General features: G+C 40.1%; 8 protein-coding genes and 1 long non-coding RNA gene across 20 annotated transcripts; 3 read left to right on the top strand and 6 right to left on the bottom strand.

Moving 5' to 3' along the window:
* Nucleotides 1-11,903: 11,903 nt before the first annotated feature.
* Nucleotides 11,904-22,274, bottom strand: zc3h12d (zinc finger CCCH-type containing 12D). Its single transcript, XM_008116667.3, has 3 exons — nucleotides 19,809-22,274; nucleotides 13,458-13,597; nucleotides 11,904-12,142 (listed from the first exon to the last, which is right to left on the bottom strand). The coding sequence occupies exons 1-3, from the start codon at nucleotides 20,111-20,113 to the stop codon at nucleotides 11,904-11,906; spliced, it is 684 nt and encodes a 227-aa protein (XP_008114874.3). The 5' UTR covers nucleotides 20,114-22,274.
* A 4,481-nt stretch (nucleotides 22,275-26,755) lies between these two features.
* On the bottom strand, nucleotides 26,756-54,174 carry ppil4 (peptidylprolyl isomerase like 4). 2 transcript variants are annotated; one of them, XM_003224682.4, is made up of 13 exons: nucleotides 54,020-54,174; nucleotides 52,038-52,105; nucleotides 45,349-45,413; nucleotides 43,852-43,969; nucleotides 41,377-41,519; nucleotides 40,111-40,207; nucleotides 38,475-38,591; nucleotides 37,653-37,777; nucleotides 36,861-36,927; nucleotides 34,627-34,738; nucleotides 32,438-32,534; nucleotides 31,257-31,392; nucleotides 26,756-29,230 (listed from the first exon to the last, which is right to left on the bottom strand). In XM_003224682.4, exons 1-13 carry the CDS (start codon nucleotides 54,087-54,089, stop codon nucleotides 29,009-29,011), a joined length of 1,437 nt encoding a protein of 478 aa, XP_003224730.1. In that variant the 5' UTR covers nucleotides 54,090-54,174; the 3' UTR covers nucleotides 26,756-29,008. The 2 variants fall into 2 exon arrangements, with proteins under 2 accessions (XP_003224730.1, XP_062833594.1); XM_062977524.1 differs by lacking the exon at nucleotides 52,038-52,105 and having other exon boundaries at nucleotides 45,349-45,532; nucleotides 54,020-54,129.
* Nucleotides 54,175-59,258: 5,084 nt separating this feature from the next.
* Nucleotides 59,259-82,167, top strand: ginm1 (glycosylated integral membrane protein 1). The gene is made up of 8 exons (XM_003224681.4): nucleotides 59,259-59,534; nucleotides 66,642-66,701; nucleotides 67,430-67,526; nucleotides 69,507-69,658; nucleotides 75,419-75,575; nucleotides 75,851-75,984; nucleotides 78,630-78,793; nucleotides 81,254-82,167. Exons 1-8 carry the CDS (start codon nucleotides 59,406-59,408, stop codon nucleotides 81,354-81,356), a joined length of 996 nt encoding a protein of 331 aa, XP_003224729.3. The 5' UTR covers nucleotides 59,259-59,405; the 3' UTR covers nucleotides 81,357-82,167.
* Nucleotides 82,168-84,268: 2,101 nt separating this feature from the next.
* On the bottom strand, nucleotides 84,269-103,702 carry katna1 (katanin catalytic subunit A1). 2 transcript variants are annotated; one of them, XM_003224692.4, is made up of 11 exons: nucleotides 103,545-103,702; nucleotides 95,280-95,453; nucleotides 93,615-93,772; nucleotides 92,785-92,968; nucleotides 91,786-91,907; nucleotides 91,098-91,203; nucleotides 89,838-89,996; nucleotides 88,932-89,058; nucleotides 86,487-86,621; nucleotides 85,993-86,119; nucleotides 84,269-84,618 (listed from the first exon to the last, which is right to left on the bottom strand). In XM_003224692.4, the coding sequence occupies exons 2-11, from the start codon at nucleotides 95,448-95,450 to the stop codon at nucleotides 84,420-84,422; spliced, it is 1,488 nt and encodes a 495-aa protein (XP_003224740.1). In that variant the 5' UTR covers nucleotides 95,451-95,453; nucleotides 103,545-103,702; the 3' UTR covers nucleotides 84,269-84,419. The 2 variants fall into 2 exon arrangements, with proteins under 2 accessions (XP_003224740.1, XP_008114875.1); XM_008116668.3 differs by lacking the exon at nucleotides 103,545-103,702 and adding an exon at nucleotides 103,065-103,470.
* Nucleotides 103,703-104,139: 437 nt separating this feature from the next.
* LOC134298074 (uncharacterized) lies at nucleotides 104,140-113,037 on the top strand. Its single transcript, XR_010005050.1, has 2 exons — nucleotides 104,140-104,506; nucleotides 111,772-113,037. It is a non-coding gene; the product is annotated as an uncharacterized LOC134298074 (long non-coding RNA).
* lats1 (large tumor suppressor kinase 1) lies at nucleotides 110,640-140,757 on the bottom strand. 3 transcript variants are annotated; one of them, XM_062977461.1, is made up of 8 exons: nucleotides 140,491-140,753; nucleotides 134,340-134,806; nucleotides 132,319-132,469; nucleotides 128,931-130,432; nucleotides 123,469-124,051; nucleotides 122,289-122,471; nucleotides 116,622-116,728; nucleotides 110,640-114,823 (listed from the first exon to the last, which is right to left on the bottom strand). In XM_062977461.1, the coding sequence occupies exons 2-8, from the start codon at nucleotides 134,688-134,690 to the stop codon at nucleotides 114,317-114,319; spliced, it is 3,384 nt and encodes a 1,127-aa protein (XP_062833531.1). In that variant the 5' UTR covers nucleotides 134,691-134,806; nucleotides 140,491-140,753; the 3' UTR covers nucleotides 110,640-114,316. The 3 variants fall into 3 exon arrangements, 2 of the variants coding, with proteins under 2 accessions (XP_062833531.1, XP_016851368.1); XM_016995879.2 differs by lacking the exon at nucleotides 140,491-140,753 and adding an exon at nucleotides 138,716-140,216; XR_010005011.1 differs by lacking the exons at nucleotides 110,640-114,823; nucleotides 116,622-116,728; nucleotides 122,289-122,471 and adding an exon at nucleotides 125,514-125,575 and having other exon boundaries at nucleotides 123,964-124,051; nucleotides 140,491-140,757.
* Nucleotides 140,758-145,720: 4,963 nt separating this feature from the next.
* nup43 (nucleoporin 43) lies at nucleotides 145,721-154,786 on the bottom strand. The gene is made up of 8 exons (XM_003224674.4): nucleotides 152,675-154,786; nucleotides 151,413-151,535; nucleotides 151,149-151,226; nucleotides 149,573-149,741; nucleotides 148,750-148,885; nucleotides 148,453-148,604; nucleotides 147,384-147,506; nucleotides 145,721-146,868 (listed from the first exon to the last, which is right to left on the bottom strand). The coding sequence occupies exons 1-8, from the start codon at nucleotides 152,870-152,872 to the stop codon at nucleotides 146,672-146,674; spliced, it is 1,176 nt and encodes a 391-aa protein (XP_003224722.2). The 5' UTR covers nucleotides 152,873-154,786; the 3' UTR covers nucleotides 145,721-146,671.
* A 5,858-nt stretch (nucleotides 154,787-160,644) lies between these two features.
* Nucleotides 160,645-191,088, top strand: pcmt1 (protein-L-isoaspartate (D-aspartate) O-methyltransferase). 4 transcript variants are annotated; one of them, XM_062977565.1, is made up of 9 exons: nucleotides 160,645-160,929; nucleotides 169,672-169,776; nucleotides 174,252-174,283; nucleotides 176,803-176,907; nucleotides 178,568-178,688; nucleotides 182,265-182,350; nucleotides 183,542-183,711; nucleotides 184,756-184,815; nucleotides 190,541-191,088. In XM_062977565.1, exons 1-8 carry the CDS (start codon nucleotides 160,656-160,658, stop codon nucleotides 184,775-184,777), a joined length of 915 nt encoding a protein of 304 aa, XP_062833635.1. In that variant the 5' UTR covers nucleotides 160,645-160,655; the 3' UTR covers nucleotides 184,778-184,815; nucleotides 190,541-191,088. The 4 variants fall into 4 exon arrangements, with proteins under 4 accessions (XP_062833635.1, XP_062833627.1, XP_016851369.1 ...); XM_062977557.1 differs by having other exon boundaries at nucleotides 184,753-184,815; XM_016995880.2 differs by lacking the exon at nucleotides 184,756-184,815 and having other exon boundaries at nucleotides 160,646-160,929.
* Nucleotides 191,089-192,930: 1,842 nt separating this feature from the next.
* On the bottom strand, nucleotides 192,931-224,011 carry lrp11 (LDL receptor related protein 11). 5 transcript variants are annotated; one of them, XM_062977499.1, is made up of 9 exons: nucleotides 223,293-224,009; nucleotides 220,563-220,720; nucleotides 215,158-215,299; nucleotides 214,300-214,425; nucleotides 210,945-211,148; nucleotides 209,093-209,263; nucleotides 203,974-204,075; nucleotides 195,434-195,600; nucleotides 192,931-193,358 (listed from the first exon to the last, which is right to left on the bottom strand). In XM_062977499.1, exons 1-8 carry the CDS (start codon nucleotides 223,753-223,755, stop codon nucleotides 195,446-195,448), a joined length of 1,521 nt encoding a protein of 506 aa, XP_062833569.1. In that variant the 5' UTR covers nucleotides 223,756-224,009; the 3' UTR covers nucleotides 192,931-193,358; nucleotides 195,434-195,445. The 5 variants fall into 5 exon arrangements, with proteins under 5 accessions (XP_062833569.1, XP_062833575.1, XP_062833563.1 ...); XM_062977505.1 differs by lacking the exon at nucleotides 195,434-195,600 and having other exon boundaries at nucleotides 223,293-224,011; XM_062977493.1 differs by having other exon boundaries at nucleotides 192,931-195,600; nucleotides 223,293-224,008.
* Nucleotides 224,012-248,133: the final 24,122 nt, after the last annotated feature.

The raw sequence follows: 248,133 nt of genomic DNA, 5'->3' as shown, positions 1-248,133 counted from the left end.
AATACTCGAGAGGTGTTTTTGCCAGTTTCTTCCTCTGAAATATAGCCTACAGCACCTGAGCTTGCCACCTCTTAAATAAGCTATAAGCCTTAACATGTTTTGTAAACAGTAGAAGCAACACACACTACAGCTAAACTCAATGCAAACAGCAGTCATGTTGAACAGGTTTCAATACTAAATTGCAAAGCACTCTCAACGTAACAGATGGACAAGCCTTTGGCCCATGGATGATCTGATAGCCTGGTCTTGCTTTTTCCTGTGATTGAGTTGCTTTTACATTTACCTAGGCAAGAGTACGACTATATTATGGGCATATCTCTATAAATACTTGCCTGTGTAAAATAAGATTATATATATATACTGTGAACCTTCAGGGCAGTGATTTTCCTTGTGTGATGTTAGCCCACACCTGTCGAAACTGGTTAGGTCCTACTTGTTATTACTGCTAGCACAGAGCTAATTTCCCATAATTTCCTAGTGCTGAGGACAGAAGCTCCAGAAAGCAACACACTTGTATACATCTTGCCCTATGCCAGTGGTTCTCAAATTGGTCCTCCAGGCTTTTTGGACTTCATCGGCAAGAAGTCCCAGGCAGTATGGCCAATTCTCGGAACTTCTTGGAACTGAAGTTCAAATACCTGCAGAACAAAGACTTTGAGAATCAGTATCCTGTTTGGAATCTGTTGACATTAATTCTGGAATAAAAGCATTGATGGCACTGTTAATACATCTGGCACACAATGTTTCTGTGAATAAAACATGCATTTATGCTGGCTGTTAATGCTAAAGATTTGATGTAGTAGTGTTTATTTACATAATTAATTTATATTTAAAGCACTTAATTTGTTGAATTTCTGGAATTGGTGAAGACAAATTTGGTTTAGGTCTTCTATCTTTAAGTCATAACCATATTTACTATAAAGGGTTATACTTTAAAAGTCTGGAATCTCTCTTGACTGCATAGAGGTAGACTCTTCCAAACATGAATATTTATCTAGGTATTATGCAGAATCTGAGATGCCACTTTGAAGATTTGGGTAATTCCATATTTGAGCCAGTCATTGGTGATGCTGTGCAAACAGAAGGGGCCTGAAGATAAGAGTTGCAAATTTTTGGTGAGAACTGCAAAAAACAAGCCACCACTCCCTATGGTCATTAATATCTATGCCAAGTGTTTCAAACTAAACTAAGGAAGAACCTGAAGTTTTGTGGTGCTGGATTCTCTTTTGTCAGTAGGAGGCCAGTGTGAATGCTCTTTCTGCCTGGGGGCATCCTTTGTTCAGAGTCGTTAGTTGCCCCCGGTTCCCATGTCTGGAAATCCTCTGTTTTCAGAGTTGCTTCTTATTTACTGTTCTGGTTTTAAGTTTTTTAATATTTTCTCTTCTCTCACCCTGAACTTTCCACAGATATATAAACCTTCCTTGCTTAGTTTCTCCATACCTCACAACCTCTGAGGATGCCTGCCATAGATGTGGGCGAAACATCAGGAGAGAATACTTCTAGAACATGGCCATACAGCCCGGAAAACATACAACAACCCTGTGATCCCAGCCATGAAACACTGCGACAACACAAATGGGGCATTGTAGGGAAATTGCTGTGTCCACCCAGGAAAACTGATCTGAACCCCAGAGGCAAACAAAAAATCAGATCATAATTACAGTAGAGTCTCACTTATCCAACATAAACGGGCCGGCAGAACGTTGAATAAGCGAATATGTTGGATAATAAGGAGAGATTAAGGAAAAGCCTATTAAACATTAAATTAGGTTATGATTTTACAAATTAAGCACCAAAACATCATGTTATACAACAAATTTGAGAGAAAAAGTAGTTCAATACACAGTAATGATATGTAGTAATTACTGTATTTATGAATTTAGCACCAAAATATCATGATATATTGAAAACATTGACTACAAAAATGCGTTGGATAATCCAGAATGTTGGATAAGCGAGTGTTGGATAAGTGAGACTCTACTGTATCTGCTCTGCAGAAGAATAAGCTTCCAGGCCGAACTGTCCAGAGATGAAGAGAGCCCTTCTGCACCTTTAACAGATCCAATTGTTGATTTTTTTTTTTCATATCTGGATAAAGGGAAAACATTGTGGAAATGCTATCTTGTTCACTAGAGGGCATTTGGGGCCAAATATTTTATTGTTGTAGGGGGAGGTGTGGCAGCCCTTTCCTAGGGCAACTCTGCCTTCCCCAGTTGCCTGAACACAGAAGGCCTCTACAAAATGTATCCACTCTTTTGTGTGTGCTGTAGCAGCCTTCCCACAAATCCTGGAAATGATGCTTTTTATTGAACATTGTAGAGGATGCAACAAAGTGGCCAGTCAGCATAGTTGTTGGAATGTGCATTGGTGGTGCAAAACCTCAAAACGCTTTGGCAAAACCCACACATTGTGGCAAATGTAGAACCTCACATGATAAACTGTTGGACAAGATATTTCTTTGTAAACAAGATGGAGAACTTTCAGGGGGCATTTTGTGTACAGCAATAATTTGTGATGGTATGCAGAGGAGTGACATGTCTGGAGAGGTCCCTCTTTTACCATAGCAACACAACCCTGTGAGAAAAGGCAGCAGTAGGATGGTGCTGATTCGTCTGCCTTCAGGTTCAGGAAGGTGATTAGTGGACACACTGCTATAATTAAGACAACATGCTGGCCTTCCTATGGTAATTACAAGATCCAACATTTATCCAGAATTTTCTAGATAAAAATACCAATACTGTTTCCTGATATGAGTGAGTGATCATTGACTTTCCATATATTGTATCTTGGTATTAACATGTAATTTTTTTAAGTGCCTTGACCAATAAGATGAAAGGTTTTGTGCCTTCAAATCAACTTGAACTTACAGGAAACCTATTGCAGCATTTTCTTGTCAAGGTTTCATTGCTATTGCCTTCTTGTAAGGCTAAGAGGGATTGACTTTCCCAAGGTCAGCAAGTGGACCTCCACGTCCAACACACAAATTATTACTCCACACTGACTCTTGTAGACAAATGCTTATGCACAACAAATCCAATGGCTTTTTAAGTCTCATAACACTGCAAGTTTGCAGCAGGTGGCCAGGGCTATGACAGGCCCCATCACCATGGATACAACTTTGAAACATAATGAGAAATGGCAGCAGTGTTCTTCCTCAGTTGCAATGCAGATTAGAGAAGAGGGATTCAGCCTATGCTAGATGGAGTTACACTTCCCCTGAAATCTCAGTTTTGCATTTTGGGCTTACTCCTGGACTTGAAGCTGAGCCTTGGATGCTTAGGTTTAAGCAGCAAGACTACTCATATTTAAAACTTTTTAAAGAGAGCTGCTAATACAAAATGTATATGTGGACTGCTAAATATTAGCCCTTTGTGGTTGTGCTGAGAGCCAGCATGGAATAGTGTTTTGAGAGTTGGACTCTGACTAGAGATCATGCATTGAATCCCCACTTAGCCATGAAACCCATTGGGCTCACACACTCACTGTTTAAGAAAGACAAAAGCAACTTCTCAACAAACGTGGCCAAGAAAACCCTGTGATATGTCTGTTATAGGATTGCCATAGGTCGGGAACAAAGTCACATAGACACCAAAATAACAAATGGTTGTATGATTTGCCTTTCTGTGTTTTTTTTCTTGTTCAACCAGCATTTAAAATTACTGTATTAATGTTTAGTTGTCAATAACCCAGAATGGACAAATTAATTGTAAGTTCCCAAAATGGCATTTACTGTCTTTAGTAATTGGTTTTGGGAAAGCTACGCACAGAGAGAATGCATTAGGAGGTACCTGCACCATCAGACAAAATCTGCATAACTAGAGTGACACTGGGTGGCTTACTAGGTGTACTGCATTTTATTCCAAATGCAGCATCACATAGCCTGGACCTAACACTGTATAGGGCTTTATAGGCCACTACTATCACATTGAGTTATGCCTGGAAATGAACCCGCAACCAGACAAACCACAAACTCTTGAACAAAATTCAAAGAGAAACTGCTGTGAGCACACACATTCTTATCTTCATGAAAACATTATATTCAGCTTTAATCTGACACTAAACTTATTAAACTTTTGAAAATATAAAACAAAACCAGATTCGAGGATAGTCTCGCCTTTTCTAAGAAGAAGCACCACCTAGAAAACCATGCCACAAGCAGGTTCCAAATCATACATCTCCTTAGGTTTGTTTGGAGTTAGGTAGGTTATCTCTCCTGATTATTACAAATGATGGTAATCTTGTTTCCAGTTCTGTGAAAAAAAGGGCTTCCATGACCTCAGCCATCGCAGTTTTTTCGCCTACTTTGTGTCATTGGATGTGGGAGAAAGGCAATTTGTGGTGCAACTGCTACTCATCTTTTCATATCAATGAGCCCAAAAGGATGGTCAACACTTGCTGTGTTACCAAAGGTTATAACCGAGTGCAAGGTGTACATGTTGATATTGGTCATGATGAAGGAGTGGGGAGATAGATACACTACATTCAACTTAGACAGCTTGTATCTACTTTTGTACTGAATCCTGTTGCCATCTCCCTCTGTGTTCAAGGGTTGAGATGACTTACACATTAGACAGGTCAAGAATATCAAACTTTCTTCTCCAGTTCACTGCTGTGTTGACCTCATACCTTCACTTCTTCCTTTCCAGTCCACTTCTCAAACTGTTCTGTGTTACTTTAATGCTGAATCCACTTGCTGATATTCTCCCACATTGTCAGGAAAAGAGCTATCCGTCTGATTAGTAAGTGATTTTGAACTGCCATTCTCTTATTAAGATTGTTTGACTAGAGTAATATTCCCTTTCCTTTCTCTGCTTCTCTATTTGAATAGCCTTAGATGACCTCCTGTGAGAAGCACACATTTCTCATCTAATGTCATTTCTGATGCCAATAATTCTGTGTATCTTGGCAGTACTAAACCATATCTTCCAAATTCCCTTCCCCATTGCAATTTCCCCACCGCTACTTGTGCGGTAGTAACTTTAGGGATTACAATCTTCCATTTGTACCAAGTTTCCATACAGTAGCAGAACCCTCATCATTTTCTCCAAAGCACTGGATAGGAAGAGTCCTCGGAAATATGAGGAGCAGGAAAACCCCTTCAGATTTTTGGGAGGTTGTTAGTCTAGTTTCCTTACATATTACAAATAGAATAGATATTCTAAAACTAGAGAATTGTCCACCCAGATGCTCGGTTATTGCACTTCTAAAATAGATAATGAAATGCATTTTAGCCACAGAATAAATGAGAAATAGACTCAAAAAATACCATGTAATTAGCTTTCTCTCCTTGTCTCCCATTGTCTTTGTTCTGACCTCTGCAGGGATATATTTGAAGTTTAGATGCTCCAAACAGGGGCATATAGCTGGACAAGGGATTTGGCTAAGGCTGGCAGCTCTCCCACCACATATTTATCTCTGATAGTAAAAGGAGAAAATTACGTCTGGCAGGCTCTAATCCATTACACTGGAAAGGACTGACAAATCCTTGCCCAGGCCTCGTATGCCCTGACTCAGGGGCCACTGTTGGTACAGGTGCCATCAGTGGAACTAGTAGACTTGCAGAAGTCTTTTTGCAGGTGTAGAAGGGTCTTTGTGTTGGCCATCTTTTCATGGCATCAGCTGAGATCCTCACAGCCAGCCAAGGGCACTTCTATGCTCTGCCAGAGTATGTCAGGGAGCCAGAAAAGTTCTTTCAGGCTGTGGTGTCTGACAAGTGCTCTGCATTTCCCATCTTGTTTTGAGCCCTGCATGGGATATATTTCAATCAGCATGTTTTTTGGCTTATTCTGGACTTTATGGTGAGTTTTTAAATGGGCTGTTTCAAATGAATGCATTGTGCATTGAGGGTGTGCATTTTGTGGACACCTCTCCCTCAAGCTAGCTTCAAATGCAAGTATAGTGTTAGTATTGAACCGTCCTAAGTTCATTGAAACAAGTGTGTTACACAAATCCATATCTTTGAAAGTGATGGTTCTCAATTTCATGTATGTGTTTTGTGATGCTGAAAGTTTTTGCTTAATTTGCTTTGTGATTTTGGACAAATGAAAGTTCTGCTAAAATGAAGAAAAGGTGCGTATTTGTAATTCTTAGAGTTATATGATTTTAGTTTAGTGATAATCATAGATTCTCTTGCATTATTTACCCTTCTAACTCTGATATAGTTAAAATGAGCTAGAAATGCCACTTTAAGTGGGGAATCGTTGTGTCAGAAATAGAAACAAACCATTCTACATATATGACCTTGTTCACTATTATGTGCAGTTGTTTTGTTCCTATCGGTAATAACAAATATTCTGCTCAAGTTTATAGGACAAAACTATACATTACTATATAGATGTGGGTCCTGTTCTATATCTAAGTTTTGCAATGGTAGTTAGCCAAGGAGTGAGAGATTGGGTGTATTCACTAATGGGAGGAGACAGTTTCCCTTGGAGTGAATCGATAAAGGAGAAAGCTTGCAATGTTTCCACCCCTTCAGCATATTGAAATCTTAGGCCCCATCTACACTAACCATTTAATGTATCATGAAGCTAGCTTCAAACTGCATTAAAGTGTGGCAGCCAGACAACAAACTCCCAAAAAAGCACATGAAAGAAAGCACTTAATGTGTATCAGCGCTTTGGGAAATCATCATTACTGGAGCCTCAAACCGTTTCCTATGAAATTATCTGCACAGCAAAACCACTTTCTTCAATACCAGTTTAAATGGCCAAGGTAGATGGGGCCTCAGTCTGGCTCACCTCTCCCTTTCCATTCTCACAGCTATTTGTGGAACTTCAAAAGAAATGGAATTGCCTTTGCATCCATATTAGCTCTTTGGAGTATCTTTTTTTATGAAGGAAATATGGCAGTGGTGGGTGAGCAATTTGTATTATTTTATTTTCCTTTCTGTCAATTGATCCTCAGAATAGTTTACACGTAAATTGTAAAACCCATGCAAATATTAAAAAAAATCAGAAATGTAAACAACCTGAGTGCACGAATGCACACACACAACCACCAACAAAAAAAAAGGCAGCAAGTAAAAATAAAATAATTGAATACTATAGCCCAACACAAAGCTTGGGAACACAGGGAGGATTGCATCTAGTATATAAAAGCTGATTGGATAAGTAGTATAAAACATAAATGGGTTCTATGTTTAGACTTGGTTCCCATCTCCAAGATTTCTCTTTATGTAAACATATGAATATCCTGGTATTCTAAAATTCAAAATCTAAAACCCTTCTTGTCCCAAGCATTTTAGATAAGGGATACTTAACTAGTAATGAAATATGACCAAACGCATCTCCTTACTGTGGCTTTCTGCTGGGTGTACTACTCTGTAGGTTCCTATAATTCGGAACAAATGGCATTAAGATCCTGATATCTGTATTTCTCGTAGAAGAGAAAGAGGACACCGCTTGGTGCAACCCATTGTACGGAAAACCAAAGCACAGAGTTTGCTGGACATTTGCTTGTGGATTTAGAGCTAAAATCTGTTGGGGCTCATTCTCAGCATAGTGATCTACTGTTCCAAATGATCCGGAATCCAACGGCAGTAACTGGCCATAACCCTTGCCCTGCAGACTTTCAGGATATTGCATGTCTCCATGCTTAAAGTACGAAAATATCTCACTTGAAGACACCATTGGGGTGTGCTGCCCTTCAGGTTGGGTCTTCATGCCTTGCCTTACTGAACTGGGTGGCATTTGTGTAGTCTGCACAGTGGGTGGTTGCATCCGACAACACCCTTGGGCATTACATACTTGTAAACACGGGCAGTCCCAACACAGGTTGTGACGAGGCAGAGGTGGGCTCTGGTTGTATGTGAGATAATAGTCCCAGTGTGGATCACCCACAAGGCCTTTGTATTTCCCTGGTCCTGTAATATTTCCAGAATGGGTCCTTTCGCTGAGAGATAATGCAGTGAGTTGGTTTGAGATAGCCTCCTCCTCTTTTGCCTGACTTTGTTGTAAAACGGTTGATCCAGGTGTCCAATTGATTCGATGCCTGCTTGCCCACTCATTGCCCGATGTTCTGGCATCATCTCTTTCCCATTGTGGAATGAGATTGTGAGGCATTGCCAAGCTAGATCCTGATGTGCCTCTGTTAACCACAGCATCATCGCCTCTGGGTCCACCTTGATTTGATGTATTCCCACATCTGTTCTTTCTGGACTTTGGTCTTCCCAGCTCATCTTCTGTGCTCTGAATTGGTGAGTATGCTCTCGTCTTTGCTCGGAGCTCATCGGCTACAGCAGTATGATTCCAATTCAGTCGTTCAGGGTGAGAAAACTTGCACTTGATGCCATACGTGCATTTTTTGTCTGCAGGAAAAGGAGCGTATAATTAGCTAATGAATATCAAGTAGTTGAACAGAAGTGGATCATATGGTAAGGGTCTTTTTCACATTACATCATGTGAATTTCCTTTGGACTACTGAGCTTAGTAGTTTCATTGTGTATTGAGGATTCACTGCTAGAGAGCTTTTGTTTGATATTTTACACACATACACAAACACACACATACATGAGAGCCATTAAAGTGTATTGGTTTGAGTGTTGGATCATGACTCCCTGATAAATTCCTGCTTGGCCACTGAAACCCATCTCGGGCAAGTCACCTTCTCTCAGTCTCAGTGGAAAGCAAGGGCAAACTCTCTCTGAATAAATCTTTCCAAGAAAACTCCACAATATAGTATCATACACTCACCATAAGTTGGAAACAACTTGATGGCACACAAGTACATATACATATGTAAATATATACATACATATACTTATATATAGAGAGAGAGTTGTGGTTAACAGCCTTTGATCAGCCAGAGGTTTGGAATGCAACTCCTAGAATCTCTTTCCCATGCTGGTCAGAGATTCTGGAAATTGAAGTCCAAAAGTCCTGGATGATTAGAGTAAATATGAATGGGGACTGTGCCATTTTTCAGAAGCACATTTTCAGCTGGCTTGGAGTTGGCATTTTGTCATTTTAGCGAATATGGGAAACAAGAGCCACCCAGCCTCCTTGTGGTTGTTAACAGAACTGCAAACATCTCAATAAGTGTGCCAAAAGTCAGCTCTGGTAGGTTTTCATGAGCAATGCAAATGTGGCACCAACTGGAAATTGCATGTTGATCCCTCTTTCCATGCTGAGTAATGATGAAGGATAATAGGAAGTGAAGAGAATTCCTACACTAGCAAGACTGGGCATTGCATTTATCAGGATATGCAGAGCTATCATTGTATGAGCTTGTTGATTCAGAGAGTGAAAAAAGAAACAGCAAGATGTCCACAATTAGAAAAGAAGTAATACAGCTGGGGCAGGCCTGTAGCCAGGATTTTGCTTTGGGGGGAGTGCTGAGTCTGGGTGGGAGAGGATCTTCCCTAGCAAACCTTTTGTATCGTTATCCGAATACCCCCATGCATTGTGGGATATATTGAGCATGGTGATCAGATCATGATATGAATAAATGTAACAGTTTAAATAATAAATGTAAGGTCTTCTCATGGACTACTCTGAGAATTTGGGGGGGGGCAGGCTGAAGTCCCTGAAGCCCCCCCCCCCCCCCCCCGTTACATGCCTGAGTTGGGCTTATAGCTATCAAATGAGGAAAATTAGGGCATTGCCCATGCAAAATTAGAATATTTTACTCTCATGATTTTTTCTTTGTTATTTACATTTCTGGCTTTTCCGAGTGAAATTTTGGAAATAATAATAATAACTATTATATGTATTTATAACCCACTTTATCTCCCCAAAGGGGGCCCAAAGCAGCTGTAAGCGGTATACAAGTTTTCAATCATTCCCAACTAAAAATTTTATGTTTTCTGTGCTCTTATTCCCTTAGTAACCTTGCTTGGCTTTTTGTCTAGGATGCCTAAACTCTGTTTTTAAATCTTCTACTGATGTTTTAACTTACCTCAATGCTAGAAATGTGGGGACTCCTGGAAAATTTCACTTGGGAAGGTAGAATTTTTATTGTAAAGGCAATGCCCTCATTTTGGGGCCCCTTTTTGGTCATATTATGTGTAGAAAACCAGACTTTTTGCCAGGACATGTTGCCTGCACCAAATGCTAGAAAAGTGTGAGTATCTCTGTGACGGTGACTATGCACATTTGAGTTTCACACAAAAAGCAAAACAAAAACAAAAAAACCCAGGCACACTGTCGCACCTCAGAATAGTTCACCTTGCTATAGACACCCAGTCAGACACAAAAGAAAGTCTTTTGAAGTTTTATTGAGCAAAGCAAATATATAAATCAAAGCAGGCAGTTGAAAGGATTTTCAAAGTTGCAATAAAAAAGTCAATAAGAATCCAAATAGTTCATAAGTCATGAAAATCCATTAGTCCATAAACTATAGCAAAACTAATAAACCATAAGGCAAGGCAGTAGTCAGTAGATCCCAAAAACAAGGCCCAAAAGTACAAAGATCCAGGAAAACTCTTCCTAAGCATGAAACGAGAACATCCACACAGATGAAGCGAGGATTTGCTTTGACAACGAGCTATCTGCAAACAGACACTTTTAAAAGCACCCAAGAAAGGCATTTCTTTTCTCAGAACTGGCCTCTTTCTTTCCTGCCAGCCTCTCACTCCTTTGGACCTGAGAACCTCTCCAAAACAGACGGTGAGCCCTAGATAAATCAAGGTCTTCATTGTCGTTATCTTGCACCTGAACCAGGACTGAGCTCTCTCGCTCATTAACCGGGGCTTGAGAGCTCTCTCGCTCATTCATTCCCATGGGAATGTCAGCCTGTCTGTTATCTATAGTTTCTAGGGTCAACAGTTCATTCTGCTCAAACTTCAATTCTCCAGCCTCTGATTCAGCTTGCATTTCCATGCCATCAACTTCTGGCTCAACTGGCTCTTGTATCTGAAACCCAGAATCCCCTTCTTCATCCTGACTCTGGCTATACTGTGGCTGAGTCACAACACACATGAACTGCCATATTTTGGCTCTTTCTACATCATCTGAACTTGCTTGTGGACTAAAAGCAATGTCAATTAGAAGCAATATAAGACAGTGAGCAAAACCTACCATAAGGACAGAGCTGCCATTTTGGCTCAGGGAAAAGTGGTTTCTTTCTGAGAAAGTTGCCAAGAGATGGTCCATGTCGACCTAAGGGATCATCAGGAGGCATAAATCTACAAATAAAAAGTGGTCAGAGTTTACTTAAAGAAACTTCATAAATGTGCTTTCAGAACTGCATTTAAATTTACTCTACAGATTCTTACAAATGAAAAACAATATTTCAAACATGTTTGCAATTCTAACACCGGTAAATAAAGAAGAGGATATACAACATTTTATTACCAACAGCATGATTCAACAAAAAGGGGAGGGAAGATAGCTTGTTGTTTATGGATGCACCCACAACTGTTACCTTAGAAACAGATTTTAAACAATTTATTGCAGAAGTGAGCAACTTGTGGCCCTCCAGATTTTGTTGGACTGCAAGCTCCATTAGATCTAAGCAGCACAGCTAATGATGAAGGATAATTGGAGCTGTGGTCCAGTGACACCAGGAGGAACACTTTGACACCCACCCACACAGAGATTTAAGAACATGTGTTGCTTTTCCAGTTCTGGTTGGAAAAGGTTTTTGTCTGCTCTGCAAGGTTTCAGGTCTTCATCAGACACATCTATTTGGTTCCTGAAGAAAGCCCCTTTCAAAGTCATAGCAAAATAATTTTCTTTCCTATTTAATTCCACAATACAGAAAACCAAACAAATATCATTTTTCTCATTTGTTCTGTTTTGTTTTTTGGTTCAACTCAGCACTTTGAAAATGTCCAATTCATTGCTTTCCAGGTGCAATCCCACTCTATTACTTCTGCTAGCAGAAAAAAATCTGTCACTCAATAAAAACATGAATTTGACTGCACCACAGTGTAATGCGATCTTCTCAAATGAGTCAATCTCTTACTTGTCATTGACAAAGGAATACATCAGTAGTCGCTGCTCAATGAACCATTTCCACTCAGGATTTTCATTCTGCAGATCCCGAAAGTTGTCGTTGGAGACAATAATCCCATCCAGCTCATAGGCCAGTTTGACTATATAACGATCATCATAGCATACCATCCTTTTCCCCTTCATTTTGCGGGATGGTGTGTAGACCAGAATTGCTTCTTTTGCAAGTTTCTCAAGGATGTGCTGATCTAAAAGTAAAAGCAATAGAAATGAAGCAACTGCATTAATAAGCAGGTCAATAAAGTCCCAAGCAAAAACTGATGCAGGACAACAATATATTTCCATGCACACCAGAACTTCTTATGAAAATATACTTAGGAGTTGAGATGTGTTGACTGATAAATCACAGCACAATCTGAAGCTCACATTAGGTGGCATTGATTCAGGTTAACTGAAATATGAACTCAGTAGATTATCCGGTAAGTATTAAATCATGTATATATTTCAGCCAAGTTCCTACATCTCACATGTAATTAAGAATAAATAACTATGTATTGCTTCCTAACCTGACCTCCCCAAACCTATCTCAGCAGCCACATCAAGCAACGGAAGTCTGTTATGCTATCAACTGGGACACAGAAGGATATTTCCAGCCATCTGGTGACAATCAGAAGCAGGACCTCTGTTGCATCTCTTTGCCACATCAAAGATCACAGGTGGGAGTGAACGGAAAATGTCATCCTGCAGCCCCCCAATTGCTAGCAGACAGATCCTCCATGGCTTGGTGAGGCTGTGGGCTGTTAAGCTGCATTGTGGGGAGCACTTAAATTGGGAGCAAAAGCACCACAATCGTAAATATTAATACTGAATAGTTACGAATGTGTAAGTTTAGCTTACATATCTGTAACTTCTCAACAGGATGCCAGCATCCATTTGTTGTTGCTAGTCCTTCAGCCACTGGGGATAAATTGCTAGGATTCATGTAGATGTGCAAAATCACATATAATAGTGAGCCCTATTGAAATGAAGCACGTAACTCCCAAGAATACCATAGACCAGTGGTTCCCAACCTGTGGGTGCCCAGGTGGTTTGGCCTACAACTCCCAGAAATCCCAGCCAGTTTACCAGTAGTTAGGATTTCTGGGAGTTGTAGGCCAAAACACCTGGGCACCCACAGGTTGAGAACCACTGCCATAGAGTCACACAGCAGGACCTAGAAAATGCCCGAGAGGATGCAGCTTATTAGACATGGAGAAATGAAACCATGGATACTGGTCCAGCAGATATTGGGGGGGGGCATACTATACTGTGTACATTTAATAAATTAGCTATCCAGACAGGTACTCAAGAACTGAAGAGTATGAATAGTGATAACGGGGGATTCACACATAAAAGCAACAGGGTTACTAGCCTCTGGCTACTGGTCCAACTGGGTAGGCCATTACCTGAAGCAGCCCTGGCTTAGGTCAGCACTCTGTTAACTCAGCTGAATATGACTTACATATTAATAGGAATTCATATTTTGTAACTCTTTAGCTAAAATCCTTTTGAGTGTATGTCTACCTGTAATGGGAGTATCAAAACGACTTGATTCTTTCCTCCAAGATGGGACAAAGACTTTGATATATTGGTGACCTCTGTGTTTGAACCAGTCCACCACCAGCTGAATTCCCAAGCATGAAAACACTTCTTTATTTCCATGGCTGCAAAAAGGAAAATGAGAGAAAGGGGAGGTGATGATTATGACATTTTAATACTAGATGGTTCTGCTGCTTTCTAACAGCTTCTGCCTCTGACATTGCGTGGTTCTAGTGTATTTTTGTACACCTCTAGGAATTTCCTAAGTTCTCCAACATGACTGCATGATAACTTCTGGCAGAAGCCATTCATTTGCATAGATTTCACTCTTTTCCATTGTAAGTTCAGGAATGTATCTCTCTTGAACACAAGGATCATACTGTATTCCATAGACTGGGTGTCATCACCAAACAACCCTTTCCCTTCCATTTCAGGAGTGGAGATCCTCTGAGTAAGAGCCCAATAAGGAACTTAAAATTCAGACAAATTAGGAAATGAAACAAGAGGCACATCAAGTACTGGATCTTGTGGGAGGGGGTGGTAAGGATTGTTTTGAGTTAAGACAGCAGTTGAGAAGCAGAGAAGCCAGAGAAGCAGATGGCAAAAACAGAAGAACGGTCTGCCCCAGGGGAGTGTGCTTGCTCCATCAATGTTTAACATTTACACAAATGACCAGGTATTGCCAGAAGGGACAGAGAGTTTCATCTATGCTGATGATTGTGCCATCACCCCCCAAGCAGGGAGCTTTGAAATGGTTGAACAGATGCTCTCCGAAGCTTTAGGTGCTTTTACTGCCTATTACAGGGAAAACCAGGTGATCCCTAATTCATCTAAAATGCAGATGTGTGCTTTTCACCTTAAGAACAGACAAGCACCTCGAGCTCTGAGGATTACCTGGGAAGGAATTCCACTGGAGCATTGCAGCACACCAAAATACTTGACCATGCTCTGACTTACAAGAGGCACTGTTTGACTATTAAGCAAAAAGTGGGCACTAGAAATAACATTATATGAAAGCTGACTGGCACAACCTGGGAATCACAACCAGACACAGTGAAGACATCTGCCCTTGCATTTTGCTATTCTGCTGCTGAATACGCATGCCCAGTGTGGAATACATCTCACTACATTAAAGCAGTGGATGTGGCTCTTAATGAGGCATGCCACATTATCACAGGATGTCTACACCCCAGACCACTGGAGAAATAATACTGTTTAGCTGGCATTGCACCACCTGACATCTGCCGGGAAGTAGTAGCCAGCAATGAAAGGACCAAGGCATTGACATCTCTGGCACATCCCCTGTTTGGATATCAGCCAGCACATCAACGTCTTAAATCAAGAAATAGTTTTCTAAGATCTACAGAGATACTCGCAGGAACACCTCAGCAAGCGAGAGTCCAAAAGTGGCAGATTAAAATCTGGGACCTCAATCAGTGGCTGATGCCAGATGAGACTCCCTCCTGGGCACACAGAAGATGGGGCGATTTGAAAACTTTCCTTGTGTTTTCAAATACATTACAACTTGTACCCTCGATTCATTTCTGACATAATAAACAAACAAACATTGAATTAGCAATGTTTATCGAATTAGCAATGTGTTTGCCAAATATCATTCACAGTAGCAATTTTTTAATGGTCAGGCATTTGTATCCCAGTCTTCTTGTTGGCTTTCATTATTTGGGCACATGAGTTTCTTTTGTTGTTCCCATTGAATTGGACTGAACTGAACACAGTATTTTCAGCTGAGTCAGTAAAAGGCTATAAATCCACTCCACAATACACAATAACAACTACGCTCAGATACAACTGTTCAAAGGTCCTGAGATAAAGAAACAGGGCTGTCCTTTTTGCTGTTTTCTATTTTCATCTTGAAATTATTTGTAACATGGAATGGAAACAATAATTGCCTTGCAGATGATTACATTTGTACCACAAATGTCTAATTTAAATACCTCTATGCATCTGCATATTTATATCTCTCTGTGAAATTGTGTTTGATTCTGCAATCCAGCTGGAACATGAATCCATAGTCCTGCTACTTCCTGTCTCTTTTACAGCTCACTCTTAGGTCTCTTTACTGGAGCCTTGATGGTATTTGTAGGTTTAATCTCTTTGTAAGGATGTTTGTATCTGTAGCCTTAAGTAAGAAAGTATCTCTATGCTGTTCACTTGCTGTACAGACAACATCTAATTTCAAATCGGGCCCATCTTTTTAAGACATCCTCTACTTGTATGACTTGCCAAAGGATTGTTATGACTCTTCTGACTCACCAAAACTACTCTAGAAAGTACCAAAGGTCAACAATGACATCTCAGCTCATGACTTACTAGCCAAGGCTTGCACTGTTTTTTAATGTATCTTAGCAAAACAGTTCATTGTATAAAGCAACTTTATTTATATTTTAATGATATCCCTCTGTTCTCCCCAAACTAGGGAACCGTGTGGCTCAGATAAAGCATAGATATGTAAAAATACAAAAGCTATACTGTAAATAGTTTTAAATCACTTGGGGGGGGGGGTTAAACCCATACCTGTTGAAAATGGCTTGGCAGCTAGTCAATTGGCTAAAAGCCTGCAAGAGCACAAAGGCCCTGGCCTGCCAGCAGAAAAACAACAGGAAGGAGGAGTTTTACATTTACTCTTGGAGAAAATCTGCCCACATTGTTTTAGACTGGGCCATTAATGGCATATGATGAAGGTTGCACTAAGAAATTAGCAAGGCTTCAAGCACATAAGTGGGGTGGAGTGATCCTGAGTGAAGTCTGATAGTGTCTCACTATGTTAGATCACATAAGACCATTCTTGGTTTATTTGTATTTATATACAAATGATTACAAGCTTTAGCTTGGAGATAAGAGGCCCTCTCCTTAGGAAAGTAAATTCATAGAATCATAGAATCGTAGAGTTGGAAGAGACCTCATGGGCCATCCAGTCCAACCCCCTGCCAAGAAGCAGGAAATCGCATTCAAAGCACTCCCGACAGATGGCCATCCAGCCTCTGCTTAAAAGCCTCCAAAGAAGGAGCCTCCACCACAGTCCGGGGCAGAGAGTTCCACTGCCAAACAGCTCTTACAGTCAGGAAGTTCTTCCTAATGTTCAGGTGGAATCTCCTTTCCTGAAGTTTGAAGCCATTGTTCCGCATCCTAGTCTGCAGGGCAGCAGAAAACAAGTTTGCTCCCTCCTCCCTTCACGTATTTGTACATGGCTATCATGTCTCCTCTCAGCCTTCTCTTCTGCAGGCTAAACATGCCTAGTTCTTTAAGCCGCTCCTCATAGGGTTGTTCTCCAGACCCTATGAGAAACATCATCCTGAACAACTGAACAATATAAGAGCAAGGCTTGGTTTTAGTTCTCCCCCTTAACCACCAATTTGTATCTTTAGTAGCAAATCCATGGAACTTGGTGGCAACTCAAATGTTCTATACCAAGTAAGTGAAAAGGAACTCCAGAGGGCTTCCTAGCCCACCAGCATTAATTGTGAAGAGCTATGGGATACACTAGTGGAACAGCTGGAAAGTTTTCTCCTTCCTGGTTCCCTTGGATGATTAGTTTAGGATTCTGCACTTTGTAGCCACCAACTTAATTTAAACCATCATCCAATATACTCTAAAGTAGAAAACATGGCTGACATTCCTAGCTATACTCAGCTATACCAGCGAGGGTTGTTGTGTGTTTTCCAGGATGTATGGCCATGTTCTAGAAGTATTCTCTCCTGACGTTTTGCCCACATCTATGGCAGGCATCCTCAGAGGTTGTGAGGTATCTCACAACCTCTGAGGATGCCTGCCATAGATTTGGATGAAACACCAGGAGAGAATACTTCTGGAACATGGCCATACAGCCTGGAAAACACGCAACCTTGTGATCCCGGCCATGAAAGCCTTCGACAACACACATACCAGCTAGCATTGGTGGGAGTTGCAGTCGACAACATCTGGAAGACCATGGGATGTTGGAGTTCCCTCTACCTGTAGGGCTGTTATCCTCTGTCACACTACCATTGCTTGAGTAACAGTTCTAAAAGCCAGTGACCAAAGTGACATTTTTAAAAGAGTATCAACAAAACAAAGATTGCATCAACATATGAGATGTAGAAAAAAAACATGTGGAAGGTGTCATGTCCACAACAACAATAGTAATTAATAAACAGTAGAGTTTGTGCATTAACAGCTACGCCATAGTTGTAAATTGCTGGTAACTGCAACAAAAGATCATACTGTGGCAAAGTGAAAGAGCAGGCGCAATGGACATTAAAAAGTCTGAATACAGAGCTGCTACATGAATGCCAACCTATTTAACCAAAATGATAATCTTATATCCTCCTGGGGTAAACTTGTACCATTTTTTCACCAGTTACACTTCTGCTTCCTCAGAAGAATTGAGGAAATTGTGATCTGAGACAGTGTTCTGTGTAAAGAAACTCACCTGCTTCAGAGAACCATTGTTCTCAATTCTTCCTTAATAAAGGGAATTATATTAAGCTAGTTCAAGTCAGGAAAAGACCAGTGCCTCCCAAAACTCCTACCTTAGCACATTAAATAACTTTATTGTAAATTCACCTCTCTGTATCGCAAGCTTTGTGCTCCTCCCTGTGTCACTTACAAATATCTTTATTGTCAGGAAGTTTGCAGCTGATGTAGAATCTAACTGCCATAGCTTATGAGAACACTTATCTCTTTTTGGAGTGGGTAGACTTGCATTAAACCAGGCAACAACTAAGCAGCTTCCTAATGGGCAAGCCTCTGTATCTCCCAGTAATGGCCTGGAAGAGATCGGGTAGGTATCATATTTGGAAAATTAGGCAAACACTTTTTGAGAAGGAGAGGTGGCGACATTAAACATAGAAGAGTTCAAATTGTGTCTCTCAAAAATGCTTTCTTTCAGAAGGGCCCATCTGATTAAGCTCTGCATCTTCTCTGCATCATACTCATTAACTGTCCAACTATCCTCTTAGTCATGTTTGTTGTTGTTATTGTTGTCGCTGGGAGCTGTCAAGTCACAAAATGACCCTATCATGGGGTTTTCTTGACAAGACCTGTTTAGAACGGAGGGGTTGCTTTTGCGGAGAAAATGCAACTTGCCAGTCACCCAGTGTGTTTCTGGAGCTAGGATTCAAACCCTGATCTCCAGATATTTTGGTGCTAAATTCATAAATACAGTAATTACTACATAGCATTACTGTGTATTGAACTTCTTTTTCTGCCAAATTTGTTGTCTAACATGATGTTTTGGTGCTTAATTTGTAAAATCATAACCTAATTTGATGTTTGATAGGCTTTTCCTTAATGCCTCCTTATTATCCAACATATTCGCTTATCCAACATTCTGCCGGCCCGTTTATGTTGGATAAGTGAGACTCTACTGTACTTCCTTCTTCCATGGTGAACAAAGCCTCCCACCCCAGATGCGGTTTGGCTGCAATAGCTCCCTGCACCCATACTCACTTAGTGGCTGGTGAAGAGCGGGACATCCCTACAGCCAAATGCAAAACAATGATTACATCATCAGTCAAGGCCTCCAGCAGATACTGGTGAGTGATGTCATTACCCTATATCTGGCTATGGGGATTTAGCCAGATGTTTCTCCAAGTCCTCTACTCCTACTTTCTATCAGTCACGAAATGACCTGGGCGTGGATGCTATTGGACTGAAACACACCTGGAGGTGGTGCTGGGGAACCATCACATAGTTTTTTCCTGTGGGCATTTTATAATATATTTAGTGATGAGATTTCTTGCTTCTTGCAGGGGGTTGGAATGGATGGCCTGTGAGGTCTCTTCCAACTCTACGATTCTATGATTCTATGATTCTATCACAGCCCTCATTTATACAATCTGTTCACACATATGTATGGCTAAGGTCTGCTTTGAGAAAGTGCCATCATAGATCAATCACATCAGATGGGAATTTCCATATCACTTTGTTCGGGATGCCAAAAATAACAGCAGTCATCCTACAAACCCCACAACCCATTCCCTACAACTCATATTTTCTTATGCAGTCAGCCCTCCACAGTTACCAGGATTAGGGACGCAAGACACCTGCAAAAATGAAAACTCTGAGCTGAGAGAATACCTCGATTCCCCAGTGCAAATATATGGTCAACTTCAGCCAGACATTGGTTACACTGTGGGACCTAGAGATTCTTAGAGAGACTATAATAATTAAATCCACAAATAATTAAATCCACCAAAATTAAATGTATAAACGTGTGCGGCCAATCACACATATTTAGCAAATTGAGGTTAAATTCAGTTCTGAGACAAAGGAGAAAGAATGAGTGTAAAGGAAGGGTTAAGGAAGCAATTGCGATAAGAACAAAAAATGACTTGCCTCATTGCAACATTGCTGCCATCAATCACAACAGGCCTCAGGTTACTGGAGGGGGCATTGCCCTCCTCAGAAGATGGCTGGAAAGCGGTCAAGGTGTAACAAGATCCATGGCCAACAGGGTTAGGGTGGGAATGTTCCTGAAGCCTGTTTTCATGATCCAGAGGCCTTTTCCCCATTTGAATCAGCTCTTGTAGTAAATCGTTCTCTAGGGCCTCTTGACCCAGCTTCTCCAGCACTTTGCACACTTGGTCCTTGTCATAGCCGAGCTTGTGGAAAAAATCCAGCTTGTTCTGTTGCGCCTCCATTTCTGAACAAGGACAGGAAAGCTTGTCAAGAACAGTCTATATATATAAAATGATAAAGTTGTTTGCGCAGTGACTATAACAACAAAACTAAACATCCCAGAAATACGAAATTTGGCAACACAATGCAAAAGGCTTGCCTCCAGGTTACAACAACACAACCACACCACAAAACCACAATCCAGACCCACAAAACTCACAACAACGCATCATGCGATAACAACACAACTAAACGCCCCAGAAATACAAAACTTGGCAACACAATGCAAAAGACTTGCCTCCCAGTTGTAACAACACAACCACACCACAAAACCACACAGGACCCACAAAACTCACAACAACGCATCGTGACTATAACAACACAACTAAACGACCCAGAAATACGAAACTTGGCAACACAATGCAAAAGCCTTCCCTCCAGGTTGTAACAACACAACCACACCACAAAACCACAATCCGGACCCATAAAACTCACAACAACGCATCGTGACTATAACAACACAACTAAACGCCCCAGAAATACGAAACTTGGCACACAACTAAACGCCCCACAAATATAAAACTTGACAACACAATGCAAAAGCCTTGCCTCCCAGTTGTAACAACACAACCACACCACAAAACCACAATCCGGACCCACAAAACTCACAACAACGCATCATGACTATAACAACACAACTAAACGCCCCAGAAATACGAAACTTGGCAACACAACACAAAAGCATTCCCTCCCGATTGTAACAACACAACCACACCACAAAACCACAATCCGGACCCACAAAACTCACAACAGTGCATCGTGACTATAACAACACAACTAAACGCCCCAGAAATACAAAACTTGGCACACAACTAAATGCCCCAGAAATACAAAACTTGGCAACACTACACAAAAGCCTTGCCTCTCAGTTGTAACAACACAACCACACCACAAAACCACAATCCGGACCCACAAAACTCACAACAACGCATTGTGACTATAACAAATACAAAATTTGACAACACAACTCATCCACCTCCCCAATCCCTACATTCACACTTGGCCTCCAAAAAAAACAATTACAATAATAACAATGACAACAACAACAACAACAATAAGAATCAACACCATCACAGGCAAGAAGCAGCCAGGCACTGAGGCTGAGAGGCCAGTCAGTGCTACACTGGGCCTCCAAAAAACAATACAGTAGCATCTAACTTATCCAACCTTCATGACCACTACAACAACAATAATAATAAACACCTACACAGGCAAAACAAAAAAAAGACTATTGTACCACAATAAAAATATAAACCGCACTCAGCAGAATCAGACATTACAACTAACAACAAACCAAAGACAACAGGGATCTCAAGCAATTATCAATCAACACAAAAATTGAAGAAGGTAACAGACTTCAAATACTACTACTAATGTGAGTATAAAGAAGGTGGAGGTCACAGCATCAATACAACCTAATGTAGACTGACCAACACCACCAGACTAAGCCACAACAACGCGTGGCCGGGCACAGCTAGTATCTTATAAAGTGGAGAACAAGCAACAGCTGTCTGGGTGTGTACACGTTTTATGGGATACTCCCAGTCAATAGGGCTGATCCAGTGCAGCCGCTTTCAATATCCACTTTGGAAAGAAACAAAAGAAAATAACTAATAAAGTTGATACTGAAAGTCCAAATACCAAAGACAGAAGTGATCAAAGTACAATAGAAAGGTTTTCAGTGTAGAATTGATTGTTGCCATGGAATCTGAAGGCGTTATCTCAAGTGCATTTGTTTTCAATGATACAATAGAAATATTGTTTACAAAATAAGTAGATAGCATCACTACATCAACATAACAAAAAGTCATTAACAAAGTAGCAATACCTATTTTGCCTTCTTCTATGGCTGGCAGGTTGCCAAACTACTATCTGTTTTGACCAACAATTGTACATTTGCACATCTTAATGCTGATGGAGGATGTTGAGGGCCAAAGACAGCCAAGGTCTATGCATCCTAGTTATTGAGAAAGAGTAATTTACCCTGTAAGGAGCATTGGAGTACTAAGCTGTCTTCACCAAATATAAGTTTTATTTACATTTATGAGGCTCAAAGAGTTTTAGCATTCTATTGAATTAAGAAAGCTCATGAAGACCTTTGTGACTGATCTCAGATCATATAAGCTGCCTTTTGACTTACCAGAGGACTCCAGGCTTTCCTCAGAGGTTTTGAGTGCAAATGAAGTCCTTCCCTATTAAATATACCCCCAGGTCAACCAATGTTCGTCAGAACATCAGGTATGTTCCTAAGATAGGTGTGCAAGAATGACGTATGCACAGGGCTGTACATCTGCATACGCACACAGGCATCTGAGGTTGATCTCTGATGAAAACATCTGAAAACAACATAACCATGGGGGTGCACTTGTGCTGTGTGGTTATTCAAGTACAGATGCAATCGCTGTACTGGCAGAGCTAATCTGAAACGCTACAAGTGCTTAGCAATTAAGTAAACACTGTCAATGACACTGGAGACATGTGTCATTGGCAACATGTGAAAACAAATACATGACTTCTGCTTTTTTGTTCTTTTGATGGTTTTTTGTTGTTCTTAATCTGCTCAGGATGTGGGTGTCATTCACTTTCGTTGAGAACTGGTGGTTTGTATTAGATATTTTTCACAGTACAATCTCTGCTCTTGTGATTAAAAAGAGTACAGATCAGGAGTCAGCAGAGACCATGGCTTTTGCGGCAAATGGGGTACAGTTTGAAGATGAAAGAATTCCTAATCTCACAAACACATACCACAGCATATCAAACATGTAGTGTTCCATAATTGTGTGGGGAAACAGTTTTAAACTGATTGACACTGCATGCAGTCTTCAAAAAATAGAAGTCACTTTAGAAGGTTTACCAGTAAAGATTTATCTAGGAATTTTTTTCAGCATGCGACCAGCATGTGCACTGAGATAACAAAAAATTGACTGTAATGACAACTAGAAAGGGGTCTATGGGAGAGATATTGAAAGCCTTCAAATGGAACTGTCACTGTCCCATTTCTAGCTTTCACATTTTCTACGATAACTAGATACTACACTAAGCACAAAACAGAGGCAACTAACAGCAATAACAACAGCAGCTATGACTTGTTTAATATATATATATCAAATGACACCATGGCAGAGTTAAGGCAAAGCTATGTTATATTAACCCGGAGCCCCCGGTGGGACAGCAGGTTAAACCATTGAGCTGCTGAACTTGCTTACTGAAAGGTCAGCAGTTAGATTCCGGGAAGCAGGGTGAGCTTCCGCTGTTAGCCTCAGCGTCTGCCAACCTAACAGTTCGAAAACATGAAAATGTGAGAAGATAAATAGGAAAAATAGGAACCTACCTTCAGTAGGAAGGTAATGGCGCTCCATGCAGTCATGCTAGCGATATGACCTTGGAGAAGTCTACGGACAACGCCAGCTCTTCGACTTAGAAATGGAGATGAGCACCAACCCCCAGAGTCAGACACAACTAGACTTAATGTCAGGAGAAAACCTTTACCTTTACCTATGTTTTGGAGGTGTCTACGGACAACGCCAGCTCTTCGGCTTAGGAATGGAAATGAGCACCAACCCCAAGTTGGCCACAACTGGACTTAATGTCAGGGGAAAGCCTTTACCTTTTTAATGTTATGTTAAATACTTACTTAGGTCTGCATGATTCCTTTTTCTACTTTAAATAACGTCAGAGAGATCACAGAGCAGGAGTAGAATGGTACAAAAATGTTTTCTCCTTTGCTGCAGTCCCAATGTGCACCCTACCCTGTTATTTACTTGGAAAGAAAATTGCTGATGGTGGTCACCAATGAGTCATTGGAGCATGCTAGACCACCAGCCTGGGGATTTCTGCCACTGAGTTGTTGTTGTTTTTTTAAAAGAACTATTGAAAGAGTTATTCCTTGCCCATTATTTCTCCCTCCACCCCCATATATCTGCTTCTGTTGCTGCTGAAATGTTTTGTGGGTGATTCTGAGAGAGAATGAGGTCAGAGATAAAAAAATGCTTTTCAGCCATGTAAAGTCAAGTGCACCAATGATACAGAAAAGGTGACCTCCATAGCCCTTACTTTGCAAAATGGCTTGTTACATTGGGCTGACGGTTGTGTTGTGGTTTCCTTCTGGTGTTTATGCTTATGGCATCAAACCTGAGCAGGAAGAACTCTCGGCACAGGATTGGCTGCTATTTTACAGACATCCTCACAAGAATAGCAGGCTGCATCTTTGTAACAGGGAAGTGCTGAATATGTTGTCCTCTTTGGATACAGCACTTGGACACTGAGAAAAATGCGCCACAGGACTCCTCATACCTGGGCATCACCTAGTGGAAGCTGGATGAGGGGGAGAGGTTTAATAAGATTTTCACCCAATATGGGTAATGAGTTGCAGTTCCCTGCCTAATTTCCTATTAAAAGCAGGACAAGTGGTGAAAAATCAAGCACAGATATGCATTATTTGCATTATTGAGACAGGTTTTGGTGATGTAATGAACTGCAATATTTAATCTATAAAACTACCCCAAAGTCATCAACAGAAGTTGACCATCCTATATGATTAGATTGGTGAAGAGACTGGATAGAAATGTCCCTGTACTAGCTTGTAAATGATGGGTCTATCATCAGTCAGGGGTTTGACAGTTTCCTGCTTTGTAGGTATTTTGGGAAGTTCTGAAGAATCACGTTTTCATCAAGTTTTCTTAACTTTTAGGATTCTGTTCGTATTGTAAACACTTTAAGTTGAATTACATTTGATTTTTTAAAAATTTTGTTACTTGTATGCCACCATGATATATTCTTAAAGGTGACTTAAAAACAATACAGAGGCACAGTTGTAGCTTATTTACTTATCTTTGTACTGATATGAAAGTACAGTAGAGTCTCACTTATCCAAGCCTCGCTTATCCAAGCCTCTGGATTATTCAAGCCATTTTTGTAGTCAATGTTTTCAATATATCGTGATATTTTGGTGCTAAATTCATAAATACAGTAATTACAACATAACATTCCTGCTTATTGAACTACTTTTTCTGTCAAATTTGTTGTATGATATTTTGGTGCTTAATTTGTAAAATCATAACCTAATTTCATGTTTAATAGGCTTTTCCTTAATCCCTCCGTATTATCCAAGATATTCGCTTATCCAAGCTTCTGCCTGCCCGTTTAGCTTGGATAAGTGAGACTCTACTGTATACTAATCAAAATGCTCAACCAGTTTCCAGCACACACAACACCGAGAAAGCCTTATGGAGCAGAAAAATAACCACTGGAGGGACAGGAACCCTGTTAAGAAGCACTCTGCAATACATGGCCCTATCTTTTATTTCCAAATAGAAATGTTTTGCTAAAACCTTATTTTTTCAAAAAGTGCTAGAATGTAATTATGGCGCTGTATATTTTGAAATAGCAACAACTCACTTCCAGTCTGTTTTCTCCAACAGCATCCTCCTTATCACCTTAAATCACTGAACTGCCTAATGAGCTCTGATCTATGCAACTACTGACCCACAAAACTAAGAGCTAAATGGATTTGAGGGAGTGTTCATGGTTCTGTGTTGCTGTTTGTTTATTTGTGCACATCAGCTTAAGGGATAAAGTTATCATCTAGATCTCTTGTCTGCACATACGTGTGCAGACTGAATGTAACAGTCTTCTCCAACACAATGAAGGTCTCTAGGAAATGGTAGCCTACTTCAAGGAGATGAAGACACAGTAACATGACTATGCCTTGAGGAACTGTAATGCCATACTACTGAATGTGCAACTATGAAATGTATCATTGCAATATATTTGCAGGTGCAATGCATCGTGACATCACATTAACAATGGCACTGTATGTCCAGTTCATCTTCCATCATCTCAATCTGAAGACAGATGTTGCACTAAGATCAAAGAACTAAAGTCACATGTGAAAGGGAACCTATGCAGACATCACTCACAAGATGCTAGTGTTTCACTGCATGCTTATTGCAAATGGAAGACAAGCCATGGTTAAGCCAGACCTCTTCTTTCCAGGCTCTGCTCAATCCTGGGTATGTCATTTAAAGAAAGCTATGGACAAATTAAGAGCAGATTCAGAGAAGGGCAATAGCATGTTTACTCAGCAATAAAGAGGTGTCTCTTTAGATATCCCTAGAAGGGCAGAATACTACTACTACTAATAATAATAATAATAATAATAATAATAATAATTTATTTTTATACCCCGCCCCCACCTCCCTGAAGGGACTTGGGGTGGCTTACATGGCTTATGAATGTAGCAAGGTCTCAGCTCTTGTTTAATTCACATTTTCCTTTTCTCACCCACCTACCTTTGCTGAATTGGGTGAAAACAAATGGTACTCACAGAAAGCCTTCCCACACTGGCTGGGACATTAGTTTTCCAACAGCTCACGCAGCAGGCTGTAGTCCAGTGAAATGTTATTCCCTCAAGGAAGTGGAAGGTGTTTTTTTAAGGCACACAGTTACTGGTGTCAACTGAAAGTGCAATGTGCAAGTTACAGCTCATTTCACAGGAATAGGTTTACTTCCTTAATTGAGCAGCTCATATATCTTAACTTACAAAAGAGGGAGGAGAAACATTGACTCAGCAAATAGCCATAGTCATGTATTGATAAGGTCAGATATTTGCAAAGGTGATTTTATCTTTTATTGAAATATTTATTCATGTCGATATGTTCTGTGTTCCAGAATTTAATTTTTCTATTTCTCTATTGATTTGACAGCTGTCATAACCTAGATTTAGCTATATGCAATGCTTCAGCATTCACATATTTTAAAACTGGCTACAAATCGCATTCCATGCTCCTTGATGCAAAAGGCATAGAGCTGTATCAAAACAATTAGTAAACACAAGATGTCAGGTAGCTCAATTGATGCTTCAGGATGTTGCAGATTGTTCACTTGGAAATAAAAATCAGAATATTTTAGTAATGGGAATTAAAATTAACCAAAGCCCACCTCCATGTATCAGGATAAGTAGAAATTAAGCTGGTTGTTGTAAGAACGTGATCAAGTATTTTGAAACTTCCTCCAAAAGTCATAGCAGATTCCTAAAATCACAGATAAAATGCTTTGGCCAAATTTCATTTAATGCTAGTGGATAATTTTTGTATCTACAAAAGATTGGGGGGGATGGCAGTCAGTTGTAAAGGAGGAGGCGCAACGCAGTGGCTGGGCGCTTCCTGGCACTCATTATGAACCACTCACTATCCATCTGGGCTTCTTGGGGAATGTGAAGCTTGCTTACTTACTTACTCTTTATCCCACCTTTCTTCCCACCGGGACTCAAGAGCAATGACAATGGAGCAGTGAGAACTACTCACACAAAGAGGTATGTGATTTTCCTTAGTGCAAACACTAAACTCACACATCATGTTATTCGGGATGCACAAGCACAGTGCCATTGCTATCTCCTGGTCACTGTTTCACAATACAGGTGAAGATCACGGCTTTTAACTGCTGAACTGTTACAAAAAAATAGTTTTAGTTCTAAGGATTTTAAGTTCAGAATTAAACTTAAGATCCTTAGAACTGCAACTGTTTTTTGTTATATATTTTTACTGGTTTACTTTTAATTGTCTGTTAATTGTCTGTTATGTTTTGTACTGGCATTGAATGTTTGCCGTTTTTACTTTGGAAGCTGCCCTGAGTCCCCTTGGGGAGATAAGATGAGTAAAAAATAATGTTTTTTATTATTATTCTTATTAACAAGTGTGGATCACAGTGTCTAGTGAAGACATCTGGAATTGCAGCAAACTGATGTCAGCCTATCCCTGTAGAATTTTGTAAGTAGGGCTGTGGTTTAAACAAGCATTTCCTTTTTGGCTGGTACTGTATCTGCTTACAGACATCAGCTCTTTCAGTGCAGAAAGAGTCTTGGATTGTAGGTTTCTGTCAATGGGTGGATATAGTTAGATTTTTGAAAGCATTAGCAGCAAGCTAAAAAGCCATATGCTAAGGTGTGTTCCTGTACTGGCTTGTTTGGTTTTGTTTTCTCATTAAGCGTTTACATTTGCTGCAAAACATACTTCTTTGTGAAATATTTTCAATTTTTTTTCTTGGAATAAGGTAGACAGGGCAGGAGAAAGACATGATTTTCTAGATGTCACTGCTGCACTTTCCCAACTGACAGGCACATCACTGCATGCCAACTGGGACCTTCTAGATGGTGTGCAAAGTGTCAGTGAAACTTTTGCCTGCTTGAAGACATTTCTTTTAAAAAGAAGTAGATGCATCCATACAGGAAATTACTCCAGTAGGATCTGAGAAATATAATGAAAACATTGGCCTGCTTCTACGTTATAAATTTTATATTATGAAGCACTGCCTTTACTAGAAAGCCTCACAACAGGAAAGTAATTTAGAGACCTTTTATTACCCGGTTATCATTTCTGCATAGGAAATCAAATACATCATCTTCTGTACACATTCATTTTTTCAATATGTATGCATACAGTGGAAAGTTCTAATATCAAAATACGTATGCATAATGGGATATTCTCTGGTTATATGCAGCTTCCTCTACAGATATGATAACAGAATAGGAAATTAACCATGTCTTACAGTAAACAACCAAATTCATTGCCTCTCACAATTAAAGGCTGACTTTAGGTAATATTCTTTTTGGTGGTAGTGATGGGTAACAGACAGAACACTGCAAATTCCTCATCACTGCTCAAGGAAGGACTTGCCTTCTATGACTCTATGACTACTTGCTCAAATCGAAATGAAAAACAATTTTTTAAACTTCAAATTGTACTAGCATCCACACTGTAAGATGTCCTCTCATAAGGAAGAAATTAATCCGAGGCCTGAACTTTAAGCCTTTTAGGGCAACAGTCTAACTTCTCCATGTCGGGGAAGAGTTTGATTCTCCTTCATCTGTATTTGGACTTGTCCTTATCTTTGGATTTCTTTGGGCTTCTGGATTTCCTCCTCTCCTCATGCTCCCTTTCCCAGGAATCCTCGTGATGTTTATCTTTGGACTTCTTATAGCGATTGTCTCTGTTCCGGGAGTGGCTCCGGCTCCGGCGTTTCTCTCGCTTGTCATTTTTTCTTCTCTCTCTACTGCTTTCTTCTTTGTGCCTCCGATCAGGGTCCTGTTATGGGGAATGGGAATCAAGGTGTTACTTGTATATTATATGGAAGTTTGCACGGCCTAGAAAGGTGTAAGAATAGCTCCAATGCTTTATGTTGTGAATCCCTCTTTCTATTTTGATTCTACAGATTGGATGGGTGCACCAGTTAAGGGGAAGAATGTGTAAGCTAACAGAGTTCACAAGAGTTTCAGTACCTGGAAACAGTTAATTCCACATTGATACAAAGGAAGATCTCATTCTCATTTACACACACACACACACATATATATATATATAAAATTTACAGTACAATCCTCATATCTGTGTTACTGGAATTTCATTTATTCACTTGCAGCAATATATGTACTCTGACCATTTCTAGATCCTTCCGTAAAACTCTATGATATTCTTAGGCTAAAAGCCCTTCATTTCAAAACTGTTTGCTATAATCACTCTCTATCCCTGGTGGATTATGGGGAAAAGGAAAGCAGTAAACTTTCACTTATATTGCTTTTGGATACATTGTTTTTGTTGTGAATTTGTAACTGAACTGAGTTCACTGCAGCATTCATCAATTTCTGAACACGATGTAACTGGACTCCCAACAGAATCACCACTTAGTTTAGCAGGAGGCAAAATCGTATTAAGGGTATAACACACTGTTTCCAAAACATAACATCACTCTTCCTTACATAGTCATGGGGCTTCCCTATCATTTCTCCATCTCTTATCTTTTGCAGGAAGCGTATTCATTAATATTCATGAAATTTTACTTCAAGCTTTCAGTGATGTGTTTACCTTTCTTGAATTTCAGATTGAAAATTTGAAATAGCCTGGTTTTAAAAACCAGCAGTTGGTTGGATTTTAAATCATTTTTAAGCTGTTGTTTTTGGACTAATATTTGCTATTTTGATTTGATACATGAGCTTATTTCTGATGCATACAGAATGCATAACTGTTACTTTCCTATCCTCCCCAGTTTTCTATGCATGTCTATGTATTGGTTAAGAGCAGTACTTTTTGCCTTCTCAGTGTATACATATGTGTCTGTTTAGGGACTTTACTCAAATCAATTTATAATGAAAGTGCTAATCTAACCTACATTAAAATAAATGTCACATAAGTCTAGAGATCTATTTCTAATGCTCTCCACTTCATCTCTGATAGCAGTGGCCAAAATAGTGGCCCAAGCCACAGCCGAGGAGGAGGAGGAGGAGGAGGAGGAGGAGGAGGAGGAGGAGGAGGAGGAGGAGGAGGAGGAAGAAGAGTTCTCTTAGGGCATCTATTCCAACCCCCTTCAGCCAGACAGGAAAACACAGCTCAAAGAGCTCCCAACAGACAGACATCCAGCCTCAGTCCGAAACCCTCTAAAGAAGACTCCACTGGACTCCCGGAAGTCTATACTTCACTAGAGTTGGAAGAGACCCCCTCAAAGGACATTTTGAATTAAGAAAGAAAATCTATTGACAATGATGTTTGTGATGAACCACATGGAGCACCTATAGAGCAAACACTACAAGAATCAACTGTAGTACATAAGAAATGTAAAGGAAACATTTTCACACCTCATTTATACAGCAAAGATTATATGAAACACACACATATACAATATTAAACTCTTATAATGGGTTGCTTTAGCCTTCGGTTCCAAGTAAAACTGAATTCCATGTCACTAAAGGCTGCATGTTTAGGACTAGCTTTCTCCTACATGGGAATATGCTTACATAGACAACATTCTTCAGCCGAGTCCTTGAATAAAGATGCCTATTCACATTAAGTAGATGAGGAACAGACCAAGGCAACAAACTGAGCTTCTGACTGGGATGCAACATGGATACCTGGGACTGATCTTAAGCACTTGTGACTAATAAACATGCAGCTCTGATTTCCACCTCACCCACTAGAACAGGCTGTTAGAAATTGTGGGAGTTGAAGTCCAAAACACCTGAAGGGCCAAAGTTTGCCCATGCCTGTCCTAGCAGAACAGAAACAAGAGTACTTAAAGTAATTAAAACACACTTAATCTGAAAGGGAAAGAATCCAGAACCTTAGATTTTTTGGACCTCTTCTGACCCTCATCACTGTCATCTGAATGGTGGTGTTTCTTCTTCTTCTTGTCAGAGTGCCTATGACTTATTTTGGGTTCTAGCTCCTCATTGTCCAATACAAGGTCATATTTTGAGCTGCCATAATGAGTTAAGGAAAATGTAGGAAAAATCTCACATAATGGAAGTTATGTTTCAATAAGAGCCAATCGTCTTGCAACTCCAGAAAGTATACATGCGATAGAACAAGATCCCAAAGAATGAAATCAAGAATGAAACACTTTGATTCATGCATCTCTGCACTCATATCCTCCTGCTTAAAGCTAGTGATTTTTTAAAACACCCCTTCAAACGTATCTGTGTAAGCCTGATAGGAGCTTGATGTTCCAAAGAGGAGTGTATAAGCAGTGAGCACTAGTCCTGAGAAACACTTCTGCATGTTTATTTATTTGCGATATTTATATACTGCCCTTCTCAGCCCCTCAAAGAGGGGAGTCATGTTGATAGTGATGGCCCACCTTCCTCTGTTGTCAAGCCAGTCTGTCCACAAAGGTAGTCCATATGGCAGCAGTGGTAGAAATGCTCACCGCCAGAGCCACCTAATAATCCATATAGGTAGAATACAAAGACTTGTTTTTGTGCTGAGGAACTTATTATAAAGGATTATTTTTTTCCAGTGTCAAACACTTTCATTTCAACAACAGCTGTAGGAAGGAATTATTCTCTTTCTCAGCTCAAAAGATTTCAATATGACCCAATAGAACGTCTTCAGTGTTTAAGACAAGGAACAACAAGCACACTTTTCTATGTCTTCTAAATCAAACCTGTAGTGCAGCTAAATAAATTAAGTTTACACATATGCATCAAAAACTGAAGAGCAAGTGAGTTCATACGTCCAAACTATCAGCCTTAAGAGAAGAAGTTACTGAGATCTGATATTTATTATAGATGTTTGCAAAATCCATTTAACATGGAGACAAAATACTTTTTATAATTACATCAGATTTATTAGTATCTGATATTCTTCTCCTAAAAATATTTTCTACTTATATTTGTGAGATTATTGCAATAAACCAGAAAGGCATTCCAAAAGTTCTAAGACACCATATATATGGGAGTTGAAGCATGTTTATAATAAAAATATTTCTAACACAACACACAATCATTTAATTCTTAAGGATACTCTTGTTTTGCTTTTGCTTTTTCCTTGAGACCCAGTTTAGAAGTTTTGTCACGATCCTTTTCATATTCTTTGAAATCTTCTTTTGTGTATTTCCCACCTGTTTACAGGAAGTGACAAAGAGATGTTGATTTTTAACGTGAATTCAAATAGGGTTCAAAGAACTCATTCTTTAAAAAAACACTTTGATGTCAGTTTTGTAACCACTGGATGATCTTAATCTTCCAGGAGATATCTGACATAATCCTGCCCTTAGAGAAATAGCTCCTAAAACAAATACATAATAGCTGAAGGTTTTAGAATAGAAATATGTAAGGATTTCTCTGTTCAAATCATATAAAATGAGTCATTATATTCCAGACTTTGAGGAGATGAATCCAACAGGAATTTAGGTCAATAGTCAAGGCTGGGGTTCTGCTACTGGAACTAAAGGGAAACAGGAGGGTGGAAATTTCTGCCTCCACTGAAGCTCTCCCAGTAAGCCCCAAAATGGCTCATGGAGATTGGAAAACATTTTGACATCAACTTTTCGGCAGCTCCAAGGGTTGAAGTGAGGGGAGAAGTTCTGTCATGCTGGTAATGTAGTCAACAGTTTTTCTTTATAAAAATAACAACTTCCTCTCCATTTCCCTGTCGATGTTATGCATGCCACATATTTTTAAATCCTGTCACACAGAGCTCTAAAGAAAGATACCAGATTATGTCTGATCCTGACAACTAAACAGAATCAGCCTTGGTTAGTACTTGGATCGGAGACTGCCAAAAAAATACCAGAGGGAAGAACTTGCAAAACCACTTCTGTGTATTCCATGTCTAAGAAAATCCTGTAAAAAAGTTGTTAGAGATTGACAGGTGACATGAAGATGTTGATGATGATGGCATGTGCTAACAAAATTTGAGAGAAATTCTCAAAGAAGTGCTGCCATCTTATGGTTCAAATTGGCACTTCAATACTGTGACTATACAGAATACTGTAGTTCAATTTTCAAACTAGCTAGAATACACTATCTATCCCATAATGTCTAGAATAGCAAGGCATGCTTTGCCAAGTAAGAAAGTAATGTAATGGAAGGAATATGGAGACCAATAAACAACTGACATTAACAGCAATTCGCAGCAGACGTTCAGCAAGGAAGATAACTAGTGCTGTACTAGGTCATCTGCATGTAGATATAATATAGGTTAACAAGCATTCCTTGCAGACATCAGAGATTATGTTAGAAGCATGCAAACAATTTGGACAATCAGTACTTATCAATGGAATTACAGGATTAAGGGAACAGACTCCAGAAAGTTTGCAAGAACTGAAGAGCGCCCATGCTTCAGAATATTGAGCATTTCATCTTACTGGGACATATGTACAGGAGCACCTCTAGTTATTCCGCGGTGTCCCTTGGGTTCTGCTCCACAAATTGACAGTTTGCCTATGAGACTATCAAGTAATATCCAGAGATTTCCTCTTGGGGCAATATCTAGTGAACAACCTGAAAGCAGGAGGTGTAGTGGTTTCAAAATGCATATATAGCCATGCCTCTCTTCCTCCTATGCATGGACACACATAGCCAAGGCAGCAATGGGACTAAACAGACTACAGGCAGTCCCCAACTTATGAACAAGATAGGTTCTGTAGTTTTCTTCTTAGATTGAATTTGTTTGTAAGTTGGAATAGGCACATTTTAAAAATAAAACTCAAGCCAGTTGGCTGGGGAGGAAGGAAAGGAGCTTGCTGATAGGCTCCCTCACATTCTTCCTCAGCCAAGGCTCTGTTGAGGGGCAAGGGAGGCTGATCAGAAGCCAAAGCTCTCCAGCCATGGCTGGAGACGAGGGGTGAAGGGGCCTGTTGCCAGCTTCCTTCACCAGCCTCCTTCACCTTGACTAGGGAGGAACAGCTAGCTCCACCACTCACCAGCTGGCCAGATGTATCTATAAGTTGTTCGTAAGTCAGATGTCCGTAACTCAGAGACTGCCTGTACTGGATTTTTTTTCCTGGAGACACTAAATACTATTCAATTTGAGAAGATATATCTATTTATAGGGTGTTAACAGGTAAATATTGAATGTCAATAACTTCATAAAAAGTGAATTCAGACGTGACATAAATACTGGTGCTTTTGTCCTCATCTAATGCTTCTCATTTAAGGAGACTACAATAACAGAGTTCAAGACAGGGCACATAAAATAACAAAGGTTACCTTTTCCTTTCCATTTAATCTTTGCAACTGATTGGCTAAAATCCACATGTATTCGCCTGTCATCTATTAATACATTATCCATCTTAAAATAAGCTTTCTCACAGTCTTCCTCCTGGTGTGAATTTTAAGGGGAAAGTTCATGTTAGAAAATAACTTAATAGCCACTTTTGAAGTCTCCCATATGAATGGGAAAAGAATTGTTATAGGCCAGTCTAATAAAGTGCTAAACCATTATGTCCTGCCAAATATATCTAGGATAGAAAATGCCAACAGCTGCCCTGACAAAATATGATGCCATCTATCACTGTAAAATCTTTATAAAATTCAGAAACAAGATACTAAGCACTTCAATATTTTTACATAATTTAAAGAATAGGTGGCACTAGAAGACCATTGTTAATCTGTATCATATAGATTATTTGGTTTATTTATTATGTACTTTTGGCATTGAATGGCTGCTATTTTTTGTTGTGAGCCATCCCGAGCCTCCAGAAGGGAGATGGGTTGGGCTACAATAAAGTTTTATTATAAGTTTTATTATTATCAAATATGTCGTAGCTAAGCTTTAACTTCCCACCTCCCTCTGAAACTCATCTTAAAAGCCAGTCAGCCATCTGGATTGACAGAGGTAATTTCTGGTGGCATGTGAGTAAAGTTAAGGCCCTTACTACACTGGTATATAATCCAGATTATCAAAGCAGATAATCCACATTATCTGCTTTGAACTGAATTTTATGAGTCTACACTGCATATAATCAAATTCAAAGCAGATGTTCTGGATTTTTATGGCAGTGTAGAAGAGGCCTAAGATAAAGGGTTCATAACTGCAGCAGATCCCCAAAGGGCTTCCTGCATTTGTTCTTCATAGCCTTGCTCACTGATGGGAGAGGACTGGTCACACAAGCCTACAGCATCCCATTCTCCAATATAATAAGACCTCCATCACTTCAGAGGGCTGACTGGCTGGCTTTTAAGGTGGACATCTGAACTATTTGTTTTTATGGCAATAGTGTTATGATTACAAATGAGAATATGAAGCAGTTAAAATATCTTAAGTCTAAATCAGGACACTGTAACGGATGAACAGGGTATCAGGCAAATTATTATTATTACTGAGAATATGTTCATCCTGCAAATTAACTCTAATCCTGTTTCTGACTTCTGATTCACAACCTGAATACACTCAAGCTATCAAAATGGTCTCAATGTGCTATCTCTTTACATAGAAAGTCATGACCTTTTTACTGATCCCTTGCAAGGTGATCATTTATTACATTCCAGAAGTTCCTCTTCTTTCTGTAAACAGCAGATTTATGCCTCCAAGTCTCCCTGATAAATTTACACTGTATCCAATGCACTAGATTAGTTTCAATTACTAATCCTTAAGATCCTTAAGAGATCAAAACAGACAAAGCTTGAATATGGAGTACTGGGAGTGTTCAAGGATCTTGTGTTGATGTCTAGAATAACATTTCAAGCAAGATGGTATACAAAGTACCATAGAATCCTGGTTAACTGAGCTCCGGTTAATCGAACGTCCGTATCACCCGAGGCCTCGCCGAGGGCGCCCCTCCCTCTCCCTCTCTCGAGCGAAGGGAAGAGAGGGAGAGGGAGGAGCAAGCGCCCCGGAAGCGCCCCGCCTCTCCCTCTCCTTCTCTCGAGTGAAAGGAGCTCGAGAAAAGGAGAGGGAGGAGGAAGCGTCCCGAAAGCGCCCCGCGATCGCTGCTGCAGCAGCACTCGTGGGCTGCTTCTCTGGGTCGAGCTCTCGCCCCTTGGGAAGCACCCCACGAGCGCTGCTAGGCAGTAGCGCTCGTGGGCTGTTTCCCAAGGGGCGAGCCCTCACCAAGGGTCGTCTCCCTGGATCTCCCTCGGCCAGGCTCTTGCTGGGAGGAAAATGTTTCCTCCAACAATGGCCTGGCCGAGGAAAACCTATGGCACGCTCCTCGTTTCTCGGAGGGACAGGAGCGTGCCATGGGTTTTCCTCGGCCAGGCTACTGCTGGAGGAAACTCTTTCCTCCAGCAAGGGCCTGGCCGAGGGAGATCCGGGGAGACGTCCCTCAGTGAGCCCTCGCCCTATCCGAGCCATTCGGTTATCCAAAATCGGGCCCACCTGTTTATCTCGAATAACTGGGGCTCTACTGTATATCCAAAAGAGAAACAGTGCACATTTTAAAATTAGCTTTTTATATGCCATTATATAAATTAAGCAGCAGTGCATTTTCAAAGTAACACACCTTTTCAAACTCGATGAAAGCATAGCAGAGGGATTCACTGGTTTTCCAATCTCGAATTACTTCACAGCTGAAAAAAATAGAATATTTTCCTTGTTAATAATCAAAAGCAATGACAGTTTAGCAGATGCTATTGGGGAGTAAAATGGACAAGAACCCCCCGCCCCCCAATAGAATTCCGAAGAAACAATCTGCATCAATTTGCCAGGGCTGCTTTAATATTAGTGTTCTTAGTATGCTTCAAAATCAGAAACAGAGGTCCCTTTTCTATACCATAGTCATCCACAATCTAAATACAGATTTCTCCCATACAACATTTCATAAAACATCATAAAATGATATGGCTATTCCAGGGAGTATTTATTCCATTCACAATGTTAGCTAGAGGAACCCAGTATCTCATTCCACTCTTTAAAAACCTAAATGACTTTTGAGTTGATAAATCAAAATGAAAAATAGGTCTGAATTAAGTTAAATGAGATGATTAAGAAAAAAATCATATTTAACAGAAAGTATACTAAGCTTTAAAAATAATCCCAGGATAGACTTTCACAAATATATACCACTGTATTTTCTGCTTGGTAGCACAATTATTTGAGATGCCAAAGAAAGATGTGTTACACTCTTCCAATACATTGCAATAGGAATCAATATTTGGTTCTTTCAGAGGAGAAAATTATCTGGCTGAAAATGACCTCCCCCAAGGATTCAATAATGAAGTATAATTCTACTCAGTGATTCACTAGTAAGCGGTGAATTTTGGACTATAGCCTTGTGCAGATTTTGTATAAGTACCTTTTTATTGGCCCAAACCGAGAGAATATAATTTCAAGGTCCTCGTCAGTTGTTACAGGATTAAGTTTACATACAAAAAGCACGTTTTCTGGTGGTCTGATATCTGCATCAGGTAAGTCTCCAACCTGAAGTATAAAAAGCGATACAAGATAGGATTTGCGGACTTGTTTATGCAGAAATTCTGGCAATTCACATTTATGATCTGAGACATGCTTGCAGAATACACATTTTAAAGGATGTTTAAGAGTGCAATGAAATATGGAAACAATCTATTGTTATTCTGAAACCTTGAAGATAAATGAAAACAGACATTATTGTTTTAGCCCTTTTAAATATTCAATTATTTCACATTCCAAGTGACAAAGTGCAGGAAGACTGTCAAGCTACTTTTCTGAACTTGTAGCTCAAGAACAAGACAAGATTATTCTTGTTATTTGATATTTTGTCATAATATAAAAAAGGTATTTTATACACAGCTATAAATAAGGACACATATTTATGTGTGAAGTTCTTGTTCCTGCAATTGATACATCTATTGAAACTTGCTTACAATCGTGAACTTTTTAAACACAATCTGAGCATTTTGAGAGCATACATTTATATATGTGTGTGTATATATATCTATATTACATTAAAGTTCTCCCATTTATCCTTACCACCCACTAAAACATGAGTTAATTGTTGCTATGAGACAAGACATAGCAAAAATGCATAAAGTGAGTTGGAATTTCAATTTCCATTTATTTAACATGAAATCCTGGGCACATGAAGCATGTTTATTTTGGGATGATTACTTTGGGCAAATATGGCAAACATACTTACCATTTCCAGAAGAATAGCTTGTGTTTTTGCCTCTTTTTCTGCTAGAATTTCTTCCACTTCATCAACAGACCTCCCTTTGAAATCATCGATTTCCTCATCAGCTCCTATTCTTCCACTCTGTCTTATATTAAAATTAATAAAAACAACAGCTATTTAATACTAATCACACATTCTGTCACTGTAACTAAATAAACCAGCAGAAAGGTAAAAGAATGTACCCACATGCTTGAAAGGACAGAACTACAGATATACTTAAGATCACTAGAAATGCACTTCATTGTGTCCACAAAACAGTGGTCAAGACTGTATGAAAGGCCCATAAGAATTACAAATATCGGTCATCCATACATTATGTCTTCATTTCATTTATAGCTCACCTTTCTCCCTGCATAGGGCCCAGGGTGACTGATAAAAAGTTTACAAAAAAGGTGCAGCTAAAAAATCCCTATTAATACAACACCCACACAAAATTAAACAATTATATTAAAAGAATGAAGTTAAAACAGTTTAAAACCCAATGAAAAAGATTATTGCCACTAAACACATTATGTGTCAATTCTCATTTCGCACTTACAATCAGTCTGTAATTTACCACTATGACATCCCTGCTTCCCTTCCTCCCACAGAAAGTCTCTTAAATAGTTAAATCAGGAGAGCTATAGAATACATTAGGTCCTTGAAAGATCGTATCCTACCATCACAGAGAAAATAAGTTTTAACCATTTATTTTAAATAATGTTAATATTTAATTCTATTTCAATGTTCATATGTTTTTCAGGTTTTAAATTGTATTGTATCTATTTTACTGTAAGCTGCTTTGAGTCTCTTCTTTGGAGACAAAGCGGGCTATAATAAATAAATAAATAAATAAATAGAATAAAGGCTATATAATACATACTAGAAACAAGAAGGGCTTTCTAGACGAAGGTAATATCTGCGCGCTTCCACTCAGGGCTTAAACCTGCTTCAGAGTGGGTTAAAGAAACCCGGTCCGAAGTGGGTTTAAGTCCACACACCTTCCCCCAAAATCTGGGCTTTCCCAGGTAGGTATCCCCATGCTATTTCGAAAATTTTCGAGATGGCCTTGGGCCACCCAACACCCCCCCCCCCCCCGCCGCCAAAAAAGCCTTAAAAATAAAAAAAAACGTACCAGGTTGCCATGAGGCTACTCTGGCAGCCCTCCTGGCTCGTAAAAATGATGCACCAGGAGGCAAAAAAGCGAACTGGGCTGTAGAGACAGATTTCTGGGACTGCGACCCCACAGGGCCCATACCCCATTAGACTGGGCTTTTCAGGAAAGCCCAAGTCTAATAGGTTATCTAATTAATTCAGGATAAAGTAGGGTTTTTCCAAATTAATTTGCTTTTAACTGAGACGTCGTTTGGTAAAAGTGCAGGGCCTGCATTTTGAGCTCTGACTGGAAGGGCCCTCAGTTCTTTAAACAGCATGCATTACAAGATATATTTTGTTGCCCTATCTTCGTAATTAACCTTTCAATTTTGTGTTCATTTTTCTGAAAGTCAGAGAAGTAGACTGACATCCTTGGTGTTATTACATTTCTCTGTCTCTTTGTCTTCCTCTTCCCTTCCCCGCCCTCTCCCTTCTATGGTATCACAGGTATAACAGCAACACTCACATCCAACTGTTCTTTTGTAGGCTCTGGTGAACTATCTGGTATTGTCAAACCAGTGGGGTCATCAAACGGATCGTCTAAGATCACTGTATGGTTTATTCTAAATCAGAAATATAAGAAGTGTAGATTCAGGTCACCTTTTACTTGTGAAGTAGATGTATTTGTTGATAAAGCGCACTCATCTACCCACCATCTAATAATCTATAAGCAGATATAGACAAATGAACTTCCAAGGTGTCAGTCAGTCACTCTGTCAGAGTGGTGGCAAGTGGAACATTACTACGCAAACCGCAACAGTAAGTTTATGAAAGATAAAATAAAGTACTTAATTCGTTTACGGAATTCACTGGGATGTTACAGAACACAGAGATGGCCACTGATTCAAGGGTTTAGAGAGACAAGTTCATGGGGTAAAATCTATCAAAATCTTTAGAATGATAACCAAATCAAATTCAAGGCTAAGAGGTAACATGCCCATACATACATGTTCTTGGAAGGCAACATGTGGGAAAGCCTCGTATTGAAATTCCTAGAAGGATCTGGCAGGCCAATGAGGGAAATCATACATTAGACTCACTAGGTCTTTGATTTGATCACATGGGAATATCCTAACATCCAGCTACTTGGTCTGGATACTTATATCTCTATCGCTAAGTTTAAGTAGGTATGTTTGTTTATTCCACAAAGGTTCCTATATGGCTTGATGCATCTGGATGAAACTTGGTACACAGACCCTTCATTACACAATTAAAATACTGATAGAATACTGCTGACCAATGAGTCTGACACTTATAGTGCTCAGAACCAATCACAAGAGGGCACTGGAGTATAGCCATGGATACATTCTACAGGCCTTTTCAGAAGGCCTACATACCAATATAGGCAGGGAAACCCCTTAGGAACCTCTCCAATGGCTGGAGTTTTGCTATGGAAATATTTTGAGACATTTTAAGATAATGAAAAGAAAGGAAAATTGAATGGAGAGGAAGGTGTATGAAGAAAAAGAAGGGAAGAAAGAAGGTAAGGAGGAAAAAAAAGAAAAAAAGGGAAGAAAAGGGAAAGAAAGTAGAGGTGTAGGAGTGAAAGCAAGAGGAAATGAAAGAAAAGAAAGAAGGTGTGTATGAACGAAAGTAAAGGAAGAATAAAAGAAAGAAAAAGAAGAAGGAGAAAGTATATGAGGGAAATGGAGAAAGGAAAGAAAAAGCCACAAACCAAATGCATACCCAAGCAACTTTGGGTTTATATGCTAGTAATACAATAAAGTCAAACCTGATGTCTTGATAGGGAACAAAATCCTTGTCAACGAAGGCCTCATTAATTTTGTTCAATACATCCATGCCTTCTGTTATTTCACCAAACACTGTATGAACACCATCCAAATAATCTAAGTTTTCTCCTGTAGTAATAAGAAACTAGAAAACAGAAATAAAGCACTTTTTAAAAATTAGAAGAATTGTGAATATCTCCATGTAATTCATATTTCATTTGAAAAGTTTGCTAATCCTTTTGAGATAGGGCACGAGAGGCAATACACTGTGATAATATTTTAACTTGTTGGACATTAATTTTATTAATTTTACTCACTGCTTTATCAATGCATTTTGTTATGATCTGTTGTACACTGCCTACAATCTCAGATGAGCCAATATAAAAAGGTTTTGAAATTGTGCAAAATTAGTCCTTGGGATATTCTGTGAATCCTTAGCAACTCTCAAGATAACCTCTCACTACAGCTGAGGTCTGTAAGAAAAAAGAACCGAGTAACAGAGAACAACACTGGCTATTATTCAAAGTGAGTGGAATTACATGCCTTTGACACAGTTTGTGCCATTCTTCAAGATGCACTTCACTTGAAGAAACTTTTAATCTCTCCGTTTCTTAGAAAGGAGAATTACTCATCATAAATACCACAGTCTTAGATGATGAACTTCCGGTCTCCCCCTTAACACACTTTATGGTGATATCTGCACTACTCTCTGCTTGTGCTGGTCAAGAGCAGTATGTTGTCATGGATGACACTCATAATGCTTTTTGTACAGGATAGTATAAAGGTTCCATAGGAGGGGATATGCTATATCTATCCTCCAAACCACTCCAGCAGACTCACTATTTAGCTGCTGCAGCACATACACACACCTCAGTCGTTCAGCACCTGGTGGAAAGTGGAGGGGAGAAACTGGAAAAGAGTCCAGTCTGTCTCCATATGCAGTTGCATACCAATGGCTTCTTCTGCTGAGATCCACTGGATCTTCCAGAGATTTAGCAGATGATGTAATCATTCTGCATCTCAGTTGTGCGAGTTTAATTCAATACTTCTCCATTAGTCACTGAATAATCATGAGGTGAAGGGCTATTACATCTTTCCAAAGAGGGAATGCTATTGCAATGAAACAACAAGTTGGGGGAGGTGGTTGGTCATGCAAAGGGAGGAAGAGAATAACAACTTCTGAAATGACCAGAGAGAAGAGAGTGTACATTGGAATGCCACCTGAATTTGTCATTAACAAGATGCTCACCTAACAATGTCTAAAGGCAATGTATTAGCACATATTAAAACAATTATATCATTTGCTCTTGAGATCTACACAATCCCTCGATATACTTACATATCTCCAGATTTGACACACAATGTGCTGCTAGTTCTCTATTTACAGCCAAGCCCTGTCATAAAACTGCATGTGCTCACATCCGCAAAATGGGATTCAAAACTCAAGGATTTACAACAAGGCATTTCTCAAGTTACAATAGCCATCAAATTAGATTTTTAAAAAACCTCAAATCATCAAGGCAATGCTCTATTACAGGACAGAAACAGTTTAATACAGAACAGATTAAAAAAACACCAAAAAATAATAGAACACCACCTTTGACACATAACAGCTTCCAGCTTGGGACTACACATTATTGACAAACTGCAATCTATTCTAGAAAATGATGCCACATTACATGGATGGCAAGTCTTACAGAATATACATCCATAACAGAACACATGACAGATAGTCATTAAGGAACAAGATCCTGCTACCAACCTAGATGCTACACCATTCACTGACAAAATAATTCATTGCACAAAAACAAGATCTTCAGTATTTCTTTTTGTACCTTAGAAATTGACATTCCACAGCACTGTTTCACATCTTTCTTGGACATTTTCTTAACTGTTACTTAAGTAAATGCTTCCATAACCATAGCCTTACCATTAGTACTGCCTTTTTGAGCATTTTAAAACTACAGTATGGACTATGGACCAACTGCTTGACAGATCTCATAGTCTTACACTACTTCATGAAGGTTTGTCATCTAAGTTACAATTTTTATCTTTCTAATCCTATTTCACTGTCAGTCTTATATTCCAATATACCTTTAACTGTATCACCTGCTCCACTAATGCATCTGAAAAAGTCAACTGATATCTGTGAAAGTTCAAGCTAAAATAAATCGACACACAGCTACTCGAGTTTAAAAAATGCATCTAAAGGCAAGACTGACAGCCAGGAACAATCTACTACAAGACAGACCAACCAAAAAAAAAGTCAGAAGACAACTAGATCTCATTTACAGCCCACAGATGAGACCATTTAAATCATAATCAAACAGCTACAACCAATTCTGGGAAATAGTATAAATCACCTACATCAGGACACTTAACATAGATGGAAATACAGGAACAAACCTTGGCACCAAAGGAAAACTTTCAGCCTATAGTCATCACAATGGTTATTTATCACAATAATGTGAACTGACCTGAGATCCATGCTGATCACTGCCGTTGTTCACCATTGACACTGTCCCCTTTTTCTTGTGTTTGATTCTTGGAACTTTTTCTGCTTCAAAAAACCTAGCTTGGTCTCCATACAATTTGCTGAAACATACACACAGACATTAAAAGTTAGAAAATTGCCAAAACGTTATATTTTACTGATTTCAGCCAAAAGCAATTTGCTGACTTTGCAACATACAGTATACCTAGCTACATGTTCGTGTGATCATTTATAGCTTATTTCTTGGTATCTGTCATTTTACATTCATTTCTCAATCCTCTACAAATGAGGACCCTCACTCTTGCAAGAGTTCTGTGTACAATAAACAGGACCCCAGGAGAGATTCTCCACTTTCACATTTGTGCTCAAAGATTGCTTTTGATTTAGCAAACACAATGAGTGCATGGATCTTCCTAGTTAACGAGGTCTATCTGTACAATGATGTGATGATCTTTAATCTATTGCCTACCCAAAATCTATACAAGCAGGGGAAATATATATACATGAGATGTGTGTGTGTGTGTATACACACACACATTTCCTGCATTTATAAATTTCTAGGTAGCCAATACACCAAAGATTTCCAGCTAGCCAATACATTTGCTTGTATTATAAAGTCTCTTGCTAGACTGTTGAATACAGTTTAAGATGTGGGGGAAGTGGAAGTGGAAGGGAATAAAGAAGATTTGTGCCAGCGATATATTGAAGGCATTGTCTGCTTTGCTTTGCCAAGTTTATATTATTTTCCAACAATGAAAGGACTTATTTAGCAACCTAGGAATCAGATCCATAAAACATATAGAGATTTTGCTTGTGTCTCATGTTGCCTCCAGAGCACAACACTCTAAGAGGGAAGCTCATTTTCATCTCAGACTGTTAGGTCACAATGCAGATGGAAAGTCCAGGTTGATACTTTTTCATTTCATTAACATAATTTCAAGTAGCTTTTGGGATGCATCCCCCTTCCTTGATCTTGGTGCTTTTCAAAAGAAGCAAGTGTACCTACAGAAGTTTCAAAGGCGTGACATTGTCCTTTAGAATAAGGTAAGTATTACATCTTGTCTTAATCACACAGAAAAATCAGATTTTAAATCTAAATATGACTTTCTGGTCACTTCTGTTTTATCCACGAGAGGCTGGGATGGATTGAGGGAGCTCGCAGGAAATATCCTCTGGACCCTCTGAAGTTGTCTGCTGATGTTTTGACACAACTGAAATAGTTAACCAAGTACAGAGTCTCCTCGGGGAGACTGGGAGGGTTACAAATAAGTTAGATTATTATATTATTACAATGAAGCTCCTCTCTTCGGGAAAACTCCAGGACAGTCCAGATAAAACATATCAGTGCCTCAAATGAAACTTAATTAACTAATGGAGAGCCAAATCCAATGAACCTTTACTTGAGTCCACATCCCAGGGCATTGAAAGGGACTTGTTTCCAGCTAGATATGCATATGAAAAAAGCTTAAATGACACTCACCAAAAGATGGATTCGCCTCCACGCCCAGTGCCCTGAGGGTCTCCAGTTTGCACAATAAAGTCTCTCTGAAATAGCATAAGGCATAAAGGTATCCTGATATTACTTGTTTTATTTATTTATTTACGATACTTTTACCCTGCCTTTCTCACTCCGGTGGCTTCACAATGTGACAATAATTCAATGCCTTTAAAACAAATACAAAATAGACATTTAAATAATAATACTAAACATTAAAATACAATTAAGTAATTAAAACTAACTCTGACAACAGAGTGAATCACGTGATCCAAAAGCGTGATCCGGGCCATTCCATAGGCCATTTCCTTGTCTTCATGTCTCTTACTGCACCAAATTCAACATGATTTGGCAAAAGGTTGTATAGTCTGACCATAACTGTATTGTCCTGCTAGTTTTCTCATTTTTACAAACTGAAGGGACAAGTTGAGAGGGGCACACATGCATATCTCCTAGTGTCAGATACAGTATTTTTCTTTATTGCACACCCAGTGTAAGGGGGGCACTGCCCTTCTGCTTTCACCCCTTCTTTCTTTTCCCCTCCCCTCATAACTTTTCTGCTTTCCTTTCTCTTTGTTCTCTTTCTATTTCTTTCTTACCCCTTCCATCCTTTACCATTTCTTTCTTTCCCTTCTTTTTCTCTTTCTTTTCTTCCTTTCCCTCCCTTATCCAACTCTGAGAAGGCCTACTTCACAACAGCTCTCTTTGTGGCTCCTCCCTCCCTTTCATACACACATCACCTTTCTTTTCCAGTGACCACGCAAAGGGCCACTTCACCTAGCAACAGCCTTTGCGGTATAAACAGACGGATGGGCATACTTTGACTACAATCTATATATATAAAAGAGTGATGGCATCAGGGCAGTGGACAAAACAACAAAAGTACAGGCCCCCCAACCTCGAAATTTGACAACACAACCCATCATCCACGGCTCTAGGTTGATACAACAAAAAGAAAAGAAAAATAAAGTCCTAATTAGAGGGAGAGCAATAATTGTTTTTATCCAATTGCTGCCAGTTTAGAGGGCTAATCTCTGCCCACTTGGTTGCCTAGCAACCAGCCAAGGGACAGCCAGGCTTCAGTTAGGGGACAGGCAGATGTAGGCCTCACTTAGACTTCTTCCACAGATTATCTGATTTTAACTGGATTATATGGCAGTGTAGACTCAAGGCCCTTCCACACAGCTATATAACCCATTTATAATCTTATATTATCTGCTTTGCACTGGATTATCTTGACTCCACACTGCCATATAATCCACTTCAGTGTGCATTTTATACAACTGTGAAAAAGGGGCCTCATATAATCCAGTTCTAAGCAGATAATAGAAGATTATCAATATACAGTAGAGTCTCACTTATCCAACATAAACAGGCCGGCAGGATAAGTGAATATGTTGGATAATAAGAAGGGATTCAGGAAAAGCCGATTAAACATCAAATTAGGTAATCGTTTTACAAATTAAGCACCAAAACATCATGTTATACAACAAATTTGACAGCAAAAGTAGTTCCATGCGCAGTAATGCTATGTAGTAATTACAGTAGAGTCTCACTTATCCAACACTCGCTTATCCAATGTTCTGGATTATCCAATGCATTTTTGTAGTCAATGTTTTCAATATATTGTGATATTTTGGTGCTAAATTCATAAATACAGTAATTACTACATAGCATTACTGTGTATTGAACTACTTTTTCTGCCAAATTTGTTGTCTAAGATGATATTTTGGTGCTTCATTTGTAAAATCATAACCTAATTTGATGTTTAATAGGCTTATCCTTCATGCCTCCTTATTATCCAACATATTCGCTTATCCAATATTCTGCCAGCCTGTTTATGTTGGATAAGTGAGACTCTACTGTACTGTATTTACAAATTTACCACTAAAATATCACAATGAATTTAAAACACTGACTACAAAAACATTGATTATGAAAAGGCAGACTGCGTTGGATAATCCAGAACATTATATAAGAGAATGTTGGATAAGTGAGATTCTACTTTAATATGAAATAATTACTGGGATAGAATAATGCAGAACAATATAATCTCTAAAACCAGGACAGTAAATAAACAGGGGAATTCCACACAGGAAACAATCAGGGCCAGCTAACACCTCCCAACAAAGTATTCCCATCATCAAAGTCTGGCAAATCCTGTTTTCTCAGGGCCACAGACAGTAGACGAACATAAAATATTGCAAACAACACCACTCTGAAAACAAGGGAATTCCAGACAGGAAAGAATCAGGGCCAGCTAACACCTCCCAACAAAAAATTCACTCAGGGAGGAAGCAGCCAGGCTTTAAAGCTGCAAGGCCATTACATCCTAATCATTTTTCCTAATTGCAGCATTCATACTTGCCTCCAACAGACAAAAAAAAACCAATCAGAAATATTGTATATTCACAACCTTTAGGAAATAATATCCCCTGATGGCGCAGCGTGTTAAAGCGCTGAGCTGCTGAACTTCTGGACCGAAAGGCCACAGGTTTGAATTGGGGGAGCGGAGAGAGCCCCCACTGTTAGCCCCAGCTTCTGCCAACCCAGAAGTTCAAAAACATGCAAATGTGAGTGCATCAATAGGTACTGCTCTGGCGGGAAGGTAACGCCGCTCCATGCAGTCATCCCACATGACCTTGGAGGAGTCTACGGACAACGCCGGCTCTTCGGCCTAGAAATGGAGATGAGCACCAATCCCCAGAGTCAGACACGACTGGACTTAATGTCTGGGGAAAACCTTGACCCTTGACCTTAACTACCACCAATTCCTCAATACTTTATTTCCCAGACCACCAGACTTCGCCACAGCAACGCGTGGCCGGGCACAGCTAGTCTATATATATAAAATGATAAAGTTGCGGGCGCAGTGACTATAACAACAAAACTAAACATCCCAGAAATATGAAACTTGGCAACACAATGCAAAAGCCTTGCCTCCCGGTTACAACAACACAATCACACCACAAAACCACAATCCGGACCCACAAAACTCACAACAACACATCATGACTATAACAACACAACTAAACGCCCTAGAAATACAAAACTTGGCAACACAACGCAAAAGCCTTGCCTCCCGGTTGTAACAACACAATCACACCACAAAACCACACTGGACCCACAAAACTCACAACAACGCATCGTGACTATAACAACACAACTAAACGCCCCAGAAATACGAAACTTGGCGACACAACACAAAAGCCTTCCCTCCCGGTTGAAACAACACAACCATACCACAAAACCACAATCCGGACCCATAAAACTCACAACAATGCATCGTGACTATAACAACACAACTAAACGCCCCAGAAATACGAAACTTGGCACACAACTAAACGCCCCAGAAATACAAAACTTGACAACACAACGCAAAAGCCTTGCCTCCGGGTTGTAACAACACAACCACACCACAAAACCACAATCTGGACCCACAAAATTCACAACAACGCATCGTGACTATAACAACACAACTAAACGCCCCAGAAATACAAAATTTGACAAAACAACGCAAAAGCCTTGCCTCCAAGTTGTAACAACACAATAACACCACAAAACCACAATCCAGACCCACAAAATTCACAACAACGCATCGTGACTATAACAACAGAACTAAACGCCCCAGAAATACGAAACTTGGCAACACAACACAAAAGCCTTCCCTCCCAGTTGTAACAACACAACCACACCACAAAACCACAATCTGGACCCAAAAAACTCACAACAACGCATTGTGACTATAACAATACAACTAAACCGGATGGATATCTGTCTGAAAGGTTTGGGTGGGTTCTTCCTCCATGACAAAAAGAAAGAAAGGGGTTGGACTGGATGCAAACTACAAATTCCAGCACCCCATGGCATGGGGTCCATGCATTTTAATTAAAGGCCTCTTCCTTCTCCCTTTCCCTGCCATCCAACCCATTGACCCAGTTCCATGGCTCCACAGGCAGGAAAGGCTGGGACGAATAGAACGAAGGAAGGAGGGAGGGAAGGGAAGTGAAGGAACGCCAAGTACAAGAGCCCTCCCTCTCTGCCCGGAAGGCCAAGAGCAAAAGGGAGAGAAAGGCCATTGATCCGGTTATATTTACCCTCCTTTTTGACCAGTGTGTTCTTATCAGCGAGCTCAGGATCAGAGCAGAGAAAGGGAACAGCATAGGAATAAAGGAAACAAGGAGAGCACCCACTCTATCTGTCCATCCACTCATCTATCCATCCACTCACCCACTAATAATAAACACCTACACAGGCAAGAATCAGCCATGCACTGAGTCTACAAGGCCATTCAGTGCTCATCCACCTCCCCAATCCCTACATTCACACTTCGCCTCCAAAAAAACAATTACAATAATAACAATGACAACAACAACAATAAGAATCAACACCATCACAGGCAAGAAGCAGCCAGGCCTTGAGGCTGAGAGGCCAGTCAGTGCTACACTGGGCCTCCAAAAAACAATACAGTAGCATCTAACTTATCCAGCCTTCATGACCTCTACAACAACAATAATAATAAACACCTACACAGGCAAAAAAAAAAAAAGACTATTGTACCACAATAAGATGTAAACCGCACTCAGCAGAATCAGACGTCACGATTAGCAACAAACCAAAGACAACAGGGATCTCAAGCAATTATCAATCAACACAAAAATTGAAGAAGGTAACAGACTTCAAATACTACTACTAATGTGAGTATAAAGAAGGGTGGAGATCACAGCATAAATACAACCAAATGTAGACTGACCAACACCACCAGACTAAGCCACAGCAACGCGTGGCCGGGCACAGCTAGTAATAATATAATAATTTTATTTTTGTATGCCGCCTCCATCTTCCTGAAGGGACTCAGAGCGGCTTACATGGGGACAAGCCCAATCAGACCATAACATGGTAAAATAAACAATTTAAAACACACTGGACTATTGGATTATGACCTGTTAGGATCATAACCTATTGGGTAGCAGAGATTCAGAGGTGTTCCTTTAGTTTATTGGGTAATGGAAGATCACTGGGCTCATAAATCTCTTGTTTCTATTCAACGGTCTCAGCAGACAAAGATTCAAGTAAGCTTCTTTAAGATAACGTGTTTGGTTTACTCATAACTTCATTTATTTAAATATTTATTTATTTATTTACAGCATTTGTATTCCGCCCTTCTCACCCCGAAGGGGACTCAGGGCGGATCACATTACACATATAGGCAAACATTCAATGCCTTTTAACATAGAACAAAGACAAGACAAACATAGGCTCCGAGTAGGCCTCGAACTCATGACCTCCTGGTCAGAGTGATTCATTGCAGCTGGTTGCAGCTGTCAGGACCCTGGCTGCAGAGCACCAATAACCTTACACAGAGGCCAGTCTCTATCTAATATCTTTATTAAAGAAATATATAAAATCAATAAAAACAAGTGAAGAATATAGTTCAGAAGCAGACCTTTCAGATGAGGTCAAATATAGTCCAGAAATGTATTGTCCAAGATAAGATATTAGAGTTCAAAGTTTTAATCCACTTGACCGAAACACACACTTTGCCAAGCAATAGTGTGGGGAAATAACAGAGTCTTTAAAGTCCAATGAAGCTTGACAACAAGGCTGGAAATAAACTTGATTCTTGGCTAGATCCGTGACTGAAGACGAGGCAAACATGAAGCATGAAACAGAGTCCGTGGTAAAACCGTGAGACAGGGCAAGGCTTGAAGCTTGATCCGGGAAGCAAGGAACTGGGATTACGAAGTCCACACACGATCTCTCTCCTCAAGCTGATCAATTGACTCCGCAAAGAATCCCTCGCGCCAAACACCTATATTGGGTCTCGTTTTCCCGCCAACAGAACTCTTTCCCTAGAGAACGAGAAGCGAAACCCAACTCTGTCCAGATGCATGACTCCTTAGAATTTCCCAAGGGAAGCAGACCTAATCAGCCATTTGTTTGGCAGCGATTCTCAGGCTTCTCCGATTAGCCTCCCTGACTCCCCTATCTTTAGAATAATTTTCCCTCCTGGAAAACGGGGGGGAGTTCTGCCCAAGGCCTGTTTGGCTGAATTCTTGAGGGCAAACATCAACATCCTGCAGGTGAAGAGACTCCGGCTCTTGCTGAACCGGCGAAAACCCCATGTTTTCCTCTTCGTCTGCCACAATAGTACTAGGAACAGGACTACAAGGCCCATGAGTCATCACAGCAGCTGGCTTGCTCTCCAGTCTGCACCACAGCCCGGGCCTACAATTACATTGCTTGTCATCTTAAACTTAAATACGTTTCAGTTTGTTTCTTTAACTTATAGTCTTTAACAATCTCTTAAAAACTATATTGCTCTTTACAGCTCTCTTTCATAACAGTCTACTTCCAAAGGAGTCAAGCCTCAACTGTCTTCTAACTCCTCTAACACTGGCTTCTGTACTCAAACAGAATCAAGCCTCAACTGTCATTCCTCAACTGACATCCTTTTAAACTGCATTCTAAACAGTCACTGAACCAGTCACATGGTCTGCAGCCTCAAGTACACAGAGCTAAGAAAACTGCAAACCAAACAAGACATACACTTCAGGAAATAAATTGGCACATTATAACACAGACAAAACATTAAATTGAGGAGGCTTGAGAAAGTTGCTATCTCCAACATGTTGGGGGGAAAAAACAGAAAACAAAAGTTTAAAAAACTTTACCTGTACACTATGTATAAGGCAATAGTTATAGTACTTGATCTTGCAAAGTTTCAGAAAATTTAGACAGGCTGCAAAGAAAAAAAAAAGAAATAATTGAAACGCTTTGTATAGAATAATACAATCATAGAATTGGAAGAGACCTCATGGGTCATCCAGTCCAACCCCCTGCCAAGAAGCAGGAAAATCACATTCAAAGCACCCCCGGCCATCCAACCTCTGTTTAAAAGCCTCCAAAGAAGGAGCCTCCACCACACTCTGAGGCAGATAGTTCCGCTGCTGAAGAGCTCACAGTTAGGAAGTTCTTCCTAATGTTCACGTGGAATCTCCTTTCCTGTAGTTTGAAGCCATTGTTCTGCGTCCTAGTCTCCAGGGCAGCAGAAAACAAGCTTGTTTCTTCCTCCCTATGACTTCCTCTCACATATTTATATGTGGCCATCATGTCTCCTCTCAGCCTTCTCATCTGCAGGCTAAACATGCTCAGCTCTTTAAGCCGCTCCTCATAGGGCTAGTTCTCCCTACCCTTGATCATTTTAGTCATCCTCCTCTAGACACATTCCAGCTTGTCAACATCTCTCTTAAATTGTGGTGCCCAGAATTGGACGCAGTATTACAGGTGTGGTCTGACCAAGGCGGAATAGAGTAGTAGCATGACTTCCCTGGATCTAGACACTACACTCCTATTTATGCAGGCCAAAATCCCATTGGTGTTTTAAGCTGCACATGACATTTTTGGCTCATGTTTAACTTGTTGTTCACAGGGACACCAAGATCTTTTTCACATGTACTGCTGTCAACGCAGGCATCCCCCATTCTGTATCCTCGCATTTCATTTTTTCTGCCCAAGTGGATATATTTCAAAGATAAATGAGCTCTTGCTAATTTCCTTCAAAACTGAACAAAAGTAGATGGCAAGATGGGCTGTTTGAAATAAACTGTATACCACAAAACCTGTCACTGCAAAAACTGAAAAGTCTCAAATCAACTTTACAGTCAAATCAACTGAAAACAATAAGTAACAGCAACAGATCTTTTATAGATTTCATCAGACAACTTTCTGAGAAACATAAAAGAAAGAGCTCCTTTGACTCCGGTCATGTCCAAGAGTTGTGACATCCACTGTGCCGTCTTCCTTACTTTTCTTCAACAAAAGCCTGACAGCAAGAAACGTAGTACACTTGGGATGCATCTACATTTGGTATGGGCAAACTTCAACTCTCCAGGTGTTTTGGACTTCAACGTCCACCATTCCTAACAGCCGGTAGGAATGGTGGGAGTTGAAATCCAAAACATCTGGAAGGTCAAAGTTTGCCCATGCCTGGTCTACACTGTAGAATAGATGCAGTATGATATCACTTCAATTGCCACGACACAATGCTATGGAGAGGCGCCAGCACTATTGGGCAGAAAAGGCTAAGGGTCTTGTAAATCTACAACTCTCAGGATTCCTTAGCATTGCGCCATGGCAGCTGAAGTGGCCTCAAACTGCACTAATTCAATGTATTGTCGAAGGCTTTCATGGCCGGAATCACTGGGTTGCTGTGAGTTTTCCAGGCTGTATGGCCATGTTCCAGTAGTACGTTTTGCCCGTATCTATGGCAGGCATCCTCAGAGGTTGTCAAGTCTGTTGGAAACTAAGCATGGGATGTTTAGATATCTATGGAAGGTCCAGGGTGGGAGAAAGAATTGTCTGCTTGAGGCAAGTGTGAATGGTGCAATTGGCCAGCTTGATTAGCATTGAATGGCCTTGCAGCTCCAAGGACTGGCTGATTCCTGCCGGGGGGGGGGATCATTTGTTGGGAGGTGTTCTTAAATAAAGAACAACACTCTGGAAAGTGGGGAATTCCAGATATGAAACAACCAGGGTCTGCTAATCACCTCCCAATAAAGGATTCCCACAGGCAGGAAGCAGCCAGGCTTTGAAGCTGCAAAGTTATTCAATGCGAATTAAGTGCTAATTCGGTTTGCCCGCCTTCCCGCCTCACCTCGCGGCCTCTCCTCGGTATACAGGTCGACAACCAGGTCCCCCAGCGTCGTTTCCAAGAGAACGGCCATCGCTCCCTCGCCTTCCTCCGCCACTCCTGCCAATCACCCTTTGTTCCGGAAGGAAACCTCTCCAGGCTTCCCGCCTTAACGGAAGCTCCTCCCTCGCAGCTTGACGCCGGCAAACAAAACAAACACTCTCATAGACTCATGTACCTCTAGTATCTATAGACTCACACGGATGGGCCAAACTTACGGGTGTGTTTTCCATTTAGGGTACCATGCCCCGCCCCTACTGGACAGCAAGACACGTAGACTACAAACTTGAAAGGGTCACATGAAAGGGTCAAACTTCCGAGGTCACTTTTTAGAAGCCACGTTGGGGCTGAAGTCACAGGAAAATAAAGACTTTTAAATAGGCATTTTTAAACAATGTGTTGTCGAAGGCTTTCGTGGCCGGAATCACTGGGTTGCTATGAGTTTTTCGGGCTGTGTGGCCATGTTCCAGAAGCATTCTCACCTGACATTTCGCCCACATCTATGGAAGGCATCCTCCGAAGTTGTGAGGTCTGTTAGAAACTAGTCAAGTGGGGTTTATAAATCTGTGAAAAGTCCAGGGTGGGAGAAAGAACTCTTGTCTGCTTGAGGCAAGTGTGAATTGGCCAGCTTAATTAGCATTAAATGACCTTTCAGCTTCAAGGTCTGGCTGCTTCTTGCCAGGGGGAATCCTTTGTTGGGAGGTGTTAGCTAGTCCTGATTGTTTCATGCCTGGAATTCCCCTGTCTTCCGAGTGTTTTTCTTTATTTACTGTCCTGATTTTAGAGGGGTTTTTTTCAATACTGGTAGCCAGATTTTCTTCATTTTCATGGTTTCCTCCTTTCTGTTGAAGTTGTCCACATGCTTGTGGATTTCAATGGCTTCACTGTGCAGTCCGACATGCTGGTTGTTAGAGTGGTCCAGCATTTCTGTGTTCTCAAATAATACACTGTGTTCAGGTTGGTTCATTGAGTGCTCTACTATGGCTGACTTCTCTGATTGATATAGTCTGAAGTGCCTTTCATGTTCCTTGATTTGTGTTTGGGCGATGCTGCATTTGGTGGTCCCTATGTAAACTTGTTCACAGCTGCCTGGTATGCGGAGGCGAGAGGATCGCTCTTGTCCTTTGCTGAATGTAGTATTGGTTGGATTTTCTTAGTGGGTCTGTAGATAATATGTAGTGATTCTTCGACCACAAAATATGTGGCTTGTTGTGGAAAAAAGGATTGCTGAGAAAGCTCCAGGAGACCCCTTTCCCCCATGATGATAATTCTTCCAGAAGTAAATTCCCCTTCCTAGGGTTAGATTTCCCTCATTTCCTGTTGTCTCACCCTTCTTCTTAACAATGAGTCATTTGTAAGTCAGGGGACTTACAACTTGTAACTTGGAGACTGCCTGTACTGTATGCGAGGCCTCTGGGGCCATAAAAATGCAATGAAATATAATTCACTTCTAGAACATGGCCATACAGCCCGGAAAACTCACAGCAACCCAGCGATTCTTCGACAACACAGTAAGTGGCTTGTTGTGGAAACAAGCACTGGTGAGAAAGTTCCAGTGGAAACCCCTTCCCCCATTATTTATCTATTATCATTGATTTACAGTATTTATATTCCACCCTTCTCACCCTGAAGAGGACTCAGGGCGGATCGCAATGCACATATACATTTATTTATTTAATTTATATACCGCTCTTCTCCCCCAGGGCATACATAGCAAACATTCAATGCCATTAGACATACAACATATAGACAGACACAGAGGCAATTTTCCAGCTTCCGGCTTCATGAGGGTATGCTTGATTCTGGCCACAGGGGGAGCTGCTGCTCCATTGTCCACTTATGACACTGAGTCCTTGATGGAGTACAGTGTTCCCTCACTTATCTTGCAGAAGTAGGGATGCTAGGCTTCTCCTTAGGAAGGAAGTAGAAAGGAGGGAGGAAGGAAGGGAAGAAAGAGGCAGGGGAACATGGCACTGCCTCCTTCTCCTCCTCCTGCTGTTTGGGCACCTTCTCCGCCCCACCGCCCACATCCGACTGAGACCACTGCCACTGTAAATCATAATTTTTTATGATTTATAATACAGTAGAGTCTCACTTATCCAAGCTAAACGGGCCAGCAGAAGCTTGGATAAGCGAATATCTTGGATAATAAGGAGGGATTAAGGAAAAGCCTATTAAACATCAAATTAGGTTATGATTTTACAAATTAAGCACCAAAACTTCATGTTATACAACAAATTTGACAGAAAAAGCAATCCAATACACAGTAACGTTATGTAGTAATTACTGTATTTACGAATTTAGCACCAAAATATCACGATATATTGAAAACATTAACTACAAAAATGGCTTGGATTATCTAGAGGCTTGGATAAGTGAGACTCTACTGTATTACTAGCTGTGCCTGGCCACGCATTGCTGTGGCAATGTGGTGGTGGTATTGGTTAAAAATTGTTGTGGAATTTTTATTTGATGTTATTTGCATTTTTTAATTAATTTTATTGTAACTTATCTTTTTTATTTATTATATTTTATTATTTTCTTGTATTATTTTTAGTTATTTTCTGTGATTATAGTATTTTATTGTATTGATCTTTTAGTGTTTTTAATTATTTTAGTGTTTTTATTTTTTATTGTATTATTTGTATTTGTTATTTTTTATTCTTTTATTATTGTGTTTTTATTATTTTATTTTGTTATTTGTATGTATTTTATTTTATTATTTGATAATATTATTTTTATTTCTGTTTTTTAATTGTATTATTTTATTTTGTTTTTTTATTTGTTTTTTGTATTTATTTTATTATTTTTGTTTCTCTTTGTATTGGGTTGCTCTGAGTTCTGTGGTCTGCCTGGTCATGTTCAAAATGTATTCTCTTCTGATGTTTCGCCTGCGTGTATGGCAGGCATCCTCAGAGGTTGTGAAATGTGTTGTAACGAAAGGAAGTGGGGTTTATATATCTGTGGAATGACCAGGCTGGAAGAAAGAACTGTTGTCTGCTTTAGGCAAGTGTGAATGTTGGAATTGGCACTGAATAGCCTTGTAGCTTCAAAGCCTGGATGGTTCCTGCCTGCCTGGAATGAACAAAATATGGCTCCCAGTATTAAAAAAAATCTGTGAAATCAGGACAGTTAACTAAAGAACAGCACTGAGCAATCAGGAAATTCCAGACATGATGTACTGAGGGCAAGCTAACATTTCCCAATAAAGGATTTCCCCTCCGAAGCAGGAAGTAGGCAGGCCTTGAAGGTGCAAGGACATTCAATGGTAATCAAGGTGGCCAAGTGGAATATTCACAGTCGCCTCAGGCAGATAAGAGTTGTCCCATCCTGGATATCATTGGTGAGATAGAAATAAACATCCCACTTGTCTGTTTTCAAACAGATCTCATATTCTCTGAGGATGCCTGGCATAGACATGGATGGCAGTTTGGCAGCAGATAGGGTTGTGAGGGAATGTGATGTTCAATAGGCTTTTCCTGACTCCCTTCTTATTATCCAACATATTCAGTTATCCAATGTTCTGCCGGGGTGTTTATGTTGGATAAGTGAGACTCTACTGTATATTTATAATCTTATATTATCTGCTTAGAACTGGATTATATGAGGCTTCTTCTACACAGCTAAATAAAATGCACACTGAAGTGAATTATATGGCAGTGTGGACTGAAGATAATCCAGTTCAAAGCAGATAAGATTATAAATGGGTTATATAGCTGTGTGGAAGGGCCTTGAGTCTACACTGCCATATAATCCAGTGCAAATTAGATAATCTGTAGAAGAGGCCTAAGTGAGGCCTGTCCCATGGGCTGAGTAGGTTGCTAGGAAACCAAGTGGGCAGAGCTTAGCCTTCTAACTGGCAGCAATTGGCTAAAGACAATTATTCTTCTCCCTCTAATTAGGACTTTATTTTTCTTTTCTTTTTGTTGTCGGAACCTAGGGGCAAGCATGGTGGATTGTGCTGCCAAATTTCTAGGTTCTGGGGCTTGTACGTTTGTTGTTTAGTGGGAGGGGAGGACACCATTACTCATTTATATATACAGATTTTAGTGTTTATTAAAAAACCGTGAAACAGCGAGGGAGTGAAAAGCGAACTGCGAAGTCACGAGGGAACACTACTTCCTCATTCCTTTCCGCATGCTGCTGGAAGTTTTTATGGTGTCGTAAATTAGTTAAATTAGTCTCCTGGCATAAAGAAGTAGCTAAATTTTCTACTGGACAGATACAACTGTCTTTCGAGCTGCTTAGGTCAACAGCGAGCTAGGCTATTAAATGGTCGGGAGGGAGCTCAATCCCACTCTGGCTTCGATCTCATGACTACTGGGTCAGTAGTGATTTATTGCAGCTGGCTACTAACCAGCTGGAACCCCGGTGGCGAAGTGTGTTAAAGCACTGAGCTTGCTGAACTTGCAGACCGAAAGGTCGCAGGTTCAAACCCTGGAAGCGGCATGAGCGGCCCCTGTTAGCTCCAGCTCCTGCCAACCTAGCAATGACAATGAAAATGACAGACAGTTCATATAAAATAACAAGAATTATAACTGAATGTGTATTTTATGTGTAGAGGCCTCTGGTGGTGCAGCAGATTAAACCGCTGAGCTGCTGAACTTGCTGACCGAAAGGTCATCGGTTCGAATCCACGGAGTGGAATGAGGACCCGCTGTTAGCCTCAGCTTTTGCCAACCTAGCAGTTCGAAAACATGCCAATGTGAGTAGATCAATAGGTACCGCTCCGGCGGGAAGGTAACGGCGCGCCATGCAGTCATGCCGGCCACAGGACCTTGGAGGTGTCTACGGACAACGCCGGCTCTTTGGCTTAGAAATGGAGATGAGCACCAACCCCCAGAGTCAGACATGACTGGACTTAAGGTCAGGGGAAACCTTTACCTTTTACTAACCAGCTGCGCCACAACCCAGCCCATGATGATAAATTTCCCTTCTTAAGAGTAGACTTCCCTCGCTTCCTGTGTATGAGTCCCCTAGTACCATAGAAATGCAACGAAAAAGAATTCACTGTCAATAACTCCTTCTTGAGGTTCTCCATGTTGGGCACCAGGGGTGTAGGAGCACCCAAAAGAACAGGACTCCTCGCGGAAGAAAACCCCTTTGGCGGGAATGGCGACACGCAGAGGGAAACACGTGTCCCTGCCTGCAGTGAGACATTATTATTATGACGCGGGGGCGAGGAGGGGCGCGCTCCCTCTGACTCGGGGCGGGAGCGCGCCTTCCCCGCGCAGCCTTCGGCTTCCCGCCGCCCTCTGGGAGGCCTTGGGAGGAGGAGGGCTCCTTCGCTCCTCCTCCTCCTCCTTTGTTGATGTTTGACTTACAGTAGTTTTAATTCCCAGCGCCTAAAATGGAGACGGCGGCGGCGCTGCTGCCGGGGCCACGCGAGTCCCGTGGCTTCCTCCTCCTCTTGCTGCTGGTGTCCCTTGTCCACGCCGCCCCGGACTCCACGCAGGACTTCGCCCGGCCCCTCTGCCAGGTAAGACAGGTGGGCGCCCAGGGGAGCGGACGGGCAGCCTCTTGGCCGGGAAGAGGAGCGCCTAGGTCTATGTTATCTATATGTGCGTGTGCTTTTTCTGTATGCTTTTGCCTTCCTTTTGTAGCAGCACCCAAAGGCTTTCTGTCACTATAGGCATTTTTGAATGGGGTGTCTTAGATGGCTCTGCCCAGGAAGGGCCCTTAAGAGCTCTGAGCGTGATGTGTCTGCCAAGGGACTTCATCACACTAGAGCCTGGATCCCTTTTAAATCCACTTTAGGGAGGGGCCTTTGAACAGCTCCGCTAGGCAGGTCCTGGGCCTCACCAAACTACAAACCCCAGAATTCTGCAGGAGGCAGAAACCGGATTTAAAGTGGATCCATGCTCTGGTGTGATGAGGCAGTAGATGTCTTTTTGCAAAGAATAGGAATGCATCTATGTGTGTTTGTGTTTTCTCTTATCTTTTCGTTCCTCTAGGTTAGGCATGGGCCAACTTTGGCCCTCCAGGCAGATAGAGATCACACACAGAGAAGCCATATAATCCAGTTTCTGAATCCAGATTATTTGTCTTGAGTTTTTTTTTTCATGTCAGGAGCAACTTGAGAAACTGCATGTCACTTCTGGTGTGAGAGAATTGGCCGTCTGCAAGCATGTTGCCCAGGGATCGCCCGGATGTTTTCATGTTTTTACCATCCTTGCGGGAGGCTTCTCTCATGTCCCCGCATGGAGCTGGAGCTGATAGAGGGAGTTCATCCACGCTCTCCCCAGGTTGGATTTGAACCGGCAACCTTCAGGTCAGCAACCCAACCTTCAAGTCATCAGTCGTGCCGGCAGAAGGGTTTAACCCACTGTGTCACCAGGGGCTCCTTGTCTTGGATTACAGGACAGTGTAGACTAGGCATGAGTTCAACTCCCAAACATTCAAAACATCTGTACATGTTGAGAGGCTTTGTTTATTAATGTGTGTACACATGTGTGTGTGTCACCAACAAAATTTTAGTGCCACCAACATGTTTATATGAGGGGAAATTGAAGTACAGGCAGTCCCCAAATTATGAACAAGATAGGTTCTGTAGGTTTGTTTTTAAGTTGATTTTGTATGTAAATTGGTACAGGTACATTTTTAAATTGTGACTCAAGCACAAATATATATCTTTTAGCTTTGGATAGCATAGGGAAGGGTTAACACCCCTGTGGTGTTTGCTTTGCTGTCTGTGCCCCTGTTCAAAAGATTTCCCCTTACTTTCAGTCTCTGTAATAATTGGATTATGAAAAATTTGGTTTGTTATGGAAACAAGGATTGGTGAGAAAGCCTCAGTGAAGATCCTTTTCCCCCATGATAACTCTTCCAGGAGTGAATTTCCCTTCAGAGTGGTAGATTTTTCTCACTTCCTGTTGTCTCGCCCCCATTTGTAACGATAAGTTGTTTGTAAGTCGGATGTTTGTAACTCGGGGACTGTCTGTAGTACAGTGTGTGTGTGTATCTTATGTAACATCAAGACCTTGTGTGACTTGGTTATTCTATAGGAAGTATGCCTGTGCCTATTGATTTACTGTGATACCATGAATTTCATTGAGTTTTCTTAAGCAAGGAGTACTCAGAGATGGTTTTTCTAGCTCTTTTCTTCCAATATAGAGCCCATAGCACCTGGTATTAATTGGCAGTGTATACCTCCAATGTATGGACAGGTGTATCGGACTTGATGTGATATGCTGTAAATACAGTGCCAGAGCAGGTTTCCCCTTTCAGTATATAGTAAAGGTTTTCCCCTGATGTTAAGTCTAGTCATGTCCAACTCTGGGGGTTGGTGCTCATCTCCATTTCTAAGCCAAAGAGCCGGTGTTTCCGTAGACACCTCCAAGGTCACGTGGCCAGCATGACTGCATGGAGTGCCGTTACCTTCCTGCCGGGGCAGTGCCTGTTGATCTACTCACATTTGCATGTTTTCAAACTGTTAGGTTGGCAGAAGCTGGGGCTAACAGCGGGAACTCACCCCACTTCCTGGATTCAAACTGGTGACCTTTCAGTCAGCAAGTTCAGCAGCTCACTGCGCCATCGGGGGCTCCTTTCAGTAGATATATAAAAGATGTGGCTTGTAACTTGTAAGATGTTGTAGTTTAGACTTGGGATTGAGAATTTCATATCCTATATCAGTTTTCTGCTCAGAAAATGTTATGGCATGTGTGAGCCTAAGTCTTCTCATCAAAGAAATCTTTAAAGATAAACCAACTAAAAGGAGCACAAAAGATAAAAGGAAACAGGCAGATAACCTTTGGATGGGCTGCTGTGAGTTTTCTGGGCTACATGGCCATGTTCCAGAAACATTCTCTTCTGACATTTCACCCACATCTATGTCAAGCATCTTCAAAAGTTGTGAGGTCTGTTGGAAACTAGGCAAGTGTGGTTTATGTATCACAGCAACCCAGTGATTCTGACCATGAAAGGCTTCGACAAAAGCTTTGGATGCATTATCTATCTTTGCGTGATTTCTGTGAGAAAGTTTTATGGGTTTTCTGGCTGATGTGGGACCAGAGGCATTGCTTTGCAGTGGTTCTGGTCTTCCTTGGCTGAATGTTCTCAGGGACTATTGTTCAGCCTTTTGGCTTGCAGCCTGTGGGGTTCGATCAGGGGTCAATGCTTTCCCCTATGCTTTTCAACATCTACATGAATCTGCTGGAAGAAGACACATGAATCTTTGTGGTCAGTGTTATTAAATTTTTGAGGATACCCAGCTCTATTTCTTCTTTACAACAAATGCCAAAGAGGCTGTAGCAATACTGAATCATTGTTTAGATCCAATAAAGGACTGGATGTGTGTTAATAAACTGACAAGGTTTAGTCTAGATAAGACAGATCAGTTGCTGATTAGTTGGAATCTGGAGTTGGAAAGTCGATTCTGAAAGACCTGATTTGTAGCTTACGAATTTTTGGATTGAGGACAGCTTTTGGGGAAACACAATGTTTCAGTGGTCAGGAGCACCTTTGCCCAGTTTTACGTGATGTATGCCACCTGCACCCTTTTTGGGGTGATCTGGCCACAGTGGTTTGTGCCAAGGTTTGTATACTTTGGGATTTTAATTGTATTGAAATGCTTTTATTCTAAGATGCTTTGAATCTCCTTTGTGGAGAGAAAAAGCAATGTGTGAATAAACAGAAGATGTAGCTAGTGTGAAATGCAGCAATGGAAAGAATAAAGCTATAGACACTGTGATCAAGAAGGAAGTAAGGTATTTGCAAAATATGCTCCTCAGAGCTGGCTGAATTTGTGAGAATTTACATTGCACAATTATAGCATTTTGATATCACCATAGGTGTCATGGCTCCATCCTATGGAATCCTGAGACAGCAAGTGTCTACTTTTTATCACCATTGTTATGTGGAAAAAGTGCAACCACCAGTTTAGTGCACTAATGGGTTTCTAGTTGTAGAGTGTTCCCAGATCAAATCCATGCGACAAATATCTGGAAAAGTATCATTTACATTCTTCCTAAATTGACCATTGTTTTTGGTGAGATGAGCAAAGGATGTGGTGTTGGAGGAAAATTCTGAAAGTGCCTTGGATCGCAAGAAGATCCAACCAGTCCATACTCCAGAAAATAATGCCTGGCTACTCACTGGAGGGAAGGATATTAGAGGCAAAGATGAAGTACTTTGGCCACATAATGGGAAGATAGGAAAGCTTGGAGAAGATCATGATGCTGGGAAAAATTGTTGGTTTTTACTACATTTTGTATTATATGTGGAATTTAATTTTGCCATTGTGTAAGACCGCTCTGAGTCCTCCTGGGGTATATTAAATAAATAAATAAATAAATAAATAAATAAATAAATAAATAAATATGGAAGGGAAAAGGAAGAGGGGCCAACCAAGGGCAAGATGGATGGAGGGCATCCTTGAAATGACTGGCTTGACCTTGAAGGAGCTGGGGGTGGCGACGGTTGACAGGGAGCTCTGGTGTGGGATGGTTCATGAGGTCACAAAGAGTCGGAAGTGACTGAATAAATAAACAACAACAGATTAATATGGAAAGATCCACTTTATGAAAAGTGTCAGCGTAAAAAAAATAACATGCACTTTTTCTAGTCACATTTGTTGTTTGGTATTGTTTATGAATAAGACCATATTTTCACATGGACAACTTAGACTTGACCTGGCAAGAACTTTGTTGCTTGAAGTAACATAGGAGGCATCCTCTATTTTTGTGATCAAATAGGAAGTGGAATCTGGGGACTTGTCCTTAAAAGAGGAGTACAGGCCTGTGCAAATCATTTTAATACCTGAGGTGCATGTGACCATACTTTCTGATTCAACTTCTACCTGGAGAAGTCAACTGGATTGGCTTCTTCCAGTCCAGCATCTTCCATGACTCTTAAGAGTAGCAGGCTGGATCAGGGGTAGACCTAGAACATACTTGGGACTTCATCGCATTGAAGCAGGGAAGTGTTTGGTAGAGTAGGTTTATTATAGAGCTCAGTAATACTCCGTTTTGAAATGAAACAGATGAAATGAAACAGACCCTACCTTCATCACACTCTGTGTTCCCATCAAGAAAGGAACTATTCTGGGTGGTGCTGTTGCCTAAGGAAATTCCTTCATTTTTTAAATATGGTTGAGGTGGCCTCAGTTTTACCTTTCTTTTCCTAACCAATTTTGTTCTCGCACCTACTATGGAGTCTTTTCTGGCATGGCTCTTTTCACTGCAAAGAGGACAGCTCTGTGACAGCAAGTAAGAGTGGACTGTTCCCTTGATGATGCAGAGAACAGTAGGAAAGCAAGTCATGTAGTTCTGTTGAAGTGTAAGGGAGGCAATCATTTTTAGGAAACCCTGCAGAAGTATCAAGTCCTGTTTTCATGAGCATGGGGGTGAAAAGCATAAAAGTGATAGTAATAAATGGCTAATTTTTGGACTTTGCCAGGTTTGAGGCACTTGGATAATTTGTCTTTCTGCGTAGCTGCTCCCAGAATAGCATGACAAACAGAAATATTTGAGAGGAAGGCCAGAAGTCCTTATCAGGCTCAAGAAACATTGTTAGTTTTCTATAACTTCATTGTCCTGGAATGATCTTCCTCATATTATCCTGTTATTCCCTTCCTCTATCTCAGAAGACTTCTTAGTCACTGCCCATTGACTTTGTAAGTTATCAAGGAATGGAGAAAGAAAAGCATGCTAGGCAAGGGCTTCTTAAAGATGCTGGGCTGGACCCACAGATTGTATGCTGTTAATAAATGATGGGATTTGATTGCTGATCCTTTTAAGGAAAAATTTCCTAACTATGCAGAGAGGTTGTGTCAGCGTTCTGCAGTACTTGGCATATCTGAATACCATTGTGTGGGGGATAGATACAGTAGCCTACTTTGGAGTCATGATGGGTGCAAAACATAGCCCTGAAAACGTTTAAATGTGACATTTGCTTGGGTACATAGATATATTCTGAAAGGGGAAATATGTGCCTTTTCAAATGTTGAATGGCCGTTATTCCTCAACATTAACTATACTGGTCCAAGATGTTGGGACTCAAAGTTCAGTGATGTCTAGACAGTCACACAATTCTTACCCCAGCCTAGAAGAAGAAAGGCGGAGAAGTCAGTGTAGTTCGACCTGTCAAAGCTTGAAACAAGGATGTTTTTTCAGTCACTACAATCTACTAGTTCACTTTCAGAACGCAATAATTTTAGAAACATCCATTCTGAAAAACGATCGAAAGAAATAAAAGGACCAAAAAGGAAGTAATTGTACGTACACTCATTGGCTTTTGAGGCAGCTTTCCTACATGACTTCTGTTTCACAATCCCTACGTCTTTCCAAAGAACTTATGCAACCCAGGCTTTCCCACTCTTGCAAATTTTCAGAGTTGGAACAGGCCTCGCAGCTGCCTTCTCCCTCTCCACCTCCTTTGTGGGTCTGATTCGGTCATTCTTTGCCATCAAGGCACAAAGGAAACATTGTGAAATCTAATACCCAGAATTATAATGAAAAAGCACAGGGAGCTTTGATTATATAAAGTGCAGCAAGAAAACACTTCCATCTAATCATGTAGCAGCATATGTAGTATGTACTTGGCAAGAAATGCTAGGAAGCCACAAGGGAAAAGAGATCAGTCATCATGGAGGAATACAAACACAACTTGCAAAAGAGTGGATCCATATCGAGCTCTTACTCTGGGGCCGTACCAGCATGGTGTATGCTAGATTGGCTCCAGGATGGTTTAAACAGCTACTTTTCTAGTCTTTATGGAGGCAGGAGGGAGTCCTCATAATCCAATGGCGCCAAATGGCTACCCTTACTATCCCCTCTAGTTCTCTTTTTCGTGGCAGCTAGCGGGCGCGATTTGGGTCTTGCCACTTGCTTGTCACCTTGAGTGATATTGACTGGAGCGCCAGAGCGACAAGGGAGCAGGGCTGGAAGAATTGCCCTCTGCTCCCTCCTCCCTTGTCCAATTGCTCTGCTGCTGCAGCCGACATTACACCTGTCAATGACTTACTGGCAGGATCTATATCATACCCATGAGAAAGAGAGTGGGAAAGAATAGTGAGTGCCATCCCATATTTCCAGGTTGCCCGAGTCCAGGGACACAGGATACCACTGTAAAAACCTGTGGACAGTTTCATCTTGTAACGGGTCCAACTGTTTGTATGGGCCCAAAGTCATAGGTTGCTTCAAATTCTGGGACAGAATTCAGAGCAACCCACAACCCAGGTCAAGTTTGTTTCTATTTATTTTTGTGATTTGCTCATCTCACCAACTGTCTGTATTTCCTTCCAAGGAACTGGCTTGGTAATACATGTTATACAGGGAAAGCACCGTGATCTCTGTCTGAATCCTGAAATACTGGGCCCCTTTCGTACTGCACACATATATCACCATGATTCCACTTTCACTGCCATAACTGCTTTCTCTGGAATCCTGGAATTTGTAGTTTGATGAGGCACTCTGGCTGAGAATTCTAAACTCCCCTCACTAAACTGCAAATTCCAGGATTTCATGGGAGTTGAAGTAGAATGATGGCACTAAAATTACGTAGGATGGAAGGAACTGGTGTCTTTGTTGTATTTCCTTATCTACAAATCTGTAAAATATTTAACAAATCTTTCCTTATAATCCTGCAGGAAAGCATCAAGATTAAAGTGAATATGTTGGGAGGCAATGGGAATATTCAGGAAGAACAGGTATGTCAGACATCCGATACTTACTTTAGCACACCCTACTTTGTTTCTAAATTGTGCTTCCTCAATAAAAACTAGATACTTGTTAGATTCATAAACATGGTAGTAGTCCAATAAATTTACTAAGTCCACCTCTGTTTCGCTTCCAGCAGGCACCAAGATATATTATTTTAGATTGCATTTGGTTTTAAAACTCATTTAGAAACTGGCTTTGGGGATTCTTTATGTTCTGTTTTTAAAGAATATTGATGAGAATCCCTTATTGCACTATGCTTCTACGTAATTGTGATATTTAAATAGCTACACAGTGAATCTTATCCTGGCACCCATCACAATTCCAGCTTATTGGTCATTAGTCACTGCAATTAAGAGGGGTCTGTTTCCCTTTTTCAACAAAGAACTGAATTCTGGTAATTGCTTTTAATATTTTGTGAAATAAGGACAACATTACAGTTCTCTTTGGGTGCATCTACACTATAGAATGAATGCAGTCTGACACCATTTTAACTGCCATGGTTTAATGTTGTGGAATCAAGGTGTTGTAGGTTTATAAGGTATTTAACCTTCTCTAACAAAGATAATGAATTGATATCTCACCAAACTCAAACTCCCATGTTTCCAAAGCATTGAAATATGGTAGTTAAAATGGGGTAAAACTGCATTTATTCTACAGTGTAAACAGATCCTCCCCAGAGTTTCAAAATAGGCATTATTTGTCTTGTTTTCTTTAGGTTGTCCTTAATATCAGCTATATTAATGATCAAGTGTATGTCAATGACTTTCCTCTGAGGAGTGGTGTTTCCCGACTAAAGTGTCAGACTTTAATATGTGAGTATTGCTTAATTCCTGGTTGCTTTTTTGCAGTTTGTAGGTAATGAAAAGCAGTTTAAAACATATGTGGCTTTACATTCAATGCATGTTATGTTCTGTTAAAAAAACAATTAGGATAAATATGACTTAAAAAGGAGGAAAGACAAAAGTGGGAGCCCTTTCTGGTTCCCGTTCGCAGCAGTTACTTATTCTGTCTACACCAAAACACAAATTAAGTTCAGATCCTGTCTTTATAGAAGCCTTTAGCAAAGTTCCTGTTCAGTTAATTTATTTGTAGAAGGCAAAGAATTTGTGTGCGAATTTCAGTCGCATAAATGCAAGGATGTGACCCCACCCTGATAAGTCCTGTCTGTCTCCTCTTTTATATTGGCAGAAATCCAGACTCATTGCTTAGAAGAAATAATAATACAGCCTTGTGAGGGCAGTTTCAGATAATCTTTGCAAAACACTTTTTTTCTTGAGATTTCCTTAGTTTAAATTGTGTATCTGGCAGGAGCGAGGGTTTTCTTGAAAGGATGGAAGCATTAATCATTAATGGCTTTTGCTACCAGAAGGGAAATTGTTGTTCCCTTTGCATTCATTTATTTTGCATTGAATAGAAACATCTCAATCTCCATGTGCTGGCAACATTTTACATAATTCATGAAGCCGGAGCAATTACATGCTATTGATGAACTTTTCATGAACAGAGTAGTCGCATGATATGCCAGTTATGACTAGTCTCAAGGTTAGCTTCTGAGATCTCCTCTTTATGATCAACTCTTGTTCAAAGAACTTGCTAAAGTGTTTTTGAAATGGGTTTTTGAAAGCCTTAAACAACATGGTTTCCTTTAGGGAGAACAATGAATGGTCCATGGGGCCTGATAGAATGGAAGCACTCCTGTGCATTATTATTTCAGTATGGATATTGTCTTAAAGTTTACTTTTGAAGGAAATACACCCTCTTGCACTCAGTAGGACTTCTGAATAAATGTATTTAACAATTGTGCTCATTTTGTCTAGCAAAATCAATTCTCAAACAAGCACAAGGTAACTTTTCTGTAGTGTATATACTGGAGTATAAGCCGACCCAAATATAAGCCTAAGCACCTAATTTTACCACAAAAAACTAGGAAAACTTATTGACTCAAGTATAATACAAGGGTGGGAAATGCAGCAGCTACTGGTAAATTTCAAAAATAAAAATAGATACCAATAAAATTACATTAATTGAGGCATCAGTAGATTAAATGTTTTTGAGTATTTACATACGTAGAAGTGTAATTTAAGATAAGACTATCCAACTCTGATTACCTATATACTCGTGTATAAGCTGACCCGAATATAAGCTGTCCAGGACCCTCTCTCGAGCATAAGCCGAGGGGGGCATTTTCAGCCCTAAAAAGGGCAGAAAAACTCGGCTGATACTCAAGTATATATGGTAATTCGGTGGAAATTCTTGTTGCCTTCAAATTTCTGTTGAATTCCTAAAGCAAGAATGCAAAGCGATTCTGAGATTGTTTAATGGCTTGCTGGACTCAGTTATTCCCATCTTTGTGGATACTAGAGTATGTTGTCCTGTTCTTTTGAAAGACCAAGCATTAGCCCTCCTCACCAGTACTATGACTTCAACCAATTTAGTAAGAGGTGCTGAATTGCCCCTTTCCTCTGAAACCTGACTCAGAGGTTGATGAAGCACCAGCTCAGATTTGGTGGATTTGGTGGGGTGCTGGGAAGAAAAGAGGAAAAGTTATATTTGTAGCATTGGGTCTCAAGATGGGTACTTTGAAAACGTTCATATTAGGATTCAGAAAATATTCCACAGCCCATTGGTCAATTTGACAATTTCTCTTGCAAGCAGCAAACAATGTTTCCATGCTAGATTGCATTGTTGTGCCAGATCCAGCCTGCCATTCATCAGTCACCTTTTTGTGTGTAACTTGTTTTTAGAGATAATATCTTTCTGCATAATCCCTATACATCATTGTTTATTCATAGTGAGGAGTGAAAACTCTGACTCCTTATCAGACGAGCAGCAATTGGGAATCGTAAATGTCCGCATTATGGTCCATGAATGGCCGATGGCATCCAGCTCCAACTTGCGGTTGATCGTTGTTCAGGAGGAAGTGACTGAAATTGATGGAATTCAGGTAAAATACATTTAATTACATCATTGTATTTTTTGGCCTGTTGAGAAATCCCCCGGAGCCCATTTCATCCTTAGTGTGAACACGAAGCTTTGTTTTTTGCCTTTGGCTACCAAACCAACTTTCATGCTGCCTGTGTACACATGCTATTACATATCTTATTTGTGCAGTGAGTGTAGGCTGTATGTCCTCAATTTAGTTGACTTTTTAAAGTTATAAATGAATCCATATATCAACAAATTAATCAAATAATTAAAAGAAGAAGAAAGACATGCAAGCCTTTAACTTCCATACAGGATTTCTGTGTTCATATGGATTCAGCAGAGCTGTTGATTCTTGGAACTCCTTTTATCAGTGGAACTGGGAAAAGGGTGTTTGCCTTTCCTCCCTGTCTGTGAATATTCTGCCGGTGTATATTTGCTTTTGGAGATGATGTAGGCGTAACTGTTTCCCCCAGGATTAGAAAAGAACACTGTGCATGTAGGACAGTTAATTGGTGGAGGGGTTCTGCAGTGAAAAGTGAAGTTAATCCATATTTAGAAAGAAAAAAATACTCCTGGATGAATACATCTGCTTGGTTATGACAGCAGCTAACAGAAACAAATATTTTCATTCTTAAGCTAACGTTTACTCTATGCAGAGCTCGAAAATGTTCATGTTTTTGACTGCCATTAATATTAATTTTAAAAATCAACTCAGGATCGCTAATTGTTTTAGTTGAATTTGTTGATTGTTGATTGTTGATGAGGCATTAGTAACATTTATTTCAAAGTTTAAATAACTAACAATGCCCATCCTCAGATTGCCATCACCAACCAAATACACTGAAACAACATTAGACATTAATGTTTCCTGAATCTATATCTAAAAATTAAATGACAACCTTTTAAATTGCTATATTTGTAACATATTAAAAGTAAGATTTTTTTATCGTGTCAGAAGCTAATTGAGAACACACTGCAAGTCGCTTGTGATGTCAGACAATTGGCCGTCTACAAAGACGTTGCCCAGGGTTACATCCTGGTGTTACATCCTGCTGGGAGGCTTCTCTCATGTCCCTGCATGGGAAGCTAGGGCTGACAGGTGCTTACCCCGTCTTACAGATTCGAACCTTCAACCTTTAGGTCAACAGTTCAGCCGGCACAAAGGTTTAACCCATTGTACCACCGCAGCCCCTAGAAGTAAAACATTAGAAAACATAATTATATGTCCAAGCTCTGGCTCTTTGTTGATCATTAAATCATCCAGGACTCTCTGTAAAGGAAGAAATAATATATAAGTATAGTAAACAAATAATATTTTGAAATTGGAATGCATAATGGGAAACAATCACAGGACAATGTAATGTATGCTTTTAAGAAATAAATAATGAACTACTCATAAATTAGATAAAGGTAAACATTTTCCCTTGACATTAAGTGTAGACGAGTCCAACTTTGGGGGTTGGTGCTCATCTCCATTTCTAAGCCGAAGAGCTGGTGTCCGTAGACACCTCCGAAGTCATGTGGCCAGCATGACTGCATGGAGCGCTGTTACCTTCCCGCCTGAGTGGTACCTATTGATCTACTCACATTTTGCATGTTTTCAAACTGCTAGGTTGGCAAAAGCTGAGGCGAACAGCGGGCGCTCATTCCACTCCGCGGATTCGAACCGATGACCTTTTTGTCAGCAAGTTCAGCAGCTCAGCAGTTTAATCTGCTGCACCACCAGAGGCCTCTACTCATAAATTATACACATTCAATTATAATTATTGTTATTTTATATGAACTATCTGTCATTTTCATAGAAGCAACCATATCATTTAGATGCTTTTCAAAATAGATGCATTCAGTGTAGAAAACAGGACAGTATAAGAAGTGATTTCCAGGGTACAGTATTCTTCTTTTCAGCTGTGATTAGATTTTATTATTAAGCCACTCCAGTAGTGAATAAAATGATAATCCCAATCAATAAACAAATAGGCTTTCTCTCCTTGTATCTTCTTTTTGCAAATTATTTAATAACACCACTCTGGGAGAAAAAGAAGAAAATTAACTGGTTTAAGAATCAGAATCCATTGTTCTGCAGGTTAGTTTCCATAACTTTGTGACTTGTTTAGGATGCATCACTGCATGGGAGAACTTGCCATGCCAAGTTGTGTGTTGCACTTTACATTTAACAATTGTGCAGTAATTGTGTGTAGAGCTATTTTTAGCAGCCCCATTGTGCGTGTTTCCACAAGGAAACAGTCAATCATCATGACAGTCAAATCTCCAATCTCATTTCAAATTTTCAGTGAACCAATAATTGTTTATCTTGCTATTATTCTAAGTTCAAAATGCAGATACCTACCAAAGCAGCAAGTTCAAATCAAGAACAACCTTTTAATATTTTTATCTCCACTGAAAAATCTCTGTATTTTACCTAATGCCAGATAATTGCATTTGGCTGGGAACCCCCTTCCTGCATGTTGCAGTCTGTAGTTTAGTTTTGCATTAGTTTAGCTTTGCATTGCATTGTAGTTTAGCTTTATATTAGTGACAAAAATAGTTTTCTTTGTCATTGAATTATTGTACAATGATGCTCTGATTTTTGTTCCACTAGTTGCTCAATGAACACTCTTGAAACTCCCCCCCCCCTCCGGTAGTTGCTTATTCTTTCTCTTCCCATTTCAGGGAAAATCACTTAGACTTAAGCATGACTGAGTCTGAACCAATAACAAAAATAGACTCTCCTTACCCCCAACAACTGGAAACAACTCCCTGATCTTCCAATTAAACGCATTTAGTAAACCTCACAAATTCTTTATTAAGGAGTTCACATTTAAATGATAGCATTTAATATGAAAGTCACCTTCACTCCTGTCTCTGTAGTCCTACAGACCACATAAAGTCTAAATAGTAGAAGGCAAATGAGATTCACTATTGATGGTAAAACAATGATATCAAGGGAACACAAGAAGCTGTCTTATACAAGCTGTCCCCGAGTTACAAACATCTGACTTACAAATGACTCATAGTTAAGAACAGAGGTGAGACAACAGGAAATGAGAGAAATCTGCCCCTCGGAAGGGAAATTCACTCCTGAAAGAGTTATGGGGAAAATGTATCTCAACTGCAACTTTCTCACCAATCCTTGTTACTACAACAAGCCAATTTTTCCAAAATCCAATTATCACAGGGGCAGAAAGTGAGGTGAAATTTTCTGAACAGGGGCACAGGTAGCAGACAAATACCACAGGGCTATAAAATGGCCAGTAACCCTTTCCTATGCTATTCAAAGCTAATAAACACACACATATATTTGACTGGAGTTATACTTACAAAATGTACCTGTTCCAACGTACATACAAATTAAACCTAAGAACAAACCTACAGAACTGATCTTGTTCATAACTTGGGTACTGCCTGTACATGCATACAAAATTCTAATAGTCCACAATGATTCTATTTAATATTTAAACACGTATACACAGCAATTCAGTTCAATAATAGAAATTCTCTTTCCACATAACTGGACTGTTACACGATAAAAAGGAGAACTAGGCTTACACCTTTTACATACTTAGAAATCTCAGCAGATGGTCTGAAAAAGGAGAGGGGATAGAGAGACTGATAAAAAAAAGTCTTTCAAGGATGTTTGATGCAGTAGATTTAGAAAGTCATCTATATCTATATTCTATATTCTATTCTATATCCATAATAAAAGTGAAAACCCGTATGTGTGTATGTGGCATGGGTGTCTGCTCACATAGACAGCCTCTGGCCTCCACAAATAGGCTACAGTTCCCAGTGCTGAGGAGCCACCAAGTTACTCTCTTCCACTGACATTGCGGTTACAGCGAGCTCCATGAACATGTATCCCAACCCCTGCCAATGTCCTCCCCAAATGCCACGGCCCACCATCCAAGGAATCCTTTCATTTGGGGACCATTTCATCCTAGATTTTGCATTTTCCTCCATCACAGGCAGGTATCCCAGGGTTCTCCATTGGTGTGGAATTTGCATGACCCCGCCTACTGTCCTTCCCTTTCAAATCTGTCTGCATAACAAACACAGCAGAACTGAGCGGCAACTAAACTTACTGGAGTTGTAGTTCACCCTGCATCAAGTCAGAGCACCGTGACTCCTACTGGGGAATGTAGAAGCCTTGTAATTTCAATCGCTTCGCCTCCCACAGACTACTGCAACACCCATCAGTGATGGAACTGGACCAAACTTGACACACAGAACCCCCATGAACCCCTTTCCATCCTGGGCCAGATTGGGGGAGGACAGACCAAGGATTATGGGACTTGCAGTACCTTCACTCACTTCTCGAGACTACTGCAACTGCCACAAATAACAGAGCTGAACCACACTTGCCACACATATTCCAAATGACATACTTTACACGCTACAGCAGTTTGGGGGAGGATGGACCAAGGATTATGGGATTTTCAGTACTTTCGCCTGATTCGCCTGCAGACAATGCCTTTCTCAAATGACCCGGGCACCACCAGGTCCCCAAGCTAGTATAATATATTAAGTAGGATATTCTTATTTTCATTAAAGCCTCCTGTTGCCAAATATTTTAATTTTAAGATACAATCTTTTGCAGAAAAGTATTTTTGTTACAATTTACCACCTTCTCCAACACCTAGATCTTTCCTGTCTGTGGCAGAAGGTTGTAATTCCACAAAATGACTTGGTAATGGTGCACTTGTTCTTCCATTCCTTGTATTACAAAATTTTTGCAATTGCCCCCTAACAGAATGATACATTTATGAGTAGTTTGTATTCCCGTATTTGGTAGGGATATATAGGAATTGTCTATATCCCCTCAATCTTGGATTTAAAGGACAGCAGCTCCTATGAGTAGCAGGTCTGTTCTACTGTTTGATCAGGACAAAATAATTGTTTCCCACCCACTGCCCTTGATGATTTCCAATGTGAGAAGAAATCACAACAGATATCCTTCTTCCGACTGTAATACTAGAGGTCACTCACAGAAGCAGGATGGGAACATTAGCAACCTGATTCGCAGGGAAACAGATCTCTCTGGCTTGCAGTAACTGCTGCCCAGTATTGGGGAGATCAAGTCAGAGGAGCTGCTTAGCTATGGAAGTAAGGAAGTTAAGTAACTATGTAGCTGATCTAGATGTGTGGCCGATAATTTCAACTTTTGTATGGTATATTTTGTAGCTATGTCTCTTTTATCTGTTGTAAGCAATTTCAAGTCTCATATTGGGGAAATAATAACAACAATAATAATAGTAATAAAAGATAGGTTATCTTCTCTCAGAATACTAGGAACTGAGTTCTTCCATTCAGACTGCTAATTCAGACTATGCTAATGTGGAAATTAGAATCTGATTCAGCTAGAAATCTTTCTTTTTGTTCTTCCCCTCCCAATTGTCTTGATTAGCAACTTGCTATTTTGTTTTGTTTTTGCTCTTCTTTGTCTTTACCCCAATAAAGATCAGACCTCCTTCTTATTTATGATGAAAGAGAAAGTACATTTTCCATAACAAGTTAGTGAACAAAGAGATTGGTGACTGAGGAAAGGAAAGTGTCAGGAAAGTATCTAATACTACTTCTCTTTCTTTTGTTTTAATTGCTTCTCCTAATGTGACTTGAAGAGAAATTGAAGTTGACTGGTTTGTTGTTAAATCAAATCAGATCTTCTGATTCTGATTCTGTACATCTTTTATCTACTGCTTCCCTGTTTTCGTCATCTCAGAACAGATTCCCTCTTTTCTTCCCTAAGAAAATTGCTCATATCATTAACATTTATCTTTCGCAGGTTCAGCAAGATGAAGTGACTGAAATAGACGTGTTGGTTAAAGATGTACAAGTCCTTAGGCATACAAATTACACCGTTCCTCTGAAAGAAAGCATGCTGTATTCCATCCCCAGAGACAACGATGTCTTATTTACACTTCCAAACATAGCAGGAAAAGGTACCTGACTATGTTTATTAGCAATGTCTTTTTAGTTTGTTTGTTTTCTGTTATAGAGTTGGTTTAGTAATTCAAGTGGGGTTTTTTTCTCTTGGATTTTAATTTTTTCAGGGAAAATGTTAAATTAATTAATTAACTACAGGATTTACAAAAGTGGAGGTAATATTGTCTGACTGCTTTAGGATTATTCACAGTGGTTTTAATTAATGCAATGTGGTAACAGAGCCCAACAACATATGATAAAAACAGTCCCGTTCTTTTTATTTTTGCTGAAGTCGATATTGAAAGCCCTCTACAAACAACCAGCCACTACCTTCTCAGGCAAGTAGAAACTACAATAGATGAAGAGACAGTGCCTGGAAAATTGCCAGAGACTCCTTTGAGAGCAGAGCCCACATCATCCTACAAGGTATGTTTTCTATCTCCATCCCACTTTTGGTGAAATGAGACTCCTGCAGACTTGCCAGGTAGCCAAATGATGCAGTGAAGACAAAATATAAGAGCACAAAGTACTGTTGGCACATAGTCCACTGATACCAGGCCAGATCATTGGCTTGTTTTATTCAGTTCTGTCTACACAGACAGGAGACAGCTTTCAAGAGCTTTCAAGAGAGATGTAGAATAGCTGCACACCATAAAATGCCAGGGACTGAAAATTTTTGTACATAAAACACGTTATCTTGCTGATTTGCAGCCCTTCCCCATGTAGAGGGAGGGGGAGTCATAATTACTATTAATTTTTCAATATTTTTCAACAAGAATGCCACTTTCTTCAAAATCCCCAGGTAGTAAGGAAGACCAAAGACTATACGGGAGCACCTTTTGAGTGTTAGCAATGGACAGCAGGAAGGAAACAAAAGCCTTGATGTTCAAGCTAGCAGGTCCCTGGATTGTGCATTTTTACCTTCTTTCTTCCCAGGGCACAAGAAGAACCTTTTAGGCTTCTTTTACGCTTTTAACAGAACTCCCTGAAAGTGGTGGCTTTAGCTGCAGCATAGTCCTCCTCTTTCTTATTCCAAGTGGTCATTGAATGTATGAGGGATATCTGGAAAGTAAGATTACAAGATTTTTTAAAAATACTGTTCAAAGAATGAATATATACTTACATGGATTATAGCATAGGTATTATGTTATTTTCCCACATAATCACCATTCAGTTCAGTACATTTTGTCATCCGTGGGATGAGTTTTTTTGATGCCTGTGTCTAGACATCTCCTGCCGCCTTTTTTAACCAGTTTGCCACTTCAAGAAACCCCCAGATCCCATCTTCAGGAACTGGTGGCAGTGGAAGAGGACAATGAGGAGGAGAAAGCAGCAGCAACAGAGCCGAAGCTGGGAGCAGGCGGCAGAGGCGGAAGCGAGGCCGTGGCTGCCTCTTGGCTGGAGGGGTTCACTGAGCTACCAACTCCCCCAATGGGCTGCGCCATGGCTGAGTGCACTTGGCCCAACATGCTGCTGACGGAACAAGGAGGAGGAAGACGATGGAAAAGAAGCGGATGAACTGCCGCTTTAGGGACTTGCCACCAAGCAGCTTCTGCTGCCGCCTCCTCCTCCTCTTTCCTCCTAGCTCCGACGACAGCTTTGTTGGGCCTGGTGTGCTTGGCCATGGTGCAGCTCGTCGGGGAGGCTCAGTAGCTTGGGAAGCCCCTCCAGCCAAGAGGCCGTCTTGGCCTTGCCTCTGCCACCCGCTCCCAGCTCTGGCTCTGTTGCTGCTGCTGCTTCCTCCTCGTCCTCTTCCACTGCTGCCAGCTCCTGCAGATGGGATCCGGGGGTTCCTCAAAGTGACAAACTGGCTGAAAAAGGTGACGGGAGACTTCTGGACAAGGTCATCATAAAATTCATCCCACACTTGACAAAATGTATTGAACTGAATGGTGATTATGCGGAAAAATAATGTAATACAGTAGAGTCTCACTTATCCAAGCTAAACGGGCCGGCAGAAGCTTGGATAAGCGAATAACTTGGATAATAAGGAGGGATTAAGGAAAAGCCTATTAAACATCAAATTGTTATGATTTTACAAATTAAGCACCAAAACGTCATGTTATACAACAAATTTGACAGAAAAAGTAGTTCAATACGCAGTAATGTTATGTTGTAATTACTGTATTTACGTATTTAGCACCAAAATATCATGATGTATTGAAAACATTGACTACAAAAATGGCTTGGATTATCCAGAGGCTCGGATAAGCGAGGCTTGGATTAGTGAGACTCTACTGTACCTATGCTATAATCCATGTAAGTTTTATTACAAGTTTTATTACAGTGGAACTCTCTCCCCCGGACTGTGGCGGAGGTTTCTTCTTTGGAGGCTTTTAAACAGAGGCTGGATGGCCATCTGTCGGGGGTGCTTTGAATGCGATTTCCTGCTTCTTGGCAGGGGGTTGGACTGGATGGCCCATGAGGTCTCTTCCAACTCTACGATTCTATGATTAAAATATATTCATTCTTTGTATTTTAAAAAAATCTTGTAGTATTACTTTCCTGATATCCCTCGTACATTAAGGGAGAAAAGTGAATGGGACTTCTTAAGGCTGTTTCTTTGCTCTATCTCAGGAGATGGAATCCTGTCACCTTTCAGACTGCCATTTTCAACATCTCTTGCTATGTTGGCAAGGGCTAATGGGACTTACAGTCCAACATCTGGAGGGTCGCAGTGTCACACCCCTACTCCTGCTGAAAACTGGTTAGAAAATGATAAGGAAGAAAAAATAAATAAGTCAGTGTTCAAAAGTATCATAACCAGAAATTAAATGTAAAGGGCACAGATTCCAAGTGGAATCTGGGATGTGTGTATTCATGAATTTGGCATATCTTTGTGTACTTCATTGTAATTGTGGTAGTTTTCAGTACTTCTTTGTACAGCAACCACTCCCTGTACAATCAGCTGATGAGCAACTCCAAAGGCTTGCAGGGACATTTCCTGCACACACTGGGCCCATGTAGGATCCTTACAGATTGCAGACATAGCTTTTTTAGAAAGGTGACAGGTGTTTCCCAGGTATGATTATAAATCATGTATTTTAGTGGCAGTTTTGTTACTCTTTCAGGTAATGTGCCAGTGGGTAGAAGACTTGAGGAAAGACCTATGCAGATTCTGGTTTAAGTTCTTTCCAGTGTTCTTTAACTTCATGGGTGTCGTTTTGGTTGGAGTTGTAGGAGCGTCTTTAATCCTAAAAGTCTTAAAGGTTTTGTGTCCTTCATGTGAACCCAGGCAAGTACCCCATTATATTCCATCATTTAGAGGCAAAAGTATTTATGGAATATGAGTTTGATATTATTAACATATAAACAATTTTATTTCTTTGAGACAAATGTCATAAAGCAGTCTTTTGCTTTATGCAAATATTATTCTCCCAAAATTATTGATATAATAGAGAAAGAAAACCTGTGTAAGTCTACTTTTAAGCTTCCTTTTATATTATAAGTCTGTCTATTCTGTCCTTGGCTGTTCATAAGTTCAGATCCACAATAGAGTAAAATAGCTAGTTTGGTTACTGGTGAAAGAAAAGCAGGAAGACATTAACTGAAGGAAAATAGGGAACTTCCAAGTAAAAAGGGCATTTCATATCATATATTTTAAAGTTCTATAAACACAGACAAAATGAAACTGATATAGTAGGCCCTTTGTATTTACTGGGATTTGGTTCTAGGATACCAAAATCCATAGATGCTCAAGTTTTATTGGAGGCTTTAAAACAGAGACTGGAAAGCCATCTCCATTTGAGCATTTAATGGGGAAACTACCTGCACATATTCTGCTCACACACCTGATAAAGAAAAACAGTGTGGGGAAACAGTTATTGTTGAGCCCTATCACTATTGCTGCTTCCAGCTGTTCCAGTCTTCATTCCCTTATAGAAGAGGGAATCATAGGCCAGGCATACTTCAGGTTTTTGGCATCTATTTTTCTCTTGAACACTGAGGTCAATAAATTAGGGCCAGACACCAAAGGATATCTCAGTAAGTTGTCTACTGAATCACAAATATACCGATCTAGACATAAGTCACTACAGAGAAGGGATTGTAATGCAACACTCCAGGACTGGTCTGCAGAGCGCCAACAGAAATCTGGTCAAAATTAGAATGTGCCCCAGCTGTCATTCTGGGCACTTGCGATGGAGTAGTTTTTAATTTTTAAATAGGCGCTTACTGTATAAGCTGTGCAGCCATTTTTAATAGGCGCTTACTGTATAAGCCTTGCAAAGCTAGCTGGTGTAATGATAATAGGATAGGAATGCTTTAAGATAAAACGAGTGCTGTTGCGTGACCGGGAGAACCAAGGACAGATGCTTTTCAGCAAACGTGATGATTTGCTTGTCATTTTTTCCATCTGCTTTGGTGGCATAGCTGTCATTAAGAAACAGGTGGGAGAGGCCCAGAAGCAGAAGCAAGCCTACCCTTGAGGCACTCTTTGTCTTACTGCGAAAATGACCTATTGCATCTGGCCCTGGAGGTTTCTTTCCTCTTTGTCAACTGTTAAGTGGGATGATAAATCACTAAGTCCTTATTTTAGTCCCATTTACGTTCATGTCTGTGTTCTGTTGGCAATTGTGAAGCTGAAACACTGTGGAACTAGAAAAACATTTAACATACCTCTTGGCTGAATGTAGCTGTGGCGCAGGCTGGTGAGCAGCCTGCTGCAATAAATCACTCTGACCATGAGGTCATGAGTTTGAGGCCAGCCCGTGGTGGGGTGAGCACCCGTCAATTAAAAAATAAAAAATAGCCCCTGCTCGTTGCTGACCTAGCAACCCGAAAGATAGTTGCATCTATCAAGTAGGAAATAAGGTACCACTTATAAAGTGGGGAGGCAAATTTAACTAATTTACGACGTTGGAATGAGGAAGTGCCGTCACAGTGGATGATGAAGCAGCTGCTCCCCCGTGGCCAGAACCGAACATCCCCTCAGGAGATTAAATTGCCTCTGCGTCTGTCTCGGTTCTGTGTGTATATGGGCATTGAATGTTTGCCCTATATGTATATAATGTGATCCGCCCTGAGTCCCCTTCGGGGTGAGAAGGGCGGAATATAAATACTGTAAATAAATAAATAATAAATATCTTAGGAAAATCTGCATATGCACATTTCTCTTACATATGAACATGTCTTGTTTCAGGCACTATGTGGTTTGATTTAACCTTCCTCCTTTTAGACACTGAAGGCACCCCACCCCCCAGGCTTTCTCCTCGTAGCCATTTTTTTCTTGACAGTGAGCAGGCAGGCTCAGAGAAGCAGACATGGAATGATATCATCATCATATCCCTATAACCAGACATGGAATGATGATATCAGCACTGAGGTGATCGCACTGGGTCTATCTAGAACAGTGGGTCTCAACCTATGGATCCCCAGATGTTTTGGCCTTCAACTCTCAGAAATCCTAACAGCTGGCTAACTGGCTGGGATTTCTGGGAATTGTAGGCCAAAACACCTGAAGACTCATAGGTTGAGAACCACTGATCTGGAATACTTCTTCAAATTGCTTGCTTGCTGAGAAGCATCCATGGCTATGCAAGTGGATTCAGGGACTCTTGAATAAGTTGGCAGGAAGGTATACAGCTCAGTGCAATGTAGGTCCACATGCAGATATTTACACATTGCTGAGTCAGTGTAGGGTTGAGATCTTGTGTTCCCGAAGCTTAAGGCTTTAATGACAATTTCTTTTTTCTAGGGAAATTCTTCATTATGATGTCACCATTATACCTGTCGTTGCAGTCAACTTACATCCAGAAATGCTCGAGAAGACAGATCTTATAGAGGAGAAATGTATTTAAAAACACAACTGTTGCAATTGAATGAGTTTGTTCACCTAATATATGACACTTGATTCTTAATATATTGTGTACTTTCCCCTATATTAAGCCTATGAACGATCAATACTTCAAGATACTTAAGTATGAGGCCCAAAATAGTTCATTATAATTCTTCGTTACATCAGCCGTTCCTAGAAAAAAAACCCAGAAAAGATAACTGACTTCAGTAAACTTTTAACTTCTGTGAAGTAGTTTCTCTATTTCTTACACAGTTAATTGTCCTTCCTGCACTGACTGCATAACTTTGTCATGCCAATCCAAATAATCTCTGCTTGGAAATATCCAGAGAAAAAAGCAATTACACATAAATGTGATTTAAGACAACAGCCTTAAGCTCAACAGAGCAACAGAAAGAAATTAGGTTCTAGTAACAATGGAATTTGAAAAAGTGTGGACAGGATTATGCACTTACGACAAAAAAGACAGCTAGTTTAGGCCTGCTATCCTTAAGCGTGCCTTATGAGAGAGATCAACAGAGGAGCTTTCATATTGGTCTTAAAATAAATGAGTTATTTGTGAAATACTTGGTTATTTTTCCCCAAATGGCAATCTGACTATACAAGCACTTTATTGGGACATTCATAATAAGGCCTCTCAACATTAAATTCTTGTAAATATTTCTAAAACTGTGCTTCTTGATGTTATACAGTATAAATGTATCTCAACTAGGAGCACATTTTTTTTTTAAAAAAGACATTGATTTACTAGAAAGTTTTATGTACAAATTTGTACATGCACATCTTTACAATAAACCCTTACCTGTTAAGACAAATTGACAATTGTGTATAATTCATTTCTGAATTTGGACTAATGTCTGCAAAACTGCTCTAAACAGTATATCTGAAAGTGGGCAATTAATGTCACAGAATTTCTTGACCAGGAGTGAGGAATGCACAAACATCCTGGTGCAGCTTCCACCTTTCCTACCTAGGGAAGACAACGGAAATACAGTGGGGCTTGCAGTCCAAAAACCTGAATGGTCATATCTTCCACAATGCAATACTTTTTTTACCTTTCAACACTGGTATTGTGACGACAGCTAAGAATACTTGGGGAAAAAAACCTTCAATGAAAGCAGTAACACAAGATATAAAATCACAGTAGCAAACACCACCCTACAGCAATAGACTAAAAGCAGCTTTGAGCAACCTTTTAAGAGCCAAAAATGACACAAATAATTCTTTAAATGTATAAAACTTTTTAAAGCCCTGGGAAAAATCAAAAGATTTTCAGAAGAGATCAGAATTTTGTCATGGTGTAGACTATAAAACATTGTGTGTGCTTTGTTATGTAGCAGAGATGCTAAGGAGCTCTATTAGTGAATTGCAAAGATGAGTAATTGCAAAGATAGTCTCCAGCAAGTATTTGATAATGCACTTTCGCTAACCTTTCTAATGCACATCCGCTCCTCAGGTTTCCATTGCACATCAGTCCCATTATGTATTAGGCCCCAATTGGCAATAGTCATTTTGCTGGATGTTAGGAATGTAACATCCACTATTTGCTGAATATGGACATTGTGAAACTGCTTAATTCTATTTATCAAAATCTCCAAGTGAACCTAAGATATGAAAGGGTTCTAAAGAAAAGCATTTTAAATGTTTTCAAGCAGTACATGCCACAACACTGAAGTTGAGGATATTCAAGGAGAGCTTGATGCATATTCATGTTGGTAGGAGACCTGCTCATCTTGCTGTGGAAAAATCATTCCAAGTTTTTATATGGAAGTTCTTCTTAAATTCAATGTTCCCCATTTTCTAGATAGCTGTAACAGTGAGATGGAAGCTGGATGTGGAGAGAGTAACAATCTTCCACTTGCTTATTAATAAGTAAGTCACCCCCTGATCAGCCCAGAACGTAAGTTGTATAAATCTCTTAGTCTGTACTGAGAAAACCTAAAAGAAACAATGGGGAGACATCAAAGAGCTGCCACGGTTTTTCCACTCAGCCATTCTAAAGGGCCAGAAGCACCACCTTGACAGAGAGAGCTTCTCACACTGATCCAAGTTTTGGAGAGTTGGGGTTTTTTTTTTGTTTTTTTTGCTTTCTATGTGGATATATATATATATATATATATATATATATATATATATATATATATATATATATATGAGATAGTTTCAAACATATCTAACACAGAGTTTGCTTCTCATAAAACACTTTTTACAACAGGGTCGGCAACTGTGGAAAGCTACCAGGAAGCATTTGTCCCAGGAAACTTTGAAGAATTATCCTCCTGACCTTTCCCCCATAAATGCAGTGGGGGACGGATGGGGCAGGAAACATTTTTTCCATGTTATTAGTCCCCCATACCCGGGCTATTTTGGGCCTAGGAATGGCCTTTTTTTAACCACAGGAAGAAGTGATGTCTTTTTTCACAAAACGCCTGTCCTGAACCTAAAATAAGCTATGGGCACCACAAAATGGATTTTGTAGCACTATATGCTCAATTTACTTTACATTTAAATTTTACATTGAGGCTTGGGCAGCACTCTGGATTAAATTAATTTCCTTATGCTTCAGTTGTCTCACCTTTAAGGTTATAAGAAAGAGCTGCCAGTGTCATTATGGAAACTGCTTATCATTGACGTATCTGGAAGTAGGAGATACTCACACATTCAACTGTGCTGTAAGAATTGCCTGAAAGTAAAACTAATGAGAAAAATTATGTAAAAGTTTTGGCACATTTGAAATCTGACCATACAGATAAACAGAAATAAAGCTGGTGAGCTAAAGAAATGAAAGCTGCAAAAACTAATATGATTTATCTAGTCAGGTCTTGTAAACAAAATGCTTTATAAAAAAAAGTTCAACTTTTCAAATTCAGCTGTGCAGTCAGTAGGATAATTGGTCCAAGAGGAAAAAAAGTGAGCTGCAACTTAAAAAACTAACTTTATTAAGTATATTGCTCTTCTGTGTAATTACAAAAGTTAAAAAATATTACTCAGTGCCCAAAAGCACTACTTTTTCATTACTTCTGGAATTGTTTGAAGGCTTGAGGCAGATTTCTCAAGGTAGCAGGGCTTAGCATGATCCAAATTCAAATATCCATTTCTCATATTTTTCGATGTCCAAAGCAGAGACTGATTTTGAAACTTTCTTTAAAGCCATTTCAAAATCTTCCATCGTGGTTGGCATATGCATTTCATCTCTGGAGAGGTTTCGGATTTCTTCTGGTGTCAAGCCTTCGATCCGTCTTCTCATAGCCATTAGCGAAGCATCCCTGTTGGCATGAAAGTTTATGTGCTTAAATGAGAATATTCAGCACTTCACAACTGACACTAAAATAATGACTTATTAGCAGTTTTTTTTTAAACTCAAAATTCAATATATACAGTAGAGTTCCGGTTAACCGACACTTCGTATTATCAGATGTGCCAGGCCCCTTGGGAGGCGCCCATGCGCGTTGCTAAGTAGATAGCAAGCTACCTAGCAACGCGCATGGGCACTTCCCTAAGCCAAGGGCTTGCCACCCTGCACCTTGGGAGGCGCCTGTGCGTGTTGCTAGGTAGCTTGCTATCTCCTAGCAACACGCACAAGCGCCTCCCAAGGGGCGGCGAGCACTCGGCTTAGAGAAACGCCACTGCACGATGCTAGGTAGATAGCAAGCTACCTAGCAACGCGCACGGGGCGCTTCCTTCAATTGGCTTGCCAGATAATAGGACCTACCTATTATCCGTCAGATCCGGTTATTCAACATTCAGCCCGCCCGTTTATGTTGAATAACCGGAACTCTACTGTACTTCTACTTCGTTGTTGTATGTTTTCCGGGCTGTATGGCCATGTTCCAGAAGTATTTTCTCCTGACTTCTGGAACATGGCCATACAGCCCGGAAAACATACAACAACCCTGTGATCCCGGCCATGAAAGCCTTCGACAACATACTTCTACTTTGCAGAAATCATTTTTTCAGATTATCCAGCTGAAACTTCGCTGATAATAGTGTTAATATAAAACAACAATGAATTGCAGGATGGATGGATATGATCAAAACTCCTTTTCTGAAAGACTCTACTTTAGTGATTTACATCACATTTTAAATCACTAGTGAAGAAGACTGTCTTTTTTACTACATATTTGAATGTAGCTTTTGATAGAAAGCAAATATGTAGTTATTCTGAAAGGTTTTCAAATTAATTCTGAATAAAAATAGGCTTTCTTGCATTTATATTCAGACGTAATTCCCCTCCCTAATATTCAACTCATTAACCTTCTCTATCTTCACACTTAGGAAGAGAGAAAATGTCATACTTCACTTGCAAAATAGCATTCATCAGATCATCTCCAATGTCTTGACCTAGGCTCTTTTTTAAATGATTATTCTGAGAAAATTGTGAAACTTGGTCAACTTTAAAATTTGGGCAACTTGTGGTACTCCAGATGTTGAACTGGAACTGCCATCAGTTCTTACTAGCTTAGCCTATGATGAAGGATGATGACAGCTGCAGTTTAAAATCTATAGTGTCCTTTTATGTCATAAGTAATGTATGGACTGTGACAAGTATCCCAACTGAATTTCATTACCATATATATGTATAATTACAGAACTGGGACCTTAGTGAAAAAGGTATAAGAAATGCTGCAGTCTCAGCATACCTGCACACATTGGTAATGTCAGCCCCAGAATAACCATCCATGTTCTGTGCTATAGTGGCAAGATCAACGTCACCGGCAAGCTCCAATTCTCGCAGATTTATTCTTAAAAGCTCCTCTCTACCTTTGGCTAAAAAGAGTACATAAAAACCATCAAAATATAATACATGCGGGGGAAAAGAGTTAAGTTTTTGCATCACATAATAGGTAGACTTCAGTAAAGTGGGAACTGTTTTGTGTTATAACCTATATTCGTTTTAATTAAAACATAGCTGCTTTAAAGACAGGCTCCTAAACACAGGATTTATTGTGCTCTTTGCCATCCTAGAATCTCTCTAAGTACAACAATTCAATTGCCTAGAATCATATTTTGCCCGGATTCCTCTTGGAAGTGTTTCTTTCCTCTTAAGTTCTTATAAATGGCAACAGCCAAGACAATTTTGGCATTCAACATTCAAGATAGAAAAAAATAGGTTTATTGAAATATAGCTCAATACCTGATGGTAAAGGAATGTAAATTCTCTTCTCCAAACGACGTCGTAAAGCTTCATCGATATCCCATGGAAAATTGGTAGCAGCCAATACCATAACCATTTTCGAAGGATCATCATTTTCCGAAGCGCCACCAACACCTAAAGCAAAAAATAAGCGGAAATTGAAGGAGACAGAAGGTTGCATTTTCAGGATCATATGTCTGAAACCATTCCCAAGTAATAATCAATATTCATGGCAACATACTTCTGCTGAACTATCTAAATCAAGGGCACTGCTTAAAGGGGCTGCTCCTCTACATGTAGGGTTTTGTGCTAAACACCTGGAAATTAGTTCCACTGAAACTAGTGATTTTTTATTAGAAATACAGCTTATTCTTTTAAAAGTAGGGATGGAACTATTCAGCCCTGCCAGAAGGTGACATACATATTATTTATGAAATCTATATCCCATCTTTCTGCATGTGCTCCCTGGGTGAATCAGAAGCATCAAGCCCTAAGGAACTAATGGAAAAGAAAATTACTAAAAAGCTTCTCTGCTAGTCCCCAATTTTTGTAGAATGCTCAGTCATTCAGGGTCAAAGAAATACTGGATGGCATCCTGTTTAGTATTTATAAAGTCACATGCCAAGCTTATGACATTGCAGATTCTGGAATTCACATTTATTGTTATTGCCTTTGTTTCAGCGCAGTCCCACCAAACAGAAGGATTTTGGGAATTCCGGAGAGCAGAGAAGGATGTATGATGATGCCTCCAGCCTCTTCCGTTCTAGCACTAATGCACAATGAAACAGGTCTCTGGCAAAATGACTTGCTGCCAGGAGAAGGATGGAAGCATCACTGAACACTGTATGTGCTTCAGCACCTAAGAAATACAATGTGGATGTTCTTGGGAATACATTCAAATCCTGATACACAGTCTGTAATACTTTTGCAAATCTAGACCTACAATGTTTAAAAAGATGGACCTAATTTGAAATTGCTATCTCTCTGTAACCATGAACTGCCCAAGAAAAATAAATCTCACCCCTTGAAATGGGGCATAGTGTTTCAAATGATTGCCTTTAGATGTTTCTCTCAATGCACAAACAGCCCCCTAGCCTCAGTGATTCACAAGATGGCAACCCCTTATGAGATACTCTCAAATTTGTTGAGTTATTTTTTGTTTCTAGATCAAAATGATTAGTAAAACCTGGTAACTCATTAAACCTTTTGTGTAATTGTAATATGCTGCCATCATGAAATATACTGCTTGGAAATTGGGTCCATCATTTTGAAACACGCTGTATAATCTCAGCTTCCATAGCTGCATTTTGACATGTTTAGGTAAGTGGGGAGAAAGTTAAAAAAAAAACACAAAAAGCCTGTTGCCAATGAAACAGTTTCTCTATTTTTTCCCTTCACTTTTCGTCCTTTTCTTTTGTTTTTACAAAACACAGTGACTTCAATTTTTTGAGGGGGTGGGGGGCTACACATGAGAGTTCCCTGCAGAAAAACGGCCAATTTCATTTGTTAAGTGGCTTGAGAACATTGAGGGCCATTTTAGGGTGAAAATAAAGGAAACATGTATGTGTATGAATGAAGCCACATGCAACTCACAGATGACATTTCCTCTGTGCTGGACGAGGCAGTCTTTTCCCCAAATATTCAATTAAAATTTTGACAATAAAAGCACACAAAAAGTTACAATTTTTATTACTGAATAGACAGACCTATTTAGACAATGATTACCTAACAAATATACATCTATAACTAAAACTACCAACATATACATAAATTAGTTTTTAAAATGCATTTTCAGCTTCTCTTTTGTTGGTTTCTCGATACATTTAACATTTTTTCTTCCACTTGATCCAACAAATTATTTATTTCTGGTATGATTTAAGATTTACAAATGAATATCCCAACATTTTATGTCTCCAAACCTTAAGTGTTTTTCCCATTCTCTCAGATATATATTGATAAAATGGTTTCTACTCTTCTAAGAATGTGCCTAGCAAGTTATCCTTCAACAACATTGTTAATTTTGCTGGACAAGCAAATGGAAGGATACAATGAAGTAGAGCAGGGATGCTTATATTGTTGCCCTCCAGATATATTAAGACTACATAGCATATCTAGAGGGCAATAATATAAGTATCCCTGCTCCACTTCCTTGTATCCTTCCATTTATGAGCCCCAGTCTCTGCTTGTATCAGCATTTTTCAAAATCCTAAATTACACAGAATGGCATAACAACTGGCCATTCTTCTTGAAATGGAATCAAAATGTAGGCATCAATATGCAGCTCAGGACATCACCATCTCTCAAGTCTAACCAAAATGCCACAGAGCTTCTTCCAAGAAGAGTAAGATACAAATTCACTAAACACACACACATGTTCAATTCATTCCAAACACTGTATCAAAGTCCCTACTTTATCCTTAACGCAGTGTAACTAAGCTTGTTTACCATCCATTTGAACAAGTAATTCTGCCTTCACCCTTCGACTAGCTTCGTGCTCCTCAGAAGTTCCCCGACGGCTGCAAATTGAGTCTATCTCATCTATAAATATTGTCGTTGGTGCATAGAATCGAGCCTGGTAACATAAGAAAACATTAATCTATTTCAATTGATGCTCATTACAGTACACTAAATAACACGCAATGGTTTTTAACATATGCAGTACATGCAATTTTTCTGTACTAAACTAGATAGCATTCATTTTTAAATCAACTGAGCAACAAGCATTGGGAGGGAGCACATATGATCAAAGTTCAGAAGTCACCAAATAGTTTTGTCTTCTATATTATTAGAGTACCAATTTACATTCAAATCTAATAATATAGCAGTTAAATCTGTTTATAACAGAGCGGTTTATTATGAGATTGGATTTAATATTCTGCTGCTAAGGTTAAAGAGTGAGGAACATGATTATTTTAATTCATCATATAACCTTTAAACTTCTACTGAAGTCAAAAGGTGTATGTATATGCTTATATATATGTGTGTGTGTTGATACTAGATTCAACTTCACTGAAAACCAGGATCAGTATTCAAAAGTTAAAGTAGGTCACAAGAATGTAAAATATCTATGCAAACATTTTTGACAGAGTTTCATAAGAAATGTATTATTACATGTTATATCTTCCTCACATATGAATACGAACAAAAGGAAATGCTGGTCATTGGATCTGATGCAATTAAGGTAAATGTCCAAACCCCATATGAGCATCCTAAAGGGAAAAATGAAGCATGGATTTTCATAGCGTAAAAAAGCAACAAATTGCGAGCTCTAAAAAACGCTTCAGCAAAACTGTCCTAGAGTTACATAATCAATTATTCCTCTGCAAAATTCCAAAAGAGTAACTAAATCACCATTTCAAATAAGAGACGGACAAGTTTTTCAGATTCTCCTCTGTATTTCGAAGTGAGCGTTGATGAAGAAACATTGAAAAAGGTTGTCTTGCATTCAGTAGCTACAGCTTTTGCGAGGAGAGTTTTTCCAGTACCAGGGGGACCAACCATCAAAACACCCTATTCAAAAGGATCCAAAAAACAAAAGTACTGAGAAAAAGGTCTGCTTAAAAGGTCTAAATCAAATTAGGAAACAGAGCTTATTTTTCATCAAAAACATTTTAGTAGCACAGTCTTAGCTCCAACAGTGAAATTGCACCCCTCGCCTCCAAAGGAGAATTTTGCTCTGGAGGGCTATGAAGCCCTTGGAACAAATTTTACCCATGAGGGAGAATCTAGAGTTGTGCATGCCTGCTATAAAAATACATTTTATGTACAGTCAGCCTTTCACATTTGCTGAGATTAGGGGTGAAAAACCCCTGCGAAAGTTTTTTTTTTAAAAAAATCATGATGTTACTATATTTTTACCTTAGAGAGTGCCTCTCTAGAAATTTCTACGTCTTCTAGCATGACTCCACTGAGAGCTGACTACAGAGTTGGATCTCTAGAAATCTCTAGGCTAGCAAGATTAGAGAAAGCTGACCTTAAGAGTAACAGTGGAGGGTCTAGAAATTTGCAGAGAATATTTTTTATTTATGAATAATCAAATCCTGTAAATATGGAAGGACAAGTGTAATTGCTCTTGATTAAATAGTAATATTGAATACATTAAATATTTCACTTGTTCCATTGTTGCATCTTAAACACCGTATTTTTCCAAAATTAAGACCGGGTCTTATATTAATTTTTGCTCTATAAGAACATTAGAGTCTATTTTCGGGGATGTCTTATTTTTTAACATACAACAATCTACATTTATTCAACTGTAGTCATGTCATATTCTTCTGGAACATCGTCATAAATCTCCAAACCCCAAATTCTCGCCTGAATTTCTTACAACTCCATTTCCTGTAGAACCATTGGCCCCAATCTCTCATATCCAGCAATAGAGCTCTCCCTAAATGAATTTCTTGCCCACGTAGCCTGCTTGTACAACCACTATAAGACACGATGTATTGAATTATGAAGAATTATAACACAACCACGTTAGTTCATTATCAAATGCGCATATTATTCATGCATTGTGTCTGTACTTCAACTGATCTCTCTAATTCATCTGTTAACATAGGCATTTATCAAATTAGATAAATGGAAACAAAACATCAAAAAAGTAAAAATTACCTTCCAAGGCCGCCTAATGCCCTTAAAGAATTCTGGCATCCACATAGGTAAAACTACTGCTTCTTTGAGTAGCTTTTTAGCATCCACTAAATCTGCTATGTCATCCCTGATTGAAAATAATAGAAAAGAAATTAGTAGTTGATTTTGCAATTCAAGTGCTTCACAAACATTGTGGCTTAAGACAGTAATAGATAATTTCTCCCTACAAGTTCTACAGCGGAATATTAAATGATTTTGTCCTGGAACTACCTTCACTTTTGGAGGGCAAATGTGCTAAAATATACTTGCATTTTGCTCTGTATTTTCTTTATAGTCAGAAAACAAAGAAATTGCCAAATTTCTACGAACAGATGAAGCAGCAATTAATAATTATAATATTATTGATTCTGGTAGCAGACAGTTTATAGGGTAACTTATTTTCTACATATATAAGCATTTTGGTTGACTCAGCTGAATTTTGTAGGGATTACCAGGTCTAAGAAGCAAAATTATTCCATTAAACTCAAATTATTACACTAGATCTCACAAGCTTTGGATTATGCCATAGATCACTTCTTTCTACAAGATGTGTAATTTGTTACCAAATTCAATTTACTTTTTAATGAAATACTAGGTATTTTTCTGAGAAGCCTTTCATGTTCATACACAGGCCACCTAAATTAAAGAGATGGAAACATCTTTTACTTACCATCGAACATTGGGATTTTGGGAAATTATATCCCTTTCCAAAGCTTCCACCAAGTCTTTATCATACCCTGTACCATCAAATTTTTTCTGTTCAGGTTCTGAAATATCAGATGAGGACTTATTCTGCATTAAAAACAAAATTAGTTTTTCAATCAGAAATCTCATTTTCAAACTTTATTTAATGCCTATATAATTACAACAGAAATGGTAGTCTTTAGGGCAGTGGTTCTCAACCTGTGTTTCCCCAGATGTTTTGGCCTTCAACTCCTAGAAATCCTAACAGCTGGTAAACTGGCTGGGATTTCTGGGAGTTGAAGGTCAAAACACCTGGGGACCCACAGGTTGGGGATCACTGACCTAGGGGAATGTGTATTTTGGGTCCTGTCTGATGAAACAATTTGAAAAAAGCCATTCTTTTAAACAGGAAGTGACCTAGAATTCTATTTCCTGTCACTGATGCGTGAAAATGTATATTTCTAAAAGTCAGTGAGGAAAGAATTGTTGCTTACCTGTAACCATGTTTCTTCGAGTGGTCATCTATGAAATTAGCACCTGTGATAGTTGATGCACCTATGGAGCGATCAACTAGAAACCTCTGGAAAGCTATAGGCTTGTGGCTTGTGACAGGTGAATCAACTATCACAGGTGCTGATTTCAGCAGAGACCACGAAGGAGAAAATACTATTCCTTCCCTCAAAAAAAAGCATTTTGGGGGAAGAGGAGGGGCTACAAAAATGACTCTGCATAGTACGTTCAGCTTCTAGCTTGGATTTCCCTCAGCCCAAGTTTACAGACATATATGGATGCAAATATCCAAAATTACTTACTTTGAAGGAGACAGGATTAACTATGCTAGGCTTCTCTCAGTAAATCTTCACCAAAGCCTTATACTTCAAATTATTAGGATGTTCACAATGCATGTAAGAGTGCCCAATATTGAGAGATCCAACTGAGCATCTGCAAGAATTTATAATGTTGTGTTCATGTTTATGAAACTCACTTTTTCCTCTTTGCTTTTATTTTGAGGATCCTTTTTTTCCCGGCCACGGACTACTTTGGCTTTATCATTTGTGTTACGGGAGGACGGGCGGTTGGGGACTCTAGGGGCTGCACTCGCTCGGTTGTTTTGAACCTTGCAGTCACTGCACTGAGCGGACTGACGTTTCCGGGGTCCTGGTGAAGATCTGATTATTTGTAAAACAAAGGGGGGGGAGGGGAAAACTATAAGCACACAAGATATTTATCATTCAACCTAAAACACAAACACTTCTCATATACAATTAATTGTATAAATAGATTCGCAAGAATCTGGATATTTTGCTCTATGAAGCTCTATAGATCCCTTGGGAATTACTGTCCCTATAAAATTCTAGGTACTGGTGCAGGTGGCTCACAAGTCTATATAGATGAGACCACATATGAATAGCCCAGGGACTATGTTGCAGCATGTACATCTGGGTAGGCTGACTTCCAAGATGTAGACAAAGGCAGTAAATTATTTTAATGAAGGGGTGGGAAGTGGGTGCCCAGGGGCTACATGGGGCCTGCCATGTTCCCTCATGAACTCACTCAACAAAAATGGACCTTAAATGGCCAACCATTCAGCCAGAGACCTCCAGGGACATAACTGGATATTTAAAGTTGTTGTTCTCCCGTCCCCAATTATTTCAGACATGTAATAGTCAATTTTTAAAACTTGAAAGGTCAGGTGGGGTAACCATGAAAGCCTGCTGTGTGATATGGTGCAAAGGAGGCCCCTTAGACCATCAATAGCAGCTCACCTATTTTAAAGTAATCACAGATTTACTTTCACCTTTTAGTGTCTCTTACCTACGTTCAGCAGGTACAGGCAATGACCAGACTTCTCCATCATGAGCTGGTAATTCTTGTTGTGCAGCTTTCAAAGGAGTGCCATCTAATTTAAAGCTTTCGAGTGTTTTCATGATATCCTTCACATGCTTAGCTTCTATACTTATCTCATGTTTAACCTGATTAAAATCGTGAAATGCAAACACATATATTAACTTTTGGAAACACGGCGTATCAAAATGTACATCTCTTCAACTGGCTATATACGAAGAAACATTATGGGAATTGCTATATGTAGAGCTGTTCACTTCAAACTAGCTTGTAGGAAACTGATTAGATCCCTTTACTAGGACTATAATTAATAAAGTCCACAATAATGGGGAAGCTTTTGAATTTTCCAAAATTATTTTAGGTGGTGAGAAGTTGAGGTGGGTATGAATACAAGAAACAAAAATTTGCTAGATGTTTTAAACTATGAGATCTGCAGTAAAGTTTAGGTCCAAGATGGAAAGCACAGATTTGATTATTTATAGGTAGCTGTAACCAAAACGTGCCCAAAACTCACTGAAAGCTCTACCAACAAAGCAAAAGTGTGCTTTTGTCATTGAGAGGAAATTTGGGAGTCAAAGATGGCTAGACTTCAAAGGGGGAGAAAATACTATTTGGAGCTTCTGCCTCACACCCCATGCAATATCAAATCTATGGCCTACTATGCCAAAACAACATCAGGAAGTACGAGGCTGAAGAGATTACAACCAGAAGTCTTTTGCACCTTCACCACCTGCCAACTCATACTGAATGTCTGATTCTGTGGGTCTTCAAAGTCAAATTATGCAGGAGGAGCAGAAAGGTTAAGGCAATTACCTGTATTGCAGCACTGATGAGTTCCTTAATCATTCCACTCCCTCCTACAGATCTGTATGGTTCTACATATTCACAGATTCAGGCATTCAAGAAATAACTGGCTCTATAAAACACAGCCAGCTGCTGTTGACAATATGGAATAACTTTTGTCTTATTCAGAAAGGGGCTCTGCAGTCTACTGCACCTTTACTCCTACCTCTATATCAGTGGTTCTCAACACGAGGTCCCCAGATGTTTTTGGCCTACAACTCCCAGAAATCCTGGCCAGTTTACCAGCTAGGATTTCTGGGAGTTGAAGGCCAAAAACATATGGGGACCCCAGGTATATCATTCCCCCCCCAATCATTTAAACTTGAAATTGAAAAAAATAAAATGCAACTAAACAAGTAACACAAGGAAAACAAAAAGGGCTTTCCCAGCCTGGCTCCAGTTGCCCAACCCAGGTATACAGGGATGTCTGCTGAGATGAAAACAAAAATGATACATTCTCATCTCTGAATACAGAGACTGGTGGCAGCTCAGATCTTTGCCTCTTGTCATAGGCAACACATAAAGGTTGCTGAGGCAGCAGCTTGAGGAATTCATCCCTGTAAATCCCTGGGATTTGCAAGCAAATGATTTTATGACTGTAGCATACTCTAGAAAGTCTGATACATGTAGTATTTGGAAAGTTATGTTAACCTGAAAGTATTCTTTTATACTGAAGGGAATAGATTGACTTCCTTTGCTAAATTTAATTTACAAGAAAGGACAATCAGCAAAATTTAGTTTATATTTTTTATAGAAACTGAAAGAAAGAAAAAAAGAACTAAGAGCACTCACCTGTTGCCATTTCTGCTGCAGATATGCATCTTTGACAGAAGAGAGGTATTTGTTCATTTGATCAAGTACTCCTTGGTAGTAGACCATTGCAGAATCATAGTTACCCAGCAAGGCATATTCACGGGCGAGCTTTACATTCTCACTTATCATGACAAGACTCATGGTCAACATAAGCTGCAGTGGGTAAAGATAAGAGAAATGTGAGAATTGTAAGATAGAAAAGCTACAACACAATTCAGTAAACTTGTAAAATATGACAGACAGAAAGGTTGAAGGAAAGGGTATTGCACTTTTAGCAAAAGAACACTGAACATTTATTTTAAAAAAACTATATGGGGAAGAATGAACGCATTTAAAAAACAGTTTGGAATCTTATGCTACATTTGTGTTTAATGCAGAACAAACTAAACTTATTACTAGAGGGTAATTATATTATGCTCAAGACCCATATCTTTCCAAAACAAGACATCTACTGACAACATCTACTGAGACCAATGCAATGATAAAAAAGCATGAAGTACTTATTACACATTAGGTATCTAAGGTATTCTTCAGAACACTGTTTCTTCAACTGCGGGTCCTGACCCCAAATGCCCCTTCCCACAGCTCAATGTTAGGGTCCTGAAAAATTTGGCATCAGTGAAAGTTTTCTGAACATCACTCATTGGCTATTTCAGACATGTACCCAAATATGTGATGCAGTGTTTACAGTGGAATCTGCAGATGTTTCAACTGCATTTAACAAAAAAGGAAAATCAGCTTGTTTAGCAAGCCTTACAAATGCTGATTTGTTATCAATCTTTATATCTATTTTATATGTCTATTTACTTGGGATCACACACATTTCTTGGGCCAAAAAGAGTTGTGAGTGGAAACGTTTAAGAAGCCATGCTTTGGCATATCCTTTAAATAGTTTGACTGTTCAGAAATCTAGATCTTGTATATTTCCTGTACATTTGTCATAACATAATTAATAAACTAGTATAAACTGAGTACCACAATAATTAAACTATAATGGGACATGTGGCTTCCTCTTTTTTATATGCTAATCCTTTGAGCAGAGGATTTGAGAGCATATTTTTTCTGATGTTACTTTTTGTCTTGCTATATAAAACATGTTTTTCTATGAGAAAATATGTACAAATGCAGAAAAATGTACACTTCTTGGTTCTACAATAATGTGATGACTCATGGGCCTTGTAGTCCTGTTCCTAGTACTATTGTGGCAGACGAAGAGGAAAACATGGGGTTTTCGCCGGTTCAGCAAGAGCCGGAGTCCCTTCACCTGCAGGATGTTGATGTTTGCCCTCAAGAATTCAGCCAAACAGGCCTTGGGCAGAACTCCCCTCCGTTTCCCAGGAAGGAATCTTATTCTAGAGAAAGGGGAGTCAGAGAAGCCCAACGGAGGAGTTTACGCATAGCTGCCAAACATCAAGCTGATTAGGGCTGCTTCCCTTGGGAAATTCTAAGGAGTCACACATCTGGACAGAGTTGGGTTTCGCTTCTCGTTCTCTAGGGAAAGAGTTCTGTTGGCGGGAAAACGAGACCCAATATAGGTGTTTGGCGCGAGGGATTCTTTGGGGAGTCAATTGATCACCTTCAGGAGAGAGATCGTGTGTGGACTTCGTAAACCCAGTTCCTTGCTTCCCGGATCAAGCTTCAAGCCTTGCCCTGCCTTGCGTTTTTACTACGGACCCTGCTTCATGCTTCATGTTTTGCCTTGTCTCCAGTCACAGATCTAGTCAAGAATCAAGTTTATTTCCAGCCTTGTTGTCAAGCTTCATTGGACTCTAAGACTCTGTTATTTCCCCACACTATTGCTTGGCAAGGTGTGTGTTTCGGTCAAGTGGATTAAAACTTTGAACTCTAATATCATTTATTGGACAATACAATTTTGGACTATATTTGACCTCATTTGAAAGGTCTGCTTCTGAACTATATTCTTCAATTGTTTTTATTGCTTTTATATATTTCCTTAATAAAGATATTAGATAGAGACTGGCCTCTGTGTAAGGTTATTGGTGCCCAGCTGCCAGGGTTCTGACAAATAACTGCTTTCAACAAACTCAGGGGAAGTTGGTAACTAAAGTTTGCAAGCTTTTTTACCAAAGATTGCCACAGATCACCTCACATACACTGTACTTTATACTGATACACACATTGTGAACCACCAAACATACAATATTTTGAATGCTGGAAGTGCAGCATGTGAGACTGCGACAAAGTGCTTTTAAACATATGCATCCAATCCAATAAGATACTGACTCACGGAGGGTATTCTGCTGCAATCAAATACTTAGAAATAAGCTTGCTTCCCTGAGAAACTGTCAACTACGTAGAGCTATTCATATATAATATATAAATTTTATCAACATGGGCCACTTAAATAAAGCACATTGTGCTTGCTCAGATTGTAATTTGTTATGAAAATTCAGATTTTGAATTATAAACTAACCTTTCAAGTTATTTTTAAGTTTCACCAAAAGTTCTAAGTGTTTGAAACTTTGCTAGCTCTAGAAGTGTCATTCTGTGTGAACACTACCTATTATATAGATAGCACTTTGCATTTCACTAGAAGGCCATTCTTCAGTTAGCTTTAAATGTTACAGGCTTCTGTTCTATGCCCTAAATAAAATAATCCCATTACAACGGAAGAGGGACTTAACATGGAATTGCCCTTAAACTAAATGCAAGATTATTATTAGCGTTTCTGCAGTGTGTTCCGCTCAAAAGTGACTTTACATCTTGCTCTCCTCATTTCTGCTTATTTACAGATAAACACGAGGAAATACATCTCAGGGAATGCTCACAACTGATAAGCTCTCTGTCACATACATTCTCTATGTTCTATATATGCATTTAAAATAAAGGTCAAAACTAAAACATTTTAATACAATGATCTGTTCTATTCTTAATTGGAAAGTTTTGTTTTTCACAGCATGTAGGAAATAAGTTCATGGGATTGTCTACAGATGTCAAACTCACTACAGAAAATATTTTAGTCATATTAGTACAGATGGAATACATTATAGCCCGCTTCCTGCTGATACAGATTACTAAAGATTTTGAGATAAGAAAAGATCAGCGATGAACAGGTAATAAATCTGAAAAAGCATAAGCCTAATCTTTCATCCTAAAAAGAGTGAAGATACTGCTGACTGTGAGAAGAGAGTCAATCATACAGGATCACGAAAATATGGATAAAGAAAAAGTAATAGAAATTAGCTACTAAAGCTACTTCTCCATGTACCCGTTGAATTTGTAGTAAAGAGAGAGAAAGAGAAAACTTAAGACAAATCCCCATGGTGCATATCTAAAATATATTAGCTAGATACCAGGGTATATGGCCTGAAATGGAAGAAAAAGTAATCACTTGGTTAGAATAAGGAGATTTATAATGCTTCTTTCTAACATGCTTCAATTATGTGTAAAATCTTTCATATTAAAAAAAATATTATACAATGCTAAAAGGAATGAAAAACTTGGAAAGTTATTGTTTAAATTGAATTCATATGTTAACTTGTTACAGTAAACATATTTTGATAACTCAGTTTGTTACAGGCAAAGTTGCTCATTACAGTACCATATATATGCTTTTAACTAAGACAATGGTCTAAAATTGTGGGGAAATTTCCAAAAATAGAAAAAAGGATATTAGTTTCCCCAAAATAAAAATTAATCAGTAAAGTTACATGTTAAATAGGAAAACGGAATGACATCAACGTTTTTACATTAACTACAAAAGATTAAACATTAAGTTCTGACTAGGTTTAAAAAGAATACTTTATAGACATCATTTGTTTGAAGTGCTACTTTCAAAATGGAAACAAGGATCCAGAGAAACATTATCAGTGGAAACTAAAATACAAAAAGTACTGTTTTGTTCAGTTTGTGTGTTTTTATGAAATAATTCATCTAATTTAAAGAATTCTGTCATTTTGTGTTCTGCTTGTATGTCCTTTGCTGAAGCAAGTTCAATTCAGTAGTATCTGCTTCTTTTATTTTCTGAAACTGGTTAATTTTAAGGGTATTATTAGATGCCCCTCTTTCTATTTTTATGCTTTTATTTAAAATATACAAGTGCAAAACTCATGTAGAGACTGTAATCTAAAAACAGAGATCAACTGAAGACTTGTCATTACTTGCTTAATTGTTCTCATGATCCTGCCAAGCTTGTAACTGCAAACTAGTTTAGTCATCAATTTGTAATAGCAAACAGGTGTATCACATGTGAAAACATTTCTTACTGCCCAAACATCTGAGAATCCATAGAAATCTTTGATGTCTTTTTTAAACTAAAAAAAATGCTTGCCATCAACATAACTATTTCCAAGGCAATTTTTGCTAAGGAATAGGCCAAAAAAAATGGGGAAAACTAAGTTCATGTTGATGGCACCTTAGTTATCTCAAATCCTGAGCTAAAATGTGCTCAAGATCTGCCAAAATCTCCCTTCTCTCTGCCTCCAGCTTTTTGTAACATCTTGCCTCATGAAGAGATCTGGTGACCTCAAAGGTTTGCAATCACAGAATATCTGTTTTGCTTCAGGACAAATATGTTTCAAGATATTTGCAGAATATGTGAAATTTCCCTATTAGGTACATTTCAAAGTCTGATTGTGATGACAAATAATTGCAATAGGATGACAGAGTATAAAATGGAGATGTAACTAAGCATTAATTTCTGCTAGCTAGTTGTGCCTTCCTCTCTTACTGTAAACAACAGAACAGCAATAAATGGTATCAGTCCATATTGCCTGATGAAATTATGTAGCGAATGTGTCACAAGGTCTTAGCAAAATAGGGGCTTTGCCAAGGTCACCAAGTGGGTTTCCATTGCTGAGAATTGAATTCTGGCACTCAAAGATATACCCTGTTTCCCCTAAAATAAGACATCCCCGGAAAATAAGACCTAGTAGAGGTTTTGCTGAATTGCTAATTATAAGGCCTTCCCGAAAGTAAGACCTAGCAAAGTTTTTGTTTGGAAGCATGCCCAACGAACACCAGAGCATGCAAGATCGGTAAATGTACATACCATAGAGTGTTGTACATGGAAATAATTGTAGTAACAATAAATTCTTGATAGGATTCACAGTTTGTCTGGTTATGCTGGTTTGTGATGACAACTACTGTACAGTATATAATAAATGTTCTTTTTTTTTTTGTTCAACAATAAATGTGAATTCTTCTTCATGGAAAAATAAGACATCCCCTGAAAATAAGACCTAGAGCATCTTTGGGAGCAAAAATTAATATAAGACACTGTCTTATTTTCGGGGAAACACAGTAGTCCAGTGCTGAAACTATTTACGACACACTGGCTCTCCATATTTTGTTATTTACCTTTAACCATTTCTAATTCTGACAGTTTCTTCTCCTTCAAAATCTTTAGGATTGTTTCCCCATGACCACACACATATATTGCTGTTTTTTGATATCATCACAATAATGTGGCAGACTTTTGAGATCTGATCAGTAAGATCCTTAATTCTGTATTAAAAATATTATAAAAACCAGTGCACTGTTTGTTTGTTTTTAAAAAAAAACAACAACAACAGTGCAGTGTTTTTCTTAAGACAGGGACACGTGGCAACTTAAAAACACCTCTGTTGTGAATGTTTATAGCCTGAATCTACTTATCAGGCATAATGCTTTCCAAACTGAATCACTCTGGTATGACCTGTAAGTGTGGAGAATTTGCACCAGGGTTTATTTTTGAATCAGAGTTAATTATAAAACAAAATGTTTGGTATGTAATCTCCTTCAGTCAGAGTCCCCAGAACAGTGCTGTGTTTTTGCTTTCCATTGTTTTCATTACAAAAAAATGTTGTTACAACTACCTATTAGTTTACTGCCTAGGGAAAATAAAAGATAAAGATAAAAACTTACTAACATTGATGGTTAGTGAGTTAACACTTCCATAAATAAAAAAGGTATCCTCCACATGTATGTCACTGTTTAAAAGCAGGGTAATAAGAGAAATCTAACATATACTCATTATAAAAATTGCCTAACTCACTTATTCTCAACTGCATATAGTAAAACTACAAATCTATGGAAACTATGCATTTTAAAAAAGTAGCACAATTTATGAAGATTCAACATCCTTTTAACTTCACTGAAAAGGCAAATGTTCAGTCAAGAGTTTTTTTCCTACCCTCGTTCTTCCTTTCTTTGTCTTTAGTCCCACAAAACTAGAAGATATTCTTTGAATTCTAGCATTTATCAGTAACTGCTGAGCTTGCAGATCAAAAGCCAAACACATACTGCTCCCACACTTCCCAGTCTTGTATTTAAACTGGAATCTTTGATTTGCATATACAATGTAACGGAACAGGTATTTTCTGTACTCTTGATATAGTCTGACTTCCATTTGTGGAGCTTGTTTCCAAAAGGTACCAAAACAAATAGCAAGTTGAGTTCTCAAGTAGGCATGAGTAAACTTCGGCCCTCCAGGCCTAAGCTGTTAGGGATTGTGGGAGTTAGAATCCAAAACACCTGGAGGGATGAAGTTTGCTCATGCCTACTTGAGTTTTTCAGGCTGTATGGCCATGCTCCAAAAGCATTCTTTCTGACATTTTGCCTGCATCTATGGCAGGCATCCTCAGAGGTCATGAGGTCTGTTCAAACCTAGGCAAGTGGGGTTTATATATCTGTGGAATGTCCAGGGTGGGAGAAGGAAACTTCTGTTTGAGGCAGTTGTGAATGTTACAATTAGCCACCCTGCTTAGCACTGAATAGCCAAGCAGATTCAAGGTCTGATTGTTTACTGCCTGGGGGACCTGATTAGCTGGGGGACCTGATTAGATTGTTTACTGCCTGGGGGACCTGATTAGGACCAGTGTTAGCTGGACCTGATTGGTTCATGATTGGAATTCCTCTGTTTTCTGGGTGTTGTCTGCATTTGCTGTCCTGATTTTAGAGTTTTTAAATATTGGTAGCCAGATTTTGTTCATTTTCATGGTTTCCTCCTTTCTGTTGAAATTGTCCACATGCTTGTGGATTTCAATAGCTTCTCTGTGTAGTCTGACCTGGTGGTTGCTAGAGCAGTCCAGCATTGTTGTGTTCAAATAATATGCTGTGTCCAGGTTGGCTCATCAAGTGCTCTACTATGCCTGCTTTAAACCCTTGTCATCACTTTATACCTTCATCGGAACAGCCAATAATCCTGACTAATGGTTTTGACAAAGCCTTAAAAGATTGCAACCTACTTCTTCAAGAGAGGAAATCCATTATATTACTGGCCTCTAAAAATCAAAGATAGTTTTTACTTCTCTCTTGAGACAAACCCAACTCTTAACACCTCCCAATAAAGGATTTCCCCAGGCAGGAACCAGCCAGGCCTTTCGAGCTGCAAGGCCATCAAATACCAATCAAGGTGATTACAACATTCATACTTGATTCCAACAGACAAGAGTTCTTTCTCCCACCTTGGACCTTCCAGAGATATATAAACCCCACTTGCCTAGTTTCCAATAAACCTCACAACCTCTGAGGATGTCTGACATAATAATAATTATAATAACAACAACCTAACAACCTCTAGGGATGTCTGCCATAACAACAACAACAACAACTTTATTCTTATATCCCGTCCCATCTCCCCGAAAGGACTCGGGGCAGCTCACATGGGGATCAAGCCCTGAATACAACGTAAAATACAACAGCAAAATGCATTTAAAACATATAAACATATAAAATCAAAAGGCATATAAAACACAATAGATGCGGGCGAAACATCGGGAGAGAATGCTTCTAGAACATGACCATACAGCCCGGAAAACTCACCGTAACCCAACTGAAACTGTAGAAAGCCGCGATAAAACCGTGTCAATGCCCGCCACGGCTTCTGCAGTCTCCCAACGCTCCAGGAACCCTATAATCCCAGTTCCCATACTTAGGGGGCGTAAACTGCATCTGCACTGTAAAGTTCGTGCAGTTCGATTTCATGACAACTTCCCTGGCTCATAGCTATGGAACAATGTGGGGAGGCACCTGAACTCTTGGGCAGAGAAAACTCAAGGCCTTGTAAAACTGAAACCCCCACAATTCCGTAAACTTGAGCCAGGGGGGTGAAAGCGGACTCAAACTGCATCAACTCCCCGGTGTGGAGGCACCCAGGGAAGCACGAGGAGCAAGTTGTTGAGAAGGAAGAAAAGGCTGCTGGAGTTCAAAGGGAGCCCCGCGAAGAGGAGGGAGGGAGCCCAAAGGGACAGGCAGCGGAGAGGGGAAGGGAGCCTCCCAGCCGAAGGCGGCACTCCAACTCACGCGGCTTCCTTCCTCGGAGTCCCTCAGAGCGGCGGCGACAACAACAAAGGCGGCCACAGCGACGCCACAGGACCCCTCATCGCAGCAGCAGGAGCACCGCCTCCCGCCCACACCGCGTCGAGGCAACGGGAGCGCGCACGTACCTACGTCGGTTCGCCACGCTAAGCTCCGCCCACTTACGTCGTCCCGTCCCTACTTCCTTCTCCGCCGCCGCTTCAGACCTCTCTGTAGTGTTTACTATCTCGATTCCAATTGGGTCTCTATGACGTCACCATGGGGCGGTTCTGCGCATGCGCTCTCTTCTTACGCGTTGTCTTAGTCTGACGCCACTGGCAGAGCACTCTTGTCCCACTTTCCGTGACGTGGTCTCCTGGGATTGGCATTAAAATTCTCAGCCCGAGAGCTGGCTAAGCTACAAACCCCAAAGTCCAGTAAAACGTTTGTTGTTGTTTATTCGTTCAGTCGCTTCCAACTCTTCGTGACCTCATGGACCAGCCCACGTTAGAGCTCCCTGTCGGCTGTCGTCACCCCCTGCTCCTTCAAGGTCAAGCCAGTCTCTTCAAGGATACCATCCATCTTGCCCTTGGTAGGCCTCTCTTCCTTTTTCCTTCCATTTTTCCCAGCATCGTGATCTTTTCCAAGCTTTCCTGTCTTCTCATTATGTGGCCAAAATACTTCAACTTGGCTTCTAATATCCTTCCCTCCAGTGAGCAGCCGGGCATTATTTCTTGGAGGATGGACTAGTTGGATCTTCTTGCGGTCCAAGGCACTCTCAGGATTTTCCTCCAACACCACAGTTCAAAAGCGTCTATCTTCCTGAGCTCAGACTTCCTTATGGTTCAGCTCTCGCGTCCATAGGTTACTACGGGGAATACCATTGCTTTAACTATGTGGAACTTCGTTGCCAGTGTGATGACTCTTCACAGTTTTATTGAGGTTGGTTATTGCTCTCCTCCCAAGAGGTAAACATCTTCTAATTTCCTGCTGCTGTCTGCATCTGCAGTAATCTTTGCGTCTAGAAATATCTAGTCTGTCACTGCCTCCATGTTTTCTCCCTCTATTTGCCAGTTATCAATCAATCTGGTTGCCATAATCTTGGGTTTTTTAATGTTTAACTGCAACCCAGCTTTTGCACTTTTTTTCACCTTGGTGAAAGCCCTTCCTCGCTTTTGGCAATCAAAGTGGTATCATCTGCATATCTAAGGTTGTTGATGTTTCTTCCAGCAATTTTAACTCCAGCCTTCGGTTCATCAAGCCCCACATGTCACATGATGTGTTCTGCATACAAGTTGAGTAGGTAGGGTGAGAGTATACCGTACTCCTTTCCCAATCTTGAACCAGTCTGCTGTTCTGACTGTTGCTACTTGTTTGTTATATAGATTCCTCAGGAGGCAAATAAGTGGACTTGGTATCCCCATATCACCAAGAACTAAAATGTTAAGGTGGTTTATTTATTTTGTGTCAAAAGCATTGTATAAATAAGTATAAAACTGATAAAAATAGAAGAAACACAAGCAGTTAAATAATTTTTGACCAAAAACGGGCAACAGCGACCGCATTGTCTGTAGCTTTAAACAGTTCTTCATGCATCTAGACATTGTGTGCAAGCATACAGATGTAGAGTTGTCTGCTCTGTTCCACAGTCGCATAAGGTGGAGGATTCTTCTAGATAGTGCCATTTTGCCAGGTTGTCTTTTGATCTGCCCACTTCACTTCTGATTCTGTTCAGGGACTTCCAAGTTTCCCATTCTTGGTTTGCCCCTAGAGTTAGACCCTTGTGGGGTGCCCTCCAATTAGGATTGCCTGGTTTAGCTGCCCAGAGGAATACTCTTGCTGTTGTTGTAGGAACATGAAGAGGAGTGGTGGTTCTCATGAAGCTTTTACTTGATTTGTGTCTACAGGGAGGAGGCTGATAGCCATGCAATGGGTTGCTTTCACAGTGTTCAACCTTATTTCTCTCACAGCAACTTCGTCACACATCCGGGGGGGGGGGGGGGGAATGGCAGCTAGCTTGTAGCTTGTAGAGTTTATTAACAGATGTAGATTTAAGACCTCCTGTGATTACTCTTCATGTTTTGTTCAGTGCTATGTTCACCTGCTTCGCATGGACAGACTTGTACCAAACAGAGCAGGCATACTCTATAGTTGAGTAAGACAAGGCCAGGGCTGATGTTCTTATTAATTTTGGGTCTAGATTCCATGCGCTACCAGTAAGTTTCCACAGGATGTTATTGTGTGCAGTTACTTTGTGCTTGGTGTTCATACAGTGTTTCCTAAATGTCCTAATAATGTTGAATATAAGGTGACACCAAGATATTTAGGATGGAAACAGTGTTCGAGCTCATGGCCTTCCCAGGTAACTTTCAGTTTCCTGTTGGCTGCATGGTTACGTAGGTGGAAAGCACACACTCGTATCTTGGCAGGGTTAGGCTTCAGGTGGTTCTCTTTTATAGTAGCTGGAGGGATTTTTCAGATCATTCGTAAGTTGGTTTTCGACTGTTTCAAAGTCTTGCTTGTGTTGTTAGACCAAGGTCATCATCAGAACATATAAAGCTTTTTGTGAGTGGTGCTTGTGGCTGATCGTTAGTAAAGATGTTAAACAAGGTTGATGCAAGAACACTGCCTTGGGGTAAACCATTATTTCGCCTCCTCCAATTTTTTCTGCCTTGAAACTCAACATAGAAGCTGTGGTTTTCTAGGAGGGTCTGGACTGTTTTTGTAAAAGCATAGTCCCGGGTAATATGGTAGACTTTATGCAGCATTTTTCTATGTTGCACCATATCATAGACTGACAAAAACTGTTCCCGGAATGCAATCTTTCTGATCTCCTTCCTTGATATACTCAGTCAGATTAAGAATTTGGGCTGTACAGTTTTCCCCTGGTCTGAAGCCTGCTTGTTGTGCAATAAGCTGGGGTTCAATAACAGGTCCTAATCAATTTAAAGCATCTAAGGCAGTGAAAGTGGAATAATAATGCAGTGGTCCCCAAGCTCTAGAATGCCCAGCTGACTTACCTGGGAGGATCAAACCAACACTTGGGAAACCATTCTCTAGTGCCCAGGGATACCCAACTGCTAGGCCTCTATGTGTTTTGGACCTAAACTCCCATTGCCTTGGCCAATGGTTAGGGGTACTGGAAGTTGAAGTCCAAAACCTGAGTTTGGGAAATGTGGATGGTAGAGTTTTTGTCTCACAAGGGACATAGAGAAAGGGAGCTCATTTGAGATTTGTAGTCCTCTCCCTGCTGCCCTACGAAGGAAGACTGGAGAATTGACCTCAGTATGAAGTGCTGCCCTTTTTGTTCCTGCCCCCATGGTGGTCTATGCCACCTTTCTAGCTGTAAAATGGGAGGTAAACCTTTTGGCTCTGGCCCTGTATGTTTATGGCACTGTGGAACTTGCATACTCTCCACATGATCTCTGTTATCTCATGGCATCTGAATTTATTCTTATAGTTGGACTGAAAAAAATAGAAATATCCATCGTGAAAACGTAGGGGATAAAAGAAATGCTGCAGCAGCTTTCAATGGTTTTTATTTTAGCATGAGCCTTGGTGGATATAAAGACATTTCCTGCTACGTTCCATATTTCCTCCTTTTGCTTCCTCTGTGCTGCATGGACTAACATATGGTAACTTTTTTTTAAAGCTTGCCATTGTCTATTGTAACCAAGGATTTCTGCCTGCCTACAGAGTTGAGTTGACCTCTTGAATTAGTACTGCAGGCTTGAAATCCAAACAAATGCACTCTTTCCCTGCTTGAGAGTTGAATTGATCCAACCCATATAGCTTCAAGCAGGTGTCCTGCTGAATTTAGGAAATAGTTTTTCACCATTTCAGTGCTGTGACTAAATCATGTGGGATCCTGGGATTGGGAGTTTGGCAAGACACTAGAGCCATGAACTACAGAAAAGGAACCTTCAAAATAAGGTCTAACATTTCATTTTCCTGAAGTGTGGGAAGGCAATCCTTACAGTACAAGCAGTTACCATATCTACAGGGTGAGCAATATGTCAGTCACTACATAGGTATCACCAACTGCAGAACATGTTTTACCAAAAAGTGCATCCTATGACAGGGAATCCCAAGTGGCTACTTTACAAATCTCCACCAAGGATGTCATCCAAGACCACAGAAGTTGAATGAGCCTGGATTCTCTCAGGAACCTGTGTGGGACTGCGGAAGTAAGCCATTCAAAATAACCCTCAAGCACCAAAAACATGATGCAAAAGAACATTCATTGACCTTTCATAGTTCCTGAAAGGAAACATAAATATCATCTGATCTCCAAAATTATTTAGTCCTCTCCAAGCAAACTTAATAGCACTACACATACACAATTTGTTCCATGCTTTCTGTGATTCTTTAGGATTTGGGCAAAAAGAAAGCAGAACAACTTCCTGAGATCAATAACAACCTGAAAAAAAAGGATCTAATCAAAGAACAACTGAAAAACACATAGCAAAAACATAGCTCTTTCCTTTTCAATAGAATTGTTCAGAGTCTGAACAGGGGTAATCATAACCCAAAGTAACACTTTCAGTCCAAGAAACGTAAAATCTACCTACCTCAGAGGCTGAAATGGAGCCTTCAACAAAGCCCATAACACTACTTGTAAGTTGCAGGAAGGAAAATGACGGACTGTTGCCATCCAAGTCACTTTCAAAAAAAACTTTGAACTTGGATTGGATGCAAACAGCCTGTCTTCCTTCCCGTTTAGGGTACCAATGCTGAAATATGTCTCTGAGAAGTCTTGTACTGAGGCCCTTGTAATTAGGTGAGGACATTGCTCACTGAAGCTGATGGGTACATACCCTTATGTCTATATAATCTACAAAATGCTATCCAGTTGGACACTTGGTAGAACATCTAGCTCCAAGAGTAATCTGAATAATATTATCTTACTCCTGCTTAGACACTAACTTTTCCCATTTAAACTCCAGGTATGTAATTGTCAACAGCCTGGGGTGGTTTGCAGAAAACGTCTTTGATATGGCAGGTTCAGTCAACTGTACTACATTTGCAAGCTAACTTTGAAAATCATGGCCACTGATGCTGTAAGGATCACCTTCACTGCCTTATCTTTTTCAACACCCTGGATACCAGTTGCACTGAAAAAAAAGGAATAACACAACACCCCTGGCCCAATTATTGTGAGAGCACTAAAGCCCCCTCCATTCAAAACCTCAACATGATTTGAGAGAGCTAGTGATTCTCAGGAGATGCAAAGATATCCACCCACAAGGTGCTAAACATTTGGACAACTCTGTGAAAGGCCAGCATTTAGAACCCATTCTCATAACTCAACCAATCAACCTGTGAATTCAGCTGCATTTGGAGGTACCTTCCTCTGGATAATAGGCGGATGTTATTACTTATTGCTACAATATGTTTTATTCTTTTTTATTGTGAACTAGCTTTGCCTGGTCACACGTTGTTGTGGCCTATGGGAATCATTTGTTGGCCAGGTGCAATTCTTTGTATTCATGCGGCCAGCCGTTTTTACTGTTTTTTGTGATTTGCGTTGTAGTGTATATTGTATATTATTTACTGTATCGTTTATTGCTCTATATTATGTTGTATTCATACTTGTTATATTGTTTTGCTCTGGGCATGGCCCCATGTAAGCCGCCCCAAGTCCCCGCTGGGGAGATGGTGGCGGGGTATAAATAAAGTTTTATTATTATTATTTTATTATAGCCTTGCAGCCTCAAAGCCTGGCCGTTTTCTTCTTATGGGAATCCTTGTTTGGTGAACTGGAATACAATGAATAGTGTTGTCGAAGGCTTTCATGTCCGGGATCATAGGGTTGTTGTATGTTTTCCGGGCTGTATGGCTAAGTTCCAGAAGTATTCCTCTGAGGATGCCTGCCATAGATGTGGGTGAAACGTCAGGAGAGAATATTTCTGGAACATGGCCATACAGCCCGGAAAACATACAACCCTACAATGAATGGTCTTGGTGCAGCAGGTATGAATGCTGTTATTAGTCACCTTGATTAGCATGTAAGGATGATTTCGATTTGGTTGAGGATATTTTGGTGGAAAGGGTGGGGGGCTCCCTTTTCCTCGCTCCTGGTGCGGCTGGCGGTTCTGCCTGGGTTTCGTTGGCGACGCCCCATGTTCGGAGCCTGCCTTGCAAGTGACTTCTCCTCTGAGGTCAAAGGAGGGACGGCGGGAAGGTTGCTCCTTCCTCCGGCTTCTCCTCAATGCTCCGTGGCAGGCACAGCTAGTATTTAATAAAACTGTAAAATCCATGGGACAGAGCAATGGTAGTTAAAATTGTATCAAAATGCTATTGTGTGGTGTGGAAGAAACCATAGCCTCCAGATTTTCACCTCCATCACATTATCAGTTAAAGCTACTATGTTCTTTATTTAGAATGAAGTGAAACAGATCCTGAACTGATTTGATGTTGGTAATCTCCTGCCAGGTGTTTGTTACGGTATAGTCAATGTGGGTTGATCAATGTAGACCACAGAGCTAGATAAAACCCTGTAAATCCCCCTATTTCTCTTTCAGCTTCCTAGCTATCCCAGGACACTGTAAAACAGGAAATAACCACATACCTATAGAACTAAGGTGCCCCACAGCTCCATCCTGCGATTTGAAGTTTTGTGAAGCATTCTGTGAGAAAGCTATAGTATCTCACGAAACAAATCCCTGGATTCCATAAAATGCAATGCTGACAGTTAAAGTGATACCATAATGCTATAACACTGGAATGGGATCATGTTTGTATGAGAAAAAGAGAGATGCTATTGAAGTCAGAGATGCCTTTTAAAAAAACCTGGCTTTTTTCATGACCAGTGAACTCCCTGTATTTTTTACCTTTGTCCAACCTTTATATGAATAAAAGAATTACATGACAAAAGTGGGTTTTTGGTTTTTTTTTTACAAAATCAATGCTGTAACAGCTCACTTCTTGGTGATGCAAAGATACTTGAGATTAGAGTTGTGCCCGGATACTGTTTCATCTGTTTCTTTCATGGTTTTGTACCGTTCCGTCCATTCAGATGGCATGGAATGGTACAACCCCCTTCGGAACGGAAAGAGCCGCGAACCAAATAAGGGGCAGTGAAACAAACACAGTAACACATTAAATGAAAAGGGTTTATGTATTCCAATCAACACAGAAGAGGAAGACCAAATAAACATACTTTCAGTCAATATAAAATTATATTTGATTAGCAGCTTATTCACTGAATTTAAATTTTATTATTCCAGCAAACGGTACACTAGAGAAAATTGGAAAGCATTCCGTAAAACACTGAAGGAATTCAATGGATTATCAAAAAGCTATTACATGCAAAAATAGGCAAAGATGGTTCTGTCAAGGCACTTCTCTCAAGCTCCTTTTTATAAAAGTGAAATGTTTATCATCAGAATGTTTACAGTATAAAAGGCATATATACAAAATGTAATATAAAAGTAAACTTGAGCAGTGCCTTTCATGGGAAAGTATTTAAGGCGCTTCAGATTTTTACTAACAGATGTTGACCCAAGCCTACCATCACTTCACTTTGGTGTTGTGTTCAAGCAAATATTTCTATTCAAATACCAGGGATATTTGCCACCAAAATGTTATTGGTACCTTGGGTAACAGGAGCAGCATCTATTAACCCATTCACGCTGCATTCTCTAGCAGATGTACAGTATCCAAGTCCAAATAATAAATCATTCTTTGTTATAATTTTGCACACTGCAACAGTGGATAGTTTCTCAAAAAACAAACAAACACCTTGAAGCTTAGTCATACATTTTACAGATTCTGTTACAAACAAGGTAGACAAAAATCCAGCAAGAGGGCCTGCCCTAGTAACAGAAAGGGAACCGTACAACAATATTTACAATACAATTACATGATTAGAGAAGATTTTATAAATACAGTGCATATGTATATATGTAGAAGAGCAAAACAGTTAAACGCTTAAATGAAATGGCTTATTTGGAAACCCAATGTGGAGTGATTATATATTTTTACGCTTTGTTCAGTCTGACTCCAAAAGTAAAACTGTTTTGACAAATTGCAAAACTGAAAATAACAACACAGTACTGAAATTTCTATGCAGAGAAATGCTGGCTGTGGAGACAGCACGTACTGCTTCTGTAGTGGAGACTACTTTGAAATAATGGCATTCCATACATGAACAAAAGGAAATACGTAGTTTTTGATTTTGAAACCTACAATAATACAAATGATTATACACTGTGTTTTCTTTTTTCCCCAGCACAAAACTTGGAAATAAAATTTCGGGACACGAAAAACTGTTACCATCTGATGATGTGGACTATTACTAACAAAAGTCGAAAATAAACACTGAAGAGAAAAAGAGGGTAGTTCATCAAGGATTCTACATTCTACATTGATGAGAACTGCCAATATTTGTTAATCTAGTTTAGCATCCTCCATTATAATACAACATTAATCCATTTTTTTTCAACAGACAGGTTTTAAATGTAGTAGGAACTTTAAGTAATATTATCTGCATAATCTTGCATATATAAATTCAAGTAGGCTTAATGAAATCAACCAAGGATATACATTTGTAAATGTTTAATCATCATTCCTTAACTGAAAACAGTATTGGACAAATTTGAAAGAAAAATAATGGGTCTCAAGCGCTTACTAGTGTACTTAAAAATATATTGATTTCAATATGACAGCTATTTAACTAATTCTAGACTGGACTTGATGGGTTTAAATGGCAAATAAATCTGTTTGGAAATTTACAAACAATTTCATTCAACTACTTACCTGCAAGCAGATTAAAGTTATCTGGCTTTAACTATGAATATATTACACTTTATTGCAAATATAGCTTGCCAGTTTAACTGGAAAGTCTAAATATTACACAAAGGACAACTCTCACAGTCCTCTTTTAAACAGGACTTCCTTTACAAAAACAAATATCAAAGTAACTGTAGACTGCCTTCTTCAAAAATAGAAATGCTAGGGTCTGATTCACACTTTAGCTCCATACACAGAAATTGTTTTCCAATACACAAAAGACTTGAATGTATACAGAATAGTGATAAACGAGTTACTTTTGTTCATAAAGAAAGTTTTTCCACAAAGTGGAGGCATAATTCTGCATCAACCACTTGTAAAATATATATGGAGCCAATTTTAGAAGTAGACATTAAATGGAACATGAAGTGCAAACTCTACTGAAAACAATGAGTCACATCTGAACAAACATGAAGAGGGTACTTTCTCAAAAATCACTGTTACATATTAACTTACACTACATGTATTATTTCTAGAATCTTTATTCTATGTGTTTCAGCACAAATAGCTATTCAAAAGAAAAGTGGATTGGACAAAAATCTGAAAGCATATGATTAAGTCTTGCTAATGAAATTATGCAGGTTTAGCCCTAAAATGCTATCTGGATGGAAGGTTACCCAAATGTTACTTATGAGCTGCTCTGTCCTTTTTAGAAGTATAATAAATAATAAATAACTTGTTGCAGAACAATAAAGATTTTTCAAGACATCTCAAATTGTTTTTCAGAACCAGATAGCTATATACACATTTTTAAACACTGATATGATAAGCTTAGGATTTGAGTCAGCTAATTCTTCAGAAGCAATTAGGGTTGCATAAGTCTTAAATGGGCATGTCACAAAGTTAATTAACTACATAAACATTTCTGCATTAGAATAAAGACAAAACTGCATTTATAAAGTGAGCAAGAAAGCAAAAGATCTGTGACCTGTAGTTTCCCCTACTTACTTAAAAAAGAAATGCCTGTTCTCAATTCAAGAGGAAAGTGAGCATAAACATATAATCAAATTAGCCTGGAAAAAAAGGATCCTGTGGTTTGGGATTCCACTCCAGAACAGTTTTAATGGAGCTGTAGACAACCTAACTCAATCAGTTCTCTCTTACTAATGCTGTGCTAGTGTTAAGAGATCTTAGCAATTAAGCAATCTTCACGTGTTTCCTGTCAAAATCTAAGGATGAGAAGCAACTTGTAAAAACCACAACAAGTTTATTTCACATTAATGACACTTTGCGATAAGCCAATATCATTTCATCTCACTACCACCACCAAGTTCAATTGTGTTATTGCACAGCACCACAAATCCAATTGTTTCATAAAACGTTAGGCAAAGTTACAATTAATGAGCTAAAATATAATTGTTTATTGTCAGAAGGTTCACGGATGAACAGAACGCAATCCTATGCATGTTTTTTTCTGCAGTCCTAGTCAGTGAGGATTGCTGCCATAGGCGTCTTTGTTCCAAAACTAGAATCCTTGGCAGCCACTCAGTTTATTCTCTCAAACTCATCCTCATGTATAAGAGACTTAAGTACTACAAGAAGCCAAACAAAATGTTCATCAACTTAATGAAGTACAGGGTATGTACAATATTTGGTCAATGTAAGGCAATGATATCACTGCATAATTATGGGAGGAAAATTAATATAAATATATATAGTCTATATACAAAGAAACAGGTTTTAAATTTCCTACAGAAATCACCATTTCCTAATCAATTCCTTACAAAAAGTTTCAACTTTATAATTTATTTTTCCTAGCACTGCTGCTTTCTACAATAATTATTAACAATGCTGGAATAAGTTAATGTTCAAAAAAGACTTGCTTGAATGGGGAAGCAAAGTTATAGGGAGTGGATACTGGGCCAATAATAATAATAATGTTTCCTTTTCTCCCAGTAATCCAAGTGTGCAGAAAATCAGATCTCAGATATTCTTGCAGCATATATTGAGGAATCCCAAAGAATGGTTTCATCTCAACCTCTATACTAAATATATACTAGATCATGATTTTGGGACTCTCTGCTAGTCCTCTCATCATCTTCATCTGACTGTGAGTCTGATCTATGAGAATTACTGTATTCATATTCAATAGGCTTTGGATAGCTGTATGGATACCCATTGTCATCAAAAAACCTTCGAAATGTGAATTCATAAAAAGCATGTTCAGGGTGTTTCCCATTCTTATACCACCCATTAAGTGTGTCATTTACATTGCCTTCCTTATCCTCACTCCATAATTTATCTGGGTCAATTGGGTCAAAATTAGATGTATCTGTGGGATGGGCAATTTTAGGAATATAGCAAGCAGGCTGCTGCCGCAAATCACTCGAAAAATCAATAGATTTAAAAAATGGATGTGCTTTTATTTCATCAGCGCCATTCTTGCCCAAGCGGTCTTCTGGTCCTCGACAGAGCTTAATAATAAGGTCAGATGCTTCTGGAGATAGTTTTGTTTGTACTGGGATATGCAAAGACGTTTTCCAGTTGATAACCTTTATTTAAAAATAAAACATAGGCACAATGTTAGAATTTAGATTTCACCTGAAGGCAATTAATGAGAAGGAAAAGTTGATTTCATTGCTTAATGAATCTCTCAGATATAGAAACATACATATTCAAAGATACATAAACAGGTACTTCCATAGTAGCACTACTGTGTGTGGAGAAAGAAAGAAAAAACATTGGTAAGCTCACAGAAAAGCAGAAAATAAAGGTTTTTTGATCCTGAATGGAAAGACAGCTGGTGCAAGCAAAATCAGAGATCAGATGGCCATATGGAGGTGCCTGAAGCATTTTAACTGGTACTGACTACATTAAGTAACATCAAGTGGAATTGAAAGCAAATGTTCTGGCAACATATTCATTTTAGTCACTTTTAGAAAATCTTTCTCTGTTGCTCCAGAGTAGGTTGGGGCCAAAACCATATCTGTGAGCAAAATGGTGTCCTCAGGGGAGATTTTTAGCAAACGGAAGCATTTTCAGATCCTTCGTTAAAAAACAGGATGTGGATGGGGAAGGTAAACTGGAACAGTCAAATCTGTGAAGGCACCTTTCACTCTCCAGATGCATACCAGGACCCTAACAGATTCCTGTGTTGGAATAGAGAATACATGCAGGCTGAGGGCAATTCTCCACAATAGGTCATTTTTTAAAAATTAAAATACTTTGGGCTCTCTAGCATACTCTGGCTATAGCAGAGTTGGTGGCAAACCAGAGTGGCCAAGGGCCACACAAGCCTCCCTTGTGATCCACACAATTTCCACCTCTGCACCTCCTCTGAGGATGCCAAAATGCCACATTTTTATGTGTGTGTCCCCCAAAATGTCAATAGGAAGTGACATCATTTCCTGTGGCCATTTTGAGACGGACATGGGTGAAAATGGAAGTAGTTTAACAAGGTCTGTGGAGGGTTGTGTATGGTGCTTTGGAGAGTTGGGGGCCTTTCTGCACAGTAAAATCTGTCGAGACTTGTTTAAAAAATACTGCAGGGACTTCAGGAGATTAGGGGACTGCCAAAGTGGAGCCTGGGCATCACATGTGGCAAATGTGCCACACTCATCTCACCTCTGACATAGTGGATGATATTTAAACATACTTGCAGTCTAGTTCTGTAGATCTCTACAGCTCAGAGTCTAGTGCCCCAGTGTCACAAGTGCAAGCTGAGATAATTCATCTGGCCTTCAAACATCAAATTATCCTTTTGCTGTGCCTAGTATTTACCACAATCTTAACTTGATCCACACAGAGAATAGCTGAAGTACTGGAGCAAGTTATAATTATTACTGTTTAATCACTCTGATTGCCTTTATGAAATAACAATTAAATATGATAGTAATGGACATTGACTATGTGTCCCAAATATGCACTCTGCTATCTCAGTTCTTGTAGAACAGATATGGACAAAATGCAGCCTATGGGAAATTCCGATCATTTTGGGTTTTGATAAAACTACTCCCCTCTTCCACAGTAGCGTCTAAAATGGCTTGGGGTGAAGTGGCAAATCTACCCTTGCACACCGCAGTAGATGCAAGCAACCTTCTTCGGAAAAGGATGTGGGAGGAAAAGACCCTCCAAGTTTTGCATCAACGTTCTAAAAGCAAGAATTTATGCCAATCCACCTAAAGTTTCAGATCAAAGTTGAAATTACAAATAAATTATGAGGAAGATAGATGAAGACAGCACGACACAGAGGCTATTCTAATGCAATGGCAGGATAAAATTTTTTAGGATTTTCTTATGTATTCATTTTTCCTAATTGATTTTGAAGCGAATTTGATATTTCTTAGTTACCTTCATCTGTGTTTCCAATGGTGTTTGGGCCAGGAAGGGAGGCTGTCCCACCAACATTTCAAAAAGAATCACTCCAACACTCCACCAGTCACACAGCTGTGTATATCCTGAAAAAAAAAGCAAACTCAATAATTACCTGCATCAATGCTAGTTCTAGATAATGTTAAGGATATGTCACTTATTTTAATCCAGTTCCTCTAACTTTCACATTTCTAATAACTGTACTGTATTTATTGTGCTGAAAAATGCACCAATCAAGGGCTATTTTTCAGAAACCAGTCTAAGTAACCAGCATCTTGGGTAGTGGTTTATTTTTATTTATTGTGTCAGAAGCAAATAGAGAATACTAGGCATGAGCAAAAAAAAATCAGAAAAGTCATTAATCGTAATACATTCGCTAATCATATTAATATTGAACTGGGTTCCGAGGTGGTTTGACGCTTCTGAATTAACCTTCCAATTCGAAGTGTTGGTGCCTATACCTCAAAATACCTTCGGATAACCTTCGGATATATGAGAAAGTGTTTTAATTCAACCAGCCGTTGCTATTCAGGAGAGAAATCCCCTTCCCATCCTGGAGTGGTTGGTTTCTATGGGGTTCTTAAACCGGGTTGCAGAAGTGGAGTGAGCCTGGATTTGCAATGCCCTCGCCTCTGCAGGATTTCCCTTGCAAACTAGGTCGGTGTGTGACTGACTTTCCACTTCAGGGGGAGAAGAAAATTGGAAATGGGCAGGGAAAGAAAACTATCACCCTGCTAAGGATTTTCCACAACTCCCCCCTATTATTTTAAATTATCCTGATATTATTATTATTATTATTATTATTATTATTATTATTATTGGCACCCCACTTTTCTCTCTAGATTTGAGACAGAAAGGGACTCAAGTTAAAATATATATAATAGTATCTTTCTGGGAAGGGAAAAGGTTGCATTTTAAATCTATGTTTAGTAGTATTACTTTTAAAATTCACTCTATATTTGTGTGTATGTGACATGTGTAAGCCCCCTCCCCTCCTGGTTAGAAGCAGGCTAAGCCCCATCGGAAGAAACCCACTCCTAGATTATTTTCTTATCCCAGATTATCTGGCAGTGTGGATTCATATAATCCAGTTCAAAGCAGATAATCTGGGATCAGATCCTGGGATAGAGGAGCAGTGGGGAAAAGGAATCAGGCTGGATCTACACTGCCCTATATCCCAGGATTTGATTCCAGATTATCTGATTTAAACTGTATTATATGAGTCCCCACTGCCAGATAATCTGGGATAAGAAGAAAAGTGACGGATCTGAACCAAGCTTGGCACACAGACCCAACATGGCCAGCTGTGAATCCTGGGGAGTTTTGGGAGGGCTGACCCAAGACTTTTGGGAATTGTAGTTCACCCACATCCTTATACATTTTCTCATGTGAGCATTCATAAAAAAACAAAAGACTGAGGTTTTTTCCTAAGACATAGTGTAACATCGGAAGCGGGCTAAGCCTCATAGGAAGAAACTGTGGGCCCCTTTTTGGGATAGCATGGTGTAGTGTAGAGGTTTGAGAGTTGGACTACGATTGTGGCTTCATTCTCCACTCAGCCATGGAAACCCACTAGGTGATCTTGGGCAAGTCACACACTCTTACCCCAGAAAACCCAATGAAACAGGAAATAGCCAGGAACAGATTTCCTTATTCAGAGGCTGACGGCCATCTGTCAGGAGTGATTTGATGGTGTGCTATGATTTCTGTTCCTGGTTGATAAATGTCATTTCCTAATTGGTTCTCTCATAAAAATAGCAAGGGACATTGTCCTATAAAAAGTAGCACATTATGGTTTGTTGAGTCTCTTTCCACCAATTTAACAAAGTTTCAGCCACAAAAACAAAGTTTCTGAAGTAGAACAATGACTTTCAAAGTAAAGACAACCCAATGAAACAGAAAATAACACTTTCAAACCAGGAACAGATTTTTGTTATTATTAAAATGGGTTTTTTTACAAAAACTTTGAAAATTCATCAAAAAACTGAGGATAAGTCAAAGGTTCTGAGATTTGGTGAGCTAACAGTGGTTTTTGTGTTCTACCACTGTAGCAAATTTCATTAGGCTAGCTCAAAAAATGAGGGAGAGAGAGGCCCCTCAATTTCCCCCCATTGACAAAAATGTTTTGCTTCATGCACATACGCATCCTCCATTAACGAGGTACATACGAAGATTCGGAAGTTTTGGAAAGTTTTGAATTTTTTGCTTCAAAATTCGGAAATGACTTTAGAAATGAAGCGTCAGCGCCCCCTACTTTCAAAGCAAGTATTGAACCATTTTTTTCATGGATCGCACATGCCTAGAGAATACAGTTATAATGTATAAAACACCGCAAAGTTAAAAACTTGGCATTATACTAAATTTCCTTTGACCAGAAGCTGGCCACAAGTGCCTCTGTAAGAAGGTTCTTCATGTTCATGTGGCAGGGCTCAGACTGCATCGTAGTAAGTGGTCTGTGGTTTGCTCTTCTCCACACTTGCATGTCGTGGACTCCACCTTGTAGCCCTATTCCTTAAGATTGGCTCTGCATCTTGTAGTACCTGAGCGCAGTCTGTTCAGTGCCTTCCAAGTGCCCAGTCTTCTATGTACTCAGGAGGGAGTTTCTCATCTAGTATTAGCCACTGATTGAGGTTCTGGGTTTTAACTTGCCACTTTTGGATTCTTGCTTGCTGAGGTATTCCTGCAAGTATCTCTGTAGATCTTAAAAAACTATTTCTTGATTTAAGACATTGGCATCCTGGCTGATATCCGTACAGAAGATGGGCTGGAGATATCAATACCTTGATCCTGTCATTACTGGCTGCTACTTTCCAACAGATATCAGGTGGTGATGGTGATGCTAGTGGTGTGTGTCAGACTGACTCTAGCTATCATAAGGGGTATCACTTGTTTTAACTCATCTGCCCCAATCACTCAGGTGCAATCGCTTGCTGATGGAAAGTACTAAATGGGAAGAAGTACACTGTGGCTGCCATTAAATCATAATGCAGTAAGACCGTAAAGGAACAGATAGGTAATTGGTTAGGATTTTGCCAATGTCCCTTGTATGAAGATGGTATTGAGTTATTCCAGATAAGTGACTTGGTGGAGGCAATCTGGATGTGAAGTGTGTTGTCAAACCAGACTGTTCTTTTTTAGAATCTACCTATTACTGATGAACTGGCCAATTGCAACATTCACACTTGCCTCATACAGACAAGAGTTCCTTCTCCCACCCTGGACATTCCACAGATATATAAAACCTCATTTGCCTAGTTTCTAACAGACCTTACAACTGAGGGTGCCTGCTATAGATGTGGATGAAACATCCGGAGAGAACGCTTACATACAGCTGGGAAAACGTACAGCAACCCAGTGATTCTGGCCATGAAAGCCTTTGACAACATACTGATGAATTGTTGCTGATGGTAGTTTTAATATCGATACACAGTTTGCGTTTCCCCCTTTAAATATTACTCTATTTTTTATCAAAAGGGGATTGGTATATTGTCATTGATCTTAGCCTTCTGAGTTAAGGCAGTTTTATTACAGACTTTTCTTGACAAGGTTTGCACCTGATTTCTTTTAAGGTTGTTACTGTTTGTCTTGATGAAAGGTCAGCCAGTGGGTTCTCTTGGATGAGCAGGTGGTGGCCCCCCGCCTCTGGAACGCCCTACCCAAAGAGCACCATCATTAATATCTTTTCATAGGGATTTGAAAACTTGGTGGTTCCAACAGGTTTTTGGAAATGATTAACCTGAAGCCTTAGGCGCCATTTTAGCCATTAAATGAAAACTGGGATCGAAACTGACTTTTGGAAGTGCTTACTTTGCAATTCTAGTCACCACACTTAATTATTACATGACACTTGTCCTGTACTTTACCTGCTCTTTTGATCTTGTTATTGTATTTATTCTATTAGTCCTACCTGATAGCTATACAGTAGGCCGAAGTGTGGAATTTTGGCCTAAGTTCCTTGCTATCAGTCATACTTTGCCTTGGCTTTATGCCATTTTTATTATATGAGTCCTATTCCGGCCATACTGCCATCTTGCCTGTTTTATATATTGTATATATTACACCCATTCATTGCAGAACCACTCAATGGAGCAATCTGTAATTGCTTTTACTAGGTATATTGTTTTAAAATGTTGGAATTTTAAACATGTTTGTTAATTGCTATTATATTGGTTCTTGTATTTTATATTATGTATATGTATTGAATGTTTTTATGATGTGTAAACCGCTCTGAGTCCTTATCGGAGATAGAACAGTATATAAATAAAGTTTTGTTGGTTGTTGTTGTTGTTGTTGTTGTATTTGAACTCAGTGTCACAGAGTCAAATCATTACACCACAGTGCCTTATTGAAAGATTAGTCATCTGAAATGGAAATGATTGTTGCTATTAATTGGTGTTTTGTTTCTGTTTCCAACTACTGTGAACTGGCTTAAATTGAGTTTTTTTTACTGGAAAGGCTTTTTTTATCAATTTGACCGCATTGCATAGAAATTAGTCAATTATTACTGCTAGTTAGCAGGACTGTTGAGTTCAACAGTTCAATCACACGCAGCATGAAGTGTCACAGTATTTGTTATAAAGTTAACACAACAATGAAACACAAACACATGCACATGTGTCCAAACAGATGCAGAAACATCAATAAAACTCATGTTGTGTTTTGTAAAGTCATACAAAAAGTTCCAATTTGAGAGAGACTAAAAGTTTGCACCTAGTTTGCTTTGAAACATTATTGAGTGCTTTATATTTTTAAATGATCCTATTGTACTCTTTTATAAAACTTGTGGGATGTATTTTTTGAGTACTAGGGATTAGTCATGAAAAGTTATAATTAAAACATATATTTAATCAAGTCCACAACCTTTAAAATTAGGGAAGTTTGCCCCCTTTTATTGAAATTTATCATAAATCTGAAGAGACTGTGCACTGTAAGTTGGATCTAAGTATTACGTTTGATTTTCCCAAAATGTGTCATGTATTAATACATGACATATCAATCCATTTGATTAAAAATGAGAGTTTATATTCTGTATTAACTTGCTAAATATTCAGTAAGAGTTGAATAAAATAGTCCTGTAACGTAAGCAATTTAGTGTAACTAAATTTAGTTTACTTCTGAATAGACTTAGATAATATTACATTGTCAGTACAACTGAACTTCAGAAAAAAATTAAATAATCATTTCACATAATCGAAATTATAGCAGGTATTTGTGTCTGGAGAAGGGAATAACATTCTCTTAAGGTTAGATTCACAGTTGGAGATAACCTAGTTTAATTTTTATAGCATGAGTCTACATATCCAAGGAAATTACACAGTGAAAACGTTCATCTAAATTTATCATCTTAGTGCTGGTTACATCAATCCAATCTAGTGTGTATATCTGTCAAAGAAGTCCATTATTTCTTTGACATGTAATCTGTAACACAGTTTTTTCAGAAATTCATGAAAAAGCTAAATGTTTTTGAAACTGATAAGCTTTGTCTTTTACAGCACCTATACTTGTTTCTTCTTCTGAAGATAAAAGGTTAGTTAATCTTGAGCTAACATATTATAGGACCAGTTAGCTTCTGAAAATTTATTCCTCTAGTAATCCAACAGAGACAACTTATTTCCGACACATGTTGGAACAAATTGAAGGATTTACCTGTTCGTAACAATACTTCTGGTGCAATATAATTTGGTGTCCCCACAAGTGAGTGTGCTAAGCACCGCTGATGCTGACGTGCTGCTCTGCGTTCAAGCGGCTTTAGCCTGTCTCCACATTTACAGCTAGCTGGATCACCCCATTCATTACTGAAATCCATGCTGTCCTGACGTGAGTGATCTCCTGAAATGCAGAAACCCTAGAGGTAATACCATGTCTGAACTTCACAAAAGCATCTATGAAAACATGTAACATATGCTGTAAGAGTCACATTTTTTCTACCACTTATGTTAACCATTCCCCCACTACCGTTTTTCAAGCACTTTTACTCTAATTTTTAAAAGCATGAGGAATAATTCATAAAAGAAAACAATGCATTAGAAGTCCACTGAAATGGTATGTACAGTATCAGTCATGCTGCCCTGTGATAGGTTTCTATGATATTTATAACACATTTATGTCACATATCCATTCACCTGATCATATGTGCACATGACAGAATAGTATCCAATTTGCAAATATATTCACCAAAATTGAGAGCCTAGAAAGCTCTTTGCTAAGGTTTGGAAACTATGCCTTGAAAAAAATGGGATGGGGAAAAAGCAAGAAAGGCAACTTGCCTCTATTAGGAACCTAGCAAAAAGGCAGTGACAAGAGGCAAAGGTGAGAAGCTCCACTCGATTGCCTCTTCCTTGCTCAAACCAGAGAAAGAAAGTCAGTCTTCCCTCCTTCCTAGTCTTTTTCAGCTTGAGAGGCATTCATCAATAATATGGTGGAGCTATTTTGGGTACTTGAAGAGGAGAAAGATGGCAGGAGCCATTTTAAATGGAGGCTTACTGCATAAGCCCCTCTGCAGACAGACTGTGTGGCATCCTTAGTTATTGTAAAAGCCTGTCTGCTTCTGCTTTAGAGCCAGTTCCTATTCCAGAACTGATCCGTGTATATACGATGGTCTGTTTATTGAGCTGATTTTTGTTTAAAAACCCACCCTTACATACAGATATATATGGTATATTTACTTTGATCAAGATATAATCAAGTGTTATGATTCTCAACTGAAACAAAATGTTGTGGATGCTATAAAAATGCATTTTTATTAAAGTACATATTCTATTCCTCAATATGATAACAGCCTAGAAGAAGAAAAAAAGCACATTTTAGGATAAAGTATTTATCTCACCACTCTGATAGTATTTGGAATCATGTGTCCACCGAAAGCCAGTACAAAGCCCAAAGTCAGTCAATTTGATATGGCCGTCACGATCAATCAGAATGTTGTCAGGCTTTATGTCCCTATGAATGAAGCCCATCTTATGAACACTTTCAACTGCACAGGTAAGTTCGGCTATGTAGAACCGGGCCATGTTTTCTGGGAAGACTCCCATTCGAATTAACAGGCTCATCATATCTCCTCCTGGAATGTAGTCCATCACAAAGTACAAATTGTCTTTATCTTGGAATGAATAATACAAACGAACTACCCACTCATTATCAGCTTCTGCGAGGATATCGCGCTCAGCTTTAACATGGGCAACTTGGTTCCGAAGTAACACGTCCTTTTTTCGCAGAGTTTTTGTTGCATATAAAGCATTAGTATCCACTTTTCTTGCTAAGCAGACTTCACCAAAGGCTCCAATTCCAAGGGTTTTAATCTTAACAAACATTGATTTGTCCATTTTAGCCCTTTTCAGACGAATATAGTTGGACTCCTTCTGACACAGCATTTTCCTCATTTGATCTTGGGCTTCTTGCGATAACCCAACCTACGCAATGAAAATCAAGAATGGAAAAATAGAAGTTTTAGTGAATGTCTAGAAACTCTAGCTTATGATAAATAAAAAATAAGTGGTATTGAAATAAGTTATATGCTTTCTTTTTAACATTTTAATTTGAATACTGTAATGTTAGAAGTCAATGAAAAAGACTGCCAAAATGTGACACAAAATGCGCAAAAACTGGGATATTTGTTAAAGGGAATGATTACAAACATAGCCATACATTAAGAGCCATGCATGAAAAGGCTCATAGTTTAAGGACAACTATTTTAACATGAAGGTTTGATTGATGTAAATAGGCAAGGCTGAATGCAAAGCTGTATTATCCCTAATACCCACACAAGTATTTGAGGGAAAAGCTATAACATTCCCCTTCACAGAATAATCCACTATACTCTATCTGTTGTGTTCTTTCTACTTACCGAAATGTCAAAAGTAATCCTTCCTTATCAAAACTAAGATTTACTAAAGGACATGGTAGAGACCGCATCTCCCCCTACGAACCCACACGTTCTCTCCGCTTGTCGGGGGAGGCCCTTCTCTCGCTCCCACCACCCTCGCAGTCGCGGTTGGTGGGGACGAGAGGGCCTTCTCCGTCGTGGCCCCCTGGCTTTGGAACTCTCTCCCTAGAGAGATCAGGCAGGCCCCTACCCTCCTCTCCTTTCGTAGGAGTTTAAAAACCTGGCTCTTCCAGAAGGCCTTTGACACCTAATTAGACTGATCCATCTGCCCATTTTATAATAGCCCCCTTTTCTGAGATGTTGCCAATGCTATTTTGCACTTTTTTGTCCATTTCTACCAGCACATTCTGTTCTGGATTTTATGAATTAGTCTCCTGTTTTAATATTGTATGTTTTTTTGTATGCTTTTTGCTGATTTTAACGATTGTTTTATTGCTATTGATGTTTGACTGGTATAATTGTTTTATAGTCATGCTATTGATATTGATTGTCTTATCGAGCTAGGCCCCATGTAAGCTGCCCCGAGTCCCTTCGGGGAGATGGGGCGGGGTATAAAAATAAAGTTATTATTATTATTATTATTATTATTATTATTATTATTATTATTATTATTTCTATTTCATACCCTTCACTCTTGGAGCACCTTATTTATAATTACATTGAATGCGTATTTTAAAAAATATGCATCACGAGTTAGTGCCTGGCAAAATGAACAAAGGATGTAAATAAACTTGTCACCTTCAACTACAAATCTGAGCAAAATATATAAAACACACTGTATTCATTTAAATAAGTAACTGTTTCACTTGTGCTTTGAAGTTGCACAGAACCAAAAATAGAAAGCTATAAAATAGGGAAAGGAAATCAAGATTAGTAATTTCATATAAAGAAAACATGCTTAATTAAAATACAGGGAAGCATGCAGAATCCCTAAGAAAAGGTCCATGCTATTCTTCAAATGTAACACTTTTCTCCAAAAGATTACTTGCCTACTCAGTAACGAAGATTACAGATGTCAGGAAAGCTCCAACCCCTTAATAGTTTAAATCAGCTGTTAGTGAAAGTAAAAAGGAAAGAGACTAAGAATGAACATGTAGAAAGAACAAGAAATTTAATTTGATTTACATATCAGTTAACTTGCCATTTCGTGAAAATACAATTTATTATGGAGAATTATTGAAATCAGTTAAAATGGCACTTCCGCAGAAAGGCTCAGAAGAAGGGAAAGACACCGCAGACTGAAGTGAAGGTAAAATGTAAACCAGAAATAAATGTCATGATATTCAAATATATATTGCCTAGTTTATCACTTGGATAAAAACAGGAAATTCTAGTGCTTTGTGAATCAACATAGATATCTGTGACAAATCAAGAAAGCACAAAATGAAATAAGACAATTATTCTTACTAGAGCATCATTAAAAAAACACTTTGCCAGTTTCCATCTACGTGATATTTTTTTAGCGCAAGGTAAGTAAAGTTCAAACTGTGGTCATTGAAGTTTCTTATACCTGACTATTTAATTTATTCAACATAAAGTAAACACGACAATCCACTGAGACTTTCCTGATTGCAGTGGTGACGAGACTGGAAAGGTCTGTCTTAGAAAAAAATGATCCGATAAAATTAACGCTGACAATATCTGGAGAAGGGACGTTTACTCTAGAAAAGTTTTGTGGAAGCAACTTGCTTCTGCTTGTATTTGTGTTTCCATCTCTTAGGCAATATACATTTTCACCTCACTGAACTACTAGCCATTTTCTTTGTCATTAACAATTAATTGCAAAGCTGTTATTTTTTCACTATTTCTTGTATGGCCTACTCTGAGCGAAGTTAGACCAGGCTACAATGACACATGCCTGAATATCCTCAGTAGATTATTGTAAAATGTTCCATGTGAGACTGTCTTTGAAAAATATTGAAAAATGTCAACTACCAGACTACTAAGTGCATATGGTATTGAGGTCTAGTTCAATTTTGTTTACGGCCTGGTTATGCAAGAGAGATGGCTCTGTTGGCTTGGTAGATAGTCTATGTTGGAAACTAGATGGAAGGAACATGTTTCTGTTGATACTGTTGAACCTCTTAATGGCTTTTTATACCATCAACAATGGCATCATTCTTGCAATGATAAGATGTGAGGGCTGTTATTTTACAGTTGCTTTGTTCTTTTCTGGAGCAGAGAACTCAAAAGATGAGGCTGGGGCACTCCTATTCAATCCTTTAGCTGTTCATCTGGGTGGTTGCTCAGGGTTCAGTTTGTCCTCCATGATATTTAACATAAAACATCATCCATTGTTTTGGGGTTTGGTACCATAAGTATACGGACGATACCCAACACCACTATTTTTCTACTACAAACTGTTTTGATCCTAAACTGGTACTTGTTTTTACTAATGGACTGGATGAGGGTGAAGAAACTGACACTTAATACAAACAAGACATAGGTACACTTGGTCATTCAAAAGGCGATTCAGGGAACAGGGTGAGATTACATTCTCCTCCCTGAAAATAGCTCAAGATCCAGTGGTAGCTCTGTGGAAGCACAGTTAAAGCTTATGTACCAGATGTCAGATATGGTCATGGTGACACATGCCTTAGTTACATCCTGGTTGGATTACTCTAATACATATTATGCGGGGCTACCTTTAAAAAGTGTTTAGAAACTTCAATTGGTTCAAACAGATAGAGCCAAATTATTAACTAAGACTAGTTGCAGGGAGCACATAAAGCTACAAATCTGTTTCCAGGCACAATTTCATGAGCTGGTTTTGCTCTATAAAGTCCTATATGGCTTAGATCCAAGGTATTTAAATGACTACAGTGTTCCCTCACTACTTTGCGGTTCACTTTTTGCGGATTCACTGTTTCGCGGTTTTTCAATAAACTCTAAAAGACTATTATAAATAATAAAAAATTACAATTTACAGCCTAAGGAAGGGAGGAAGGAGAAGCCAAAGCAAGAGAAAAGGAGCCCAAGTGGCAACGGGAGGAGAAGGAGGCGATTTATCAATGCACGATGGGTTGATAAAGACTTAAAATAGTGTATAATTACTAAAATAATGCATAAATATTAAAATAAATATAGTGTCCCTACTTTGCGGATTTTCATTTATTGTGGGTGGTCTTGGAACCTAACCCCAGCGATAAGTGAGGGAACACTGTATATATTTCAGAGGAAGGAACTGAGAATACAACTTCTGAGTAATCTTTGCTGAAGAAAAACATGAAATTCATGGAGTTGCCACAAGTCAATGAACAATTTCAAGGCAGACACACATTCAACCTTATAACCCTTCACATGTTTTCAGATCTGCTGGGAAGCCAATCTGTCTGTCATACAACTTCCACAAATAAATCTGGTGGGAATATGTGAAAGGGCTTTCTCAGAGGCTGACCTTAGGCTCTGGAACTCCTTGGTACGGTCCCTACTCTCTTTCCACGAACAGCAAAATATGTATGTATGTCAACAAGCCTCTGCAGACTGTTACTTTAGATGAGATAGGCCTTGTGCAAGTTACTGGAATTTTTGTCATTTTCTTGTACTGTTGCACTTTTTATGGCTTATGGTTTTAATTTTTTAATTTTAATTTATTTTTAAACAATATATTTTAAGTTATATTGAGCCCTAAACCAGGAAAACGACAGTATCATTTCATCATCATAATCAATCTATAAGTACTTAATATTGAACAGTGATGACTATGCTTTGGATCCCTGGTTCTGTTTTACAAACAACCCATCCATCTCTCATCTCTTCCTTTTCTATGCATTTTGCTATAACTCGCACCTCAATTCATACCAACATCTTGGAGGAATTTTTCAAAACAAATGGCATATGATTAGGAGAGGGATTTTAGAGGGAAACGAGAATTGTCCCCAAAACAAAATAAAAGCACAGACTATCAAAGCAGATTGCATCCCATTTGTGCATCTGAGTTCAAATTCAATTCCCAAACATTTTTAAAATATACTCTAATTTATATAAAAATGAATCCAATGTATTTTCTCTAGGATTTAAGGATAACACTGTAAATCAATTATTATTACAAGAGATCAAATCAATGTTGCTTTCCAACCTGTTGAAAGATATTCTATATCTCAGGAAAGCATAATGCAGATACACTAAATTATCTAAGTATTAAACTTGGTAACTGACCGTATTATTGGATTTGGGCATGACCTCAAATAAGAAAAGTATGGCCAATATTCAAGCTGAGATCCAAAATCCACACTTACCTTGGAATAAACCCTATTGACCTTAATAGGTTGGCCTCTAAAACAAACATAAAAACTATTGTGTGACAAATCTTGTCAGTTGGGCTACTGTCCCTCATAGGTTTGTTGTCATATTAATATTGAAAAAATCTTACAGCACAAAAAAGATATAACAATAATAGGCTTTACCCGCATCATTTCATTTTCTAGTTGTTTCTTACGATGTAGTCTCTGTTGGTGGGATTTGAGTATGTTTTCCACATGCTGCTCCATAAAGAACTTAAAAGCCTGGGGAGAATAGCTCTGAATTCGGGACTCCCTTCTCTCTTCATCTCTCTTATTTTTTCTCACCGGGACAGGTGAGGTGGTTATTTGCTTATTTTCTCTATCTACTGCCTCACTCATTTCATTTTTTTCACTCTCATCTTCTTTAAGGAAACTAGGCAAATCTTCTTTGCAAGGCTTTGCCACAGATTCATACGGTGTGATGGATGCATTGGGGTGTAGTAAGTGCTTTGGATATGGAGGTGGGGGGCCTTGATAATTTGGGGCCTCTGTCGCAGGTGACATGACTGCCATATTTGTACATGGACCCTCAGAAAAAGAGATGGGCTGGATAGCTTGCATTGGTTGTGAAATCCAAGAAGGATGAGTAGGGGCTAAGGCAGTTTGTAGTTCTGGTTTTAACACACGCATGCTTTTTACTGGCTGCTGTATAGGTGCAGGAGTAACAGCTGTTACTGTGGTGGCAGAAGACTGTGAATTAGTTGCATGACTTTGTCTGTTTCCAAGGGGGTTATTGAAGGAATTTGACCTCACTGGAATATTGGACTGCCATGTTGAGATTTCATGTCCATTGCCAGATGGTGGCTGGGGCCAGGATGATGGAATTCCAGAAATATTAATATTGTATAGTTCCATATTGTGGCTATTTCTGTTTGACACCATCATAGATTGAGGAATGTTCCCATTAGGATATGGAGAAGGGGCTGCAGGTCCTCCAGCTTGCATTTGCAAAGGCGTAGGGCTCTGCTGGCTGGTAGAAGCCATTGGATAAGGAGGCGGTGGTTGACGACCTGCTGCATTACCAGACACAATATTCTGGTGAACAATATATTCAGCCTGGCAGTTGCCATTTTGTAATCCAGCCCTTCCAGATGAAAAATTGAATTTGCTGTTAACTGAACTCTGCATGATTATGGGTTGCCTCCCAACAGGAACAGAATTAATGCCTCGTTGTCCCTGGGCAGAAGAATTCATAGATGATGGATTAATTGGTGGAGGAGGATAGCCGTCTGGCCATGCTCCTTGTGGTACTGGAGAAATCCGTGATATCATATATTCCATGCTACCAGAATAACGTTTTGTTTGGGAATTTGTTTCCCAGGAAGATGGGGGTGGCGTTGTCCCTCTGGGAGGAGGAGTTGTCCCTCTGGGAGGAGGTGGAGGAGGAGTAATACACCTCACTTGTGGTGGAGGGGGTGGATTCACTCTTTGTCCATTACTGGGATGAGCCTGAGCAAATGCTGCTATTCCAGAGCCCGACAATGGTCTTCCTACATCAGCCTGGGATATAGGGCTTTCAGAATGAAAAGAAAGGCCATCTCTCAGTGCAGAAGCATGTCTTTGGGGCACTAAAGATTCTTTAGAACCTTTCCAGCTCTGCCTGCGGTTGACTGAAGGTTGGACACCTTTTAAAAGACAAGGAAAGAAGACGACATTGTAATACTTTCACTACTGACTGCTTTGCTATTTCAGACTAGGAATTTTAAATAATCAATATTTCTAATTTGCCTGATAGAAACAAGGAAAACTCCAAATATAAAAATCAAGAGTAAATGAGACCATATAATCACATATAAAAGCCCAAAATTAACAGACCTGTTATCTTAGGAAGAACATATTTTTTGAACAAAAAGTATAGGTACTGTAAAAGATGGAAGGTTGATAGCAATTCTAAAAACCCTGGGATTTTCAGGAATTTCTGAAAAACTGTGTTAGAGATTAAATGTTAAAGAAATAACAAACTTTTCTGACAAATGCACACATTATGTTGGATTGATGTAACAATAACCAAGATGATAAATTTAGATGAACTTTTTCATTGTGTGATTTCTTCAAATATGCCAACTCTTGCTGTAAAAATTAAACTAGGTTATCCGCAACTATGAATCTATTTGTAAGAGAATGTTATTTACATCTCCAGATACAAATACTTGCTATAATAGTAACTTAAATTTTGTACCCTGCCTCCATCTCCCTGAAGGGACTCGGGGCGGCTTACATGGGGCCAAGCCTGAACAACACAGTTTATTGAATTACATTTTTATGTAATTACATTTTAATGTAAGACAGAATAAAACAACATTATAGCAATATATAAAAAAGCATCAACCAGCAACCAAAATCAGTTTTTCTTATTGTCATGGGTAGACGGACTAGTGCAACAATGATTTAAAGGATAGGCTAATGGCAGCAACGAGGATAAGAGCAGCAATAAAGTGTGAGGACAGATTTTTGGTCCCATCTGGAGCTTGCTATCTAGAGGGTTGTCTACTCAAAAGCACAGCGGAACATCCACTTCTTTAACACTTTTCAGAAAGTGGACAGGGAGAGTGCTAGCCTAATCTCCCTGGGGAGGGAGTTCCAGAGCCGGGGGGCCATGGCCGAAAAAGCCCAGAAAGTCCTCTCCCCCCACCAGTCGTACCTGAGATGGAGGTGGAAGCAAGAGGAGGGCCTCCCCAGAAGATCTTAGAGATTGCACAGGTTCATAGGGGAAGATGCGGTCATGAAGATAGGTAGGTCCCAAACAGTTTAAAGCTTTATATGTTATAACCTGCACCTTGAATTGGGACCGTAAGGTTATTGGCAGCCAGTGGAGCTGCTTAAACAAGGGGGTTGGCCCGCTCCCTGTAAGTTGCTCCAGTTAACATCCTAGCCACCAACCTTTGTACCAACTGCAGTTTCAGGGGCAGCCCCACATAGAGTGCATTACAGTAATCCAGACTTGAGGTAACTAATTTCTGTCATGCAAACTAATTTTTAGATTCTTTCTGAAGTTCAGCTGTACTGACAATGTTACATTAACTAAGTGTATTCAGAAATAAACTAAATTTACTTACACTACATTGCTTAACAGAACAGTTTGCTATAATAAGTGTTTTGAAAGTATTTATACAACGTGACAACAAAACTACAACTTTTAAAAATGTTCTGTCATTAATATAGATCCTTCATAATTTATCTTAGTTTATTTCTTTATTATTTGCTACAGCTCTACTACACCACAAAATAATTAGTGTAGTTCAATATTTTTAAAAAGACTTTATACTGCCAACCTAGCAGCTTGAAAACATGAAAATATGAGTAGATCAATAGGTACTACTCTGGCTGGAAGGTAACAGCGCTCCATGCAGTCATGCAGGCCACATGATCTTGGAGGCATCTACGGACAACTCCAGCTCTTCAGCTTAGAAATGGACATGAGCACCAAGCCCCAAAGTCGGACACAACAGGACTTAATATCAGGTATTAAGTATAAATACTTAATATTTAACCTTATACTGGATACACATACCTTGTGGCTTTGTGCTTGCATTAATTGGTCTTGCTGCTGCTGCTGCCATTTGTTCTCGCCGAAGATCTTGATAGCTCATTTTACTTATGAATTCAATGGCTGCTTCTATGCTGCGGCTGTTGGTTTGCCTCAGAGCTTGTACCACCATATCCTGTTTGGGAAGGTGATGGGATGTAAAGAAATTTCAAACCATTTAATAATTGACACCAAAAAGTTCCAGAATCATGACAGTCAACGAGGGCCGGCCCACCACGGAGGCCACGTGAGGCGGCCGCCTCAGGCGCAGGTCACCGGGGGGCGCCGTCGGGCTTCCTGCGCCCCGGTGGGGACCATCGGCTCACTCGCCGGCGAACAGGAAGGCCTGTTCGGCGACGAGCGAGCTCCACATGGCCGCTGCCGGCCGGGCAAGGCCAGCCAGGCCAGGGCGCACTGGGCGGGAGGCGGGGCACCGTCAGGGCGGTGCCCCGCCTCCCGCCCAGTGCGCCCTGGCCTGGCTGGCCTTGTGGCCTGGCTGGCCTTGCCCAGCCGGCAGCCGGCCGGGCAAGGCCAGGGCGCACTGGGCGGGAGGCGGGGCACCGTCAGGGCGGTGCCCTGCCTCCCACCCAGCGTGCCCTGGCCCCGCCTCTCATGCAGCGTGGGAGGCGGGGTCAGGGCGAGTAGCTCGGGAGGCGGGGCCAGGGCACAGGAGGCGGGGGGGGGGGGGCGCTTTTCCCCACCCCCGCTTAATATTTAAAATTATCTCCGGCCGGCCCTGCAGTCAACTCTTCAACACATGGAAAAGAAAAGATAATTACATCCAGTCATCCAGAAATTAGGACCAAAAAGCCTTTGTAAAAGTGGGAAAACAGCAAATAAAAATACACACTTTTTTGACTGAGAGAATACCTTTCTAGAAATTTCTACATCCACCAATATAGCTCTAGGATCAACACTCACTGGATATCAATCATAAGAGTCACAATGAAGGACATAGAGATTTCTAGAGAAAACCAAATAATCAAATCTGTAAATAATCAAACCCGCAAAGTGAAACCCATAAATGTGGAAGTCCAACTGTTAAATGTATATGTGCTTTACAGAAGCTGCAGGCTTCCCACTAATATAGAAAGCCTTACACAAAAACAGTAACAGCAAGTTTAAAAAATATATTTGGCATGTCACACTCTCTTAGCCTCAGAGGAAGGTGATGACAAATGCCCTATGCACAAATCTTGCAAGAAAACCTCATAATAACCAGAAGACAAAAAACACCAATGTCAAAATCTGCAAATAAACTGAGTGAAATCCAGTGTTGCATGAGCAAGAAATCCAAATCATCTGGCTAAAAGGCCATGAAACACAACAAAAATCTTTTGAAAAATGGTTGAATTTACAGTAGAATGTGTATTTCTGTTTTAACTGTCTTTGTTATCTTCAAGAGTATATACTAAGTACCTATTGTGAGAAACCTACTGCATTCCATACAGAAACATTAAATTTATACTGAGAATATACAGGCAGTACCCAAGTTGCAAACATCCAACCTACAAATGACTCATAGTTTAAAACGGGAGTGAGACAACAGAAAGTGAGAGAAATTTCTCCTTAGGAGAGGAAATCAAGGGGAAAAGGTGTCTCCACTAAAGTTTTATCACAATTCCTTGTTTCCACAATAAGCGAATTGTTCCTAAATCCAATTATTATAGGTACACAAAGTGTGGTGAAATCTTCTGAACAGGGGCATATACAGCAAAACGAACACTATAGGGGTGTTAGCCCTTTCCTATGCTATCCAAAGTATGCGGATGCATATATATGCTGGAGTTCCACTTAAAAATGTACCTGTTCAGACTTACATACAAATTCAAATTAAGAACAAATCTCCAGAACCTATCTTGTTCGTAACTTAGGGACCGCCTGTACATTGGAAACTGCATATCACCAGCAACACTGTTTCCTCCAATATATCACAAGTACATTTGCATCTTTTGTCCTCAACTTACTTAACTATCATTACAAGAAGCAACACAATCCTATTTTACCTCATCAAACCCAGCAGCTTGTAGATCCTGCAACATTTGTCGATTAACTTCTGATATTCCTCTTGCTGAAGAACTTGTTTCATTCGCAAAGGGCTCAAGAGAATTTTTGATTTCTTCCAAAGCTTTATGGTAGGTAACGAATTTAGGAGGATTTCTACCTTGTCTGGGATCTTCAGTAGCTATTTTACCAACATTTTGCTCAACTTTTGCAGCATCAGAGGGTTTAGGTAAGTATTTAAGGCTCTTTCGTATTTCTTCTAACATTTGCCTGCTGCTGCCAGTATAATTACTGGCAGGAAAAGTTTTAGGCCTCATTTGTCTATATCCTTCCGGCTTCTCACTTCTCTTCATGAAACCGTGTAGCCTCTAACCAATACACTCAAAAATGACAGGATGGTAACTTCGAAATTCACTGTTGATGGTGGTTCCAATGGTACAAACATTCATTCAATCCTAAGCCAGCCAACCTAAATAAAATAAAATAAAATATTAACAGTTAGAATATTTTAAAAATGGCTAGAATCCTCCTGCTCTGCCTAAGTGATGCATACTGGTCAAAGCAATGCAATATTTGAGGGTGTACGGCAAGCATCCTCAACCTGTAGCCCTCCAGCTGTTTGGGCCTTCAACTCCCAGAATTTCTGATCATTGAACACACTGCTAGGGCTTCTCAAAGTTGGGGGCCCAAACATCTGAAGGGCTGGAGTTTTAGGATGCCTGGCTTAGGGTGTGCAAGGCAACTAGAGGGCTCAAAGATGTACTTGACCACTGCCTGGCCAAATATCAGCTGCCCTCTTGCACACAGGGGAGAAAGAGTAACTTTATGCTAGGGTATAAGATGCACCTTCTTGCCTTGGTGTGCAAGGGCAGCTGAAGAGTACACAGGCACATTATGCAACTGATAAATGGTCACAGGGACAGATCTATGCCCACAAACCACCGTAGCATTATAAGTTCTGGAGGAAATAGGGGCTAGGGAACAGTTTCTTCTACCCCCCCCAAAAAAAATATGCTGGTGTGTGTATGCCGGCAGAGAATTAATATGCTTACTGAATCTCTGCTATTACATTTACTCTTTTTAACTACAAATCTTCTCCATGATATAAACAAATACATAATAGAGCAGTCATAATTCTGTTTATGTCTTTTTTCCAAAACATTTGTAAAGAGACAAATTTGCACCTGACAAATTTAGTACAGTTGTAATTTGTATGATCTAAAATAAGGTAACAATTCATGGATATAATCTACAGAGAAACTGTGACTTTTCAGAGATAACTGTGCCGAATTCACCTGACATATGTTCTTGCTCCTAGATGGCTAGAAAAGATTGGAGATCTTCCTAGCATTTCAGCATGCTTCCATACAAACTGATTTAAAGGCTTTAACATGCACTTATTAATTATTGTGAAGAATCCTGATCATTTAATGCAAGGGCTCATTTCTGCTTGAGTAGACATGATAAGTAAAAAGTTTGAATTTGACATTCAAGCCAAAGTGCTTTTAGGTGGCCCTTTTTAAAAACCAGCAAGGGTGCTCCAGATTCAATGTGACACTGCTCTTTTGTGCTTTTTCAATACAGACTTGGAGTAAAAGATAAGCTATTATTTACAAATAGGGTCAGATTTGTACTCAGAAGCTTTACAAGGCAAAACCAGAGCAAGTAATTACAAACATAACTTATCACGTATGATTTCCAATTTTAAAAATACTAAAAATATTATTGGTTATATGCATCCCATTCTGGACAATTACACGTCTCTTATAAAGTGTATCACTCACTTTCAGAGTTACTTTGTCTGTATTTCTGTTGCAAGTGAGCAGAGTTTTCAAAAGGGGGGCTGTCTCTACTCACAACAAAGATACAGACAAAGCAACTAGATTCTGTGACAGACCAGACGCCACCTCTCTTAACCACGTCTACTCTAGAAATACTATTACAGTACTAGATGCAATAATATTACCTCTTAAGTCAGTTATATAGCAGCAAACCATTCACTGACTTATATGTCATCATTTGGATATTTCCTACCACATTTTATATGGGGACAACAATATGTAATTTTGGCCCCTTGCTATTGCCAAGTTGTGCAGGCCTGGTTGAGACAATCTCCCCTTATATTTGGCAATGTAGTTGGGTAGCAAATTCCCTTTAGGGCCCAGTCATTTTTATGCGTTTTTCTTGTTTTTAGCCAACTCATGTTTTGTTGACCTGTTTTATGGATATGTTTTATTGATTTGTTTTATATCGATGTGTTTTTACTATGTCTGTTATTATTTGGGCTTGGCCCCATGTAAGCCGCCCCGAGTCCCTTCAGGGAGATGGAGGAGGGGTATAAAAATAAAGTTGTTGTTGTTATTATTATTATTAAACACTATTTGATGGTATCATGCAAACCTTATCAGGATGGCTGAATCTTGCATTTCTCTATAATAGAGCTAGTAGCAAATAAAGGAGTTTAATAAATATTAAGCAACAAATATTGTATACTCACATGTGCATAAATACACATATCAAACCAGAGGGAAATACGGCTACTGTTAAGCAGATAATATACACAATAATATGGATATTGACATTAATTGCAATTATCCAGACAATATAAACAATATGTTACAAATCATTATATCAGTCAACCAACACTCTTTTTGCAGTTAAAAAATTAACATTTCAGCTTTAAACTGATAGGAACAGTATAATCATCTGTTCCTTAAACACATACACTTTTTAAAGCACTTTAACAAGATGTCATATTTCCTCAATGACTAACCCACAGAATGCCCAGAAAGTTTTGAAGATACATTATACCACTCATGGGCAAACTTGGGTCCTCCAGGTGTTTTGGACTTCCAACTCTCACAATTTGTAATAGCTGGTAAGCTGGCTGAGATTTTTGGGAGTTGAAGACCACAACACTGAAGTTTGCCCATGCCTGCATTACATCCTAGATCAGGGGTCCATGAACTTATTAAGCAGAGGGCCAGTTCACAATCCCACAGACTGTTTTTTGGGGGGAGGGGGCAACTATAATTTTTCAAAAACATGAATGAATTCCTATGCACACTGCATCTTATTTGCAGTGCAAAAACATGAAAGAACAATACAATATTCAAAATGAAGAACAATTTTAACCAACATAAACATACCAGTATTTCAATGGGATATGTGGTCCTGCCCTTTGGCTGATGAGATAGTCAAGTTAGGACTGTCATTGTTGTGTGCCTTCAAGTCGTTTCAGACTTAGAACAACCCTATGTCTAAAGTTTAGGGCAGGGGCCAAGTAAATGACCACGGAGGGCCGCATCCGGCCCGCAGGCCTTAGTTTGGGAACCCCTGCCCTCAATTATACAACATACATTTAATGTTTCTGGGAAGCTGCTTACTTCCCTCAGGGATTTCCTCTATATGTGTATTTTCTTGTGTTGCTTTTACCTAGCCACCTGTTATATTGCCTTATTTTCATCTGCTTTTTTATCGTGTGATATATTACAAGTGCCTTTTTCTCTTTATTTTATTATTGCGGATTGACAGAGGCATGTCTTCCTGGAATGGCAGGGTACATTTATTTTTAAAATAATGTGAAAAATGAACAAGAAGTAAGACAGAGGTCCCCAGGTTCATTTACTGGCCATCAGATTTATGAATGTTTCTTGAATTATCTTGCTCTGAAAATATTAATTTCATATATTGAACCAGAAAAGTTCCTAATTGGTAAAATATTTTTCTATGCTAAATGAAATAATGCAGTTATTTATTTATAATAATGTAGTTATTATTTATTTATAATAATGCAGTTATTTATACTAATTAATTACTTTCAGAATTTCTCATAATCTGAGATGGCTAATTTAAAGCTGTTCTCAGATCAAAACTATAAAGGTGGCACCAGAGGCAGTTGCTTGATAAAGTCATGGCTCTGCTGCCTCTTCCTGACACAGAATATTCATCTCCTCAGTTTGAGCAAAGATAGGAGCAAGAAGAAAACACAGAAGTTTCCACTTAACTCTGCCATCTGCTACCATGCAAACTGGGCATGATAAATGAGCGCCATATATACTGTACTTGTGTTGAAAGATTTTTAACAAAAAACTGCCCGCCACAACCTCGGTCAACTTAATCACGAGTCAATATTAGAATAGGAGGAAGAATTTGGGCAAGGGAAGGATAATAAGGTGGGAACATTTCACCTCTGCCTCTTCTCACTACCTTCTATACATCTTTAAAAGGAAACAATTTGTTTCCTGCATGCCCCAAAGTACTAACCTCAACCTGTACACGAGTAAAAGCAAAATCCATACTGTTGGCTCCAAACCCTCCTTAAACTGAACTTATACATGAGAACAGGCAATCTCCAAATTAAAAACATCCAACTTACAAATGAGGCTGAGACAACAGGAAGTGAGAGAAATTTAGCCCCAGGAAAAGAAATTCACTCCTGAAAGAGTTATCATGGAGAAAGGGTATCTCCACTGAAGCTTTGTCACCAATCCTTGTTTCCACAACAAGCCATTTTTTTTTTCAAAATCCTATTATCACAGGGACAAAAACTGAGAAGAAATCTTCTGAACAGGAGCACAGACAGCAAAACAAACACCACAGAGGTGTCAACCCTTACCTATGCTACCCAAAGTTAAAGAATATATATTTCTGGTGGGAGTCACACTTTAAAAATCTACCTGTTCTGACTTACAAACAAATTCAATGTAAAACAAATCTACAGAACCTATCCTGTTCCAACTTGGGGGCTGCCTGTAATCCAGTTTGTGTATAGTTCTAAAACAACCAGTGTGTGGCATTTCTTATGCATAAAACACAACTGGATAAGGGGCAGTGAAACAAATACAGTAACACATTAAATGAACAAGATTTACGTATTCCAATTCAACACAGATGAGCAAGACCAAATAAACATACTTTCAGTCAATATAAAATTTTATTTGTAAAGGTTAGGTAAAGGTTTTGCCCTGACATTAAGTCTAGTTGTGTCTGACTCTGGGGCTTGGTGCTCATCTCCATTTCTAAGCCGAAGAGCTGGCGTTGTCCGTAGACACCTCAAAGGTCATGTGGCTGGCATGACCGCATGGAGTGCCATTACCTTCCCGCTGAAGCGGTACCTATTGATCTACTCATATTTGCATGTTTTCAAACTGCTAGATTGGCAGAAGCTGGGGCTAACAGCAGGAGCTCACCCCGCTCCCTGGATTTGAACTACCGACCTTTCAGTCAGCAAGTTCAGCAGCTCAGTGGTTTAACCTGCTGCACCATCAAGGGCTCTGATATATCTGATTAGCAGCTTATTCACTGAATTTAAATTTTATTCCAGCAAACAGTACACTACCGGCTGTTAGGAACTGTGAGAGTTGAAGACCAAAATACCTGAAGGGCCCAAGTCTGCCCAGGCCTGATATATAGGGTCTCTCCTTCAAAGCAGAAAATCTCACAATATCTGCTTTGAACTGGGTTATCACACCTATTACAATGCAGCCTGAGCCCTGCCACATGCACTATGGAGGACCTTCTTACAAAACACCAGAGGCACTCCAAGGGGCCAACTACTGTTCAAAGGACATTTAGTATAATGCCAAATTATTGTTGTGTGTGTTTTTTTAAAATTTGTTTTCAAATACATCAAAATTTGTACTCTCGGTTCGCTTCTGACACGATAAACAAATCTGAGTCCACACTGCCATATATTCCAGTTCAAAGCAGAAAATGTGATTTTATTCAGTTGTGTGGAAGGGGCCTATATAGGGGTCGCTCCTCCGGCCGCTTCGTGGCTTTCAGGGCCCTGATAACTCCCTTATTCTGGAATGTCTTCCTCACTGAATCCAGACCTGGCCTTCTTTGTGGTAATCTCTGGGCCCTTCCACACAGCCCTAAATCCGAGAATATCCAGGCAGAAAATCCCACAATATCTGCTTTGAACTAGGTTATCTGAGTCCACACTCGGATAACGTGGGATTTTCTGCCTGGATATTCTTGGATATAGGCCTGCGTGGAAGGGCCCTCACAGATACTCTCTAAGTACACGTGGGGGAGCGGTTTTTGTCCCGACGTTGCCGCGTCGTAGGCCGAGGCGTGTCGCGCGCGGGGCCTTTCCCGAGGGCCTTTCCCCCGAGGCGGAGCGCGAGCCAGCCCTTTGCCGCTCACCTGCTTTGCCGGAGAGGAGCAGAGAGAGAGAAAGCGAGGCGGGGACAAGGCCACGGCGTCGGGGGCTCCTCGGAGGAAGGAGGCGTCGGCGGCGTGTACGAGGCTTCGGACCCCAGCGCTATGGCAGCAGCATTGGCAGCGGCGTCTCGTTCCTCCCCTCGCCAGCTCTTCCTCTCTCCCCCCCTCTCCCCTCCCTCTTTGCGGGGTTCAGTTCCGGGCTGCCATTTTGTCGGTGGGCCTCTCTCTCGCCTCAGGTTCCCGGATATGAAAACCTTTCTCCCGGCTTCCTCTGCGCGTTTCTTTCCTCTCCCCCCTCCCTTTCGAAGAAGAAAGCGTTCATTCAGGCGCCGCCTCAGAGATGGTAGGATGAGTGCAGCTTGACTCAGGCATGGCCCAACTTGGGCCTTCCCACCAGGTCTTTTGGCCTTCGACTCCCACCATTCCTGACAGCCTCAGGCCCCTTGGCTGAGGGGGAAAAAGGAAGGGGCCTGAGGCTGTTAGGAATGGTGGGAGTCGAAGGCCAAAAGACCTGGAGGGAATGCCCAAGTTGGACCAGGCCTGATTTGACTCCAGTCACCGCCTTGCTATGGCATCCTGGATTTCAAAGAGTTCCAGTAGTTGAGTAATTTCTAGGGGCCTTCTACACAGAAATTCCTACAATACATCAAGGGAACCACTGACCACATAGGGAAGCTTATGAAGAAGCACAACCTACAAGCTGTCTACAGACCCACTAAGAAAATCCAACAAATGCTGCGTTCAGCAAAGGAGAAGACAGAGATCCTCTCTCTCACCTCTGCAGGAGTCTACCGTACACCATGCAGCTGTGGACAAGTCCACCAAACGCAAGGTTGCCCAGACACGAATCAAGGAACATGAAAGGCTCTGCAGACTAACTCAACCCGAGAAGTCAACCATAGCAGAGCACTCGAACTAACCTGGACACAGTATATTATTTGAGAACACAGAAATGCTGGACCACTCTGGTAAGGAAGAACAGGAGGGATCCTCTCACCTCTGCAGGAGTCTACTGTATACCATGCAGCTGTGGACAAGTCTACATAGAGACCACCAAACGTAGCATTGCCCAAACATGAATCAAGGAATATAAAAGGCACTGCAGGGTAACTCAACCAGAGAAGTCAGCCATAGCAGAGCACTCGATGAACCAACCTGGACACAGCATGTTATTTGAGAATACAGAAATGCTAGTCGACTCTGGTAGAGAAAATTCAAGTGAATAATAGGACAAACTCAAGTGCATCATGAAAACTGCCACAGATAACAAGATTGGGGGGAAGCACACCAAATTTCCTAATTATGTAATATATAATACCATTATCAGGCCACAAAAGTGTGCAAACTTCCAAAATCCTAGGCCTTTTTCATAATTAGTAGCACTCACTTGCCCATATAGATCTACCAACTTGCTTCTCTACTACTCTACTACCATGTCGGGCTACACAGAGAAGCCATTGAAACCCACAAGCATGTGGACAATTTCAACAGAAAGGAGGAAACCATGAAAATGAACAAAATCTGGCTAACAGTATTTAAAAAAACCCTCTAAAACCAGGACAGCAAATAAAGAACAACACTCAGAAAATGGAAATTCTAGGCATGAAATGATCAGGGCCAGTTAACACGTCCCAACGAGCCGCGGTGGCGCAATGGGTTAAACCCTTGTGGCAGCTAGATTGCTGACCCGAAGACTGCCAGTTCAAATCTGCGAGACAGGGTGAGCTCCCATCTGTCAGCTCTAACTTGCGGGGGCATGAGAGAAGCCTCCCAGCAGGATGGTAACACATCAGGGTGTGTTGCCAACTTCTCAACTTCTGAGGATGCCTGCCATAGATGTGGGTGAAACGTCAGGAGGGAATGCTTCTGGAAAATGGCCATACAGCCCGAAAAACTCAGCAATCCTGTGACATTTTCTCCAAAAACTGGGCAGAAGTAATATGATTAAGAGAGGAAAGGGGCTGTAAAAAATAACTTGCTGCTCCCTCTCCATATTCATTCTGTTATTGCTGGCCCCACTTCCTGGAAGTTACTTGTCGCAGGAGCTTGTTATGGGCATGAGTCAGCTGGCCCATGTCTGTTCTTAAGGCCATCCTGTCAGCAGTAGTTTCTGGCAGCCCCCTTCACTGCTTGCAAGCAAGAGGGGCCTGCGGCAGAGTTGTTGCGATGTTGGTACCTTGTTGATTCTCCAGCCATCCAAAATTCAGAACTGGCATCCTATTCACTGGGTCCAATTCTTTCCAGGAGCTCAAGGACCGAGCAGATGGTTGAGGAACCACCATTGTAACACTGCTATATATGCTGACCCAATGTCAGATAACTTGGCTCTCTTCTCTGCAACCCAACCAAGAGAAATTTGTGCGAGATGACTATAGACAGGTGGGGAACTTTGCCCCCAATTAAAAAAAAATCTCGAGTTTTGGGCCCCTTGCTAACACTTCTAGGCACTTCTCCGGACTCTAGGTACACTCCAGAGTATTCCCCATATTCATCTCAAGGGCAAGTGCCAGGACAGACTACCCTATATACCTGACAATGAGGAATAATCGCTGCAATATACAATTATAACTGTCATATCTTTGTTGTTTTGTGTGCCTTCATGTCATTTTGACCCAAAGTGACCCTAAAGCTAACTTACCATACATGTTTTTCTTGGCAAGATTTATTCAGAGATTTGTCATTGCCTTCCTGAGGCCGAGAGAGTATGACTTTCCCAAAGTCACCCTGTGGGCTTCATGGCTGAGCAGGAATACAAATCCTGATCTCAAGTCATATTCCAATGCTCAAACCCCTATCCCATGCTGGCAACCACTTTTACTATATCTGAATATTTTATTTTGTTGCAAAAACTTCAGGGTTGGCCTGTCCCCCCCCCTCCCCCCCGCCACCCCAATGCAGCAAAGCAGTACAGGTAAACTATACTAACATAGTCCAAGCACTCTGCTATAACAAGGAACACCTGTTTCAGTGGATGCCAGGAGCAGCATTTTTCTACAAGTTCTTTTACTAACACTTGGTGTTCATTATGGTTTGGGACTATGTTCTCTAGCAATGAGACACTATTTTTTCTTTCCTTCATTTCCCCCCTGATATAGTTCACATTTTATACCTTGTTCTGTAGCAATCAGAAATGAGGACCAGTAACTAATCAATAGCAGTAACTAGAATACCCTGTGGGTCTATTAATTTTCCTTTTCTCTCTAGGCATTAGTTCTGCATTTAGTCTTCCCCTTCCAGGGCTTGGGCCAAATGAAGTACATTAAAAGTTTCCGCTTAGCCAAAAGATAATTCTTTACTGCAGGGGTTCTCAAACTTTTTAAGCAGAGGGCTGGTCCACAATCCTTCAGACTGTTGAGGGGCCAAGTTATCATTTGAAAAAAAAAACCCCAAAAAACCGAACCAATTCCTATGGACACTGCACATGTCTTATTTGTAGTGAAAAAGAAAAAAACAACAAAAGAACAATGTATTTAAAAATAAACAATTTTAACCAGCATAAACCTATCAGGATTTCAATGGGAAGTGTGAGACTGCTTCCAGCTAATGAGATAGTCAAGTTAATTAGGTTGTTGTGTGCCTTCAAGTCATTTCAGACTTTGGGCAAGCCTAAGTCTAAAACAGGGTGGGGGCCAGGAAAATTACCTGGGAGGGCCACATCCGGCCCATGGGCCTTAGTTTGGGGACCCCTGCTTTACTGTTACTGTGTGGTAGATAGGCCTATGTTTTTCTTGCTCTAGTATGCTCTGGCTACAGATAAGACTCCAGACAGAGAAGCAGATAGCACACTTTTCTGATGATTTAGAATTCTTTAACTACAGTATATGATGCAGTCAAGTGGAGGAGAAAAGGGATAAGGGAGCTGAGATATACCCAGAGGAATTAAAGCTGACACCCCAGCAACACTGCCATATAATGGTTTCAGAATGTAGTTTAATGGCATTGATTATATAAGTCTACACTGCCATATAATCCAGTTCAATGCAGTTAAACAGCATTATATGCCAGTGTAGATGGGACCTGGACAGATCTGGAAAAACCCTAGGCCAACATTCTCGTACAGATCTTCCCTGTGAAAAATATGAAAGCTCTGGGAAACAAGGACAGGCAGAAGTTTTATCTTCTGGAAATGTGTGAAATGTGTTTCAAGATTAAGCTTTATTCACACAAAATGGTAGGAACTGCTTAGTAGGAACATTTATTTGTGAGACAATCAGTAAGATCAGGGAACAATTCCCGTGTTTACATATGCAAAATAAAAATACTGCAATCTTCACAATATGCATACAAGTGAGCATTTTCTGCTTGTGATAGCACTAAATATACTTGATACTGGCTTAAATGTTTCATTACTTTTTCTTAACAAGAAGGATTGGAGTAGGGCTCAAAAACGCCTGAAGTTTTCATGTAGTTTGCTTATCTCTGCTGTGCAGTGAACCACTGCAGTTAGTAAAGAGATGTTATTATCCCTTTCCCTATCCTACCAAGCAACTCAAGGTAGTTTTTCACCCCGGTGGTGCAGTGGATTAAACCCTTGTGCCGGCAGGACTGATGACTTGAAGGTTGGGTTGCTGACCTGAAGGTTGCCAGTTCAAATCCAACCTGGGGAGAGTGTGGATAAGCTCCCTCTATCAGCTCCAGCTCCATGTGGGGACATGAAAGAAGCCTTCCAAAAGGTAAAACATCAAAACATCTGGGCGTCCCCTGGGCAATGTCCTTGCAGACAGCCAATTCTTTTACACCAGAAGCGACTTGCGGTTTCTCAGGTCACTCCTGACATGGGAAAAAAGTTTTTATCCTCATAAACCGTAATATTGGTCCCTTGAAGGGATTCAAACTTCATTCTTTCCAGTCTTGTTCCAACATTGTAACCACTAGTCCACACTGATTCTGTATCAATGCTGGCATTCTAGTATTGTGTGGATGTGTGTGTAGGTGATTGTAAATTGCACTGGCTCCCTCCGCATTTATGGGGCATGTAAACATGACTGCCAACACATTCTTATTGGTGGTTTGCAGCAGCTTTTTCCGAAATACTACAGGCAAGTCGATTGCTTTTTTATTACTTTTGCATTTGCTTTCGAGATATTTTTCATTTTCCAGGGCTGAGCAGGCACATTATTTCACAAGTGTTCTCCTGACGTGTCTCAGGCAAGTAAGACGCAAGTTTTAGTTTGCTCATTAAAGCTCTCTGAGACCAATAAAAGAAAACATATCTAGTGATTATAATTTAATAAAAATAGGAAAAGTTTTCTTATAGCAATGCAAAAAATCTGGGAATGAAGAGCTTGACAAACAGATTTTAAAAATTAATACAGGAAGCTGGTTAAATCTCAGCATATTGACCCTGAAATCAAGCAGACTGAAAGTCCATGAGATTTACCATCAAGTAAAAACTCTTAGTACCAGGATGATAATAGAAATGTTGATGATGTATGCCTTCACAATGTTTCTGCCTTATGACAACTATATAATGGGGTTTCTGGGGCTGAGAGTATGTGGGTTTCTACCCAGTGAGTTTCTATGGCCAAGCAAAAAATTGAACTCTTGCCTCCAGCCAAACCACAACACAATGCTGGTTCTCTAATGAAATATATTATAGGCTGAATGTTGTTTCATTGTTTACTGCAGGAATAGAGAAGTTGAGATTCCCTGGACACTGGGTTCCAGTTCCCAATCTGGTCAGTATTAAAAGGATAATGGGTATAGATGATTAACATATTTCCTCACCTCTGCTTTAGTGAAATAAATAAATAAAATAATGTTATACATAATGATCTGATTTCTGTTCTCCTTTGCTAGGTGATATTTTCTTCTAACATTGCCGAAAAGTCTCTTAAATACAGTATGTTGCGTTTTTATTTATCAAAATGTTATGAAAACAAAATTTGCTTAGAATGTTGATCTATTGCCATTACGGTTAACATACAATACAGTATAGTTCATACTGCTGACGTGGTCACTTTATGCTTTGTTGTAGTTTTGAGCATTGGTAAACTTCTGGGAAATAGGGATAATCAATCTATGAACAATAATGAACTATTTACGGTTTACTTTATGCAAGAATTAGATCAAAGAACTAATGCAGTAACATGGATTAATTGACATAAAATAACATGAATTTCAGTATTGTGAAGCTAAAGTTTCAAGTTACAGCTGAAAATAACTATGCAAAGAAGTTCTTCTTAACATAGATAGATTCTGCATCAGTTCCATATACAAGACATGATCCTAAGACATCTAAACTATTAACAGACAGTGTAGGATTTGAAATTAAATTTGTGATTTCTCTAGTAGGATCGTTCCTTAACCATGCACTTATCACAGACTGAGACTGAGGCAAAAATGTAGTACTTCTCCCACCTAAAAACAAAACACAAAAATAGTTATAATCACAACTGCATATTTTGCAGATTAAATGTTAAGACAAGCACATGCAATTTATACTTAAACATCCTTAAAGTATTGTCACTAATGTGCCAGGAATATAACCTCTATACTATATACCTCCAGAACTATTAACCCATTATCTTCTTGCTTCATGAAAAGTTAGTGCAAAAGAAAATATTTAAATATTAAGTAGGTATCACTTTTAGGTTCCTCACCCCACAAGTACAGATGGAGTAGGTTTCTTTGTCTGAGCAGGAATTTAAACCCTAGTCTTGAGTTAGAGTCCAACACTCAAAGCACTATATCACATTAAATTATAGATCACATAAAGTTTTATTTTCACATTTGTCAAGAGGCATATAATGATGGAAACCAAGCTAACATGCCAAGTTAAAAAAATACTGTGCTAAAAGAGGATGGCAAGAAATCTCTTGCCAATGCTATCATATATGCTTGTTCAATTGCTTAGAAGCTTAAATAAGGTTTACCTGTATGAAGATAAGATTTTCTTTCAGACACATCAGCAGAAGCATCCCAATGCCATAGAGTTCCATCCTCTGAACATGTGAACAAGTGATCAGGATTGGAAGGATGAAAGTGCACTTCCCACACTAAACAAAAAAATATATGGCAAGCTTATTTTTGTAGTTTGTAATGTAGACAGATTCTCAGTTGATAACTTAACAATTCAATATTTTGTTGCTAGAGGGAAGCAGTATCCTTCCACTGGCTCTTGTAAGATAAGCTAATAAAACCCAAGAGGCCGGGATGCAATACACCTGATACTTTCTAGCTGAAACCTCTCTTGCAGTGAATGTTGAGTATTTTCACCCTCTACACACAAGGAAGCCTGTGAAGCTATTTTCACCTTGAGTGAAAGGTATCGTCATGGAATCTCTAGGAATAGCAATTTCCTTTTTTAAGTAGTCTCCTGCCTCCTTGCATCATTTAACAGTAAATGATACAAAATCTCTAAAATCTAAAATGGACTTGCAGACTTCTTCTGGTCTTGTCCTTTTTTTCAGCCAATGTGCCCCCAGTAGAGAACCTGCGTCTCTTGACCACTCTAGTTTCCTAACCTTATTCTGTACATTGGTGTGAATTCTCTTGCAACTGTCAATACTTTATTTTCCATTGCTTCTCAATCCAGTCAAGTTGCTTGTCAATTGAGAGCATTTTTGCAAATAGTACTGTATTTTAATTTCTCTGCCATAACCCTGCTCCCAAGTAATATTATATTTCTATTATAGATATTATAAATCTAACACTCTTGAGGTAGCCCACTGTCTTGTGATTCTCTGTTTCTAAGACTGTTAACTTGTTTTCAGCACCATCAATAGGCATTGATACAGAAAGTATCTTCTGAGGGCAGACACTTTGCCTGACTTGCTGTTTAGTTTCCAGTTGGCTGGGTCTGAGAATATAAAAGGCAAGTACAGACTGCCTAATTAAGGGGCTTTACGGAGCACTGGGGATTTTTCTTACACATATGGAATGCTTTACAGATAGTGGTCATGTCATCAAAAATTCAAGAATTAAATCTATTTAGTTACTTACATTCTGCTTCATGAGCATTCAGCAAGGAAACCGGTATGTCACCTTGTCTCACATCCCAGATACTCAACATACCATCTTGGCTACCAGTGGCTACAATGTGCTGTTGGCTGGGATGTCTATCTACACAGTGCAGTGGAATCCTTTCCCCCGTCCTGCACAAAGAGAGCAAGACATATTTTGATGGAAAATACACAAAAACCATAGCTAGAGCCCTAGCTGAATAAACTGTCTCATACCATAGTTACAGTGTGACATTTGGCTCTGACAGTGCCGTTTAGCTCAAAATGAAGTGCTTACAATGAAAATATTTGTGAAGGCTCATTTCCTTGCTGTCTGAAATCCCATATTTTTAGCTGACCAATGGAATTGACTGTCAGGATTTCTGTTGTGCGGAGTCGAGTCACTGCATGAAGTGTGCTGCTGTCAGCATTGTCTGAGAAATTAAAAGAGACACTCAAATCAGTCCTTTTGATTTAAAGCATGCTAGAACTAGTGAAGTAAATAAAATTGTTATCTAATAAGCAACTGTAAGGTTATGCCAACTATGTGCCATATACATTTTGAAAATTCAGAGTCCAAAGTTTAAGAGACTCTTAAGGGGAATGCTGATGTTGATTTACCTATTAGATAAGACTGTTTATAACTTTGGGAACTGATAGTACTCTCTAAGGCAGTAGTTCTCAACCTGTGGGTCCCTAGATGTTTTGGCCTTCAACACTCAGAAATCCTAACAGCTGGTAAACTGACTGGGATATCTGGGAGTTGTAGGCCAAAACACCTGGGGACCCAAACATTAAGAACCACTGCTCTAAGGAACTCTAACTGGATACTGTTTACAGACATCTGGCAAAGAACATTCAGTACTACAACAAAGAGATAAAGTGGGAGACCCATGCCCTGATCCACCATGTTAAAAATAGTGTTGTTATTTTTCATATTATTGGTGTCATTTAAATTTTACTTTAAATATTGCTACTTCGGGCATGCTACAATAACTTCCCAGGCAAATACAAATGATTTCATTTTTTATCCTGCGTTTAAGGGGTTCTGCACTGAAAGTTACAACACTATGTTGGTACAATAGTTTAGGACTTTAGTACAGGCACCTTAACTTGCCTACCTACAGTACGCACAGCTTCCTTCCGGTCCGCTGTGAAAACATTTATTCTCCCATCTTCACCAACTGTAAAAATTTCAGGGCTGTTGCAGACAATCCCAGTGCAGGGTGCATTTCCATGAGATGGGTCATAGAAATGTGCATTTTCCCATTTCTGGCTTACAGATAGAGTCTGAAAAACAAAAAATAACAAATGAAAAATAGCCATGTGGAAAATGTAATGACTGGGGCTTAAAAGAGAGAGATGTTGAGAGAAAAAGGGAGTCATGAACACCAGTATTTCCTCCCTGCCTGAATTTAAAGAGGAGAATGTGGGACCCCATGGGACCTGCCAAAATGGCCTGGGGTACCTTGTAGCTGGAATCTCAGTCTAAGGTGGTTAAAGATGACCTGTGTGCAAATGTTTATATTCCTAATGACAAAGACAGCCCCACAAACTATCAGAATAATCACTTAGAGTAGCAACCTGAACATACAGCCCCAAAGCAGTACCTCTGACTTATCTTGACTTAATTTAATATAGATTAAGTATCCTTTGTCAAAAATGCTTGGGATCAGAAGTGTTTCAGATTTTTTCAGATTTTGAAATATCTGTTGTATTCACAACATTTAGATGGAACCCCAATCTAAACATTAATTCATTTATGTGTCACATAAATCTTATGCACACAACCTGAAGGTAACTTTATACAGAACTTTTTTTAATAATGTTGTTCATGAAACAAAGTGCATGTACACGGAAGCATCAGAAAACAAAGGTGTCACCATCTTAGCTACACATGAAAATTATTTTGGAATCTGGATTTCAGATTTCTGGATAAGGGATGTTCAACCTGTGCTGGCCCTAATTCAGTCTTGCAGCCAGCCACTGATTAAACGCATCCACTGATGAAAAAGGAAATGGAGCTGGACGTCATCTTTAAATCACTTTAAATCTCTAGATGACCTCACTCAACAGTTTCACACAAATGTTGCCTAATCTCAGAAGCTTAGCATAGTTAGGAATGATTAGTACTTGAATAGAGGCCAACAGGTATTTCCAGATAAGGCTGGGAGAAAAACGCACCTGCAGGGTTGCTGCCAGTTAGTGTTCACAATATTGGGCAGATCAACTAATTTATTTGACAGTGTTCTATGTTTCCTGAGCAATGCAGTATAATAAAGAAAATAGAGCCCAGAGGAACCTCAACCTAGGAAATAGCCATGTAAATACAAACAAAACCACTGAAAAAATGCATCTCCTACATCCAACTTCTCAAAAAAGATAACATGACCAATGGCAATTAACACTACTGAGTGCTGCAGAAAAATGAATGGGGTCACATTGTTATTGTCTCCCCGGTGGTGGTGGTGGTGGTGGGGAGATGGAGGCAATTTTATTCAGCAGACTAAGGCTAAGTAGCAACTGAAATAGATCTGGAAAAGCTATTTAATCTAAGAGCATCTTGCTCTGATCTGTCACAATCTACCTGATCACCTTGCCCACAAACCAACTTTTTTCTGCCTTATGTATTCTTGAGAGTCAGGTAATTTTTTGTACAACAGACAGAATAGATGAAAGCACACCTGATCAAGTTACCTGATTATTTTGATGGTGCCGGAAAACAGTCACACTTCCAGTGGATGAAGCAGCTACAATTCTTTCCTGGTCCAAAAACTGAGGACAAAATATTCAGATATGAATTCATATTTAAATAGAGTATCAAACAGAACCAGTGTCCCATTTATAGGTTTCCCAAACAGAGAAAGTTTTGCATTATTATTACTCTCACAATATTGTGCAACTTTTGTGACATCAATAACAGTGCTTGGAAAGTTTTAAAGTCATTTTATAGCCTTTTACCTGCATATCCATAACATCGCCACTATGTTGAATATCACACAAAAGATGTGGTTCTGCGTTATATTCTCCATTTGAGCTCAAACTTCCCAAGTCACCAACAGACCAAATGGACACCTTATTTTCCTATAAAATTACCAAAAAAGAGAGAAATATAAAAAATAAAAATGACCAGAATAAGAAAAAGTTATTGCATATGAACCTATTCATTAGTTTGCAGTCTATCAAAAACCATCAATTATACCATCATTTCAAGAAGCCACACTAAGAAAATGTCTCAAAACATTTCAGCATAGCTAGTAAAGTAAAGATAAAGGATTTTCCCCAACATTAAGTCTAGTCATATGCAACTCTGGGGGTTGGTATTGATCTCCATTTCTAAGCTGAAGAGGCAGCGTTGCCCGTAAAGACCTCCAAGGTTATGTGGCCGGCATGACTACTATATCATAATCACCTAATCTAAAAAGAGAGTTGTTCTGAATGTACATTTGGAATGGCGAATTTGGTGTATACCACTACAATAATTACAAAACTAAACACAGTTGCTGCATTGTCAACAGACTGATGTATGAATTCCAACAGAAATTTATGGGAGGCAATGTGATGCTTGCAACTAAATTCCCACAGCTTGGAATCCTGTTCTCAAACAGCACAACTATGGGTCAAAGTTAACAGAAACTATGGCTTTAAAACATCTGGGGAGCTGTCTAAATCAGTCATGGGCAAATGACCGCCCTACAGATGTTTTGGACTCCAACAATTCCTAACAGCCTACCAGCTGGGTTGCTATAAGCTGTATACCCGGAGGCTGTATGGCTGTGTTCCAGAAGCATTCTCTCCCGATGTTTTGCCCACATCTATGGCAGGCATCCTCCAAGGTTGTGAGGTCTGTTGGAAACTAGGCAAGTGGGGTTTATATATCTGTGGAATGTCCAGGGTGGAAGAAAGAACTCTCTTCTGTTTGAGGCAGGTGTGAATGTTGCAATTGGTCACCTTGATTAGCACTGAATAGCCTTGCAGCTTCAAAGCCTGGCTGCTTCTTGCCTGGGGAAGTCCTTTGTTAGGAGGTGTTAGCCGACTGTAAGGAATTGTGGGAGTTGGAGTCCAAAACACCTGGAGGGTGAAGTTTCCCCATGCCTGTTCTATATTACAGAATTAATGCATAGGTTCCACTTTAACTGCCACAACTCGATGGGAGTTGTAGTTTGGTGAGGGTCAGATCTCTCCAATGGCCTTGCCAAGTTCCACCTCCTCCAAGGCCTTACCTCGTTGTCCCAGGATCCCGTGGCGAAGACCTCCGGGGGCTGGAGGGCGGCGGGGGGCAGGGGCCGCCAGCGGGTCTTGCTGACTTTCTGGGAGACGTACCGGGCCAAAACCTCCTCCATGCTTCGCCGCAAGGGCTCCTTCCTTCCTTCCCGCCGCAGCCCAGACCCGCCTCCGGCTTTCACGCTCCCCTTTCCCATTGGGCGGCTAGCACCACGTGAGACGACATCCCACAAAGGACAATATTCTCTTCAGTCGAAGAAGGTATTGGTATTTCCCCCATTAAGATTTTTCGAAAAGTCAACAAAGGATTCCCCAAGCAGTAAGATGACAGACCTTGAACCTGCAAGACCATTTAATACTAATCAAGGTGGCCAACTGCAACATTCACGCCTGCCTCAAACAGACAAGAGTTCTTTCTCCCACCATGGACATTCTACAGATATATTAACCCCACTTGTCTAGTTTCCAACATTCCTCACAACCTCTGAGGATGCCTGCCATAGATGTGGGCGAAACGTTAGGAGAGAATGCTTCTGGAGCATGGCCATACAGCATGGAAAACTCACAGCAACCCTGTGATTCTGGCTATGAAATCCTTCGACAACGCTATTCGGAAAGGCCAAAACAACAAGGGCTGCGTCTACACTGTAGGTTTCATGCACTTTACCTGGCATGACTCACCTCTATGGAATACTATGGAATACTGAACGTGAAATGTAGAGGGGAAACGAATTAGGAAGGAGGTGTTGGAGGAGCCACAAAGGAGAAGAAGAGAAGGTCAAGAAATAAAATCTGTTTCTGGACAAGGAGAACAGAGGCCCCACCTACACTGCCATATAATCCAGTTTGAACTATGTTATACCTAATGGTTAGTGTGCACTCATATAATACAGATTGAACCACACCAAGCTGGATTTTATGAGCCTACACTGCTATATAATCCAGTTCAATGTAGTTAATCTGCATTCTGAAACGGAATTATATGGCAGTGTAGACCGGGCCACTGACTAACAAGTGGGATGAATAAGGGAGCTTCTTGGGAATGGCAAAGGCCTTCATGGCATACTAATATCCATCCAAATTTGGTACGCAGGGTCCCATTTATTCCTATGTTGTCACATGTTTCCTGCATCTATTAAAAGGGGTTTCTCTCCTTCTTCAACTCAAGGCCCTTCCAGACAGCCACTTAATCCAGAGTAAGGAAGTGAGATTAAAAATCCTGGTACCTTAAAGAGAGTCCACACATGGAATCATTAGTCTCGGGAAATGGTCTCATGTTCAGAAAGGTTTGGCTAATGCGGAAGGGAACCACAACAGATACAGGACATCCACCAGTTTTCTTTTCTTTTTTCTTCTTCTTAATGACTCTCTGAGATGCTCTACACCTCATAAGCATTTTGCCAATGCTTCTGAGCACCCATGTGCTGATGTGGATATAACAAAGTGCACACAAGCAGATTTCTTGTCATCATCTCTCCTCACCTTCCTGGAGCCTTTAAGTCAGCCCTCTTGAACCCTGTTTCCCTTTGGGGTCACTCGCCTGCCATGCTGTGTAAATTCAAGCTGTTCCTTTCAGAAATATGAAAAGAAGGGAATGGTCGGAGAGAGTTCTCGAGTTCCTCTTATGCTTCCATTTAGCCACCTGTGTGTCAATGGCTCCATCTCTTTACATCCCTCATTGGGATTCTAAAATGAGGACAAGTGTTGGAGCAGTCTACACCAGCAGACCATGAGGAAGTTTTTTTTTTTTTGGGAGCGCTGGGATATAAAGTGCTCTGTAGCAGCACATTCTAACCTTTTTATCATGTACTTTTTATGCAGTCCCACAATCAAGTGCACATTTTCGGTCTGCGTTTTCCGACCACCCCTTTTTATCCCTCTTTCTTTTGGGTTTTAGGGCCCGTGTAGGTGGGGCCTCAGGCTTACTTCAGTTGCAGCAAATTAAGGGCAAAGTGCAAAAGCAGTGAAGCCGTAGGAAAGAGTTAGGAAAAGGAAAGAAAGCTATGGTAATCTGCATTATACGAGGCTACACTGACCATATAAGTTTCAAACTACATGATATGGTTGTATAAATGGGTCTAAAACGACCAATGGCTTTGAACCTGGTCTGGTTTAAGAAAATTATTATTATTATTATTATTATTATTATTATTATTACTATTATTATATATATAGTTTAGTGAGAAACTAGAACTCTGGCAGAGGAAGCTAATGGCCTTGTAAAACTGCAACTCCCATTATCCCATAGCATGGAGCTGTATCAGTTAAATTTGTGTCAAACTGCATTAATTTTAGTTTAGATAAGGAAAGTTGTACTCCTGTAGGCCATGGTAATAAACTCTGCACCTCTGGTGTTTACAGAAGGTTTATTGACTTTTCCACTTTTAAGACTAACAGATTTATGTTTTAAAGATGCTACTAGATTCTTTATTTTTCCAAGTTGCTTGAATTCTGTAGGGTTTCCTTAGGCAAGCTTAAACAAATAACTGTGCCTAGTTAGCTCTTTGGACATTTTTCTGCTGTAGCATGGGAAAGATGGAAAAACAGCATATATCCTTTGGCTACCCTAAGGTTGCAGCTTTGCTTCATGTTTTTCACTACTTGACACATCTTCGAAATTTACTGAAATACATAAGGTGACAGGTTTATGTATTTCCACAGTTCAGAGAAAGAAAAGGAAGTACATATGAATGAGAAATGTAGATTTGCTTGCATCAGCATGATGAGGCAATTATGAAATGTAATGTGGTAAGAAAAGGGTTAGAAGTTGGTGTAGCATAGTGGTTTGAGCATTGGCCTACAACTGGAGAACAGGATTTAAATCTTCACTCAGCTATGAAAACCTATTGGGTAACCTCAAGCAAGTCACACACACTCCTGGCCTCATAAAATCCCGTGATAGTTTTAGGGTAACCATAAATCTAAAATCATCTTTAGAAACACAACAACAAAGAAGAGTTAAGATTTGGAAGAATTATTTTGCAATACAAGCTCTCTAGAAGCACAAGTATAAACTCTTCTTAGGGCACACTGTCTAATCCCTTTTGATTGGCGATATGAAACTCAGACCCTCAAAATGCTAGGCATTGAGTCATGGACCTTCTATCTATATATATAAAAGAGTGATGGCATCACGGCGACCAACAAAACAACAGGGCCCCCAACCTCGAAATTTGACAACACAACCCATCATCCACGCCTCAAGGTTGATACAACAAAGAGAAAAGAAAAATAAAGTCCTAATGAGAGGGAAAGGAATCATTGTTGTTATCCAATTGCTGCCTCACTTAGGCTTCTTCCACAGATTATCTAATTTGCACTGGATTATATGGCAGTGTAGATTCAAGGCCCTTCCACATAGCTATATAACCCATTTATAATCTTATATTATCTGCTTTGAACTGGATTATCTTGACTCCACACTGCCGTATAATCCACTTCAGTGTGCAGTCGGACACAACTGGACAATGTCAGGAGAAAACCTTTACCCTTTACCTTCACTACCACCAATTCCTCAATACTTTATTTCCCATACCACCATACTTCGCCACAGCAACGCGTGGCCGGGCACAGCTAATATACAATATACAATTTGGAAGAAAATATACAGTGACCAGGATTACTCTCATGTCAAGGTGCACAGAACTTCAATACCAGAAACATGTCATTTTTGATAGCACTTTGCTATCTGTAAATCAGAGTTTTCTAAACATTTCATGCTGGTGATACGCTTTTTAGACATGCATCTTTTTATGACAAGCTCATTCAATTTTACTAGAGGTTAAACCAACCCCTTCTAAGAATTTCATACAGTATATATTATATCAATTATATTATATTAAACATTTACTGTATGAATGAGGTTTGCAATTTTTTCCTTGACACTTAAGTCCTAGAGCTGATTCTTGTTCATTTTTTATAGCCACTCCATGTGGTTCATCACAAACATTATTGTCAGCAGATTTTCTTTTTTTTCTAATATGATTTTATTGATAAGGTATGAAGAGGGTGAGTATAAATAAGAACATTTTAAACATTATTGTCTTCTTACATAGTTATCTAATGCAAAAAAGGTTTATATGATATTAAAAGATGAAAAAATCTTATCTAGTCTAAGACAGAAGAATAACAGGTGTAAAGTGTATTGAAGCAAAGAAGATAGAATAGTTAAGAAATGTAAAATAAAGGGCACTTCCAAATACTCCCTGGCCTGTCTCTGCAGTCTTAATTATCATCATCATCATCATCATCTAACTTTTTATCACGTTATCTTCTTATTTCTGGTAAATTAACTTTTCGGGATTCCTTGGATATCATTGGGGATCCTCTTATTCTTGTCACTAATTGCTTTTTTTGTTCTTACATCTATGTAATAATGATCTGCAGTTATTTATGTGAAAAACCCAATGTTTTTTTCTTCTCTTCTTTTAAAAAGTCAATAAAAGGCTGCCACTCTTTAAATTTGGGAGGATTTGGCGACTGCATTGTCGATTTGTCCATCTATGTCAGATCCATCATTTTTGTAATTCATAGATCTTGAGTGGGGATTTCATCTTGCTTCCAATAATGGGCATAGGCAATCCTTGCTGCAGTCACCATGTGTAAAAAAATGTTTCAAATTTGGGGGGTAATGTTGCATTTGTAAATCTCAACAGAAATGGTTCTGGCTCTAATGGTACCCTAATTTTAAGTTCTTTTAAATGTTCTTATCTATATTTTTTTGGCTTTAGGTCATGTCCATCATATATGGTTATAAGTTCCTTCTTTTTGTTGACATTTCCAACAAACATTTTTTTTACTTTTTGTTCCATCTTTGCTAGTTTTTCTAGTGCCATCTATACATCATCTTGTAGTTTTTTAAATCCATCGTATATATCTAATCTTTGTTTTCCACATCTGTTCCCACTTTTTAAAATAAATATTGTGACCAGAATTCTTTGACCATTGAACCATACAATCTTTAACCAGATGTTCTTCTGTATCTAATTTTAATGGTATTTGGAAGACTTTTGCCATTTGTTTTTCCTTAGATTGGAAAAAATATTATCTATTTTGTTCCAGATGTTTTCTTAATTAGAAATGTATCAATTTCAGTGATAACTACTGCAACTTATTCAGCAAATTGTGCAAATTATAAAAGTTTAAACAGTATCTACACTTGAACAGTACGAGCACTCCACTTCTGTAGTGATTAAACCTCTCTGGAGGTTTTTGAACAGACTGGAGTCCTTTGATTATGCATTCCTGCCTGGCTTAAGGGGTTGAACTAGATGCCCTTTGGGGGATGTTTTCCAACTCTAGTTAAATATAGACTGTCTGGGAGTCCAGTGGAGTCTAATTATTTACTCAAGTCTAATGCATCATCAGATCTAATGCACACTTCAATTTTCAACCCCCCCCCCCCCCAAAAAAAAGGCATTTGCTGCCGAATGTGATGTGTAGCGACAAAAAGTATAATTTGACCATTACAGGTGCTGCCTGCTTAGAATTCCTTCTTTAAAAACAAGTGTCACAGCACCAAAGTTTCCAGCAATGGGAAAGAAAGCTCTGGGGTTGATCTGTGCTGCAGAAGGAATCCCCTTTAATTGCCTTGGCTCAATGCTATGGCATCCAGGGGGCTGTACTTTGACAAGGTCTTGAGCCTTTTCTGCCAAAGGATGCAGATGCTTCACCAAACTACAAAGCCCAGAATCACACAGCATTAAATTAGAGATGACATCCCACAAAAGAAGAATGCCCATTTTGCTTTGGCTCAGCACTAAGATTACTTTATTACACAAATTGTATGCACACCCTAATTTTGGCAAGGTAATTTTGCCCAAAAAGGTGAGCATTAGACGTGAACAAATAATGGTACAGTATATGTAGTTTCCATTTGAGGATACGTTGTTCTCTACAGATACATAGAGGCAAGTATGCTGTACTTGGATTGCTGTGAGTTTTCCTAGCTGTATGGCCATGTTCCAGAAGCATTCTCTCCTGACGTTTTGCCCACATCTATGGCAGGCATCCTCAGAAATTGTGAAGTTTGTTGGAAACTAGGCAAGTGGGATTCATATATCTGTGGAATGTTCAGGGTGGGAGAAAGAACTCTTGTCTGCTTGAGATAAGTATGAATGTGGCAATTGGCCAGCTTGATTAGCATTGACAAGCCTTGCAGTTTCAAAGCCTGGCTGCCTCTTGCCTGGGGAAATCCTTTGTTGGGAGGTATTAGTTGGCTCTGATTGATCCATGTCTGGAATTCCTCTGTTTTCTGAGTGTTGTTCTTTAGTTACTGTCCTGATTTTCAAGTTTTTTAATACTGGCAGCCAAATTATGTTCATTTTCATGGTTTCCTCTTTTCTGTTGAAATTGTCCAGATGCTTGTGGATTTCAATGGCTTCTCTGTGTAGTCTGACATGGTGGTTGTTAGAGTGGACCAGCATTTCTCTGTTCTTAAATAATATGCTCTGTCCAGGTTGGTTCACCAAGCGCTCTGCTATGGCTGACTTCTCTGGTTGAATTAGTAGATTCCTGCAGAGGTGAGAGGATCCCTCCTGTCCTTCGCTGAATGTAGCATTTGTTGGATTTTCTTAGTGGGTCTGTAGATAGTTTGTAGGTTGTGTTTCTTCATCATCTTCCTTATGTGGTCAGTGGTTCCCTTGATGTATGGTGAGAACACTTTTCCTTTGGGTGGATCTTTATCTTTACTCTCATGGCTTGTTCTTGGCCTTGCAGCTCTTCTGATGTCTGTGGTGGAGTATCCATTGGCCATATGTTGCACTTGTTTCCTACTGGCCAGACTTAAAGGATCTTTCCTGAGTTCCCCGGGTGATACTTTGAGAAGCCTTTCATGCAGTACCACAAATATGCTCCCCATATTATACCATGTCAATGCCGGTATGACTGCATGGAGCACCGTTACTTTCCCGCCAGAGCGGTATCTATTGATCTACTCACATTTGCATGTTTTCGAACTGCTAGGTTGGCAGAAGCTGGGCCTAACAATGGGAGCTTACCCCGCTCCCCAGATTTGAACCGCCGACCTTTTGGTCAGCAAGTTCAGCAGCTCAGCGGTTTAACTTGCTGAGCCACCGGGGGGGGGGGGGGGGCTCTCTGTATACAGGATAATAATTTTTTAAAATAAGATTTGCAACTCTGTTTCCACTGCATAGTGGCAACCATTTGAACAGTTTGTATAAAATTATCATTTAATTCAACATTTAGGTTATGGTAATTTTTTTTTTTCTCTAAAGGCGAAGTGCCTATGTGGTCTCTACATCTGGGACAGAAAGGGTTGAGACTCCCAATAACCACTTTAGCTACTGGGTTGCTGTGAGTGTTTTGGGCTACATGGCCAGGTTCCAGAAGCTTTCACAGCAGGGACAGCGTACTATCAGGGACAGCTAACACATCCAAACAAAGGATTCTCCCAGACCGGAAAAAGCCAGGCCTTGAGGCCACAGGGCCATCAAATGGTAATCAAGGTGATTAATTGCAACACCCACACCTGCCTCCAACAGACAAGAGTTCTTTCTCCCACATTGGACCTTCCACAGATAGATAAACTTCCCTTGCCTAGTTTCCAACATACCTCACAACCTCTGAGGATACCTGCCACAGATGTAGGCGAAACGTCAGGAGAGAAAGCTTCTGGAACATGGCCATACTGCCCGAAAGACTCACAGCAACCCAATGATTCCGGCCATGAAAGCCTTCGACAGTACACTTTAGCTACTCCTAGCTGCATACATTAGTTTGGGGGGGGGGGCAACCCCCATATTTAGCTAGGAAAAAAAGAGCCAGCCACATGGCCCCCTTCAAAGACTCAAGCGGATTCAGTCCCTCCCTCCCGCCACTTCAACTCTTCTCCTTCCCGCCCCTCTTTTGGTCAGCGAAGGCGCCCCCCGCTCTGTGCTTCCCCGCCAGCCCCTTCCGCGCAACCCACCGCGCCTGCGCACACTGGCGGCAGCGGCGGGTGCCCGGCGACGGCCGTTGAGAATGTGGAGCGCGCGGGGGGACGAGGGAGCGGCCCCTCCCTCCGGCGGGCGCGCGGCGGTAACAGCAGCAGCGGCGAGGAGGGGAGGGAGGGCGGCGGCGGCGGAGGAGGAGGCGGCGCCTGTCTCGGCGCTGGAGGTTGTGTCCTTCCTGGGCAAGCTCCTGTGCGCAGTCGCGGCGCTGAAGGCGGCTCTCTACCTGCTCCGCAGAATCTGCCTCGCCATGGCCTGGAAGTCAGGAGGCGCCAGCCACTCCGAGCTCATCCACAACCTCCGCAGTGAGTGAGCGAGCGAGACAGCAAGCGCGCGCCCGACCGCTTGTATACAGTATACATGGATCTCTATGTGTGGGTGTCTGCGCGCCGGCCTCCTCAAGGGGGCGGGGGAGGGAGGGAGGGAGGGAGTCAGAGAGAAGAGGCAAGGAAGAAACAAGGGAGTGGGAGACTGAGAGGGGGAGGGAGGGGCTAGGGCACGCGCAGGCCATTCATAGGCCAATCGCGCGCGCACGCACGCACACACATACACACCCCGCGCGCGCGCACTTCTCTCACTCGCCATTCCTCTCCCCCCGCCCCCCCAAAAAAGAAACCGTCGCTAGGGAATAGCTGTTGCGTCGTCGGTCCTTGCCATGGAGGCAATTGTCACTGGGCGGACGTTGGAGATGGATCGAACGCTGGGTAAAGCGGAAGCGCGAGGGGGGAAAGGGCGCACGCGCAGGCACTACTACAGCAGGGGCACCAAGCTCCTTTTCATCCAGGGACCCATCAGCGTTGGTGTTATGGATGCCTTCAATCCATGAAATCCATGGACGGGGGAATTCATGCATACAGAGAGCCAAATATACATATATTTTATATAGTGGTCGGGGCTCTTAACCTTTTTTATTTTTATTATTTTTATTTTTACCCACGTTGGGTTACTGAATGAAAACTCGCCTCGCTTTTGGTGACCCATCATGCAGACGAGGGATAATGGGAATTGCAGCCCTGAAACCCTTGTGTCTCTGAGGCTGTGGGGAAAGAGTCAAAGGACAATGTGTTGTTGAAGGCTTTCATGGCCAGAATCAATAGGTTGCTGTGAGTTTTCCAGCCTGTATAACCATGTTCCAATAATAATAATAATAATAATAATTTGTACCCCACCACCGTCTAGGGTTTGCAAGATGGTGATGATGCTGAGACTCACTGAAACCAGTGGGGCTTGATTAATTGCAGTAATTCAGTGGGTCTCAACATGGCTTAGGGTGCATCTACGGTGTAGAATTAATGCACTTTGACTCCACTTTAACTGCCATAGCTCAGTGGACTCAGGGCGGCTCACAGAGCACTCCCAAGTGCTGCATCTAAACTACAATACACAGTATACAAGTAAAAAAATAAAATATATAATATAAGTTTGTTTATTTATGTGCTGTATTTATATCCCTCGCTTCTCAACTCCGAAAGGGAATCAGGGCAGTTCACAGTGTTGGCAACAATTCCATGCTCTCAATTAAAAAACAATCAAAGTTGACCCTCCCCTAATAAAGCATTACACATTACTAAACACATCACATAAAATAGCATCATATATCACACAAAGACATAGTCATTGTCCATAAACAGTCCTGGGTCATTGCACATTCAACTTTCACTTTAACTTAAATATCCCTATGATAGGCCAAACACCTGGTTCCACAGCCAAGTCTTTAGCTGTCTCCTGAAGGTCAGGAGGGAGGGGGCTGACCTTATCTCACTCAGGAGGGGGTGCCACAGCCATGGGGCCACCACTGAGAAGGCCCTGTCCCTCATCCCCACCAGATGCACCTGTGAGGCTGGTGGGGCCGAGAGCAGGACCTTCCTGGAAAATCTTATTATACAAACTAGTTCATAGAGGGAGATTCAAAGCAACATTGTACATAAAATCCCAGTAAAATATAAGACATATAAAATTTCCTAAAATGCAGTAAAACCTGTGAATAAGCTAATTATCAGCAATAACAAAGTGCAGAGTGGCACGATCTGATCATTGGGCTGTCCAGAATCACGTAGACCTGTTGGAAGAGCCATGTTTTTAAATTTGTCTGAAAGGTTAGAAGGGTGTGGGCAAGTCTAATTTCTGTAGGTATGGAATTCCAGAGCCGGGGAGCAACTACCGAGAAGGCCCTCTCTCTCATCCCCACCAACCGTAGTGGTGGTACCAAAGGAAGGGCCTCTCCAGTAGATCTCAATGCTCGTGCCGGTTCATAGAAGGACATGTGGTCTCGAATATAAGTTGGACCCGAAGTGTATAGGGCTTTATAGGTAATCATCTGCACTTTGAATTGGGCCCAGAAGCTTGTCGGAAGCCAGTGGAGCTGCGTTAGGAGAGGCATGGTATGCTCCATAAAGCTCCTGATGTTTCGCCCACATCTATAGCAGGCATCCACAAAGTATGTGAGGTCTGTTGGAAACCAGGCAAGTGGGTTTATATATCTGTGGAATAATGTCCAAGGTGGGAGAAATAACTCTTGTCTGCTTGAGACAAGTGTGAATGGTGCAATTGGTCACCTTGGTTAGCATTAAATGGTCTTGCAGCTTCAAAGTATGGCTGCTTCCTGCCTGGAGAATCCTTGGTTGGGAGGTGTTAGCTGGCCCTGATTCTTTCATGTTATTTGAGAACACAGACATTCTGGACAACTCTAACAACCACGATGTCAGACTACACAGAGAAGCCACTGAAATCTACAAGCATGTGGACAATTTCAACAGAAAGGAGGAAAGCATGAAAATGAACAGTCTGGCTACCAGTATTAAAGAACTCTAAAATCAGTACAGTAAATAAAGAACAACACTCAGAAAACAGAGGAATTCCAGACAAGAAATAATCAGGACCAGTTAATACCTCCCAACAAAACATTCCCCCAGGCAAGAAGCAGCTAGGCTTTGAAGCTGCAAGGCCATTAAATGCTAATCAAGGTGACCAGCTGCAACATTCACACCTGCCTCCAACAGACAAGAGTTCTTTCTCCTACCCTGGACATTCCACAAATATATAAACCCCACTTGTCTAGTTTCTAACAGACCTCACAATCTGTGTGGATGCCCGCCATAGATGTGGGCAAAACGTCAGGAAGGAATGCTTTAGAACATGGCCATGGAGCTTGGAAAACTCACAGCAACCTGGTCAAAGATTGGTCCCCCAGCATCTGGAGGGCCAACATCAAATGTTATTGTGAGTGGGGGAATACAGGCTGCGGCCCTTGAGTTTGATACAGGGTCACAAAAGGGTTCCTTCTGAGGCAGGAGTGGCTCTCTGTCTTTTTTTGAAGGGGAAGGGACCCATTATTAGTGGCAGCCATCAACTCGTTTCCCATGTAGCTTTTTCGGAAAGAGAGCAGGCAGGCAGGCAGGCAGGAAGGGGAAAACAAGTCCTCCTCTCGTGGAGTCCCTCTGCTTATCTCCCGCTGCCGGGCGGCACCACTGTAATTTTCCAGCCACTCCTGACTCCCTGGCTCTCCAAAGCCCCCCGCCTTCCAGATTTTCCACCTTCAGGCACATTTCACTTTCCATGTGGCGTTTGAATGGCGCTGGGAGCATGCGGTAGCTGCCCTTCTTTCGCCAGCTCTTATGCAACCCTCTTGGGGGGACTCTCCTCCCTCCAGCTGTGTCCTGATCTTGGGTTGCCGGGAAGCCCCCCCCCCCCAATCTTTCAGTACAGTTGCCATAATAAGGAAGCTCGACAGAAAGGGGGGGAGGGATAGTGATATATTCCAGTTGACTGAGTTTCAAGGGTAAGGGACCATAGTCTGTTGGGTTTTTGTTAGGCAATATATAGAAAACCATTAATATTTTCAGCTCATGTGCAGTAGTATCAAACAGGATTGTGTTTCGGTTGCTATAAGTTTTCTGGGATGTATGGCCATGTTCCAGAAGCATTCTCTCTAGACATTTTGCCCACATCTATGGCAGGCATCCTCAGAAATTGTGAAGTCTGTTGGAAACTAGGCAAGTGGGATTTATATATCTGTGGAATGTCCAGGCTGGGAGGAAGAACTCTGTCTGTTTGAGGCAAGTGTTAATGGTGCAATTGGGCACCTTGATTAGCATTGAATGGCCTAGCAGCTTTAAAGTCTGGCCTCTTCCTGCCTGGGGAATCCTTTGTTGGGAGGTGTTAGCTGGCCCTGATTGTTTCATGCTTGAATTTCCCTGTTTTTGTTTTTTTTTTCATTTTCATGGTTTCCTCCTTTCTATTGAAATTGTCCACATGCTTATGGATTTCAGTGGCTTCTTTGTGTAGTCTGATATGGTAGTTGTTAGAGTGGTTCAGGATTGTGTTTGTTTCTAAAGCTTGTAGATCATCTCTAACTAAAACTGTTTCGGTTAACTAGATTTTAGATTGAATAAAAGCTATAATGTTTGTCTTGTGGTTGCTTCTTATGAAAGCACGAGGGATTATTATTACATTTTGTAAGATGTCACAAGCCACAACAGCACTATTATCACCATCATTACCAGTATAGTTATTTATATCTCATTTTTAGTTATTTGATTGTGACACAAAGTGTTCAAATGTCCGTTCTGTTTAAGTATCAGCCAAGTGAGAATATTGTGCTCCATGAAGTGTTGTGCAAGTGAAGATGTAAGTTGGTCTTTGATAGTCACTGCGGTTTGGTACCGGAATCCACTGTGTATGCAGAATCCTTGGATGTTCAAGTCATGTTGTATACAGAAGCACAATAAAATGGGGTTTATATAAACTAGCAAAATTAAGCTTTGTTCTTCTGTATGAAAAATATATTTTCAAGCCACGATTCATTGAATCTGTGGATATAGATTCAATGGATACAGAAGAATGACTACCTTATTTATAGATCTGTGTCAGAAATCAGTTGCATGAGCATCTGTTTTCTTCTTGTTCCAAAAACCAGTAGTTTCAGTATCCCGTTTTCTTGTCCAGATGGTACAGAAATGTGGAAGGGTCATATAGGATAGTTTCATAAAGAAAGTAGACAGTTTTGAAGAGTACAACTTTCATCTATTTCAGGACCTCATATCAATCGTAGAACCCTATTTGTTGAATGTAAATGAATTGAGTGTGTAGCAGTTCCTGTGCATGTGAGAAAATATTATTTCTTTGGAAAACATGATGTCACAGTGCCTGAGTTAAAATTAATTTCCATGTGACAGTGGTCTTTGTTTTTGCAGACTTTATGAAGTATGTGTCTTATTTCCCTTGGGGAAATAGGGTGGAATACAAATAAAGTATTATTATTATTATTATTATTATTATATTTCAAAAACATATATTTTTATTTATTTTTAAGGTGTATGTGTCAGTGGCTAACAAGTGCTTGGGTCAAAATATATTGTGAAATAATAATAAATAGTAGCTTAATAAAAGCTATATAAAATGCAGTATAACTCAAACCCATTTTTTAAAAATAAATCTTTCCCAGTTACTGAATGTTTCAAGTTCCTTTTTTGCTCAAATCTATGCAGTTGTGAACCTGCAGTTTCAGACATGTAGCAGAATTGCTTGTTTTAAAGTATTCTTGAGAACATTGGTTTCCGGAATGGAGCAACAACTGTAGCGTTATATTTATGTATTATGAATTTTTGTTCTTAATGTTATAGGTTGATAAAGCTAAAAGCCACCATAATTTATTAATGAGGTACTTCACTTAGATTGTTGTTATTTCTTTTATGGCATTGTTTCTGCATAGGAAATAAGTATTATTCTTCTAAGGAAACTATACTATAGTGTGGAGTTTTCATGTATTTGTTTTATGAGACTGAATGATGACATGAATTTTAGTAGATGAAAAGCTTTGGAAAATGTTTCACAGATACTGTATTGCTTTGAAGGCCCTGAATAACATTTTAATGTAATTCTCTCTGTGAACACAATGTGAATGTGGTAAAATTAAAAAGCCAACATTCTTAAATGTGTTGTTATGAAATGAAATAACAAATGGAGCAAAGTGAAAGGCAAGCATATAAACATTTATGAACTATGCTAGTAGTAACAGTAATGAAATGGGAATAAAACTGGATATAAAGTTTAGCAGTGTAAATTGTATACTGAACAGCTAATGTTCAACTTATGTTTCTATTTTGTTTTCTACTGAAAAGAAAACAAGGTTATGTGCTGCAATAATGAATGTAATGTGGTTAGAAGAAATACATTTCTTTGAATCTTCAGAATGGATACTTGTGGATGGTTCTGAACTAAGATTTTGAAAAAATGTCCATTATTTCTTAGACTATTGATGCAGAAATTGCACTGGCCTTTATTTTAATCTCTTCTTCAAATAGAATTTTCATTTGGTCAGATCAAGGATACAATCTCATTGTACAGTCCCATCTTAGTTTATGCACCTCCTGTTTTTGGAGGTATTGTGGAATTGTGGAATATTCTTTTATTGGTTGAACTTAATAAGTAGGCATAAATTGGGTTAATTAATCTTGATATAACTAAAAATGCACTGTTCTATTTCTTGCTCAGGTTAAGGAGCAGTATAGATACTTGGACACTGGTTATGCATTTCAAATTCCACAGTTCCATCCCTTCCTTGATTTTGAAAATCATTGCTATATACATTTCTGTCCCTATTAAAAACAGAATTTCAGAAATGCATTGCATTACCTTAGGATGTAAGCATCAGTCTTAATTCAGAGAATTGTGGCATAGTAGAGAAAGATAGACAAACAGGAAAAATCTGGTCTGTACAGAAATCCACATTGGATCTAGACACGTTTGTTGGAAGCCAGCTGAGGGAGAATAACATATTTCCTGGGAGGGGTTGATAAGAAGAGTATTGTTCTCTTTCAGCTGTACTGTCTCAGATGAAAGCAGGTGAGGAAGGCAAAGACCACCCCCAAAATGAATGGTTCTCTTTTGCCATAGAACCATTTAGTTACTGGTACACAAAGTTTTGTTGTTGGATCCTGATGAAGGTTCCTGGTGCATTCTTCAATATTTTTGATTATGGTTTATACTTCTTCTTAGTCATTGTAATCTAGTTTCAAAGGGTTTGTACAGGGAAAACCACAAAACTTATTAGAAGACTTCTGACTAATCCTGTGTGTCTTGACTTCCATATTTTACAGATAAACTGATGTGTAAATTGTTGATAGTATGATTGTATAAGTTTCATTACATAATTCATTTATTTATTACAATATTTATATCCCGTCCTTCTCACCCAATAGGGTACTCAGGGCGGCTTACAATAAAACACACACATAAAATTGTACAATACATTATGAATCAATTAAAAAGTTATTAAATTACATCAAACATTCATAAAAACACTTATAAAATACAGATGGGCATGTTCGAGTCTAAAAGACTGGGTCTGTCAATTGAGTTCCAGCATACATAATAATAATTAGTGTTGTTAATTGTTATTCGAAAGCCTGGCCCCACAACCAAGTTTTGACTTTCCTACAGAAAGATAGGAGGGAAGGAGCCTGCCTGACTTCACTGGGGAGGGCGTTCCATAGGCGGGGAGCCACTACTGAAAAGGTCCTGTCTCTCGTCCCTACCAGCCGCACTTGTGAGGCTGACGGGACCGCGAGCAGGGCCTCACCTAATGATCTTAAGCTTCGAGGTGGGTCGTAGCGGGAGATACATTTGGACAGATAAGGTAGGCCGGAACTGTTTAAATGTAGTTCCCCTCATAGAATCATAGAATCATAGAATAGAATAGTAGAGTTGGAAGAGACCACATGGGCCATCTAGTCCAACCCCCTGCTAAGAAGCAGGAAATCTCATTCAAAGCACCCCCAACAGATGGCCATCCAGCCTCTGCTTAAAAGCCTCCAAAGAAGGAGCCTCCACCACCACCAGTGTTAGCTATCCCTCCCAGTTTTGTGTCGTCTGCATACTTGATGATCGTGCCTTCTAACCCTTCGTCTAAGTCGTTAATAAAGATGTTGAACAGAACCGGGCCCAGGACGGAGCCCTGCGGCACTCCACTTGTCACTTCTTTCCATGATGAAGACGATGCATTGGTGAGCACCCTTTGGGTTCGTTCGCTTAGCCAATTACAGATCCACCTAACCGTAGTTTTGTCTAGCCCACATTTTACTAGTTTGTTTGCCAGAAGGTCGTGGGGGACTTTGTCGAAGGCCTTACTGAAATCCAGGTACGCTACATCCACAGCATTCCCTGTATCGACCCAACTCGTAACTCTATCGAAAAAAGAGATCAGATTAGTCTGGCATGACTTGTTTTTGGTAAATCCGTGTTGACTATTAGCAATGACCGCATTTGTTTCTAAGTGTTCGCAGACCACTTCCTTAATGATCTTTTCCAGAATTTTGCCTGGTATTGATGTGAGGCTGACCGGACGGTAATTGTTTGGGTCGTTCTTTTTTCCCTTCTTGAAGATAGGGACCACATTCGCCCTCCTCCAATCTGCTGGGACTTCTCCCGTTCTCCAAGAACTCTCGAAGATAATTGCCAGTGGTTCTGAAATAACTTCCGCTAGTTCCTTCAGTACTCTTGGGTGTAGCTGATCTGGCCCTGGGGACTTGAATTCGTTTAGAGAGGCCAGGTGTTTCTGGACAACGTGTCTCCCTATTTGGGGTTGGATTTCCCCCAATCCTTCGTCCATTCCGTGTTGCTGAGGTTGAAGATGGCTATCTTTTTCTGAGAAGACCGAGGCAAAGAAGGCATTGAGCAGTTCAGCCTTTTCCCTGTCCCCTGTCGCCATCACCCCATCTTCTCCTTGCAATGGCCCTATCGCCTCCTTTTTCTTCCTTTTTCTACCCTCCTTATATTGAATAATATAGACCAGAGTTTCTTAAGCTGTGCTCCTCCAAATGTTTTGGACAATTCCTAACAGTTGGTAACATGGCTTGGATTTCTGGTAGCTGAAGTCCAAAACACTTGGAGGAGTACAGTTTGAGAAACTCTGATATAGACATTTTCATTTACAGTTCAGTGTTACATCAAATGGTTAATGTGTTATTGGTTTTCTAAAGATTCCTTGCACTATTTATAATGTGAAATAACTATAATGTCAAATTTTGACAAAATTTTCCTTCTTTCAGAAAATGGAATAATAAAATCCGACAAAGTATTCGAAGTGATGCTTGCAACAGACCGTTGCCATTATGCAAAATGTAACCCGTATATGGATTCTCCTCAATCAATAGGTATGATAACTATGTATCCAGTATATTTATCTGTGTGGAAGCTCTATTTTCGTACAGACTTTTGCTGTGATGTTGTACAGAATGTGAAAAGATATTGTGGGGACTAAATATGATGGATCATCTGGCCTTATTGGCAGCCAAGTTTCTTCAGATGAGGAGCACTATATTAAACAGAGGCGTGTTTTATCTACTCAAGACAGAGATACGAGCCCACCAACAGATGCATCCTACATCAGCTGTGAAGGATGATAAGTTGTTGCAAGGAAAGCAAATACTGTAGTTCTAAGAGAGTCTGAACTGCAAAAGCTTGTCCAGCCTGAAGAAAAAGGGATACCTCTAGTGTGGCTCCTTTGGTTCAGGATAATTTACAGCATGAAGGAAAAGAATGCACATTTAGAATATCAAATATAGCCAATCAAATTAATGCAGACTATGATGTAGCATAAAAGTGGTGCATAAAGAGAATCTAAAACTATTTTGGTTAAGTAGTATTATGGCATCTACAATTACAGTCATTTTGGAAGAACCTGTATAGACTAGCCTTAAAAAAGAAGAGGGAAATAATTCCCGTTTGTGTGTCCTAAATTAAACCCTATGTTCATTTTACAAACTCAAGTGACAGCTGTAGTTCAGAGTACTTTTTCAGATGTACATGTTAGTCAGTTACAACATCGTTAAAGAAGAGGAGATTTGTCAGTCATACATACTAACATAATTTCTAGGGTTTACAGTTGCATTGTACTTCATGAATGGTATCCCATGCAGAAGTTTTGTAACCATTTCCTTATCTGATTACATAGAAAGTCTATTTTGAGGAAACTGCATATCAGTCCATCAGCTCCTGAAAACAGTTCAGAGTGCTCTTGTGCAAACATGGACGTACACATGTGTATTTTAATTTAATAGATTTGGAGCAAGAATTGTCATCATTTAGACATTTTAGCAAAAATTGGCTTCTACTATAGATTTTCCATCCTGAAACAAAGAGTCTTATCACTATGCTTGATGTTTACTCATATTTTGGTGATTTTTGCTTGAGAAGTGGGGTAAAGAGTTGCTTTCTCCCCTTGAACAAATGCAAGAGAAGGACAATATCTTGGACAGGACTTTTTGACACACTATTTTCAGAAAATTGGCTTGATGGACTTTGCAAAGCCATACATTGGGCCTATATATCCTGAGGCATCTTTCCCTATATGAATCCATCCATTGAAATTTGTGTTTGCTATTTGTTCTTCTGGCAGTAAGAGCATGAATTGGGGGTGGGGGTGGGATAAATTTATGAATTCTGTTTCTAGAGAAACTTATCAGAGCCACAAGCTATTTTTATGGATTTGTTTTTTCTTTTCTTTTTCTATTACCTCTTGATCTTTGCCAGGTAAGATAGAAAATTATATTGAATATATTAATATAAATGTTAAGGCTTTTTGTTCCAGTGCAATATGATCTCTAGTATACAATTTTATTTCATGATGATAATGTTAAAACTCTAAGAAAGTTTTCAAATGCTTGATACAGTGTCATTTTAATTGTCTCTGTGAAGTCATGCTGAAATTTGGAAGTTGTTAAAATGACTGTTTCTTTTAACTGACTAATTGGATTTCATGGGAAAGTGATCTTGTGAAGCAACAAGCTGTTTTCAGATATATAAATTAGCTGTCTGCATTTTCTGTATCCAGATAACCCAGGCTGAGGATTCTTATCTGAAATGCTTGGAACCAAAAGTGTTTAGGACTCCAGTTTTTTTGTTTTTTGTTTGTTCTGGAATGCCTGTAGTTTCCTTGTACATATTCTTTGAACAGTATTCTGCTTTTATATAAAAATGCATTTGTTGTTTAGCTGTCACAGTTTTAAACTAGCTTCAGACTGGATTAAATGGTGAGGCTGAATAAGAAATAAAAAAGACAATGGAAGCAATCCACTAAAAACTATATAAAAGACTGGCGTATCTACCCAGTGTTACCTGGGTGTTGGAGGGTCTGCTGCCCTCCTACTTTCATTCTTTCTTTCCCTTTCCCTCATAGAATCATAGAATCATAGAATAGTAGAGTTTGAAGAGACCTCATGGGCCATCCAGTCCAACCCCCTGCCAAGAAGCAGGAAATCACATTGAAAGCACCCCCAACAGATGGCCATCCAGCCTCTGCTTAAAAGCCTCCAAAGAAGGAGCCTCCACCAGTATCTTGCATTTGTCCCTGTTGGACTTCGTTTTGTTAGTTTCGGCCCATCTCTCTAGTCTGTTAAGATGGTTTTGAATTCTGCTCCTGTCTTCTGGAGTGTTAGCTATCCCTCCCAGTTTGGTGTCGTCTGCAAACTTGATGATTGTGCCTTCTAACCCTTTGTCTAAGTCGTTAATAAAGATACTTTCTCCCCTTTCCTTTCTCTTCGTCCCTCCCCTCCACTTCTTGCTTCACTCTCCCTTCTCCTTTCCTTTCTTTTTCTCCTTCCTTCCTCCTTTCATCTCCTTTCTCCCTTCTCCTGCTCTGAGAAAGCTTCACAATGTCACCATGGCAATATGACCTTCTTTCCTTTCTCACCCCCCCCCCCCCCCCCCGTACAGATGTCACCTTTCTTTCCCAGTAACATCATAGAGAGATACTTCACCTAGCAAAGGCCAATCCAGTAATATAACAAACGGCCACTGGATTGACATCTAGCAACAGCCTTTGTGGTACGGACAGACAGACAGACAGACAGGCATAATTTGACTTTCAGATAAATAGATAGGAAAGGAAGACAAATTCATTCAAGAAAGAGCCATTTGAAGATGGTTTATTCTTTCTTCTACAATAAAGATTTTTACTATATATGAAGCAAGGGATGCCTGATGTCCAAGCTTGGTTCAGGAAAGAAAAACACAAGGTATCATATTGCAAACATACATTGAGCAGTTGAGTGCAACGAATTGATCATTTAGATGATCATAAAAAATCTATGGATGACTCTTAAAGAAGTGGGTGTACCACAACATTTAGTTGTTCTGGTGTGTAACTTATACTCAGGCTGCTATCAATATGCAATACGGAGAAACAGAATGGTTTCCAATTGGCAAAGGGGTCAAATAACGCTGTATTTTATCACTGTTTAATGTTTTTGCCAAAAATATCATGACAAAGAAAGCAGGAAAATTGGAGGAATGTCAGCAACTTAAGTTATGTAGATGACACCATACTGTCAGCAGAAAATAGCACAGAATTGGAAGATTACTGAAGAAAATTGAAGAATGTGCAAAGGAGGGTTTACAGTTAAACATTAAGAAGATAAAAATAATGTTCACAGATAATTTGCATAATTCCAAAGTGAACAATTATGCAATTGAAATACTTTAAAGATTTTCTGTTCCTTGGCTCAGTCATTAAAGGGAACTGCATTCAGGAAATCAGAGGGAAAGGAGATCTGCATTCCAGATGGATGGACTCTAGCAAAGAAGGTTTAGTCTTGAATCTGTGGAATCTTGGCAGGGCTCTTAGGGATGGAGTGATGTAGAGGATTGCCATAAGTCGAAGTTGACTTGATGACAATTAAAAACAGTTAACAAAAAACATAACAATAAATATAATCCAGTAAGACCACCATATTGTGGTTTGTAATTTAAATCATGTATTTCTTTTAATGGGCCTAAAATGGGACTCAGACCTCTGTCTGAAACTTTAAATATCTTTTCCAGTATACTTAAGAGTAGCTGAAAATAGAATGAGATCTTTCTGATTTTCAACATATTTCACCACAAAACATTTTAAAATACTATATTTCATATAACATAGAAAAAACATATATTAAAATCAATTGTATGTATTCATTTTTACCAATAAAGTTACTGAAAACAAATTTAAGAAACCCTTAAATATGCATAGGCTATACCAGGAACATCTTGAAATCACCTAAGAGTGAACTGTGTATTTCTTGGGAAGTTAACTGGAGCTGTCAAAAAGTCACTTGGTTCTTCAGAATTGACAAGAGTCTGAATCCTGGAAACTGAAAAAGCAAGTGACTTTTTGACAGTTCCAGTTAACTTCCCAATAAATACTCGGTTAATGGCACTTATGGGTCCAACTTCAATTTTGCTGTTACTTCTCATGTTTTAGGTTCACTTTTACATTATTTCAAGATTTTACTGGCATAGCCTATGCATATGAATAGACAGAATACATAGTGCTGTATGAAACAGCATGATGAAATCAAAGAATCCCTGTCATTAGAGTCTGTGTCTTAGGATGATATAATATTACAGAATACTGTTATTTAGCGCTAGCGGTGTTATTGATTTACATCATTGCTGCTTTTCATTTTTATGTTAGATCGTGGATAATTATGACTTCCTGTTTTTCATTCCTTTGGTTTGTTGGTTCATATATCTTTTATGATATATTTGTTTTTCTGGAAAACATTTGTGGCATTTTAAATATGATACTTGGCTTACAAAAATTATGAATATTCATATGTGTGATTTACTCAGATATTTCCTTTCTTTACAGGATTTCAAGCAACAATCAGTGCTCCACACATGGTAAGTTTAAATTTTATGTATGAAATGCCAGTAATATGATTGTTTTCAAGTTTTTCTACAGTGAGCACTCTTCAGTTTGGAAGCTTGTAAAGGCTAGGCTTTTATCATTTGGTACTTATCTCATTCATGCAATCCATACATTGTTGTATTCCATGTATAACCTTCATGTATTTCCAATAAATTCTGTCTCCTTCCCTGTCTATAATTGATCAAAATTTGATACTGTTATATAATGTTATTTGATTGATAACTCTAGGAGTCCTTCATTTGAAAGTACACAGAAGTCTTGTGACACTCTAAACATTAACAGATGTATTACGACATTATAGACTAAGCTTGGAGGTTTTTATACAGAAGCTAGATGGCCATCTGTTAGGAATGCTTTAATTATACATTTCTGCATTGCAGAGGGTTGGACTGGATGGCCCTTGTCTTACAGCTCTATGATTTTATAATTATTATCTGGTGTGTACACAGGCATATGCTTTATGCTATCACCTGTACATGCACAGGAGGAAGGCTTGTGTAATGAAATTTGGATGTGGAAATGCTCAATTTTCATTGTCAGAGGTGGACAGTGAAGAAAACTGACAGGAGGAGAATCGACTCATTTGAAATGTGGTAGAGAAAGCTTCTGTGGATATCATGGCTGCCCAAAAGAAAAATAAATCAAGCCCAAATTCTCCATAGAAACCAAAATTATTAAACTGAGGCTGTTGTGTTTTGGATATACCATAAGATGACATGGCTGGTTTGACAAGCAAAGTGAAAGGCTGTAGTAAAAAATGGAAGATCCCATTACACATGGTTAGATTCAGTCAAGGAGGTGAGAGCTCCAGGTCTGCAGGATGGTAACATACTATTAATAACAGCATGCCATGGCGGTTTCTTATTCATGACTTGATAGTAGTTAACAAGAAATGCACTTCATGTCGATTTCAGTTATGTTTTGTTAGGTTCTTAAAATATTATATTTCAAGTTAATAAGTTCAGACATGTCTTACTGAAGGAAAAGGTAACTTATTTGAAAGCAAGAGATAGAGTTCCCAAATATCTTAGGAAGTTAAAAAGGTGTGTGTGTGTGTGGGGGGGGGGGGGGATCATAGATGAAGGAAAACATGGTGATAAATAGAGGGCCAGAAGAAGACCTGGCAAAATTGAAAACGGAAAGGTATAAATCAGGGAGTTGCTGGCACCACGCAGAGCTTATGGATATGTATTTGAACTAGACTTGTCACACTAGTACTCTAGCTTCTTGCTCTTTTCTGATAGATTGTCTGAACTGCTGCTAAACTCTGATGCACATCTCTTCTTCCATTTTGCTTACTTTTAAGCTTCCTACCTCACCCCTTTGGTTGTATTTCTTCATTTGATATGCTGCTTTATTTTCTTTTTAGAAGTACAGCATATTAAATAGTTGCTTCAGTTTGGTGGCAACTTCATGGTCCTTTTTTATGTTGCTAATGCTACAGCTAGAAACATTATTGCAAATAAGAGATACTCAGCTGAGAAGCAGAAGAGTATTTCCCATTTTAGATGAAGTCCTCATGTGTGTGCATATACTTTCTCTCTCTCTATCTCTCCCCCCCCCCCCCCCCCAAATTATGGTCTGTTGATTGGATAAGGTTGAGATGTCATTAATTTTCTCCTCTCTTTTTTTCTGAAAAAGAACTGTGCTACATTTTGTAAGAGAAGATGAGAGAAAATGTATCCATTTTGTAAAAGTATTTTCTGTAAAGAATTTGGACTGTTTTGACATGATAAAGAAGGATAAGGGGTTGTTTTGTTAGTGAGGAATGAAACATTCATAATTAAAAACAGCTTATTCTTGGTAATGTTCAACCCTCCCAGCTTAAAAAAAATATTATTTCATCTTAAAGTACTGGCAACTTTATTTGAAAGTGACTTTCACATGAGAAGTATTTATTTAGGCTTTAGATTTAAAAATCAAGTAGGACCCAACCTGGTAACAGAATGTTAGAGGTCTGAGCCACCTGTAATAGCAGTCTTTTGGTCCTCTTTCGTGTTGAGAGTTCAGGGCTTTTGCCTTTTGGGACCTTTAGGGGTGGGAAAATAATAAATAACCCTTACTGTGAACATTCCCTATATACTACATTGGAGAGGGATACACATCATTTCAGCTCTAATTCTCACAATCAGAATTTTTGTTTGCCTTCAAGTTGTTTCCAACTTACAGCAATCCTAAGGCAAACCTGTCATGGAAGGGTTTTTGGAAGGATTTGTTTTAGTCTCTGAAAAAGTGATTAGAATTATGCAGCCCTCAAATTTTATTAGACTACAAATTCCAAGAACCCTAGTCAGCATAGGCAGTAGTGACGAACATTGTATGATTCCTACCTTGACCCTATAGTCTGACATTTTTTAGGGTTTTTTTTATTTTTGTCGTTGAAACACTGGATTATTTAAGGTATTCTTAGTTTGCAAGTTTTATCAATTATTACTTCTGCATAAAATCTAAGATCTAAATATGACACTTGCTCCTTTTTTTTCTTGATCAGCATGCATATGCTTTAGAACTCCTATATGAACAGTTACATGAAGGCGCCAAAGCTCTTGATGTAGGATCTGGAAGTGGTATTCTTACTGCATGCTTTGCACGGATGGTAAGAGAATAAAGTTGTAAAATATATATTGACTGCAAAATGTCTCTTCTAATGTTTTTACAAGCAAATTAATTTTTTGGTTAAACAAAAATCATTATTTTCTATTCTTAAAATGATGTATTGCTCATCTTGTCCTTTCAAGTTTATCTTTTCAATGAAACATGCCTATACTATTATTTATTTATTTATTTACATCATTTATATTCCGCCCTTCTCACCCCGAAGGGGACTCAGGGCGGATCACATTACACATATTAGGCAAACATTCAATGCCTTTTTAACACAGGACAAAGACAAACAAACATAGCTCCGAGCGGGCCTCGAACTTATGACCTCCTGGTCAGTGACTCATTGCTCTCCCATCTGCGCCACAGCCCTGGGCTAACCTGTTTCCCCTAAAATAAGACATCCCCAGGAAATAAGACCTAGTAGAGGTTTTGCTGAATTGCTAAATATAAGGCCTCCCCCGAAAGTAAGACCTAGCAAACTTTTTGTTTGGAAGCATGCCCACCGAACAGAACACCAGAGCATGCAGGATCGGTAAATGTACCTACCATAGAGTGTTGTACATGGAAATAATGGTAGTAACAAGAAATTATTGATAGGATTCACAGTTTGTCTGGTTATGCTGGTTTGTGATGACAACTACTGTACAATATATAATAAATGTTCTTTTTTTTTTTGTTCAACAATAAATGTGAATTCTTCTTCATGGAAAAATAAGACATCCCCTGAAAATAAGACCTAGAGCATTTTTGGGATCAAAAATTAATATAAGACACTGTCTTATTTTCGGGGAAACAGGGTATATACTATATTTGTTCTTCTACGCAGCATGGATTTTTATTTTGTTGAAACACTTTGCAATGGTCTTCCTTTTTAGTAGTATAGGAACATATCTCCCTTCCGTGTTATTCCTATCTCTGGTACAAGAATTTGTGTTAAAATAAATAAATCCCAGAAACGTGCCCACTTGTTAACTGAGGTATACTTGTAGATGAATGAACTCTTTTGAAGAAATGCATCTCCTATTTGTCCTTTTCGTTATAATTCAATATTTACTTTTTTTTTTTTTACCTCTGCTCTATAATTTCTCATAAGAAAGGGAACCAAGGCTCATGTAGTTCAGCGTTTTTGTCTTTTGTCAGAAGCTATGTAGCGGCTGCTTACCCTACTAATGCTGTGCCTGTAATGTAACCCACTTTTGATGAAGGTTTTACCAGAAGACTAGGTTAATTATATTGTATTTCAACAAAGCAGTGAAAATTAAGAACTGAACTAAAAGAAATCCCTGTGCCTTGCACTTAAATGGATTATAGGCTTCAAGATATGTATATATTTTACTCTTGTTAATAACATTTTTGTATGAAAGGAGAAAAATGTTGAAAGAATATTTTGTCAGTGCAAACAGTAAGAAACTCAGAAGATTATTGTGAAAATTTAAGTAGAGGAGAAGTTGCTGTTGTGCTAAATGTGTTTGTATATCAGACATGCTGAAATTGGAGTTGGCCTATATAAGAGAAATTGATAATCACATGATGGGATTTAATTTAGGATTGATATTTGAACCATCTCCTGAATCCTTTGTTAATTATTTACATTTAGAAGTAATTAAAATAATGTTACTCCACAAAAATAGAAATCTGGATTTTTGTTTCAGGTTGGTCCCAAAGGAAAAGTTGTAGGAATTGATCATATCAAAGAACTAGTAGATGATTCAATAAATAATGTTAGAAAGGATGATCCTCTGTTGCTATCTTCAGGTAGAGTGAAACTGATTGGTAAGTACTGAAGCATGTTTTCAGTATAATAGATATAGGAATATGCATGTTTGATACCATTTTAAATTATTTTGTATTAAGATGTTCTATGGAAAATCTACCAAAAGCTTTCCATTTCACAATAACATTTCAGTTAAATATTTCTAGTCTTGCAGTATTGTATGCCACTGCGCAAACGATTTTGTAGGATTTGGTAAAAGACTACAATATTGGTATGACATATCTGTTTCTTTAATTGGACTAAGAGTGCATCTACACATAGAATTAAAGCAGTTTGACACCACTTTAACTGACATGGCTCAATGCATTGGAATCATGGGAATTGTAGTTTAATGAGGCGCCAGCACTCTTTTGCAGAAAAGGCCACAGGCCCCTAGTTTTTCTTCCCCCTTTATGCCACTGCTTTATCATCTTTCCCAACTCTGGTGGACAGAAAAAAATTACCCAAAACATGTTCAGATATAGATGTCTGTAAAATTTCTAAGTTAAGAAATTTCAGAGATTGGTCCAAATATCAGCAACCACAGGGTGGGCTATGACACACAAAATCAGATATTTATAGAATCATAGAATTGTAGTTGGAAGAGACCTCACGGGCCATCCAGTCCAACCCCCTGCAAGAAGCAGGAAAAATCTCATTCAAAGCACCCCCAACAGATGGCCATCCAACCTCTGCTTAAAAACCTCCAAAGAAGGAGCATCCACCACACTCTGGGGCAGAGAGTTCCACTGCCAAACAGCTCTCACAGTGAGGAAGTTCTTCCTAATGTTCAGGTGGAATCTCCTTTCCTGTAGTTTGAAGCCATTGTTCTTTGTCCTAGTCTCCAGGGCAGCACAGAACAAGCTTGTGAGGGGAGGGCTGACTTCCCCTCACATATTTGTACATGGCTATCATATCTCCTCTCAGCCTTCTCTTCTGCAGGCTAAACATGCCTAGCTCTTTAAGCCGCTCCTCATAGGGCTTGTTCTCCAGACCCTTGATCATTTTAGTTGCCCTCCTCTGGACGCTTTCCAGCTTGTCAACATCTCCCTTCAACAGCGGTGCCCAGGATTGGACACAGTATTCCAGGTGTGGTCTGACCAAGGCAGAATAGAGGGGTAGCGTGACTTCCCTGGATCTAGACGCTATACCCCTATTTATGCAGGCCAAAATCCCATTGGCTTTTTTAGCAGCCGCATCACATTGTAGACTCATGTTTAACTTGTTGTCCATGAGGACTCCAAGATCTTTTTCACACATACTGCTGTCGAGCCAGGTGTCCCCCATTCTGTATCTTTGCATTCCATTTTTTCTGCCGAAGTGGAGTATCTTGCATTTGTCCCTGTTGAACTTCGTTTTGTTAGTTCCGGCCCATCTCTCTAATCTGTCAAGATCGTTTTGAATTCTGCTCCTGTTTTCTGGAGTGTTGGCTATCCCTCCCAGTTTTGTGTCATCTGCAAACTTGATGATCGTGCCTTCTAACCCTTCGTCTAAGTCGTTAATAAAGATGTTGAACAGAACCGGGCCCAGGACGGAACCCTGTGGCACTCCACTCGTGACGTCTTTCCAGGATGAAGAAGACACATTGGTGAACCTTTGGGTTTGTTCACTTAACCATTTAACCTAACTGTAGTTTTGCCTAGCCCACCTTTGACTAGCTTGTTTGCCAGAAGGTCATGGGGGACCTTGTCGAAGGCTTTACTGAAATCCACGGCATTCCCTGCATCTACCCAGCTTGTAACTCTATTGAAAAAAGAGATCAGATTAGTCTGGCATGATTTGTTTTTGATAAATCCGTGTTGACTATTAGCAATGACCGCATTTGTTTCTAAGTATTTGCAGACCACTTCCTTAACTATCTTTTCCAGAATCTTACCTGGTATCAATGTGAGGCTGACCAGACGGTAATTGTTTTGGTCGTCCTTTTTTCCCTTCTTGAAGATAGGGACCACATTTGCTTTCCTCCAATCTGCTGGGACTTTTCCCGTTCTCCAAGATCTCTCAAAAATGATTGCTAGTGGTTCCAAAATAACTTCTGCTAGATCCTTCAATACTCTTGGGTGTAGTTGATCTGGCCCTGGAGACTTGAATTCATTTAGAGCGGCAAGATTTTCCTGGATGACTTGTTTCCCTATTTGGAGTTGGATTTCCCCCAATCCTTCATCCACTCCATGTTGCTGAGGTTGAGGCTGGTTTTCTTTTTGTGAGAAGACTGAGGCAAAGAAGGCATTAAATAGTTCTGCCTTTTCCCTATCCCCTGTCAGAATTTCCCCATCTTCTCCTCACAGAGACCCTATCACCTCCTTGCCCTTCCTTTTCCTACCGATGTAAGCAAAGAAGCCTTTTTTATTGTTTTTCATGTCTCTGGCAAGCCTGAGCTCATTTTCTGCTTTAGCCTTGCAAACCTTTTCCCTACAGGAGTTGGTTATTCATTTGAATTCTTCTTTGGTGATTTCTCCCTTTTTCCACTTCTTGTGCATGTTCTTTTTAGTCTTAGACCAGTTAGAAGTTCTTTGGACATCCATTCTGGCTTCTTTGCACTTGTCTTATTTTTATTCTTTGTTGGCACTGTTTGCATTTGTGCCTTGAGTATTTCATTTTTGAAAAACTCCCATCCATCCTTAACTCCCTTGTCTTTTAGTATTGGCGTCCATAGAATGCCACTCAGTATTTCTTCCATTTTTTGGAAGTCAGCTCTCCTAAAGTCCAGATTCAGTTTGACTTGTCTTAGTTTCAACCTTCCTTTGTATCACAAACTGCAGGAGCACAGTTTGCCTCTAAGGATCCGAACACTTCAACTACATTGATTAGGTCTTCCGCATTTTTAGGATGGGATCAAGAGTAGCCAATCCCCTCGTTGCCTCTTCTACCTTCTGGACTATAAAATTTTCTGCAAGGCAAGCGAGGAATTTGTTGGACTTTGTACTCTTGGCCGTGTTTGTTTTCCAGCAGATATCAGGATAGTTGAAATCGTCCATGACTACTATATCTCTTCTTTGTGCCTGTTTGGTCAACTGCTGACAGAAGGCTTCATCAAGTTCTTCACCCTGGCTCGGAGGTCTGTAGTAGACACCTAAGACGAGATCTTATGTTGCTGCCGCCACCCATGGACAATTGTAACACTATAATCCCATTTTAACTGCTGGGTGCATCCTATGGAATCAGATATTGTGTTTTGGTAAAGTGCTAGACTTCTCTTGCTGAAAATTCATTCTTAAATTGCAAATTCAGGGACTGCATAGGATAATACCAAGTGAGTTAAAGTGGAACCATAGTGCTTTGATCCCTGGAGGACTATATTCACCCTGAAACTGCCATTTTGCTTTTCCAAAAATTGGAAAAGGACATCTTGAGGGTGCAGTAGGTCATTTTAAGCCAGTCATTTTACAGGGTTTGAAAAATGTCCCCTTGGGTCTCCAGCAGGGCTGCCACCAAAGGACCCATAATAGTCAACTGTGCCCCTTGAGAGTTCAGGAGGTACACGTAAACATTTGTCTTTCTCCTTGAGTAAGTGTGGTTTGGGGGACCAGGAGTGCAAAACAATCTGGAGCAAGCTTCAAACACTTTTGAAAGTCAGTTGTTCCTTGTCCTTGCAGTGGGAGATGGAAGGCTGGGCTGTCCAGATGAAGCACCATATGATGCTATCCATGTAGGAGCTGCTGCACCAGTTGTGCCACAAGCAGTGAGTGATTTACATGCAGTAATATTTGTTTGCGGTGAAGGAAATTAAAACAGCAGGCAGAATGCTTAAACCTGCTTTAAATAAAAAATTCTTTAATTAGGTTTGCATTAACTAATTTATCATAATCATGGAACTCTTTAATTTATTACAGCAATGAAATAACTCTAGCATCTGGAATTGGAAGCTATGTTATTATGTATATCCTACTTTTTCTCTCTTAAAAGGAATTCACAGCAGCTAATTTGTATATATATAAAGGTCAAAGTCTGTATCACAAAGGTTGTTTTAGGTGACAATCCTGTGGCCTTTTGTGGTGTCACTAGATTGGCTGTTGCTAGGTGAAGGATTGGCTGTTGCTGGGCAAAGTGACCCTCTGTAATGTCATTGGGAAAGAAAGTGATGTTTATGAGGGAAAGCGAGGAAGGAAGGAAAGAGTCAGAAAGATCTCCATGTTGCCATGGAGATATTTGGTACCTTCTCAGAACTGGAGAAGTGAGAAAGGAGAGGGGGGAGGAAAGAAATAAAGAGAAAAAGAGGGGAAAGAAGAACAAAGGAAGGGCGGGAGGAAGACAGAAAGAGAGGAGGAGGGAAGGGAGGGAGGGAAGGGAAGGGAAAGAGAAAAGATATGAGGGGAGTAAAAGAGAAAGAAGGTATGAAAGCAGCCCCTCCTTCACCTAGACCATTGGTTCTCAACCTATGGGTCCCCAGGCGTTTGGCTTGCAACTCCCAGAAATCCCAGCCAATTTACCAGCTGTTAGGATTTCTGGGAGCTGAAGGCCGAAACATCTGGGGACCCACAGGTTGAGAACCACTGACCTAGGCAATACTGGGGAGATATGCTCGTCAATAAATTAAAAAAAAACTTTTATAGTAAAAGCTCCAATCTTTTTGCATTTTAACAGCTTATGAAACTTAAGTCATTTTAAGCTGTCCCATATTTTCTGCTTCCAGAACATATTTTGCCAGATGCTGAATCTAGAGAATGCTGAAGGAGAGAACTTTATTTGGTCTGAAAATTCTTGCCATTACAAAGTTCATGAAAACTTGATAACTATAAGGTTCTGGGCTTTCCTGGACCTTATACTACACAGTTACTCAGTTTTTATACAGTGTGCCAGATAAGGATCTTAGAAGTACATATTGTGACTGACTTTTTGTATAGTTTGTGACTGACTTTTTTTTTTTTTACAGCTTATAGATCAGTTAAAGCCTGGTGGAAGGTTAATATTACCTGTTGGCCCTGCTGGAGGAAACCAGATGCTGGAACAGTATGATAAGCTAGAAGATGGCAGTGTCAAAATGAAGCCTCTGATGGGAGTGATATATGTGCCTTTAACAGATAAGGAAAAGCAGTGGTCCAGGTGGAAGTGATTTTCTATTTGACTTTCTTCTTCCACACACTTACATTTACAAGGTGAAAGGGTCTTCATTCTTAAGAGGCTAGCTTGCAAAGCTGCTTTGCGCACTGCTTCCTGCTTGACTATACCACTGAAAGCAACCTTTTGCATTGTTACATCACCATGCGCATGTTTTTGATTGTGCCCCATTAAATACTGAGAAAAGATTGTTGCATGGATTGCTCTTATTTTATACTTGTCTGTGGCTTCTTGCTATTTTGAAGTGGTGACTGACTATAGTTCTGTAGCTTCTCTTTAATGTACTACATATTCCTTCATCTTGAAACTCTTCTTACTCAGATTTGGTATATTTCTATGATAGAAGCAATATCTCTACTAATTTTTGAAAATCTAACTGTTCTGGATTGTGTGTGTATATCAGGAGTGACTTGAGAAACTGCAAGTCGCTTCTGGTGTCCTGGATTAGAACAAGGATATTGTCCTTGATCAAATGCAAACCAATCCAAATTCTTAATGTTTCAAATTTTCAAAACACTTTATGTTTTTCAGAATTGCAATGTTTGTAATTTTCTTCAAAGTGGTGACCAGGCTTTTTTATTGATTAAGCCATCTGCTCACAACAGGTCTAAATTATATTGGCTGTGGTCTAAGTTTGCTCAGTAGTTCAAGAAGGATTTAACAGAACTATTAGTACGAAAAGCCTGCCAATCTAGTATACAAATGGGTCACCCAGTCTTCATTTGCTGCTTGGATAGAAATATTTTTGCATTGCTTTGTTGACAAGAGCCCTACATACACTGTGATTCCCCTGAAATACATAGCAAAAAATGACTTCTGTTAAAATTATAACATTCACAGACATGGGGTTGTAACATTTAAAGTGAGAGGAACATCTTTGTATTAATTAATGGATTCATTTTTTAAGTTGTCTTTTGTTGACAGTCAACTACATTCCTGGAGCAGTACTGAGAAACTATTTTTAATAATAACAATCTGTGATAATTACAGCCTACTAAAAATTGACACAGCCTATTTTTATATTAGCAGGCTTAAATTGCAACAGACCTAGTTCACATACCTAAATTGTCCAAAGAGATCAAGAATGGAGTAAGTTAATAATTTTCGGTCATTATGTCACCGTACTCTCTTAGTAATGAATATTTTGAAGCTTTCTAATATATTCTTAATGAAACAGGTTAGCACTTACTTAGTAAAATGTTTGTATCCACCCTCTATTATGAGATCTCAGGGTGTCTTATAAATGCACTACCTTTCCCGGCCAGGTGTTGCTGTGGCTTATGGGAATCATTTGTCAGCCAGGTGGAATAGCAGTGAATAGCCTTGCAGTTTCAAAGCCTGGCCGTTTTCTGGAGTAGCTGGAGTAGCACCCTCAATCAAAGAACCGCTATGAAGCCTGGCTACTTCCTTAGTAGGGGAATCCTTGTTTGGCCAGCTTGAACTGCACTGAATAGTCTTGCAGCTTAAAAGCCTGGCCGCTTTCGACATAGGGCATCCTTGCTAGGCCAGGTTGAATGGGACGGAGTAGCCTCATGGCTTCAGAGCTTGGGGGTTTTCTATCTAGGGGAAATATTGGTTGGCCAGGTAGAATAGCACTGAATAGCCTTGCTGCTTGCAAGTCTGGCCGCTTTCTACCTTGCAGAATCCTTGGTTGGCCAGTTTGAATAGCAATTAATAATCTCAGTGTGGCAGGTATGAATGCTGCAATTAGCCACCTTGATTGGCAATTAATGGCCTTGCAGCTTCAAAGCCTGTTTGCTTCCTGCCTGGGAGAATCCTTTGTTGGGAAATGTTAGCTGGCCCTGATTGTTTCCTTTCTGGAATTCCCAATTTCCCTGCTTTCAGAGTGTTGCTCTTTATTTACTGTCCTGGTTTTAGAGATTATATTGTTCTGTATTATTATACCACAGTAATTGTTTCATATTACAGTAGAGTCTCACTTATCCAACATTCGCTTATCCAATATTCTGGATTATCCAACGCTGTCGGCCTTTTAGTAGACAGTGTTTTTGTAGTCAATGTTTTCAATACATTGTGATGTTTTGGTGCTAAATTTGTAAATACAGTAATTACTACATAGCATCACCGCGCATTGAACTACTTTTTCTGTCAATTTTGTTGTATAACATGATGTTTTGGTGCTTAATTTGTAAAATCATAATGTAATTTGATGTTTAATAGACTTTTCCTTAATCCCTTATTATCCAACATACTCACTTATCCAACGTTCTGCCAGGGTGTTTATGTTGGATAAGTGAGACTCTACTGTATATTTATAATCTTATATTATCTGCTTAGAACTGGATTATATGAGGCTCCTTTTACACAGCTGTATAAAATGCACACTGAAGTGGATTATATGGCAGTGTGGACTCAAGATACACCAGTTCAAAGCAGATAATATAAAATTATAAATGGGTAATATAGCAGTGTGGAAGAGGCCTGATTGAAGCGGCCCTGGGTGCCATTAAATGGCTGAGTGGGTTGCTAGGAGACAAAGTGGGCAGAGCTTAGCGTTCTAACTGGCAGCAATTGGGAAAAAAACAATTATTCCTCTCCCTCTAATTAGGACTTTATTTATGTTTTTTTGTTTTTTAATGTCTAAACACAGCGGGGATGACCATGTCTTTTGTGGCCAAGTTTCGTGGGTTTTGGGTGTATAGTTTCGCTGTTTACTTTAAGTTAGAAATGGTCAGAGCATTTATATATATTTATAGATTTTAAACAGTAAGGAAGTATAAAAAATTATACAATAAAACAATTCGATTTTATATTTTAATTTTTTTAAAAAAACGATAAAAACCTTAGGTTGAATTAATAAAGCCAAAAGCTTTTATCAAACACTGTCTAAGTGTTTCTCATAGTTGTTTCCAGGTGAAGAGTGTTTGAGTACTGTCTTTTATAATTTTTCATGTGTTGGTAGCAGAGATGAAAAATGTGTCACAGAGTCTACTTGTGTCTTTTTTAGCCTGAAAAGGACTGCCAGTGGGTATGAAGTACAATCATTCTTTTTTCTATTGTGTGGAGGTTGCATATCTTATGTCCTCATTGCTGCTCCTGGATATTAAGAGGTGTCTTATAGGCATCTTGCTAAGATTTGGGATAGGAATTTGGATGGTGTAGGTTTGTGTGGATAATACGGATAAGAGTAATATGGGTAAGGGAGAGGAGTGGAATGAATTCCATAGGTGTGAGAGGGAAGTGGAGGAAAGAAATACTGCTGCATTAGTAGTTGAGGAGGCAGATTGTGTGCACATTTCTGCTCACTTTACAGACAGAATTACTACTTATGGGTATTCTGGTACAGTCTATAATAGATATCTCATTTTAATTAAGATGAAATGTTTTCAATTTATTATTTGAAGACTACATGAAAGACCTTAAAATAAAACTTCAGTTTGAAAATATTTGTAAATATTCATAGTCATATATTTTAACAGCTGTCCAAACATAATTACATTTTGAAGACCTTATAGCATTCATTATTAAGGATGTTGTCCAAAGGAGTTAGAGACGTTAGAGCAATATTTTTTTCAAAATGTCAGCTTATACTCCTAGGGAACCATGCCCAAAGCCAGTATACAGAAGACCAGAATCTGTAATCAAGACTGAAAGTCTATAACTGTTACCCGATCAAGCTGGCCAGGGTTTATGTTAACATTTCAGAGACTTTATTGTAAGTTATCTTCATGCTTGGAGAGATCAGATGCATCTGTAGTGGTTTTCACAAAGCTTACTTTACAGTGAACAAAATTAGATTTGGGCACTTTCAAATACTGGTTTTCTCTTCACTTGCCTTAACTTCTGCAGTGCACTGTTTTGGTAGCTGTCTTTGCAAAATAAATGCTGACATTAGCCATGCAAACACTGGTCATTGAACAATTGAAATCAAAGCATAATTATTTCCATTTTTCCGGACTATTTTAAATTTGATTGAAGATAAGATAAAAATAAAAAAGAGAAAAAAGGAAAAAATCTAAATAAGGCATAATTATTTCTTAATTCACAAATAAAATATATTCCTGTTTACCATTTTTCAGAACATTAAACATTTTAATTGAGCACAACAGACAATCATTAGGAAATTCAATTCTTGTGTTTTTAAGTTTCTGTAGCTTTATTAGTAATGATCATGCAAAACAAACATCTTTAAGTATTATGCAAAAATAGTTAAAGCCACAAAAACACAGGTCTTCAGAAGATCATCATCACAGTCGAGTCTCGCTTATCCAACCTTTGAGCTAGAGATGGCTCCTGTTGATGTCCTCATGCACTAAAGGGTTACTGAGAGTATATAATTTGAATTCACACTCTGTCCAATCAAAGAGAAAAAAATGTAAATTTTCCAAGCTCTCCTTTGAATTGGTGTCAGGCTGGGGGAGGGGGGAACCAAAACATGTTCCCAGTGCTGTTCGAAACACTTGAAAAAGTACTGATTGCAAATGTTCTCCAAGCTCTTGTTTTGAAAAGAAAAAAAGTCTAAAGTAACCATTATTCAAAGCATACCACCACAGCAGCAGCACACAGAGAGTGAGAATATTAAAAAATCCAAGGTGAGAAATCATGGAGTAATTTATATGAGTTGTAGGAAATAGTTAATATACAAAAAGTCATGGTTATGATTTCAGACGTGTCTATATCATATGACTCAATGATTTAAATCTAAGAATACTAGCATCTGTTTGTCCACAGACAGTGTCATAGTAAAGCTGTGTAAATTTCCACATTTTTTCAGTAGATTCTATCTGGATGTGTCTTCTTGGTTCTTTGATTAAATTGTACATGTATTTTTGCTTCCGTTGAGTCTATGAAACTATGGGTATTTGGGTGCATAACTAAGACATTAAAATATATTGGCTTCCAGTTTTTTTACTTGGGAAATGTGGGAGGCACTTACCATTTAATTTAATTTAAAATATGCTTGGAAGCATAATCAACATTAACCTCACTACATGGCTCAAAATAAGCGTCCTAAGATGCTAAAAGCCTTGGGGGATGGAGTCCCACGGCAGCCATCAGATGGCATTGCCTGTGGCTCCGCCCCCAACCGGGTTAAGAGCATAATCAGACGCTTCCCATGTTGGGCTGACTTCAATGGAGCCAGCATGGGGCCTCCCCACAAGGGCGACACTTTCCCGATATGATGGGGAAAGCGTCGCAAGAAGAAGCTGCATGCGGGGGGGACAAATTCACTGTGCTGATTCCTCTTTCCTCATCGGAAGCCAGGCAAAGCAAGAAACTTTGCCTGGCCTTTATGATAAGGTAGTAAGTAAATAGATTTTTTAAACAGATTAGTGGGCATTTGCTTGGACATATCATGAGATTACATGGCTCACTGGAATAGACAATACTGTAATGATCAGTCAAGTGAAAGGATGGATTGATTCAATCCAAGAAGCTACAACCCCATGCTTTTAGATGACCAGAGCTTTTGGAGCTTTCATTGATAGAGTTATCACAAACTGAAGACAACTTAATGGCAAATAATGAGGGCAACATTTTTGCTTATGTATTGTCAATGTTACTGGCAAATTGTTTGAGAAATTACTAAAATGTGGGATTTTTCTATTATAAAAAATCTTCAGACATATCTGTCTTAGAGTTGTGATTAAAGTTATGATTTTCTTCAACTATAGGACAGCATATACTACAAGGACCTATCAGGTAGTGTGAATCCAGGTGGTTTAGTAGGTTCAGGATAAGAGAGAACAAATCTTGCATAGAGCAGTATATTCTGGATACTGTTTTTCATGTTTCTAGTTCACTGCCTTTTTGAGTTCAGTTGTGCATGCTGCCATTTCATGCTAAAATACTGCAGATATATGCGCTTTTGCATATAGAATAGATGTTATATGATTCATAAGAATATAGTGGCATTCTCTGCATGCCAATGGCTTCAATGGATTTATTTTTTATGTCTGAAATTTGGACAAAAGTTAGCATGAGTAAAGCATCTGTAGAACTGATATCTTCATTGAATTAAAATATTCGTTAAAGATCAATTGCAGTACAAAATCAAGCAAACACTATTTTTTCTGGCATTATTAACTAGTACACAAGTATTCAAACAATAAGTGTAACTATTGCTGGAGGGAGCCACACAGATTTGTTCTAGTCTCAGTCTTTGTTCTTTTTTTTTAGATCTGTCACTGTCACAAGTTTTATCGAATGCTAGACTGATAAATCGAGATGAGGCCACTGTTGTGCACAATTTAATATTATTTTATCATTTGTGGTATACTATAGTTGCCCAACTGCTTTTGACATCCTTACCTCATTGTCCCAACAAGAGTGATAAAGATGCCATTCTTCCAATTCTGTCAATAGAGCTTCAGCTGAAGTAACAAATCCAAGTCACCTGGTGAGGTTTGACCCAAAATATTTTTTCTAAGGTCACCACTTTACTGAGTCTACCAGGCTAGTGTAGAATTTTTTTTTCCAGATAGTCGGATTTTTTTAAAGCAGCAATAAGAGACAATGAAAATGCTTATGAATAGGTCCTCTTTCTTGATGTTTTTCTACTCCAAATCACTTCCATGGTTATGAACCCCATCACCAGACCAGGGTTTGCATTAATGACTATTTTGGTCCATAATGATGTTTGCTTTTTCGACAAGACATGCTTTTTTTAAAACAGAAGTATTGTCAACACTATTAAGCCTTTTGTAACAAAAATAATAGTTGTTTGAAAATGAATTTCTGTTAGTAAAAGCAAAAGCATTAATGTTTTCAGGAAAAATGTATCCATGTCATTTACCTTAAAGAACAAATGTAAAGAGTAGACTTGTAATTTTTGTTTTAATTATTTTTGCAGGGATGAAATGTAAAAGCTATGTCATCTTATCCAAACATCGTGTTAACAGTGGACTGCTCATCTCCAGTTCTTAAAAGCTTTTTCAACACCAACAGCATTGCAGCTTGTTTTGGACTCTGTTACACTGTTATCAGCATGGAAACGTGTGGTGTTTTTATTTTGTAGAGATTTAATGCAAGTTAATGAACTGATGGAAATTTAAATTTGGGCAGGCATTTCTTTTCAACATGCCCTTATTTCAGCCATTTAAGAAAATGAAGTATGTCTGCAGAAGTGCAGATAAACCTGCAATCTGTTTGCTCTTATTTTGGACTTGGAAACTTTTATGAACACATATTTCTGTTCCAGTGTTCATTCATCAAACTGCTTACCTGCACTTTCTGACACTACATGCACACTATAAGATTCTTTGTGTTCAGCTGTCTTCTAGATGCTACTAAATGAGATGAAGTTCTTCAAAGCTGTCAGCGTGGTATCATAGACAAGCATGTAGTTACAATCAGCTGCTTTCCTCCCTTTACAAATAAAAAAATGTATATACACTTCAAGACATCAGAAGTGACAGCTCTTGTTGTAGATACTGCTGTTCGGGATGGACATAACTGACATAGTTTCCTTTCCCCTCCCTTGTTAGAGAAACTTAAGAGACTCATAGTTAAGTATTGTTTCTAGCTTGATGTACCTGAGTTTACTATAACAAATACTGTGTAAGCTATGTCCTAATCATTGAACAGTTAATGCAGTGCTGCTTTGCCAAATAAAACTGAAAACAAAAAAGTGTTGTAAATAATTGTTTTGAATGGGGAAGTTCCTTGGCAATTGAGCAATTGCTGATTGGGGACACAATTTATGTCCAGGAATGTGGAAATATTCATGTGATCTTCATATTGTGCCAGGGGTCAGAATGTGTTGAATATGAGCTCCCAGATCTGTTTTTGCAATTTCCTAGACCAGTGGTTCTCAACCTGGGCCCCCCAGATGTTTTTGGCCTACAACTCCAGAAATCCCGGTCAGTTTACCAGCTGTTAGGATTTCTGGGAGTTGAAGGCCAAAAACATCTGGGGACCCCAGGTTGAGAATCACTGTCCTAGACCATCTCCATTGCATTCTTGAATACTGAGGGGGTAAATATCGCCCCACATCAGTCTGTTGTCATTGCAGGAAGCATCCAGCAGTGCAGACGGCTAAAATGCACCCACTTTCATTCATTTATATAGTGTCATCACTATACATGGCTAAAGGAAAGACAAAATCACTGGTATTCCCTGTTCTCAGATGTGATACAGAGACATGATACAAAAATAAGAGTATGGTAGGGTTGGAGGGGATTAAGCCCAGCAGATTCTGCCTCTTCATTTCCCCCTCTGATGCCAGGACGGTGGTAGTTGAGATGGATAATGTTTCATCTGCTTCTCAGGCTAGGCCTGATGGAGCTTATTTCCTCCCTCTGAAATTAGGACATTGGCATTTGGGATGGAGGAAAGGTCTTGTGTTGTGTTTCCTGTAACAACTTCATTTGGCACTTTCTTATGCCTGGCTTCCCTCTCTCCAAACAAATCAGAGGAAGAATCTAAGGTTTATTTTAATTCCATGGTTTATTCTATAGTCTCTTAATCTGGCATGTTGCAAGACGGAGGAAGTACAACTAGAATGGCAGATGTTGCTACTGGGTTCAAGCTCATAGTAAATACTGTATTTCTTCAATTCTAAGACATACTTTTTTCTTATATAAACAATACTTAAAATGTGGTGCATCTTGGAATCACAGGTGTATCTTTTGGACTTTTGTTGGTAACGGTTCTGAAATTGGGGTGCATCTTACAATAGGTGGCATCTTACAATTTACGAAATACAGTAAATCAGAAAAATCTGTGGCTTGTTTATCTATATTTATTGCAAACAACAGCAGCTGGGCAGTGTATACCAGTAGGCTGTTGGCTGTATGGCCAGGGCTTTCATACTTTGGCTCATCATGATAAACACAGCCAAAAGGCCAAAGGGCCAAATCAAAAATGAAGCCATCATCACTTTTCAGATATAAAGAAGGAAGTTTGGGTTCTTAAGGCCACATTAAATTTGATGGAAGAAATGAATTAATATGTTGACACAGTAAAGGAAACACCAATTGTTTTTTCCTTCCTCCTTTCTGTTCTCAGCTTCAACACCCAAAATAAATTGGAAAATATTTTTAATTATATAAACAAAATTCTGCATTATGTGAAAATGATGTGAAAATTTTTAAAAGTGTAACACTATAGTTTGGTTCTTATGTTACATATTTAAATTTATAAATGTTGATTTTGCAAAAATGCAGATCTCATCTTCTCTTAAGCACTTAAGACAATTTTACCTAATTCTTGTCAAAAGGAAAACAAATACTGTGCAACAGATCAAGAATAAAATAGGTTTATTTTTCTTAACACATTTGGATTGGGAAATTGGCAATTTGGGAGTCTGTGGTAAGTTATTTCATTAATATAAAGAAAGCATACCAAGTAGTTGTGTCTTTTCTATAATGATTTGTACCTGGGCCCTCTGACTGTAATGCATTTATAAAGTTGGATAAAGAAGAGGGTTCACACACAATAACATACGCAAGTTACACACTTCACTGTATAATGCTTCTTACAATGCAGTCAATAGTTTTAGACAAATGGACAAACTCTTAATTGGTGTAGTTACTGAATCTTCTCTGCTGTGAAGGTCCAATTAGGCAGTGTTGTCATCAAGATTAAATGACAAATCCATTGTCCACAGAAACAATGGAGCAAATTGTTGAACTGGAAACTTGGACTGTATCAGAATGGGAAGTACCACTCTAGAAAGAAGGTAGATACCACATATTTCATATTAACTTTTTTACAAATAAAAAAAACACACCAAAATGGTACAATTAGAAAAGCAGCATAGCAGAGGGCAACCTTGCTTACAGTCTTTCTCCAAGCTGTGATAGATTTATATTTTTATTCATGGGATGATCTATATAATGACATGCTTTAAGTGCACCTTAATGGCTATCTTGAATGACCAATTTATCTACTATCTTATCACCATCTGGACTGATGAGGCAGTAGGGCTTAATCTTTCACTTTACTAAAGGCCAGGACTTCTGTATTGTGATTTATACATTCTCAAGTACCTATAGCAAGAAAAAGGTGTCTTTCACCATTTTTTTTTGAGTGTGTGGATTGATAACTGAGAAGCCTGGTAAACACGATTACTAATTTGATCATGGCCACTTCTTTTAAAATCTGAAAAATATAGGACTAAGAAGGAAATAAGCTCTCAAATTGGAGGAAAGGAGTATAAACCTGAGATGACATAAATCTGTCAAAGAGATTTTAGGCAGATTCAAAGTTGACTGTTACATACTTAAGTTTAGAACAAAATGATGGAATTGTCATTTCCTGGGGCAAAGACAGGAGGAGAGAAGTTAACAAGCATAAATATGAAGAACAAGGAAGGCTCCCAGGATAAAGCTAAGATAGCACAGCTTTTCCATGAAACATTTAACGGGATCTACGAATGTGTAACAATGTTGTGATTTTGTGGCTGCTGGGAGCTGCAGTTTTATATGTGATGGGTTGTTTTAAGACCCCCATGTACAGCTTGCAATGCAGCAGAAGCTGGTAACAGAATAGCAAAGCAAAATACTGCCGGACATCAAGCTTGCTACGTCACAACAAAACTGTGTTCCATTTCTAGTCCAATATAGTTTAACTAGAAAACGTTCAAGCCTGCTTGTGGCCTCTGGATATGTAAACTGAAACAAGCTCTTATAATCTATGGTCTGAATTCAATTCCCAACTGAAATAGACCCACTGAACTAATAAGTGAATGGTAAACAAATGCATGCCTGAAAGACTGAGTTGGATTTAGGCCAAAATACCCCACAGAAGCAACTTGCCAAATGCAGTAATTTCCACAATCAGTAACACACTTCTAGTTCAGTGATTCCCAGAAATTTGGTATTTCAGCTCCCAAAATCTCTGACAGTTGGCCAAGCTGGCTGGAGCTTCTGGGAGTTAAAGTGCCAACCCGGAGAGCCAAAGGCTGGGAACCATTCTTCTAGTTTGACACCTCTTGAACTGATCACAATGCCAAGTAATTTTTAAAAAATAAATCCTGTAAAGAGCTAAATTAGTGATGAAACATTCTTATGGGGGGAAAGAGAGGAAGTACTTTCTCACTTAACATCATACACTGTGGCCAATGTAGTAGCAAATAATATGCACCTAGTGGTACAGTGATAGAAAATGGCAATATTCTAGATACTGCAGAATTGCAACTCCCAGTATTTCTCACTAACAGCTATGCTGACTAGGGCTAATGGGAGTTGCACTCAATAGTTCCCACCTCTGATCTAATATGTTTAATTGAACAATCCACGGCCTGATGTATCCCAGCTACTGGCAGTAGGATCACACTGCTTATTACACTAGCACAGCAATCCCAGAAACTGACACTGGGATTCTAATTGCTGTTGTCAGGTTGCACAAAACTATATTGCAAATTGGGGAAAAAGATGGAGCATAAAGAGCAGGCAGCAGGTTTAGGAGTTCTAAAAGCGAATCAGAAACCACATAAGAAGCTCCGGTCACATTACTCTGCACAGTGAAATCGCAGTAAAAGGTTTGTGAGATTGCTACAGACACAGAAAATAATAAGTCAGAAACCCATCTTGCTGCCAGTCAAGACAGTCACAGAACTCTGGCAGGGAAGCAATTCAGTATGCTGTTGCAACTACACACATTTAGTCTGCCACAGACTTCAAAAGAAAGTTACAGAAGATGGCTGATCCTTCTTTGTCTAAAATATGATTTTTGTTGTTGTTAAAAAAAAAAATGCAAGAGGCACACTTTATTCCGGAAAGCTTGAGAAAAGAGAAATAACCTGAATCCTCCTTTAGAGATACATCCCATTTATGAGGTAATCCGATTCCTCTGACATAATGGGCCGGGCTTTCTTAAGTTTCTGTCTCACTAAACGCAATCTGCAAGCTACCATGAGCAGCAGCAAAGCAGTGATGGCCAGTCCCAAGGCTAAGGGCAGTACTGCGCCTACAAGGAAAAAAAGCAGTTAATAAGTGTTAACACACTGAAAAAGCAGCATTGCCAATTTTATGTATTGAGTGTTCTGTATTAAGAATAGCAGCTAGAAAGCATGTACTATAAATCTGCAGAACAGAGGTGAGTGATCTCTACTGGTTTATAGGTGGATTGAATTTTAAGTGCTGTTTTATGTATTTTAAACTGGCTTTAATTGTTTTAATCATTCATTTAGATAGTTCTAGCTTTTATTCTACATTAATGTTTATTATCTTTAGGTTTAAAATTGTATTTTGCATTGTTTTTGCCACTGTTTTCCATTTGAGTCTCTTTAAGAGGAAAAAAGTGGTATATGAGTAGTAGTAGTAGTAGTAGTAGTAGTAGTAATTTATTGTAAAAGTCCAGTGTGTTTTAGCTTGTACAGAAATAATAATAAAGCTTTATTATGTCCCAGTCTGGTTAATGGGAAAGTGTATATGATTTCCTGAAATTTCTGCCAGTGATCTAATTGATGGCCCTGAAGAAGTGCAACCTATAAGGAATATTTTTATTTATTTTATTTACAACATTTCTATCCCACCCTTCTCACCCGAGGGGACTCAGGGCGACTTACAACCAGCAAAATTCAATGCCAAACAGATCAATAAAAACAGCAACACATTTAAAACTATTAACAATAATCCATAAAATACATTAGTCAAGCTTAAAACATATAGTTACTTAATACCATTCTTCCAAGGAACCATTGCACATAAACATAAGTTCGGACCATGTCAATACATTACTTATTCATTAAATGTGCGCACAGAGCCATGTCTTAATGTTCTTCCTGAAGCCGAGAAGAGTTGGGGCCTGCCGGGTGTTACTGAGGAGGGCGTTCCACAGCTGAGGAGCCACCACTGAGCAGGCCCTGGCCCTCGTTCCCACCAGCCGCGCCTGCGAGGCTGGTGGGACCGAGAGCAGGGCCTCTCCAGATGATCTTAGTGTTCTTGATGGTTCATAGGAGGAGATACGTTCGGACAGGTAAGTTGGACCAGAACCATTTAGGGGTTTGTATGTCAAAACCAGCACTTTGAATTGGGCCCAGTAGCATATCGGCAGCCAGTGGAGCTGGCTTAGCAGGGGGGTGGTACACTCCCTGTATGCTGCCCCAGTTATTAATCTGGCTGCCGCCCATTGTACTAATTGGAGCTTCCGGGCCGTCTTCAAAGGCAGCCCCACGTAGAGCGCATTGCAGTAATCCAAACAGGATGTAACCAGAACGTGGACCACCATAGCCAAGTCAGACCTCCCAAGGAATGGGCGCAGCAGGCGCACAAGTCTTAGTTGTGCAATGCTCCCCTAGCCACCGCTAAAACCTGGGGCTCCAGGTTCAGCGATGAGTCCAGGAGAACACCCAGGCTGCGAACCTGTGTCTTCAGGGGGAGTGCGACCCCATCCAACACAGGCTGTAACCCTATTCCCTGTTCAGCCTTACGACTGACCAGGAGGACCTCTGTCTTGTCTGAATTCAATTTCAATTTGTTCGCCCTCATCTAGTCCGACACAGCAGCCAGACACCAGTTCAGGACCTGAACAGCCTCCTTAGTGACAGGTGGGAAGGATTGACAGAGCTGGACATCATCTGCGTACACTTCACTTCTTCACTTCACTTCACTTTATTTCTTAATTAGTCGCTCTCCACCAGAGTGCTCCGAGCGACTTACAATTTAAAATATCATTCCATAATATAAAAACATTTAACATAAAAACATTCAACAGTGACTATTTGGCAAATTAGATCTGATTTACTTAAATGCACAACCAAACAGCCAAGTATTGAGCGCTTTTACAAAAGGTCGTAACTCCGACATTGCTCTAATATATGGAGGCAATGAGTTCCACAGAATTGGAGCATAGGTCGAAAAGGCTCTACGCCATGTAGCTTCCAGGTGTACCTCCCTAGGGCCCAGTACATATAGGAGATTTTCCTGGGAGGATCGAGGTGACCACTGATGGAAAAACGGAATGAGGCGGTCCCTAAGATATAATGGTCCTTGGCCATTTCGAGCTCTAAATGTCAGCATCAGTATCTTGTAAGAGATCCGTTGTTCTATTGGTAGCCAATGCAGTTGTTTCAGAATTGGTGTAATATGGGATCTTATAGATGATCCCGCTAGCAGCCTGGCTGCCGCATTTTGGACCATTCGGATCTTCTGGATTTTTGTCTTTGGAAGGCCGGCGTATAAGGCGTTACAATAATCCAACCTAGTGGTGACTGTTGTATGGATTACCGTTGCCAATGCTTCTGTTGAAAGGTAGAATGCCAATTTCCTTGCCTGGCGAAGATGAAAAAAGGCCTGCTTACTTATGGCAGTGATCTGGGCCTCCATCGTCAGCGATGAGTCCAACACAACCCCAAGGCTTTTAACAGTAGCAGACAGAACAGAACTTCCCCATCGAAATCAGGCAGTGACTGGATTAACTCTGGTGGCTGGTCGGGCCAGAGTATCTCAGTTTTTGCGGGATTCACTTTTAGTCTACTCACTCGCAGCCAACTCATCACTGCTTCCAAACACAGCTTAAAGTTCTCAGGAATCGTGGTTGTCCCAGGTTCGAGACGCAAGAGTAGCTGGGTATCATCTGCATATTGGTAGCACTCTATGCCAAAGCTCTGCACTAGTTCAGCAAGTGGTCGGACGTAGATGTTAAATAACAGGGGCGAAAGGATAGCACGCTGGGGAACTCCACAGCAAAGGCAAGAGCTCTCAGAGCTTTGGCCTGACCACTCCATCCTCTGTCTCCAGTCCTGGAGAAACGAATTGAACCACTTAAGAGCTAAACCTCATATGCCAGACATAGCCAATCGATGGATCAGCAAGTCATCGTCCACGGTGTCAAATGCAGCTGTAAGGTCTAAGAGTACCAATAGCACTGATCCACCTTGGTCTAACTGACGACGAATTTCATCAGTAATAGCTACCAAGACAGTCTATGTCCCATGACCTGAACGAAAGCCTGATTGGAAGGGGTCTAAGCCTGCCGTCTCATCTAAGAATTGCTGTAGCTGTCCCGCCACTGTCCGTTCAATCACCTTGCTCAAAAATGGAAGGTTTGAAACTGGGCGATAGCTACTAGGTATGGTGGCGTCTAGACTTGGTTTTTTCAGAAGAGGGTGAACCACTGCTTCTGTAAGACACTCTGGGAAAATTCCTTGTTCCAAGGAGCTGTTAATGATGTTCCTTAAGGAATCTTGTAATCCCTCCCAGCACTCCTTAACTAACCAGGAGGGGCAAGGGTCGAGGGAGCAGGTAGTTGGTCTTGCTGCAGCTAGAGTCTTTTCCAGATCTTCCATTTCTAATGGCACAAAAAGTTCTAGAAGTTTGTCAGTAGATGGCCAGAAAGCCTCTAGTTCCCTCGATGTGTCCTCTGTGGGAGGTAGCCCTTCATGAAGCAGTATGATCTAATTTATGAAGTAGCTCTGAAAGGTCTCTGCTGTAATAGCTTGACTGGCCATATCTTTGGCTGGATGGATTGGATTTATGATGTTACGAACAATTTTAAATATTTGAGCAGGTCGAGATCTGGCGGAAGCTATCAGTGAGGAATTATATTCTTTTTTGGCCTCTCTGGTGGCTGCTTCATAGATTTTCTGATGTATTTCGAGAGCCAACTTTGATGTTTCATCAGGTTTCTTGCGCCATTTACCTTTTAATCTCTTCCGCTCAAGTTTCATCTGACGTAATGCATCCGTAAACCACGGAGATCTATTCTGGCAAGAGCGAAAAGCCCGTTTAGGGGCAACTATATCTAAGGCAGTTGACAGATTTTTATTCCAGTTTTCCACTCGTTCATGTAGAGAATCAGTAGTGTAATCCAGTTCTTTAAAGAAACTCAAAAGTCTAATAGGATCCATCAGTTTCCTCGGCCGCGTGAACATTTGTTCAGTCTCCGGACGCTGTGGTGGTGGACTCTTTATTTGGGTGTTCAGGATGTAGTGATCAGACCAAGGAATCTCTAAAACTGAAGTCACTTGTATTCCTATACTAAAAATCAGGTCTAAGGTGTGCCCAGCTCGATGAGGAGGACCGGTCACCATTAATGAAAAACCTCTTGTTTCCATAGATTGTACTAGGTCTCTTGCTATCGAAGAAGACAGCAACCTATCTGAATGTACATTAAAGTCTCCCAATACGATGAGACTTGGGAACTTCAAGGCCCAGTCCGCCACAAGGTCTAATAACTTGGGGATGTTCTCGTTTGGGCCCCCAGGGGCCTGATAAACTAAGAGGATAGTCACACTTTCCCTAATAGCCAGTGTCAAACCTATACATTCAATACCCATAACATCAGGGGTAGGAATAGTTCTAATGGAGAAATGATTGCGAGCCACTATTCCCACCCCCCTCTCCTCGACCCTTCTTTCGAGATCTTTGAAACATCTGGAAACCTGGCGGTGTTAGTTCATGCAAGGAAATATTATCACCTCACCCTAAAACTCCGAATGATCTCTCCCAGTGGCTTCATGTATATGTTGAACAACATGGGGGACAGTACTGACCCCTCCGGGACCCCACAAGACGATGGTTGTGGGGTCGAGCAGGTGTCCTCCAGTGACACCATCTGGGAGCGACCCTCCAGGAAGGACTGGATCCACTGCAAAACAGTACGTCTGAGACCCGTCCCGGCAAGGCGCCCCAGAAGGATACCATGATTGAAGGCCGCTGAGAGGTCCAGCAGAACCAGCAGGGACACACTCCCCCTGTCCAGTTCCCAGCGTAGATCATTGACTAAAGTGACCAAGGCTGTCTCGGTGGCATATGCCCTAAGATACCGAACACATAGCCATGTTTGGTTTGACTCATTCGGCTTTGAACGCCACACGCACTCTAATTCCCTCTTCTTTCGCTTCATCGCTGCCAGCTCCTCGGTGAACCAAGGAGATGGTTTAGCTTGGGTACTCAAGAGGGGACATTCCAGAGCGATCATGTCTGTTGCCCTAGTCACCTCCTTATTCCAGAGAGCGACCAGAGCATCAACAGAATCACCAGCTGAGGTGGTGGGAAACTCCCCAAGAGCCGTCAGGAATCCATCCAAATCTATAAGCCTCCTGGGGCAGACCATTTTAGTAGGTCCTCCACCTCTGTGGTTGGGGGGTGCAGTAAGTTTAAACCTGATCAGGTGATGGTCGGTCCATGGCAATGGAGCAATGGTAAGCTCCTCCACCCTGCCACCTTCCTCCCATCCCTGGTAGAAAACCAAGTCAAGTGTGTGCCCTGCTCTGTGGGTAGGGCCAGATACTAGTTGGGACAGCCCCTTGGTTGCCATGGTGGCCATGAAGTCCTGAGCCGCACCAAAGGGAGTGGTCTTGGCATGGACCTTGAAGTCCCCCAGCACAATGAGCCATTGGGACTCCAACGCCAGGCCCGAGACCACCCCAGCTAGCTCAGGCAGGGAGACTGCAGTGCTGTGGTGTGGTTGGTACACTAGCAGAATCCCTAAACTGTCCCGGCCCCCTACCCTCAGATGAGCACACTCAAACAAGATTGTCTGCGGTATGGGGCACCTGGTCAGGGGAATGGACTGCAATCCCTCCTCCCCTCCCTCCAGATCTTGGGTGCTGCTGCACGGTATAGCCTGATGGAATATCTTTTCTTATTTGTTCCTGCATGCAAAACCAAAGAATTTCAGTTTTTTCTCTCCCTGCTCTGCAAGGGGGGGGGGGGGATACATGGAATTTTGTGCAATTTTTGAGCTCAAAAATCTGGGGTTTGACTGGGGGAAAATCACTGCATAAAGACACATGCTTTTCCTGTGCAGACAGTGCACATTTTGCATGAAATACATGGATTCCTGGGAAAAAAAATTTTTTCACAGAAAATACATGCAGAGACCATCCTTTGGATTTTTGCACAGGAACCTAAGTGTATTTGTACAAATTGATATCCAGTTTGTGCAAGAATACAGATTCCTGCAGATCAAAAATGCACAGAGTTTCCTGCACAAAACCTAAAGTTTTGCAAGTTTTGTTCATTTTTGAGCAAAGTAGACATTTCCTTCTACAAATCTTCTAGTTTAAATGAAGTTTTGAATTTCTGATCCTTAAAGTGAAGATACAAGGATACAGTACATGAGATTTTTGTTTGGTATTTTGTAGTGTATCTAACTTCACTAGAAGTTGAAATGCATTAGGCTTTTAAAATAATGAAGAAATAAGTAAGCAACTATCGATCAGCACATGGAGTTCTGCTTCTTCTGCGTACTCATCAGTTTTGCTTTTTATACATCTCAGCAGTTCTCACCTTTGCCCAAATCTATCCCCTGTCCTTTTTAAAAGATGGAACAATATGCAAAATAAATCTATACCTGTGGTGAATATGCTCCCTCCCACAGCATACTTTTAAAATCAAGCTGGGTTTTCCATGATCAGAGGGAGAGAAAAAACCAGAACAGCCACTGGGAAAATAGCCACTGGATAATAGTATTATATGGATTCCTTATCAAAAGCAAGTGTGAAAAATAGCAAATCTATTTTCTGTCATGCTTGATATTATTAACTGGTTATAACATTTTAAATCCAGGCTGGAAGAGTTGGCTTAAGGGTTTTTTTTCCAGGCTGTGAGAAATTACTGCTATCACTCAACGGACATTGTGCAACCTTCCAGCTTCCCTAATTGATTAAAACAGCAACAATCAGAAATCTCAATTGAAACATAAAGAAGGGTTGCAAATTGATGGCCTCACACACTGGAGATTGCATGACACTTTGTAAATGAAGTGGTGTATTTGTTTAGTTAAAAAGTGGTTTCCAGGAGTGGAGATATGGAAGAAGAGATGAGGGCATTCCGTTCCCCAATTGAAATTCCCCAAATTTCTAGTAAACTTGCCTTGACACGAGTGGTATCATGAGGGGATTGGGAGTGGTGGTGGTGGTACAAACTGTACTGGGTGACACCATCCAAGGGTGTGACATCAAAATAACTCTGTGTGTGTGATCAGAAGCTACCCATGCATGGTGAGCTCCAGGAGCAAAGCAGCAAGCCCCTCAGAATGCCATGGTAGGTTGTTTCCCCTCAGGTGTCCTACAGCTTCCTCTTTGATGTGGCAGAAATCTGCCTCCACCAGCTGACAAACCTTACATAGGGAATCTTTGACACCATAGATGGGTAGCAGTAACAGAGGAGGCAGAAACTGAGCAAAGCTGCATGCCCCATTGCTGGTCAGGAGGAACACAGTGGAAATGATGGGAGGGAAGATAGCCGCAAAAGAAAGCATCTGCCCCAGCCAGAGCTGTAGCTAAAATGCAAAACCAGCTGAGGAAGTGAAGGAGGTTGAATTAGGAGAGGAAGGGGCTAGATTTGCAGGACACCGATGGCCAGGAGGACTGCATAGGCTCTCTTTTAGAGGAGGTCCATGGATGGTGACACCATGAGTTACAGTACTGGGGGATACCAACTCTAGTGGTACCATTGTTTGCCCCTGTTCTTTGGATGTCTAAATTATAGCTCTAAATGCTCCACTGAAGTTTTAAAGTAAGTTACTGCCATGTGACAAATGTGGAGATCAGAGGGAAAAGTTAATGATGGTGGACACAGAAATTTGATCGGTGGTGGAATGTCTTCACTGTTTCTCCTCTCCATAGCCATAGCCCTGCTAATTTGGAAGCACTTTGAACTAGGGTTGTTGTATGTCTTTCGGGCTGTGTGGCCATGTTCCAGAAGCATTCTCTCCTGACGTTTCGCCCACATCTATGGCAGGCATCCTCAGAGGTTGTGAGGTATGGAGAAAACTAAGCAAAGAGGTTATTTAAGGATGCCTCTGGGGTATCCTTAAATAAAAAATAAAATCAGTAAATAAAAAGCAATACTCTGAAAACAGAGGATTTCCAGACATGAATCAACCAAGGGCAGTTAACGACTCTAAACAAAGGATGCCCCAGAGGCAGGAAGAAGACAGCAGATAAGCTTTTCAATGCTAATTAAAGTGATTAACTACACAACATTCACACTGACCTCTCTCACCCTAGACTTTCCACAGATATATATTAACCTCTTTGCTTAGTTTTCTCCATACCTCACAACCTCTGAGGATGCCTGCCATAGATGTGGGCGAAACGTCAGGAGAGAATGCTTCTGGAACATGGCCACACAGCCCGAAAGACATACAACAACCCTGTGATCCCGGCCATGAAAGCCTTCGACAACACACTTTGAACTAGTCATCCCCCCTCCTCCCAAAAAAAAGGAGAACCTTTGGCAAGGGTGGATTTAATACTCATGCTGATAAGCATCTGTATGGCCACTGTGTGATGAGATATTGAACGAAGTCAGGGCAAGCATGGATCTTATATGCTTACTTCAAATTAAATTCCATACCAGGGAAAGTGTAATGTAGTCTCTTAATTACCTGCTTCTGGGACTGGATGGCTTTTTTCATTTTGTGCGCCCTTTAATGACACAATGTCATCTTCATTCTTATCATCTGTGTCTTTCCCTGAGGTTCTAGAACCTGTAAAAAATGAATCAGGAGATGATTATGTCTCATTAATTCAGGAATAATTTGCTCTATAGTCTGCCCTGTCTCCAATGTTTCATTAACTATAATAAGTGCTGAAGTTAGAGTTGGTTTTCTTACAATATAAAAGCTTATTTTAGCTTAGAAAAGATTAACAGAATGCAAAAAAGTGGAAGAGGTATTTTTGTGCTTGCCCCACTATATTTTATGTTATATTATATAAATGGGTGAGTTACAGCTCATAGGAAAAAAACCCCAAACAGAACATCCTAGTATGTTAGAAGTAGCACATAGGTTGCAAATTTAGGGAAGAGCTTTCCAGAACTGTATTTGCTTCAAATGGATTCGTATACAAGTTTATCCTCAGTAACATGCTGTCCTGTTTACAATGGAAATAATGTGTGACTAAAGTTGCAGTTGTGTACATAAAGAATGGGAATTGTGTGGTCCTCCAGCAATTGCTGAACTGCAGCTCCCAGCAATCCTTACCTTTGGCAATAGTTTCCAGGGCTGCTGGGAAGAGCAAGCCAACATCATTTGGAAAGACACATGATTCTCATCCATGTTGTACACTAATCTATTTTTTGGGGGGGGGTTCGTGTCAGGAGCGACTTGAGAAACTGCAAGTCACTTCTGGTATGAGAGAATTGGTCATCTGCAAGGTCGTTGTCCAGGGGATGCTTGGATGTTTGATGTCTTACCATCCTTGTGGGAGGCTTCCCTCATGTCCCATCTATTTAGTTAAGTCCCACTCAATTCAGCAGAACTTCCCTTAAGTGCACACTTATATCATATTTATGTTCATATGCTGCCTTTCTGGTTAATCCCCACCCCCTACCAAGTGGTTTGCATAATCCATCAAAAACAATAAAAATTTAGTAACATATTTTATTTTCAATGGTGTGTGTAAACTACTTTGAGCTGGTTGTTTTTACCTGATTAGTCACTATAGGCCTAAATATTCTAAAGGCACCAGATCCTCTCTATGAGCTTGGAAACCGAGCAGGAGCAGCTCTGGTTAGTACTTGGATCGGAGACTACCAACAAATATCAGGCACTTCAGGCTATATTTCAGAGGAAGGAACTGGCAAAACTACATATGAGTCTTCCTGGCCAAAGAAAATCCTAAGAAATGTATAGGGTTGCCATAAGTCGACAGGGAGCCTGAAGGCACACATGTACATACACAGAGAGCATATTTTATTCCACACTTTTTACTCCACTTTAACCTCTTCGCTTTCTCAGAGTCTCACAGTCCTCACCACCCTGATGCTGTCAATGGCTTTTGGAGTGGATGAATTTATTCCAAGTGCTAGGGAAAAAGTGATGTAAAACTTCCTTTTTCCTAATCCTTGTTGCTATGTAAATGTCTCCTGCCGTGTTAGAACCAACCTTGGATAACATAAAATAAAGTATTAAGTGTCAGAAAAAGCTTCTCTGACTTTAAGGAAGAGACAAGCTATGAGGGCAAATGGAAAGCTTCAGTGAAGAGGCTAAATGGTTGCAAAGCTGAGTGAAATAAATGGACAGAGGATGGATGAGTAAGCAGGCAGATGAGCACCATCAAACTGTTAAGAGTCCTAACAAAACAACGTAGTTGATTCAGCACCAGTGTAGGGTTGTGCTGTGCATACTTTCCAAGGACAGTGAGAGAAAAACATCCTATCAGTTCCATACAGAAGGAAAAAACTAAGCTTGGAGGACAGCTCTTTCCCTTGACCCTGAGCTCTGGCTGGGAGGGATAAATGCTGAGGAAGCAGCTGCGCCAGAACCCGATTTCTCTAGTTATTGTAGGACTCTAGAAAAAATGTAGCTGCTCTCCATTCCAAAGGCATCACTGAGAACTGCTAATGTCCACCCTTTGAAACCCATCTCCTCAAGGGAATATTCACCATTATGTCAAAACAAAGCCATATCTAATGTAGGACACTGCATCTCTCACAGAAAATTTGGTACTAGAGATAACCAGCATGTAGAAACAATAGTTATAAGTTCCTAAACTACAAAAAGGGGGAGTGGTTCAATGTGTTCCAGGAAATCTTATGCCCAAGGGAAATGAAATAATTATGTAAAATAATCCTTGCATAACTAAACAAAAGGGCATTAAACGTTTTAGAGACTGCTTGAAAACTTCTTTTGAAACACAAACATGTCTGCATTGCATTTTAAAATATTTTAATATAGCATTTCACTGTAGCAATCTAAACAAGCACAGTTCTCTGAAACTTCTGTTAAAGGATTCAGACTGAGTCACTGAAAATTGGAACACAAAGGATTAACCTATAAAGCAGTGGTTCTCAACCTGTGGGTTCCCAGATGTTTTGGCCTTCAACTCCCAGAAATCCTATCAGCTGGTAAAGTGGTCGGGATTCTTGGGAGTTGTAGGCCAAAACACCTGGAGACCCACAGGTTGAGAACCACTGCCATGAACATCTTGTCTGTAGGACCAGTACCTATGGCTTCACCTTCCTGCATCCAATAAAATATGTCCTCTCTAGGAATTTTCTAGGTTCTTCGGGTGATTCCATGATATGTTCCCATCAGAAGTTACGACAAAGTTACCCTGGAGGACTTTGCAAATCCCTAAAGAGGATAACTCTGGGAATATTTTAGGTCCTCCAGGACAACTCTATGGCAATCTCTGGCAGAAGCTGTTCATTTCAACAGGGTTCACTAGTATGCAGAGTTTACTGTTGTTGAATCTGATTTCTGCCATAGGAGTAGTGTTTCTCCAGCTCATGATGCCAGTGATTCACCTTCCCTGTACTACTGAAGAAAGCTGATAGCAATTGAGCAACAATACATCCTGACAATCAAGACTGCAATGGAGGTATGGAGACACGCAGTAGAGTGGCCAACAGACATGATTAACATCCATATAGACCATTTCAATTTCAAATGTTTTAAATATCTTGGGATGGCCAAGAAGTTAAATCAGAGGCTTGGTCTTTATTGGCTTCAAGCTCACCTATGTTCCCCACTCTCAGAACTGGCAAACTGACACTTTATCCAGGAAACTAGAATACACTTCTTTGAAGGAAAGGAGATCTAATCTACCACTCTCCAGAATATTTTGTGACCACACATGTTTCCCTGACACTCGTGGATCAGATATGGGAGCAGAAAAGTTAAGATGCATTTCTATAAATGCATTCAGGAGAGATGGGACTGTCACAGGATAATGACAATATGTGCTCACTCCCACAAATTAACAATAATACAATCAGTCAAACTTCCCCCTTATTTTCTGCATGATTACTTCTCCCTGCTAATATTGACAAAATGCACTTTATGCCTTTGTTACATGGTTAGATGGCACAGGGAAACAAATCAGGCTGAAAATAGTGAAGTGCAGCAAGGGATTCCACGTGGAATTGACAGGAGGCTAAATCCAACTGTTAATACTAACCAGACCCAATGAATTAGCGGGATTTACAGAAGTGTTGATTTTACAGATACTGGTCATTCAGTGGATCTACTCTAGTTAAGTTTACAGATTAAACACAGGAATGGCATTTCAGCAGAAGTGTATTGTGCAGTTTCATCCTCAAATATGTGGGCCTGCACATTTACAACATTTTCTGTAGCTAGTAGGGTATCTAAATTGTGTAGTTAGCAGCAGTTTAACTCTCATGGCTTCGTCCTATGTTTATGTTTTAATTTGTGCTGTAAAATGATATAAGCAACATGATTTACAGCAGGCCTCTTCAAACTGCGGCCCTCCAGGTGCTTTGGACTTCAGCTCACAGAATTCCTAATGGTTGAACAAGCTGGCTAGGGCTTCAGGAAGCTGGAGGCTCAAACATCTGGAGATCTTCAGGTTGAAGATGCCTGGTTTAGAGCCAAGTAAATTAAAACAGATGCACAACACAAGGAGTAAAATTCAAGGAACTTTCAGTCTGGAAGGGCCCCACTGAAGAGCTTTTGAGGTGCTGCAGATCAGGACAATACAAAATGATATTTGCAACTCTCTCCTGCAACACTCTCTTGTTTTTAGGATGTACGGAGCAGAGTGCTAGCAACACACCTTGAAGTCCTTTGGGAACCGCTTATCTCAAGCTTCCCTGCAACTGGGAGAGTGCTACAGATGTACTTTCTCAGTGTCCTGATATGCAGCACCTGTTGTTCTTGGGCTGGGATGCTGCCAGGCTGAAAGAGCAGGGTTTTAAAAAATCATATTCAGTGATTAACAACCATAAACATCAATTTCTAGCAGTTATGAGACTGTAAACCCAAGATTGTTGTTGTTATTGTTATGGGTCTTTAAATCCTTTATACTTTATGGTAACCCGATCATGGTGAATCATGGTGGCCATATTTGTTCAGAAGGAGTTTGCATCTGCCTTCCTTTGAGAGAGTGACTTGCCTACGTGGATCCAGTAGAATTTCATGGCCAAGCGGGGATTTGTGTCCCTTTGGGACCCTTCTACAGTTTTATAGTGCTAGAATCAGCTTGTAATGACTGCCAGGAACATAGGTCTAACAGTGGATTAAGCTTCCTTGGCAACTGAAGTTGGACAGAAGCAATACATTGATTATAGCCAACTGTGAATTCCAGTTCACCTTCCTCATGACTTAACACTTGTCTTTCTTTTCAAATTGCAGAGTGAGTACACTACAATCAGCAACTGCATTGTGCAAGCTTGGCTGTCTTCCTAACTGTAATCACAAACCTCTTTTCAACTAAGAAAACTGGAGTGCTTTCACACCATGCAATTATAGCAATATGGTTGCACTTTAACTGGCATGACAACATTCTACAGAATCCTGGGATTTGTAGTTTAATGAGACACTAGAATTCTGTGACTAAGAATTTTGGTTGCACTTTCCTAAACTGCAAAATCCATGTTTCAATGGGATTTTTTCATAGGACTTGTTAAATTGTAGCACTATTACTATATTGTGTAAAAGGACTCCTGGTAAATCAGCTCATGCAATTCCAGTAGGGCAACATGATAGCAACACTGAACTTTATTTTTGTTTTTGTTTTAAAAAGGTGACTGATTATTACCATGAACGTTTACACATTCAACAAGGCAGTCAGATTCTTGAAGGAAGTTGTTTCCATTGCCTTTGCAGCCACCATAGATGAAATGTATACAAGCACCCAAAATATCATCAAAATGCCAGCGAGGAAAGTGCCCATTGCATGGACCAGCATCGGGGGGCAACAAGCACTGCTCTGTAATTTTAACAGGAAAAGTAAACTATAAATATACGTTTCATGTGCTGGCAGAAAACAAAAGTCCCCAAATAACATTTTCTAACATTTATGTATGTGGAGTAGCAAAATCCCCCTCCCTGATCCTATCTGCTACCCACACTTCCAGGCATTTAAGGAGGCACAGAATAAATTCTGGCCTGGCATACACTTTGAAAACTGCTAAAAGTATCCCTCCTTTGGCTTGCAGCTCTGAGAGAAATTAGGATAGGGAAAACTTGTAATGACTAATATAGTGGTGCATTTCTCTTCCATTTTTCTTTGAAAGGAGGAATTTTTGAAAGCATGCTAGACATCGACACTCAGACACTTTCTTGTCTGAGGGATCAATTGTTAGCTTTTCATCCTTTTCTCCTCTCTCTTTCTCCCTCTCTCCCCTCTGGATTTGCTTTAGTGTGCCCTATGTCTTCTACCTCAGCACCTTGGCTAGATTTTTCCTACATATTCCAAATGCTCATCATATGTTATAAAATGTTTTGTTTCCAAAGATAACGGACTGTGGAGACAAAAGGGTTGTATGCAATTGAACAACTCTGTCCGTGAATGGAGAGGCACTCAATTATTCCTATCCTTCTTTAGTTACTGCAACTACAGAGCTCTCATTGCACTATAGTAGTGTTTTGGATGTCAGCTCCCTTTGAACAAGCTGGCTCAAGCTTCTGGGAGCTGGAGTCTGAAACATCTGGATAGCCACAGGATTGGCACCTCTGCACTATAGGAACAGCTTTGCAGAGACATTGTTGTTGGTGGGGAGGTGTCGCAGTGGGCATAAAGAACTGGATTTACATGATTCACCACAGGATACAATTTGATATAATTTTCTCAAATTTTTTGAAATCGAAACAAAATAAATGAAAACATACTATAGCATCTTACATCACTGAACAGCAATGTTCAACTATGTGTGCTTCTCATACGATGGTCCTATCTCTCCTTATTAAGAAGCAAGTGTTTCTTAATCAATGGATTTATTTCCAAATAAATATGCAAAGATTTACTGATCTAACTGCAAACTCTGCCTGTTAAATTCAAGCAAAAAATATCCTATTTTCTCTCACCCCCTAAGAGTAGTTGACCATATCAGTTTTTCCATCCACTGAGGCCATGATAAAACATGCACTGTAACAGTGATAAACCTTTAATCTATATGTATATAGGGTTTTTACTACAATCTAGTGCATGTCAAAGATATCATGTCAAGTGACATCAGACAAGAAATTATTTCTACACAGGCACTGAAATACTTGTTTTTGATCTTGCACAATTTTATGAAGTTTTACTGTTGGTAAATGTAGAATATTTGCTTGCCTTTATAAACAGTAAGACCTATCTTGATTAATAAAATGTGCATTTACTACTTACTACCACATCTAGGCATAAGAGAGTCAGTATCTTCTTAAAATGAATAATGTCATTGATACCTATGTAAATTCTCCAAGTACAGAAAAGTAAAGTTGCCTGTTAATGTTACAATGACATGTAAGTGCTTAGGGTGGAACATACCAAAAATGGTACTTATGCCACAAAACTATTTAATTTATTAAACTGTTATTAAACTAATATAGCATCGACATTGTGTCAATGTTGTGTCTATGTCGATTTGTGTTACTGAGGTAAAGAGAAAGCTATATCACATGCTTACCCAGCACAGATCCAGTAGTTTCTTTCTTCAATCCCTGAGAGGGCGATTGGTCAAACTTGTCTGCATCAGGTGTTTGACTGTTTGCAGCAGCTTTCTGGGTGATTTCAAATGCAAGTTGCTTGTTGGTATCTTGAGTTAATCCAATGCTATTTTGCTGAAGAGAGCTAATGGCTGTATGAGTTGTTTTCTTTGATCCTGAATCAACTGAATAAATGGGAATTAAAATAAATATACATTTTTTAGGATGGTGAACAAAATTGAACATTCAAACAAGGTGTCTGATCTGCTGGGAGAAATAGAGTTGACTTATGCAGATCTTGTCTTTCACCTTCACAAATGTTTCTGTGAAGCAGAAGACGAAGACACCCTACTTTCATACCTGTGATTAAAACCTGCATCCTACAGTACAACACAAAACTGATGGTCAGCACTTGGATAGCATTAACTTTCTGTTAATGGGGCAACTGAAACCCAAGGCTCACCTCTCTCTAATAAAAGGGCTCGCATCTTCCTGTCTCAATAGCGGCAGTATTCTGTACCACAGTGGTTCTCAACCTGTGGGCCCTCAGATGTTTTTGGCCTACAACTCCCAGAAATGCCAGCCAATTTACCAGCTGTTAGGATTTCTGGGAGTTGAAGGCCAAAACATTTGGGGATCCACAGGCTGAGAACCACTGCTGTACCACAAATTGTTCCATATTTCGGATTTTGTTTTTAATTTTGGAGTCCTAGCACATATAGAATGAAGTATCTTGGAGATGGGAACCAAGTCTAAACATTAATTAATTTGTTTCTCATTGGCATAGCTTAAAGGTAATTTTCTATACAATACTTTATATGATTTAGTGAAAGAAAGTTTATGTATACTGAACCATCAGTAATCAAAGTTGTCACTAAATTAGTCAACGATGTGAACAATTTTGGATTGTGGAGCATTTTGGATTTAGGAATTCCTGATAAGGGATACTTAACTTGTACCTAAATCAAAGAATATAGAGATGCGGTAGACAAAAAAAGAGACAAAGATATTCCTCCCCCCCCCCCGGCCCCAACTCATCCTCTCTCTAATTTCTAACCAACCCCACCCCACAAAACGAAACCAAACTGAATTAACACAAACTATAGGGAAATTAGGCTATAACTTGCCACTTCATAACTAGTAAATCTAATTCTTTCTCTTCTATTATAACAATAGCAACAAACGTATTATTCATTGTAATATAAACATCTGTTTCTGGAAGTATAAGGTCTAGGAAATTAAATTTCTAGCAATCAGGCTATTTAAAATGTACTACATTTTTATTTTTCTGGGTTGACTGGTTCGAATCATAAATTTCTATGTGTGTGGAAAAACACACCAAGTTAGTTTTTCATTTCTTTGGAACAAATGTTTAACAAAACAGTCTATCCAACTGATCATCTTAACTCATCAGCAATTTTCACACTCAAAATAAACCCAGGACAAGAGCCAAAACTCTTAACAAAACAATATCAGCCAAGGTTTAAAAAGGCAAGGAAGGACATATTCAGAAATTTTGCTTTTCATTTTGGTTTGCTCAAGCAGTGTCTTTAGGGTATAACTGATCTTTAAAACATTTGCTAAGAATAATCATTTCAATTTTCCTAGATTACAAAACCCCAAACCCTGTCAAGTTTAACTTCAGTCTCAAGATCATTAAAAAAAAAACCTTGACAGAACTTGTCTGTATTAATAATATGGTATTTTTCAAATAAATATTTTAGAAAACAACTTCTTGAGGACCTTCCCAGTAATCATTGTTTTCTCCTCTTGTTTACTGACTCCATGTAATTAAATCATCATGAAGCTGTTTGGAGGTGAACTTCAAAGACAGACTGGACATTTTCAAGCCTCAGGCAACTGTGATCCCTCTCTTATACATGGATAGAGAACTTGATTTTTAAAAGCAATTATACTGACCTTTTCTAGAATAAATGCTAGTCATGTCTGAAGAAATCTGAATGTTACAAGATACCCTAAGACATAAAACACAGTTTCCTCCTCTCCACCTAAACACTGACAATAGAACATGAATAGCAGCACACAATGCAACAAAGCATAAGCCAGCACTTGGAACAATAGAATATTACTACTCTGCCATTGCATAAGGTAGTACACTTGTAGCTATAAAAAGTAACTATGAAGTTACTCTTTAGTTACTGTTTTAATGTGGTATGTGTGCTTCGAATCTGGGGAGCCGAGTGAGCTCCCACTGTTAGCCCCAGCTTTTGCGGACCTAGCAGTTCGAAAATATGCAAATGTGAGCTGATCAATAGGTACCGCTCTGGCGGGAAGGTAACAATGCTCCATGCAGTCATGTCGGCCACATGACCTTGGAGGTGTCTACAGACAACGACGGCTCTTTGACTTAGAAATGGAGATGAGCACCAACCCCCAGAGTCAGACACAGCTAGACTTAATGTCAGGGGAAAACCTTTACCTTTACCTATGTGTGGTTATGCCTTTGTTACTAGAAAAAGGACTTAATTACAAGTAACTGCCTGTTTTGGGCCCCTTCTATGTATCCAAAATTATCAAAGCAGATGATCCACATAATCTGCTTTGAACTGGATTATATGAGCCTACACTGCCATATAATCAATTTCAAAGCAAATAATTTGGATTTTATATGGCAGTGTAGAAGAAGCGTTAAGCAAGTCACCCGTTGTTCTGTATAGTCGATAGAGATTTGGCTCCGTCTCTGTGAACACAGAATATTGAAATAGAAAGAATGTCTGTTACTTTGTTTATTGTGTGATTATCTTTCAACTTTTCCTTGCTGTTGGTCTTCAAGGGAGGCATTGCAAACTGTGTTCTCACCTTGCCTGTATATAGCAGTTGTGACTCCTGAGTGGATGTACTGTATAGGGTGTTTGAAAAAAGATGGACCTGACTTGAAAATGCTACATCTCTGCAACCACGAACCACCCATGAATGAAACCACTGCCATTTGAAAGGGCGGGCATAGAGTTTTAAATAATCATATGTAACCCAGTCCCCATCCTTTCAACTGGTCAGAGTTTCAGCACACAAATGACTGAGGCTAGGGGTACAAACAGCCCCTAGTCTCAGTCATTCGCAAGGTGGTGATCTCATAAAATTAGGTTTAATGAGGTCTTCTCCATTTGTGGAGGGTTTTTAAAAGATTTATTTATGTCTTAAAATGGTTAGTAAAACTCGATAATCTGCTAACTCGTTAAACCATTTGTAACTTTGAATGTAATTGTAGCATGTTGCCATCTTAAAATACACTGCTTTAAAATTGGGCCCATCATTTTGAAACACGCTGTATCTAAAATAAATACAAACCAAAATTCAAATGTCTTACAGACTCACGTTTCTGACAGAAAGCTTCATCAGATCCGTCAGGACATTGCTCCAGTCCATCACAGGCAAAGGTGATGTCAATACAGCAGCCATCATCACAAAGGAACTGGTAGCGTGAACAACTCCCAGAACATCCTGCAAGAATGTAATATCAAATAATAAAAATCCCTGAATAACTAGTCCAAAGGCTAGATGAAAATAGTTATCTGGAACTGGAAATACAGGGGAAGAAATTACTAGTATTTACCTTCTCAGCTGTGAAAGATCTCTCTCATAGCCACATAAAATGATTTAAAACTGCTAAATAAATATTTTAAGAAAAAAGAGCAGCAAACTATCAAACAATTAAAACAGACTTATGTACTCTGTAACTAATACATACACTCACAGATCACGCCTGTATTGTAATTTGTCAGTTCTGAACAATATATCAGTAGAATGATTAGATGGAGAAGCAGGACCAGGCTTCTACATATTCAGTAGTCATGCAGCACATATAATTTCAGCAAGTGTAGCATGTCATTCTGATTAGTGTTGTGTGCCCTTAAGTCATTTCTAACATATGGCAACTCTAAGGTGAACCTTCCTGGGGCTGGGACTAGGTACCTTTTCCAAAGTCCCAGTAAGTTTCCATGGTTGAGCGGGAAATTGAATCCTGGTCTCCAGAGCCCTCGTCCATTCAGATTATACCTGGTGAAATGTTCTCCTCTACAGAGATATTAAAAGTGCAGAATTCCTAGTCTCTTTTGAAATCAATCACCTTTCTGGCCAGTTTATATCTCACATTACTTTATCAAAAACAATGTCACTCCCAACTAGTTTGACAGACAGTACATTGCTGCAAAATAAATGCAATTACTTTCTCACCTAATCTGGAGTGAACCATGGGAAGCACTGTCACTGAGACATTATCGGAGCTCCTTTGGCCAGCGGTGTCAGTCACAGTCAACTGTAAGATGTATTTACCTTCCTGCAAGTGAGAAAGCTTCAGTGTTCCTGGCTGAGGTACCTGTCCCAAAGAAACCAAGAAATTAATTGACAGACTCTTAGCCCTTACACTCTAGTTGTCAGATCTATCTATACACATAATAGAAGTGAAAAATATGTATGTATGTATGTGGAGGAGGGCCCACTTACACAGACAGCCTCCCACCTCCACAAACAGGCTGTAGTTTCCACTGAACAGGAGACACCATTGGCCCTTCCTCCACTGACATGCAGATTATTTTGAGCGCCATGGACATGTAGCCCAAACCTTGGCAGTGTTCAAGTAAAGGCTTTCATGCGGGGATAATTTCATCCTAGATGTTCTGTTTTTTCTCCAGAATGGACACCCCAGGGTTCCTTAATTTGCATGACCCCACCCACTACCTCTACCTTAACCCTTTCCTACCCTTTCCTATGGCACACAGTTAACCGAGAAATTGATCAGCAACTGAACAAAAGGTTTGGGGAGAATTCACCATGATTTACAAGAGTTGTACTTGACCGACATCCAGAGAGCACTGTTAACCCAACCAATGATGGATCTGGACCACACTTGCCACGGATAATGGGACCTGCAGTACCTTCATTGATACTGTGACCCTCACCAACAATGGACGGGGACCAAACTGGGTACAGAGAAACCCCATGGCCAACTGAACATACTGCAGGGGTTTCGGGGAACTGACCTTGATTCTGGGAGTTGCAGCCCACCTACATACTGCAATACTATGATGCTCACCAGCAATGGACCGGGACCAAACTTCGCACAGAGAAGCCCCTTGACCAACTGAACATATTCAGGGGTTTAGGGGAATGGACCTTTATTTTGGGAGTTGTAGTTCATCTGCATCCAGAAAGCACTGAACCCAGGTGATGTCAGATCTGGACCGAACTTGGCACACAGAGCCAACATGACCAACTGTGCATACAGGCCTGGTTTGGAGGTGATTAACCTCAGATCTGGGAGTTGTAGCTCATCTTTATCCAGAGAGCCCTGAACCCAGCTGGATGACGGCTCTGGACTAAACTTGGCACACAGACCCAACATGGCCAACTGTGAATACTGGCAGGGTTTGGGGGTGATTGTCATGGGAATCTGGGAATTGTAGTTCACCCTTATCCAGACAGCACTGAACCCAGCCAACAACAAATCTGGACTTCAGTGATATTACATAACAACCCCCCCAAAAAATGCCTTCTTCTAATAACCTGGGCACCGCCGGGTCCCCAAGCTACTCATATTATAAAAATCGTCAATATGTAGGAAGAATAATAAGCATACTAAATACTACTTCATCTATATACTACTCTATCCAAATTAATTAGGTTATTTTAAATACAAATAAATAGGTAACCATATTATGGTACTACACTAATTATTCCCCTCCTTCTGAATGTCTGTAAATTACAGTTGTATAATTTGAACATCCCTGCATTGGTGGTCAGGGCAACCCTACAATCACAGACACAAAAGAAGTACAACTCTTTCTTAGTAACAGGACAGGGAAACAAAAATGCAAGGGTGTGTGTGTGTGTTGATATGGGCATTGGTTCTCCAAACTGGAATTTCACCTCTCTAATGAAATATTCCCTTAGTCACCAAATATCTAATGTTACAGAGAGTGAAACAAGGGAGTTTTCTCATAATTAAAAGTTTTCCATTTGCCTGTCCTTTTTGTTTGAATGCATGAACTGTTTTAAAAGTTCAAGGGAGGTTTTAAATTACCGCAAAGCAAGAAATAGGAGGACTGAAGGAAAATTTCATTTGGGTGGCAGAATTCTTATTTGAGGATTAAATGCCCTCATTCTGTACTCCATAGCTAACCCCTGGGATAAAAACATTTCATTCTAAGAAGTGCAAATGTATTCTATAAATATGAAACAGAAAATAAATGCTCCAGGACTACAGTATTGTTGTTGATGATAAGTGAAAGAAAACTCAATCCAGGGGGTCAGAGTCTGGAAACAGTGTTGCAAGTTATGGCATTAGTGGTAACGTTTTATATTAAACAAGAAAAGAAACATTCTTCTGTCAGTAAAGTAAAAATAAACAAAAGTTAAGAAAAAGCAATGGCATATTATTATCATTGTCATTATGTTTATATTTATTTATACTTCACTTTTTCTCTCTACAAGGAAACTCACAAAGATTGGCAAACCTCTTCTTGGTTGGGGAAGGGGGACTTCATAAGGCAAAGCAACTCCCACATGTCCTGCATTTCATCATAATCTTAAAATAATATTACGGGTTAATTGCCAGGAACAATACTGAAGTCTGGAAGGTTTTATACATGCACATCTGAACATGATAAAATTTGTTAGCATCTGGTGCTTTAAAGTATAATTATCTTTTCTATTTAACAGTAGTAACATGGACATTCAAATTACCTACTTTAAGATGTTGGCCTCAGAATAAAGCAACAACAAAAAACAGTCAAAAAAAGGGGAAAATTGATGTGTTTGGTTGCTTGGGGAAGGCAATCACAGCAACCAGGTTTCGATGTGATCTGAAATGCACATAAATGCCCTGAATTACGTGCAGTAGAGGAACACTTCATAATCCATCTCTACAGCTCTATTGGATTAACAACTCTGTATTATTATTTCCTTGTTTACAGGATTTGGGGGAAATCAGTGACGTAGAGTAGTGGTATGCTTTCATTGAGGAGCCCCTTGCCTGGCCACTGATGTTTTTAATGTTGCTTCTGCAAGTCAGGTTTTTATATTACTGCAGAACACCAACCAACCCTTCCCATAGGACAATCATATCGTGTTTGTTTGGACTACATTTCATTACCCTGTTCTGTGGCTCAAAGTGACCCACCAGAACAAAGGATTCTTTTAAATAAGCGAAGGGGTAGGCAATGAGAAAAGTCAGACTTGTGTTGGAGCATGGAGTCCTCAAGAGCATTGTTGTTTGGAGTTGCTGGCAAAGGGAGTGCTCAGTAAATAAGACAAGATCAGATAAACACAAATGACCAACTAGGTCATAACTCAATATGTAGACAAGGTGACAGAGTAGTCTAGGAAGTCAAGGAGGTCTACTAACAGGCCAGGAATGCTGAGACCAGGAATTAGGCTAATATAAACTCAGCAACTGGCAGCTGGAATTAAGGTTATGTCTGCTGTCACCACATGTACGTCCTCTTGCACACAGACATCACTGCCATGGCTAGGTTGTTACTACATCATTCTTTGAGGAAGCCAGGTGCTTTGTTCTGGCTTCATCGCTGATACAGTTTAGATTTTGTCTGTCCTTTCCTTTTCAGAATATGTCTCTGCCTTCTGTTTCTCTGAAGGAGATGGATCAACTGAAGATTTCAGCTCCAGAAGTTTCAGAGGGCTGTCACCAGGAACTTTGAGTTTAGCCTCCAATTAAGTATCTTCCAGATGGAGCATGTGCTCCTGGCTTTTGTCATTCAAACCAAGACTCTTCCTTGTAGGGTATAATACCTACTGTGCTCCAAGACATTTACAGACTTAGTCTTCAAATTCTTTGGTACAGAATGCTGGTCTACCACAATTTTAGTCCAGTGAATATAATACATTAGCTTCTAGAATTATAACAATCGGTTAGTTTTTTGTTATTTGTAGATGGATAAATGGGGAGGATAAGGATGAAGTTCCATGCGTACCAAAAATACAGCAATAGAAAGAAACTCTGCTAGGGTCCTCCTGTCTATTATTTTGTAAACTTGTCACAGAATTACACCATTTGTTATGTTACAGGATGGAACTAGGCAGTTGATTTCCAAATAAACTGCCACATTGTACTATTATATGACTTTATATACACTGGAGTCAATGAGCAAACTCTTCTTTGCTCCAAAAAACTGTTGCCTGATCTAAATAAGTATTAAACTTTCTAGCCACAACATAGTGGCAACAATATGATAAATTTGCTCCAGAATACATCTTTCTGAAAGCAAAGGTGGCTCAAGCAAAGCAGTGCCTGCTTTTTATCTTGTTCAAACTCACAGTTCCTGTTCCTTTGGACAATGAACATCCATTAAGTAGTTAGCATATGATATTTGATACGTAAGCTATAAGCAAATAGAATTCATTAATTATTGTACAGCAACTTCTGGTAAAGGCATAACATAGAATTACCTGGAGGACCTGGAAAATTCCTGGAAAGGACATATTTTATGGTATGCAAGTAGGTGAGCCAAAGAAGACATTGACTTGAGTACCTAGATAGCTCCTGAGATTGGAGTATGTAAACTGGTGCAAGACAATTTTGCATGGAATATTTGACTATACATAAACCTAATGCTTTCACAAATGAAGATTTTAAAGAATAAATTCTAATTAGGAAATCTGATTTGTGCCTTTAGAACATAGGTAAAGGTAAAGGTTTTCCCCTCACTTGAAGTCCAGTTGTGACTGACTCTGGGGATTGGTACTCATCTCCATTTCTAAACCAAAGAGTTGGCTTGTTCGTAGATGCCTCCAAGGTCATGTGGTACCTACTGATCTACTCACATTTGCATGTTTTTGAACTGCTAGGTTGGCAGTAGCTGTGGCTAATAGCGGGAGCTCACCTTACTCACTGGATTCAAACCAGCGATTTTTCGGTCAGCAAGTTCAGCAGCTCAGAGGTTTAACCTGCTGCACCATTGGGTGCTCCCCTTTAGAACATAGCACTCCTCTATTTTAATTCTTTTTGCTGGGTACAGGTTCTAGTTTACATTTGGTTCAATAGGCTGTAGTATTTTTAGTTGTGTTGCTAATTTTTATTTGTCTTACTGGCCTATTATTCTCCTCCAAAGCAGACTCAGTGAAATTTACATACCAGTTAATGCACCATTCAACAATTGGTTCAAGGAATATAATTTACTTGATTGTAACTAATAGGATCCATTATGTGCTGCCTCTAGTTCTAATTTATGATTGGTATTTAATTATTTTTGAAAGTTTATTGTATTAAATAAAAAACAAATAAAGTAGAACAGAATAGATGAAAATGAACAAGTTTCAACTCCCCTTGTTTACCTTACTGATCTGCAAAATTAAAACATGTTTTTACAATATCAGCATTAAATTCAGGAAAGAATTAATATAATAATAATAATAATAATAACTTTATTTTTATATCCCACCACCATCTCCCCGAAGGACTTAGGGGATCCAGTACAAACAAAGATTACAAGCTAAAACACAATTAAAAACACAATAACACATAAACAATCTAGTTAAAATAATTAAAAATAGCAGAGTAAAAACATCATAAAAATATATCAACCAACATCAACAACTAGTATGTGCTCCATGGCTTGATGTACCTTCATATCAAATGATGAGGCGCCCTGAAGCAAAGTCCATTCATACTGTATAATTCCATGGTCATCCATACTTTCTCGGCCATCCAGAATCACCCAGTCAACAGGCAACTGAAGGATAACATCTGTACCTGCTTTGCTGAGGGGAGGCTCATCAGTTTCTAAATAAAATAAAGTGGTTTCGTTACTCAAATAAAACAAAGGCCAGTTTTATTCAAAGTTGTTGTTGTTTTCAAGACACACTTTCTTTGCTATGATTTAACTTTCAAACTTGAGAAAAGCACATCCCAACATCAAAATATGAACATTAATCCAATGCCAATCTGTAGCACGGATGAAAAGATTTTGGGATTAGGAAGCCTAGTTTCTCTGACAGATGGTTCAATTTCAAAGCACATTGTATTCTGGCACCTATCTGGCTCATGTTTGCTCTCCGTTGAACCAGCTGTCACCAGATACAGCCAATCTGCTAAAAGCATATCCAAGATAGTGAAAACTGGCACCATCTGCATTACAGTACGCCCTCCACTTTCATGGTGGTTAGAGGCACAAGACCACCACCCCAAAGTGGAAAAAACATGAAGAAAAAATGCATTAAAAACCTGGGTGAACACCTTACAATTGGAATACCTAGAGATTCCTAGAGAAAACATATTAAGTCTTATTAAGTCTATTGTGCTAGAGATGTGCATGACTGCAACATGCATTGCAATTCAGCACTTCTGGAGGGCAACTAACTGGGCAAAGGCCCTCTTCCCTCACAGGGATTATGGGCATATGATCCCCATGAAAGTTGGGAAAAAGCAGTTTTAAAAAATATATTTGTGGTACCTGGAAGAACCGCTCTCTATGAATCTTTAGCCCTTTAGGAAAACTCCATGGTTAACTTCAGCCAGTAGAAGCCTCCGGTGGCCTAGGGGATAAAAGCCTTGTGACTTGAAGGTTGGGTTGCTGACCTGAAGGCTGCCTGGTTCGAATCCCACCTGGGGAGAGCGCAGATGAGCTCCATCTATCAGCTCCAGCTCCATGTGGGGACATGAGAGAAGCCTCCCACAAGGATGGTAAAACATCAAAATATCCGGGTGTCCCCTGGGCAACGTCCTTGCAGACGGCCAATTCAGAAGCAACTCCGGTTGCTCCTGAAACGAAAAAAAACCCCCAAAACTTTAGCCAGTGGTTGACCACAGAGTCACAATGGAAGACCTAGAAATCACTAGAGAAGTGTTATCCCTAGAAACTTCTAGTCTCCAGCTTGGCTCTCTGATCAACATCCAGCTAACACTAACCATGGAGTCACTCTGCAGGACCTAGAGATTTTTGGAGAGTACTCACTCATCTAAGGGGGAAAAACCAATGATAACCTCAAGAAATAGTATATATTTCAGAGTGTTGGACAACATACATGGGATACTCTCCTTAAAACACACACACACAAAACCAAGAAGGTTGTACTTGGATGCTTGGCAGTTTTCACTATTCTAGTATATCCTACCACTATCAATGTGGACTAGCAAAGGAGGTCTAGTATTGATGCAGTTTAACACCAATTAACAGTCATGGCTCAATGCTACAGAATTCCTGGGATCTGTAGTTTTACAATTTTGTTAGCCTTCTCTGTTAAAGAGTGCTGTTGCTTCACAAGCTGCAACTCCCATGACCCCACAGCATTGAGCCATGGCAGCTAAAGTGTTGTAAAACTGCATTTATTCTACAGTCTAGATGCATATCACGGAGAAGCAGAAGGAGCCAACAAGCCAAGAGCATAACTCCATGCACACTTCCACCCTTTCCTCTGCTGTGGACATGTACTGCAGCAAAGGACAGAAGGTTCACTGTGTAAACAAGGCCGCTGCGTGGGCTGGCCTATTCTTGTGGATGTATTAAAGATCGAAATGCCCCCAGGACGGTGTTGCTCAAATCCTGGGCTTAAACCAATCCCTCTCCAGCACCTTGTGGGGTGCAATTGCACAGCAGAACTAATGCAGTTGACACCCCTTTAACTGCCATGGTTCAATGCTGTGGAATCACAGTGCTAGTGAGGGCGGGGAGGGGGGGGGGGTCCGTATTTTCACAAGATATTTAACCTTCTCTGGCAAAGAGTGCTGGTGTCCCACCAAATCCTTAAATTCAGAGCATTCAGCCATGGCAATTAAAGTGATGTCAAACTACATTATTTCTACAGTGTAGATGTACCTCTCCCTCAAATGCGAACTTTTTTTTTCTTTCCACATCCAAGAGGGGGCTGGGGAGCCTCCTGGCAGCCATCCCCTAGTGCAGGCACCGGCAAACTTGCGCCCTCCAGGTATTTTGGACTTCCAACTCCCACAATTCCTAACAGGCCCCTTCCTTTTCCCCCTCAGCCACTTAATTCGTAAATACTGTAAGTGCTACATAACGTTACCTGTATTGAACTGCTTTTTTCTGTCCATGTGTTGTAAAAATGATGTTTTGGCGCTTAATTTGTAAAATCATAACGTAATTTGAGGTTTAATAGACTTTTTCATAATCCCTACTTATTATCCAAGATTTTCGCTTACCCAACGTTCTGCCGGCCCGTTTATGTTGGGTAAGCGAGGCTGTACTGTATTATTTTTTTTCAAGGCTTAACCAGCCAACAATGTCAAGCTGACAATAACAATAGCAGTTGCCTCTCTCCCGTGCCTTTGAGGCTTGACTCAAGCCCGGCCCAGCGCCGGGGGCCCCGAGGCCGGGCCCAGCGCGGTGTTCTCTTACCGGGGCCGCGGGGCTCCTGTCGGGCGTAGCTGTGGTAGCCCGGCTGCGGGGCGAAGAGGCAGACGTGGCGGCCGCGGAAGGTGCAGTTGAAGAGGTAGCAGCGGGGGGCGTCGGAGGGCGTGGCGGCGCGCTGGAGGACGGCGAGGCTGCAGGGCTCTCGGGCGCAGCAGGCCTCCAGGCACTGCCGCGCTCCCTCCACGGCGCCCGGGGAGCCCAGGAAGGTGGCCCCCGCCGCCAGCGAGTCCTTGGTGCGGATGATGGAGTCCGGCCGGGAGGAGAAGGCGCCTCCCGAGGCGCACCGGCCGCTTTCCGCCGCCGCCGCCTCCTCCTCCGAAGGCTCCTGCTGCTGCCGGCGGAACTGCTCCAGCAAGGACTCCACGGCCGCAGGGACCCCGCCAGCCTCCGCCGCAGCCCCCGAGAGGAGCAGGAGCAACAGCAGGAGGGAGGAGGAGGAGGAGGCCATGGCGCGGCGGAGGAGGGAGGGAGCGAGCGAGCGAGGCGGCCAACGCAAGCAGGGAGGGAAGGAGCCCCTGCTGCCCCCGCTGCTACCAAAGGCGCCCCATGCCGGCCCCACCGCGCGCAATCAGCACCGCCAGCCCGTGGACAGCGCCCTTCCTCGCGCCCACCTCCACCAGCAGACCTCCGAAGCGGGCCCCGGCATCGCGCCCCGCCGGATTGGCTGGAGCCTCCCGCTCCCCGGGCCAATCAGGCCAATTGATGAGGAGCCTTCGGGGGCGCGCGCGTGCGCAAAGCAGAGCAACCGCAGCTCATCCCCCCCCCCCCCACTTGGCCCCTAAGCTTTACTCAGGCGTGTGCCTCAGTTGAGCAGCACTCTCAAGCGAACAGCAAGAGAGTAGTAGATTCTCAGTTCAACCAGAGAAGTCAGCCCTAGCAGAGCACTTGATGAACCAACCTGGACACAGCGTATTATTTGAGAGCACAGAAGTTCTGGACCACTCTAGCAACTACCATATCAGGGTACACAGAGAAGCCATGGAAATCCACAAGCATGTGGACAATTTCAACAGAAAGGAGGAAACCATGAAAATGAACAAAATCTGGAGACCAGGATTTTTTAAAAAAACCCTCTAAAATCAGGACAGTAAATAAAGAACAACACTCTGAAAACTGGGGAATTCCAGCCATGAAACAACCAGGGCCAGCTAACACCTCCCAACAAAGGATTTGCCCAGGCAGGAAGCAGCCAGACCTTGAAGATGAAAGGCTATTCAATGCTAATCAAGGTGACCAACTGAAACATTCACGCCTGCCTCAAACAGACACGAGTTCTTTCTCACACCCTGGACCTTCCACAGATATATAAACCCCACTTGCCTAGTTTCCAACAGACCTCACAACCTCTGAGGATGCCTCCCATAGATGCAGGCAAAATATCAGGAAGGAATGCTTCTGAAAACGTCAGGAAAGAATGCCTGGAAAACTCACAGCAACCCAGATTCTCAGTGGGAATTCTCAGGCAACCAGAAAAAAATTGAAGACATTCTAGTACTCTCAATTAACTGGTAACTCACAAATTATAAATTCTGTATTATCTGGAACTCTTAAGCAAGGGCAAGAAAACCCAAAGGGAAAAAAAAAACTAGACTCTCAGTTCAGTGGAATTCTCAGGCAATCGGTAAACAATTGAAATAATTCTAGACGCTCAGTTAACCAGAATGCTCAAGCAACCAGCAAAAAATCCAAAGACGTACTAATAGACTTTCAGTTCACTGGAATTCTCAGGTACCGGTAAACTACCTAAGAAATAATACTACATGCAGTTAACCAGAACTCTAAGACAACTGGTAAAAAAAACCCTGAAAAAATAAGAGTAGATTCTCAGGTAACCAGATCTGTTTTTCTTTTTAAAAGAAAGGCTTTTTAAAAAATAAGACAGTAAAACTGGAAATCTGTGTTGTTTCCTTTTGTCTTTGTTTTTTGTACAAGACCAGGATGCCGTAGAATTAAATGCAAGTGGTTGACTACCTGGTGGTATATATGTGTGAATGGCAGAGAAGCGAGGATAAATTAGATAGATCACCTAATACAGTAGGACCCCCATACCAGGGGGACCTATAGCCTTGGTTTCATTTATCCACTTCTAAAAAAATATGGCCTCTATAGGCATTTTCTAGGTCTTCAAGCACTGTTTTATGGCATTCTTGGTTCAGAAATCTTTCACTTTATTCAGGTTCCCTATTATCCGCAGTTTTGTGTATCCATGCGAAGTTTGGAAATATATCATCTGTGGATATAGGAAGTCGTAAATCTACATACCCATGGTAAATTATTATTATTATTATTATTATTGACACAACAACGTTGTATGACACAGCAAACAAGGTAGATATGCTGGGTTTCATTTCACAAAACCACAAGTCGAATACTTCCCAAGTGTCTAGGACTGTGTGATGTATTTTCGGATGATGCGTGCAGATCCCAGCAGGGTGGCCTTTTGCAGTTGGCAGATCGTAATTTTGTCAATGTCTATTGTTTCCAAATGCCGGCTGAGATCTTTTGGCACGGCACCCAGTGTGCCCATCACCACCGGGACCACAATATATGTCACCTTCTTCCTAGGGTGAGACTTAAGGCATTGTTCAAAACAACAGGTTAAAATCAAGAACTACATAATGTAAAAAACATTGAAGTCACATAGCACATTTTAAAATAAATTTAAACTAATACAAAAGCTAAAAGATATACAGTATAAAACAAACTGCAATGTGTTCTTGCCTTTATCCCACCTCTGTTGAAACGCACAAGGTTCCTTTTCCTCTGACTTGAAAACTCTTCTTTTCAATACCTGAACACTTTTAAGGCAATTAGAAAATATTTCCAGTTTACTGTTTTTTGGAGGAAAGAACCTGGTTTTTAAAATGTGTCATTTGGCTTCCAAATTGAGCTCATGCTGCAATTGGGGGATGGTGTTAGCTGGCTACTTAGGTCAGCAGGTTGCTCCCATTATGAAAGGGTAACACCTTGTTTGTACTGACATCGGAAAAGTAGTATTGCTTCCCCTCTTTTGTTATTCACATACATGTATTGCTTACATCCATAGGAGAGTATTTCATCTCCTTCTCTCAGTGTCACTTTATACAAGAGCAGGTAGGCAAAACAAGGCAAATTGATTAAGCAAATCTGAGAATATATGCATGCGTTGTGAGATCAGTCATAAACTGAAATGTTAAAAACATGCAAACTGTGGCCACATAATGATGTTCCTCCTGTAGCTTTCCAAACATTTTCAAGTTGGAGCAAACTGGAGGAAGGATACTAGCAGTGGAGGTGGAATACAGTCATACGTAGGTCAGATCTCCATTTGTTCATATTGTTATGATGTGTCTTCAAGTTGAATCTCACTTAAAACAACCCCTTTATCAGAGTTTCTTGGCAAGATATCTTTAGAAGTTTGTCCTCTGAGGCTGAGAGAGTCTGACTTGCCTGAGATCATCCACTGGGTTTCAGAGGCCTGCTCCCTCAGTGTCCCCCCTTTTCACCCCAATATCTCCCTGCTTCAATAGTTCAGCCTGAAAAGTGGAGCCTGTTTATAAGCACTGATATTCTAATTAAATTAAATTATATAAAATTTGAGAAATCTGTGTGTTCAAATATGCAAGATAGGTGGAAAATAGTTTTTTAAAATCTTAGTATTTTGGAATTTTAAGATGTAGAGATTTGGCCTACAAAGTGTCACACACAAGACTATACAACTGTACCAATATGTTATTGATGTCATAAATATTGAGGGATAAGTACAAAAAATCAACAAAATTAAACTATCAGCTTTTTACATATTCTGCTATAAATATGCATTAATCTTTGTGGCAAAACTTTAAAGATATGTGTTGTTACGGCCAGAGGGCTGTTGTATTTTCTCCCAAAGACTTCAATCGGGAAATCGGGTAAGGCAGAAAACATTATGTCCACAACATTTCCTCTAATTTCTGACTTTTCTGTTTTTAATAGTATCCTTTACTTTTTATATATATAATGCTTAACTTGTTGAAGGGAGCAATGTAACCTGAAGGCTTGCATACTTTTGTGGCATTTTGGTCAGTCATAAATTATATAAAAATATTGCCAAACTGTAGATGCTTTTCTTCTCATGTACCAGTGCAGGCATATTTGTTCCTGCTATTTGGAGAGTAATTTTAATTTTTTTTCAGAAGATGGCAGCACTTTACAACTTACTAAGGTAGACTGGGGTTTGTGTGTGTGTGCGTGTGCCTATTCAGAATGTTCATTATAAGATACGTTTTAAGATGTCTATCTTATTTCCCCATAGTAATTCATTGTTAATTGCTTCTGTATTCTTTGTTGCTGCATTGTATGAATTCTCTGTTATTCTAAATGAGGCCAGTTATATAAATGGTTTGTTCCTCTGTCTCAAAATAAGGTTTTGCCCAAGGGCATCGAAGGAAAATGAGAATGGAGGACAAATTTTTAGCAAGGTCATTTAGATAAAAATATTCAAGCATGACAAGTCAGCCAATTGTTTGAACATTTTCTAAAAAGAATGACAATATTTATTATGTAGATGCTATTTTAGCCTTTTGTTGTTTTAGTTATTTGTGCTATGTTTTAAAATGTTACCCATTATGGTGATCTTTGGCTACTAGACAATATGGATATACAGTAAATGCTAGACTTGATCCTAACAAATAAGGAGGAATTAGTCAAAAGAATCAAAGTACAGTAGAGTCTCACTTATCCAACATAAACGGGCTGGCAGAACGTTGGATAACCGAATATGTTGGATAATAAGGAGAGATTAAGGAGAAGCCTATTAAACATCAAATTAGGTTATGATTTTACAAATTAAGCACTAAAACATCATGTTATACAACAAATTTGACAGAAAAAGTAGTTCAATATGCAGTAATGCTACGTAGTAATTACTGTATTTACGAATTTAGCACCAAAATATCAAGATATATTGAAAACTTTGACTACAAAAATGCGTTGGATAATCTAGAACATTGGATAAGTGAATGTTGGATAAGTGAGACTCTACTGTACTTGTAGTTTATTTATTTATTTTTATTTACATCACTTTTACCCCGCCTTTCTCTCCGAGGAGACTCAAAGCGGCTTACAGTAAATGGCAAAAATTCAATGCCTAAAAACAATGTAAAAACAACAATTCATATAAAACAATCTACAAAACAACAGTTCATATAAAACAGATACCATTAAAAAATAAAATCACATTATATAAAATTTTAAGAATGTCCAAGATTAAAATCCATTCATCCAGAATCCTCAAGTCTTCGTACAGGTCATGTAAAGTCCATGTTCTCATTCATTAAAAGCTTGTGTGCACAACCATGTCTTTAAGGCTTTCTTGAAGCCTAGGAGAGTTGGTATCTGCCGTATGTTGCTGGGGAGAGTTGGTATTTTGGGTGAAATGACAATGAATCTTAGATTTCACAAGTGTGGGACAAGGAAAAAAGGAAATAGTCAAACACAGACCATGCATTTCAGGAAAGATGACCTTTCAGGCATGTCACAGGAAAAAGAAACTAGTAAGGGTGGGATTTTTTGAAGAATTAGTTGCAAAAAGCAAAATAACAAACAATCCGATGAGGGCAAACTTTTAAAAAATATTGGCCCTTTACAACTGCCAAGTTGTACAGGCCTGGCCTAGATCTTCAGAGGAGGAAGTAGGGTTTGCAATTAAGCTACCAGGAAAGGGCTCAGCAGTCAAATTAATATTTAATGCCTGTACTTACCTTTCAAAGAGCAAAACTTGCTAAACGCTGATGAGAAAAAGCGCCAGTATCTTTCTCCACTTGAGGGAGCACCTCTATTAAATACATGCTAAGTTTGTCATATATAGTAGTTTGAGCCAAAGGTTCCCAGAGGGAGAACAGTATAGTATAGAATGGGATCCAGGTAGTATATTGGTTCATTCAGCTTGTGTGTGGTCACCTGGACATCATGCCTCAGAACCTCTTCTTTTTAAGTCAATACAGATTGAATATCTTTTATCTGAAATGCTTCACACCAGAAATGTTTTGGATCTGGGAATTTTTCTGTATTTGCATGTACAGTAGAGTCTCGCTTATCCAACGTAAACGGGCTGACAGAACGTTGGATAAGCAAATATGTTGGATAATAAGGAGAGATTAAGGAAAAGCCTATTAAACATCCAATTAGGTTATGATTTTACAAATTAAGCACCAGAACATCATGTTATACAACAAATTTTACAGAAAAAGTAGTTCAATACGCAGTAATGCTATGTAGTAATTACTGTATTTATGAATTTAGCACCAAAATATTACAATGTTTTGAAAACATTGACTACAAAAATGCGTTGGATAATCCAGAACGTTGGATAAGCGAGTGTTGGATAAGTGAGACTCTACTGTATATATAAGGAGATATCTTGGAGATGGGACCCAAGTCTATACACAAATGTCAATGATGTTTATATAAACCTAGCTTGAGGGCAACTTTATACAATATTTTAAATAATTTTGTGCATGAAACAAAGTTTGTGCATGCTGAACCATCAGAAAACAAACGTGTCACTATCTCAGTCATGCATTTTGGATTTTGGAGTATTTTGGAATTTTGGATAAGGGATGCTCAACTTAAACTAGAAATAAACAAGTGCTGGTTCATCCTAAGCCAATACCATTCTCTCAGACAACTGAGTCAAGGTTTATGTTTCAAGAGAAGGAAGAATGTTAGGAGTAATGTAAAAGGAGGTAGCCCCCTTTCACCTTCAACTCTACCACTCTGACAGGATGCCACGGAAACCCAATCAGTTCACTAGAACAACAATGTGCAAGACTTCTCTTGCATTTTTCTTAATGTTAGTTACATTTGAGTTTAGCTTAAATCATGCCAATTAACAGAGTTTTCATTAATGGGGTCACAGTAAGTTGAAGTCTATTTGATGGCAATTAACAACAACAAAACGCATTGTGGCCATGGAGAGTTACCCCTTCCCATTTTGGAAATGGATTCAGTGCCCACAAATGCACATCATTCATTCATATGAAATACTGTCAGGTAACAGTCCTTCCCTATCAATCTGAATTGTTTTCCACAGCTGTCTTTGGCCTTGAGTGCATATGACTACACAAAACTCCTCTTTATATCTTTTGTTGCATTGCGTATTTTACAATGGTATATGCAGGATATTAAATGACAGGGGAAAGTGCAAAAAAAGAGATTCTCCTCACTAATTCTATTTAGAAAAAATATGTGTCATATGTTTTCTTATATGCATGGTGCTGCTTATCAGTGCTACTACTGTATATGTTTCTATGAGACAGATAAAGAGATGAGGAAAGGGATGGAAAGAAGTGAGTAAGTGAGTGAGAGTGAGACATTGTGTGCAGGAGAGAGAGAGGGGGGGAGAGAGAGGGAGAGGGAGGGAGGGAGAGAAAGAGCTGACTTTCTCTGCCCAGATACTGCATAATTGACTGCACAGCATTAGGTATACACCACGTGGTACAGAAGATGAATACACTGAAGAATTGGTGCCAGGAGAAATCCTTCACATTTCGTTTCAAAAAGCAAATTGCAAGAGGAAAAAACAATTCATTTGTAGAGTTTATCTTTCAATTTGTCACTAACTTTAGTCAGAAATTCACCCATGACATGGTATAGACCGCCACCGCCAAAGGTCTGTAAACACCTTTTGAGAGGGTGGATGTTGACATTGCCAAGTGAATGTTACAACAGGAAGCAGGGACAAATGGGCCACAGCTGATCCGTAACAAAAGGACGCCTCCCATCCAGATGTTGTTTAAGTAGGCTATGATGCAAGAGAGAATATTTTTGAAAATCACAGGACCATCCTTGTCAGGACAGATCTGAGGTATGGATTGCAGATCCTGAAAACACCTACTTCAGTATGTTTGTGTATTCAGATCTGAAGTCTTATCGTGCACTCAAGCACCTCACATTTTTCTCATTTGAATACAAGCTTTAAAGTGCTTTACAAAACAGTGGATGATGTGTACAGAATTACAAAACCAACATACACTTTCACTGATTTAAGTTCATTGTTCTCCCCAGTAAGCCAGTTTAGCCTTTAGATTTGTGGAGGAGAATGGTTAATGTCAATTTTGCACACAAAAAATAGGGAGTATTGGCAGGAATCCATCAAAAGGAAAAACCCAACCCCTATTGAATAGCTGCAAATATAATATGGATGGCATAACAATCTATACTGTAACATGTTTCCTGGAACACAATATTGATTTAACTACCACAGATGAACTGGCTAAAAAGTTCAAGATACTATAGTTGCCACTTGTTCAATTCTTTGTGATTGTTCAGCACTTGGAGATACATTTTTGTAATCTTCTATGAAACATACATTCTTATTCCTGGCATTTGAAAGGCAGCCTCATGCTATTCAGTATTGATGAAATTACTGGACTGTGACAATTCTCCAAGAAATTAGGCATATGGCACAGATATGGTAGACGTTTCTGGAACACTGCCCGTTTGTCACACCAGAAAGTATAAGAAATGCTAGTATAGCAAATAAGAGTGCTAGAGTAGAACTTCAGATATTCAGGTCTAAGTCCCACAGAGCCACAAAATTATCTATGTAATAGATATGGTCATTATCTGTCACCCTTGTTCACCTTATAGAATCATTGGGATAATGAAGTAGAGAAGTGTACACAAACTACGTTTTGTGCACAAAATTATTGAAAATGTTGCATAAATTTACCTTCAAGCTATGTGTATAAGATGTATATAGAACATAAATGTTTAGACTTGGGTCCCATCCCTAAGACATCTCATTATGTACATAAATGGAAATACAAATATTCCAAAACCTCAAAAACTCCAATTCTATTTTTTTTCTTCAGAATGTGCCCATGTAAAACAGGAAATATCCTCAAAATTACTTTTATAAGTTTCAGTACTTGTATAATATATATACTATATGTGTGATGACAACTGTTGTAGTAAGATGTGCAATGAAACAGAAAGCAACTCATTTCTTTTAAGAAGCCCCAAAAGAGTAGAGAATTTGTAAAAATAACTTTCATTGGATCCACTGGTGTTTGAAATTCAATATGCAAGCTTATGAATCACAAAAAAATCTTGTTTGAGATATTAAAATAGATGCTGATTAAAAACAAAAATTACAAATTTAACTCCATTTTAAAAATTCAACTCTTCATATGCACGAGGAGCTTCCTCAAATTTTGTCCAGTGATGGTGTTTTCTGTGAAAGTGCTTTACTAATCCTTAATATCCTGGCATTTTATTCTAGTCTGCAGGATGTAACACACTCACATGTTGTAGGAAGCACTAGTGAGATATAGTTGAAAGCAAGTATGTGTTCTTTGTATCTAGGCATAAACAGAAAGTTGGAGAGAGTTGTGTGCTGACTGAAGATGAAACTCCTTGGGGCAGAATCGCTATCTCTGAGAATCAGATCAGCTATCCCAACTCATGATACCCATCTTATATACTTGTAAACAACGATCTATTGTAAAGATGACACTGATCTCCAATATCTGTCTTACCTTTGTGATGCCACTCCTGGATTTCTTCTTGTTAAGGAGCAGGGGGAAAATATAACAGTATGAAATGCAGACCCATATAAATATGAAGTGGACACATTCCAGCTTGTCAACATCTCTCTTCAATTGGACACAGTGTGATTCCAGGTGTGGCCTGACCAAGGCAGAATAGAGGGGTAGCATGGCTTCCCTGGATCTAGACACTATACTTCTATTTATGCAGGCCAAAATCCCATTGGCTTTTTTTACTGCTGCATCACATTGCAGGCTCATGTTTAACTTGTTCTCCACGAGGACTCCAAGATCTTTTTCACACGTATTGCTGTCAAGCCAGGCATCCCCCATTCTCTATCTTTGCATTTCATTTACCCCTTCTTGATTATTTCAAATGCAAGATACTCCACTTAGGTAGAAAAAAAGTGGAGTATCTTTCATTTGTTCCTGTTAAACTTCATTTTGTTAGTTTTGGCCCATCTCTCTAATCTGTTAAGATCGTTTTGAATTCTGCTCCAAAGAGACCTAAATCCTATTATTGGTTCCAATGCAAGTAAAAATATTAAAGCAATTGGATCTACTTATGCATTGATTCACTATTCAATGATTGATGAATCCACCCTAGATTTGAATAATGTAATATGATTCCAAACATAAAACATATGCTTTCCTACTATAATCATTAGCATATCTACCACATAAATGAAAACTTTTTCAAATCGTAAAAATGTCCTAGTAGTACACAAAACTTCAACAGAAAAGTAGAACTTTTACATTTGGCATCTCTTTAGTAGAGTAACAGAACTAACCATTTGGGTATAATCCAAGATGTACGACTACCACAGATAGTCCGCAGTTGAAGCAATGGGGCCAGCATCTTATCCCACAATAACAGGTGGAGGCACACTTCTAAACTTGGCCCTTTGGCTTTTGGTAACTACAACTGGGTGTATCTTTGATGCTCCCTCCATCAAGGAACCTATCTCTTCTGAATACTGTGAGTAAACAAGCAGTTTCCATTCATAAGTAAAGATGGAATATAAACATGTAAACTGTCTTTTTCTCTCCCCGAATTGAAATTTTAAAATTCCAGGTTGCCATGAAGCAGAAATTGCTTCAAAACATAAATCTTTCAGTATCAACATTGAACAGTTGCTTTAACTACACTTAAAGATTTTAGTGTATTTTTGAAGACTTTTTGAACCTTTGTATTTGGTCAGTAGATAAATTCTTCTCCTAAACCTGTCAGTGCAATATAAACTGCTTTCAAAGCAGTTTATGGTGACCCCACTAATTTTATGGGGTTTTCTTAGCCAAGGAATACTGAGGGGTAGTCTCCCCAGTTTCTATGTCTGAAATATAGCCTACAGTGCCTGATATGCATTGGTGGCCTCTTAGCCTACTACTAACCAGAGCTGACCTTCCTTAGCTTCTGAAATCTTATGGAACCTGGTATTTTTAGGGTATTATTTAACACTTAAGCTTTAGAAGCTATCATTTTCCTGAGGGAGAAAAAAACAGCTTCCTAAACAGCATGGAGAGTAGATTAGGAAGAGGAGGTAATCATTATTAGTCATAGTTCCCTGAATTGTGGCCAGAAAGACTTTAATTATTTTGTTGTTAAATGGAGTGGTTTTGGTCATTTAATATTATGCTCTGTTTGTAACTTAGAACCTATAACAATATGCATTAATTGACAACATGCAGCCACAATCACCACCACCCCTTGAATAATTTGGAAGGAAAAAAATGTCTCTGGGCTTATCTCATGAAAACACACCTACATTTCCCATGAAACAAGAATGACTCAGTGGTCTTGTTCAGCTGACAGTTGCCAAAGAATTACATTACTGCTATCTCATTAGCAGTGAAAAAACATTACAAAACTATGCCGACTGAGTATTTCTGTTCCTTTTATCTGAAGGAATTTCATGGCATCATACAGTTGAAAGAGATTGCAATGGTTATCTAGTCCAGACCCCTGCTGTGTAGGAATACACAGCAAAGGCCCTCTTGAAAGATGGTAATCTTTTAAAAGATTTCCAAAAAAGAAGAGTCCACCACTCCAAGGGCAGTTTATTCGACCACTGAGTAGCTATTACCTTCAGAAACTTTTTTGTAATTTTTTTTCTTGTAATTTGAATTTGTGGTTTTATGTTGTGCTTCTGGAATAGTAGGAAACATTCTTCCAACTTCTACCTGACATCATTTAAATATTTAAAAGTGCTGATCATGTCATCTTTCAGTCTTCTTTTCTCCAGGCTAGGGCTTGGTTTCCAGACTTTTTATGATCTAGGTTGCCTTCCTATGGACACATTCCAGCCTACCAATAGCCTTCTTCAGCTGTGTTTGCCAATGGACGGTAATTTTTATTTCACATTGACTTTTGTTCTTTGCTTAAACTCAAGGACCAGTGGCATTTTTGGCATATGAAGGCAGTTCTGAATCAGAGAATCAGCTACAGTGTTTCAGCAGAATAGGTTGCTATGGTACTCATTGCCTACAGAATTCAAGAAAGCTTGCTCTCCTCCCCCCGTCTCTCTCCCTCTTTCTTTCTGATATCTGCCTTCACAATATTCCAGATACATTGTGCTACATATCTGACCATTCCCATATGAACACAAGTGTCAAGTTGGGGAAATGTAGCTGAGCGACAAAAAGTACAGGTCTAAAGGACCCAATACAGGAGCCCCGGTGGCGAAGTGCGTTAAAGCGCTGAGCTGCTGAACTTGCAGACTGAAAGGTCCCAGGTTCAAATCCCGGGAGCGGCTTGAGCGCCCGCTGTTAGCTCCAGCTCCTGCCAACCTAGCACTTCGAAAACATGCAAATGTGAGTAGATCAGTAGATACTACGGACACCGCCAGCTCTTCGGCTTAGAAATGGAGATGAGCACCAACCCCCAGAGTCAGACATGACTGGACTTAACGTCAGGGGAAACCTTTACCTTTACCTAAAGGACCCAATAATACATTGTGCCACTAGAGGTCAACCTGCATGCCATTCTGTTTAAACCCCATGCGTTGTTTTGAAGACTAGTTAATTCAATAATTAATTCAATTCAGTGGATTGGGATAATTCAAATGGTGTCCAATGAATGAATCTCCCAATTTCTATAATGCAATTTAACAAATTAATTTTCCAGCCCATTGTTCCAAGAATTATAATTTATAATTATCATTCCAATATTATAATCTAAATCTGAATATTTTTGACCAGCCTAATTTAGCCTATTTAGCATGGAGGAGCTCCTGGTGGTGCAGCGGATTAAACTACTGAGCTGCTGTTCTTGCTGGCAGTTCAAATTTGGGGAGCGGGGTGAGCTCCCACTGTTAGCCCCAGCTTCTGCCAACCTAGCAGTCTGTAAACATGCACATGTGAGTTGATCAATAGGTTCTGCTCTGGTGGGAAGGTAACGGCACTCCATACAGTCATACTGGCCACATGACCTTGGAGGCGTCCACGGACAATGCTGGCTCTTTGGCTTAGAAATGTAGATGAGCAACATCCCCCAGAGTCGGACAACTAGACTTAATGTCAGAGAAAACCTTTACCTTTTTATTTAGCCTGTGTCTTACCTCCATAGGGCAGAAATAGTTTATAAAGTATTGAAAATAGTATGAGAATAACGTGTTGCTTGTGTTAAGTCCAGTCCTCCAATTGACTGTCTTGGCTAAACAGGTTTACAGGGAAATCTTCATGCAAATCATGTTCAATTACAGATGACAATGAGGGAAAACAAATGTGTGGGTGTCCAGCCATTTTAGTAGTAGTATAGGAACCTGTTTCAATTCTTTCCATGTTATTTCTGCCTCTGGTCTGGTATAAAAATGCCAGAAACAATATCTACTTTATTAAGATGGCAATGTAGAAGTAGATATGAATATGGAAGTAAAAAATTGGATAATATAAGCCCTTGTTACACCCACACATTTATTTTCCCTCGTTATCATCTGTAATTGAACACGATTTGCAGGAGGATTTCTCCAGACACCACAAAACCCTGCAAATCTGTTTAGCCAAGACAGTCAATTGGAGGGCTAGACTTAACGTAAGCAACATGTTCTACTCATACTACTTTCGACACTTTATAAACCATTTCTACCCTGTGGAGGTAAAGCTGCCAACTTGACATTCCCATGGCAATGGTTCTTTTAGGAAGCCCCAGCAACTGGCTAGAGACCAGTGAATAATTTATTATGCAGTTTTCCAGTTTGGCCCCCTATAAATAGTCCAAGAGATTTCCTCTTTCACTTGGCTTTACTCCTCGTGGTAGCTCTCAGTGGGGTGGAGATCAACCATTTTTCTTCCATGGGCTGTTGGTACAGAACACATTTCAAAGACGAATTGTGAGCTACAAACCTCTTGGGAAGTGAGGGAGCTCATGAAGATAAAGAAAGGTAAGTGAGCTTTACTGCAATAGTGTGCATTTTTGTGCCACTCAGGACAGCTGTTTGCTTTTGTCATATAGAAAACTACTGGGGGACCATGCTGATACTATTGGGCAATTAAGGTACAACTAGACAACATTGGTGTATTTATTAAGAAAGAGAAATTAAATATCCACATGAGGACTAACTTCTATTCAGCGTATATATTGATTTAATTAATCAAGTTTTGAATATGTTCATTTGTATCTTAATAATAAAGTTCACTACACCAGTATGCCCTGTTTTAGAATAGGGCGTTAAATTACCACAGTGTAATGCTGTATAGTGAGCAGATTATGCCAAGCCTAGGGGTAGATAATGATCTAATATCCAGATGTGAGACAAATTACAGGATTTTGTTCTCTTTGTAAAATGTGATGAAGCGCTCCCTCCCTCGGAATCAGGAAAGTTGCATCCTAGCTTGTCCAGAAATGGTGAAGACACATTGGGACTCCTTGAAAATGGGAGAAAGGTGAAAGTCTTCTCCAGTTTCCACTCTGGCAACCCTAACTGCGAATCTATGACAAAAGGAAGGAAGGCAACAGAAGTTATGGAAGTTGATTTGATCTGTGACCAAGGGAGCTACATTCCTTCTTGAAACAAATACCACATCTGCTTCTGCCAAAAATTTTTCTTAACCTTGGAAAATAATCTCTCATTTTTAAATAAAAAAAGCCCCCAAAATTATGAATTATGAGATGTGGCTCCATTGGGACATTCAGCATGCCCACATTACCTTTTTCATTTTGTCCTGTAATAGCCTCTACAGTTCTGAACAGACCCCAAACTCTGCCTGTTTTTAGATTTACATAATTCACAGTACAATATGAGTGTGTCTTAAGTTGAGGTATAGTGAGTGCCAGAAATGTCTTTGCATGATGCAAAAAAGCATTAAAGAGTGTGGGTAGGCAATAAGCTACTGAACTTTTTTCCAACCTTTGTGATGATAAACTCAATAGGCATGACCCCCAAATTAGCAGAAAGGTGAAAGAGGAATAACTCTGGCAAGCACCATACATAAGAAATAAACTGTTGACATTTGAACAAAGCATCCTTGTTGTCAAAAGGTTAACAGAATAAAGTAAACAGTAATGTTGTGATATAACTCCCTTGCTCTCACTCACCCATTTTCACACTCTTTTCTAAAACACACTCTCACCCTTCCCAAGAACCTGAAAACTAGATTTTGAAACAATGTGCATCTGTTTGCCCCAGGCCCTAAAACATTTAACTCAGGAAAGCTTGCAGCATGTATCCGCATGTGTTATGACTTGTTACTTAAGTCTCTTTCATCAAGCAGTTTGGGACATAAGATATCGTACAATGGTAAACAAAAGTACCATTCTTCTATTTAAAAGCTTCTTGTGGCATTTCTTTTGTTTGTTTGTTTTTCTTGTTTTTTCCTCCCTTTCTTACAGCCAGTGGCGTCTTTCTTATACTAAACTGTATCCTTAAAAAAGATCTCAGAATAATTCTGTAGGTCACTCAGCTGTAAAATGGATACATGATCCAGGCTGGGGAAGTAACAACTGAATGGAAAAGATTCTTGATCACATCTTCTTTTGCAGGCTGTAGCCTGATCAACTGGTCATTTGCCAAGGAGAGGAATTTGTTACTCAGGCTGACAGAGTGGCTATAAACAACTTAAACATGTATAATGCAAAATTACAAATTTAATGCAATCACAAAATCACTATGGCTTGCATCGTTTTCTCAACTAGTGAAAACAGTGTTAGTTCCATTGTGCTTATGTGTGTCTCTTGTTTCAACTGTGAGCAGATTATGTTTCCACTCACGATATTAATTATACTAGCATAGGACATTTATTCTGTGTAAGGCTACTAATGCAAAATTTCTTGGCCACTGCTATATTACATCAGATTTGAGGGCTGTTCCTGGGAATCTGTAGGCTTTCTTCCGTGATTGTACCTCCTTGTCGTTTGTGTTTTGGGAATAAAACAGTTGTTCTAAAAACAAATATTGTTATTGGGTCACTGTAGTTTTTTTGGGCTGTAGGGCCATGTTCCAGTAGCATTCTCTCCTGATGTTTCACCTGCATCTATAGCAGGCATCCCCAGAGGTTTGTTCAGAGGTCTCTCTCTCTCTTTTGGGTGACCCCTCTGTGTATACCAAGTGCATGTATCAGAGCCCCACAAAATCTCCTTTCTTTCAGTCTCTGTATCCATGTTCAAATGCTTACATTGTTGCTTCTAGATAGGGAGGGCTGTTTTGCCTTCATGCTCTATCTTGTTCTTTCCACCACCCAGTCTTCAGGCAAGAACAACTCTCTCAATAGGCTGATCTTGTTGCCTGGTGTTAAAATCTTCCAGAATTTCCAACGGGTAACAGACTGTGACAGATTCAAACACAATGCAGTATTGGGGAGTGTAGAGTGAGCTGGATCCCTCTATTTGCATGCATATATCTGAAGACATACAGTTGGAATCCTGATTGCTGGTAATAACTACATGCTAGGTAGTATATCCCCTGGAACATCTTTAGTTTTAGGAAACTCTTAGAATATAGTGCAATTTACTTGATTATCTCAGAAGTTAAAAGCAAAGCAATGAGAGGAAAGATCTAATCTTTAAAGAACCCATTAGGATTGATTCCAGCCTCCTTCATTTCTATCTAAAGGCAGTTACTTTCTCCACAAAGAAAACACTGAAAAACATCATTTGAATGTATTTATTAATGAGAGCTCCAAAGATGTGAGATGGATTAATTGGTATAATTAATTGATTCATGCCTTATTTGCAGATCTGTAAGAAATATACTTGTTAAAAGCATCAAATTTGTGAACTTACCTTTGAGCAAAGGATTACAGGATGCAGAACTGAGATCAATTTCCATGTGCCTTTGTTTGGGAGAGCTTCCGTAAGTCAGCTGTGCCTTCTATTCCTCCGTGTTAATTTTTGAAATAGGACTTATATAGGTGAACTGCACAGCTGTTCATGCCCTCCCAACCTTTGAAAAAGAGCAAGAGAAAGCAGATTGTAAAACATGTGAGACAATTTGGGACATGAGAATAGTATTAAGCACAAGAAGAGGGATGTAGGACTTTTTGCCATTACTGCTCTATTGAAGCAATGCACAAAGTATGCACCTTTATATGTGCTTGATGTATGTTGTGTGTATTACTTGAAAATGGCCTCTTTGCCTTTCTTATGCTCTTTGCTGATATTGTGACTACATAATTGATTCTGCAGAAAAGACTCAAATGCTATACTATACATTTTTGATACCAGACTGAGCATGATGTTTGAAAACGTTGCACCCCTAGGCTGCATAGGCACCTCAAAACCACTCTGGAGCCCCAGAATATAAGCAAGCAAGCTGTTTATTGAAGATTATATGCAAGCAATAGAAAATCAAAGTTCAAAGTCAATAAAATGGGTTTGAATTCACAAGAACAAAGTACTGTACTTGAAAATTTTGAAGCAAGAGTCTATAAAAGTCACTCCAAGAACATAGTCCAAACCGGATATCAAAGTAAGTCCCAAGAAAGGTATCACGGACGGTCCGAACAAGATATAAAGGATTAATCCAAGGCATGAGTCAAGCTGGAAACATAGGAAGCAAAACTGGAATACAGGAACAAAACTCCAATTTTAGTCCAAGGTATAGAGTCAATGCTGGAATACAAGACAAGGGTCTTGTCTGGAACAGAAATTCAAACTGCAAAATTACTGGAACATTCAGCTGGATACACAGAAACAAGAATGAGGCTGGAACCCAAATCAAGATACTAAGCTGCAGGAATTCACAGGAACATGAAGCAGAGATCTTGTCACGACCCAGGTTGCAAAGGCACCAATAACCAAACACAGAGGCCAGAATCTAACTAATATCTTTATTGAAGGAATATATAAAGTTAATAAAAGCAAGTATATGAAATAGTCCAAAAGCAGACCTTTCAGGAAAGGTCTAAATTAGTCCAAAAAAGCGATGTCCAATATGAAATATTAAGGTCCAAAGTTGTAATCCAATAACCGAAACACTCACTTTGCCAGGCAAAGTGAGGGGAGATGACAAGTCCTTTAGTCCATAAACTTGAGCAAGGCTAGGAAATAACTTGATACTTGAAACAAGGCTTAAAACGTGGAACAAGGTAACTAGGAACAAGAACAAGGTCCGTGGAATAACTTGGTAAAATCCGTGATACAAGGCAAGGATTGGTCCTGGGCAACAAGGCGAAGTCCGTTGGTAAACAAGGCTGGGAAGCAAGGCGAAGGCTGGAAAGCAGGGCAAGGCTTGAGCAGGAGCGAGGCTTGAATCGGAGCGCGCTGTCCAGACACAACTCGCTCCGTAGGCTGACGAATTGACTCCGCGAAGTTACTACGCGGGTAAAACACCTAAATAGAGTCTAACTTTCCCGCCGAAGCAGTTCTCTGGGAATCAGAACCGAAAGCTAAACTCTGAGACCAGATGTGAAACTCCCCAAAGATTCTCACGAGAAGCAGTCTTAATTGGCCACATTCTTAGCTGCAATCCTCGCACTCCTGCGCGAAGCTGATTCCAAACTTCTCTGTTGTTTACAAAACTCCCGGCGCAAGAACACGGGAGAAGTAGGCTCTGGGGTTGTTTGACATACTTCTGGGAGACAACTTTCTTGCAGGTGCAAGGTTCCCAGATCTGCCTGGGAAAGATCTGGCTGAGGGGAATCCAGTTCTGACTGGGAAGGTAAAAAACCCAAGTTTTCCTCCTCATCAGGAATTACAATGTCCTGAGCAGGACTACAAGGCCCATGGGTCATCACACTATCCCCCTCCTCAAGGCCCCTCCCAAACTGGGGCCCTCTCCCCGAGGCGCGAGGTCGCGGCTTGGCGGGATAGGTTTGATGAAAGCGGCGGGTTAGATCAGGAGCATGGACTGTGGAGGCGTCTTCCCAAGAGCGTTCCTCAGGGCCAAAACCCACCCAGTCAATGAGATATTGTAGGCGGCGGCGATGAAAGCGAGAATCCAAAATGTCCTCAACCTCGAACTCCTCCTCCCCATTCATCAAAACAGGAGGGGGGGCCGGTTGGTCTGTATCAGGACGCACACCATCCGCCGGAAGGAGCAGGGAACGGTGAAACACTGGGTGAATGCGCATTGAACGCGGCAGTTGGAGTTTGAAAGTCACGGGGTTTAATTGCGCCACCACTGGATAGGGGCCAATGAAACGGGCATCTAACTTCCGGCAAGGGCGGTGGGAGGGCAGAAAGCGAGTGGACAGAAAAACCCGATCTCCTACCTTGATTTCGGGGCCCGGTTGGCGATGTTTGTCAGCGTGGCGTTTATAGTCCTCCTTGGCTTGGTCCAGTTGCTGGAGCAAAAGTTGTTGCACCGCTGTGAGTTCCTGCAGCCAATCCTCTGCTGCGGGAACTTCTGAAGTTTCAATGACAGGGGGAAAGAAACGCGGATGGAAACCGTAGTTTGCAAAGAACGGCGTTTCTTTTGTAGAAGCTTGAACTCCATTGTTGTAGGCAAACTCTGACAGTGGTAACAGAGAAGCCCAATTGTCCTGTTGGTAATTTACATAACAGCGAAGATACTGCTCTAAAGTGGCATTGGTGCGCTCCGTTTGCCCATCTGTTTGGGGATGATGAGCTGAAGATAAGCGAGAGTCTATGCCCAATAGTTTTTGTAGTGCCTTCCAAAAACGAGAGGTGAATTGAGATCCACGGTCTGTGACTAAACTCTTGGGCAATCCATGTAGTCTGAAAACATGTTGAAGGAATAGATCCGCGGTCTCTTTGGCCGTGGGGAGGCCTTCGCAGGGAATGAAATGGGCTAACTTGGTGAAAAGGTCCACCACCACTAAGATCGTGGTGAATCCACAGGAAGGTGGTAGGTCAGTGATGAAATCCGCAGAAATTATTTCCCATGGGCGAGATGGGGTAGGAAGGGGGTGTAAAAGCCCTGAGGGCTTCTCCCTTCTTATCTTGGAGCGCTGACATACTGGGCAGGTGTTGACATATTTTTCCACATCCTTGCGGATCTTGGGCCACCAAAAATCCCTTAGGATCAGATGCATGGTTTTAAATAGTCCGAAGTGTCCTGCTGGTTTGCAGTCATGACACAGACGAAGCGCTTTTTCCCTGCCCGGTCCGGGTGGGATATAAACATGATTTCTATAGCAAAGCAGCCCATCTTTAAGCGAAAAGGGAAAATGCAGACCTTGGCGAAGTTGGTCCTGCGCCCAGGCATCTGCTTGCTGACTAGCCCTGATTTCTTGAGCACAGATGGGTCCTGGAGTAGAGGAAGTTGAACCAATGGAAATGGATTTGGTGTTCCCCACTGTTAGCGTGGCAAAGTTCTCGGGTTGTAATAGTTGGGATTCAAAGGTCTCCTTACGTCCTGCAGCGTATTCCGGTTTACGTGACAGGGCGTCTGCTTGCTTGGTCTGGGCTGGGGTCACGTAATGAATCTGGAAGTTGAAACGTTCGAAGAATAAAGCCCAACGTTGCTGCCTCTGATTCAGTTTGCGGGCAGTTCTTAGATGTTCTAGATTACGATGATCAGTATGGACTTCAATGGGAAATTTGGCCCCTTCTAGCCAATGTCTCCAAGTTTCAAAGGCTGCCTTTATGGCCAGTAGTTCTTTTTCCCAAATGGTGTAATTCCTCTCTGGTGTGGTTAGTTGACGAGAGTAAAAGGCACAGGGATGGAGGTGATCTCCCACCGGTTGTAAGAGTACAGCCCCAATTGCCACATCAGAGGCGTCCGCTTGCACAACAAAAGGGGTTCCAGGATTTGGGTGCTGTAGAATTGGCTGGGAGGTGAATAGTTTCTTTAGTTGCTGGAACCCTTTCTCTGCTTGATCAGTCCAGCGGAAAGGCTGCTTTCCACGGATGCAGCTAGTGATGGGGTCGGACCAGCGGGCAAAATCTGGAATGAACTTGCGGTAATAGTTCGCGAACCCCAAGAAACACTGCACCTCTTTCTTGTTAGTTGGCGCCCGCCATTCCAATACTGCTGAAACCTTGGCTGGATCCATGGAAAGCCCTAGAGGCGAGATGCGGTAACCAAGGAAATCTACCTCTTGTAGATCAAAGGCGCATTTTTCCAGCTTGGCATAAAGTCCATGATCCCGCAGTCGTTGTAACACCATTTTGACGTGGTTCTCATGTTCTGATTGTGATCTAGAAAACACCAAAAAATCGTCCAGGTAGATTATCAAGAACCTGTCTAGATAGTCCTGAAAAATGTCATTGACAAAATGCTGGAACGTTGCGGGAGCTCCGCATAAACCGAAATTCATAACTCGGGACTCGAATAATCCGAATTTGGTCTGGAAGGCGGTCTTCCACTCGTCCCCTTCCCTGATGCGAACTAAGTTGTAAGCCCCCCGAAGATCCAGCTTGGTGTAAACCTTGGCTCCTCGAAGCCGATCCAGTAGATCCGAGATTAAGGGCAGGGGATAGCTGTTCCGCTTGGTGATATTGTTCAATGCTCTGTAGTCCACCACCAAGCGTAGTTCCCCTGACTTCTTCTTCACAAACATCACTGGGGAGGCGGCTGGGGATTGAGAGGGTCTGATGAATCCCTTGCGAAGGTTTGTCTCTATGAATTCCCTGAGAGCTTCTTGCTCTGGTTCGGTCAGGGAGTAGAGATGCCCTCGCGGGATCGGGGCCCCCTCCACCAAGTCAATGGCACAGTCATAAGGTCTATGTGGGGGTAATTTTTCGGCTTCCTTCTCATTGAATACATCCCAATACTCGGAGTACTTCTTTGGCAAGGTGATGATGGGCTCGGTGTCTGTGGCATGGCAGACCTTGGCTACGAGGCAATGGTTTTGGCAATACGGTGAAACAAACTGCAGTTCTCTGTTGGACCAGGAGATGTTAGGGTCGTGGAGAGTCAGCCATGGGATTCCCAAAATCACAGGGAAATGGGGAACCTCGGTAACAAAGAAGGAAATCTCTTCCATATGTTCCCTTATCCACATCCTGGTGGGTTCCGACCACTGACTTACGGGGCCCGTCTTGAGGGGGCGGCCGTCTATGGCTTGCACCACACGGGCATTCTTGAAATCATGATATTGTAATCCCAGAGAGTCGGCATACTCTCTATCAATGAAATTGTTGGTAGCTCCAGAGTCTATCATGGCGTGGATCATGACGGGTCCCCTTTTTGCTGACCATAATGTGACCACGAGAAGGAACAGGACCCCGGTTGGCGGCTCTTGAATAGATTTTTTGACCGGGTTGGCGAGCCTCTCTACACCCGGTCGTTGGCTTCCCCCGCCGGCTGTGTGCCAGTCGGCTCAGACGCCTTCGTCTCCGTGGAGGACGCCGCCGCAAGACGGGCGGCAGGCTTCCCTTTGGCTGGGCACTCTCTGGCGAAGTGGCCCCCATTCCCGCAGTACCAACAGAGGTTAAAGCGTTGACGACGGGCCTTCTCGGCGGCATCCAGTCTGGGACGCACATTGCCCAACTGCATCGGCACCTCCTCGCCTCCTCTGGGGTATGGGGTTGGCGGTGGGGGTCTCCACACTGGACGTGGCTGAACGCTGGTGGGAGCGGGGGGTTTTGCCCCGGCTCTACTGCCCTGGCCTCGAACCCACTGTTTCCTGTTGGCAATCATGACTTCAGCCCGTAAACATTGATCAATGAGTGCCTCGAGGGTCTGGGGAGGATCCACCTTGGAGATTTCTTCCAGCATTTCAATGTTGAGACCCTCCCGGAATTGTCCTCTGAGGGCTACATCGTTCCAGCCGGTGTTGTGGGCCAGCACTCGGAACTCGGCTATATACTGAGACATTGGTCTGTCTCCTTGGAATAGGCGACGGAGTTTGTGACCGGCTGCCTCCAAATTGTCCTCGATTCCCCAAGTCTCCTTGAGGTGGTCCAAGAAGTGTTGCGCTGATCTTAGGTGTGGAGAGGCTTGGTCGAACAGTGCCGTCGCCCAATTGGCCGCTGGCCCGTCTAGAAGACTGTAAACCCACGCCACTTTGATGTCTTCTTGGGGAAACTCGGCATCACGGGCCTCTAGATAAGCTTGACATTGGCGACGGAAAACATGAACCTTAGAAGCTTCTCCAGTAAACTTGGTAGGCAACGCCATGGCCGGGAGGCGGATTCCGCGCTCCCGCAAGCCCTTTATTTCTCCATCCTGGGCGTTGAGTCTGTCGCGGATGCGATCCACCTCATCCTTGTCGATGGTGTAGGTAAGCGGCTGCCCACCCGGCACGGTTCCGGTAGACATTCTGGCCTTGGTTAATTGGTGCTTATGGGTGGCGGAGTCAAACTGTCACGACCCAGGTTGCAAAGGCACCAATAACCAAACACAGAGGCCAGAATCTAACTAATATCTTTATTGAAGGAATATATAAAGTTAATAAAAGCAAGTATATGAAATAGTCCAAAAGCAGACCTTTCAGGAAAGGTCTAAATTAGTCCAAAAAAGCGATGTCCAATATGAAATATTAAGGTCCAAAGTTGTAATCCAATAACCGAAACACTCACTTTGCCAGGCAAAGTGAGGGGAGATGACAAGTCCTTTAGTCCATAAACTTGAGCAAGGCTAGGAAATAACTTGATACTTGAAACAAGGCTTAAAACGTGGAACAAGGTAACTAGGAACAAGAACAAGGTCCGTGGAATAACTTGGTAAAATCCGTGATACAAGGCAAGGATTGGTCCTGGGCAACAAGGCGAAGTCCGTTGGTAAACAAGGCTGGGAAGCAAGGCGAAGGCTGGAAAGCAGGGCAAGGCTTGAGCAGGAGCGAGGCTTGAATCGGAGCGCGCTGTCCAGACACAACTCGCTCCGTAGGCTGACGAATTGACTCCGCGAAGTTACTACGCGGGTAAAACACCTAAATAGAGTCTAACTTTCCCGCCGAAGCAGTTCTCTGGGAATCAGAACCGAAAGCTAAACTCTGAGACCAGATGTGAAACTCCCCAAAGATTCTCACGAGAAGCAGTCTTAATTGGCCACATTCTTAGCTGCAATCCTCGCACTCCTGCGCGAAGCTGATTCCAAACTTCTCTGTTGTTTACAAAACTCCCGGCGCAAGAACACGGGAGAAGTAGGCTCTGGGGTTGTTTGACATACTTCTGGGAGACAACTTTCTTGCAGGTGCAAGGTTCCCAGATCTGCCTGGGAAAGATCTGGCTGAGGGGAATCCAGTTCTGACTGGGAAGGTAAAAAACCCAAGTTTTCCTCCTCATCAGGAATTACAATGTCCTGAGCAGGACTACAAGGCCCATGGGTCATCACAGATCTTCCTCTCTTGGATAAGCGAAATTAGCACCTCTGACTCTGTCAGAGAAAGCAGCCCTTCTTAAGGGAAATTCAAGATCCCTTCCCGTGAGAAGTCTGCTCATTATTTCATTTCAAAAGCAATCGTTTACTCCTTCTGACATACTCCCTTTCTTTTCTCTGTTGAGTTATCACCTTCCTTCTGTCAAGTTCATTAGCCCTATCCACCTTATCACTTCCAGAATCTGAACTGGAATGTCCAACTGGCACCAGGAGATCTGACCTTGATTGCTTCGAGGATTGCAATTCAAGCTGCCTACTTGCAACCATTATGTCTCTGGTCCCAGAATCCACTAGGACAAACTCTGGCTGCATCTCAGGGCCAAACCCAGAGTCCTCTGACAAGGCAGGTGCAGGGACAATCACAGGATGAACAGGCCCAACCTCAGGCTCACCTGACAGCTCAGATGGAGGCTAGGCTACAACAGAAAATGTACTTGAACTTTGCAATAATAGCCAAGTAATGCATTTAAAATTATGGGTTAGGATTTCTGCCTGAACAGTATTCCTAATCTCTTCTTTAGACAGCCTTTGTCTTTGGTCTGCACACATTAATTGACATCCTATTGGTGGCATATTGTGATGCCTCATGGGCCTTGTAGTCCTGTTCCTGGTACTATCGTGGCAGATGAAGATGAAAACATGGGGTTTTCGCCGGTT

This window comes from Anolis carolinensis, chromosome 1 (genome assembly GCF_035594765.1).
Source record: "Anolis carolinensis isolate JA03-04 chromosome 1, rAnoCar3.1.pri, whole genome shotgun sequence".
Taxonomy (NCBI): Eukaryota; Metazoa; Chordata; class Lepidosauria; order Squamata; family Dactyloidae; genus Anolis; species Anolis carolinensis.
The sequence above is the reverse complement of the archived record's forward strand: the minus strand, read 5'-3'. Positions and strand labels throughout refer to the sequence as shown.

What these genes read in the sequence shown, in the direction of transcription:
- zc3h12d (XM_008116667.3), bottom strand. Translation starts at nt 20,113, where the DNA reads ATGGAGGCGCAACAGAACAAGCTGGATTTTTTCCACAAGCTCGGCTAT. An exon ending in GGCAGCAATGTTGCAATGAG is followed by an intron (nt 13,598 to 19,808) that starts GCAAGTCATTTT and finishes TCCTTTTTGCAG; the next exon opens with CCATGGAAATAAAGAAGTGT. An exon ending in TTTTGATACTCCCATTACAG is followed by an intron (nt 12,143 to 13,457) that starts GTAGACATACAC and finishes TTTTACTTTTAG; the next exon opens with ATCAGCACATCCTTGAGAAA.
- ppil4 (XM_003224682.4), bottom strand. Translation starts at nt 54,089, where the DNA reads ATGGCCGTTCTCTTGGAAACGACGCTGGGGGACCTGGTTGTCGACCTG. An exon ending in GGAGGCGAATCCATCTTTTG is followed by an intron (nt 43,970 to 45,348) that starts GTGAGTGTCATT and finishes TGTATGTTTCAG; the next exon opens with CAAATTGTATGGAGACCAAG. An exon ending in CTTTCATCGAGTTTGAAAAG is followed by an intron (nt 34,739 to 36,860) that starts GTGTGTTACTTT and finishes AATTCACACCAG; the next exon opens with GAGGAAGACTGTGAGAAAGC.
- ginm1 (XM_003224681.4), top strand. Translation starts at nt 59,406, where the DNA reads ATGGAGACGGCGGCGGCGCTGCTGCCGGGGCCACGCGAGTCCCGTGGC. An exon ending in TCCAAACATAGCAGGAAAAG is followed by an intron (nt 75,576 to 75,850) that starts GTACCTGACTAT and finishes TTTTTGCTGAAG; the next exon opens with TCGATATTGAAAGCCCTCTA. An exon ending in TGTCCTTCATGTGAACCCAG is followed by an intron (nt 78,794 to 81,253) that starts GCAAGTACCCCA and finishes TCTTTTTTCTAG; the next exon opens with GGAAATTCTTCATTATGATG.
- katna1 (XM_003224692.4), bottom strand. Translation starts at nt 95,450, where the DNA reads ATGTTGACCATGAGTCTTGTCATGATAAGTGAGAATGTAAAGCTCGCC. An exon ending in ATAAAAGCAAAGAGGAAAAA is followed by an intron (nt 91,908 to 92,784) that starts GTGAGTTTCATA and finishes TTTTTAATGCAG; the next exon opens with AATAAGTCCTCATCTGATAT. An exon ending in GACATTACCAATGTGTGCAG is followed by an intron (nt 84,619 to 85,992) that starts GTATGCTGAGAC and finishes TCATGCCAACAG; the next exon opens with GGATGCTTCGCTAATGGCTA.
- lats1 (XM_062977461.1), bottom strand. Translation starts at nt 134,690, where the DNA reads ATGAAGAGAAGTGAGAAGCCGGAAGGATATAGACAAATGAGGCCTAAA. An exon ending in AAGCTGCTGGGTTTGATGAG is followed by an intron (nt 132,470 to 134,339) that starts GTAAAATAGGAT and finishes CTTCCCAAACAG; the next exon opens with GATATGGTGGTACAAGCTCT. An exon ending in TTCCAAATACTATCAGAGTG is followed by an intron (nt 122,472 to 123,468) that starts GTGAGATAAATA and finishes TCTGCATTTCAG; the next exon opens with GAGATCACTCACGTCAGGAC.
- nup43 (XM_003224674.4), bottom strand. Translation starts at nt 152,872, where the DNA reads ATGGGAAAGGGGAGCGTGAAAGCCGGAGGCGGGTCTGGGCTGCGGCGG. An exon ending in CGGGATCCTGGGACAACGAG is followed by an intron (nt 151,536 to 152,674) that starts GTAAGGCCTTGG and finishes GTAATTTTATAG; the next exon opens with GAAAATAAGGTGTCCATTTG. An exon ending in GCGATGTTATGGATATGCAG is followed by an intron (nt 151,227 to 151,412) that starts GTAAAAGGCTAT and finishes TTTTGTCCTCAG; the next exon opens with TTTTTGGACCAGGAAAGAAT.
- pcmt1 (XM_062977557.1), top strand. Translation starts at nt 160,656, where the DNA reads ATGTGGAGCGCGCGGGGGGACGAGGGAGCGGCCCCTCCCTCCGGCGGG. An exon ending in GGATTCTCCTCAATCAATAG is followed by an intron (nt 169,777 to 174,251) that starts GTATGATAACTA and finishes CTTTCTTTACAG; the next exon opens with GATTTCAAGCAACAATCAGT. An exon ending in CACCAGTTGTGCCACAAGCA is followed by an intron (nt 182,351 to 183,541) that starts GTGAGTGATTTA and finishes TTTTTTTTACAG; the next exon opens with CTTATAGATCAGTTAAAGCC.
- lrp11 (XM_062977499.1), bottom strand. Translation starts at nt 223,755, where the DNA reads ATGGCCTCCTCCTCCTCCTCCCTCCTGCTGTTGCTCCTGCTCCTCTCG. An exon ending in CATGGTTCACTCCAGATTAG is followed by an intron (nt 214,426 to 215,157) that starts GTGAGAAAGTAA and finishes ACATTCTTGCAG; the next exon opens with GATGTTCTGGGAGTTGTTCA. An exon ending in CCATCCAGTCCCAGAAGCAG is followed by an intron (nt 195,601 to 203,973) that starts GTAATTAAGAGA and finishes TTTTCCTTGTAG; the next exon opens with GCGCAGTACTGCCCTTAGCC.